At 44.0% G+C, this 277,420-nt stretch overlaps 23 protein-coding genes, 4 long non-coding RNA genes and 1 pseudogene across 65 annotated transcripts; 9 read left to right on the forward strand and 19 right to left on the reverse strand.

The window, feature by feature from the left end:
* Positions 1–2,627: 2,627 nt before the first annotated feature.
* Positions 2,628–4,108, reverse strand: LOC124477958 (annotated as a pseudogene).
* An 8,992-nt stretch (positions 4,109–13,100) lies between these two features.
* Positions 13,101–17,145, reverse strand: si:ch211-113p18.3. The gene is made up of 3 exons (XM_047035506.1): positions 16,630–17,145; positions 13,688–14,054; positions 13,101–13,617 (listed from the first exon to the last, which is right to left on the reverse strand). The coding sequence occupies exons 1-2, from the start codon at positions 17,024–17,026 to the stop codon at positions 13,726–13,728; spliced, it is 726 nt and encodes a 241-aa protein (XP_046891462.1). The 5' UTR covers positions 17,027–17,145; the 3' UTR covers positions 13,101–13,617; positions 13,688–13,725.
* Positions 17,146–17,924: 779 nt separating this feature from the next.
* On the reverse strand, positions 17,925–19,296 carry LOC124477604 (centrosome and spindle pole associated protein 1-like). The gene is made up of 7 exons (XM_047035507.1): positions 19,258–19,296; positions 19,063–19,176; positions 18,762–18,887; positions 18,565–18,678; positions 18,394–18,466; positions 18,159–18,291; positions 17,925–18,056 (listed from the first exon to the last, which is right to left on the reverse strand). The coding sequence occupies exons 1-6, from the start codon at positions 19,294–19,296 to the stop codon at positions 18,182–18,184; spliced, it is 576 nt and encodes a 191-aa protein (XP_046891463.1). The 3' UTR covers positions 17,925–18,056; positions 18,159–18,181.
* A 62-nt stretch (positions 19,297–19,358) lies between these two features.
* On the reverse strand, positions 19,359–25,109 carry LOC124477447. Its single transcript, XM_047035238.1, has 12 exons — positions 24,675–25,109; positions 24,304–24,510; positions 23,444–23,591; positions 22,971–23,102; positions 22,665–22,876; positions 22,017–22,164; positions 21,529–21,651; positions 21,223–21,434; positions 20,464–20,611; positions 20,214–20,336; positions 19,639–20,104; positions 19,359–19,398 (listed from the first exon to the last, which is right to left on the reverse strand). The coding sequence occupies exons 1-11, from the start codon at positions 24,723–24,725 to the stop codon at positions 19,914–19,916; spliced, it is 1,695 nt and encodes a 564-aa protein (XP_046891194.1). The 5' UTR covers positions 24,726–25,109; the 3' UTR covers positions 19,359–19,398; positions 19,639–19,913.
* An 8,005-nt stretch (positions 25,110–33,114) lies between these two features.
* On the reverse strand, positions 33,115–63,696 carry LOC124477450 (histone-lysine N-methyltransferase 2B-like). Its single transcript, XM_047035241.1, has 7 exons — positions 63,681–63,696; positions 63,421–63,534; positions 33,962–34,087; positions 33,772–33,878; positions 33,601–33,673; positions 33,378–33,498; positions 33,115–33,275 (listed from the first exon to the last, which is right to left on the reverse strand). The coding sequence occupies exons 2-5, from the start codon at positions 63,451–63,453 to the stop codon at positions 33,610–33,612; spliced, it is 330 nt and encodes a 109-aa protein (XP_046891197.1). The 5' UTR covers positions 63,454–63,534; positions 63,681–63,696; the 3' UTR covers positions 33,115–33,275; positions 33,378–33,498; positions 33,601–33,609.
* On the reverse strand, positions 40,526–50,544 carry LOC124477446 (E3 ubiquitin-protein ligase TRIM16-like). 4 transcript variants are annotated; one of them, XM_047035234.1, is made up of 12 exons: positions 50,463–50,544; positions 49,991–50,251; positions 48,599–48,812; positions 48,418–48,493; positions 47,802–48,061; positions 47,610–47,711; positions 42,760–42,978; positions 42,396–42,491; positions 41,934–42,167; positions 41,613–41,772; positions 41,322–41,381; positions 40,526–41,180 (listed from the first exon to the last, which is right to left on the reverse strand). In XM_047035234.1, exons 2-12 carry the CDS (start codon positions 50,029–50,031, stop codon positions 40,657–40,659), a joined length of 1,986 nt encoding a protein of 661 aa, XP_046891190.1. In that variant the 5' UTR covers positions 50,032–50,251; positions 50,463–50,544; the 3' UTR covers positions 40,526–40,656. The 4 variants fall into 4 exon arrangements, with proteins under 4 accessions (XP_046891190.1, XP_046891191.1, XP_046891193.1 ...); XM_047035235.1 differs by lacking the exons at positions 49,991–50,251; positions 50,463–50,544 and adding an exon at positions 50,252–50,452; XM_047035237.1 differs by lacking the exons at positions 49,991–50,251; positions 50,463–50,544 and having other exon boundaries at positions 48,418–48,477; positions 48,599–48,641.
* LOC124477448 lies at positions 51,975–57,432 on the reverse strand. Of its 3 annotated transcripts, XM_047035239.1 has the most exons (4): positions 57,376–57,432; positions 56,984–57,110; positions 53,318–53,515; positions 51,975–52,892 (listed from the first exon to the last, which is right to left on the reverse strand). In XM_047035239.1, the coding sequence occupies exons 2-4, from the start codon at positions 57,012–57,014 to the stop codon at positions 52,564–52,566; spliced, it is 558 nt and encodes a 185-aa protein (XP_046891195.1). In that variant the 5' UTR covers positions 57,015–57,110; positions 57,376–57,432; the 3' UTR covers positions 51,975–52,563. The 3 variants fall into 3 exon arrangements, 2 of the variants coding, with proteins under 2 accessions (XP_046891195.1, XP_046891196.1); XR_006957144.1 differs by lacking the exons at positions 56,984–57,110; positions 57,376–57,432 and adding an exon at positions 54,305–54,817; XM_047035240.1 differs by lacking the exons at positions 56,984–57,110; positions 57,376–57,432 and adding an exon at positions 53,812–54,286.
* Positions 63,697–66,369: 2,673 nt separating the features above from the next.
* LOC124477959 (centrosome and spindle pole associated protein 1-like) lies at positions 66,370–72,787 on the reverse strand. Its single transcript, XM_047036037.1, has 9 exons — positions 72,740–72,787; positions 72,582–72,608; positions 72,452–72,478; positions 71,679–72,300; positions 71,161–71,310; positions 70,800–70,940; positions 70,605–70,718; positions 70,434–70,506; positions 66,370–66,578 (listed from the first exon to the last, which is right to left on the reverse strand). Exons 5-9 carry the CDS (start codon positions 71,212–71,214, stop codon positions 66,370–66,372), a joined length of 591 nt encoding a protein of 196 aa, XP_046891993.1. The 5' UTR covers positions 71,215–71,310; positions 71,679–72,300; positions 72,452–72,478; positions 72,582–72,608; positions 72,740–72,787.
* A 4,787-nt stretch (positions 72,788–77,574) lies between these two features.
* LOC124477883 (butyrophilin subfamily 1 member A1-like) lies at positions 77,575–81,290 on the reverse strand. Its single transcript, XM_047035953.1, has 11 exons — positions 81,171–81,290; positions 80,765–80,837; positions 80,126–80,470; positions 79,610–79,891; positions 79,386–79,505; positions 79,187–79,213; positions 79,036–79,071; positions 78,870–78,917; positions 78,720–78,746; positions 78,591–78,617; positions 77,575–78,439 (listed from the first exon to the last, which is right to left on the reverse strand). The coding sequence occupies exons 2-11, from the start codon at positions 80,829–80,831 to the stop codon at positions 77,859–77,861; spliced, it is 1,560 nt and encodes a 519-aa protein (XP_046891909.1). The 5' UTR covers positions 80,832–80,837; positions 81,171–81,290; the 3' UTR covers positions 77,575–77,858.
* An 8,632-nt stretch (positions 81,291–89,922) lies between these two features.
* LOC124478163 lies at positions 89,923–90,283 on the reverse strand. Its single transcript, XR_006957212.1, has 3 exons — positions 90,259–90,283; positions 90,088–90,160; positions 89,923–89,985 (listed from the first exon to the last, which is right to left on the reverse strand). It is a non-coding gene; the product is annotated as an uncharacterized LOC124478163 (long non-coding RNA).
* Positions 89,927–90,522, forward strand: LOC124478164. The gene is made up of 3 exons (XR_006957213.1): positions 89,927–89,976; positions 90,094–90,167; positions 90,490–90,522. It is a non-coding gene; the product is annotated as an uncharacterized LOC124478164 (long non-coding RNA).
* Positions 90,523–90,531: 9 nt separating this feature from the next.
* On the reverse strand, positions 90,532–91,005 carry LOC124478162. Its single transcript, XR_006957211.1, has 3 exons — positions 90,952–91,005; positions 90,757–90,870; positions 90,532–90,581 (listed from the first exon to the last, which is right to left on the reverse strand). It is a non-coding gene; the product is annotated as an uncharacterized LOC124478162 (long non-coding RNA).
* Positions 91,006–91,704: 699 nt separating this feature from the next.
* Positions 91,705–92,232, reverse strand: LOC124478228. The gene is made up of 3 exons (XR_006957218.1): positions 92,153–92,232; positions 91,903–92,025; positions 91,705–91,793 (listed from the first exon to the last, which is right to left on the reverse strand). It is a non-coding gene; the product is annotated as an uncharacterized LOC124478228 (long non-coding RNA).
* Positions 92,233–99,514: 7,282 nt separating this feature from the next.
* cfap45 (cilia and flagella associated protein 45) lies at positions 99,515–103,735 on the reverse strand. The gene is made up of 13 exons (XM_047036448.1): positions 103,660–103,735; positions 103,268–103,301; positions 103,041–103,157; positions 102,814–102,932; positions 102,464–102,608; positions 102,179–102,349; positions 101,909–102,087; positions 101,652–101,781; positions 101,395–101,541; positions 101,145–101,258; positions 100,271–100,464; positions 99,848–100,072; positions 99,515–99,703 (listed from the first exon to the last, which is right to left on the reverse strand). The coding sequence occupies exons 2-13, from the start codon at positions 103,268–103,270 to the stop codon at positions 99,628–99,630; spliced, it is 1,620 nt and encodes a 539-aa protein (XP_046892404.1). The 5' UTR covers positions 103,271–103,301; positions 103,660–103,735; the 3' UTR covers positions 99,515–99,627.
* Positions 103,710–108,586, forward strand: slc37a4a (solute carrier family 37 member 4a). Of its 8 annotated transcripts, XM_047036449.1 has the most exons (11): positions 103,715–103,823; positions 104,591–104,829; positions 104,935–104,995; positions 105,083–105,257; positions 105,519–105,751; positions 106,084–106,330; positions 106,658–106,816; positions 107,001–107,086; positions 107,467–107,580; positions 107,743–107,881; positions 107,971–108,586. In XM_047036449.1, the coding sequence occupies exons 4-11, from the start codon at positions 105,110–105,112 to the stop codon at positions 108,135–108,137; spliced, it is 1,293 nt and encodes a 430-aa protein (XP_046892405.1). In that variant the 5' UTR covers positions 103,715–103,823; positions 104,591–104,829; positions 104,935–104,995; positions 105,083–105,109; the 3' UTR covers positions 108,138–108,586. The 8 variants fall into 8 exon arrangements, with proteins under 8 accessions (XP_046892411.1, XP_046892409.1, XP_046892405.1 ...); XM_047036455.1 differs by lacking the exon at positions 104,591–104,829 and having other exon boundaries at positions 103,710–103,823; positions 104,958–104,995; XM_047036453.1 differs by lacking the exon at positions 104,591–104,829 and having other exon boundaries at positions 103,711–103,823.
* Positions 108,587–108,640: 54 nt separating this feature from the next.
* Positions 108,641–109,984, reverse strand: trappc4 (trafficking protein particle complex subunit 4). The gene is made up of 5 exons (XM_047036458.1): positions 109,759–109,984; positions 109,475–109,649; positions 109,186–109,289; positions 108,969–109,095; positions 108,641–108,870 (listed from the first exon to the last, which is right to left on the reverse strand). The coding sequence occupies exons 1-5, from the start codon at positions 109,931–109,933 to the stop codon at positions 108,792–108,794; spliced, it is 660 nt and encodes a 219-aa protein (XP_046892414.1). The 5' UTR covers positions 109,934–109,984; the 3' UTR covers positions 108,641–108,791.
* Positions 109,985–110,179: 195 nt separating this feature from the next.
* Positions 110,180–112,475, forward strand: LOC124477745 (40S ribosomal protein S25-like). The gene is made up of 5 exons (XM_047035737.1): positions 110,180–110,260; positions 110,807–110,896; positions 111,595–111,778; positions 112,161–112,265; positions 112,412–112,475. The coding sequence occupies exons 1-4, from the start codon at positions 110,258–110,260 to the stop codon at positions 112,259–112,261; spliced, it is 378 nt and encodes a 125-aa protein (XP_046891693.1). The 5' UTR covers positions 110,180–110,257; the 3' UTR covers positions 112,262–112,265; positions 112,412–112,475.
* Positions 112,476–114,453: 1,978 nt separating this feature from the next.
* On the forward strand, positions 114,454–123,776 carry sgcg (sarcoglycan, gamma). The gene is made up of 8 exons (XM_047036534.1): positions 114,454–114,741; positions 118,255–118,446; positions 119,356–119,460; positions 120,210–120,297; positions 120,998–121,117; positions 122,094–122,166; positions 122,451–122,574; positions 122,696–123,776. The coding sequence occupies exons 2-8, from the start codon at positions 118,255–118,257 to the stop codon at positions 122,861–122,863; spliced, it is 870 nt and encodes a 289-aa protein (XP_046892490.1). The 5' UTR covers positions 114,454–114,741; the 3' UTR covers positions 122,864–123,776.
* A 427-nt stretch (positions 123,777–124,203) lies between these two features.
* On the reverse strand, positions 124,204–147,265 carry sacs (sacsin molecular chaperone). Of its 6 annotated transcripts, none has more exons than XM_047035434.1 (12): positions 146,919–147,265; positions 146,065–146,134; positions 145,745–145,850; positions 144,746–144,896; positions 142,207–142,297; positions 141,990–142,075; positions 141,599–141,710; positions 141,287–141,433; positions 139,706–141,188; positions 139,413–139,504; positions 138,548–138,574; positions 124,204–137,635 (listed from the first exon to the last, which is right to left on the reverse strand). In XM_047035434.1, the coding sequence occupies exons 3-12, from the start codon at positions 145,768–145,770 to the stop codon at positions 126,075–126,077; spliced, it is 13,776 nt and encodes a 4,591-aa protein (XP_046891390.1). In that variant the 5' UTR covers positions 145,771–145,850; positions 146,065–146,134; positions 146,919–147,265; the 3' UTR covers positions 124,204–126,074. The 6 variants fall into 6 exon arrangements, with proteins under 6 accessions (XP_046891390.1, XP_046891389.1, XP_046891391.1 ...); XM_047035437.1 differs by lacking the exon at positions 146,919–147,265 and having other exon boundaries at positions 132,271–132,410; positions 132,904–137,635; positions 146,064–146,267; XM_047035433.1 differs by lacking the exon at positions 146,919–147,265 and having other exon boundaries at positions 146,065–146,267.
* A 1,279-nt stretch (positions 147,266–148,544) lies between these two features.
* Positions 148,545–162,392, forward strand: LOC124477562 (tumor necrosis factor receptor superfamily member 19-like). Of its 2 annotated transcripts, none has more exons than XM_047035441.1 (10): positions 148,545–149,089; positions 149,478–149,563; positions 149,889–150,002; positions 153,860–154,038; positions 154,188–154,273; positions 159,237–159,401; positions 159,578–159,703; positions 159,952–160,054; positions 160,434–160,744; positions 161,633–162,392. In XM_047035441.1, exons 2-10 carry the CDS (start codon positions 149,498–149,500, stop codon positions 161,635–161,637), a joined length of 1,155 nt encoding a protein of 384 aa, XP_046891397.1. In that variant the 5' UTR covers positions 148,545–149,089; positions 149,478–149,497; the 3' UTR covers positions 161,638–162,392. The 2 variants fall into 2 exon arrangements, with proteins under 2 accessions (XP_046891397.1, XP_046891398.1); XM_047035442.1 differs by having other exon boundaries at positions 148,545–148,967.
* LOC124477561 (mitochondrial intermediate peptidase-like) lies at positions 161,784–182,684 on the reverse strand. The gene is made up of 20 exons (XM_047035440.1): positions 182,024–182,684; positions 181,660–181,833; positions 181,445–181,533; positions 181,257–181,343; positions 181,029–181,092; positions 180,744–180,926; positions 180,323–180,479; positions 180,160–180,208; positions 179,700–179,760; positions 179,544–179,596; positions 177,859–178,012; positions 177,654–177,731; positions 177,282–177,489; positions 176,383–176,492; positions 176,119–176,193; positions 175,528–175,644; positions 171,177–171,298; positions 169,549–169,622; positions 163,519–163,635; positions 161,784–162,805 (listed from the first exon to the last, which is right to left on the reverse strand). The coding sequence occupies exons 1-19, from the start codon at positions 182,171–182,173 to the stop codon at positions 163,535–163,537; spliced, it is 2,106 nt and encodes a 701-aa protein (XP_046891396.1). The 5' UTR covers positions 182,174–182,684; the 3' UTR covers positions 161,784–162,805; positions 163,519–163,534.
* A 229-nt stretch (positions 182,685–182,913) lies between these two features.
* Positions 182,914–200,420, reverse strand: brwd1 (bromodomain and WD repeat domain containing 1). Its single transcript, XM_047035439.1, has 43 exons — positions 199,877–200,420; positions 199,718–199,776; positions 199,583–199,612; positions 199,309–199,368; positions 198,413–198,563; positions 198,169–198,267; positions 197,822–197,982; positions 197,478–197,699; positions 197,186–197,286; positions 196,997–197,067; positions 196,695–196,795; positions 196,486–196,526; positions 196,263–196,364; positions 195,993–196,146; positions 195,695–195,829; positions 195,413–195,541; positions 195,056–195,281; positions 194,712–194,867; positions 194,361–194,544; positions 194,084–194,174; positions 193,307–193,432; positions 193,133–193,203; positions 192,769–193,000; positions 192,129–192,245; positions 191,833–191,940; positions 191,407–191,531; positions 191,024–191,106; positions 190,752–190,863; positions 190,546–190,607; positions 190,214–190,369; positions 189,955–190,075; positions 189,713–189,838; positions 189,536–189,605; positions 189,371–189,424; positions 189,029–189,154; positions 187,984–188,136; positions 187,319–187,482; positions 187,024–187,199; positions 186,756–186,890; positions 186,480–186,641; positions 186,045–186,368; positions 185,704–185,853; positions 182,914–185,617 (listed from the first exon to the last, which is right to left on the reverse strand). Exons 1-43 carry the CDS (start codon positions 199,911–199,913, stop codon positions 184,149–184,151), a joined length of 6,732 nt encoding a protein of 2,243 aa, XP_046891395.1. The 5' UTR covers positions 199,914–200,420; the 3' UTR covers positions 182,914–184,148.
* Positions 200,421–201,073: 653 nt separating this feature from the next.
* On the reverse strand, positions 201,074–204,561 carry si:ch73-281n10.2 (Non-histone chromosomal protein HMG-14A-like). The gene is made up of 6 exons (XM_047035170.1): positions 204,331–204,561; positions 202,980–203,003; positions 202,839–202,868; positions 202,709–202,741; positions 202,456–202,599; positions 201,074–202,330 (listed from the first exon to the last, which is right to left on the reverse strand). Exons 1-6 carry the CDS (start codon positions 204,346–204,348, stop codon positions 202,238–202,240), a joined length of 342 nt encoding a protein of 113 aa, XP_046891126.1. The 5' UTR covers positions 204,349–204,561; the 3' UTR covers positions 201,074–202,237.
* A 208-nt stretch (positions 204,562–204,769) lies between these two features.
* get1 (guided entry of tail-anchored proteins factor 1) lies at positions 204,770–208,063 on the forward strand. The gene is made up of 5 exons (XM_047035169.1): positions 204,770–205,179; positions 205,956–206,121; positions 207,066–207,133; positions 207,224–207,338; positions 207,680–208,063. Exons 1-5 carry the CDS (start codon positions 205,090–205,092, stop codon positions 207,751–207,753), a joined length of 513 nt encoding a protein of 170 aa, XP_046891125.1. The 5' UTR covers positions 204,770–205,089; the 3' UTR covers positions 207,754–208,063.
* A 107-nt stretch (positions 208,064–208,170) lies between these two features.
* Positions 208,171–212,091, reverse strand: LOC124477403 (lebercilin-like protein). 2 transcript variants are annotated; one of them, XM_047035145.1, is made up of 10 exons: positions 211,995–212,091; positions 211,784–211,862; positions 211,243–211,517; positions 210,842–211,113; positions 210,300–210,542; positions 209,974–210,111; positions 209,669–209,738; positions 209,428–209,561; positions 209,160–209,253; positions 208,171–208,859 (listed from the first exon to the last, which is right to left on the reverse strand). In XM_047035145.1, the coding sequence occupies exons 3-10, from the start codon at positions 211,475–211,477 to the stop codon at positions 208,270–208,272; spliced, it is 1,776 nt and encodes a 591-aa protein (XP_046891101.1). In that variant the 5' UTR covers positions 211,478–211,517; positions 211,784–211,862; positions 211,995–212,091; the 3' UTR covers positions 208,171–208,269. The 2 variants fall into 2 exon arrangements, with proteins under 2 accessions (XP_046891101.1, XP_046891100.1); XM_047035144.1 differs by having other exon boundaries at positions 211,784–212,091.
* Positions 212,092–212,233: 142 nt separating this feature from the next.
* On the forward strand, positions 212,234–221,840 carry sh3bgr (SH3 domain binding glutamate-rich protein). Of its 20 annotated transcripts, XM_047035147.1 has the most exons (12): positions 212,234–212,421; positions 212,876–213,061; positions 213,163–213,243; positions 213,636–213,713; positions 214,744–215,034; positions 215,645–215,671; positions 215,760–215,786; positions 216,760–216,786; positions 218,080–218,106; positions 219,692–219,721; positions 220,057–220,107; positions 221,039–221,840. In XM_047035147.1, exons 1-11 carry the CDS (start codon positions 212,377–212,379, stop codon positions 220,066–220,068), a joined length of 831 nt encoding a protein of 276 aa, XP_046891103.1. In that variant the 5' UTR covers positions 212,234–212,376; the 3' UTR covers positions 220,069–220,107; positions 221,039–221,840. The 20 variants fall into 20 exon arrangements, with proteins under 20 accessions (XP_046891103.1, XP_046891105.1, XP_046891104.1 ...); XM_047035149.1 differs by lacking the exon at positions 219,692–219,721 and having other exon boundaries at positions 215,642–215,671; XM_047035148.1 differs by lacking the exon at positions 216,760–216,786 and having other exon boundaries at positions 215,642–215,671.
* Positions 221,841–222,322: 482 nt separating this feature from the next.
* On the forward strand, positions 222,323–233,989 carry igsf5b (immunoglobulin superfamily, member 5b). The gene is given in 10 exon segments (XM_047035146.1): positions 222,323–222,607; positions 222,914–223,004; positions 224,439–224,687; positions 224,690–224,746; positions 228,051–228,344; positions 228,776–228,895; positions 230,597–230,621; positions 231,215–231,303; positions 231,624–231,691; positions 232,277–233,989. Coding segments are annotated over 9 exon segments (1,065 nt in total). The 5' UTR covers positions 222,323–222,607; positions 222,914–222,952; the 3' UTR covers positions 232,388–233,989.
* A 16,889-nt stretch (positions 233,990–250,878) lies between these two features.
* On the forward strand, positions 250,879–275,560 carry pcp4b (Purkinje cell protein 4b). The gene is made up of 3 exons (XM_047036161.1): positions 250,879–251,004; positions 269,313–269,364; positions 275,192–275,560. Exons 1-3 carry the CDS (start codon positions 250,996–250,998, stop codon positions 275,323–275,325), a joined length of 195 nt encoding a protein of 64 aa, XP_046892117.1. The 5' UTR covers positions 250,879–250,995; the 3' UTR covers positions 275,326–275,560.
* The last annotated feature ends 1,860 nt before the right edge of the window (positions 275,561–277,420 follow it).

Raw genomic sequence — 277,420 nt, forward strand, 5'->3', positions numbered from 1 at the left:
GAGGGAAATGAGGAGCGGGGTAACATGGAAGCGACTGGGTAGATTGAAGACCAGGCGGGCTGCTGCATTCTGAATCCTCTGGAGAGGGTGGGTTGCGCATTCTGGGAGACCGGCAAGCAGCGAGTTGCAGCAGTCCAAGTAGCTCGTCATTCATGGTCACCCCGAGGTTCCTGGCAGAGGATGAAGGGATCACCATCGCAGATCCCAGGGTGAGAGATCGTGGGAGATGGAGGGTTTGGCCGGGATGATGAGAAGTTCTGTTTTGGCGAGGTTCAGCTGGAAGGGATGCTTGGTCATACAGGCGGAGATGTCTGTGAGGCAGGCCTCGATCCCGCTGAGATCCCAGGATCAGTCGGGGGGAACAACAGGTACAGCTGCATGTCGTCAGTGTAACAGTGATAGGAGAAGCCATGGGAGATGATGATTGGTCCAAGTCTGGCGAGCAGGATTTGATGATTAACCATGTTAAATGCTGCAGAAAGCTCCAGCAGAATGATGACGGATGACCCCTTCTCATGTTTGTGTATTACAAACTGCAAGTGGCAGCTCGGATCTAAGACGGATACGAGAGACCGCAGATAGAATGCGGCTAGTTTGGTTTGTTATATGTTTTAGATCAATGCTTGTATTATTGTTTTCGTTGATTTTATGTAAAGCACTTGAGCTGCAATTCTTGTATGAAAAGTGCTATATAAATAAAGTCTTACTTACTTACGTACTTACTCGAAGCTGCTCTGGCAGACTGGAGGGCAGTGGTGACTGACAGGAGGGCAGTCTCTGTGGAGTAGCCACTCTTGAAGCCCGATTGGTTGGGGTCAAGCAGGTTGTTCTGAGAGAGAAAGTATGACAGTTGGTTAGATACAGCAGGTTCAATTGTTTTTGAAAAGAAGGGTAACAGTGATACCGGTCTGTAGTTCTGGAGGACGGCAGGGTTAAGGACGTTTTTTTTTTGTAGAAGGGTAACTCTGGCCTGCTTGAAGGCAGAGGGAAAGGTGCCAGAGGTAAGAGAGGAGTTTAGGACATGGAGAAGAAAAGACATATTTAGCTGAGTATCATCTGCATAACAGTGAAAATTTACCCGGGGCATTCAGTTTCCTAGAGGCAACATATAGAGTGAAAATAACAGAGGGCCTAGAACTGAACCCTGTGGGTTCAGACTTGATTTGTGTATTGATATATTTGTTGTTTTTTATACTTGTACTTTCAATCAAATCAATAATCCCCTCATTTAGAGTAAAATAATATCCAAAAAGTCAAGACTGTTTCCCAGAGCAAGAACAATCAAATTAATATAATATAGTGATAATTCCATAAAGATAAGATATTTTAAAAGCTGAAATGAACCCCAAGCTAATAAGAATAAATAGATCAAACTTAAGGGAATCAGGGAGAACAATTAATTGACACTTTCACACTGATTTGGGCAATTAGGGGTGGGCGATATGGCCAAAATATTTTATCACGTATAAGTAATTTTATATCACGGTTACGGTATATATATCATGGTATAGTAATTGTTCTGTAAATTCAATTAAGAAATGGTTTAAAATAACCATACCATACTTAGTCACACTCGATTATTTATTACAAATAAAAACAACTGCCTCACATGAGACAACACTTCAGTTAAAAACAAAAGACTCAAAAAAGTTGAAAGTAAGAGCGTTCCGATTGCAGTCATGCCATCCGCGTGGTGACCTACTCACAGCTCAATACGGATCCGTAATGCCCTCCAACGAAAATTTCTAAATGAGCGAAATCGATCAGTCTGAGTTTTACTATCCATATCTAACTTCGGTTTCGGTGATCAACCTCGTTAAAGCTCGGTCGTATGTTAAAAACCTCAGTTTTGATATTTCCCGGCATGACCTCACTCTCAGTAAGTCGTTAGCCTTAGATCAAGAATGCTAGCAATGCCACCAGTGTAATTTTACAACAATAATTTTACAGCACGAGACATAAAACTTGAACAACAAATCGAATTGGTTACCTGCAAAATGGGTCATCAAATATATAATTAATTAGCATCAGCATGAATATGGTCCGCTCAGATAAAATACAGTCCGTTCCGTCAGACCAACGCAAATGTGTTTCAAGGTCAAACGAAAATAGCAAATCAACAAGTTAAGTTACAAGTTAAAAAAAAATTCTAAATATCGCAATAATCGATTTTCATGATGGCTTATATACAATACAACAACCAGACATTTAATTGACACGTGTAATACAAAAATATAGTATAAAAGTATACAGCGTTTGAAACGGTATAGGCAAATCTCTCCCGGTAGACACATTTCTATCGTTGCACGGTATATACCGTCATACCGCCCAGCCCTATGGGGAATTACTATTTTATTATTTTTGTGTTCTTGTGATTGAGTCAATTGCCATTATTGTTTTGTTAATGTGTGTTTTTTACATAAGAAGAAAATAAGAAAACAGAGGTAATAGAGAAACAAAATATCAAAAATAATAACAACAATTCTATTACTTCTGAAATATGGCCAACGTGTTCTGTGTGTTTCATTCTGTAGTGAAAACAGTACCATCTTTCCAAAGAACCACATTCTGATACATCTCCCATTGATCACATTATTCTCTTTAGCGGTGTTAAAGTTAGACACTCGTTACACTAAGCTCCTAATATCTGCAAAGGCAGTGATAACACCATACACAGGGAGAATGGCAGCTGAAAAACGTGAAAAGTGACTGTGTACTATTTAATCCATGTGATGTGTTCCCAGCTTCTTAGCATCTGCATTGATAATACTTCTCTTGTGGCGGTGCCACCAATGTTTAGGCAAGAGGTGCAGGGGCAACCCATCTATAGGTCTGAGGGCTCCTACAATAAACCCAAGGTAACACGTTCCTGACCAGTCGGCCGGCAGGAATAATAGGCAATCTCACCACATACCCACATGGTGCCCTTGTTAGCTGCATGAGGAACCCATTATGAGAGGTATTTTTCCAAATACATAGAAACCATATCCTTACATTTATTTTTCCCCAACACTCTTACTGTACCACTGTGCCATACACATAACCATGCAGGTGGGGCATATTCAAGAGATGATTGACTCGTTCAACAGAACAGTCACATTTGCTACATCCAACCCTACACAAGGCTGAAACTGCCAGCATGGCTAAAGGTTTCCCCACAGAGGTCACAGCTGTAGGGCTTCTCTCCAATGTGGATCCTGCTGTGAGATCTTAAATGGTTAGCCTGGCTAAAGATTTTCTCACAGAGGTCACAGCTGTAGGGCTTCTCTCATGTGTGGGTCTTGCGGTGAAGGTTCAGAGTACCTGCCTGGCTAAAGGATTTCCCACAGAGGTCACAAGTGTAGGGCTTTTCCCCAGTATGGATCCTGCTGTGAGTTCTTAAATGGTCAGCCTTTCTAAAGGTTTTCCCACAGAGGTCACAGCTGTAGGGCTTCTCTCCGGTGTGGATCCTGCAATGAATGCTGAGAGTACCTGTCTGGCTAAAGGATTTCCCACAGAAGTCACATCTGTAAGGCTTCTCCCCAGTATGGATCCTGCTGTGAACTCTGAAACTGCCAGCTTTGCTAAAGGTTTTACCACAGAGGTAACAGCCGTAGGGCTTCTCTCCTGTGTGGATCCTGCGGTGAACTGTGAGAGTATCTGCCCGGCTAAAGGTTTTCCCACAGAGGTCACAACTGTAGGGCTTCTCTCCTGTGTGGATCCTGCTGTGAACTCTGAAATTGCCAACTAGGCTAAAGGTTTTCCCACAGAGGTCACAGCTGTAGGGCCTCTCTTCAGTGTGGATCCTGCTGTGAAGAGTGAGAGTATCTGCCCGGCTAAAGATTTTCCCACAGACGTCACAGCTGTGGGGCTTATAGCCAGTGTGGATCCTGTTGTGAACTTTTAATTGGCCAGGTCCTCTAAAGGTTTTACCACAGAGGTCACAGCTGTATGGTTTTTCTCCGCTGTGGATATTCATGTGGCTTTTCAGAGTGCCGTTTGTTTTACAACTATAGCCACAGAGGTCACAGCTGTAGGGCTTCTCTCCAGTGTGGATCATTATGTGCTGCTTGAGGCTACTGGATGAGGAAAGGCTCTTCCCACAGGTGTCACACTGATGTGTCTCCATAACTCAGGTCTCTCTTTGTTCTGTGTCTGGTCTCTCAGGGTCCTGTCTGGTGTCTAGTCTCTGGAAGCTTGTTGATCTTTTGGTGAGCAGTGTATTTCTCAGGTGTATTTTGTCTGGAGAAACACACAACACTGTGATAAATACTGCATGCCCAGAAAACAACTCATTTTTAATGTTTCTAGAATCAGAAGGTCTAAGGAAACTCAAACGCTCTTGAATCAAATATATTTTAAGTTAATTATTAAAGCTTGAAGCAAGTTACAATTGGTGTGAAGCAAAGCAGAATCTCATATCATCTCATATGGGATCATTTATTTAGCTGAATATTGGGAAACATTTCCCTCTCCCCCCAATGAATTCCAACAGCTGATCTTAACCTTCCTAACATTTGTTCTATTCTGATACACAAATCTATTCCTGTTTAGTTGATGGTAAATGGCACAGTAAATTCCTTGTTTGTGTAAACGTACTTGGCTGATTCTAAGTAATGGATGAACTTACCGAACTTGGTTTTATCTGCAATGGGCCTAATAAGCTACTCCGCCGTCCTCCTCAGTTGCATTTCATGAAAATAAAAATAAGTGAAACTTTTCAAAAGTTTATCTAAATTTTTTTAGATAAAATGACCAAATAAGAAGATGTATAGCCTTATCAAAATGACAAAAGGTAGAAATCCAATAGGTAACTTTGATCTTGAAAAACTGATAAAGCGCCACACAGATAAAAGCGCCACACTAGGCTTAATTACAACTCGGGAGGTAAACAGACACCGTCGCTTATTTTTGACGTCACTTTTTACCCCCACTGCAAACAAGCCTTATCCTGAGAGCAACCATGGTAAAGTTGTTTGGAAGTTCGATATTCAACAGACATTCAGACGACCAACTTTACCACGGTTCGGTACGGTTCGATGAGGCCAGAGCCATTTCTATAGGTGCGTTCGACATGACCCGACTTCTTGCGGCGCTGCAACTGGCTGCAGGCGGCTGACGTAAATTCTGGTTAGACTTTTCGGTGAATCTTACACCTTTACGTGTAAACACCAGTTAGACAAGTCACTTATGCATTCTGCTGGTCGCAATTCCTGGGGTCTTACCTTGATCTCAGCGGGGGCGCTGGCGTATCACTTGGATCCGAAGGAAGGCCACAAGTGAAGATGGACAACGACTGTCTTTTACATTTTCATTTGATTATATAAAAAGTAAAATAAGACCATACAAAAAATCCTCTCTTTGAACAAAGTAGGCCTAAGCTTCTAAGTTTCTATATCGAAGTAAAAAATAGAGTACAAGCGACGACTTTTACAAATTCAAGAGTACAAGAGCGTATAAAAGGTTACTCTCTTCTCAAGTCTTTTCTGTCTGTTCTCCCAATTCATTGATACACACATAATGGTTATATGCTGTCCTTATCTAGGCCATGCAGGGCACCTGTTCCTATGCACAGAAAACCTATAGACCACTTCTCCAAATATGGACAATGAACATGAACATGACACATGTAGCCACCTGTCACGTATACTTCTATGTGGTCAGTCTCTAACATATCCTGTGTTCTAAGGAACTTGGGGCTGTTCTTTCTATGTAAACCGTTTTCAATTGTCACGTATACCTCTGTGGTCAGTTTCTAACATATCCTGTGTTGGGCAGTTTCTAATAAATCCTGTGCTGTCATCCAGAGGCCCCCTTGTCTGGAACTTTAAGCGAGACTTTTCCTTTCACACATCTTACCTTAGTACACATATGCAAGCAGTTTTACAAACATGGCTTAACTAAAATACCTATGAAAAACATATTTCTAAACACATCTTATGCAAATGCGCATACTATTTAGTAATATTTCCTTTAGTCATTTCTCCAAGGTTCATTCAAACAAAGGTGTCACCCTGTCCGAACCTCTCATATGCTCAAATCTGGAGTTGCTGGACGGAGTCTCTACTTGGTGTTGTAAACAGCGGTTGTAAAGCCCCTATTTAAGAAACCCAAATTGGGTGACAGTATATTTGCATATTACAGATCATTATCAAATCTTCCATTTATTAGTAAAGTATTGGAAAAGATAGTATTAGTCCCATTAAATTCCTTTCTTGAAGAAAATAACAGTGATAGGCTAAAGGCTATTAGAAGAATATGGATTCCTGGTGGAATCTTTTATTTGCCATTTTTGTCACACATGCATAGTCACAAGGAATCATGCATAAAAACCCACGACAGATACAGAAATGTTTTTTTGAGTTTGGTGTGAAAAAATTTAACTGGCCTGCACAAAGCCCTGACCTCCACCCTATCGAGCCTCTTTGGGATGGACAAGACTAGAATGTAGATTGCGAGCCAGGCCCTCTCGTTCAACATCAGTGTCTGACCTCACAACTTCTCATCTGGACGAATGGGCAAAACTTTCCGCATGGCCATGGAGTGACATTCCCCTGTGATGTTGTGTGGGCCTACCCTTTCAGCCACCTTCTCTGGGCCAGCATCCTTTAACCTGGCCTTTTTAAGACAGATGCAATGATTAATGCATCCATGAACAGGATATAATTATAACATGTGACATCATTTTAAAAGTGACCTATAACATCGACTATGCAATACAGTTATATTTATTTAGTGCTAATAAAACTATTAAGCCTATTTGGAGAGAGATGTTTATAATGTGACAATATGTCAGTCGTCGTGTGATGATGAAAATATGACTAGGCCTAGACTACTTGTTCTGAGCAGGTGTTGTCAGTGAACAGGCTATAAAACTGTTGGTTAAGTTACAGACAATAATGAAAAACCGATGCTTATTATCTGGGAAACATTTTCTAACAGCAGCCAAGTTGTCATTGTTTATGTCAAAGAAGTTGTGAATTTGTTGTAACATAAAAACAGGAGATTATGACTTAGCTTACTCTGTCCTCAAAGTGGTAACATTAAGAGAAAAAAGTAATGGACCTAAGCAGCCTCCTTGAGCAACCCCATAGCAGTTGTAATGTTTCTTAGACATATGGTCTCCTAAACTATAACGTAAAACTTCCTTCCTCTGATATATGATTTCATCCAGTTTAATACACTATCCTTGAACCCAATAAGCTTTTCTAGTCTATTGATTAGGATGTTGTGATCAAGTGTATCAAATGCTGTATTAAGATTTAACAGGATAAGGATAGAGACTTTAGAGGTCACAAATTATTCAGGTGAGCGCAGTTTCAGTACTGTGATATATTTTCTGCTACCTGACTGAGAGACTTCCAATATGTTATCCTTATTTCGGTCCGGGCCCGCCCACGGGCCGGAAACGCTGCCCCCTCCTCCCCCAGTTACTACGCACTAAATGTTAACAAATGTTTCAGTTGTCAAGTGTTTTAGACTGCTACACATGTTGTACTTCATTGGAAAGATACGATTCTCATGCTTCCATTGAAACGAACCATTTCAAGATCAAGTCGCAGCAGCAAGTACAGTCAACGTCTTCGTCAATTATTTTCAGTCTCTCACGCACTATCGCTCATAGGAGGATATGTGCTTGGAGTATTTATGAGTGGATAGTCCTAAAATGGCCGCTACACTCTGCCCTTTCGATTGACACCTTGTTTGACCCAATAGGAGCTTCCATGCCCTGGTGACCTGGTCCTAACCAGACCTTCGTACATTTCATTTGTACAGAGGGTCTGGGATAGTCTGGTCTTAACCAGACCCTCGTACATTTCATTTGTACAGAGGGTCTGGGATCACTCCATTGACAAATGTTAACTTCCTTGAAGGCGAGTCCTCTGTTGAAGTTTAAAACAATTGGATCTGCCCAGAGCCACTCTGATTTGCCATAACCAATCGCAAGCGTTCGCCTTGGCCAACTCCTTCACCACTACTGTAACGGAGCTAGCTGCCGTAGCTGGAAAATCAAACTTTTCCCGAACCCCCGTGGGGAGGAGGGCCACAACATCATGGGGCCACCAACAAAACTCAGCAAGGAATGTTCTTGCTCCGGCTTTAAAGGGGCAATTGACTGCAAAACCGATTTTACCTTGTCATTGTTGAAAAACAACAGTTCGGAGGGTAAACTGAACATACCGTGAATATCAAAGTCCATTGACACCTCTTTCCTATTCAAATCTCAAAAAGAAAAAATTTGGCTGTAAAACGCTAGCTTTTCAACAAAGCCACCGGTCCTACGTAGGACCGGTGATCGCCCTCTTATTGGCTCTGGTCTGTATCTTTGTCATGCCCCAGAATTTACATCCAGACCAGCCCGAGGTAGCGTCTATCTCCGATACTAGTTTAGCTGCGCGCTGCTCTGTGTAGGCTACTTATAAGGAATTACAAGGAAGAACGTTTTGAATTATAACAAGGATATTGAAAATGGACCACGGTCGTAAATGCTGTGTTCCAGGCTGTACAGGGAAGGCTAACACTCACAGTCTTCCCAAGGAGCCAAACATTCAACAGGCATGGCTGCTGTTGTCTATGAGAAGATCCCGGCGAAGTTCGACACTCAATCATTCATTTGCTCTGAACATTTCACCCAAGACAGTTTTGACAACCTTGGACAATTTCAAGCAGGATATGCTAGGAAGCTGAACCTGGAAAGAGGTGCTGTTCCAACCGTATGCTCATTGCAACCGCAAGCTAAGGACAGTATGATGTTGTGCTAACAGTTATTAGCAATGCTAACGTTTCCTGTATATAGCATACCAGGTAGAATGCTAAATACGTTTCTACACACATCAAATGACTCTAGCTAGACTAGCTGTAGTCAGCATTAGAAGGGAAGCTTCCGAAAAATAGCCAGAAAACGAACTGCAGTCTGGCTTATTGCTAACGCCTGTCTAGATAATCTATTTGAAAGAACTGGAGAAAGGCAGGTTCTAGATACAGGATACGTTAGCATTGCTATTAACTGTTACTAGTAACACTTAGACTGTAGGCATGTAAACAAGTTTAGTTTGCTAGTTAATGCAAGAGCATAGGTAGAATGTGTGATAATTTAGCCTAGTTTATTGGCAATGGGGCTAACGTTGATTCATGTTCCTGACTGTGTTTCATTCAAATAAATAACCTGTGTAATGAAAATCTACAATTCACGATGCATGTTTGTCCAGATCTTTGTCATGTTATTTTACAGCAAGATATCTAGAGCTAGCCTAGCTAACTAACTGAAGCCGAGTAGAATCAGGATATGGTTTGGTTGCTAAGCTGTAGCCTAACGTTCTACCCACCTAAATCAATCCAGTTTGCTTCAACAACAGAAGTGGAAACAAGTAATGTTATCATTTCAAATGATATATAGTCAATTTGTTGAAAACAGTGTTGTGTAGACACAATAGATTTATTTGCGCATTTTTATTTCAAGTCTCCAACTTCGTGTTGCTGTTGGCCGTGTTGCGTTTTTGCTCCCAGCTTATAACCAACCAATCAGCGCGCAGCTTATCTAAATATTAATGAGCATACCATAAAAGGAGAAAAGCTAGTGTTTTTTCCCGGGAACATTTCAGAGGATCTGTCAGAGGGCATAGAACAGCACACGGGCCATTTTCAACCCAACCAATGTTACATACCCTATTCGGAGACCTTAAGGAACAGTGTGAAATACCCAAAAAACCCAGTCAATTGCGCCTTTAATTTATGGATATTCGGCAGCGTTGCCACAACCGCAGAAAAGCTTCGCTCGCATTTTTCTCCGCCGCCATTACATTTACATTTAGTCATTTAGCAGACGCTTTTATCCAGAGCGACTTACAGTAAGTACAGGGACATTCCCCCGAGGCAAGTAGGGTGAAGTGCCTTACCCTAGGACACAACGTCATTCGACACGGCGGGGAATCAATCCGGTAACCTTCTGATTACTAGCCCGACTCCCTCACCACTCAGCCACCTGACTCCCATCTGTCATTGTTCTCAACCACTCCGATGTTCGCTGATTGGACCTACAAAAAATGTGTTTGTGAAAACCGACTTCAAAGTCAAACTTCCAGACCTAGTACAGAAGTGTAGCCCTCTCACTCAATTCTAATCGCCCTAATAGCTCCGCAGCATGGGAGAGGAATTGGTGAAGGTTACTAAAATGTATAAATAATGTTTATTTACAATAGCTGAAATTCGGGCATATGACTGCCTAGAGTGCAGAGAGGCCTGGTTAGCTTATTATATAGCTATACAGTTATTATACACATGAAACATTAACATCACCACTGAACACATTTTACAGGTTTATCACAGTCAGCCTTTTCCAAGGTATTATCACACAGAGAGAAAAATAACTAAATGTACCCGGGGTTTTCTATAACTTTGGCGCGCTTGTTTGTTGGAGCTCTGTAAAGATGTTGTTGCTCCTTGATCCGATAACCCAGAAAGCTGTTAGATAGCAGTCTCGTCCTCAGCGGGAAGTTCGCAACAGTCCACCTGCAGCCACGCCGCTAGCTCCTGCAGCCACGCCGCTAGCTCCTTCTCAGCAGAACCCAGCGTTACCCAGTGAGCCAGTCTCGACCACCGTTCACTCCCCCACCTCAGCAGTGCCACACCAAAGACAGTAAATTCCCGGTTTTCCAACTATAATCTAATAGACTAATAGACAAAATGAACTCTCTCGATTCTCGGCGTCTCTCTTTCTCCTCTCCAAATCGATCTCTCCTCTCGTTCATCTCATCTCCGCCCCCCTCACAACAAAACAATATCTTACCACTCTGATTGGCTAGTCACAAAATGGACACATTACCCACCCAATAAAGAAGCAAAGAAAAGTTATTAAACATCAGGAACAACTGAACCAGCCCACGTATTTCTTCCTTTTACATAAAACAATAGAAAAATGTATTTAACATTTTAGCAGGGTGCTAACTCTATGGGTGCTACAGAAGAAAATCCAAATTGAGCGGAAGTACGTAGGAGGGCAGAGCCAGACTACTGGTGACGGCCCTCTAAAGCCAACTAGCTCTGTGCGTCCTCAAATATTAATATATTGTGGTATTATGTTTGACTCAGATCTTTAGGGCCAAGATGGAGTGACAAGGACTAGATGATGCTGGCTGGGTGCATAAGACTTTGGGACCTACCTCTGAATCATCAGGTTTCTATTGTATTTATGTCCAATAGTTACAGTTTTCTCCATTGCTTTGGCTCAATTCCTGTAACAGAAATTACATTTTCAAAGCTCTACTTGCATTTAGCAAAAAAGCCTATATGGTTCAGCACAACAACATACATCACCTTCAAAATGTCATATCTCACCCAAAACAGTTAACTCATGCTTCAAAACCAAATCATTTTCTCATATAAATAGTCATTGCCCCCAAAATGAAAACTTCCTTCTCGATTGCTTTGGCTCATCTCTCGAGAAAAAAGAGGACATTCTCAAACCTTTAAACACATTTGCCAAAATAACCCAGATGGTTCAGAAAAACACCATGGAACACCTGCAAAGGGTAATCTCTTTCCTAAAACAGACAACTTATCAGTCAAAACTAAATCCTTTTGTCATACAAATAGTCAGTGCCCCCAAAATGAAAAGTCCCTTTGGCATTGTGTAAACACTGCAGGTCAAAATGTTTTGATGTTTTGTCAGTATGGCAGTGGACATTAGAAATATCCCTTATGTGCACTGTGCTACAGTTACTGTAGTAGACGTTTTCTTTCCAGAATACAATGTGTCTCAATCTACATTTATTCATTTAGCAGATGCTTTTATCCACAGCGACTTCCAAGAGAGCTTTACAAGAGTGCATCGGTCACTCATCATAACAACGCGATAGCTCAGAACATTTCGGGTAGCCAAAACATGAAGCATACATTGTGAAAAACCCAAGTACAGTAAGTGCCAAAGAGAAGAACCATAAGAGCATGTAGCCAAACAAGTTACAACTAAACAACATGAACCTCAAAAGTGCAAGAGCACCTGTCGAAAAGCAAGCAACTATAATGTCTGCTTCATGTTTTGGCAAATCACAATGTTTTTGGGGCTATCTCGTTGTTTAGGATCATTGACCTATGCACTTTTGTAAAGCTCTCTCTTGGAAGTCGCTTTGGATAAAAGCGTCTGCCAAATGAATACATGTAAAATGTTAATGTGTATCAAACAGAAAAAAGATTACAGTAATTCAAGAGTAGCCTACAAGGTTTCACATCACATATTGGCATGTGACCCCTTCCTAGTCAGAGTTGCAGAGGGTGCATTTCATGGCAAGAAGGAAACACATACAGTAAGAAAGTAACGCAAAGCTGGAGTTTCACTAGTTGTCGTCCTCACTCTCCTGCTCATCCTCGCGCTCCTGTCTGTCTGGCCTCAGATTTCATTCACATCACATCTGATGTTCTCCCTTGCGATGCAACAGGGGAAGAATCGTTGTGCATGCCTCAACAATCCCCTACACTGATCTGCTGTGACATCATCACAAGCAGCATCCATTGTCTGGAGCAGGGAGCTCTGGTTTTGAGCCTGATGCTCATAGACCCTTACTGTGTGATTGGATGTGTCCCCTTGTTTAGTAAAGTTCTAGTTGCACCTGACAATGACTGTAAGCAGATTATCCAAGAGATCCATATTACAGTATATACCATTGTTTTTCATGTTATTATGTGCCTGAAAGATTTTGACAGTGGAGTGAACTATTGTGCAGGTGATGATGTACACAAGGAAATTATGCCAATATGTTTTGCAGAGAACAACCACTTGACTGAGAAACAACAGTCAGTTTAGACCAGCAAGATATTTGCAATTGATAGTTGGCCTAATTGAAGGCAATTATACCTAACCATTTCAAAGATGTGCTAAATCATTTGAAATGTGTGCAAACTGTATGCAATTGCACTTGTCATTTACAAGGATGTGCTAATAAAATTGCAATTTGATTAAAGGAATACAAAATTCCAATCTGTTGTGAACAAGTGCCCAGCGGTTTGGAGGTTTGCACGTGTTGTTTTGAGAATGTCATTTCAGTTTCGTGAAATGAGCCAAAGCAATGGAGAAAAACTGTAATCAACTATGTTTAATTTATGTATAAAGTAAATACACACACTGATTCCAAGCATGGAATTCTTTATTTAAGGTTTGTAAAGGAAATACATTTGAATTTTTATAAAAACAATAGGGCCCATCTCCTTCCTGTGTGTTGATGCCTTTGAGAAGGGGCAGCCTCTCCTTCCTGAAAGGACCGCTCATCAAGCGCTTCAACGTTTCTGATGACTCTGGTCTCATCCAGGGCTCTGTGGCTCTTAGGCCTCCTCCTACTACTCATCATCAGACAGGTCTCCTAGAGGAGACACTAGCAGTTAGGGAGGATACTTACAGTCAATGGCCAGGTTTCCCAGATTCGTTAAGAAGCTCTTAGCGTTAAGAGCTTCTTAACGAATCTGGGAAACCCGGCCAATATCAACATTATTAACTCCTCTGTTGAAACCCAAGCACACAACTTTGTCCTCCACTTTACTCCATTCCTGTGTGAGTAAGATGTGTACATCTCCAGTGAACTCACCTGTTCTCCTGCCAGGGTGCATCAGAGCCGGAAGTCTCCTGGTCGGTTGTGGCGTTCACACAGTGGGGGTCCTAGCACACTTGGCGCCCCGGGCAAGGCCCCCCCCCCCCCCCCCCCCCCCCCCCCCCCCCCCCCCCCACCAACCAACAACACACCACACTCTCTCAGGTATTTACATCCACTTTACATTGGATGAGCGCAACCTTTGGTTTTCCTCCCTGAGCTCATTACATTCTTTTTGTAATCTTTCAGTCTTTTCCTTACATAGTCTGTTGTCACACTGTTGTTCTTCCTCCTCAAGTGGCGCCAGCTCAGCATCAGGCTCTGATGACAGTTCTAGGAGGACATCCACTGCATCTGACTTCTTCTTCTCCTCCACCCACTTGCTCTTCATTCTGTTGTGCTGCTCATAACTCTCCCCTATTCTCTTCTTGATGGCTGGTGTGTGTGTGAAGATGGATGGTACCCAGTCAGGGGACAACGAGTCATCAGATTTGGCACCTATAATAAGAGTTTATGTCCAACAAGTTAGAAAAAAAGAGTCACTTAAATATGTGATATCATTACTGTTGACTAGCTAACCCCTCTCTCCCTTAAACAACTGCTAACTAAAACGGAAAGTCAACTTTTCTTTTCATTTTTACAACCTCTATTCCAAAAAAGTGGGGATGCTGTGAAAAAACTTTAACTCACTACACCACTGCAGTTGGTCACCTCGATACATTACATTTATTCATTTAGCAGACGCTTTTATCCAAAGCGACTTCCAAGAGAGAGCTTTACAAAGTGCATATGTCACTGATAACAACAAGATAGCCCCAAGCATTGCGGGTAGCCAAAACAAGAAGCACACATTGTGAACAACCAAAAAATAAGTGCCAAAGAGAAGAACTATAAGAGCATGTAGTTAAGCAAGTTACAATTAGTGCGACAAGTGCGTCTTGAGCCTTTGTCTTGAGCCTTCTCTTGAAGGTGGAGAGACAGTGTGTGTATTAGATGGAGGTGGGGAGTTGATTCCACCACTGGGGGGCCAGGCAGGAGAAGAGCTTGTGTTGGGACCGGGCGGTCTTGAGCGGTGGGACCACCAGGCGGTTGTCTGAAGAAGACCGTAGGTGGCAGGTGGGGGTGTAAGGCTGCAGGAGAGACTTGAAGTAGTCGGGTGCAGTCCCGCTCACCGCTCGGAAGGTCAGTACCAGGGTCTTGAATCTGATACGGGCCGTGATGGGTAGCCAGTGGAGGGAAATGAGGAGCGGAATAACTTGGGAGCGTCTGGGTAGATTGTACACCAGGCGGGCCGCTGCGTTCTGAATCCTCTGAAGAGGTCGGGTTGCGCATGCTGGGAGACTGGCGAGGAGCGAGTTGCAGTAGTCCAACTTGGAGAGGACAAGTGCTTGGACAAGCAGCTGGATGAAGTGCTCAGACAGGTATCTCCTAATCTTCCGGATGTTGTAGAGGGTGAATCTAATCGACCGGGAGACCCAAGCAGGATGAAGGGGTCACCTTCGCAGATCCCAGGGTGATTACGAGGTCGTGGGAGATGGAGGGTTTGGTCGGGATGATGATGAAGTTCTGTTTTGGCGAGGTGTTGCTTGGTCATCCAGGCGGAGATGTCTGTGAGGCAGGCCTCAATCCTAGCTGAGATCCCCAGATCGGTGGGGGGGAACGACAGGTACAGCTGCTTGTTGTCAGCGTAGCAGTGGTAGGAGAAGCCATGGGAGGTGATACACAACAAACTATGTCTCATCCTCAATGTGTCGCTCACCGCCTCCTTCAGCCTTGTGTCTCATCCACAGTGTGCTTGCTCATCGACTTCAGCTGGCTGCAGTGTTTGTTTTTTTTGCTCCCACTTCCTTTGCCTTGCAGAGTGTGCAGTGTTGATGCGAGTGATTTCTGTGTGACCCAGATAGACGGAAGGTGCCTAGTCTGGGTCAGTCTCCATCATCTCATATGCAGGTTGACCTGCAATAAAATGAAAAAGGTTTTAGCTTCAGAACATGGGACTTGAAGTGTTACTATAAGTCAGAAATTATACTTAAGTAAGGGTACATGTGTTACAGGCCTGTATATGACGATTGCATGACATTTAACGGTATAAACAGAACATGTTTCGCCCATATATAAAACATAACCGCTGTTACAACATGCATTGTTTTGGGTATATCTGTGTCACACAATTCGTCCAAAATGACACGTGGATGTAACGTTAGATACTTCACATTTGTCAACGTTACTTAAATCTCTTACCTTTATGAAAATGTCGAGGGCAAACATACATAAAACGAGATATGTTTGCAAAGGTGATGTTTTTGCGCCGCACCGCTGAAACCGAGGCGATCCGACGCGTCTTCGTTATGTCCGCGCTGCCCCTGTCCTTTCTTCAAAGTGAAAAAAAAACTATCCCCGTAGTTAGGTTTTTGACATTTACTGTTGTGAGACTTTCTACTGCAGCTTATTATGCAACAGGAACGTACCATTTTGACACCTAAATGAAATGAATTAATAACACAATTCTCCAACAACAGCGCATTGATACCGTCAAAATGGCGGTTACAGTACTCCTATAACACCATTCGGTTCTTGCAACTGTAACGTCACCTGACAAAGACCGATTACTAAAAGACAAATAACTTTACTATTGATGTTTTAAGGCTAAAAATACGATAAATAATATACCTGTATATACTTGTGTTTGACTTTACTTTGATGAAGTGTTCGCTGCAAATACGTGTAGTTACATTTGGACGGCTGCCTTTAGGTACGTTCGATTCAGCGCCTGCATCGCCGGCAGCCCGGCTGACTTGAAGCAGCCACTGGCATTCTCAGCTTCAAGGCAGCCGGCTGTCGGCGCCACCGGTGCTGCATGAAGTCGAACGTACGTTTATTATATTGTAATAATATACTATATTATTTGCCCTCCCCGGAGAGAGAGGTAACGTTACGGTTAATAATAGTGAATATCCACAATCTCCTCCTCTCTGGGTTTTCTTGATCAGACGGAATTCTAAAGAAACACAGCCCAGGCTTGCCTCCTCTTCGATTAGTGCATCCGCTTCATAGCTAAAGTTGCTGAACTTACCCTCGGATTCAATTCTGCGTTTCTTTATCTGGGTGGAGGCAGTGGTCCGCTGGGTGAATTGACACCTCTTTGGCTGGGGAGGGCGATTGTGTCCCAACCACAACTCTGGGAAAGGATTCTCCTTGGTTGGTTTTTGGTCAACAAAGTGATACGAACAAACAAAAACGTTGCGGGGTGGTTTCTTTAAATTCAATGCCTTCAGCCACGTCCTTGATTCCGAGTCGGTATCAGGCTTGCGAAAAAATTTAAACAATGGAGCGCATGGACATTGCCTCTTGGTAGCTGGTTTGTGGTCGTAGCATTCTCTATTTAACCACTCGTTCAGGTGCTTTCTCGAGTGTTTGCAACCAACTACCGCACACGTCGTTCCCGAACCACTTTTCTTCATGTTGTACATTTTATATCCTCTTTGTCATTGCGATATCAGTGCTTTGTGGGTACAATGGAGCTAGCTAGCAAAACAAACCCAGCCCGCCAGAACGGAAGTGGATTGCATCGAGGGGAGGAGTTTAGGATGTAGAGGGGAAACGGCTCAAAAACTTGTCATACACTTGCAGAACAACTATCGGTCATTTTGGCAAAACAAAATCAACAGACTCAAAGTAAATTTATGAATTGCTTACTGGTTGGCGGGCAGCGGAATATGGCGTGAAATTAATGCCAGGGGAGCGAGCTCAGTAAAACGATTTGTAACTTGTTAAACCAACTAAAAACTTTTTTTATTCAGTCCACTACGTTTTCAACTGAAACATACAATCGCAATAAAATGGACATTCAAATGTAAATAGCAAAATACAGACGTCAAATTATGCAGTTCTAATTATGATGCTACACAAGCTAGTTTTACAGTAATTCCCTCAACATGCAATTACGTAATTTCCAGATGTGATAAGTTGCCATTTATTCGTAGGGTAAAGAAGGTTGCAGTCTAGAAGACACTCTACTCTCAGAAAGCCAACGAGAGACAGTGAGTGAGTGAGTGAGTGAGTGAGTGAGTGAGTGAGTGAGTGAGTGAGAGAGAGAGAGTGAGAGAGAGAGTGAGAGAGATAGTGAGAGAGAGTGAGTGAGAGAGGGAGAGAGAATGAGAGAGCGTGTGAGAGAAAGAGAGAGAGAGAGACAGAGAGAGAGACAGAAAGAGGGACAGAGAGAGACAGAGAGAGAGAGAGAGAGACAGTGAGAGAGAGTGGTTGAGAGTGAGTGAGAGAGAGTGAGTGGGAGAGAATGAGAGAGGGAGAGAGAATGAGAGAGCGTGTGAGAGAAAGAGAGAGAGACAGAGAGAGAGACAGAGAGAGAGAGAGAGAGAGAGACAGAGAGAGAGAGAGAGAGAGAGAGAGAGAGTCAGTATTTCCTCATGTTTCTTTGGGTCCACGCTCTTTGATATGATGTTGTCATCTGGCAGTCTGATAAACTCCCTGGAAGCCTCCATCCTAAGACACAGAGAGAAATTTAGCATCTCATACTTCATGACCAAACCCTGTTCTACTCTCCCCTAAACTTTGCAGTAGTGCCCCAGTAGCGGAGGGTGTTACCTGTCAAGTGAGTCCAGCTCCTCTCACTCTGAGCGCATCATCTGGCCCTCCGCCCGTTTCTGCTCTTTGAGCAGCTTTTTACGGATTGCAGACAATTTACAGAGGACTTCCCTCTCGTACTCTGGTAGGCAGCCTGACATATATACACACACAATCACATACCAACATACCAACTAATCCACAATGTGTTGGTTCTAGCTGTATGGAACATTTAGTGTTTTTGTGTGTGTGTTACCTGCAGCTCTCAGCTCCTTCCTAACAGCTGGGACAGAAGCTGTCTGGGATTGGAGCCCTGAAAGAGAACCCTTCTAAAAGGTGTGTGGGGGGGAGAGAGACATCAGTTTATACCTGTTTTCAGACCATGCTCTCCATACTACGTTTATGCTTTATATAAGCGGTAACTTACAGACACGGGGGTGGTGGGGCGTTTGCTGTCCATGCTGGGGGGACTGGGGGTGGACTGGGGGGCCCTGTGTCTCTTCTGGAGGGTGGGGATGGGGGGCGAGATCTCCCTTCGCACCTGCAGATAGACAGTAAGATGGGGATCATACTGATATTTCTGTTTGTTCAAATCTTTCTAATCAAGTCGTGTGGTCCTCTCACCTCTTGAATGCGCGCCTGTCTCTCTTTCTCATAGCGCGTCCTCCCAGCAGCAATCTCCTCTTCCTCCACCTTTTTGTTGTTCTTCTCCTTGGCGAGACGGACCAGCTCCTTGTTTTTGGCCGTTTGCTGTTGCAAGAAGAAGACCAAACTTTATTTAGCTAATAACAGCTGAGTCACAAGAACACTCCTGAAAGAGAACACTCCTAAAAGGGGTCTGTGGGGGACAGAGACATGTGTTTCTACCTGTTTTCAGACCATGCTCTCCATACTACGTTTATGGTTTATACAAGCGGTAACTTACAGACATGGAGGAGGTGGATCGTCTGCTGTCCATGCTGGGGGGACTGGAGGTGGACTGGGGGGCCCTGTGTCTCTTCTGGAGCGTGGGGATGGGAGGCGAGATCTCCCTTTGCACCTTCAGATAGACAGTGAGATGGGGATCATACTTATATTTCTGTTTGTTTAACTTTCTAATAAAGTTTTGTGGTCCTCTCACCTTTTGAAAGCGCGTCTGTCTCTCTTTCTCATAGCGCATCCTCCCAGCAGCAATCTTCTTCTCCTCCACCTCATTCTTTTTCTCCACCTCTTTCTTCTTCTCCTCTGCAAGACGGACCAGCTCCTTGTTTTTGCCCCTTTTCTGTAGCAAGAAGAAGACCAAACTTTATTTAGCTAATAACAACTGAGTCACAAGAACATGTTACACTCGCTTAAGTGTTTATTGTCCACACCATAAAAATCAAATTCTACGATCAAGATTGTTCAGCATTGTTATTCAAGAGTGTGTGGTCCACATAAGATAAGTTGTATACTGTATATTGCAAAGGCATATACGGTCATTTCTGCCAAATCCCTCTTAGCCAATCAGTGCCCAGCTGACCTCCATCTCCTTGAGTTTTCGGATCTCCTTCTCCTCTTCAAACTCCCTCTTCATTTGAGCTCTCTGCTCTGCCAGCCTCCTCTCTTCCTTTGCCTCATCCAGGCGTAGCTTCTCCCTCTCCTCTGCCTCCTTAAGGTGCTTCTCCTCAATCTGGGCAGGGCCCGAAAGGTAAACAGTTTGTTATACAACATCATGTACCTGTGTGTGTGTGTGCGCGTGTGTGCGTGTGTTTGTGTACAGTACACAACATCCATCAAATCAATGGCTTGTTGAAGCTAAAAGACCCTACAGCCACCAGAGGCCAGGGTCTTGAAATCTATACATGACACATCCCAAACCATACCACACTGTACCTGTTTTTTTAGACCAAGCTTATACTTATCCAGTTCAGTAAGTTGATGAAGCGTTGGCTGATTAGGAAACACATTTCCTCTGGCATACATCGAGGTCTGAACAGGGGCAAAACCTGCAAAGATAAAGTACAACAGTCATATGCATTGTGTGTACGTGTGGATTACATTCGCGTGAAATGATGTGATGTCTGCAGTGCGCCAGCTGGTGCAGTGACTGTCTACCAGAGACTGTGTAGATGGGAGGCAGTCTGTCCTCCCTCAGGATGGGCCTGGTGGCTTTTTTCAGAGAGGTCTCGGGGTTCATCCAAGCTTCCTCATTCTGCCTGTGCATCTGCTTCAGGTCAGCTAGACAGGCAGAGTACAGTCAGACACTTTATACAGAAATATCTGCCATCAATTGAACTCCAATCAACTTATGCAATCCTGTAGGGTGAGCCAACATGGAATGTAAGTGAAACATGCTACAACGTACTAATGAGGTCCCCTTGGTTGTCTCTGAGGGGTGCGCCGCACCCTCCCCGGCCCCATGGGTCATAGTTCTTGATTTCGGCCTCCAGCTTGGCCTCAGCCCGGTCCCTCTCTGCCTTCTCCAGCCTCCGGCGCTCCTGCTTCTCCTGGATCTGCAGGGATTCAAGGTTATGGAGGAATTTGGTGAGGAATACTGACTCCCCTGGAACTACATGTACCAGAGGTTTGAGGATAGACTCAGTCAGCGTACACAATGACATCATCATGAACATGAGACTTTCATCTTGCACAACTAGAATAATTCATCCTTTGTGAATAAAGATGGTCTTGTATTTACCTTTATCAGGTTATAAAAGCATAATGATTATTTCATAATGAAACAGAGTCGCTAAAGGCTGTAAATGGGAAGGATCCCCTTTGTGAATTAAAGTAACGTATACAAAAATAAACAAATCTACTTTGATGTACAACTGCTCTGTTTCATCTGAGCAAAAGGCTACCTACTCTCCTTTCTCTACCCTTTCTGTCAAAACCTTACATGCCCACCATCACAAGGTCCACCTTGGAATTTCAGTCACCACATCTCAATTTCAACCACAACATCTCAAAGTTGATGAAGAACATTCCATGTTCTACAGTTCAGTCCACATGATGGTGAGTTTGTTCTTTCAATCCCGAAACATTATCTATGAGCAGAACTAATTGCATTTGGGGTATTTTGGTACTGTATTCCAACTGATAGAGGTGGGGGGGAGGAGGTCACCTGCTGTTCCAGTTCCTCCTGATAAGTTGGCGCCCTCCGCTCAACAGGCCCCACCCTTCCCAGTCTGGTGGTCCTGCTCTCTCTATCGGGAGGTCCACCCTCCTCAGCCCAGGGACCCCTGCCCTCGGCCAGGTGTTGCCCCCAGTGCGCCCCTGTCTGCTGGTTAGCAAACGACCTGCTGGAACTGTCACTGGTCTGGACATGATCAGAACCTGCAAAGATGAAATATATTACAACCATGTGTATTCCATGCACTTTAATGTATGTGTTATCTGCAATGTGCCAGCTGGTGCAGTGACTGTCTACCTGAGACTGTGTCGACAGGAGGCAGTCTGTCCTCTCTCAGGTTGGGCCTGGTGACTTTTCTCTGAGAGGTCTCGGGGTTCAGCCAGGCATTCTCATTCTGCCTGTGCATCTGCTTCAGGTCAGCTAGACAGGCAAATCATAAGAAGTGTTTTAAATACAAGATTCAAAAGTAAAAATCAGCAGACCAGCAAACATTTTCACCCCTGACTTCAAAACTGTTTAAAATGTGGCCCTCTACAGTGACTATATCAAATCATGTTATTTGTATAGCCCTTCTTACAAACAATGTCACAGAGGGCTTCACAGATCAGATGAGCACCTATATATACATATATATATATATCATATATATACATATATGATATATATATATATATATATATATATGGGGATGAGCCTGTATATCTCATCAATTTAACACAGATCCACTTATGCGATCCTGAAAGGTGAGCCAACAATGAAGGTAAGTGAAACATGCTACAACGTACTTATGAGGTCCCCTCGGGTGTCTCTGAGGGGTGCGCCGCACCCTCCCTGGCCCCATGGGTTGTAGTTCTTCATTTCAGCCTCCATCTTGGCCTCAGCCCAGTCTCTTTCTTTCTTTTCCAGCCTCAGGCGCTCCTGCTTCTCTTGGATCTGGAGGGATTCAAGATTTTGAAGGAATATGGTGAGGAATACTGACTCCCCTGGAACCACATGTACAAGAGATTTGAGGATAGACCCAGCATAGATTGTGACATCATCATGAACATAAGACTGACTTTCACTGGGTGAGACGGTCTAAATGGGATGAATCAAACTAACTTACAAATGATGTTAAAAATCAAAATAAATGTACAACTTTTATAATTGATATGACCAAAACGTTCACTCCTCCAATCTCTGTACCATTCATGTCAAAACATGACATGCCCACCATCATTGCTCTACTTGTTTCAAACATAGACTAAGGTAAAACACAGAATCTCAACTCAAAGTTGATCGAGAAAATTCCATGTGTCTAAGTTCAGTCCATGTTTTGGTGAGTTTGTACCTTCAATACCAATCACTTATGCATGAGCAGAATCAATATTATTTACAGTATTTTGTGTATTCTTTTACAGTATCTCAACTCATAGAAGGGAGGGGGAGGTCACCTGCTGTTCCAGTTCCTCCTGATAAGTTGGCGCCCTCCACTCAACAGGCTCCACCCTTCCCAGTCTGGTGGTCCTGCTCTCTCTATAGGGAGGTCCACCCTCCTCAGCCCAGGGACCCCTGCCCCCGGCCAGGTGTTGCCCCCAGTGCGGCCCTGTCTGCTGGTTAGCAAACGACCTGCTGAAAATGTCACTGGTCTGGACATGATCACAACCTGCAAAGATGAAATATATTACAACCATGTGTATTCCATGCACTTTAATGTATGTGTTATCTGCAATGTGCCAGCTGGTGCAGTGACTGTCTACCTGAGACTGTGTTGATAGGAGGCAGCAGTCTGTCCTCTCTCAGGTTGGGCCTGGTGATATTGGCTTTTGTCTCAGAGGTCTCGGGGTTCAGCCAAGCTTCCTCATTCTGCCTGTGCATCTGCTTCAGGTCAGCTAGACAGGCAAATCATAAGAAGTGTTTTAAATACAAGATTCAAAAGTTAAAACCAGCAGACCAGCAAACATTTTTACCCCTGACTTCAAAACTGTTTAAAATGTGGCCCTCTACATTGACTATATCAAATCATGTTATTTGTATAGCCCTTCTTACAAACAATGTCACAGAGGGCTTCACAGATCAGATGAGCACCTACATATATATATATATATATATATATATATATATATATATATGGGGATGAACCTGTATCTCTCATCAATTTAAGACAGTTCCACTCATGCGATCCTGAAAGGTGAACCAACAATGAAGGTAAGTGAAACATGCTACAACGTACTTATGAGGTCCCCTCGGGTGTCTCTGTGGGGTGCGCCGCACCCTCCCCGGCCCCATGGGTTGTAGTTTTTCATTTCAGCCTCCATCTTGGCCTCAGCCCAGTCTCTTTCTTTCTTTTCCAGCCTCAGGCGCTCCTGCTTCTCCTGGATCTGGAGGGATACAAGATTTTGAAGGAATATGGTGAGGAATACAGACTCCCCTGGAACCACATGTACCAGAGATTTGAGGATAGACCCAGCATAGATTGTGACATCATTATGAACATGAGACTGACTTTCACTGGGTGAGACGGTCTAAATGGGATGAATCAAACTTACTTACAAATGATGTTAAAAATCGATATAAATCTACAACTTTTACAATTGATCCGACCAAAACGTTCACTCCTCCATTCTCTGTACCATTCACGTCAAAACATGACATGCCCACCATCATTGCTCTACTTGTTTCAAACAAAGACCAAGGTAAAACGGGAATATGGGAGTCAGATGGCTGAGCGGTGAGGGAGTCAGGCTAGTAATCAGAAGGTCGCCGGATCGATTCCCCGCCGCGCCACATGATGTTGTGTCCTTGGGCAAGGCACTTCACCCTACTTGCCTCGGGGGGAATGTCCCTGTACTTACTGTAAGTCGCTCTGGATAAGAGCGTCTGCCAAATGACTAAATGTAAATGTAAATGTAAAACACAGAATCTCAACTCAAAGTTGATCAAGAAAATTCCATGTCTATAAGTTCAGTCCATGTTTTGGTGAGTTTGTACCTTCAATACCAATCCCTCATCTATGAGCAGAATCAATACTATTTACAGTATTTTGTGTATTTTTGTCCGGTATCCCAACTCATAGAAGGGAGGGGGGCTCACCTGCTGTTCTAGTTCCTCTTTGTACGTTGGTGCCCTCCGCTCAACAGGCTCCACCCTTCCCAGTCTGGTGGTCCTGCTCTCTCTATAGGGAGGTCCACCCTCCTCAGCCCAGGGACCCCTGCCCTCGGCCGGGTGGTGGCCCATGTACACCCCTCTCCCCCCTTCAGTCAGAGTGGAGGGATCTCTTCTGAGGGAGGCACCGTACTCCTAGGAAAGAGAGAAAAGGCTTCATGCTGTGAGCAGTGATCCATTTAAAATGACATTTACTTGCTACAAATGAGGTGCCATTCACAGATGAGTATTCCTCTCACACCATTTTTGAAATAAAAGCCAGTCAGCTGTCTATACTCTACAAATAAAATGAAACTCACCCTTGTTTCCATGTAAGGACCATCTTGTTTAAAGTTAGGGTTAAGCTTCATTTTCTGAAACTTTGGCCCTCTGTTGCTTGAGGAAGTTCTCAAGTTGAGTTTTCTCAATTTTGCAGATGGAAAATTGTGAACACTCCTGTGAACACAAGACAGTGTTTACCTACTAGTATTTGGCAACTGGTAAGGCACACAGGTAGCCTACTTAAGGCTTCTCTTCCAACTAAAGCACACCAAAAGTTCTCACACATGATGTAACTCCCATATTTCTGACAGTGCTCGTTCTTAACTGTGCAATGACACTAATATTAGTGGTACGCGTTAAGACCTTATCTCTGTACTGAGTTTCTGTTTGTGTCAGTCTTAGCTAATATCGGCTGCCAAAAAGCGTCAGGCGTGACATCATAATGCTTTGGAATGCCAAGATGTGTCCGTTGCTATGTCAACTTCTGATTATGATGTCATGCCTGATGCCTCTTTGCAGGCAAGTTCCCCATGGTAAAAGTGGGGGTACGCGCACCCAGAAGGACGCGGATCGTTCTCTGGTGTACGCAAAATAAAACGGTGATTTTCCTTCCCAAACAGTCCTTTTGATGATTGGTCAACTGCAGTCTCAGTATCAAAAATAAATACATGCACTCTAGGCCTAGTGTATCAACAGAAGGATGTCATCACAATGTCTAATATGTCGGCTAAGGGATAATGTTAAAATTATACCATTAGGCTACCAAATAACAGTGTGTGAATCGTGCATGGTCATTTACCTTTGTTCGTATGTTAAGTAAACATTTGTATCCCGCCTACACAATTCATTCATTATTTTTATAAGTTACATCGGAAAGTCATCAATAGGCCTACTAAGTAGCTTGAATAGATCAGTAACACTCCTGAAGCTTTAATGTATTTAAATGGTTATTATGAAGATTTTGATCTCATTAGGCCTACATCTTACAATTCTTTGTGAAGAATGGTCTGAAATAAAATCCTGTATTTGCATCAGTGTATTCCCTAAATGCTTTGAGCTGTGTGTGTCATCCAAAAATACCACCAGTGGAACTATTTCTGTTGTCATGCTGTATTACCAGTTTTTCTCCATTGCTTTGGCTCAATTCTTGAAACAGAAATGACATTCTCAAAGCTCCACGTGCATTTAGCAAAATAGCCTTTATGGTTCAGCACAACTACATAGATCACCTTCAAAAGGTCATATCTCAACCAAAACAGTTAACTCATGCTTCAAAACCAAATCATTTTCTCATATAAATAGTCAGTGCCCCCAAAATGAAAAGTTCCTTCTCGATTGCTTTGGCTCGATCATCTCTCGAGAAAAAAGAGGACATTCTCAAACCTTTAAATACATTTGCCAAAATAACCCAGATGGTTCAGAAAAACACCATGGAACACCTGCAAAGGGTCATCTCTTTCCTAAAACAGACAACTTATCAGTCAAGACTAAATCCTTTTCTCATACAAATAGTCAGTGTCCCCAAGATAAAAAGTCCCTATGGCATTGTGTAAACACTGCAGGTCAAAATGTTTTGATGTTTTGTCAGTATGGCAGTGGACCTTAGAAACATCCCTCATGTACACTGTGCTACAGTTACTGAAGTAGATGTTTTCTTTCCAGAATACAATGTGTCTCCATCTACATTTATTCATTTAGCAGATGCTTTTACCCAAAGCGACTTCCAAGAGAGCTTTACTAGAGTGCATAGGTCACTGATCATAACAACACGATAGCCCCAAACATTTCGGGTGGCCAAAACATGAAGCATACATTGTGAAAAACCCAAATACAGCAAGTGCCAAAGAGAAGAACCATAAGAGCATGTAGCCAAACAAGTTACAACTAAACAACATGAACCTCAAAAGTGCAAGAGTGTACCTGTAGAAAAGCAAGCAACAATACTGTAATGTATGCTTCATGTTTTGGCTAACCACAATGTTGTTGGGGGCTATCTCGTTGTTTAGGACCATTGACCTATGCACTTTTGTAAAGCTCACTCTTGGAAGTCGCTTTGGATAAATGTAAATGTGTATCAAACATAAAAACGATTACAGTAATTCAAGAGTAGCCTACAAGGTTTCACATCACATATTGCACTTACACTGCCATGGAAATTGTTACTGTAATTGCCATACATCATGGTTACTGTAACAGGAAAAGTGTACAGCACAGTATACTTTCATACAATAAGCACATCAAAACTAACATTATGTATAACCTACACTAGTAGTATGAGTAACCACAGTAAGTTTCGGGCAAGTGACACTTTCCTAGTCAGAGTTAGCAGGGGGTGCATTACAGTAAGCCCGGCATGAAATGCACCTCCTCTATTGTCTGTTCTGTATATCCCAGCATCAAATGATTCCTATTGTACACTGAGGGGACTAGTATGAGTAACCACGGTACTTTTCAGGCATCTGACCCTTTCCTAGTCAGAGTTGCAGAGGGTGCATTTCATGGCCAGAAGGAAACACATACAGTAAGAAAGTAACGCAAAGCTGGAGTTTCACTAGTTGTCGTCCTCACTCTCCTGCTCATCCTCGCGCTCCTGTCTGTCTGGCCACAGATTTCATTGACATCACATCTGACGTTCTCCCTTGCCATGCAACAGGGGAAGAATCGTTGTGCATGCCTCAACAATCCCCTACACTGATCTGCTGTGACATCATCACAAGCAGCATCCATTGTCTGGAGCAGGGAGCTCTGGTTTTGAGCCTGATGCTCATAAACCCTCCACCTCCATGCAGAAAAAAACCTCCTGGATAGGACTAAGGAATGGGAAGTCAGGTGATATGAGCAGCATCAGCATTCTTTGATGGGCAGTGAACCCTAATGAGTGGGCGACGGTGGAAGCTTTCAATGTCCCACACAATGACAAATGTAAGAAAGTGAGGCCCTACCAAACCCCTCTCATGTAGAGGGATAAGATCGGAGTGCAGGCGGTCCAAGGACACCAGGAGTGTCTAGGTATTGTATGGGCCAAGACTGGGAATGTGGGTGACTACACCATTCTCTGAAATGGCAGCACAAACAGTGATGTTTCCCCCGAGCTGGCCTGGGACAAGCTCTATATATTTGATGGAAGCATTTATACTGCTGCATAGCTCCTGTCAGCTAACTAAACTTACTGTGTGATTGGTGATCGGATGTGAACCATGTTTTTCATGGTATTATGTGCCTGAAAGACTTTGACAGTGGAGTGAACTATTGTGCAGGTGATGATGTACACAAGGAAATTAGGCCAATATGGTTTGGAGAGAACAACCACTTGACTGAGAAACAAAAGTCAGTTTAGACCAGCAAGATATTTTCAATTGATAGTTGGCCTAATTGAAGGCAATTATACCTAACCATTTCAAAGATGTGCTAAATCATTTGAAATGTGTGCAAACTGTAGGCAATTGCACTTGTCATTTACAAGGATGTGCTAATACAATTGCAATTTGATTACGTAAAGGAATGAAAAATTCCAATCTGTTGTGAACAAGTGCCCAGCGGTTTGGAGGTTTGCACATGTTGTTTTGAGAATGTCATTTCTGTTTCGTGAAATGAGCCAAAGCAATGGAGAAAAATTGTAATATTACAAGGGCGAAATCTGTCATTAATGGTTTAACCAAAAGAAAGAATTTGCTGGAAGGGAAATAATGGTAGAAATGTGGGAAAGTTAGAGTAGAAAGTTGTGTCCAGTCAATCTTGAGTCTTATGTAATGAGTTTGTGTGACAAAGACAGTTGGTTCCTTTACACCAACTAATAAGTATCCAAAGTGGACCTTTTTTTATTCAGTCCACTACGTTTTCAACCAAAACATACAACCGCAATTTACAGTTTTTCACAATTGTTAACACACAAAAAGCAAAACTTTAAGTTGAAGGGCAATTGTCAAAACACTACACACAATGTTCAGTTGTTGCACACTTCTCAAGTAAAGTCTCAAAGCATCGACCTACAACACACAACTATTCAAATCTCTAAACACTCAGGTCTGGTGAGCAATTTGCGATCAGGACTGCAGCATAAAAAGGGCCTTGAGCTTCTGTTTTGTTTGGTGAACAATGGAGAACTTAGAACATATCAACAACCAGAGAAGGAGAGGGGTAAGAGTGAGAGTAGGAAGAGGACAAGGAAGAGGATGACAAGGAGGAGGAAGAAGAGGAGAAGAAGAAGGAGGTGGAGGAGAAAGAAGAAGGAGAGCGGTGATCTCTAATGAGATTTGGGCCACCGTGGTTGACCATGTGCTCAACCATGGTTTGAGCATGAGGGAGGCTGGCCAGAGGGTCCAACCAAATCTCAGCCGCTTCACAGTTGCTGCCATCATTACAAACTTTAGAATGGAGAACAGGTATGAATTAGATTTGCCTTGTGTACTGAAATATTGCATATCAATAGAATACAGTGTGGTCACTGTATTTGTATATTGCCGGACTGAAAGAGAACCACGACCATGCCACATTCAGAAACATCCAGACCGTTACCCTTTTTTAAAACATTTTATTTCACCTTTATTTAGCCAGGTAGGCTAGTTGAGAACAAGTTCTCATTTACAACTGCGACCTGGCCAAGATACAGCATAGCAATAAGACACATACAACAGAGTTTCACATAGAATAACAAACATGGACAACAGGGGAAGAATCGTTGTGCATGCCTCAACAATCCCCTACACTGATCTGCTGTGACATCATCACAAGCAGCATCCATTGTCTGGAGCAGGGAGCTCTGGTTTTGAGCCTGATGCTCATAAACCCTCCACCTCCATGCAGAAAAAAACCTCCTGGATAGGACTAAGGAACGGGGAGTCAGGTGATATGAGCACCATCAGCATTCTTTGATGGGCAGTGAACCCTAATGAGTGGGCGACGGTGGAAGCTTTCAATGTCCCACACAATGACAAATGTAAGAAAGTGAGGCCCTACCAAACCCCTCTCATGTAGAGGGATAAGATCGGAGTGCAGGCGGTCCAAGGACACCAGGAGTGTCTGGGTATTGTATGGGCCAAGACTGGGAATGTGGGTGACTACACCATTCTCTGAAATGGCAGCACAAACAGTGATGTTTCCCCCGAGCTGGCCTGGGACAAGCTCTATATATTTGATGGAAGCATTTATACTGCTGCATAGCTCCTGTCAGCTAACTAAACTTACTGTGTGATTGGTGATCGGATGTGAACCATGTTTTTCATGGTATTATGTGCCTGAAAGACTTTGACAGTGGAGTGAACTATTGTGCAGGTGATGATGTACACAAGGAAATTATGCCAATATGGTTTGGAGAGAACAACCACTTGACTGAGAAACAAAAGTCAGTTTAGACCAGCAAGATATTTTCAATTGATAGTTGGCCTAATTGAAGGCAATTATACCTAACCATTTCAAAGATGTGCTAAATCATTTGAAATGTGTGCAAACTGTAGGCAATTGCACTTGTCATTTACAAGGATGTGCTAATACAATTGCAATTTGATTACGTAAAGGAATGAAAAATTCCAATCTGTTGTGAACAAGTGCCCAGCGGTTTGGAGGTTTGCACATGTTGTTTTGAGAATGTCATTTCTGTTTCGTGAAATGAGCCAAAGCAATGGAAAAAAATTGTAATATTACAAGGGCGAAATCTGTCATTAATGGTTTAACCAAAAGAAAGAATTTGCTGGAAGGGAAATAATGGTAGAAATGTGGGAAAGTTAGAGTAGAAAGTTGTGTCCAGTCAATCTTGAGTCTTATGTAATGAGTTTGTGTGACAAAGACAGTTGGTTCCTTTACACCAACTAATAAGTATCCACAGTGGACCTTTTTTTATTCAGTCCACTACGTTTTCAACCAAAACATACAACCGCAATTTACAGTTTTTCACAATTGTTAACACACAAAAAGCAAAACTTTAAGTTGAAGGGCAATTGTCAAAACACTACACACAATGTTCAGTTGTTGCACACTTCTCAAGTAAAGTCTCAAAGCATCGACCTACAACACACAACTATTCAAATCTCTAAACACTCAGGTCTGGTGAGCAATTTGCGATCAGGACTGCAGCATAAAAAGGGCCTTGAGCTTCTGTTTTGTTTGGTGAACAATGGAGAACTTAGAACATATCAACAGAGGAGGAGAGGGGTAAGAGTGAGAGTAGGAAGAGGACAAGGAAGAGGATGACAAGGAGGAGGAAGAAGAGGAGAAGAAGAAGGAGGTGGAGGAGAAAGAAGAAGGAGAGCGGTGATCTCTAATGAGATTTGGGCCACCGTGGTTGACCATGTGCTCAACCATGGTTTGAGCATGAGGGAGGCTGGCCAGAGGGTCCAACCAAATCTCAGCCGCTTCACAGTTGCTGCCATCATTAGAAACTTTAGAATGGAGAACAGGTATGAATTATATTTGCCTTGTGTACTGAAATATTGCATATCAATAGAATACAGTGTGGTCACTGTATTTGTATATTGCAGGACTGAAAGAGAACCACGACCATGCCACATTCAGAAACATCCAGACCGTTACCCTTTTTTAAAACATTTTATTTCACCTTTATTTAGCCAGGTAGGCTAGTTGAGAACAAGTTCTTATTTACAACTGCGACCTGGCCAAGATACAGCATAGCAATAAGACACATACAACAGAGTTTCACATAGAATAACAAACATGATAAGCACAGTAATTACAAATAAAACAGTTAAACACTGAGGATAAAAGTGCAGGTAGAAATACTGGAGTGCAATGGAGCAAGATTAAATAAATAAATCAATACACTATTGGTGTGAGGTAGGGAGATGAAAGTCTCCAACTTCAGAGACCTTTGTAATATGTTCCAGTCATTGGCAGCAGAGACTCAGCAGACTCTCTACACTGTACCGTGTTCTCCACAGGAATGCCATGCAGATGAAACAAGTGTTCAGGGTTCTATTCGACCGGAACACATCAAGGAGTCACGGCAAGAGTTTGTAAGTCCCATACATTCAGCACTGACACGTGCATGTATTGCACCTGTAATGTGTCTCACTGTACCCCACTGTGTTGGCCCATCTGTGTCCATACTATACAGTAACTTGCATTATCATGCTGTCTGTTCCAGCAGATCCAGGAGCGTGACACAGCTAATGATCTATATGAATACATGAATACATGTTCATTGATGAGGTTGGATTCAACCTGGTCAAGAGGAGGCGCCGGGGCAGCAATGTCATTGGCCAGCGCACCATTGTTGAGGTCCCTGCTGAGTGTGGTGGGAACATCACTTTGTGTGCTGCAATGGGTTGAGCAGGCCCGTTGACTGTACTGTACTGTTCTAAAAATTAAACTTTTTTTTTGCTGCATATGTGTGCTGTTTTATGTTTGACTATGAATAAAATGTGGCCTACACTGAGACATTTTACAAAAGTTGAAATGGCTCATTCTCCAGAGTCAGTCATTCATATGGTGTGTTCCATTTTAAGAATTGTGTTTTCAATTTTGCACTACTGTGTGCTGTGAATGCTTGGTAGTGTGCAGCAAATGCTTTTTGTGTGTACTGTTATGAATCGTATGTGTGTGTCATTTGAAAATATGGCTGTGTGTACCAAATGAGAACACAAGTTGCATTCTGTGAACAAGTGAGATATTTGATGGCAAAGAGTGCTCTTGCAAAGGGAGTGTCAGGTTTAGCATTTTGTGTGTGAGGTTTTCAGTTTTGTGTGTGCAGTTATGAGAAAGACGTTATTGTTTTGAAAAACGTGTGTTAACAATTGTGAAAAACTGTAATTAAAATGGACATTCAAATGAAAATAGCAAATTATGCAGTTCTAATTATGATGCTACACAAGCTAGTTTTACAGTAATTCCCTCAACATGCAATTACGTAATTTCCAGATGTGATAAGTTGCCATTTATTCGTAGGGTAAAGAAGGTTGCAGTCTAGAAGACACTCTACTCTCAGAAAGCCAAAGAGAGAGAGTGAGTGAGTGAGTGAGTGAGTGAGTGAGTGAGTGAGTGAGAGAGAGAGAGAGAGAGAGAGAGAGAGAGAGAGAGAGAGAGAGAGAGAGAGAGAGAGAGTGAGAGAGAGAGTGAGAGAGATAGAGTGAGAGAGAGACAGTGAGAGAGAGAGAGTGAGTGAGAGATTGAGTGAGAGAGGGAGAGAGAATGAGAGAGCGTGTGAGAGAAAGAGAGAGAGACAGAAAGAGAGAGAGAGAGAAAGAGACAGAGAGAGGGACAGAGAGAGACAGAGAGAGAGAGAGAGAGAGAGAGAGAGAGAGAGAGAGAGAGAGAGAGAGAGAGAGAGAGAGAGAGAGAGAGAGAGAGAGTGAGAGTGAGAGAGAGAGAGAGAGAGAGAGAGAGAGAGAGAGAGAGAGAGAGAGAGTGAGAGTGAGAGAGAGAGAGAGAGAGAGACAGTGAGAGAGAGTGAGTGGGAGAGAGAATGAGAGAGAGTGTGAGCGAGTGTGAGAGAGTGTGAGAGAAAGAGAGAGAGACAGAGAGAGAGAGAGAGAGAGAGAGAGAGAGAGAGAGAGAGAGAGAGAGAGAGAGAGAGAGAGAGAGAGAGAGAGAGAGAGAGAGTCAGTATTTCCTCATGTTTCTTTGGGTCCACGCTCTTTGATATGATGTAGTCATCTGGCAGTCTGATAAACTCCCTGGAAGCCTCCATCCTAAGACACAGAGAGAAATTTAGCATCTCATACTTCATGACCAAACCCTGTTCTACTCTCCCCTAAACTTTGCAGTAGTGCCCCAGTAGCGGAGGGTGTTACCTGTCAAGTGAGTCCAGCTCCTCTCACTCTGAGCGCATCATCCGTTTCTGCTCTCTGAGCAGCTTTTTACGGATTGCAGACAATTTACAGAGGACTTCCCTCTCATACTCTGGTAGGCAGCCTGACATATATACACACACAATCACATACCAACATACCAACTAATCCACAATGTGTTGGTTCTAGCTGTATGGAACATTTAGTGTTTTTGTGTGTGTGTTACCTGCAGCTCTCAGCTCCTTCCTAACAGCTGGGACAGAAGCTGTCTGGGATTGGAGCCCTGAAAGAGAACCCTTCTAAAAGGTGTGTGGGGGGGAGAGAGACATCAGTTTATACCTGTTTTCAGACCATGCTCTCCATACTACGTTTATGCTTTATACAAGCGGTAACTTACAAACATGGGGGTGGTGGGGCATTTGCTGTCCATGCTGGGGTGACTGGGGGTGGACAGGGCGGTCTCTTCTGGAGGGTGGGGATGGGGGGCGAGATCTCCCTTCGCATCTGCAGATAGACAGTAAGATGGGGATCATGCTGATATTTCTGTTTGTTCAAATCTTTCTAATCAAGTTGTGTGGTCCTCTCACCTCTTGAATGCGCGCCTGTCTCTCTTTCTCATAGCGCGTCCTCCCAGCAGCAATCTCCTCTTCCTCCACCTTTTTCTTGTTCTTCTCCTTGGCGAGACGGACCAGCTCCTTGTTTTTGGCCGTTTGCTGTTGCAAGAAGAAGACCAAACTTTATTTAGCTAATAACAGCTGAGTCACAAGAACACTCCTGAAAGAGAACACTCCTAAAAGGGGACTATTTCATTATGAAACAGTCGCTAAAAACTCTAAATGGGAAGGATCCCCTTTGTGAATTAAAGTAAGTTATACAAAAACAAAAAATCTACTTTGATGTACAACTGCTCTGTTTCATCTGAGCAAAAGGCTACCTACTCTCTTTTCTCTACCCTTTCTGTCAAAACCTTATATGCCCACCATCACAAGGTCCCCCGTGGAATTTCAGTCACCACATCTCAATTTCAACCACAACATCTCAAAGTTGACGAAGAACATTCCATGTTCTACAGTTCAGTCCACATGATGGTGAGTTTGTTCTTTCAATCCCGAAACATTATCTATGACAGAGCTAATTGCATTTGGGGTATTTTGGTACTGTATTCCGACTGATAGAGGTGGGGGGGAGGAGGTCATCTGCTGTTCCAGTTCCTCCTGATAGGTTGGCGCCCTCCGCTCAACAGGCCCCACCCTTCCCAGTCTGGTGGTCCTGCTCTCTCTATCGGGAGGTCCACCCTCCTCAGCCCAGGGACCCCTGCCCTCGGCCAGGTGTTGCCCCCAGTGCGCCCCTGTCTGCTGGTTAGCAAACAAACTGCTGGAACTGTCACTGGTCTGGACATGATCAGAACCTGCAAAGATGAAATATATTACAACCATGTGTATTCCATGCACTTTAATGCACGCCAGCTGGTGCAGTGACTGTCTACCTGAGACTGTGTCGATAGGAGGCAGTCTGTCCTCTCTCAGGTTGGGCCTGGTGACTTTTCTCTGAGAGGTCTCGGGGTTCAGCCAGGCTTCCTCATTCTGCCTGTGCATCTGCTTCAGGTCAGCTAGACAGGCAAATCATAAGAAGTGTTTTAAATACAAGATTCAAAAGTAAAAATCAGCAGACCAGCAAACATTTTTACCCCTGACTTCAAAACTGTTTAAAATGTGGCCCTCTACAAAGTGATTATATCAAATCAAGTTATTTGTATAGCCCTTCTTACAAACAATGTCACAGATCAGATGAGCACATATATATATATGGGGATGAGCCTGTATCTCTCATCAATTTAACAAAGATCCACTTATGCGATCCTGAAAGGTGAGCCAACAATGAAGGTAAGTGAAACATGCTACAACATGCTACAACATGCTACAACGTCCCAAAAAGATTTGGTCGGGAAGTTGGGTCTGGAGGGTCTCGTATTGGGGACCAACTACAGAAAACCAGAATCTGGGCGAACCAATGAAATTGCCAGGGCGGGCTTTATACGATGATGGACAGATGATCAACAGTAACGTAATCACCCAAGACACAAAAGAGCGCTTAAGCCAAATTCGTTTTGAACAAACATGGCTACCGCTGGAGATCTGGGATGTTATGATTCTAGCCTGGCTGCCAGCCCAACTTCTCCCCGCCCAAAAGAAATTTGTTCGGGAAATTGGGTCTGGAGGGTCTCGTATTGGGGACCAACTACAGGAAACCAGAATCTGGGCGAACCAATGAAATTGCCAGGGCGGGCTTTATACGATGATGGACAGATGATCAACAGTAACGTAATCACCCACGTCACAAAAGAGCGCTTAAGTTGAATTCGTTTTGAACAAACATGGCTACCGCTGGAGATCTGGGATGTTGTGATTCTGCCATCGAGTCTGTTTTAGAAGACATCAACAGCGCATTAATTTTGAAAGAGGAACAGAGACGCAATCAAGGCATTTGTCGATGGAAAATATGTTTTTGCCGTCCTTCTTACGGGATTCGGTAAAAGTTTAATTTATCAGCTGGCCCCGATGGAGTTTTAATCCTAAACGGAGAACTTCGTATATGCATTGCCCTTTATTGTTTCGCTCAAAAAGGTTGACCGTGTGAACAAGTACTCTCCCTACCCTTAAATTAATTTTACAACACCGGCAAAAATTGTTTGTATTCATTCTTCAAGCATACTTCAAGTCTGCTTGTAGTTTAGTTCTGTTGACAACAACTATGCGGTGCTTAACATACGTCACATACTCTGTTGCTCTGATTGGTTGTAGATCTATCCAATTGAGCGAAGAGGCGTTTCTTTTCCAGGCTTGTTTGAAACACTCCCTGTAGTCAAAGCCCAACGGAGAATTCTCAGACTCATATTCTGACTAGAATTATGAGTATGACAACATCAGGCTATTATGATTCTGCCATCGAGCCTGTTTTAGAAGACATCGACAGCACATTTATTTTGAAAGAGGAACAGAGACGCAATCAAGGCATTTGTCGATGGAAAATATGTTTTTGCCGTCCTTCCTAGGGATTCGGTAAAAGTTAAATTTATCAGCTGGCCCCGATGGTTGCGAAGAAGATGGGACACAATGAAAACCCAGTGGCCATTGTGGTTTCTCCTTTTCTTTTGTGGAGTTGTAATCCTAAATGGAGAACTTGTTTGTATATGCATTGCCCTTTATTGTTTCGCTCAAAAAGGTTGACCGTGTAAACAAGTACTCCCCCTCCCCTTAAATTAATTTTACAACACCGGCAAAAATCGTTTGTATTCATTCTTCAAGCATACTTAAAGTCTGCTTGCAGTTTAGTCAGTAAAGATTTAGCTGCCTCTCAGTTTAGTTCTGTTGACAACAACTATGCGGCGCTTAACATAGGCTACTCTGTTGCTCTGGTTGCAGATCTATCCAATTGAGCGAAGAGGCATTTGTTTTCCAGGCTCGTTTGAAACACGCCTCGTAGTCAAAGCCCAACTGAGAGTTCTCAGACTCATATTCTGACTAGAATTATGAGTATGACAACGTCAGGCTACAATGCGAGACCCTCCAGACCCAACTTCCCGACCAAATTTTTTGGGGGCGGGAGAAGTTGGGCTGGCAGACAGGCTACCAGACCCTTGCCTGTACTGTGGAACCTGACCAAGCCTTGCCTTCGTTGCTCAGTCCGCCCCCGGTATCGGTTCGTCGACGGCTGATCCGCATCCAAATCATGTGGTTAATTTCAATCAGGCTGCACTTATCAGGGCAAGTGCACGAGCACGTCCTACTTCAAAAGGCAGGAAAGGTCGATCACCAAAACCGTGATTTTCTAACGGTATGATGGCGGAAAAGACGAAAGAGAGAGCGGTGATATTGTCGCCATCTGAGCAAACTATTATAATGAGTCTTTACGAAGACAATAAGCATATTATTATGGCTAAGTCAAACACCGCTGCCAGAGCAAGACAGGCAGCTTGGCAAAAAAATTTCCGATAAACGAAATGCCTATTTTGGTAAAATGTATAGGCTCATCTTTAGTGCCTTATTACCCCGATCAATCAGATCACATTTCTTTAAATGTGCCTGCTGGCAGTAGGCTTAATGGAAATTAATCATCGAATGAGATCTTGCTAGCGAAAATTATGATATCAACTCTTTCAGAATAAGTATAAAAACAAGGCCAAGAGTAGGCCTATCTAATTGATACGAATTCATAGACACTTATGAGGATATATGTAGGCCTACTGAAAGCGCATGTACTAGGGTGATATCAGGTAAAATGGGCCACTTTTTGGTAAATCGTTTGGGACAATAATACATTATCATATATGCCTTTTCCGTGTGTTTTTATGATAACTAATGACTGTTTTTGATAATTTTTGTTGAAATGATGTAATGAAATATAATTATTTAGGCCCTACAGTTCTTGAAACATCAGCTGTGCCAACTTTTTTGGCACAAGCAGTTTCAGGTAAAATGGACCAGCTGTTCAGGTAAAATGGGCCAGTGAAATTGCAAAGGGAAATAGTAATTTATCATCAATTTAAATTTTAAAACACAGTTGCTTATACAGCCACATAACATTTAAACTGCATTAAACAAACATATTCATATGTGCCATAATTTTAAAAATTGCCCTGAAGCCCAGACTCGTCACAGTTCCATATATATTTGACGGTGTGCCCTCAATACCCAGCTTGACCAAAAGGCTCTCATACTGGTTAAACCACTGGCTAACCACCTCTTTGTTGAGTCCAGCCGCCCATGCTGCAGACAGGACCTCTGGCTTGCGCATCCCAAGCTCTGGGTTGCGCTTTAGAAAGATCTTAAACCAGTAATATCCGGCCCTCCCTGCTGTCTTGTAGAAACCAGATATGTTGTTCTTGGCTGCAAAATCAAAGGCCACTTGCTGGACATCACGTTTTGTGAAGGAAAACTCCCTCTGCGCCAATGTTTTGAGGGTGGCAGCAAGCTCCCTTTCTACCTTCTGTGGAAGGTAGGGCTTCCGCCCTGACACATGTTCACTGCCAGTCACCTTTCCACTGATGTGTCTTTGCAGTGGATCACGGCACACCCCATGCTCTTGATAAGAGGTGCACACTCACTGTAATTCCTTTCTTCTCTCCCTCCATGTATTCATCTAAGGCCCCCTTCATCCTCTCCTCTTTCCACAGATTGTAATTGTTTGGCATTCCTTTCCATCCCTGTTTTATCTTTGTATCCTTTCCTCTCTGGTCCTTGCTCCTCTCTTTTCTCTCTCTTCCTTCTCCCTGTCTCCTCTCCTCTCGCTTCCTTCTCGTTTGCCATACTCACTGTACATAAAATATCTACTACCATTATTACTGTTGGGGGGGGTCATGGTGTGACACACACACACACCTTCACACACACACTCACACACACTCCAACATGTGTGTATGTGTGTTTGTGAGTGACACAGATGATAGCCCATTTCATCTGAAACCATGTTGCCCATTTTACCTCAGTGGGTTAAGGTTAATTGGACCACCAACAAAAACATCACTTTTTCAAAAAATATGTTCATATACCAAACTAACAACATTATTTGTGATTGATGCCATCAAGACAGATATTATGCATAGTTTTTTTATGCGCGTGTTTAAAAAAAAAAAAAGATTTATCATCCTTATAATAGTTTAGTTAGATTTGGTATGCCAGGCTACTTACCATGCAGCTTTCTGGTGCAGGCTTGTTTGAATTATTGGCCCGCCCACCATAGCAACCATGAAGCAATCAAATCCCCTGTTACTTGTCAGGGCTGGGACCCCCAAACCTTAAATGACCCATTTTACCTGATATGTGTATATGCATGTAGGCCTATGTGGAAATCCCTCTTTGATTTCATTGACTGGGACATGGCCAGGGAATATGATGAATTGATTCACAAGCTTTTCTTACAGCAACGCATGCTGTGGCTTTGCCAATGTTTTCTGCATCGCTTATACTGTATAAAAATGTAGCCTACCTGACGCGAAAAACCTCAAGGCTCTAATGCAGAGAGTCTGAAGCACAGTAAAAGTTTCAAGTAGCTTTATTGTCCATTTCTTCACGTCAAGACATAAAAAGGAATCGATATGACGTTTCCCACTCTCCCACAGTGAAACATAAAAAGCACAGGGACAACAGATAATACATTTCTTAAAACAAAGCGTTACATATTCACATACAACAGCATAACCTTAAAACTTGCTGCGGCGTGTTATATTTGCAATGTAGGCCACGGCCCAAAAAGGTCTTGCAAATAAATGAGTCCTTGTCGGCTGAATCGATATCGCTCAAACAAGAACACATCCGTGTGAAATAAAGGATCTTGGCGATCGCGAAGAACTCTATTGGTATGGAAAGAAAATCGAACTAGAATATATCTCCTTGGTCAGCTGGGTCTCTCAAAAAGGGAGCTGCCAATTATTTTCCGGGGGTGTGGCAAGCTTATCCAGATACACTTACGTTAGCCTGCTGGGGGCGTGATTTATCTTAGCCTGAAAATTAGCTCGCTAAACTGCTTTACGAGCTACGACGAATAGCCCCCAGTAGAGCCAAAACTAAACGATCATATACAATCACACTATAATTTACAGCTGGAATTATGGAACAAATGAACAATGATTATAAACCAACTAAAACAATGACATGGTTCTGCATGATGGTATAATAATAAGACTTTATTTAAATAGCACAGTTCATACAAGAATTGCAGCTCAATGTGCTTTACATAAAATCAATAAAAACAATAAACAATAATAATAAAAACAATAATACGAGTGATTAAAGTAATAATTTAAATAGCAAATCAATACAAACAATAATATAACTAATTAAAGTAGTAAAACCCTTCTGAGATCAAATCAGTTAAATGCTTTGGTAAAAAGGTGGTTTTAAGCTGTCTTTTAAAAACGTCTAGCGTGTTTGCTTCCCTAATATTTATGTATAATTTGTTCCATAGTTTTGGGGCATAATTGACAAAGGCAGCATCACCAACCTTCTTATGACTGCTTCTGGTGACCTCTAATAGGCCTGCATTTGATGATTGCAGTGTTCTAGCTGGTGTGTAGTTTATAAGAGAGTTAGCAATGTAGCTAGGTCCTTGTCCGTGTAGAGCTTTGTGTGTGAGGAAAAGGACCTTAAAGTCAATTCTGAAGGTAACAGGGAACCAGTGTAAAGTAGCTAGGACAGGACTTATGTGTTCTCTCCTTTTAGTTTTGGTTAATAATCTAGCTGCAGAATTTTGAATGTATGAAGGTTATACTCCTCTACAAGACCCTCTACCACAGCTTCATAATCTCTGCACTGTTACCATGGTTACCAAGCCAAAACCCAGGGTAGAGTGGCTGGGTGAAAGTGGTCCGGACTCTGTGGAGGAGGGTCACTGTGTCAGAGATGACACTGTAGAAGGACAGAGTACCTGCCTTATGATCCAGGTACACTCCTACTCTGGAGGACTGAGGGCCTGCTACTGCAGTAAAAACACTCTTATGTCTGAACTTGTAAGCACCACTAAAACATTGTAACCTCCAGGACTTGTTATTGTTACCAAAGTAGGAGTTACCCTCTGTTCTGCTGATGTCTTTATATGAGACTGCTATGTCAACACCGTTACCTCTCATCTCCACCTCCCAATAACAGCGTCCAGACAGAGCCTCTCTACACAGCACCTGACTGTACTTGGTGAACCTCTCTGGATGGTCAGGATATGGCTGCTGCTGCATTGGATATGTCACCTTCCTGTTCTCAGACAGAGAGAGGCGTTTATGTGCTGTGTTTGGGTCCAGAGTGAGCTGACAGGAATCTGGGTGGACAGCAGAGACCAGATCAGAGTTAATAACACGTCCATTCATGTGTCACCATGTTAAAGCTGCTGTTGTTCTGGATCAGATTCATCATTCAACACGAGTCAGTGGAGAGAGACCTGGATGCTTCAGAGACTCACATGGTAAGAGGTCTGCTCTGGTCTTGGGCTCTGGAGGCAGGAACACATCCACTGTGGAGACTGGAGACATACACACACACACAATAATACAGACACACATACGCACAGATAGATAAATAAACACACATATACACACAGGTACATGCAATCAGACACACACACACAGAAACACACACACAAACAGAGAGACGCAGACATGTGTTAAGAAGAAACATTCTACTCTAAACCATGTCTGGGTCCATGAGGCTTAACGTGCTGTTCCCCCAGACCGGCTGTGTTTAACCAGCTCACCTGTGGTGGAGATGTTGGAGCACTCTCTCTGGATCAGCTCCTCTAGTTTGTCTCTCAGCTTCGAGACCACCTCAGTCACATGTTTGAAGTACTGAAGAGGAGGAACAGACATTCTGGGGACATCTGAAGATACACTGGTACTGGAGAGAGACTGGCAGTTCTGGAGACAGGGAGGGGGGAGAGAGATAATGAAAGACAGAGGGGGAGAGAGAAACAGATGGAAGAAGGACAGATAGACAGACACACAGGTTGAGCAGATATCCTACATGATCAGACAGTGAGTGTTGCTTCAGATCTGAGCAGCCAGGGTAGTCTAGACACCTGGAGGAAGTGGATGTTGTCCTCTGTGTGCGAGAGCTTCTCCAGCTCAGCGTCTCTCCTCTTCAGCTCAGCTATCTCCTGCTCCAGTCTCTCCAGCAGTCCTTCAGCCTCACTCACTGCTGCCCCCTGCTGAGCTCTGATTAGATCCTTCACCTCAGAGCGCCTTCTTTCAATGGAGCGGATAAGCCCAGTGAAAATCCTCTCACTTCCCTCCACTGCTGCCTGGCCTGAGCGCTGGAGAGGGGGGGGGGGGGGGGGGGGGGGGGGGGGGGGGGGGGGGGGGGAGAAGAGAGGGAGAGAGATGAAGGGAGGAGAGAGGGGAGAAAGAGAGACAGAGAAAGAGAGAAATACATGAAGATATCGCTCGAGAGACACCAATCTTCCTGAATGTAGAGAGTTCACCTGTCCTATCCAGGTATCTCCCAGTAGCACAACTACAGTAGTGGAGATCTTGATGCTGACCTTGAAAGACTCCACAGCCTGTTGGAGCTCCTTCAGCTCCTTCTCTCTCTGCTGGACTCTCTGCTGGACTTCTTGCTGACTCAGAACCAGCTTGTCCTGGAGAACAACACACATGACAACAACACAGTGTAGGAGTACAGGACTATGGTGACGTGGATCTCTGTCGGAACACACTGAACACCAACACTGAATTCAGTTGTTAACACAGCTGCTTAACATGTGTAGTACAGCCATTAGCTACATAACTGAATGTGGTTTGTCTTGTTCTTGTTTATCACAAGAGAATATAGCTTTGTGTGAGCGAGCAAAGACCGACTAAATATGCGGTCGATTCTGAGATTACTAGAACAAGTTCAGGTTTTACCTGTTTCTCCTTCCTCTCTGTTTTGGCTGACACCGTGTCATGGCCTTTATGTTCTTCCATGGTACACAGCATGCATATACACTGCTGGTCTGTCCGACAGAAGACGTCCAGTAGCTTGTCATGACTGGAGCAGATCATCTCCTGCAGACTCAGTCCAGACGTGGCTTCCACCAGCTTGTGATTCTTCATTTTAGGATGGTAGTGGGGCTGGAGGTGAGTCTGGCAGTAGGACAACAAACACATCAGACAGGACTTGAGGGCTCTCTCCTTCCCTGGCCCAGTGCAGAGGTCGCAGGTCACCTCTCCTGGCCCAGCTGGACTGGTCAGCTCAGAGGGGGCCGCCTGGGCTCCTCCTGTCTCCTTTAGCTTCTCCACCACCTCAGCCAACATGTTGTTCCTTTTCAGAGCAGGCCTCAGAGTGAAGCTCTGTCTGCACTGGGGGCAGCTGTAGACTCCCTTCTGCTCATACTGGTCCCAGCAGCCCTCGATACAGCTGCTACAGTAGCTGTGACCACAGGGGAGGGTGACAGGATCCTTTAAGAGGTCCAGACAGATGGAACAGCAGAACTGGTCCTGGTCCAGCACAACTCCCTGCCGGGCCATGCTGGTGTGGTAGTGACGGTCGCTCTCTCTCACACACAAACACAAGTGGAGAGAGGGAGAGGGAGCGAGAGAAAGAGAGATCGGTTTCGTTTCTTCAGAATAACAACTGTAGTGGGAGGAGGGAGTGATTTCATGGTTCGGTCAGAGGGTGGAGTTTAGGGAGTACAGTGAAGGACCATGTGTGCAGCGGTGTTGTCCTTGTAGCCTAGTCCTAGCCTACTATTTGCTTTCCCCAAATGTAAAATCCTTGTTGAAAATTCCTCCATGCACAGGGAGCAGCGGAACTGCTCTTCAGACAGGAGGTTGATGGTGGAAGCCATGACTGGAGAAGAATGACAGAGTCTATCTGTCATGAATGGATTGAAGAAATTAGAGTAGGAAAAAAACCTACCTAAAAGAACCAAACTGAACTTTAAGGCTGTCCCTTTTAAGTATGGTCCTTTTGAACATACACAATGTAAATCTTGTCAACTCAAAGGATGGCGGAATACATGAAATGTTTAAATGAAATGTACAAAAACACTGGACAACATCTTCAGCTGTTTATACATAGTTAGAGACAGTTGGATAAGGCAGGAAAGCATGGAGAGAGACAGGATAGACGTGTTCCTGAACATCTTCCGTTTTGTGCTTCACGGAGACATGGCTGAGTGAACTGATCCCAGACTCTGCGCTACAGCTAGCAGGTTTCAAACTGCTGAGAGCGGAGCGTGACTCCCTGCTTTCTGGCAAAACAAAAGGCGGTGGTATTTGTTTTTTTGTGGCTGGTGTGAAGATGTGACAGTGATTCTGCAGCACTGTTCTCCTGATCTGGATTTTTTATTTATTAACTGTAAACCTTTTTACTCGCCACGTGAGTTTGCTTCATTCATACTGGTCGGCGTCTACATGCCCCCTCAGGTTAGCGCCAACGAGGCTCAACGTGTGCTCGCCAACCAGATATTGAGTGTGGAGCATGAAAATCCAGATTCCTTGGTTATTGTGCTAGGCAACTTTAACAAAGGCAATCTCACTCAAGAACTCCCCAAATACAGACAATTTATCAAATGCCCTACCAGAGAAGAGCAGTGGATCACTGCTACTCTACTATCAGTAAAGCATACCATGCTTTACCCGAGCAGCACTGTGTCACTCAGACCACACCATGGTCCACCTGATTCCTGCATACAGGCAGAAGCTTAAGCGCTGTAAGCCTGCTGTGAAGACATCGAAACAGTGGACCAGTGAGGCTATGGAGGAACTGCAGGCGTGCTTGGACTGTACTGACTGGGACATGTTCATGACTGCTACCAATAGTCTGGATGAGCTCACGGAGGCTGTGACATCATACATCAGCTTCTGTGAGGACTGCTGTATACCAACACGCACCAGGGTGAGCTACAACAACGACAAACCCTGGTTTACAGCTAAACTCAAAAGGCTGAGGCTGGACAAAGAGGCAGCGTTTAGGAGTGGGGACAAGAACAGATTCAAGGAGTCGAAGAACAGGTTTAGCAAGGCGGTGAGAGAGGCTAAACAACTGTACTCGGAGAGACTAGCACATCAATTCTCTGCTAATGGCTCTGCTTCTGTCTGGAGAGGCCATCAGGCAGATCACCAACTTCAAGCCCAGAGCCCCCCACTCCACTAACGACTCCCGCCTGGCCAACGACCTGAATGAGTTCTATTGTAGATTTGAAAGACAATTGGACAGTCCTGAACAACCCCTTTCCACCCATGAGGCCCCCTCCCTCTCCCCCTCTACAGTGACGACCCTCTCCATTCAGGAGAGAGAAGTGAACAAAGTGTCAGAGACAGAGAGACAGAACCCCCGCAAAGCAGCTGGGCCGGACTCTGTCTCTCCAGCCACCCTCAAGAACTGCGCTGACCAGCTGTCTCCGGTGTTTACCTACATCTTCAACACTTCCCTGAAGACATGCCATGTGCCAGCCTGTCTCAAGTCCTCCACCATCATCCCTGTGCCCAGAAAGCCCAGGCCAACTGGACATAATGACTACAGACCCGTCACCCTGACCTCTGTGGTAATGAAGTCTTTTGAGCGCCTGGTGCTGGCACACCTTAAATCCATCACAGACCCTCTACTGGACCCCCTGCAGTTTGCCTACAGAGCCAACAGGTCTGTGGACGATGCAGTTAATATGGCCCTCCACTTCACCCTACAGCACCTGAACTCCCCAGCATCCTACGCCAGGATCCTGTTTGTGGACTTCAGCTCTGCCTTTAATACCATCATCCCCGCCCTGCTTCAGGACAAGCTCTCCCAGCTGAAAGTGCCTGATTCCACCTGCAGGTGGATCACAGAATTCCTGTCTGACAGGAAGCAGTGCGTTAAGCTGGGAACACAAGTCTCTGATTCCCGGTCCATCAGCACCGGATCTCCCCAGGGCTGCGTCCTTTCTCCTCTGCTCTTCTCCCTGTACACCAACAGCTGCACCTCCAGTCATCCGTCTGTCAAACTCCTGAAGTTTGCGGACGACACCACCCTCATTGGGCTCATCTCTGGTGGAGACGAGTCTGACTATAGGTGGGAAGCGGACAACCTGGTGACCTGGTGCAGCCAGAACAACCTAGAGCTCAATGCTCTCAAGACAGTGGAGATGGTTGTGGACTTCAGGAAGAACACAGCCCCACTCACCCCCATCACCCTGTGTGACTCCCCAGTCAACACTGTGGAGTCCTTCCGCTTCCTGGGCACTATCCTCTCCCAGGACCTCAAGTCGGAACTGAACATCAGCTCCCTCACCAAGAAAGCACAACAGAGGATGTACTTCCTGCGGCAGCTGAAGAAATTCAACCTGCCAAAGACAATGATGGTGCACTTCTACACAGCCATCAGTGAGTCCATCCTCACCTCCTCCATCACCATCTGATACGCTGCTGCCACTGCCAAGGACAAGAGCAGGCTGCAGCGTATCATCCGCACTGCGGAGAAGGTAATTGGCTGCAATCTGCCTTCCCTCGAGGACCTGCACACCTCGAGGACCCTGAGGCGAGCGAAGAAGATTGTGGCGGACTTCTCCCACCCTTGACACTCCCTGTTTCAGTCACTCCCCTCCGGCAGAAGGCTGCGGTCCATCAGGACCAAAACCTCACGCCACACAAACAGTTTCTTCCCTTCCGCTGTTGGCCTCCTCAACAAGGCCAAGAGTTCACTCTGACTTTAAATGACTTCATGTCTAAAACTATTTGCATTTTGCACTACATTCAATTGCTGTAATATTTGTATTTTATATTGTATTTTATATTGTATTTTATATTGTAGATTGGCAACTTATATTTTATTTTATGGCAATTTGTATTTTATTGTATACTTTATTTTAATTGTTATTGTATTCCACTGCTAGTTATGTATCCTTAGTATAGTTAGACCACACATTTAAATGTAAGATTCCTATATGTTTATTGTATGCACCTTCCTATGGAGTTAGATTAGTTTCATAATTCAAACAAACAAACGCAACACGATTCAAACAAACTTAACACGATCCAAACAAACGTAACACGATTCATACAAACATAACACGATTCAAACAAACAAACGTAACACGATTCACAAATGTATTTCGTGATTCTCAAATGTAATTCACAAATAAATGACCCTATTACATTCGTTTGCAACCTGACAAACACAAGTTACAAATCCCTGCATTTGTTGGTGTGAATCCCTGCATTCCTTCGTGTGAATCCCTGCATTCGTTCGTGTGGATTTTTGGAACTTTCCTGACGCGCTTAGATTCACAAATGCATTTTTTCTAAAAGATATCCTCTGCAGCCTATCAAATGTCTCCAATTTTAGCCAATCACATATGGACTACAACAACCTTACCCGCCATAGTCACGGACTTGACAACACGAACAATGGCGTCTGGTGGTAGCCGCCCACCAAATGTAAGTGAAATATAGCTTGTTAATCTTATTAAACCGATTATCATACGTGATTGAATATTCTTGAGAATGGCAGGATCCATGTTTAGTCATTTTAAGTGTTTCCTACGTTTAGCAAGCTAGCTAGTCAATGTCTAACTTAACCTGGGCTTGCTAGCTAACATGATGGATACAGTACAGTACTGTACGATTGATGCATTAGTTTGCGGTCAAGCCAGGTGGAGTGTGGCAGGTCAAAATAATAAAATCAAATGGGTATGGTGTAAGACAAATTGGGCAAACCTGGAAAAAACATCATTCAATGGAATATTTAAATAAATTGTAATAAGAAGAAACCAAAGTGCTTATGTGGAAGGCATTACCTCAAAAGATACTCCCATCCCTTTTCTGGTCCCTGTGGTAAGTTCAACTGGCTGATCAATGACATGGCAATCTTCATCAAGACTAGCCCCAGGTGTATTGTTCTTAAAAAAGAAGATTTGTAGATTTTCAAACAAACAAAAAATATGCATGTTTAATTGAGTAATAACAGAATTGTTGCCGTACAAACGTACAGTTATTGTGCCACTGCATTGTCCCACATGCAACGGCAAGAGCTGCAAGGGCATTTCACTACCACAGGTGATGCAGGTTGACTGTGGCATCTTTGAAAACTCAGGTGAGTCATAAGGCAATGGCTCTGTAGATAGGTGCTCTTGTATTGGAACCACATAGATTGTGTTCTTTCCATTGTTTGAAGCTGCTTTTAACACACGTGTGGAGTAGCCTTCAGAGTCTATTGGAATAATTGTGAGCTTGCGACGCCCACTACCACCTGGTAAAAAAAAAAAAAACCAGAACAAAAAGATTTTCATTATTGGAGGTACTAAGTAGCCTTGTACAACCATTTGTACCACCTGTTCTCGTGAGGACACATTCTGTTTCACCTCACAGACCAGGCTGGACTTGCACACGTTTTGTTTGGTAGTGGCATTGACAATGGGCGTTGAGAAAAGTTATTATGCAGTCTACTGGATCACACTACACAAATCCAAACAATTACACAGATGATGGGTTCTGGAGACAGTCTAATACTTTCAGACTGACCTGTTGAGTGAAACAGAATGTGAGCTTGCGAGATCAGGATGGTTGTACAAGGTGATCTAGCAACAACAGTGATAGAAATGCTACCTGTTCCCTTGGAAAACATCCATCCTCCTTTTAGGGTCTTCAGTTTAGAGTATTCATCCTCTACAAGAGACACAATCTAAAATAATAATAAATGAATACAAATGGCAAACACTATTCAGTAAGTCCCATTTTTAACAATTAGAATGATTGACTATTTAACATTATTGTATTATTTGTTTACCTCACTGTGCTTCAAGTGGTCTGCTAGACTGAGCATCCTTTTACCAAGGCCAGCATGGGCAAATTCTATCTCTTCAGAGCCCTTTGGTGTATACAGGGTTGGTTCAGAAAGGACAAAAAAATGAAAGGCTGTACTTTTTACAGTGCAGGTGGAAGGGGTTGAGAACCGTCTTTTTCCTCTTGGCTGATCGGTATTAAACATACTTGGGAACTGCCTGATGAGGGAGTGACAAAAAGATGAATGAAGAAAACAGCATTGATTTGCAATAATTGCTGAACTATTTCAATATGTTAATTAATTGCTTGAGGATCATAATGCCCTGATAGATAAACAGACAGGCACAGTCAGATTGTAAAATACATTAGCTATGACTTGCAAAGGACGTATAGCCCCTATACGTCCACTGTAGGTTAGTGCATGACATGTGCACCAGCAAATACTATTTCAAAATAAATTCCTGCATTAAAATAATGTATCATGACTTTGTATGATTTGGTCATGTATTATCACACTAGCATTTAATTATCACGTCAAACAATTACACTGCACTAAACTGTTAGTGTAAATGTAAAGTGAAAATAACAAAACCAGTCAGTATGATGACTTGAGCGAATATCATTCATTCACGTCTTACTAAAACAGCGGCCACGCGAAAGGGAATAAGGAAACTGTTTCCTCTACTAAAAAATACAATGCGGGTCACGTGAAAAAAGGATCCAAAGACTCGTAGAAAGACCGAGTCGGGGAAGGAACTAATCATTCGTTTCCTCTTGCTACAGAGCCTATGCAGGTCACGTGAAAAATGATCCAAAGACTCGTAGAAAGACCGAGTCGGGAAAGGAACGAATCATTCGTTTCCTCTTGCTACAGCCTATACAGGTCACGTGAAAAATGATCCAAAGACTCGTAGAAAGACCGAGTCGGGAAAGGAACGAATCGTTCGTTTCCTCTAGCTACAGAGCATATGCAGGTCACGTGAAAAATGATCCAAAGACTCGTAGAAATGAACGAATCACTCGTTGAGAGGACTCGTTACTCCCGAGTCCTTATAAGGATTCGTTCAAAATGAACGAATCGTTCACGAACGACACATCACTAATTCACACGAACGAATGCAGGGATACACACCAACGAATGCAGGGATTTGTAACTTATGTTTGTCAGGTTGCAAACGAATGTAATAGGGTCATTTATTTGTGAATCGCGTTACATTTGAAAATCACGAAATACATTTGTGAATCGTGTTACGTTTGTTTGAATCGTGTTACGTTTGTTTGTTTGAATCGTGTTATGTTTGTATGAATCGTGTTACGTTTGTTTGGATCGTGTTAAGTTTGTTTGAATCGTGTTGCGTTTGTTTGTTTGAATAATGAAACTAATCTATCTCCATACCTTCCTGCCAAAGCAAATTCCTTCTCTGTGCCAACTTCCATGGCGAATAAATCCCTTTCTGATTCTGATGCAGGACAATGGCCCGGGCCGGAATCAAACCTGGGTCCTTGCGTTTCAGCCTAAGCAGTACGCGCTCCATCTGGTGAGGCCCCAGACTTTAGGATCTAAGTAAAAGCTGTCCATCCGCACACTTTCTTGCTGCATCTAGTTTCAGTACAACCTGCAGCATCTAACAACAGCACTGTGAGTTCTTTCAGTTACCTGTGAAGAAAAAAAGACCAACCAAAAAGTTCAACCAATCGCTCGTTACAAACTACACACTACCAAACAACACATGACCCGAAAGGGCATACTGAAGTAGAGAAACTACAGAACAGTCTATATTAAGTTGACTTCATCCTTTTCACCAATGTGCGATGAACTACAACATGATGGTCATACCACTGCACTGTACCCACAAGTTATGACCTACCTCGACGAACAGGATGTTGACATGTGAGGAATGGGGGAGGGCAGGTGCTGCTGTCTATCATCAGTCCCTCCCCTTTCTGGCCTCCCCTCGTTGAACCCTTCCAGCACCTCAGCTACCATGACCGCTTTGAAAGTATTATTTCTAAAACTTTCAAAACAAAACAATGACGTATTACTGTAGCAGAAAAAGGGATGTTTCACATTACAGGGCCAGTCCGCCCATCTGCCAAAGGAATTAAACTCTGACGCTACACAGAATTCATGCCCGTCTGCATTACTGGGTTCTTTGATCTTCTATTATTTAAAAAGGAGGATTTGATGTCATGTGATCACTTCCAGGGGTCCTTGTACAGGCTGATCCAGGAGATCTCTGACGGGTTTGATGTCCTCAATCAGCTGGTTTTCAGTCAGGTTCCTCAGTGGCCAGGTCTGCGTGGTGCTGCCTGCAGTAACTTTGGGCTTCTGTCCAGGTCATTGACTGGTTCACGTAAACAAAAGCTGCGCCTTTAAATTGGATTTGTTTTTGATGAGAACGTTGATAGATTACGCTAGCTGTGTTTCTTCTTATATTTATATATTAATACATGAATATTTATATATGGTTGTTTTTTTTATTTTGTGGCACCCCAAATCCTTATTATTAGGGATGTGCAACCTGAAATATCCCTCAACTAAGCTACAGGGTGGGTTCGCTGTGATAAAGTGTTATTCCAGTAATACACTGTGGGTTCTAATCCCACCCATTCAAAGGAAAATAATCTGCACTGTTTACACTATATAATGGGCTCAAATACCCTACCCTCTGAAGATTCGACCCATTTTACAACTCAGGTCGGACAAAAGTCTACATTATATGAATACAAGTACAGGAGACGAAATTGACATAGACGTGCTCACCTTGATTGCAGATTACGGTTATTCTTAACGAGCAGGAAGTGTCATACCACTTGGTGGCATGTCCAATCCCAACTCACAATTTGAAAAATACATTTGTGGGTTTGCCAACATACCAGTTCCTGAACTCAGCCTGTCACTTTCCATCTGCCAGAGACCACTTCCAGCTGTTGATGTCATCATACAGACCTATCCAGACTGCCCTATTACAACTAATGAGTGTTCATGCCCGCTATCTCGAGTAGTTTGATCATGTCCTCTATGTTGTCTATGGTGGCCAGGTCAGTGTGCTTCTGTCTGCAGTAGCTCTGGGCTTCAGTCCAGTTCTTTGGGTTGTTGAAAAGGTGATAGTGATGGAGGCATGAGGAGAGGGCACACAATCCTGTTCACATACAATAACAGCACATTGGTTGATGGCTGCAAGTAGAGTTATACCAAAGGTCCTGTAATCCCTATTAGTCTCATTATAAATATGAATATGTATATAATTATATAACATGATATTATTATGTTTCAAATACATCTGTGTAACTGTTCAATAGTTTGCATGACTGTATTATTAAAGTATTTGTCTTTCAAATGGTTTGAAGTAAAAAATTATATATATACAAATCATAGATTACCATTTTGAACCCTTGATTATTTTACTGAGGTAATGCATCGTACAATTCAGCAAATGTTGAATTTCTACTCCTTCAACCTTAAAACACACACACACACTGACCCGAGACTAAAAGTACTGTATTTTTTCAAATAAATGCTGCAGCGTTTATTAAATAACGTTCATTTTTGGTGAGGCGTTAATTCGAGGGCAGCGTTTATTCGAAGAAATACGTTATGTAAAGTTTGTAATCCTCCATACCTGCCTATAACAAGTTTTTCAGATAGCGTCTACTGGATTATTAATAGTACTGTAACAGACTGAATGAATTGTTCTCACAATTTGTTTTGAATCGTAATCATTCAAATATCACACTTTGTTAAAGGTAAAAAAAAAAAAGACAATTTATTTTCAAGTCATCTGAAATCAACAATGCATTCAAAACAATTGGAACTCTCTCACCGTCCTCCTCTCCCGCTCGCTTAGTATTCGATCCTGTGGCCTACAAGGCCCCAACCAACAGTGGGGGTCCTAGCACATTTGGCGCCCCGGGCAAGCCCCCCCCCCCCCCCAACCAACCAACAACACACCACACTCTCTCAGGTATTTACATCCACTTTACATTGGATGAGCGCAACCTTTGGTTTTCCTCCCTGAGCTCATTACATTCCTTTTGTAATCTTTCAGTCTTTTCCTTACAAAGTCTGTTGTCACACTGTTGTTCTTCCTCCTCAAGTGGCGCCAGCTCAGCATCAGGCTCTGATGACAGTTCTAGGAGGACATCCATTGCATCTGACTTCTTCTTCTCCTCCACCCACTTGCTCTTCATTCTGTTGTGCTGCTCATAACTCTCCCCTTTTCTCTTCTTGATGGCTGGTGTGTGTGTGAAGATGGATGGTACCCAGTCAGGGGACAACGGGTCATCAGATTTGGCACCTATAATAAGAGAGTTTATGTCCAACTAATTAGAAAAAAGAGTCACTTAAATATGTGATATCATTACTGTTGACCAGCTAACCCCTCTCTCCCTTAAACAACTGCTAACTAAAACGGAAAGTCAACTTTTCCTTCAATTCCCAAAAAGTTGGGATGCTGTGAAAAAAGTAAATAAAAACAAAGGACCAAGTATGAAAAAACAAAGTTTATCAGTCTTAACACAAGCCTCACATATTGTCTTTGTTTTACATTCAGTTGATTATCGGTGTAAAAGGATTTCCAAATCATTTCATTCCAAATACATTTTGAGTTTAGTTGATTCAACAACCCAACTATTTAGCAAACTTTAACTCATTACACCACTGCAGTTGGTCGCCTCGATACACAACAAACTATGTCAAACTATATCTCAATGTGTCGCTCACCACCTCCTTCAGCCTCGTGTGTCTCATCCACAGTGTGTTGCTCATCGGCTTCAGCAGGCTGCAGTGGGGTTTTTCTTTGGTCCCTCTTCCTTTGACTTGCAGATTGTGCAGTGTTGGTGCAAGTGATTTCTGTGTGACCCAGATAGAGGGAGGGTGCCCAGTCTGGGTCAGTCTCCATCATCTCATATGCAGGTTGACCTGCAATACAATGAAAAAGGTTTTAGCTTCATAACATGGAACCAGAAGTATTAGCCTACTATAAGTCAGAGATTGTACTCAAGTAAGAGTACATATGTTACAGGCCTGTATATGACGTTTGCATGCCATTTAATGGTATAAACAGAAGATTTTTCGCACATAATAATAGACTAACATAATCGCTGTTACAACATGCATTGTTTTGATTCATCTGTGCCACACATAATTCGTCCAAAATGACACGTGGTTGTAACGTCAGATATTTCACATTTGTCAACATCACTTAAATCTCTTGCCTTTATGAAAATGTCGAGAGCAAACATACATAAAACGAGATATGTTTGCAAAGGTGATGTTTTTGCGTCGCACCGCTGATACCCAGGCGATCCGACGCCTCTTCGTTACGTCCGCTACATGCTGTCCCTGTCCTTTCTTCAAAGTGGGAAATCCAAAAAACCTATCCCCGTAGTTAAGTTTTTGACATTTACTGTCGTGAGACTTTCTACTGCAACCTATTACACAACAAGAACGTACCATTTTGACACCTGAATGAAATGAATTAATAACACAATTCTCTAACAACAGCGCAACAGTGCACTGATACCGTCAAAATGGCGATTAACGCTACTCCCATAACCATTCGGTTCTCGCAACCGTGACGTCACCTGACAAAGACCGATTACTTAGACAAATAACTTATACTCTTTGATATAGATGTTTTATGGCTAAAAATACGATAATTAATATACCTGTATATACTTGTGTTCAACTTTACTTTACTTTGCTTACCTTTGATTAAGTGTTCGCTGCAAATACGTGTATATTTGGACGGCTGCCATTGTTTGCCCTCCCCGCAGGGAGAAGTAAGGTTACGTTTAATAATGGCGCAAATCCACAATCTCCTCCTCTCTTGGCTTTCTTTATCGGACGGAATTCTATAGAAACACAGCTCATGCCTCCTCTTCGATTAGTGCATCCGATAGCACAACAACTATCCGGCATTTTGGCAACACAAAAGCAACAGACTCAAAGTAAGAATTGAGTATGAAGCAGAAAGTGTTTTTTGCCCTTCCAGGGGGCGTGTACGGTGGCCCTGAAGTGCAAAACACAACGGCAAATAGCAAAACACAACGGCAAATAGCAAAACACAAAGGCAAATAAAAACACAACGGCAAATAGTAAAACACAACGCCGAATAGGAAAACTCAACGGCGATTGGGCGAATAGGAAAACTCAACGGCAAATAGGAAAACGCAACGGCAAATAGGAAAACACAACAACACAACGGCACAAGGCTGGTCCCAGCCTCCTAGCCCTACCTCCTGCTCTGCATCCAGCGCTGGTCCCAGCCACCTAGCCCTACCTCCTGCTCTGCATCCAGCGCTGGTCCCAGCCACCTAGCCCTACCTCCTGCTCTGCATCCAGCACTGGTCCCAACCTCCTGCTCTGCATCCAGCACTGGTCCCAACCTCCTGCTCTGCATCCAGCACTGGTCCCGACCTCCTGCTCTGCATCCAGTGCTGGTCCAAGCCTCCTTCCACTAACCCCTGCTGTGCATCCAGTGCTGGTCCAAGCCTCCTTCCACTAACCCCTGCTGTGCATCCAGCGCTGGTCCAAGCCTCCTTCCACTAACCCATGCTGTGCATCCAGTGCTGGTCCCAGCCTCCTTCCACTAAACCCTGCTCTGCATCCAGTGCTGGTCCCAGCCTCCATCCACTAAACCCTGCTCTGCATCCAGTGCTGGTCCCAGCCTCCTACCACTATACCCTTACTCAGGTCCAGCACTTTCTAATTATTTCGGTGTTGTAACCGCTAACCACTCTCAAATGAATTACAGTCCATGATGTTTGTGTGATTGCATAATTTTGTAACAATTGCCTTTTTGTTAGCTTATGTCACGCCAGATGCTTCTTTGCATGGTAGTTCTCTATGGTAAAAGTGGGGGTTACGTGCACCCCGAAGGACGCGGATCATTCTCTGGTGTACGCAAAATAAATCAGTGATTTTCCTTCCCAAACAGTCCTGTTGATGATTGGCCGACTGCAGTCTCAGTATCAAAAATAAATACATGCACTCTAGGCCAAGCCTGGCTTCAAGACCAACTTAGCCCCGCCCACAAAAGAATTTGGTCGGGAAGTTGGGTCTGGAGGGGCTGGTATTGGGGACAAACTATGTAAAACCAGGATTTGGGCGGACCAATGAAATGGTCAGGGCGGGCTTTATACGATGATGGACAGATGATCAGCAGTAACGTAATCACCCGCGTCACGAAAGAGCGCTTGGGTTGAATTCGTTTTCAACAAACAACATATTACGTTGCTCTGATTGGTTGTAGGTCTATCCAATTGAGCGAAGAGGCATTTGTTTTACAGTTTTTCACAATTGTTAACACATGTTTCTCTAAACAATAACGTCTTTCTCAAAACTGCACACACAAAACTGAAAACCTCACACACAAAATGCTAAACCTGACACTCCCTTTGCAAAAGGACTCTGCCATCAAATCTCTCACCTGTTCACAAAATGGAACTTGTGTAGGCCTACTCATTTGGTACACACAGCCATATTTTCAAATGACACACACATACCATTTATAACAGTACACACAAAAAGCATTTGCTGCACACTACCAAGCATTCACAGCACACAGTAGCGCAAAATTGAAAACACAGTTCTCAAAATGGAACACACTATATGAATGACAATGACTCTGGAGAATGAGCCGTTTCAACTTTTGTAAAATGTCTCAGTGTAGGCCACATTTTTTCATAGTCAAACATAAAACAGCACACATATGCAGCAAAAACAGTACAGTCAACGGCATACCTGTCAACACTCCCGTTTTCCCCGGGAATCTCCCGTATTTCACACCCATCTCCCGCCCCCTCCCGTTTTGTCATTTCTCCCATGAAACTCCCGTTTTGTCATTTCTCCCATGAAACTCCCGTAATTTGTATGGCCAAACCTCATTATATAAATATTCACATCAATATATTATTTCAATGTTGTCCAGTTGCCAGATCTTGTATGAAACACATCCTACTCACATAATACATAGGCTATCATACAATTTTCAACCCATTTGTGACCGCAACCAGAGCCCGTCTAGCACAAGTAAATGAAAAGGCATCTTAACACACAATTTACTATTCAGTCGTATCGTTTGTATATAAACCCATTCATACCTATTGACCAAATCATTTTCACCAGCCTCCCCCACAAAAGGTAATGCAATTGTTTGAGATCAGACCAATAAGTGATAATACAGATGAACACTAGTTCTATTCATACTATGAATGGTTCGTTAATTTGTTGTGAATGGCTCACATAATTGATAAAAGCACCCCGTCATCATGGTAAACATACTTGGATAACCCTGCTCTGCTAAATGCTACCCAGGCATAATGCTACACATGTTTGGAACACACAAACCCCATAAGGTTATGTAAGAGTAATTAGAAGGGGTACCTTTGCTTCGTAGGCCAGGTCCCAATGTCATATAAGACAGTTGTGTCCCGTGAGATGCCACACTTGGAGCATCGGTTTGGCAGTCTGCGTCTGTTGTGTGTTGTCGTTCTTGTGATGTACTGGTACTCTGAAATAAAAACGTGCAAATAAATATATTGTATCTACACAACACTGTTTCCAACAGATTGACTAGATATCATTAATAATAACGGGATCGACTTAGGTGGGTAACTTTACAGCTTAGCAAACAAACTATCGTGATTCTACTCAGCACCAGCCCCATTTACAATAAACTACATCACATATTCTACCTATAGTAGTAGATACAGGAGAAGTTAGCATTGGTAATAACTGTTAGCGACAAAATCATACTGTGGCCTAGGCCTACTTACAGCTTGCAGTTGCGATGAGCGTACGGTCGGAACAGCACCTCTTTTCAGGAACAGCTTCTTAGCAAATCCTGCTTGAAATTGTCCAAGGTTGACAAAACTGTCTCGAGTGAAATGTTCAGAGCAAATGTGTAATTGCGTGTCTAACTTCGCCGGGATCTTCTCATAGACAAACAGCAGCCATGCCTGTCGAATGTTTGGCTCCTTGGGAAGACTATAAGTGTTAGCCTTCCCTGTACAGCCTGGAATATGGCATTTACGACCGTGGTCCATTTTCAATATCCTTGTTATTGCTTAGAAGTAGCCTATCTACGTTATACCAGAGAATGTCTAATAAAGAGAGAACTCCCACTCTCGGGAAACTTCCGGGTTCCGAACTGGTTGCAGTTCCACTCAAGTTCCATATGAGGGCGCTAACGGTCGAGTGCAGAATGAATGGAGGTCTATGGAGCTATACCCTTCAAAATCCACTTTTCTCAGGATATAATTTTTTGTCTAGTAATTTGAATTCTGAAATCGAAAGGGGAGGCAAAAAAAATACACACCACTGGGTGTTAGATTTTTTTTTAAGTAGCCTTTCTGTTCTAAAAAGCCTTTGAAAATGGCATTGATGTCACACACATTGTACGACCAAAGCTACTGCTTGACGGCAAGCTCTGGTTACTTCCACTTTACTCTCGAGGCATCGACAACACAGCTGACAGCTTAGGCTCGCCCTGTCAATACAAATGCTAGAAAGAGTTTTGGCTTGCTAATGTTGTTGCTAATGTTGCTAATGCTCTGACATTCTGGTTCTGCTTCGGATGCCATCAAGCGGGATCTCTGGTCGTAGTCAGTCCTTCACTAACCAATCAACATTCGTTAGCAGAATGCTAGCGTGTTATGGGCAACAACGACTTACCCTGTAAGAAATCAAAAGGACATAAGTACCCGTTCATTCAACTTTTGACCTGTAATCCATGTTGAACATGCAAAAACTATAATCGAATCTGAGATTTATCAACAACAATCAGGCGAAAGAAACAAATTTAGCCGTTTAGCTCCATAGACCCCCATTCATTTTGCACTCCCCGCGATCACTCTTAGTGGAACTCTGGTGGAACTGCAACAAAATTCGGTACAATGGGGCTTAATAGGTAGTGGGCAGGCTCTCCTTCAACAGGCTCTGGCTATACCTCGGACTGGGCAGAAACAACAGTGAGTGGGCTGGTCTGTATGTAAATTCTGGGGCGTGACAAAGATACAGACCAGAGCCAAAAAGGGCGGTCCCCGGTCCTACGTAGGATCGGTAGCTTTGTTGAAAAGCTAGCGTTTTACAGCCACATTTTTTTCTTTTAGAGATTTGAATAGGAAAGAGGTGTCAATGGACTTTGATATTCACGGTATGTTCATTTTACCCACCGAACTGTCGTTATTCAACTATGACAAGGTAAAATCGGTTTTGCAGTCAATTGCCCCTTTAACTACATTCTCTGCGCAACCTACAACCCAGTTGCGCAGTTGATATCTCCGCAGGTAGGCGGGAGAATTTGAAAAATACATGGTTGATTTTTGATACAGAATCACTTGTAGAAATGGCAAAAGTCTCAGGTGGTGCAAAGGCAAAAAATAATATATAGCTGCAAATTAACAGTAGGCTACACAATGGACTGGCCATTGGGAGCACCTGGAGAATTCCAGATGGGCCGAAGCACTTCTGGTTGCCTTATAATTCGCTTGCCTTATTATTTTTTTTACTACTAATACAAATTTCGGCAGAAGATTGAGCGACACGGTTGGCCAGCAACACGGTTGGCCGGCTCCCCTTTCCCCCAGGACGGTTGGTCTATAAATGAACGTCTATGCACACAACAGTGACACTGACATATAGAAAGCTAGCTATAGTAGAGACAATATAAAGATGGAAAGCCAGGCCAATAAACGTAAACGTCATTACCTTCACTGGACAATGTTTTACGAATTGAAAAGGCGGCTATGTTTGTTTTACATAAAGCCTCAAAAACTTTTTCGCTCAAATCAGCCACAAAAAATTCGGTCGCCCCCCCCCCCCCGGATCTCCTGGATTTTGGTACTCCAATGTTTACAATGTTTACAGGTATGGTCAACGGGCCTGCCCAACCCATTGCAGCACCCAAAGTGATGTTCCCACCACACTCAGCAGGGACCTCAACAATGGTGCGCTGGCCAATGATTTCTGCCCCGGCGCCTCCTCTTCACCAGGTTGAATCCAACCTCATCATTGAATATGTATTCATGTATTCATATAGATCATTAGCTGTGTCATGCTCCTGGATCTGCTGGAACAGACAGCATAATAATGCAAGTTACTGTATAGTATGGACACAGATGGGTCAACACAGTGGGGTACAGTGAGACACATTACAGGTGCAATACATGTATGTGTCAGTGCTGAATGTATGGGACTTACAAACTCTTGCCGTAACTCCTTGATGTGTTCCGGTCGAATAGGACCCTGTACACTTGTTTCATCCGCAAGGCATTCCTGCGGAGAACACGGTACAGTGTAGAGAGGGTAACGTTCTGGATGTTTCTGAATGTGGCATGGTCGTGGTTCTCTTTCAGTACTGCTAAATACAAATACAGTGAGCACACTGTATTCTATTGAAATGCAATATTTCAGTACACAAGGCAAATATAATTCATACCTGTTCTCCATTCTAAAGTTTCTAATGATGGCAGCAACTGTGAAGCGGCTGAGATTTGGTTGGACCCTCTGGCCAGCCTCCCTCATGCTCAAACCATGGTTGAGCACATGGTCAACCACGGTGGGCCGAATTTTATTAGAGATCACCGTTCTCCTTCTTCTTTCTCCTCCACCTCCTTCTGCTTCTTCTCATCGTCCTCCTCCTCCTTGTCATCCTCTCCCTTGTCCTCTTCCTTGTCCTCTTCCTTGTCCTCTTCCTCCTCTCACTGTTACCCCTCTCCTTCTCTGGTTGTTGATATGTTCTAAGTTCTCCTTTGTTCACCAAACAAAACAGAGGCTCAAGGCCCTTTTTTATGCTGCAGTCCTGATCGCAAATTGCTCACCAGTCCTGAGTGTTTAGAGATTAGAATAGTTGTGTGTTGTAGGTTGATGCTTTGAGACTTTACTTGAGAAGTGTGTGCAACAACTGAACATTATGTGTAGTGTTTTGACAACAAGGTGATGTGTAATTGACATCAGTGTGTAAAAAAGGAAAGTCAGAGTCTAATGCAGATAAGGGAGTGCAAAGTAATGATAAATTGGGTCGAGCAATTGGTACATGACGTTAAGGTTGTGAAAATTGGGCCAAAGTTTTGCTTTTTGTGTGTTAACAATTGTGAAAAACTGTACGAGTTCGGTTGAAACATGCCCCATAGTCACAGCCCAACGGAGAGTTATCAGACTCATATTCTGACTAAAATTATAAGTATGACAATGTCAGGATACTCTAGGCCTAGTGTATCAACAGAATCATATCATCACAATGTCTAATATGTCGGCTAAGGGATAATGTTAAAATAATATTATTAGGCTACAAAATAACAGACAGTGTGTTAATCGCGCATGGTCATTTACTTTTGTTCGTAAGTAAACATTTGTATCCTGCCTACACAATTCATGATTTATTTTTATAAGTTACATTGGAAAGTGATAAATAGGCCTACTAAGTAAAAATAATAATTATACATTTTATTTGGAGGTGCCATTCAAGTCACCCAAGGTCACCTTACAATAAAGAATAGCATGAAAGATAAAAACAACATTAAAACAGAACATCAACTCAAAAACAAGTGAAGTGCACAGGGTCCAGTTAAAGAGAGTAAGTCAGTTTGAACAGGTGAGTTTTGAGTTGACACTTGAATGATGTGATGGAGTCTGATTGTCTTATGTGTAGGGGGAGGGAGATCCAGAGCCTGGGTGCTGAGCAGCTGAAGGCTCGGGCACCCATGGTACTGAGGTGCGTCGTGGGAATGGTTAGCAGTCCAGAAAAGGATGAGCGGAGGGTGCGGGAGGCAGTATGTTCGTGAAGGAGGTCGCAGAAGCGAGTGGGGGCTAGATTGTGGGGAGTTTATAGGTGAGGAGTAGGTTTTTGTAGTCGATGCGGTATTGTACAGGGAGCTAGTGAAGTTGGATGAGTACAAGAGTGAAGTGGTCCGATGATTTGGTACAGGTGATGATCCGAGTGGCCGAGTAGCTTGACTAGATTTAATGTATTCAAATGGTTATTATGAAGATTTTGATCTCATTAGGCCTACATCTTACAATTCTTTGTCAAGAATAGTCTGAAATAAAATCCCGTATTTACCTCAGTGTATTCCCTAAATGCTTTGAGCTGTGTGTGTAATCCAAAAATACTACCAGTGGAACTATTTCTGTTGTCATGCCGTATTAATATTTCAAGGGCGAAATCTGTCATTAATGGTTTGACCAAAAGAAAAAATTTGCTGGAAAGGAAATAATGGAAGAAATGTGAGAAAGTTAGAGTTGAAAGTTGTGTCTAGTCAATCTTGAGTCTTATGTAATGAGTTTGTGTGACAAAGACAATTGGTTCAGTTACACCAACTAATAAGTATCCACAGTGGACCTTTTTTTATTCAGTCCACTACATTTTCAACCGAAATATACAACTGCAATTTAAGTAAAATGGACATTCAAATGTAAATAGCCTAATACAGACGTCAAATGATGCAGTTTTAATGATGATGCTATACAAGCTAGTTTTAATTCCCTCAACATGCAATTAATTTCCAGATGTGATAAGTTGCCATTTATTCTCCACTTTTTTCCGGAACTTTTTATGATCTATACTGTAATGGCAGAAATGTTTTAAAGTTAGAGTCGAAAGTTGTGTCCAGTCAACCTTGAGTCTTATGTAATGAGTTTGTGTGACAAAGAAAATTGGTTCCGTTACACCAACTAATAAGTATCCACAGTGGACCTTTTTTATTCAGTCCACTACGTTTTCAACTGAAACATACAATCGCAATTCACATAAAATGGACATTCAAATGTAAATAGCCTAATACAGGCGTCAAATGATGCAGTTCTAATGATGATGCTATACAAGCTAGTTTTAATTAACTCAACAAGCAATTAATTTCCAGATGTGATAAGTTGCCATTTATTCTCCACTTGTTACGGAAAGTTTTATGATCTAATGGATTCGTAGGGTAAAGAAGGTTGCAGTCTAGAAGACACTCTACTCTCAAAAAGCTAACGAGAAAGAGTGAGTGAGTGATAGAGTGAGTGAGTGAGAGAGAGAGAGAGAGAGAGAGAGAGAGAGAGAGAGAGAGAGAGAGAGAGAGAGAGAGAGAGAGAGAGAATGAGAGAGTGAGAGAGAGATAGAGCGAGAGAGAGACAGTGAGAGAGATTGAGTGAGAGAGGGAGAGAGAATGAGAGAGTGTGAGAGAGAGAGAGAGAGGCAGAGAGAGACAGAGAGAGACAGAGAGACAGAGAGAGAGAGAGAATCAGTATTTCCTCATGTTTCTTTGGGTCCACGCTCTTTGACATGATGTAGTCATCTGGCAGTCTGATAAACTCCCTGGAAGCCTCCATCCTAAGACACATAGAGAAATTTAGCATCTCATACTTCATGACCAAACTCTGTTCTACTCTCCCCTAAACTTTGCAGTAGTGCCCCAGTAGAGGAGGGTGTTACCTGTCAAGTGAGTCCAGCTCCTCTCACTCTGAACGCATCATCTGGCCCTCCGCCCGTTTCTGCTTTCTGAGCAGCTTTTTACGGATTGCAGACAACTTACAGAGGACTTCCCTCTCGTACTCTGGTAGGCAGCCTGACACACATACACATACAATCACATACCAACATACCATCTAATACACAGTGTGTTAGTTCTAGCTATATGGAACATTTAGTGTTTTTGTGTGTGTGTTACCTGCAGCTCTCAGCTCCTTCCTAACAGCTGGGACAGAAGCTGTCTGGGATTGGAGCCCTGAAAGAGAACCCTTCTAAAAGGTGTGTGGGGGGGAGAGAGACATCAGTTTATACCTGTTTTCAGACCATGCTCTCCATACTACGTTTATGGTTTATACAAGCGGTAACTTACAGACATGGAGGAGGTGGATCGTCTGCTGTCCATGCTGGGGGGACTGGAGGTGGACTGGGGGGCCCTGTGTCTCTTCTGGAGCGTGGGGATGGGAGGCGAGATATCCCTTTGCACCTGCAGATAGACAGTAAGATGGGGATCATACTGACATTTCTGTTTGTTTAACTTTCTCCTTTTCCTTCCTCCTCTTCCTTTTGAAAGCGCGTCTGTCTCTCTTTCTCATAGCGCATCCTCCCAGCATCAATCTCCTTATCCTCCACCTCTTTCTTCTTCTCCACCTCTTTCTTCTTCTCCTCTGCAAGACGGACCAGCTCCTTGTTTTTGCCCCTTTTCTGTAGCAAGAAGACCAAACTTTATTTAGCTAATAACAACTGTGTCACAAGAACATGTTACACTCGCTTAAGTGTTTATTGTCCACACCATAAAATTCAAATTCTACGATCAAGATTGTTCAGCATTGTTATTCAAGAGTGTGTGGTCCACATAAGATAAGTTGTATACTGTATATTGCAAAGGCAAATACAGTCATTTCTGCCAAATCCCTCTTAGCCAATCACAGTGCCCAGCTGACCTCCATCTCCTTGAGTTTTCGGATCTCCTTCTCTTCGTCAAACTCCCTTTTCATTTGAGCCCTCTGCTCTGCCAGCCTCCTCTCTTCCTTCGCCTCCTCCAGGCGTAGCTTCTCCCTCTCCTCTGCCTCCTTAAGGTGCTTCTCCTCAATCTGGGCAGGGCCCGAAAAGTAAACAGTTTGTTATACAACATCATGTACCTGTGTGTGTGTGTGTGTGCGCGTGTGTGCGTGTGTTTGTGTACAGTACACAACATCCATCAAATCAATGGCTTGTTGAAGCTAAAAGACCCTACAGCCACCAGAGGCCAGGGTCTTGAAATATATACATGACACATCCCAAACCATACCACACTGTACCTGTTTTTTTAGACCAAGCTTATACTTATCCAGTTCAGTGAGTTGATGAAGCGTTGGCTGATTAGGAAACACATTTCCTCTGGCATACATCGAGGTCTGGACAGGGGCAAAACCTGCAAAGATAAAGTACAACAGTCATATGCATTGTGTGTACGTGTGTATTACATTCGCGTGAAATGATGTGATGTCTGCAGTGCGCCAGCTGGTGCAGTGACTGTCTACCAGAGACTGTGTTGATGGGAGGCAGTCTGTCCTCCCTCAGGATGGGCCTGGTGGCTTCTTTCAAAGAGGTCTCGGGGTTCAGCCAAGCTTCCTCATTCTGCCTGTGCATCTGCTTCAGGTCAGCTAGACAGGCAGAGTACAGTCAGACACTTTACATGGAAATATCTGCCATCAATTATCAATTGAACTCCAATCAACTTATGCAATCCTGTAGGGTGAGCCAACATGGAATGTAAGTGAAACATGCTACAACGTACTAATGAGGTCCCCTTGGTTGTCTCTGAGGGGTGCGCCGCACCCTCCCCGGCCCCAGGGGTCATAGTTCTTGATATCGGCCTCCAGCTTGGCCTCAGCCCGGTCCCTCTCTGCCTTCTCCAGCCTCCGGCGCTCCTGCTTCTCCTGGATCTGCAGGGATTCAAGGTTATGGAGGAATTGGGTGAGGAATACTGACTCCCCTGGAACTACATGTACCAGAGGTTTGAGGATAGACTCAGTCAGCGTACACAATGACATCATCATGAACATGAGACTTTCATCTTGCACAACTAGAATAATTCATCCTTTGTGAATAAAGATGGTCTTGTATTTACCTTTATCAGGTTATAAAAGCATAATGATTATTTCATAATGAAACAGAGTCGCTAAAGGCTCTAAATGGGAAGGATCCCCTTTGTGAATTAAAGTAACGTATACAAAAATAAACAAATCTACTTTGATGTACAACTGCTCTGTATCATCTGAGCAAAAGGCTACCTACTCTCCTTTCTCTACCCTTTCTGTCAAAACCTTACATGCCCACCATCACAAGGTCCACCTTGGAATTTCAGTCACCACATCTCAATTTCAACCACAACATCTCAAAGTTGATGAAGAACATTCCATGTTCTACAGTTCAGTCCACATGATGGTGAGTTTGTTCTTTCAATCCCGAAACGTTATCTATGAGCAGAACTAATTGCATTTGGGGTATTTTGGTACTGTTTTCCAACTGATAGAGGTGGGGGGGAGGAGGTCACCTGCTGTTCCAGTTCCTCCTGATAAGTTGGCGCCCTCCGCTCAACAGGCCCCACCCTTCCCAGTCTGGTGGTCCTGCTCTCTCTATAGGGAGGTCCACCCTCCTCAGCCCAGGGACCCCTGCCCTCGGCCAGGTGGTGCCCCCAGTGCGCCCCTGTCTGCTGGTTAGCAAACAAACTGCTGGAACTGTCACTGGTCTGGACATGATCAGAACCTGCAAAGATGAAATATATTACAACCATGTGTATTCCATGCACTTTAATGTATGTGTTATCTGCAATGTGCCAGCTGGTGCAGTGACTGTCTACCTGAGACTGTGTCGACAGGAGGCAGTCTGTCCTCTCTCAGGTTGGGCCTGGTGACTTTTCTCTGAGAGGTCTCGGGGTTCAGCCAGGCTTCCTCATTCTGCCTGTGCACCTGCTTAAGGTCAGCTAGACAGACAAATCATAAGAAGTGTTTTAAATACAAGATTCAAAAGTAAAAATCAGCAGACCAGCAAACATTTTCACCCCTGACTTCAAAACTGTTTAAAATGTGGCCCTCTACAAAGTGATTATATCAAATCATGTTATTTGTATAGCCCTTCTTACAAACAATGTCACAGAGGGCTTCACAGATCAGATGAGCACCTATATATACATATATATATCATATATATACATATATGATATATATATATATATATATATATATATGGGGATGAGCCTGTATCTCTCATCAATTTAACACAGATCCACTTATGCGATCCTGAAAGGTGAGCCAACAATGAAGGTAAGTGAAACATGCTACAACGTACTTATGAGGTCCCCTCGGGTGTCTCTGAGGGGTGCGCCGCACCCTCCCCGGCCCCATGGGTTGTAGTTCTTAATTTCAGCCTCCATCTTGGCCTCAGCCCAGTCTCTTTCTTTCTTTTCCAGCCTCAGGCGCTCCTGCTTCTCTTGGATCTGGAGGGATTCAAGATTTTGAAGGAATATGGTGAGGAATACTGACTCCCCTGGAACCACATGTACAAGAGATTTGAGGATAGACCCAGCATAGATTGTGACATCATTATGAACATGAGACTGACTTTCAATGGGTGAGACGGTCTAAATGGGATGAATCAAACTAACTTACAAATGATGTTAAAAATCAAAATAAATGTACAACTTTTATCATTGACATGACCAAAACGTTCACTCCTCCAATCTCTGTACCATTCACGTCAAAACATGACATGCCCACCATCATTGCTCTACTTGTTTCAAACATAGACCAAGGTAAAACACAGAATCTCAACTCAAAGTTGATCGAGAAAATTCCATGTATCTAAGTTCAGTCCATGTTTTGGTGAGTTTGTACCTTCAATACCAATCACTTATGTATTCGCAGAATCAATACTATTTACAGTATTTTGTGTATTTTTGTACAGTATCTCAACTCATAGAAGGGAGGGGGGGGTCACCTGCTGTTCCAGTTCCTCCTGATAAGTTGGCGCCCTCCACTCAACAGGCTCCACCCTTCCCAGTCTGGTGGTCCTGCTCTCTCTATAGGGAGGTCCACCCTCCTCAGCCCAGGTACCCCTGCCCTCGGCCAGGTGTTGCCCCCAGTGCGCCCCTGTCTGCTGGTTAGCAAACGACCTGCTGAAAATGTCACTGGTCTGGACATGATCACAACCTGAAAAGATGAAATATATTACAACCATGTGTATTCCATGCACTTTAATGTATGTGTTATCTGCAATGTGCCAGCTGGTGCAGTGACTGTCTACCTGAGACTGTGTTGATGGGAGGGAGTCTGTCCTCTCTCAGGTTGGGCCTGGTGATATTGGCTTTTGTCTGAGAGGTCTCGGGGTTCAGCCAAGCTTCCTCATTCTGCCTGTGCATCTGCTTCAAGTCAGCTAGACAGGGAAATCATAAGAAGTGTTTTAAATACAAGATTCAAAAGTTAGAACCAGCAGACCAGCAAACATTTTTACCCCTGACTTCAAAACTGTTTAAAATGTGGCCCTCTACAAAGTGAATATATCAAATCATGTTATTTGTATAGCCCTTCTTACAAACAATGTCACAGAGGGCTTCACAGATCAGATGAGCACCTACATATATATATATATATATATATATATATATATATATATATATATATATATATATATATATATATATATATATATATATATATATATATATATATATATGGGGATGAGCCTGTATCTCTCATCAATTTAAGACAGTTCCACTCATGCGATCCTGAAAGGTGAGCCAACAATGAAGGTAAGTGAAACATGCTACAACGTACTTATGAGGTCCCCTCGGGTGTCTTTGTGGGGTGCGCCGCACCCTCCCCGGCCCCATGGGTTGTAGTTCCTTATTTCAGCCTCCATCTTGGCCTCAGCCCAGTCTCTTTCTTTCTTTTCCAGCCTCAGGCGCTCCTGCTTCTCCTGGATCTGGAGGGATACAAGATTTTGAAGGAATATGGTGAGGAATACTGACTCCCCTGGAACCACATGTACAAGAGATTTGAGGATAGACCCAGCATAGATTGTGACATCATTATGAACATGAGACTGACTTTCACTGGGTGAGACGGTCTAAATGGGATGAATCAAACTAACTTACAAATGATGTTAAAAATCGATATAAATCTACAACTTTTACAATTGATCCGACCAAAACGTTCACTCCTCCATTCTCTGTACCATTCACGTCAAAACATGACATGCCCACCATCATTGCTCTACTTGTTTCAAACATAGACCAAGGTAAAACACAGAATCTCAACTCAAAGTTGATCAAGAAAATTCCATGTCTATAAGTTCAGTCCATGTTTTGGTGAGTTTGTACCTTCAATACCAATCCCTCATCTATGAGCAGAATCAATACCATTTACAGTATTTTGTGTATTTTTGTCCGGTATCCCAACTCATAGAAGGGAGGGGTGCTCACCTGCTGTTCTAGTTCCTCTTTGTACGTTGGTGCCCTCCGCTCAACAGGCTCCACCCTTCCCAGTCTGGTGGTCCTGCTCTCTCTATAGGGAGGTCCACCCTCCTCAGCCCAGGGACCCCTGCCCTCGGCCGGGTGGTGGCCCATGTACACCCCTCTCCCCCCTTCAGTCAGAGTGGAGGGATCTCTTCTGAGGGAGGCACCGTACTCCTAGGGAAGAGAGAAAAGGTGTGCTGTGAGCAGTGATCCATTTAAAATGACATTTACTTGCTACAAATGAGGTGCCATTCACAGATGAGTATTCCTCTCACACCATTTTTGAAATAAAAGCCAGTCAGCTGTCTATACTCTACAAATAAAGAGAAACTCACCCTTGTTTCCATGTAAGGACCATCTTGTTTAAAGTTAGGGTTAAGCTTCATTTTCTGAAACTTTGGCCCTCTGTTGCTTGAGGAAGTTCTCAAGTTGAGTTTTCTCAATTTTGCAGATGGAAAATTGTGAACACTCCTGTGAACACAAGACGGTGTTTACCTACTAGTATTTGGCAACTGGTAAGGCACACAGGTAGCCTACTTAAGGCTTCTCTTCCAACTAAAGCACACCAAAAGTTCTCACACATGATGTAACTCCCATATTTCTGACAGTGCTCGTTCTTAACTGTGCAATGACACTAATATTAGTGGTACGCATTAAGACCTTATCTCTGTACTGAGTTTCTGTTTGTGTCAGTCTTAGCTAATATCGGCTGCCAAAAAGCGTCAGGCGTGACATCATAATGCTTTGGAATGCCAAGATGTGTCCGTTGCTATGTCAACTTCTGATTATGATGTCACGCCTGATGCCTCTTTGCAGGCAAGTTCCCCATGGTAAAAGTGGGGGTACGCGCACCCCGAAGGACGCAGATCGTTCTCTGGTGTACGCAAAATAAATCTGTGATTTTCCTTCCCAAACAGTCCTTTTGATGATTGGCCGACTGCAGTCTCAGTTTCAAAAAGAAATACATGCACTCTAGACCTAGTGTATCAACAGAATGATGTCATCAAAATGTCTAATATGTCGGCTAAGGGATAATGTTAAAATTATATCATTAGGCTACAAAATAACAGTGTGTGAATCGCGCATGGTCATGTACTTTTGTTCGTATGTTAAGTAAACATTTGTATCCCGCCTACACAATTCATTCATTATTTTTATAAGTTACATCGGAAAGTCATCAATAGGCCAACTAAGTAGCTTGATTAGATCAGTAACACTCCTGAAGCTTAATGTATTTAAATGGTTATTATGAAGATTTTGATCTCATTAGGCCTACATCTTACATTTCTTTGTGAAGAATGGTCTGAAATAAAATCCTGTATTTACATCAGTGTATTCCCTAAATGCTTTGAGCTGTGTGTGTCATCCAAAAATACCCCCCGTGGAACTATTTCTGTTGTCATACTGTATTAATATTACAAGGGCGAAATCTGTCATTAATGGTTTAACCAAAAGAAAGATCTTAATGGAAGGGAAATAATGGTAGAAATGTGGGAAAGTTAGAGTAGAAAGTTGTGTCCAGTCAATCTTGAGTCTTATGTAATGAGTTTGTGTGACAAAGACAATTGGTTCCGTTACACCAAATAATAAGTATCCACAGTGGACCTTTTTTTATTCAGTCCACTACGTTTTCAACCAAAACATACAACCGCAATTTAAGTAAAATGGACATTCAAATGTAAATAGCCTGATACAGACGTCAAATTATGCAGTTCTAATGATGATGCTATACAAGCTAGTTTTAATTCCCTCAACATGCAATTAATTTCCAGATGTGATAAGTTGCCATTTATTCTCCACTTTCACAATCACATACCAACATATCATCTAATCCACAGTGTGTTAGTTCTAGCTATATGGAACATTTAGTGTTTTTGTGTGTGTGTTACCTGCAGCTCTCAGCTCCTTCCTAACAGCTGGGACAGAAGCTGTCTGGGATTGGAGCCCTGAAAGAGAACCCTTCTAAAAGGTGTGTGGGGGGGAGAGAGACATCAGTTTACACCTGTTTTCAGACCATGCTCTCCATACTACGTTTATGGTTTATACAAGCGGTAACTTACAGACATGGAGGAGGTGGATCGTCTGCTGTCCATGCTGGGGGGACTGGAGGTGGACTGGGGGGCCCTGTGTCTCTTCTGGAGCGTGGGGATGGGAGGCAAGATATCCCTTTGCACCTGCAGATAGACAGTAAGATGGGGATCATACTGATATTTCTGTTTGTTTAACTTTCTAATAAAGTTTTGTGGTCCTCTCACCTTTTGAAAGCGCGTCTGTCTCTCTTTCTCATAGCGCATCCTCCCAGCATCAATCTCCTTATCCTCCACCTCTTTCTTCTTCTCCACCTCTTTCTTCTTCTCCTCTGCAAGACGGACCAGCTCCTTGTTTTTGCCCCTTTTCTGTAGCAAGAAGAAGACCAAACTTTATTTAGCTAATAACAACTGAGTCACAAGAACATGTTACACCACACCATAACAATCCAATTCTACGATCAAGATTGTTCAGCATTGTTATTCAAGAGTGTGTGGTCCACATAAGATAAGTTGTATACTGTATATTGCAAAGGCATATACGGTCATTTCTGCCAAATCCCTCTTAGCCAATCAGTGCCCAGCTGACCTCCATCTCCTTGAGTTTTCGGATCTCCTTCTCCTCTTCAAACTCCCTCTTCATTTGAGCCCTCTGCTCTGCCAGCCTCCTCTCTTCCTTCGCCTCCTCCAGGCGTAGCTTCTTCCTCTCCTCTGCCTCCTTAAGGTGCTTCTCCTCAATCTGGGCAGGGCCCGAAAGGTAAACAGTTTGTTATACAACATCATGTACCTGTGTGTGAGTGTGTGTGTGTGTGTTGGTTTGAATATACACAGGATGTATTGTATACATACTTGAGGGTTTAGGTTGGTTGAGGGGCATTTCTTTGGGCGTATGTGAAGCCCTCTGTGACATGCTTGCGTGTAAAAAGGGCTATACAAATACATTTGATTTTATTTGTGTGAATGCATGTGTTTATGACAAAACCAGTGACATTCAGAAGGCATTTAGAGTATATCAGTGTTAGAATTGTTGTAGTTACACTATTTATTATTCCCCCCTTCACTTCTTTAACACAGTTACAAATATGTGATCCACTTTTTTCCTTTCACCTTTGAACCCACTTCTGTAGTTGCAGTATTTCTTCTTGGGTCTTTGGCACTAATAACCTTTTCTTTCAGGGACAATTCTGAGATCCTCTTTATTATTCAAAGGGCCAAAAAAAGGAAACAGTTCCTTGGTAGATCTCTCAGAGAAAGAGAAGGAGTGGATGTGACACCTCTTCTCCACGTTGAAAAAAGCAACTCTCTGATTCTCAATGTCCAGAAACACTCCCAGAGTAGCAGGTGTCAGTTCTGAAGGCAGAACAGCACGTGGTTCCTCAACAGTCTGCAGCACTTCTCTCTCAGTCTGCAGCACTTCTCTCTCAGTCTGCAGCATTCCGTCCTCCAAACGGATTCTCCAGTAGCCGTTGTCTGGGCGGATGGAGATATCCAACCCCCTCTTCTCAGGGTCTTGGGCGACTCCCACACTCCACTGAGTGTTGTTCCCCAGATCAACCTCCCAGTAATGTCTCCCTGAAGTGTACCCTCTCTCTCCCAGCACACATTGATCTTCCAGAAACCTCTTGTGTTTAGTCAGTCCTCGACGTGGAGATCCTTGGCAGCTCACCGACCTGTTGTCCTCTGATAAACGCAGCAGTGGGTGTGCAGTGTCTGGGTCAAGGGTGATGTCCTATGTGACGAAGAAGAAACTAGTTTATGGTAGAGTTTTGTTACTTAAATGCTCGGAGCACTTAACCACAAGTGGATATTTATTCCAGTAATTCTAGAAGTAGAGTAGAAAGGATAATGTTCCAGTGTTGCACAGTGAAAGAATACTATACCTGCGTGCTCCAACATTAAGCCCCAAACTGAGTGGAAAAAATGTGTTTTATTATTGAGGCCAGCTGATCCAGGTCCAGTTAAAAGACTAAAGCCAAAGTACAAAACAATAAAGTAGAAAATCATAGTTACCAGACTCAGGGATCTTGTTAGTGATTTCTGTGGAGGAAAAGTCAATTACCTGTTTCTTTTTGCAAGGAATTCACATCTTACAAGTGACAAGTGACATCTCTCACACAATGCATGTGGACAAAGCTAAATTGATCTGATTACACAACTATATACTGTACCAAGTATTTTTTTCTTTTTTTCAAGGTCATCTTGCTTGATTTTATTTTCTGGAGAAAAAAACAAACAATATTTTTTTAGGAACATTACTATTTTAACCAAGTTATTAGAATGCAAGGTATCAAGGTATGTCAAGGTATGTAATTAATTTGTTTATTTAGCTCAATTACATTAATTTATTTGCCTTTTTTATTGCTGACGAACAGACATACCTTCTCGTCTCCTCTTTAATTCTGCCTCTATGTCATCTGAGGATAATTGAAAAGAAAGTTGGTTGAACGTTCAACAGAACTGAGCTTAGAGAAAGTGTGAGTTAAATTAACGGTAAAGGTATTAAAACAAACAAACAAGTTGTCAAATCTTACATAGGTGCTGCAGTTTCTTCTCAGCCTCTATACATGAAAAAAACACATACATACGTTTAAGAAAGTTCAAAAGCTACTGCTTGATGTGAAACACTACAACGTTATACTCACAATTCCCAACATTTTGTTTCTTTCAATTAAAGATTTTTTAAGGAGCAGAAATACAATCCAGTGCCACTCAAGAGTCTCTGAACGTGAGACTTACAGTTTTTTGGTGGACGGCGTAGACAACAGACGCGCAGACAAACACCAGGGTGAGGAACGTAGGAATCAGGTAGGCAGACAGGTAGGCCCGGTCCGGACCACTGTTGAGGTAGAACTCCTCTGACAGGAGACAGACAGATATGAGAGCAGGGACCTGGGTGTCACGGCCACAGCCGTGCCCCCCTATTGTTTTTGGTTTTGCCCTGCCCTAGTGTTTCCCTGTCATTGTCGTCACCTGTCTCGTTCAGTTGTCGTTAGTTTCATTGTGTTCACCTGTGTCTTGTTTGTTTCTGTGTATTTAGGTTCCTGCTTTGTGTCCAGTCTTTGTCTTAGCATTACCCTTTGTCCCTGCGTGTACCCTGTCTGTTTCCCGTTTTGAGCATTAAACCCTTTTGTTTTTGGACCATGCCTGCTGACTCTCCTGCGTTTGGGTCCTACCCCTCCACACGTCGTGACACTGGGTTTGTTTTCAAATACAGATGAGACCGTTTCTGGCTTCGATTCTGACCTTCAAGTCTCAGAGGGTAAACTGTTTAATTGAACGCGGGGAAAAATATGCAGATTGGATCAAAGACGCGTACAGTCCTGGTGTTTTCTTACAACTATTAATCTGCATCAGCCTAACCCCCAATCTCACCCGTCATCTCCATAGCTGACTCCAGCCTGTACTTCCTGTCATGTGACATCGCCACACACGAGATGCCCTGGAGTTGCTCCTTCCCCAGTTTGACTCGACTGCTGATGGAGAACAGCACACGTGACTGTCTCGCTTCCTCCGTCTGCGCTGATGTCACTTCCTGTCCACGGTGGTCCAGCAACAGCATGTGAGGTTCAGGGTACCAGAATTCAGAGCTGCAGCTCAGCTGGATGAAGGTTTTGTGGTGCCAAACCAAAGAGACCGTAGGGACACTGCCGACCTCTGGAGTAAACTCACCCATGACCCTGTGTTAAGAAAATTAACAGTGCATTATTTACTTTTAGGGTTAGTTAGTTGGGATTCATTGATCTCCTGCACATATTGATTTATTTAAATACATATCATAAAAATACAGCGTTAGCTCAGATTTTTCAAAGATTCAGGGTGTGATTGTTTTTTTTCCTGGTCGTCTTTCACTCACTTTTTACCTAGACCTATATGGCTTGTTCCTTAATCCATTCCTGATGGATGACCTGACACCTGTACTCTCCTCTGTCAGCCAGCAGGACTCCCTTCAGCCCCAGAGACACATCGCCCTTCTCCAACCCCTGGGTGGACATGTTCACAGGTAGTCCTGTCCCACAGTCACCCTCCCGTTGTCAAAATCATACAGGGGGGAGCTAAACTGCCCCTCCCGGAACCACATGACGTGCATGCGAGCAGCGTTGTTCTGGGGAGTCAGGCGACAGGGAAGGATGACGTCATCGCCCTCGTAGACATCGACGGGTTGGGAAGGGACGATGATGCTGAAATCGGTGTCTAGCGGGGAAACGAGTTACAAAGTTGCAAAGGAGAAACTGATTTGTTTTTCTGAAGGACGCTGAAAGGGTATATGTCTAAGGGATGGCAACATTCTATTGTTTGCAGGGCTGTAAAACGGACAAACCACACCTTTTTTGATTACTTTCAGATTAAAAAATATATAAGGTCCAACCACAGATTTATTTATTTTATATTTGACATAATATTCAAAACACATAATCTGATTTCAGACAACTCAGTACTAATACGAGAGGTTCCATAAGATCCCTTAGTTCATCCATGTTTACAAGTTGGAGGCCTATTACCTGCTGCAGGCATACAGGTGAGAATCACGAGGATAAGGAAGCTGACATCTTGGATCAAAGGTCCCATGTTGTCCTAGTAACACACGGTAAACAAAGGAGCACAGAACATTTGAACTGACACAGATAATTAAGCGCAGTATACTAGAGTATTTTTTGACACCTCGGGAGAAAATTGCATTGTTACAGTCGCAACTGTAATATCAACGTAGCCTACAGAGTTAACATTCCACACGGTGATTTTAAAATGTCCACTGTGTTAGACTACTACCTTGATAAGATTTAGATTTGGCGATAATGATACGTTGCATGGGTAATGTGTAACTATAGCCTAATCTAAATATATATATAATATCTATATATTACTAGTTTATTGTCCTCACAGCAAAATATATTCTTACCTGGTAGCTGGCTAACTAGTTCATGAAAGTGTGAGACAGTTTCACTTTTAGACAGGTGACAATAATTAACCAAAGACAAACAGTTGAAAGAAAAAATATTCAAAACAGGACTTAACGCTCCGTCTCATTGCTAAACTGAGAAATCTAACATAAGGAACAGAATGTATTCTCTCCAGATATGATATATAAAACAATGTCAGTATTTTGGTTACTAAATTAATAGCTATATAGTTACATTTAGTCATTTAGCAGACGCTTTTATCCAGAGCTACATACAAGAAGGAGCAAAAGGTGCATAGGTCAATGATCATAAACAACGAGATAGCCCCGAAGACAATGTGGATAGCCAAAACATGAAGCATACATTGTGAAAAGCAAATAAGAGCCAATGGGTAGAACCAGAAGAACACGTTACAATTAAACAACATGATCCTCAAAAGTGCCCAGAGTGTACCTGGAGGAAAGCAAGCAACAATAATATAATTCACAGCGAGTACAAGTAGCTAGGTTAGTTGTAAATGATTTAAATCACTAACCAACAAGTGCAACAAGTCCCTCAATAGGTGTCATTGTGTTTCTGGAGGAAATAAACTAACGTCTGATCAACTATTGCGTTCCACAGATTAAAATATTGCCTGTAATAAAAAGACAGACAACATTTTTGTCTTTTAAATCCCAAAACAAAATCCAGTTTTTTTTGTGCAGCAGGGATTCTGCATATTCCTTGTAATGTGTGTTTGTCAGGATCCTCTACGGCCCTTGCCGGCCCCCACTGCCATCCCCAAAGTCATCAATGATTTGAATCATCTTAATTGTTTTATTTTTTAAATTGTTACTTCTTAGGATTAGTTAGACTACTGTACTTTTTAACTTTTTGATTGAAGATCCGTTTATGTTTATTGTTTGCACCTTCCGGCCACAATAAATTCTGTGTTCGTGTAAACCTACATGGCAAATAAAATCAAATTCTGATACTGATTCTAACTTGTGGCTTAGATGCGCCAGACCAACCAACAACTCCAACTATGACCGAGGCAATGTCAAAGGTCACCCATAGGGAACATAATATGGGACTAGGAGTTAGCTGAAGAGAAATGACCAGCGTAGCAACAGTGGCCACAGCAATGTTTTGGATGGTGTTACTAATGTAACAGACGTGGCTAAGCTCCATCAGAGGTATACGGTCCGATGATCGCCACTCGCTGGGCTCGAACACGCCTCCTCTGACCTGCCAAGCGCGACCACTACCAGCTACGCCAACGAAAAGCTAGCTCTTCGTTGAAGCGGATGGCCTGTTATATACTTGAGGACTGAGTTTTACCGATTCACACCCGTTACATTATCAATGACTGCATATTAATCAAAGCAAATTAAAGCACGGTGGTAGACAACCAAGGCCTTAGGACAGTCTTTAGCTGTATTTCTGAACTCATTAAGCATGTCCTTTACATCAATGGCTGTCCGAATATCAACAGTCTGGACAAACATTCTCCAGGCATAAATATGCCCTTCAGTCACTGAAAAGTTCACATCCTGTCTAAAAGCTTGTGTGGCAGGTGAAAAATAGATTATCATTGGTTAGATGTTTGCTCCAGGATCACAATGACTCTTATTGAGAGACTTGTTGCTCTTGTTGGATAGCTGTAACTGACTTAAAACTATTGTACTGCTGTGTAATATATTTTTTGTTGCTTGCTTTTTTCCACAGGTAAACCCTCGCACTTTTTCGAGGTTCATGTTGTCTAATTTGTATCTTGTTTAACTATTAACTAATATTTGGGGCTATCTCGTTGTTATGATCAGTGACCGATGCACTTTTGTAAAGCTCTGTTTTGGAAGTCGCTTTGGATAAAAGTGTCTGCTAAATTGATAAATGTAAATGTAGATCAAGTTCAAGTATTTTATTGTCAGATGGACAGAACAACACAAGGTCAGACTGGGCACTGAAGTTCTTGGAACAAGACAACGCAAAGCAACCTGGCATAACATAACATAAGTATTCAGTTTAACATAGATGACATTGTATGTGGGTGTGTGTGTGTGTGACACAGAGACAGTGTGAGTATATGTGTGTGTGTGAGAGAGTGTGTGTATGTGTGTGTGAGAGATAATGTATGTGTGTGAGAGAGTGTGTGTATGTATGTGTGTCTGTGTCTGTGTGTGTGTGTGAGACCTTGCCTCGGGCACCAAATGTGCTAGGACCAGCACTGAAGCGAGCGACATTTAGAATACATTCAGGATATATCAATGTTAGAATTGTTGTAGTTACAATATAATTTCCCCCCCTTAAATTCTTAAACACAGTTTCAAATATGGGATCCACTTTTTTCCTTTCACCTTTGAACCCACTTCTGTAGTTGCAGTATTTCTTCTTGGGTCTGTCTTTGACACTAATAACCTTTTCTTTCAACAGGCACAATTCTGAGTTCATTTTTACACCCAGCTAAAGGTCCAAAGAAAGGAAACAGTTCCTTGGTAGATCTCTCAGAGAAAGAGAAGGAGTGGATGTGATACCTCTTCTCCACGTTGAAGAAAGTGACTCTCTGATTCTCAATGTCCAGAAACACTCCCAGAGTAGCAGGTGTCAGTTCTGAAGGCAGAACAGCATGTGGTTCCTCAACAGTCTGCAGAACTTCTCTCTCAGTCTGCAGCACTTCTCTCTCAGTCTGCAGCATTCCGTCCTCAAAACGGATTCTCCAGTAGCCGTTGTCTGGGCGGGTGGAGATATCCGACCCCCTGTTCTCAGGGTCTTGGGCGACTCCCACACTCCACTGTGTGTTGTTTCCCAGATCAACCTCCCAGTAATGTCTCCCTGAAGTGTAGCCTTTCTCTCCCAGCACACACTGAGCTTCCAGAAACCTCTTGTGTTTGGTCAGTTGTTTAAGTGGAGATCCTTGGAAGCTCACCGACCTGTTGTCGTCTGATAAACGCAGCCCTGGGTGTGCAGTGTCTGGGTCAAGGGTGATGTCCTCTGTGATGAAGAAGAAACTAGTTTATTGTGTACTTTGGTTATTTAAATGTTTTGAGCACTTATCCACAAGTGGAGATTTATTCCAGTAATTCTAGAAGTACAGTAGAAAGGATAATGTTCCACAGTGTTGCACAGTGAAAGAATACTATACCTGCGTGCTCCAACATTAAGCCCCAAACTGAGTGAAAAAAAAAGTTTGTTTTATTAGGCCAGCTGATCCAGGTCCAGTTAAAAGACTAGAGCCAAAGTACAACACAATAAAATAGAAAATCATAGTTACCAGACTCGGGTATCTTGTTTGTGATTTCTGTGGAGGAAAAGTCAATTAGCTGTTTCTTTTTGCTAGGAGTTCACATCTTGCAACTGACATCTCTCACACAATGCATGTGGACAAAGCTAAATTGATCGAGTACACAACTATATACTGTACCAATAATTTTTTTCTTTTTTTCTAGTTCATCTTGATTGATTTTATTTTCTGGAGAAAAAAAACAAACAAGAACATAATTTGAATTTGACTTTTTAATGAACATAACTATCTTAACCAAGTTATTAGAATGCAGTGTCAAGCTTTTTTTTATTGCTGACAGTCATACCTTCTCGTTTCTTCTTTAATTTTGCCTCTGCTTCATCTGAGGATAATTGGAAAGAAAGTTGGTCAAACGTTCCACAGAACTGAGCTTAGTCAAAGTGTGAGGTAAAATAACTGAAGGTGTAAAAATAAATAAACAAGTTGTCAAATCTTACACAGGGGCTGCAGTTTTTTCTCAGCCTCTTGACATGAAAAAAAAGACACATGAAATTTCCAACAGCTGCTGCTTGACAGGAGACACTACAACGTTATACTCACAATTCCAAACATTTCGTTTCTTTCAAATAAAGTTTTTTTCTAAAGAGCAGAAATACAATCCAGTGCCACTCAAGAGTCTCTGAGCGCGAGACTCACCAGATGTTTGGTGGACGGCGTAGACAACAGACGCGCAGACAAACACCAGGGCGAGGAACGTAGGAATCAGGTAGGCAGACAGGTAGGCCCGGTCCAGACCACTGTTGAGGTAGAACTCCTCTGACAGGACACAGACAGACATGAGAGCAGGGACCTGGGTTTGTTTTCAAATACGGGTGAGACAGTTTTTGAGACAGTCGATTCAGCCTAACCCCCAAACTCACCCGTCATCTCCATAGCAGACTCCAGCCTGTACTTCCTGTCATGTGACATTGCCACACACGAGATGCCCTGGAGTCGCTCCTTCCCCAGTTTGACTCGACTGCTGATGGAGAACAGGTCACCTGACTGTCTCGCTTCCTCCGTCTGCGCTGATGTCACTTCCTGTCCACGGTGGTCCAGCCAAAGCATGTGAGGTTCAGGGTACCAGAATTCAGAGCTGCAGCTCAGCTGGATGAAGGTTTTGTGGTGCCAAACCAAAGAGACTGTAGGGACACTGCCAATCTCTGGAGGAAACAAATTAACAGTGCAGGATTTACTTCGAGGGTTGGTTAGTTGGGATACATTGATATCCTGCACATATTGATGTATTCAAATGTATCTTATACAGCGTTATCTCAGATTTTTCAAAGATTCAGGGTGTGGTGATGTTGCTTACATATAATTTTGATATGGAGATCAACTGGCAATAAAACAGAAAACATTTGTATTGTTTATTTTCCTGGTCGTCTTTCACTCACTTTTAACCTGGACCTCTATGGCTTGTTCCTTAATCCATTCCTGATGGATGACCTGACATCTGTACTCTCCTCTGTCAGCCAGCAGGACTCCCTTCAGCCCCAGAGACACATCGCCCTTCTCCAACCCCTGGGTGGACATGTTCACTCTGCCCAGGTAGTCCTGTCCCACAGTCACCCTCCCGTTGTCAAAATCATACAGGGGGGAGCTAAACTGTCCCAGCCTGAACCATATGACGTGCATGCGAGCAGCGTTGTTCTGGGGAGACAGGCGACAGGGAAGGATGACGTCATCGCCCTCGTACACATCGACGGGTTGGGAAGGGACGATGATGCTGAAATCGGTGTCTAGCGAGGAAACGAGTCACAAAGTTGCAAAGGAGAAACTTGTTTGTTTTTCTGAAGGACGTTGAAAGGGTATGTGTCTAAGGAATGGCAACATTCTATTGTTTGCAGGGCTGTAAAACTGACAAACCACACTTTTTTGATTATTTCAGATTAAAAATATATAACGTCCAACCACAGATTTATTTGTTTTATATTTTACATGATATCCAAAACACATCATCTGATTTCAGACAACTCAGTACTAATACGAGAGGTTCCATAAGATCACATGTTTACAAGTTGGAGGCTTATTACCTGCAGTAGACATACAGGTGAGTATCACAAAGATAAGGAAGCTGACATCTTGGATACACGGTCCCATGTTGTCCTAGGAACACACGGTAAACAAAGGAGCACAGAACATTTGAACTGACCCAGATAATTAAGCGCAGTAGCCTATACTAGAGTTTTTTTTCACACCTCGGGAGAAAATGGCATTGTTACAGTTGTAACTGTAATATCAACGTAGCCTGCAGAGTAAACATTCACCGTGATTTTAAAATGTCGACTGTATTAGGCTACTACCTTGATAAGATTTAGATTAGGCGATAATGATACATTGCCCTTCAATAACGTATAATTATAGCCTAATCTAAATATATATAATATCTCTATATTACATAGTGGAGTTTATTTTCCTTACAACTATAGAGATTCTTACCTGGTCGCTGGCTAGCTGGTTTATGAAACCTGAAAAATATGAGACAGTTTCGCTTTTACACAGGTGGCAATAATTAACCAAAGACAAAAACAGTTGAAAGAAAAAATATTCAAAACAGGATTTTAACGCTCCGTCTTATTGCTAAACTGCAAGTTCCAACATAAGGAACAGATATTCTCTCCATATATGCTATATAAAACAATATCAGTATTTCGGTTACTAAATTAATGGTTATAGTTAATAGTAGGCTAATATATCTTAAACATCCATATTTCACATTTGTTTATTTAGAAGATCATTAGTGTAAAGGGCCCTATTATCGTCCACTCTAAATCTCCAACGTTCGGGGCCCCATTATCGTCCACAACCGTTTCTTCCGTTAATTTCTTAAAGAAGATATGCAGCAGCAACGAAAGTAGCTAGCTAGCAATTGTTCAGCATGCAGTGGTCACTGGCACGTTTACAAATAGCTGTTTACTCAAGTGCAACAAAAGAAACTTCACAAAAATGCATGTTTGTAGACCAACGGAAAGGGTCAGTATGCGAATGTAGTGTGTAACAGGGTCAAGAGACAGGACTTAAAAGTTTTGAAACAAGGCGATAACCTATAGCGGTTGAGCAGAATTCTCCATAACCCCGGGGCAGCGAGGTAGAAGACAGGATCGGCCTGGTGCTTGGTTACGGTTGCCGTAGACACGCTGGGAGTGGACAGAGCTCAAGGCATAAGCGAACTAAGCGGGTGCTTTGGGCCTCTGTGGCCACCAGAGGGCCCCCAAGAGCACATGAAATTACAGGTTAATTAATCAAAAAATATTGTTATTTTTGTTATGCCTTTTATTCTGCTTAAGGCCCCATAAAGGCTTGTGCCGGCCCAGCAAACACATTCACTCCCAGTTGTTGTATTATTGTGCTGCTGCCACCCTCCACCATCCCCATCTCCCCCCTGTTGTCTGTATATACGATCCATCAGGGGGATTCTTTCTCTAATTGGTCCCTGGTTCATATTCTATGTATGTTGCTCGCTAATGCTAGAGGCAGCGAGTGCTTCCCCTAGATACATCCACTCTGCCAAAGTCAAACCTGTTTCCATGTGTATGGTTATCAATAAATGCTCAAATCTAATATGTGTGTCTTGACTGAAATTGATCTGCAGTCAAGTTGCTCTAACCACTGAGCTATACCCATCCCCTTTATTCATAGGGTATGATTATATAGTTTTGAGCATGTTTTTTTCATTTGGATAATCACTATAAACAACATGAACAAGCATGATATATTCTGATTCTGAGAATGTGAATTCTATCGATTGTTTATTAATTCAGTTAATTCAGCAGACACTTTTACCCAGAGTGATTTGCAATGTAATGTATTTATTTTGCCAACCTCTAGATATGCCGTCAACTGCACCTGAGCATGAGCATCACAAGCACTAGAATGACACAACAAACAGACGTTTCAGCACTTCACAAGTTAGATAGTTAGATAGTTAGATAGATACAAACTTTATTGCCACACAACACTGTTGGTGGTATTCCTTTGTCATAGGTAGCTCAGTCCAGTAAGGAGGGTAAGGAGATAGGAAACAAATACAAATAGAAAAAGTCCAGGTCAGCTTTGGGAGTTCAGGAGTTTGAATTTAATTAACTTAAATTATATTGAACATCAGCTACCACCATGTTTCACACCAAATGGTACCAAATGAAGACAATTAATTCTGCAGAAGTTATCAAAAATTTTACTGCATATTTTGCACACATTTTTCTCAGCATACTATCTATCCAATCACTTAGTCTTCCTGTTATTAGAGAAATAGTGAACGACATATTGACAGAACTGACAATTTCATTCCAAACGTAACCTTTTAGTGTACTGAGATAAAAACTTTACCATGCCAGTCTTGCAATGCTCTGGATAGCTTTAGGTAGCATACAGTTGATGGTCTCAGTAAATCATGGGTCCAGAATGTGATCCACTAGTGAGCATGTTGTTATGAGTGAGAGGAATGAGGAGAGGTACCTGGACCAGCACCTTGGACACTTCGGAAGGGGCAGAGTTTACATGTGTGTTTACATAACAACAGAAACAGAACTCCACACGTTGTAATCACCTGCATAGGTAGGTAGGGTCACATCTCTATCAAGATAACAGATAACATTTAACCTATGAGAAGAGATTGGCAAACCTTACGTAAAGGGACCTTCTGCATTGTGTTCTTTTCTTTAATAAGACGGCCACGAACTGCAGTTTTTTTTTTGCTCATTTATTCCTGTGCACACACAAAACATGTAGCTAGTTATCCCATTGCTAGACATTACTGTAGCCTGCTCTCTTCAATTCAGGAACCGTTGACTCAAGACTCTTACAAGAATAAACCTCATGTGAAAGCACATAAAATACAGCATAAACTTTTCACACATTAGAACAACAATAAAGGAAACAATACATAACATACACTGAATTCAAACATACCTGTACACACACATAACATGTAGTTATCCCATATGCTAGACATTAGCCTGCTCTCTTCAATTCAGGAACCGTTGACTGAAGACTAAACGTGGTTACCTACAGACCAAACCACATCTCTTAAAGGGACAGGTTAGTACTCAGTGTGTTCAATAATCAACATTTAATATATACAAGATAGAAAAGAAAGACATAATCAAATCAGAATGTGGTTACATTTTATTAAATAAAATGCAAACAAAATAATACATTTTTTACTTCGTTACACTTACAGGTATTTTTATGGTGACATTCAGTGTGTTGTGGGGGGAAAACCTTCACTTTTGTGTGTTGGGAAATAATCGTGTGCGTATTTTCACAGGATAGGTGGTGTTATACTCCATGACGTTTCTTTTTACAGTTACTCCTTGTTGTGAAATGTTGAGCTAAGTTTCCATTTCCCAGCACATCCTTGCTGTTTTGGTGGCTTTAAAAAGGACTGTATAATTTGTTGATCTTAAAGGATTGTGGCCACCAGGGGGCATCGATTAGAATGCAACAAGATGTTCCTTTTATGAGTTTTATTGACTAACGATGTACATATCGATGTGTGTGGTTTAGTAGTTGCACGCACACAATTTCCGTCGGTCTGGACAGTACAGCAACACTTGGAAATATGTATAAACTGAGTTATAACAATATGCTATATGATCATTTATTTATTGAACCTTAACAAAATTAAGATTCAATAAAGGTTCAAAACAAAACTTTTTGTTTTGCATTTAGTCCAGTGCTTATGTGGCTTTCAGTGGTTGTTTAATGTCTTTAATGTTTAATTGTTCATATAGTAAAGCAATAATGATAACAAATAACACTTTTTAAATAATTAAATAATACATTTTGTATATGGCCACATATTAAAATTAGAAAATAAAGACACTTGTCAGTCCTCATATATTGAAGCAATAATTATAACAAAGACGGCAAGGTGCTTGCAGTGTTGCCAGATTGGAAATGGCGAAGTATCAAACCAAAGGTTCAAAATGATCGTATTGAGAGGATAATTATTATGCATCTGGCAACATTGAGGCGGTTGACCAATGACAGTTCTCTCTACAGTCAGAGCTCGCGCAAGAAGGTGGAACGGGGAGATACCCTATCCAAAACTTGTAAGGGCGTAATAACTAGTGTGTGAAAGACACAGAGAAACACACATCTAACAAGGCAAAATTCCGGACAATTTTGGAATCCCTGCCGGACGCATTTTATAGGTCTCGAAAAGAGGATGTCGGGGTAAAGGAGGACGTCTGGTCACCCTAGCTAATCCTTCGGTTCTAGCACTCTCCTTTACTGTTTTTCTTGATTGCTTTGACCTGTTTAAAGAAACTGGGATCCACTCGGTTTTCATGATTACTGTCTCAGCAGAGCAGAGGACACCTCTTGCAAATGTGTTAACACTTTCTCATTGGATTGACACATTTTCCCCACCCTTTTGCAGAACAGTTAACACAGATGTCATTCAAGCAGTCCAAACTTCATTGTTTTAGCAATGGTAACCAAACAGAAACCAGCTGTTCCTAACTTTTGGAAACTACCTCCATCAGTATGAAAGCACCGAAGCACCTGTTTGACACTCCTTCACACAAATCTTCAATTAGTAATCAGTCTGCAGGCCTTAAAAGGTGCAGAGTCTGTGTTGTTCTTTGCCAACATGGATGGAAGAGGTCTAAGGCAGGTGAGAGTGAGAGGAAGAGGTAGAGGGGTCCAAGGAAGAGGAATCCGAGTGCGTGGTGGAGGTAGAGTTGGAAGGGCTCAGGTTTCTGATGACATTCGAGCAACTGCTATTGATCATGTTATCAATCATGGGCTTTCACTTAGAGAGGCTGGACAAAGAGTCCAACCTGTTCTGAACAGAAGCACTGTTGCATCCATTGTCAGAATTTTTCAACAGGAAAACAGGTAATGTTGCTGTACAGTATATACAGAAATATCTTCAGTGATATACTTGTATATCTATGTACTTGTATATCTATGTAATTGTTCCATAATTCCCATTACATGTATTCTTTATAGAATCCAAAGGCTGCCATTCTCTGGTGGTAGAGGGAGAATGTTTAGTGCTGAGCAGGAGGCAGCCATTGTGAACATGGTTGTGGCAAACAATGCCATAAGGCTGCGTGAAATCAGGGCAGCAGTGATTGAAGATCAGGGCATGTTTAGGAACATCAACAACGTGAGTGTGTCCACCATTGACCGTATCCTAAGAAGGAACCATATGGCCATGAAGCAGCTCTATACAGTTCCATTTCAAAGGAACTCTGACGTTGTGAAGGAGGCCAGATGCCAATATGTGGAGATAAGGAAACATTACTACAGTATACTGTCATGCCTTGTCATATCATGCAGTTAATCAACTGGAGTCACTTTTCATTGTCATTTTGCCTTTTTTTACTTAGAGAATAATGGAGCTTGAAGCTGAGGGGGCACATGTCTTCATTTATGTTGATGAAGCCGGCTTCAATCTCTGCAAAGTGAGGCGACGTGGAAGGAACCTCATTGGGCACAGGGCCACTATAGCAGTTCCAGGACAGAGGGGCGCCAACATAACCATGTGTGCTGCCATCTCCAATGATGGTGTCCTATGCAATATCCCCACTATTGGCCCATACAACACAGAGCGCCTCATAACATTCCTGGATGCACTTCATGACAGGCTGATCCCACCTGAGGAGAGAGGGCTGTTGAGGCCTGGCGTGCCATTCTTCGTCATCATCTGGGACAATGTGGCGTTCCACCACTCTCGCCTTGTCAATGAGTGGTTTGCAGTACACCCTCAGATGATGATGCAGTTCCTTCCAGCATATACCCCATTTTTGAATCCCATAGAGGAGTTCTTCAGTGCTTGGAGGTGGAAGGTTTATGATCACCGTCCCTATGAGCAGATGCCCTTGCTGAATGCAATGACTGCAGCTGCCCAAGAAATAGGTGCAGAGAAATGTCAAGGTTGAATAAGGCATGCAAGAAGATTTTTCCCTCGGTGCATTGCAAGAGAAGCTATTGAATGTGATGTGGATGAGACCATGTGGCCCCATCTTTAAGACAGAAGAGACTGAGTATCAATTGTGTCTATTTCTTATACTCTACAGTAATACATATTTATACTTTACTCTAATAGGTTTTATTTTGTGTAATATTTTCAGTATTCAGTTTTCAGCCACAGTTTGAAAATAAGAATCAATGGAATCAATAACATTTGCATCAAAACATTTCAGATTCTGGATCCAATTCTTTGCAAGAAGGCAAATTTGACAACAAATGGCACTGGCATGAAAGCTACATACAGTAATGGGCTACAATGACAACCAATGGTGCACTGATTTGCACTGAGTGCTGTATTTCATATTTTGTTGTTCACTGTGTAATGGTTGATTGGAAGAGCTCATACACTTGTTTGCAAGTTGTGGTGTTTGAAGGCAAAATTTGCTTTTGTTGCGTATTTTAAATCTTTTGGCACGGTTAGAGCCCTTTGCAAACAAAATGTGACATTTTGACCATGAGTGCTACGGTTTCGGGCTGTGTGTTAACTGTTTTGAAAATGTGGATTTTGAGTTGACTGCTGCATCAAAGCAATAAAGAAAAACTGTAACTCAACAAGCAATTAATTTCCAGATGTGATAGGTTGCCATTTATTCTCCACTTTTTTCCGGAACGTTTTATGATCTAATGGATTCGTAGGGTAAAGAAGGTTGCAGTCTAGAAGACACTCTACTCTCAGAAAGCCAACGAGAGAGAGTGAGTGAGTGAGAGAGATAGAGCAAAGAGAGACAGTGAGAGAGAGTGAGAGAGGGAAAGACGGAGAGAGAATGAGAGAGTGTGAGAGAGAGAGAGAGAGAGAGAGAGAGGGAGACAGAGAGAGAGACAGAGAGAGACGGAGAGAGACAGAGAGAGAGTGAGAGAGAGAGAATGAGGGAGAGTGTGATAAAAAAAAGAGAGAGAGACAGAGAGAGATACACAGAGAGAGAGAGAGAGAGAGAGAGAGAGAGAGAGAGAGATGAGAGAGAGAGAGTGAGATAGAGCGAGAGAGAGAAAGTGAGAGAGAGACAGTGAGAGATTGAGTGAGAGAGAGAGAGGGAGAGAGAATGAGAGAGAGTGTGAGAGACAGAGAGAGAGACAGAGAGAGAGACACAGAGAGAGACAGAGAGAGAGAGACAGAGAGAGAGAGAGAGAGAGTCAGTATTTCTTCATGTTTCTTTGGGTCCACGCTCTTTGACATGATGTAGTCATCTGGCAGTCTGATAAACTCTCTGGAAGCCTCCATCCTAAGACACAGAGAAATTTAGCATCACATACTTTATGACCAAACTCTGTTCTACTCTCCCCTAAACTTTGCAGTAGTTGTTACGGCCACATGTGTTGTGTTCTTTGTTTGTCACCTCCCTTCCCTTTTCTGTAGCTCCGCCCAGGTTGTGTTCCCCATGATTGCCAGAAGAGATGCACCTGGCCAGGTGATCAAGCAGCAGATAGACTCCAGTTTCCTGCTGCAGGAGAGAGGCTTCTAGCTTGGGGACTGCTGTGGTCCTGCTGCCTCTTAGCCTGGGAGTGGGCAACGGTGGAAGCTTTCAATGTCCCACACAATGACAAATGTAAGAAAGTGAGGCCCTACCAAACCCCTCTCATGTAGAGGGATAAGATCGGAGTGCAGGCGGTCCAAGGACACCAGGAGTGTCTGGGTATTGTATGGGCCAAGACTGGGAATGTGGGTGACTACACCATTCTCTGAAATGGCAGCACAAACAGTGATGTTTCCCCCGAGCTGGCCTGGGACAAGCTCTATATATTTGATGGAAGCATTTATACTGCTGCATAGCTCCTGTCAGCTAACTAAACTTACTGTGTGATTGGTGATCGGATGTGAACCATGTTTTTCATGGTATTATGTGCCTGAAAGACTTTGACAGTGGAGTGAACTATTGTGCAGGTGATGATGTACACAAGGAAATTAGGCCAATATGGTTTGGAGAGAACAACCACTTGACTGAGAAACAAAAGTCAGTTTAGACCAGCAAGATATTTTCAATTGATAGTTGGCCTAATTGAAGGCAATTATACCTAACCATTTCAAAGATGTGCTAAATCATTTGAAATGTGTGCAAACTGTAGGCAATTGCACTTGTCATTTACAAGGATGTGCTAATACAATTGCAATTTGATTACGTAAAGGAATGAAAAATTCCAATCTGTTGTGAACAAGTGCCCAGCGGTTTGGAGGTTTGCACATGTTGTTTTGAGAATGTCATTTCTGTTTCGTGAAATGAGCCAATGCAATGGAGAAAAATTGTAATATTACAAGGGCGAAATCTGTCATTAATGGTTTAACCAAAAGAAAGAATTTGCTGGAAGGGAAATAATGGTAGAAATGTGGGAAAGTTAGAGTAGAAAGTTGTGTCCAGTCAATCTTGAGTCTTATGTAATGAGTTTGTGTGACAAAGACAGTTGGTTCCTTTACACCAACTAATAAGTATCCACAGTGGACCTTTTTTTATTCAGTCCACTACGTTTTCAACCAAAACATACAACCGCAATTTAAGTAAAATGGACATTCAAATGTAAATAGCAAAATACAGACGTCAAATTATGCAGTTTTAATTATGATGCTATACAAGCTAGTTTTACAGTAATTCCCTCAACATGCAATTACGTAATTTCCAGATGTGATGAGTTGCCATTTATTCGTAGGGTAAAGAAGGTTGCAGTCTAGAAGACACTCTACTCTCAGAAAGCCAACGAGAGAGAGAGAGAGAGAGAGAGAGAGAGAGAGAGAGAGAGAGAGAGAGAGAGAGAGAGAGAGAGAGAGAGAGAGAGAGAGAGAGAGAGAGAGAGAGAGAGAGAGAGAGAGAGAGAGAGAGAGAGAGAGAGAGAGAGAGAGAGAGAGAGACAGTGAGAGAGAGTGAGTGAGAGAGAGAGAGTGAGTGAGCGATTGAGTGAGAGAGGGAGAGAGAATGAGAGAGAGAGAGAGAGAGAGAGAGAGAGAGAGAGAGAGAGAGAGTCAGTATTTCCCCATGTTTCTTTGGGTCCAAGCTCTTTGATATGATGTAGTCATCTGGCAGTCTGATAAACTCCCTGGAAGCCTCCATCCTAAGACACAGAGAGAAATTTAGCATCACATACTTCATGACCAAACCCTGTTCTACTCTCCCCTAAACTTTGCAGTAGTGCCCCAGTAGCGGAGGGTGTTACCTGTCAAATGAGTCCAGCTCCTCTCACTCTGAGCGCATCATCTGGCCCTCCGCCCGTTTCTGCTCTCTGAGCAGCTTTTTACGGATTGCAGACAATTTACAGAGGACTTCCCTCTCGTACTCTGGTAGGCAGCCTGACATATATACACACACAATCACATACCAACATACCAACTAATCCACAATGTGTTGGTTCTAGCTGTATGGAACATTTAGTGTTTTTGTGTGTGTGTTACCTGCAGCTCTCAGCTCCTTCCTAACAGCTGGGACAGAAGCTGTCTGGGATTGGAGCCCTGAAAGAGAACCCTTCTAAAAGGTGTGTGGGGGGGAGAGAGACATCAGTTTATACCTGTTTTCAGACCATGCTCTCCATACTACGTTTATGCTTTATACAAGCGGTAACTTACAGACATGGGGGTGGTGGGGCATTTGCTGTCCATGCTGGGGGGACTGGGGGTGGACGGGGCGGCCCTGTGTCTCTTCTGGAGGGTGGGGATGGGGGGCGAGATCTCCCTTCGCATCTGCAGATAGACAGTAAGATGGGGATCATGCTGATATTTCTGTTTGTTCAAATCTTTCTAATCAAGTTGTGTGGTCCTCTCACCTTTTGAATGCGCGCCTGTCTCTCTTTCTCATAGCGCGTCCTCCCAGCAGCAATCTCCTCTTCCTCCACCTTTTTCTTGTTCTTCTCCTTGGCGAGACGGACCAGCTCCTTGTTTTTGGCCGTTTGCTGTTGCAAGAAGAAGACCAAACTTTATTTAGCTAATAACAGCTGAGTCACAAGAACACTCCTGAAAGAGAACAGTCCTAAAAGGGGTCTGTGGGGGACAGAGACATGTGTTTCTACCTGTTTTCAGATGATGCACTCCACAGTACATTTATGGTTTATACAAGCGGTAACTTACAGACATGGAGGAGGTGGATCGTCTGCTGTCCATGCTGGGGGGACTGGAGGTGGACTGGGGGGCCCTGTGTCTCTTCTGGAGCGTGGGGATGGGAGGCGAGATCTCCCTTTGCACCTGCAGATAGACAGTAAGATGGGGATCATACTGATATTTTTGTTTGTTTAACTTTCTAATAAAGTTTTGTGGTCCTCTCACCTTTTGAAAGCGCGTCTGTCTCTCTTTCTCATAGCGCATCCTCCCAGCAGCAATCTCCTTCTCCTCCACCTCTTTCTTCTTCTCCACTTCTTTCTTCTTCTCCTCTGCAAGACGGACCAGCTCCTTGTTTTTGGCCCTTCTCTGTAGCAAGAAGAAGACCAAACTTTATTTAGCTAATAACAACTGAGTCACAAGAACATGTTACACTCGCTTAAGTGTTTATTGTCCACACCATAAAAATCCAATTCTATGATCAAGATTGTTCAGCATTGTAATTCAAGAGTGTGTGGTCCACATAAGATAAGTTGTATACTGTATATTGCAAAGGCATATACAGTCATTTCTGCCAAATCCCTCTTAGCCAATCAGTGCCTAGCTGACCTCCATCTCCTTGAGTTTTCGAATCTCCTTCTCTTCGTCAAACTCCCTCCTCATTTGAGCCCTCTGCTCTGCCAGCCTCCTCTCTTCCTTCGCCTCCTCCAGGCGTAGCTTCTCCCTCTCCTCTGCCTCCTTAAGGTGCTTCTCCTCAATCTGGGCAGGGCCCGAAAGGTAAAATACAACATCATGTACCTGTGTGTGCGCGTGTGTGCGCGTGTGTGCGTGTGTTTGTGTACAGTACACAACATCCATCAAATCAATGGCTTGTTGAAGCTAAAAGACCCTACAGCCACCAGAGGCCAGGGTCTTGAAATCTCTACATGACACATCCCAAACCATACCACACTGTACCTGTTTTTTTAGACCAAGCTTATACTTATCCAGTTCAGTGAGTTGATGAAGCGTTGGCTGATTAGGAAACACATTTCCTCTGGCATACATCGAGGTCTGGACAGGGGCAAAACCTGCAAAGATAAAGTACAACAGTCATATGCATTGTGTGTACGTGTGTATTACATTCGCGTGAAATGATGTGATGTCTGCAGTGTGCCAGCTGGTGCAGTGACTGTCTACCAGAGACTGTGTTGATGGGAGGCAGTCTGTCCTCCTTCAGGATGGGCCTGGTGGCTTTTTTCAGAGAAGTCTCAGGGTTCATCCAAGCTTCCTCATTCTGCTTGTGCATCTGCTTCAGGTCAGCTAGACAGGCAGAGTACAGTCAGACACTTTACACAGAAATATCTGCCATCAATTGAACTTCAATCAACTTATGCATTCCTGTAGGGTGAGCCAACTTGGAATGTAAGTGAAACATGCTACAACGTACTAATGAGGTCCCCTTGGTTGTCTCTGAGGGGTGCGCCGCACCCTCCCCGGCCCCATGGGTCATAGTTCTTGATTTCGGCCTCAAGCTTGGCCTCAGCCCGGTCCCTCTCTGCCTTCTCCAGCCTCCGGCGCTCCTGCTTCTCCTGGATCTGCAGGGATTCAAGGTTATGGAGGAATTTGGTGAGGAATACTGACTCCCCTGGAACTACATGTACCAGAGGTTTGAGGATAGACTCAGTCAGCGTACACAATGACATCATCATGAACATGAGACTTTCATCTTGCACAACTAGAATAAGTCATCCTTTGTGAATAAAGATGGTCTCGTATTTACCTTTATCAGGTTATAAAAGCATAATGATTATTTCATTATGAAACAGAGTCGCTAAAGGCTCTAAATGGGAAGGATCCCCTTTGTGAATTAAAGTAACGTATACAAAAACAAACAAATCTACTTTGATGTACAACTGCTCTGTTTCATCTGAGCAAAAGGCTACCTACTCTCCTTTCTCTACCCTTTCTGTCAAAACCTTACATGCCCACCATCACAAGGTCCACCTTGGAATTTCAGTCACCACATCTCAATTTCAACCACAACATCTCAAAGTTGATGAAGAACATTCCATGTTCTACAGTTCAATCCACATGATGGTGAGTTTGTTCTTTCAATCCCGAAACATTATCTATGAGCAGAACTAATTGCATTTGGGGTATTTTGGTACTGTATTCCAACTGATAGAGGTGGGGGGGAGGAGGTCACCTGCTGTTCCAGTTCCTCCTGATAAGTTGGCGCCCTCCACTCAACAGGCCCCACCCTTCCCAGTCTGGTGGTCCTGCTCTCTCTATAGGGAGGTCCACCCTCCTCAGCCCAGGGACCCCTGCCCTCGGCCAGGTGTTGCCCCCAGTGCGCCCCTGTCTGCTGGTTAGCAAACAAACTGCTGGAACTGTCACTGGTCTGGACATGATCAGAACCTGCAAAGATGAAATATATTACAACCATGTGTATTCCATGCACTTGAATGTATGTGTTATCTGCAATGTGCCAGCTGGTGCAGTGACTGTCTACCTGAGACTGTGTCGACAGGAGGCAGTCTGTCCTCTCTCAGGTTGGGCCTGGTGAATTTTCTCTGAGAGGTCTCGGGGTTCAGCCAGGCTTCCTCATTCTGCCTGTGCATCTGCTTCAGGTCAGCTAGACAGGCAAATCATAAGAAGTGTTTTAAATACAAGATTCAAAAGTAAAAATCAGCAGACCAGCAAACATTTTCACCCCTGACTTCAAAACTGTTTAAAATGTGGCCCTCTACAGTGACTATATCAAATCATGTTATTTGTATAGCCCTTCTTACAAACAATGTCACAGAGGGCTTCACAGGTCAGATGAGCGCCTACATATATATATATATATATATGAGCCTGTATCTCTCATGAATTTAACACAGTTCCACTCATGCGATCCTGAAAGGTGAGCCAACAATGAAGGTAAGTGAAACATGCTACAACGTACTTATGAGGTCCCCTCGGGTGTCTCTGAGGGGTGCGCCGCACCCTCCCCGGCCCCATGGGTTGTAGTTCTTCATTTCAGCCTCCATCTTGGAGTCTATCTACAAAAAAATAGAAGAAAAAATAGAAGTTGTAAATCTACAACTTTTACAATTGATCCGACCAAAACGTTCACTCCTCCATTCTCTGTACCATTCACGTAAAACATGACATGCCCACCATCATTGGTCTACTTGTTTCAAACATAGACCAAGGTAAAACACAGAATCTCAACTCAAAGTTGATCAAGAAAATTCCATGTCTATAAGTTCAGTCCATGTTTTGGTGAGTTTGTACCTTCAATACCAATCCCTCATCTATGAGCAGAATCAATACCATTTACAGTATTTTGTGTATTTTTGTCCGGTATCCCAACTCATAGAAGGGAGGGGTGCTCACCTGCTGTTCTAGTTCCTCTTTGTACGTTGGTGCCCTCCGCTCAACAGGCTCCACCCTTCCCAGTCTGGTGGTCCTGCTCTCTCTATAGGGAGGTCCACCCTCCTCAGCCCAGGGACCCCTGCCCTCGGCCGGGTGGTGGCCCATGTACACCCCTCTCCCCCCTTCAGTCAGAGTGGAGGGATCTCTTCTGAGGGAGGCACCGTACTCCTAGGGAAGAGGGAAAAGGCTTCATGCTGTGAACAGTGATCCATTTAAAATGACATTTTCTCGCTACAAATGAGGTGCCATTCACAGATGAGTATTCCTCTCACACCATTTTTTAAATAAAAGCCAGTCAGCTGTCTATACTCTACAAATAAAGAGAAACTCACCCTTGTTTCCATGTAAGGACCATCTTGTTTAAAGTTAGGGTTAAGCTTCATTTTCTGAAACTTTGGCCCTCTGTTGCTTGAGGAAGTTCTCAAGTTCAGTTTTCTCAATTTTGCAGATGGAAAATTGTGAACACTCCTGTGAACACAAGACGGTGTTTACCTACTAGTATTTGGCAACTGGTAAGGCACACAGGTAGCCTACTTAAGGCTTCTCTTCCAACTAAAGCACACCAAAAGTTCTCACACCTGATGTAACTCCCATATTTCTGACAGTGCTCGTTCTTAACTGTGCAATGACACTAATTAGTGGTACGCATTAAGACCTTATCTCTGTACTGAGTTTCTGTTTGTGTCAGTCTTAGCTAATATCGGCTGCCAAAAAGCGTCAGGCGTGACATCATAATGCTTTGGAATGCCAAGATGTGTCCGTTGCTATGTCAACTTCTGATTATGATGTCACGCCTGATTTTTCTTTGCAGGGAAGTTCCCTATGGTAAAAGTGGGGGTACGCCCACCCCGAAGGACGCGGATCGTTCTCTGGTGTGATAGATCAGTGATTTTCATTCCCAAACAGTCCTTTGATGATTGGCCGACTGCAGTCTCAGTATCAAAAATAAATACATGCACTCTAGGCCTAGTGTATCAACAGAATCAGTACCGGTCCTAGAACATTTGGCGCCCTATGCAAGATTTATCACCACCATTGGTCCAAGTGTGGTTCATTCATGAGGTCGGACTGACAATATCAAACATATAGCCTGATACTATTTTACTCTTGTAAATGAAAGAAAGACTTAATAATATATAGACTGAGAGGAAACATTGTATTGTCAACGTTTTGATGGTAGTCAAAAACACATCAGATGTTTTTTTCACAGAAAACTATACAATTATTTTAGATTATGCTAAATAAAAATATTACTTGGAAGAAATCCACACATGGTTCAAACATTTATTCATAGTTGTTGTTGGGTTATAAGTTGATCAAAACGTGATCCATTTGCTTGATCTGTCTCAGTGAAATTTGTATTTACGCTTTTCAGAATCAGAATGGAATTTATTTGCCATGAAAGTTTGCACAGACAAGGAATTTACTTTGGCAGGAAGGTGCATACAATAAACATTTAGGAACCAAACATTCTAATTCTATACTAAGGGTAAGTGGAATTAGAATTAAATAAAATGTACAATAAAATAAAATCTAAGTTGTCATAAAATAAAATATAAGTTACTTACAATAAAAACACAAAAATTATTAAATATTATAAAAATTATACAAATAATTTAAAATGTAGCCCTGTTTCTTTACCCTGTTAAGATAAACTAAATTCACAATGAATTCTTTGAGCCTTCATAAATAGCATAATCAAGAAATAGCTATTAAACTGAAATGTACTAAAAACATCTCATTGGAATTAGTTATACTTGAACATAGTCTAACTATTATTTCCATTTCAGAATGACACCAGCAAGGAGATTTTACTTCAGTGTGCATGATGTCACTGATGCTATCCAAAATGGAGAGAGTGATGTTGACATGGAATCAGACACCAGTGATTCGAGTTGAAAATGTTGAGGAAGTGGAAAACGAAATCAGGAAACCACTGATTGTCAAATTAATTAGGATGATGATGATCATAAGGACATCGAACAAACCAACACAAGCCAACCAAACCACAACATATGTGCTGTCATACAACAAATACATGGGCGGTGTGGATTTGATGGACTCATTTGCAGCCAAATACAAGTTCCCCATGAAATTGCGCCGCTGATACAGTTACACCTTCTGGTACACTATTATCATTGCTGTGATCAACTCCTGGCTCCTCTACAAATCGACTGCAAAGCTCTCAATATTCCCAAGAAAAAGATGTTGAACAGGAGACTAGCTTCAAGCGCAACTAGCTTCCTCTCTCATCCTGACAAACACAGCTGTCAACACACCAAGGAGAGGGCGTCCATCTCCAGCCAGTGGGAGCCCTTTGACGTTGATTACAGTGACACCTCAGAGAGCTGTGACTGCTCAGTAGAGACCATCCTCTGGTAATGGGGGTCCACCAAATGGGGTCCCAGCCAAGAGGGCATGTGAACCACCAACTAATGTGGGCATGGATATGGTCGCACATTTCCCGGTGAAAACAACGAGAGGACGTTGCAGACACGGCATAAAAGGATATTCTAATACGCTCTGCAGAAAGTGCAATCTCCGTCTCTGCTTTTCAGAGGACAGGAACTTGTACCATTGCTATTAGATTTTGCCTTACTAATTAGACGTATATCATTGCATGCAACACCATATAGATCCAGTAATGTGTTTTATCTGGGTATTGCACGAGGGGGGAGACTGTTTAACTTTCAGCCCCATCTGAGCCACAAGGGGGCGCAATGACTTACAAATCTTACAAATCTTTCCTAAAATGAAAACAGGTAGACACACCCAAACTTACACACTTACCTTGTGCATATATATATATATATAGAGAGAGAGAGAGAGAGAGAGAGAGAGAGAGAGAGAGAGAGAGAGAGAGAGAGAGAGAGAGAAGATATATCTTCTTTATCTGGGTAAATAAACACATATCATAGAAGGTATAGATAATGTAAGCTTTGTCAATGGAGAATCTATGTTGAGGAAACAAACCTGTACAGAATCATGTGATTTTATGTTGCTGCCTTGACTGTATATGCAGTTGTGCATTGGTCAGATGAATAGATAGTATTAGCTGTTACTGCTGAAATGTACAGTTATATGACTTCTGGACAGTTTCAATGGTTCTTACAATTGCGTACTGCTTCTTTTGTGCAAACTTGTAGCATCAAAAGCTTCAGGGATAAAGCAAAAGGCTGTCCTAACAAAAACTCCCAACAAAATGTTTAGGATTAATTAAGAATCTCAAAATGTTCCCTCGAGCTACCTGCAGTGGTACAGTCAGAAAGACGGAGAGCCGCTAAAAGGGTCGGGATTATGGCAACCAAAGATCTGAGAACACCGGATATAGCAAAAGTGAAGACATTTTGGATCACTGAGCCTGGATTTGATCAAGTCTCAGTAGACAAAGCAGGAAATGACACTTACGTTCTACAGATTGATAATTCAAAGACAACAGACTCTGCTACCTACTACTGTGTCTGCTTGGATCATCACAGTGTGTAGACCACATTGCACACCCTGTGACAATAACAGGTACTTTGCTACTGCTTCCAACCGTTTGGTAGGTGTGGGCGGGTCAATCTAAAGTATCGATAGTATCGATACCAATGTTTGTGTCAGTATTGATCGACACTTGAGTTTCAATTTCTCTTCTCTACATTCAGTACACAACTCCCTGTACATCATAGTGGTTGTGCAAACACTAGTGATGTGTCGTTCGTGAACGATTCGTTCATTTTGAACGAATCCTTATAAGGACTCGGGAGTAACGAGTCCTCTCAACGAGTGATTCGTTCATTTCCCGACTCGGTCTTTCTACGAGTCTTTGGATCATTTTTCACGTGACCTGCATAGGCTCTGTAGCTAGAGGAAACGAACGATTCGTTCCTTTCCCGACTCGGTCTTTCTACGAGTCTTTGGATCATTTTTCACGTGACCTGTATAGGCTGTAGCAAGAGGAAACGAACGATTCGTTCCTTTCCCGACTCGGTCTTTCTACGAGTCTTTGGATCATTTTTCACGTGACCTGCATAGGCTCTGTAGCTAGAGGAAACGAATGATTAGTTCCTTCCCCGACTCGGTCTTTCTACGAGTCTTTGGATCCTTTTTTCACGTGACCTGCATTGTATTTTTTAGTAGAGGAAACAGTTTCCTTATTCCCTTTCGCGTGGCCGCTGTTTTAGTAAGACGTGAATGAATTATATTCGCTCAAGTCATCATACTGACTGGTTTTGTTATTTTCACTCTACATTTACACTTACAGTTTAGTGCAGTGTTTGACGTGATAATTAAATGCTAGTGTGATAATACATGACCAAATCATACAAACTCATGATACATTATTTTAATGCAGGAATTTATTTTGAAATAGTATTTGCTGGTGCACATGTCATGCACTAACCTACAGTGGACGTATAGGGGCTATACGTCCTTTGCAGTGGACGTATAGCCCCCAACCCCCCCCCCCCCCCCCCCCCCCCCTCCTGAAATGAACAAATGACTCGAAAAAAGATTCGTTCATTTTACTGAACGAGATTCAAAGAACCGAATCAGTAAAAAGAACCGAACTTCCCATCACTAGCAAACACTGCTCCTCTTACTTCGCTCAAGCTCACTTTGCCCCTCCCCTGATATGCTGTAGGTTGTTGCCGGCGTGCACGTGCAGTAACATGACTCAGCAGCAAACTATACTAACAGTATGTTTGACAAAACTCTTTGTCAGGTGTTTTAGTATGATCATAATCACGATAAACTCATTAAATATCATGATGATAGTCATGATCAACTCATTAAAGGAAAAATCACAAAATCATTCTATGATCATGAAAATTCACATTTTCATTCAAATGTGCATATTGATGATGCATTTTTGCAGTTTAGTTTTTTCACAATGTATGCTTCATGTTTTGGCTGCTTGCGACCTATGCTCTTTTGTAAAGCTCTCTCTTGGAAGTCGCTTTGGATAAAAGCGTCTGCTAAATGCATAAATGTAAATGCATTCACTTCATAAATTATGAGGCATTGCTTTCCCCCGACACAAAAGTAGATAAGCTGCTTTTCGAATTAAAAAGTAGCGGTATTGATATTGGCAATACTGGCCCTGTATTTACTTGGTATCAGATCGATACCAAATTTTGCAGTATCGCAAACCCCTACCTGATAACTGTACACTTTTGTATCAACATCTGTACCACTGTGTGCATGCTGCAGTGGCTATGATATCAAGCACCCAAGCGTGCGGACATGGATTTCTGTGCAGGCATTTGTGTTAACCGTTCAATTGTGTTGCTTTTACAAGCTTTATTTGGGTTACTGCTTTGCATTTAGATCCATATTTTTTGTTCATGATTATCAATCTAAATCAAGGCACTGACAATGTAAATTGTTAAAACTCAAACGTGAGATTTATACTGGGAAACAAGAGATTTATACTGGGGCACAGGAGGTTTATACTGGGGCACAGGAGATTTATACTGGGGCATGTCACAGAATAAAAAGGGTCTAACGACGCCCCTGCTAGTGAGCCAGAGTAGTCAGGGTCTGGGCTTTCCTCTCCACTTCATTACAGTATTTGTCAGGTAGACCAGCAGCCCTGTGGACAGAGGAAACATCCGTTAAACAGGTTTGAATCCATCCAGAACGATCACCAAACACACACGTAGGTCCCTCCCCTGCGCCACCATTCTAGAATGATCTACATCTCATTGTTCATGTGTTTCCCCGACGCTCCATTTACTTCAGCTCCTTCAGCTTTTTGTCCTTGATCTCGTTCAGGCGGATGCGTCGCTCGCGAGCCTCTTCGTCCAGGCGGTCAGCCTCCTTGAAGAACTCCCGCCGCTGGCTGATGGCCTGCTGCTCGCGCTCCCTCACCTGTTGACGGACGCCGTCAGCGTGACGCAGGACCTTCTGCCTGTGCTTGGACTCCTTCTCCTTCTCCTTCTCGATGGACTCCAGCTGAGCTCTGACAGGGGACAGTAGGGAGGAGAAAGAGACTACGTTCTGCATTTTCCGCACAAACCTTGCTCAAGTTTGAGCCCACATTCATTCGTTTGTTCAGTGAGGTAGCCAAAGGAATGGACATGAGCTATGCATATGGCCCTCCACGCTCCAGTGACTCCAATGACTGTGGTCGTCTCAGGGGAACAACATATCTGCGTACCGTAACACCCTCTCAAACTCGGCCCTCTCCCGTCCGGCTTCGATGGACAGCAGGTGTTCCTTGTGCACAACCTGCTCCAAGCGAGCTGCTTTCAGTCTGGCCTCTTCCTCGTCCTTCTTCTTTAGCTGCACCTTCTCTTTTTGCCTCCACTCCCTCTCCATGGCCTCCTGGTTCCTCCGGGCCCGAAGCTCATCCTAACACAAAACGATCACTGAGTGTTTTCTGTTTTGACACCGGCTGGGACACCTTCCAGAGATCATGTCAGAAATATTGATCTATCAAGCATTGCACAGTCAGTGGGTGACCAATTATGAAAGCTTTATTGCTTGCAGCCGGCCCACAAGGAGACAAAAACATCACACGCCATTGTGCTACAAAGTTTGTCTGCTAGCATGTTGCGCTAGCTAGCTATTTAAGCAGCCCCGCTCTTTAGAGTCATTGGTTAAGACAAAAGCATGCAAATGTCCCATGGCTCTTCTTCATTGGCTCCTTGCATAGACCTGGCACGCGTGAGTGCGTGTGTGTTTGAGTGTGTGCGTGTGTGCGCTTTTGACCTCTGTAAGCTTGACCATGTGATTCACCCAACACAGATAAGGCCAGACATCTTTTATGGCCTCTCCAGTAAGAGAGTGGTCAGCCCAGGTCACCTTGTTTACATATGCCTCGTGTTACCCAAAGTTCAAATTTGGGGGTAGGCCTCTCTACACACAAGGAATGCTGAACACAGAATCATTCTTATATAGGATAAATGTGTTACATCTTCAATTTTCCCAACAGATCATGATCGAAATGGTGTCCTTGTTGTCGTTTGGCTGTGTGTAGCGTGTGTTGTTTTCATCAGTGGGTGAAGTGCTGGATGCCCATGTGTGCTGACCTGCTCGGCCTTGTGGTCTTTGTCCCTCTCCTGCAGGGCTCTCAGCCTGGCCACCTCCTTCTCCTTCTCCCTCTGGATGCGTCTCTGCTCTGCCTCATACTCCGCCTCCCTCTCCTGTAAGGGCCGACGTCGAAACACAGGTCAGTCACAGTTCATGACCCCCTGGAGTCCCACAACACGAAGAGGAGAAATGCGAAGGAAAACGACGACAATCGGTACTTAGAAAAGGAGATTGAAGTGGATTTCAGACCATTTTCTTGCGGGTGTACTCCATGGCTCTCAGGTTTGCCAGTTGCTCCTCCTCTTTCTTGCGTTCCCTTGCCCGCAGGTTCTCCTCGTTGATTTGCATGATCTCCACCTGCAACTTCATCTGCTGCTCCTTCTTCTTTCCTAGAGCCTGGACACAACAACCATGGACCACGTCAGTCAGCCAGTCAACATACACACACAGACACACACACGCAGACACACACAGACACAGACACACACATTGTTCACATCCAATACCTCAAGTTCCTCGATTTGCATCCTCTCTAGGTTCTCCAACATCTGTTGGCCCTCCTGTTCCCTCATCTCGTCAAGTAGCATCTTTTCCTCCAGACGCTCCTCAATCTGATTTACAATCAGCTCTTTCCCCCTGGTCCACACACACACACACACACAAACAAACACACAATCATCAAATAGTTAGAATGTTGGTGTCATGTCCTGCACCATCAGCTTTACTTGAGACAGTGTGTGTGAATGTCTCAACAGGCCCTAACCGGATCATCTGTTGCTTTCGGATCTCGTCGATCTGCTCCTGGGCCTCCAGGGCCCGCCTGCGGTCCAGCTCCATCATAGCGTCCAGACGCCTCTCTTCCTCCTGCAGCTCCCCCAGAATCTGCTTCCTCTCCAGGATCTGGGCATCCCGTACCGCGTGGCACTGGGCACCTAGAATCAACTGAGGACCAAGGAGGAAGAGGAATGGGTGCACAGTGTGTGTGGGGACGAGAAACAGTCCCCTGGTGACCAGTCATTGAGGCTTCTCTTACCTCGTTGAGCTTCTTGACCTCGTCCTCCTGCTCCATCCTCATGGCGTTGGCTCTCTCCAGCAGGTACTGGGCCCTGTCCCGGGCCTCTGCCTCTAGCTCAGTCAGACCCTGGTTCTTCTGACGGGACAGGTCCGCCTGGCGGATAAGGGCCTTCCTCTCTTCCGCGGCATCCTACATGGAAAAGGGGAGAGCTAGTAGCCACTTTTTGGAACCTCTTTGTATTATAGTTGCGTCTTGTTTGATATGATGTCTTGAAAGTAGGAAGTTGTGTTGCTTCTTTCTTACAAGAGCTGCCTCCCTCTCCTTTCGATAGTCTTCCATCATGGCCTCCCTCTCCTCCTTCGTCGGTACCCGACATGCAGAGGCAATCCGCTCAATCTCAGTGGGTGGAAGTATTATGGACAGCCCAGAGGGATCTTCACTAGGAATTCTGGTCAAATTCCATGGTAATTGTTTTAAAATGTTTACTTTAGGTGGGAGTCTCATACATGTTTATGAGTGTAATCTTGGTTTATTGGGTAGGATGGCATTCTATTTATGAGCAATAATCATAAAGCATGCCCCTTAATGACTTTTGCTTCAGTTTTTCAGTTTCCAGTTCAGTTTTGTTTATTTTACAGATTGGAGATACTTACTTTAGGTCACGAATGAGGTCTTTGGTGATAATGCGGATTGTGTTGGCTTTCGGGGACTTCTGGCTCTGCCTCTGGGCAGAATGAGACTGACCCGGCATGCCTTCTGACCTCTCAGAGTCCTTGACATATCAGAGGAAAAGTCGCTATAACATGCTGTTTGTTTCTCTGACACACACAAAAACAATTGAGGCTTTAAAATAAAGGATTACGATTGTAGCTTACTGTACCTTTTTATGGGTTCCAAAGAGACTTTCGTCCACATGAGAAGTAAGGGCACGGGTACGATAACGACGTGTCTGGGAGCTGCCAGAGAGTCGAGCCGATGGTGACCCCACACTTTGTGGCTGCGATTAATACATTTAGAAAGGGTAGAACATCAGTGAATGTAGGCTAGGTTTGTCTGTTGAAAGTTATTTGGCACTTGATATAGGTAGCCTAATGCTCTTCAACTTACCATGATCCCAAGATCCCAAGACCAAAATGAATTGCTAAGACGACAAAGAGGTAGTAAAAATTATTATGCGATAAATATCAAGGGTTTCCAAACTTATAATGTGGCAGTTGTGTTTATCTTTGACTAGCAATAAATGAATGCTTCGATCGTCTCCTATGTGGTGTTTTGTTATTGTGTCTCCATGGAAACTTCACTGCATTCCTAATGACGGGTGACATGGATGAAATTAATAAATACGTGAAATTGAGGAAGATACTTTGTTGCAAGCTACTGTAATTGCAACAAATAGCTTAGCTGGAGCTGCATGATCACATTATGACTATTTAGGACATTGGTTCTGGTTCTGGTCTGGGACAACCACCTTCCACAAGCCACTTCGTGGCGCTACTTACCAATTTACACACAGACTGAAAATGCAACCCTGGAAAAAGACGCCCTAACTCGCACGGAATGTTCATAGAAAGGGTTCAACCCATGCCGTGGTTCGAGAACACAGATCATGGTTAACTGAAAATATAAACACTAGTTTTATATTATTGAAGTGGACTATGTTCAGGTATAAGACTGTTGAAGTTGGCCTACTTTAAATACTAATTTAGCTAAAGATACTCGATTCAAATTGAATGTGCCAAGCAAGCGTGCTTGCAGCGTACGGAGCCCGCCGTTTTGTCTAGTTCCGTACACACAGCGAGTGTTCTTGTTTGGAATCACTTTATAGATTTGTCCCCGTGAGCCCATTTGTTATTATAATGGATAGTGAGCGGGCGTACTTTGAACACTATCTGTGACGCCCATTACTCAACCATGGTTATCCAACCATAAGTAACCCAGGTAGGGAGACGGGCGTATTGGACCATTTTTTATATTAAGAACCACTACTTCAAGAAAAATATAATTAGTTTCTAAAATATCTACATTTATTTATTATGTGCGTTGCTATAAATCTTAGGAAGAAAGGTAAAAAATGCTTGGCAGAAAATGGTCTTATGTTGGTGCAGGCGGTTGGGTATAGCCTACATTGAGCGTAGACAGGTTTAGATGACAAAGTAACAATGTATTGTATAAGATATAGCAAATACATATTTCAAGACCATAACCGTATCTAGACAGGATGAATACACAGGTGTACAAACCATAAACTACCTTGTATGTTTCCTTTAACTTCACACCATTTACAACAATACACATTCATGATATATTTCAGGTCATTAGGCTATTATACCATGATTGGACAAAACAGATCACACAACCATCCACATATTTTTTAATAATATTTATATGACTTAAAGTGATCAAGGGTGATCATCTGTGTGTGTTTTATAGTCTAAAGACAGCAAGAAGGCTTCAGTGTTCACTCACCACCTCTGCTGAGAGGAGAGCCTACCTTGGGGCCTGATGTCACTATTGGACTCCCCAATGAATCATTAACTGACCCAGAGTAAAAGAACACCCACAATAACATCCTGCAGCGACATGGACAGACAGGACTACAAAGACAGCCAGAAAAACAAGACCAGCAATACTTTTTTTTAAATAACAAGCAGATGTTATTCTAACACCAGGTCTGCCCAGTAACTTTATTTACATTCTGTGCCTGCCCTGTACTGGATGAATGAAAGTAGCCTAAGAGTGTGGAAGTTGACCATTAACCCCGCTATTGATTACAGCACGTCTCTTCTCATTTAAGCAGCCCTGGTCTGCACACTGGATCCTGAAACAAAGTTCACAGTTGAGTAGAACACAGTTGGTACCTCAGACGGCAGGACAATACTTTTTTCTCTCCCTCTATTCAGTGGTGTCTTCATTTTCTCATAGGCCTTGCTACTGGACTCATCATCAGCCATGTCGACTGCGGGGTATGGATACTACCGGACCACCATTTTCCTGGCCATGTTTGTGGGCTACACGCTGTACTACTTCAACAGGAAGACCTTCTCATTCGTCATGCCCTCACTAATGGAAGAGATCAAGCTGGATAAAGACGACCTGGGTATGCAAAGCCTTCTACGTTTGTCTCGCACATCGGTTCTCTTCAAGTGTCCGCTATATTGTCCTCCAATGTATCTGCGTGAAGTCAGGCAACCAAACCGGGCACAGCCATCTTTTCGACATGACCTCATCATCGTAACCTCATCCCAAACATGTTACATTCTATGTGTTATTGAGACGAGTGCTTTTATTTGTCGTTCTCAAAAGCCCATGTTCAGTGTCTGACCTGTGCGTCCTCCGTCATGTGCTCTGCTCCCTGCAGGCATGATCTCCAGCAGCCAGTCACTGGCCTACGCTATCAGCAAGTTCATTAGCGGCGTGTTGTCGGATCAGATAAGTGCTCGCTGGCTCTTTTCAATTGGCCTGTTCATGGTGGGAGGCATCAACGTGATCTTCTCCTGGTCCTCCACTGTGGCTGTCTTTTCTGTCCTTTGGTTCTTCAATGGCCTGGGTCAGGGACTAGGATGGCCCCCATGTGGCCGGGTGCTGCGCAAGGTAAGGGCCCGGGCACCAGATGAGCGGCATGGTCCGCAGCCAATCAGTTAGTTGTCAAGTTGCGTGATACAGAGATTTAGCAGTAACGTCATAGCCAATTGGTTGAGACACATGCTTTGCTGGAGCTAGACTAGTGAACTTCTTGTTACAGTGGATGACATTAGGCAATGCTTGGTGACAGGCACCCAGCACTGTACAAAATGTCAAGCAAGATCGCCCATTTAGCTCTTTATTCCTTGGTCCATTCAACTCCTGCCATCATGCCAAGCCTTGGGGTCACATCCCCTCAAGTCTCTCAATCCGATGTGTGTCATGTCCCCTGGTTCCTCTAGTGGTTTGAGCCTTCTCAGTTCGGAACATGGTGGGCTGTGCTTTCCTGCAGCATGAACCTGGCTGGGAGTCTGGGACCCATCATTGCCACGGTGATGGCCCAGAGCTACAGTTGGAGGACTATCCTGTCAATCTCAGGCCTGTCCTGTGTGGTATTCTCCTTTGTGTGTCTATTGGTCATCAGGAATGAACCCAAGGACGTAGGCCTGGCCAACATTGAAGTGGCAGGGGCCAAGAAGGGGAATACAGGTGAGGACAGTTAGTCCTAATTAGTTTGGTCGTTAAGACATGGTGTGTGCTTGCACTTGTAAACATAAGTCAGCCGAATGACTTTTATGCATGCCCATTTTTACTGTTGCTTTGCTTTACTTGCATGTATGTTTGGGATTACATGTGCTTTTACACATAAGGTCAGTGACACTGAGCCATTGCACTCTGTACCTAAGTTGCCCCTCTCACATGCAACTGGCGTGAGCTACATCTAGATTATGTACACTCCACGTGCTATCAGCAAGTATGACTGAGTAACTGAATAGTGAGAGCCACAATCTTCAACATTTCCCTTCTTCTTCCCAGGCACCTCCAGTGATGAGAGTACCCTGAAAGAGTTCCTCCTGTCCCCCTACCTGTGGCTGCTGTCCCTGGGATACCTTGTGGTGTTCGGGGTGAAGACAGCCTGCACTGACTGGGGACAGTTGTTCCTCATCCAGGACAAGGGACAATCTACTCTCATGGGTGGGGAAAGATTAAATACTGCCTCTGCCTCATCTGAAATGTGCCTCTAGCCAAACGTCCTGTAGATGTACATGTAGATGGAAATGAACTGTACTTTAGTCGCCCCTTGTACAACAGTTCGACTGCTCCGAGTTCCGTTTGCGAGGTGTTGACATCAGATCACAGCTCATTGTGTTTCCTACAGGCAGTTCTTACATGAGCGCTCTGGAGGTGGGAGGCCTGCTGGGAAGTCTAGCAGCAGGGTACTTCACTGACAAGGCCGTGGCACAAGTGAGTTGACATGCATCTATGAACCTTTGGGTGTTTGTGAGTTTCAAATGTCATCTGTCAAACAGAATGAAGAACTTGGATGTTTTTTTTATTTGTCATTCTATGATGCATTGCTTACTAAGGTGCTTTACATTATAGACCTTTCTTTTGTTTAAATGGACAGTTCACCCCCCAAAAAATAAACTTATTTATCCTCTTCCCTGTAGTGCTATTCATCCAGATTGTTTTGTTGTGAGTTGCCGAGTTTTAGAGAAATCAGCTGTAGCAATGTCTGCTTTCTCCTGAATATAATGGAACTGGATTGAACAAGTCTTGGTGGTGCTCAAATTCTCATAGTGCTTAAGGCTCTTTCCATGAAGGTATTGTGTTTCTTTGTACAGCAAGGCAAGCGAATCTATGGCAACCCCCGTCACTTTTTGTTGATCGTAATGATGGCAGGGATGTGTGCTTCCATGTACCTTTTCCGTGTCACGGTCACATCAGAGAGTCCAAAGGTAAAGAAAATAACAAATACAGAACATTTGTTCATGTCGGCAGTTAGCATTACTGAATACCGAAGCACTTAAATGTCCCTTCTCCTGAAGAAAGTCTAAGGGCCAATGCTTTCTGTTGGTGTCTCTATAACAACTTCCTTTTCTTTTTTGACCTGTTACCAGGTGTGGATCCTAGCCTTGGGGGCTATTTTTGGCTTCTCATCTTATGGGCCAATTGCACTTTTTGGGGTCATAGCCAATGAGAGTGCTCCTTCCAACTACTGTGGGACATCACATGCTATAGTTGCCCTGATGGCAAACAGTAAGCTATTGTATTTGACAAGCCGTTTAGGAACATGTTTGCGTCTTTGATGAGATCCAGACTGAGTGACACATTGGTTTTGTTTTCAGTTGGTGGATTCCTCTCTGGGTTCCCGTTCAGCACCATTGCCAAGCACCATGGCTGGGAAATGGCCTTCTGGGTGGCAGAGATCAGCTGTGTTATCACCACAGTGGGGTTCTTCCTGATGCGTAACATCAGAACCAAGATGGGTCACATCCCCAAGAAGGATGACTGATCACCGAGCTTAATCTGGCCGGCTTGGAAAACTAGAGATAAGAATGTACTGTACACAAATCATTGGCCACTGTTTGTCTATGTTGTCTTTAGCAGTTTTTTATCGCTAATAATTATAAACGTTCTTCTCCCAATTATTTTGTATTTGTACGTGACAACATCCAAGTGGGAGAGAGATTGGGCACTGTGTTTCCTACTTCATTATTAATCGTATTCTACAGTATGAGGGAATTAGTTGGCAGTATGTTATATAGGTTAGATGAGGTAGATTAGGCTATTTATTACTGTAACTGTATACTAACTTAGTGGAGGATACCCATTATAAAGTATTATTGTTGATGCAATGAAGTACATATATTTTTTCTCAAAATGGCTCTGCAGACATATCCCTCCTGTTTTAGAATGGATAAAATAAATATATATTCTTGTTTACTCGGCTTACTTTATCCATTTTTATCAAACAAAGTTGAGAGCAAAGGAGCGGTATGCAACTGTCACAGCCAACATGATACAATTGTGTTTATTAGTTATTTAGTATGTACAAAGGCAAACATTTAAATATGTACAAGTATCCCAGGATGACTCACGGTGTGCACCTCTCGATATTGCACATTTTCATAACAAACAATTCAGCTCAACTCAGACTGCTTGAAATTCATGATCCTGTTCCAAAGTTACCAGCCTTTTCAGCAACCTCCAAAGCACCCTTCAAGTTCTGATCAAACAGTTCACACCTGGGAACACACAAACAGCAGTGCATTGTTTTAGTAAATGATTTCAGTGCACTGGCATTTCATCTGAAGGGTGTCCAGCTAACAGGGTGGTTGTTTACCTGATCGGCATCTCCAGAGAATAGAACGGGTTCTTAAGGGCAAAGTCTGAATATATCTCATAAATCTTCCGCAGAAGTGCATCAATCCCAGACTGTCGGGGGTCTGCAAGCACTATGAACTTTATACCTAAAAGCAAAAAGATTTGAAGTGTTCATGTCACTTGTGTTCATATGTTCAGTGTTCATATGTCACCGCACAGTTTAAAATAACTTATACCTGTAAGTGTCTGAAAGCAGTGGAGTTTAAATGCGTCGGTTTCCAGCATCTCAATCCCAGAACTACCGACTTCAGGAGACAGTTGTGAGCCGATCGCAAACAATCTTGTAGGGGACAGAGCAGCACAGCATACACAATTCTCAACAGTGGCGGGTTTGAAAGTGGGATGGTTCCATTCACGATAGTCCGTCTCCTTACAACATAGAACTAGCGTTCAGAAATGATGCTTACTAATCAATAGTAGTAGGCTAGTTGACCTACAATATTGTTCACATCGAACAATACTTACGAATGAAACATTGAAGCCAGCATCAGTTTTTCATTCGAACTCAAACGGGCTCTTCCAAATCGAATGGACACTGGATAATTTGCTGAGTCTTTCAAATATTCGATTATCTCCTTGCCTTCCGCCGTAAACTTGCCATTGACGTCCACTCCATTGATAGATAACACTGCATGACCTACTGAATGAGTACAATGCAATGTTAAAATAATATAATTACGGGTGATATACAGTTATTACGGCATAATCTGAAGGAAGGAAAGAAAACAAGTCAGTTAATACTAGCATACCTCTGATACCATCACGTTGGCCGAATGATACTATAACTTTCTCGTCGTGGATCTTCAGCACCAAATCTAAAGGATAACTAAATGTTTTTTCTGCCTCTGCTCTCGGTACATAGTTGTCATATTGGTAAATTAGTCCCCCTGCCTTATTGACAACATACACACTGAATATCGCCATTTTCGCCTTGTTCCGCACAGCTGAGACAAGTATCACGTGACATGACGTAGAAAACGCAATCAGAGGCTCTGATGAGGTTGAATTTAATGTAAATTATATTTGTTTATATTTTTTGTCCAGTATTCATGCAATGTATGCATATGTTATGGTTAGACTGCTACTATGGTTCAGTATTTTGTAAAATATAAGCGATAAGCAACCCAATAAAAATTTAACTCAATATCCCATTGACAATCAGTCGCACTTCCGGATGCACGGGTTTGCTAAGGGGCTAGTGCACGGGTTTAACTTCCTTTCACTCCGACATCTTGACGAGGAGATAACATGGTGAGATTTTTAGGATGGGTTTTTATTGAGTTTAAGAGAATATGCGGCTCTGCTGAGAACACTACACATACCGGGATGACGGGAATGTCAACCCTGAAACGTTATGTTTCTCGGTAACCACTTGGAAGACAGTATCAGTGGGAATAGTCCACTGCTGAACTGAACAGAGCTAGCTTGCTGGTAACCCATGCGTGCATGGTGTCATGGCGTTTTTTCGGAATTGGAAATAGCCGATCGTTTTAACAACCATTTATATAACGACAACACTGGCCACAGTGTCTATTCAGTTTTACTAATTATAACGCTCACGTCACTGACAAAACGGGTAATTAAATGTAAAAACTATTGTATCAAGCTGTCAGGATTAGCTAGGATAGCTAATTTCTACTGCACTCCCTCTAGCGGCCTTCAGCTCTGCTGTAGTTGACTTAAGGTGGCTGTCAACGATGGCTCTTGCAAGTGTATAACTTGCACGGGCGGCACATTGAAATGTATTCAGATGCAATTCATTAATCCGTGTGCTTCGTCACCTTTCCTTTCCCCCAGCCTCCTAAAACCGATAAGAAGAAGGACGCGGGGAAGTCCAAAAAGGACAAGGATCCAGCCAACAAGGCAGGAGGCAAGGCCAAGAAGAAGGTATGTGTGCAACGTCTCCTTGATACTACCGGGTCCTCGGGACCCACTGACCTGCATGGTTTAGACATTTCCATGCTCCAACATACTTCATTTTCATTATTAGGCTTCTGCTGAGCTTTATAACAACCCATTTGGTTGCTCTTTCAGGAACATTGCACTACTGTACCTCGCCACCAGGCTCCTGTTTGGTCATTGACATAGTCACTGATCTGCAAATTTGCACTACTGCACTGTATTCCACTTAGGTTAGATTAGGTTATAGGGTTGTAACATGTTTTTTTTGTGTATTAGGGTTAGTATAGCGTACTATTTATTGTTATCTGTAATTTAGGAAGTTTTAGTGTTAGGGTTAGTATAGTCGTTTATTTATTGCTATCTGTATATTTAGGAAGTTCACTCATCTAAGCTCAGCATAGATGTAAATTTGTTTTGTGTACTTATATGTTATGCCATGTGCTTGCGTTGTCTTTGAATTTCAGTGCCCAGTCTAACCTTGTGTTGCTCTGTGCACCTGACAAATAAAAGACTTGAACTTGAACATTCATTAGAATCAGGTGTGCTGGAGTAGGGAAACAATTAAAACATACAGGACAGCAGACCCTGAGGACCAGGATTGAACACCCCCTGTTATAGGTGCTAGTAGCGTCATTTTCTCTACTTTGCATCATTAACCTTCCTCTCCCTCTTCCCCTGAGCAGAAGTGGTCCAAGGGAAAAGTGAGGGATAAGCTCAACAACCTGGTCCTTTTTGACAAGGCCACCTATGAGAAGCTGTACAAGGAAGTGCCCAACTACAAGCTCATCACGCCAGCTGTAGTGTCTGAGAGACTCAAGATCAGAGGCTCTCTGGCCAGGAATGCCCTCCAGGAACTTCTCGCCAAAGGTGAAAAGTCCAGTCCTCTGATCTAGAATGGGGATAGTGCACTGTGGAGTGAAGGCATGAAGTGTGGATGGCATCGGGATGTCAATTGACCGTGTGCACCACACTGCATGTCACACCTTTATACTCCCTGTTATAAGGTTTTAGACTGCCATAAAAGTCATGTGATGTATGGGCAATATGAAATGTGATTATAGAAGCATTTTCTTCCAGTAAGCAATATAAAAAAATACACTGTAAAGATGGTGCTGATGTCATGAATTTTGCAATTCTATTAATTGAAAGCATCTGTGCGTCAGTTGCGATTGGATCAGTTAATTTTTAGGCCACTCAGTGTTTTTAATATGTCTACCATGTAACTGATTTTTTTCTGTGTTCACCTCAGGCATGATCAAGCTAGTGTCTAAACACAGATCTCAGATCATCTACACACGCAACACCAAGGGTGGAGATGAGGCTGTGGTTGAGGAGAAGAAAGAGGCTTAAACAGGTCTGTAGACAAATATCTGTTTCAAGTGTGCTTGTTTATTGAAGACCATTTAAGATTCCTCCCACAATTTTTTGAAATTTAACAGGAACTAGAAAGCAATCATTTGTGTGTGTCTAATATATAATTTTGTGGTCTTTTTCTTTCAGGTTGTGCTGGTATGAAACCTGCAATCAGTTTGTAATGAAAGGTGAATAAAATGTTGGAAAGACATGTTGGTATTTTCTGTGTTGTTCATATCCTCTGACCATTTCAGCGGTGTATAGATGATTGTAACATTGGTTGTCATTTCATAATGCCTCTGGGAAACATTTCAAGCTTACATGAAGTCAATGGTGTTTACAAGGTCGCTTGAACAAGGTCGTCCCTGCTTGAAAAAGCCCCTCAACAGCCACCATGACCTTTTCTCACCTCCTAAAATGCCAGCACTTATGTTTTCTCCTGATCTGCCATCGTCACGGTAGTGCTGCTTGTTTTTCAGCACTGCATTTACTTCACGCCAGCTTGAAAATGTAATTCCCAGAAAGACTACACAGGCTGTGGAGTGTAGCTTGAGAAGCAGTGATGTGGCTGAGAGGATATTAGTCTGTCAAAGCAGTGTGTTGGGGACTGAAGACGGAACATTGGTGGGCAGGGTGAAACTTCCCCGGGGAGACACCATGCTACGGATGCGTTTACAGCTCGTTTGCTGTGCTGTGTTCAATTAGTATCAACGTTTCCAGTCTAATGGAACTCTAACCCAATTTTGGTGCTTTCAACTCAGCTGTATTTGTTAATTTGGTCACCCAGTAAACTAAATGAGACATCCTGCCTTACTCCATAATGCTAGTTTCACTAGAACGGTGCATCTGAGCTTTTCCTGCCGAAGTTCGTCCCTGACTGTTGAAGCCTTTTATGGGGGGGTCACTGGTAGCCAAAGGCTTTTGAGTTATTGACAGAGTAATGACATTCAATAAAACCAAATCTCCACAGTCCCCCCCTGCTTAGGGCTTGAGCTGAGGGCGTGCGAGACACAGGGTAGCTTTCTGATGGATGCTGTCAGCTGTCGCTTTTGTCATTGCACAGCGCTACCTCGAGCAGCGACGGGAAAACAAGCCGCAGGACGCTCCCACTGACAGATGCACAACCTGCCACAGTCAAGTCCTCTGGCATCATGCCTCTATAATACAAAACAATTACTTTCCCCATCATTTTCCCCCCCGTTCCGACGGCTTCTTTGTGATTCGCCTCATGAATGTCTGTCACTTGATGAGACGGGCCAAATGTGTCACGCTGAAATGCGTGTTGTTGGAATGGATTGCCTCATCTCCCAGTCTTGAAGTGGTCCTCTTTGGAGTTCATCGAGCAAGTTGTTCCTCAGACAATAAACCTTTCAAACTTTGGGGGATTTGTGTGTGAGGGAATTGTAATGTCAACTGCCAGTTCAAGTTAGAAACAACTCGATAGTCAAATCATACTGATATCACAGACCAGACACCTAATGGTTGTGAAAGGTGCCAACTGAAGGCATTATTTCAATTTGGAGACATGCTTCAGATTCAATGTCCAATAGGCATAACCTCTCAGGATGCAATACTGTTGTTTGTTTTTGTGTTTTTATTTGGTTAAATTGCTTGCAAGGGAGTCTTGATTCATTTGTTTATCAAACGTTTCAACTCCCAGTCCTGAAATGAATGCTTTGACGTTCAGATTGACAGTAATTACCAATACATTTTACTTTGAAACTATCAACATGAAGATACGATAATGAAACTTTCTTAAATGGCTGCTTTAATGTTTCCTTCACTCTGTTTTTATCTGTTGAGAACATGTAGTTTAAGCGCACATTGCTGTGATATTCTCCTCATGTACAACATCTTAGGTACCCAGCATTTGTTTTGCTACTGCTGATGCAATGAAACCCCTAAATCTATTAATACTCTATGTAGTTGTAGCCGTTTTTTTCGCACCAACTGCCCTCCTTAAACACATCTTTATCACACTAGGGAGCTGTTTGAAGGACCAACTCCCTTACTCTAAGTGAAAGCCAGAGCTGAACTCTCAAATTAGACCCGAGCCCATGCCATGGCAGTGACTCACATTGGCATGCATGGAAGCAAAGGGCAGAGACCAGATTCCAGACAGAGCTGTGTTTTCTCTGTTCCCCTCGGCACACTGTACTCAAGTATCCATCCCACTGTCAGAGCAGTAGCTACACACACAATCATTATTTGAGTGGATTATCAAAAGATGAGGGGCAACCAAAGGCAGAAAGAAGGAGAGAGGAACATTGAATATGCAGGAAGTGGGAGCGCCGTTTCGTGGTGATTGGTCGGGGCAGTTCCACGGCTAGATTTATGGCACGCAGCTGTTGAGCGTCTGACAGACGTCCGAGAACTGTGCTGCTGCTGCTGCTACTCCTGTTGCTGCTGCCTCTGGTACACACAAGCTCTGGTAACTGCACAGGAGCTGTGAGGACACTGCGCTCCAGCACACAACGGTAAGGCAACATGCTCTTTCCCCTGTGTCTGCACCGTCTTGTCAGTTCAGTGCTTTGTTTCTTCGCTGCTCAAACAAGTGTTGTTTTGTTTTTAAGACTTTAATATCTTTAATGTCTAAAGTTGGACCTGTGTGTCTTTTAGTCTGTGGGCTGTCTACCTTGTGTACTATGTTTTTTACTGTTGTTTGTTTTCACCTCACAAAGGAAAGCCCTTATGTGGGACTTATTTGGAAGTTACTATTCCTGTGGTCTTGTGCTGTTAATGATTCGACCCGGCATGGCTAAAAGAAATAGTAATAAGTCACTCTGTGTACTCTCATGAATGACATTCTCATGAATCCATTTCCCCTTTGCGCTCTCTTACCATTCTGTTGATCAGACCTTGCTCATGCTGTGTCCTGTGGCTCTTTTAAATGTAGTACACAATGCCATGCCCTATTTTTAGAAGGGGAAGCATTACAGCAGAGGGGCGACATGAAGACATGCAGCTCAGACTGAAAGACAAACTTCTAGTAGAGAACCCTGGACTTGCCTTCCGATTGTCTCCCCCTGTCTGACAGCTCACATATGAGCTCCTTTGAGTATTGTTCTTCTCTAGCTGTCTATATAAGCGTATATCCTCCAGCTAACAATTTGAGAAAGTAATCTTCTAACTTGGTACAAGGCTCAGGAAGTTCTGCTTGGCATTTGATCAGGTCAAACTGAGGTGGGCAGAGAAGGCTGGATTCTCAATTACAGTCAGACCCTGGTGGTTTAAAGCAGAAGGAATACACACAAACACACACTTGTGCTTCATCAGCCATGAGAGTCATCATTGAGAGGGGCCGCTGTCAGAGAAGATTTCTAGTTCAGGGTTAATAGAAAGGGTGCCCCATGTTAAAGAGGTACTGGTTAAACCCTGTGAGGTGAATTCAATACTCCTCATCTCTGAACAAGGGAGCCATTAAATAAGCAGAAGTCTTCAACAATGTGTTTTTAATAACCTTTCTCGTTCCAGGACCCAATAATTTACTATGTGCAGCAAAGGTGAGGTAACAAAAAGGCAGGAAAAAGTATTTTGGTCATATCAAACCTATTTTAGGAGGATTTCGTCCTTGTGGTGCAGATGCTAACTTGTTTCAGGAATGTTTATTTGGGTTGCTATGGCAAGGTTGGGCTGTAGCTGGACTAGTGTATCTGAAACTAGAGATGTTGAAGCCTTTTAAAGATGCAGTCTCTTTCACACACACCCTCATTTTAGAAATAGATTGCTGTTTAATGCACCTGTTTAAATTAATTAGATAGTGAGTAAGAGTTCATTACCATCTCAGTTCAGTTGACATTCCAGAGTTACTCAACCCTGTTCATTAATTTAGTTCAACAGCATTGCATGTTAATTAAGTTGTAATGGTATGTACGTTAATCATATATATTTCACAAGTTTCCGGTCTGAAACTGGTCATGCTATGTGTGTGTACATTTGGATTCTTATGAGGCAGAATTTTGCTGAAACGCTCAACTCAGTTATTCCGTTTTTTGGCAACAGTTGCTGAAATGCAGGTTGTTGCTATGATTTTGGTCTGAGAGACGAGACTGATTGATAATCTTAATGAGCAGCGTTACTGCAAATACTAACCATTTCTCATACAAAAAGGTGGTCCTTATCAAGTCCCCCCCAAAGGTTTCGCTCGCTTTCTCATTTTTAGCCAACATTATTTGTGTTGTTGTGGAATAAGGGCTATTCATCAAGGCTGGGCTGTGCCACTGTGACAGGTCCTGTGGAGACCTGGCTCCTGCCAGGGAGAGATACTCTGGAGCTTTTATGCCAACATGCTTGTTCCCTATGTTTACCACAAACAGCAGGAAATGAGCTGTTTGGAGCTGCAGCGACTTGGCGTTTATCATTGTCTCTGTTACATCTCCTCAGGAAGACCCAAGCATGGAGCGTGTGTGCTTTTTTAAATCCATTACTTTGACATGGTCACCAGGATATCTGCTGAGGGTGCAAAATGCAGCTGTTAATTAATCTTATATTTACAGGTCTGTTTGATCCCTGAAACCCTCCAATAAGGGGTTTGTAGCTTTTTTTCTTTCTTTTCGTGCATATAAAAATGTTCAACTTTTCTAAAATTGAATGTGGACTAAAGAACGCAGCTACATCAATACCAAAGAAACTTCTTGGTAGCCTTGTTATTAGTAGATGGAAATTAACAATGAGGAGGTGTGTTGGCTTAGCATCTGTTGATGTCATAGAAGAATTACAGTCCTGAATGAGAAGTTGCTCCTTAAACATGATTGAAACCATGTTTATGCTGGCCAAGAGACACAGCATCTGTCCATATGTAAATTGCACAAGCTGCTAGTCCCATCCCAGCCTGGTGTGAATCACTGGTAGAGGAGACTGCTGTTTGTTTACTTTCACTGTGACAAAGAAAGATGTCACAGCAAGTGTATAAAGTGAACTGAGGTACCTTTCGGGAATCGAGATGCTTGTGTTGCTTCTATATTTAGTGGATAGGTGTCTGCCATACTTTTGCGAGTGTGGGCACAGCACGCATCTCATAACCAATGGTTCAAGTCACAGACATTGTCATTGTTCTGCTTTTACTAACACATTCAGGTTAGGATTCTGCAATTCTTCCAGATTCAAAACAACAACCCTCTTCCAGAGGGCTTTTGTTCCTCTTCCATCCACAGTCGTGTGTTGTCTTCTGGCATGGGCTTGAAGAAAGGAAGATTTGACCATTAACATTTATTCGTCATTTAGATCTGTCGTGTCTCCGAAGCCCTGGAGTTTGAAAAGCTTCTCCTCATGCTCAGCCATGAGAATTTCCTGTAGCTCCTTATAAAAATCTATTACTGTGGTTTCAAGTTATGTCTGTGTCATATGATCCATCCATTTGGAACAGGGGAAACGCTTTCAAACAGCTTGAGGCCAAACACACAGATCCATTCGTCTTTGCAATGAGGAAAACAGAGCAGTCGTCTCACCGATGCGTTGATCCTTTTAAACATACATCAAGACAGGCGTGCGAGCAAGCATTCATTACTTAAGAAAGGATTCTGTTATGATTCATACACGCTGTGGTAGACTGAAAGAGGGCGTAAGGGTTAAGGTTGTAGAGAAAAGCCAGTGTAACAAGTGGGCGTTCTCTGCCTCTCTATTGCCCTCAGCCACAACTAGTGGAAATGTATTCAAGTTTTCCATCAGTGCTGGAGCCAGATATCCCCCAGATCAGAGCATGAGCTAATGAAAAAGACTGTAAAGAGCGGACACTGTGCGTGACACACTCTACCCATAAAATGATTCAGTGAAGTAGAAGGACATAGAAAATTGGGATTAGTGTATCGAGTACATATAGTACGAGTACATATAGTACAAGTAGTATAACATTGGCTATTTATTATACAGATGCTAAAGACCACAGTGTTTGCAGTACATCTCTATGATACACGATCTATGTAGAAAAAAAGTGACATTTCATTATGTTCACTGACATGATCGCTATCCCTGTGTTGCCCTGTTGTCCACAGATGGTCCGGGAGCAGTATGTTGCCACCACGCAGGGCCCCGATGTGGCGCCGGTGGTCGACCACATCTACAAGATCGGCATCTATGGCTGGAGGAAGCGCTGCCTCTACCTGTTTGTCCTCTTGCTCCTCATCATCCTGGTGGTCAACTTTGCTCTGACCATCTGGATCCTCAGGGTCATGTGGTTCAACACGGTAAGACTGATTTCTTCAGGGACGGTTGTGGATTCGATCGTTGGCCGTAAACAAAAGACGGTCGTAGACAAAGACAGTCGCACACAAAAGACGGACTCTCAAAGACGTGTTTGTTTGTTGTTGATACATGTTGCTCCCGGTGTGGTTAATGATGTATTAAATATACAGAATTTCTGGTCATGTGGCTTGTTCATTGGAATGGATGTTTCAAATTAGTAGTTTGTAGTTGTATGAATCATGTAGTGACTTCTTGAATGATAGCTCTGGACTCTAATGAGGTCAACAGTCATAGCCAAGGTTATGAGCTGGCCCTTTCTGGTGAAATTAACATCTGAACATGAGCCTCACTCCAGGTGGCCAGTGTGGCTTGTATGATGGCCTTACCAATCCATGTGTAGTAGAAGCAGACATATAGATCCTTCCTGGTTCAGCCAGTGGCCATGGAGAGCACGGCCACATGTCTCTTACAGTTGCCATAGCTCTCATTGCACCCTGAGGGGCAAGACACTGGATTTATCACAGCTTTTCCATTATAAGCTCCATCATATAAGGCATCATTGCCCCCAGCCTGCCAGGCTTAATGCACATGCGTTATCAATTATTTGTTTGTTTTTTACGTTACACCTCTGTGGAGTTTCAAATACTGAAACTGGAACAATTCTCTATTGGTATTCACCCGCTCATAATCATAAAATTTTTGGAGTTGGAATGAGAGAGATGTTGGTACATTTTCCCTTACCAAGATTGAGCCTGGTCCAAGATTTTTTTTAACAACATTTCAACAAAGAATGTCCATTAAAGGGGTTCCTATATAGTCATGGATTTTGTGTTTGCCATGAAGGACTCTGGGTCACCGCCATGTCTTGTCTGATCACGGTGCTGATCTCTCTGCTGTGGTTGTCATTTCAGGAGGGGATGGGATACCTGAAAGTAACATCCGATGGGGTGCGGCTGGAGGATGGGGAGTCTGAGTTCCTCTTTCCCCTGTATGCCCAAGAAATCCACTCTAGAGAGGTATGGTAAACACCCAGGAAGACACACACGCACGCACACACACACACACACACACACACACACACACACACACACACACACACACACACACACACACACACACACACACACACACAGCTCCTCCAGCACTTACACAGAATGGGTTTGACATTGAATTCAACAATCTGTCAGGTGGAACTCCTGCTATCGGGAAACAATTGCTATTAAAGTTGATTGTTTGTTGAGGGTAGGAAGTCTGCTAAACTCAAGGTAATTGCATGCATCCAAGCAATTTTCCTTGGGTGTTCTGTTTGGAAGCCGCATTTTTGACAGTCGTGGCCAAGCTGAGAAATGTGTCGAAGTGAACATGCTTTGGCAGTCCCTCTGTGCACACAGAACAGCAAGTTCCGTATGAACCTTTTGGATATTAGCGGTGAGAAACAGTTTGTGACGCTCCCTCCAGCAGCAGATGGGAACACCGCTGCAGTTGTTTACATGTTCTGGTTGTTTCCTCAAGCTCTGTCTTTATGATCTTCGTTAAAAATGCAGTGTATTCTGCATTTATGACTGACACTTTTACTGATGCTACAGTTTCTAATGAGATTCTGGGTTTATTGATGTACAACCTGTATCCCTTGGATTGAGGTATATTTCGAAAGAGTGTATTATCCCTACAGAACATAACTTTCTATTTAGCTGGTTTTTCCATTTGATATCTTATAGGAATGTACATTTTTTGAGGATGTTTCTAACTGCCATCTTTTTTGTAGGACTCGTCTCTTTTAGTGCACTCATCGGAAAATGTTTCTCTCAATGCCCGCAATGACAATGGAGATGTTACAGGAAGCCTTTCTGTGGGTGAGAAGGCACACGCACACACACATAAGCAACGTTCATAAAATGAATCAAACACAAGAGACACTGTCCTAAAGGATGATATTAAAATGATATATGAGGTCTACAGCAAAGTCATTCATGGAACTTTTCCTGCAGCAAATTCTAATCTGAGATTAACAGTGACAAACAACACATCTATCCTTTCATTATGTGTCAGACTCCCATTAGAACCCCATTTAATCAACCATTCCACTTTCCACCATTAGTGTAAGTATGGCCTATCTATTACACAAAGACCCTAAGGCTTACCAAGACTGCTCTTTGTGCACTTTTTACGACAGTCATACAGGGTTTGTACAGCAATGTACCACAATGAAATGGGTAATAAATGGCTAAATTGCAGTGGCTCACAATCCTGTTAGAACATAAAATACAAAGGACATGAAGAAATTACTGTTCCTTGTTGTTAGAGACTTGAATAGACCAGGTGGCCTGTTTCCGCATAAAGGCAAAGGTCATTCAGAAAGATCGTTCCATCCTGACCCTCTATATAAGAAGTTCATCATTAAGGCTAAGATATTTAACTTATTAGATCTCTCTATATCATTCCTACACCTACACTTTGTGAAAGTATATTTGACGTGAAAATACTTTCAAATGTTACACCAGATCCTAATAATACAGTCCTCTTAGTCGCTCAACGGTGATATATGTGTTCCAGGACCAGGTGAGGCACATGGACACACACCACATTTGGTTGTCACCTCCAACAACGACAGGATGTTGTTTTCTGCTGATGCCAAAGAGGTCGTGGTCGGGACTGAAAAGCTACGTGTCACAGGTACATCAATACCTACCTCCACAATGTTGTTTATGTTTGTTTACTGTTTGTCTGCAGTTAGTCATTTGATCTTGTCTTCGAAAATAATAAGAAACAGGTCTTTCATATATTGTAATCATTTATTATCATGCCATTTGGATATTTGTCAAGTTTATGAGCCAAGGTGTCTTTGAAAATGAATAGACCTCATCCCTCTAGAAATGACAGGACTGTGTTAGAAAGATGTATTTTCAATTAAAAAGCTTATAATTAGATACGATTTGTCGCGGGCTGAATCAAATCTAACCAAATGCTGAAATGAGGATTACAACCACAGCATCCTTTTCCAGATCAAAGTCGCCTCTTTTCTCCTTAGATGTCTTTATGTGTCTGGTTTGTGTGTTGATGGGAGGTCAATGACCTCATGCTGTCAGGGCTAATTAGCAGACTGTCCACTGATAGCTTCATTATTTTGGGGGTTCTACACCCAGTGACTGACAGACAGTGACGGTCACTTTTTGTGAGCATGGTGCTAACGCTGTAAGAAACAGAACCTACATACTGTATACCAAAGCAACGGCAAATCAATGCATGTCCAGGGACTTAAAGCTAAAGACTAGTAGCATTGACTAAAATACTCACCTCAGGCATGTTAGATCACATAACCTCATGCCAGCTTAGCATTGCTACCCTGCATGCTACAATTGGCCCAGGCAGAGGGTAGTAAAGATGTCATTAGTTGAACTAAGGGGGGATGTCACTTCCATAATGAAATCCCAGTACACACTCTGTCCTTCAAGCCTGCTTGTTGGAGGTGACTGTAATCCTCCTCCAACTAACACCAGTTGGCATCCATCTAGGGAACCAGTTGGCTGCTGAGACACATACAACCAGCTGTAATCTGGTCTACACACAATGCTGACATTCATGGGAGAATGTTGCCTGCCGACCTCAGGATGACCAATATTTGAACCCACACGTCCATCTTTCTCCTCAGGTCCAGAGGGGGCTTTGTTCCAACACTCTGTGGAGACGCCCCTACTGAAATCTGAGCCTCTTAAAGATTTGCTGTAAGTGTCAAGTCCATTTGCTGTTGTTGAGTAGGTGCACTACACTGTACGTGTTTGGTAACTGAAACTTTGTCCATCTGACATTTCATGCTGCTATATTTGTTTAAATGCCACACAAAGAGTTCTAACTGGACACCAATAAATATTTGAGTGGCCTTTGTGCAGCGTACAATTTTTTTTTGCTGATGGTAAATGTGGAATGAGGATTATGTGCACACAGTCATGTACTGTATAAAGATCAAAATGTATCTTCTGTTGTATTTTGCCATCCTGTGTTTTTTCAGAATGGAGTCTCCAACACGGTTTCTCAGCATGGACGCACCAAAGGGGGTTAATATCAAAGCTCTGGCAGGAAACATTGAGGCTGCTTCCAACATGGATGTTCTGCTGGACTCTAGTGAAGGACTGGTGAGATGACAACATTGTTTTGTGGAATAAAGGAGACCATTATATGGTAAATAGTTTCACAACTATCATCAGTCTGACTTATGTTTTGGACTAATCCCTTGCTTGTCTTGTTTCTGTGTAGCTGATATTGGAGGCCGAGACCGTCCGCATGCCGAGGCTTCCCACATTTGAAGGAGGGGTGTCTGGAAACGCTCAGGGGCTCTATGAAGTATGTGTCTGTCCCAGCGGCAAGCTGTTCCTCTCCAAAGCTGGACTCACCTCTACCTGCAGCGAGAGCCAGGAATGCTAACTACAGTATGTGTATATTATACAAATGCTGATACACATACACAATATATACTGTATATTGGGTAAGATTGTCAAAATAATCATCTAAAAGCACAATATATATGGAGAAAATTGCCAGGTGACCTGCAGAAGTTTAGCAATTTGGAATGGTTGTCAAAAAGGTTTTCATTTGGTGCATTTGCAGCCAATTAACTATTTACTTATTGAGCTCAATACGAAAATTTGTACCAGTTAAAAGTGGCTTACTCCTACACTGTGGCTGTTAATACCAGCTTTTTTGCTGTGATTTTTTTATATTTACAGTATGTTGGCTGGGCAATGAGGAGCTGGTTAACAGCTTACATCCTATGCAATATGTTTTTATTGTGGTGCAATACAGTAATTTAGGAACTATTGTATGAATTTGTGTTTATATGTAGTGTATAATATTTGTTGGGGGAGACAAGCATGATAAGATAAGTCTAAGTCTGGTTTGAAAAAGTAGATATTTTTTGTAAGGACAGCTGAGGCACAATATATTGGATTTCTATTTATGTTTCACCAATATTCAAACTATATGTAAGGCTGAGTCACTCATTTCATCCTGTTGTGACTCATGCAGATTGGTAATTAAAATGTATCATTTTGTGCTGCTGGTCCATCGACTTTTAATAAGTTTAACACATTTTACTGGGTTAATACATGGTCCTGCTTAATATTACAGTCCTGATGAATTTTCCCTGCCAAGGTAGTAGTTATAGTAAATGTACGGTGCAACTCCAGCAATTTGCAGGTTGCTAAACAAAGTATTATCAAATGTAGTTATGACATAGTAGCTTAGCCAACAGTTAATTGTTGTAGATGACATTTGGGAAGTGATATTTTGACGTGTACATTTGTTATTACCTTCTTATTTTATATATATTTATATATATATATATATATATATATATATATATATATATATATATATATATTGTCCTGCGTTTTAAGCAAGTACCAAATTACACCAATCCAAGCTCACTTGTGGCCTTTGTTATACTTATTGTTATGAAAGATACCAGCTATTAATTGCATTAAGTCACAGCATCATGGTGACATCATAACGTGTTACTCTAAAGCTGTGTTACAGTAGGTCATGTGTTGTGTGATTGTATTCCAATCATGGTTTTAGATTTTAGTGTTCAGCTCTCTACACTGAAGATGTTCTGATGCTAAAATGCAAACTATGTTATCTTGTCTGTTTTGTAAGATTCACGAAGACAAATAAAATGTACTATTCTTGTAACATTTGTGTCATTTATGTATGTTTTTTTGTGCAGATATTACAACACACCATTTGAATTCATAGAATTGTCTGGAAAGAAACCTTTTTATTTTGATAGGGAATCTCTACATTGCTGTCTTGAAGCGATATCATATATAGATCTTATTTATATTGCTCTCTAATGCACTCTAGTGGAACATTTCTGCAACAGTGGCACATTCGGTATTTTATGAGAGTTCCCGTAACCATGATGACCAACAAACATATTGGAGTTGTTATCCACTATCATTTTCTTCAGAAAATGAAGTCAAACATGCAATATTTCTTCATCCTTAACTATACATCCACAAGATCCCATGCCATTACCAATAGTCAGAATGCATACATTGAGATAACACTTCAGTATTTTTCTGTACTTGGATTCCCTATTCCACTTATATCCATCAATGTGACATACAAATAAAATCAAAAGTAAATTATTACAAAAAGATTCTATAGTTGCCAGCAATGTGACAGCAATTTGCTTTGTTTCATTTTGACAACTATATGTAAGTTCATTTCGGTTACCCTTTTATCCACTGTTTGAAGGGGCTACATGAGAGGAGCTGACACAAATTACTTTGAGGGGATTTATTGACTATGGCACAGCAGCGTACATCAAGACAGATATATGGTTTCCTCTCGTAAGGTCTTTCAAATGTATTTTCAGGGAAATGCCCTTGGCTGAACACCTCGCGATTATATGAGGTGTTATGTCATTAAACATGTAAGAAAATAACAAACAAACAGGAATCAAATGTACATTAACAATATGCTGCCAGTACCAGTGTATCTGTAGTCCAAAATCATTCATGAAAATACATAGTACAGCAAACAACAAAAACTAGCACCACATGAGGATGCTTCCTGAAATACCCCAGTAATATGAACAAGTCATACAGTTAACTAACAGACAGTGAATTGGCAAAAGTAAACATTTATCCCAAATGGTACACTATACAAAATTATCCGATCTAGTATTGTTAACATTTAAAGTTGGCTTATATTATAAGAACTATAATGTAGACATGAGTACACAGATTTGTAGTAGCTTATGCTCCAAAATAGACACCCTTCTGAATTTGACTATTTGTCATATTATTATATGGTCACAAGTAGAAATATTCAGCAATGGATGATATGTTCTCTAAGTACACACGAAAGCTACTGCCAAGTGGACCATTTGGAAATTTCTGATGACATTCAAATTCTCCCTATCTGCTGAGGTGATACAAGCTTACTACAAGTGTGAGCACAAGTACAGGAGGTGTTTCAAGAAAGTGCTTAAAGCATTTACAAGCAATGGGCTATGATACATATGCATTACAACTGGTACGGATATAACAGCAAATAAAAAAATTGAAATATAAGACAATTGTACAAATACGTTTGTAATGTAGTTGATTTATTTTCAAATCTTGCAAATAGAATACACTACATGACAACATTTGAAACGTGAAAAGGATCAATTAGCATTTTGTATTGCGTCAACAAATTACAGTCAACTGCTTGTCTGTGGCAGAAAATATAATCTTAGAAAATCAAGTAAATAGCAGCATAGTTGCACTCAGTTTACGGACAAAATATAAACAGGGGACTTTGGTTAAAAACTGAGTATTGCTGGGATTTTATATGTACAGCTATTCAGATCACTATTATCACTGTAAAATGGCAAATAACCTAATTTACTTAAAGACACTAATTGTTAGGATATGGTGTAATCATACTGTACATGTATACATTTTGCATGGGCCACCAAACCAATATGGGTACTGTACATTTAAGCTGACAGCTGCTGGATTCTAGTATTTGCCTCAAAACAGTAAGATACAGATCAACATCGCATTGTTAACTAGATTCATTTTTAGTAGAATCAATGCATATTTTCTCAATCTAAAGTATAATATCTGTTAACAGTGTGACAGTATTATATTTTTTGCTGCACAAAGGTTTCAAGTTTGATGATGATCCGTGCTGTACACTCCATCACTCTCATGGCGACCTCAGATGTGAATCTGTCATTGGGGATTTGGGGAAAGGGCAAAAGGTCAGGATAGCGGGTTCGGAGGCTGTCCACGCCATAACCCTCAAGGATTTGGACATCATTGGCAAGTCCTTTGAGCTGTGAGTTGTACTCTTCCACTTTCTGAGCCAGTGCAGTGGGTTTCACATCCTTGTCTGACTTTCCCCTGACAGAGTAATCAGCAGCTATCAATGCTAGTTTTGTGGCCAGGTAGCATTTGAAGCACACCCACTCATTGGCATTTTTGTGAAGGTCATTACGAGCAGCTGAAAAGTTAGCTCTTGCTTGTCTGAGCCACCTGCGGGCTTCTACAGGGTTACCAACAGACTTGAAAGTGGGGGGAACAAAGAAACGGTTAGAATGAGATGAACCTGCATAGCTAGAGTAATGCTCCCGGAACTGTTGACGCTCTGATTTATGGCTTGTTGCCTCTTGGTTCCATGATGTGTAAAACCTTTGAAAAGAAAACTTTTCTGATTGGAAACGAGTGGAGGATGTTGAGAAAGTCCTCCTAGATGCTCTTTCGGTACCCTGCTCAGTCATAGATTGCTTCTCCATCCTGTTGATCTCATTCTGTAAGTGCTTGAAGACCTCTGTAGCAATGTCTAGATTATCTGCATTCTTGTCAGGATGCCACTTGAGATATAGTCTGCGAATAATCTTTTTCCTTTCAGTTTCATGAAGTTTCCAGGCTTGCTCAATTACTAAGGTCACTTCTTTCAAAATTTCTGGCAATGCACTAAGTCTTATCTTTTTGGGAGTTTGTTTTGCTTGAGGGGCTCTGTGATTTTCCTTCCCGGCCAAATGAGGTGGTACCATTCGTGGGCCAGATGAACGGCTTTGCGCTGGACTTGTTGGAGTCGATGGGGAGCTGCTATCCCTAATGTTTTGGGTACTGTCATCCTGTCTGGAGAATTTGTACAAATCTAAAGAACTAACTATTTTGTATTCACTGTAACCAATGTCAATTTGGAAACATTTCCCAAGGACGTTTGGGTTGTCTTCTTCTTCTTTCTCCACTTCCTGAACGATTATGGCATATGTGTAGGTTGGCTGGTAGGAACCATATATGTCCCCTCCTTCAGAGTCCACAAGATAACCCACATATTCTCCAGGGTAAAACACATTCATGGGGTCCATCAGAAGAATATGATGTATCTCTGCTGGTATTGGAGTTCCAGGAAGGGGAAGTTCAAGTTTTGAGGGCTCTGTAGAGTCATACTTAACACCCAAGTTGTCAAGCTTCTCTGTGATCCTGTAGATATCATTACAGCCCAGCATGGCAATCAGATAGGATGTGTCAGATATCAAATTGTCGGTTGCTGACTTTAAGGTCATTGCCAGTGCCAAAAGGAAATTAATGTCCTTGCTGTCTGAGTGCTGGATGTAAAGATGAATAACAGCTGTCCCGTATCTTTTCAGAAATGCCAATGTCTCACTCCGACTATGTGGGATGGGGCTACAACCTTTGACTCTTAGTGTTGTTTGAAGTTTTTCGAAACAAGACACCTTCAACCCCTCACAAAGTGCTTTGCATAATCTTATGGCTTTTTCCTCATTCACAAGGTACGCATTGTCATTTTCATGCTTCATTATTCTGATAAGTCCTGTAATGAACTGCTCCGATGACAATAGTAGCTGGAGGCGACCCTGAAGTGAGCAGAGTGCTCCAAACTGGCACATTTTGGGACAGTCTTCGTCCAGCTGCTCCTCAAGGATGCCACTCAGTAGTCTTGGCCTTAGCTTCTGTGGGAGCAGCATGATCAGCTTGGTATGGAACGAATGGTCTTTGCCAAGATAACACTGACTCATGTCAACTAGCATCTGGACACCAACGTTGCCCTGAATTCTGCTTTTGAAGTGTGGAGCATCGTCAAACACAAGACTATTTGATTTGGCTAACCTACCATCATGACTGGGTAGATAGAATGTCAAGTCTCTGAGGCCTTCGAGGTCTTTCCGTATTTCAACTGGGTCATTCTGGAGACTTTTGAAAAGTCCAGACACAGCCCTTTTCACTGTTCTCATTTCATTGGGGTCAAGCTGCTTTCCCTCGGAATTTCTGTAAATGCGGCACAGCACTTCAACATATTGCTTTGTTGAAACAACATCCTCTGTGCCCAATAGCTTAAACAACTGGTGAAAGGTTCCCAGCTCCAGTGGTAGTTTGTAAAGGTAGGGTTTGAAGTCAGATTCATTGTCCAAGTTAATTACAACTTCCTCTGGTTTTAAAAGTTTCCAGCCCTCCTCAACCATGACAAATGCCACTCCTCGTAGATGGTAGCGAAACTCTCGCTTGTCTGCATTGAGAAACTCGTAGCTGGACCTCAGGATTTTGTTCCTAGTTTTCACCATGTCGTCATCCAGGTTGGATATGTTGCAGATGTTTTTGCAGTTGCAGATGACTTTCTCCAGTGGTGGTTCTAAGTTGACGCCCAACATAGTCAGCACTTGGTCAAGTTGTTCTTGGCCTGTGAGTGTGCTGCCTTCCTGATCTTTGAGGCCTGAAGGCGTGGCTTTCTCTGAAAGAATAGGGCATGATGTCCAAAGAAGCTGAATGATATCAGTTTGCTTGAATTTTGGATTCACTTGAGATCCATTGAATCGAATCATAGGAATCATCCCACTCATTTCTTGGTATTGGGAGTGTAGCCGAATCAGGTCTGTGGGTGCACGTTCCGGACACAAAAATGATATCATTGATAGCTCTTTAAGAAAAGTGCCAACAAATAGATCTGTCCTGTCATTGAAGATATGATTTAGAAGAACATCCACAATGTTTAGGGCTTTATCATTTGACCAATTCTCGGTTTGAGATTTGATACTGACTTCTTTTGCAAACTGAAGAATTTGCTGCTGCGAGACAGTGTACTTCAAACCTACGTTCCTTAGAAATGTGATCCATGATGTCATGAACGCCGTTCCATTTTTTGGATTTGATGCATGCTCAACTTTCTTAAAGAAGTCATTCGAGATGAAGGACTTGGATGGCAGCATTACTTCAAATACTTTCACTGTTTCATCGTAGAATTGTTTGGCAGGCTTGAGTCTGTTTGTGTAGTCATAGATGAATGACAGACTTTCTAGTTTCTCATAGAGCTGATCCTTCATCACACATGACTCTTCCATTCCCAGAAGTCTCTCCTTCAAATAGACAAGATGTTCGATTTTGCTATCGTATGACAGACTGTCAAATTTTGGTAGGAGGTGCTTCAGGTAGACTTCCAGATCATCAATTGGACTACATCCAAGAAAGTTGTACAATTCCTTTAGCTGTGGATTGTCTGCCAAAAAGCCGTAGGAGGTTGTGTGGGCCCATTTTTCCATATCTACAGAAGGGATGCTTTTAACGAGAACATAGCATGAACCAAAGTGGGCAATGCTGATGTATCTTCCACTGGCTGCTTTGAAGCATGGGAGCAATTTCAAACTGCGTGTGTCTTCTGGAGATAAGTTGGTCAAGTTGGAATTAAAATACAACAGAACAGCCTCAAAATCTTTGTCAGACAAGTTTCCTGCTTTAAAAGCTGATGTCTGAATCATGTACTCTAGTGCTTTTAGAATACTGGATGGATTGTCAATGTTTGCTGTATGGTGTGCCAGGAAAGGTAAGAGGGGGCTCTCTTTGACACATATTTTGTTCACTGCAAGCTGAATGCACCCACCTTTCATTAGAGTGTGGAAGACTTTGTCATTTTGGCCATTTGGAAAGATAGCTGTGTTTATCAAACTCAAAGGCAACAACACATCGTGTTCAGGCACGACTAATTTGTTGCTTGAAACCATGAATTTGATTCCAGGCAGCAAAGCCCAGTCTTTCAGGATGTCAAGAACTGTATCAAAGCTCGGTTTGATGTCTGCCTGTTCTTCCTTAATAGCAATGTTCTCGCCAATGAAGTGCCATACACTTTTTAGCCAGGATTCACTGGCAAAGCTGTCTCTCCACTTCACAGTGATCCTTGTCCGATACTCACGAGGTAGTACAGAACTCAGTAGTTCACCAAAACTGCTGATGTCAAAGACCTTTGCAACACCGGATTTCATCAAGATATTGCTGTACTTTAAGTACAGTGTGTTCATGAACAGCTCTTTCCTTTGGGTTATCAGGTCATGGTGTGTGGTCAGAAACTTTGGTCGTTTTGAGTCAAACACCTGGAGTATGTTGTCCATAGTCATCAGCAGTGGAAGGCCCTCAATGCTGACTTCATTCTCTTCGATATCTTTAAAGCAGTAGTCAACGATCAGCTTCAGACTGTGGAAGAGTTTGTAATTTGACTGCTGGAGTCGACATGGAAGTTTTCCAACCTGGCAACAAGTGTCTGGGGATGAGAAAGTGTGGAGAAAGTTGCGGACATCTTCTGAGGTTACGTAGCTCACTGGAATTCCTGCATCCTCCAGACAGAAGAAAAGACTGGCTGTTTCATCACAACTGTAGACCAAGTTGAAGCCCACATCCAAGAGCAGAGTCTTGAGTCTGTATACATTCTCAGCCACTGACTTCCGGGTTGTAATATTGTACTCAGTGTTTTTCAGATGTTGAAGTTCGTCTTGCAGCAGGTTGTCAAAAAAGGCTTGACCTTTGTTTGCAGAGGATGTGTTCACCCATGAGATATAGATGGCAGGGTGCATGTCTGTGTTGTCAATGTGTGGTGCCCTTACAACAGGAAGTAGACGTTTCAGGTCTGCATGAATGCAGTTGTACACTGCTTTAACAAGGCAGTACCAATCTGGCTGTATGTCAAGTCTGTTGACTGGGAAGAAGTAAATAAATTTTCTCAGAGAGTCTTTGACAATGTGAATTGGTGTTCCTTGTAAAACTGTCATGGTAGGATCGGGTCCCTGGAAGTATCGCCTCTTAAGCTGGATCAACAGCTCAACATAGGCTGGGGCTATCAGAGATGTCATCAAATTGTTGTTCCAGTCACTTCTCACGCCAACTCCATTGTCATCTCTCCAGAGGTTTCTCCTGGCAGAATCCAAGGCAAAATGCCCATTGACATGAAAGGGCAAACCCGTTTCCAATGAGAGAGGTAGGAAGCAGAATGCTCTGTGAGGTTTTTTGTAATTATGACTAATGCATGCAGCCACTCCCCCACGAGGAAACAGAGTAATGTCTTCATTCTTGTGGGCTGAGATTACGCTTTTAGAGACACTCTCAACGGTGGAGAAGCCAGAGCGGTTGCAAACCATCCAGGTTGTTAAATTGCCATCAGAGTCTTCAATATCCATTGTGTAGGTTATTTGTTGGACTGGGATTTGCATGAGCTGCTTCTTTTTTGTCACACTATCCACAACTGAGGCATGGAACTGCTTGCGCTTTAGACGGTCACCGTCTGTGATTTTGGCAGTCACAGAGTACAGCACTTTGAGGTCACCAGTAGCATTCTCAATTTCACAAATTGATATTTTTTCCATGTGATTGAGGAACATAAGGAGCTCAACTCCATCAGTTTTAAGTTTGTCCAAAAGGTTTTGAACCATTCGGTCTGATGCAGGAACAGAGCTGATCTCTGATATTTTTGCCATTTCCGTAGATCGTATGGGGAATCTGAACATTGTGGAGTGTTCAAGCTTGAAATGAGCACCCAAGTACAGACCTAGAACATCAGAAAACTGAGATCTAAAGTCTGAGTCCAAATCTCTAAACATTCTTCCAGGACTGACAGATGTTGCCCCGGGTGCATATAGTGCATGTGGATCAAAGATGCAAAGAATGTCATTGTTTGAAATAAAGGAAGGACAGTCAGTGATATGATAGACTGAGTTGAATCCTATGCCATATTGTCCAGTTTTGCCTGGGTTGGCTTCTTTTGTTCCTCTTCCTAAGTTCTGGATTCCTCTGACATCATCTTCAGTAAAAGGCTGATTGTTATAGACACAAAGTGATGGACCTTGCATTGGGAACCATTTGTCATCAAATATTCTGTCTGTGGGATGTGTTCTTGGATCAAACACAAAGTAGATTTCAGTGGCTTTGGCATCATCTGCATTTTGAAGGAGCTCCTTCAGCATTTCCTTTTCTGATGGGTAAGCATTGAGAATGCTTTTGATTCTACTTGTAAGTTTTTCTTTCTGTCCAAACTCACTTCCAAGTGTAGTAAAGCAGATGTTTGAGGCATACCTTTCCAAAGCTTTGTGACGTTTGGGTACTGCTCCCAATTTTACTGCAACTTCTCTTGGAATATCTGAATGGCAATATTTTACAGTTGAGTCTCTGACTTTAATCCATGGACAGTCATTGTAGCACAGGGATTTGGAAGGCTGCAATGTAAGATGGATATCAGGTAGGCGAATCTCTCCATAATTGGCTTGGCAAAATTCTTGGTTTTTGTCTCTGATTAAGCTCCAGATACCTTCACTTATGATTCTGCGAGACAGCTGAAAGTTCTCCTCAGAGAGTGCCCGTTGCCCACATTCCTGTCTTAATACTTCAAGGACTGCAGAGAAGTTCACGACTGTGAAGCTTGACTGGACACCAACATTCTCAAAGAGCTCACGACAACTGTTTCTGTACTTGTTGGGAAGTTGGTACAGATAAGGTGCTGCGTCAAAGTTGAGGTGGAATGCAACCTTGGAGGGATTCACATATGTGTTTTCCACAAGAATAGAGCTAAAGGTTTTAAGCTCTTCAGTGATTTCTTCCTTTGTTGTACTATCTTGTAGCATCTCCTCATGCAGGTACTTGTAGCAAGCATTTGTTATGTTTTCTTGATACAAGGTAACTCCATCAAATGATTTAGAAAGTTCCCTGAGTTGACCAATGACTAGTCCAATGGTGGGCTTTCGTATCAATCCAAGAATGTCTTTCACAGCTAGTGTAATTGGACCACAACCTTTGAAAGATGGGGAATTTTCATTCAGGAGTGGCTTCATCAGGCACACTGTGTCCTGATGATCAGTTGTAAATAGGTCTCTGGCAGAAAACATGTTGGAAGGAGAGTAATTGTTCCCATGCCAAGGTAATGAAAAGCCTGCAGGTTTTGTCAAAAATGGAAGAAAACGAATACCCTTTAGCTTTTCCAGAAGCTCTTCGGCTCCAGAGTCTTTCACTTTGAGCTTTTCATCAATGAGACTGAGCAGTATACTACTGCGAAAGCATGCTGCAGTGTGATCAGTTTCATTTAGATCTATCACTGATTTGGCACGTTCAATTAGGTCCTCCCACAAGAGGTCATCCTTCACCATGCCTAGCTGCAGTAATTTGATTAGGCACACTGGATTCAGGTAGTCTTTTGAGGTTCCTTCAGGAAAGCGACCATCATCAGCATTGTAAAGTTTGGCAACCCTCCCCTCTGGATGGATTAGCTTGGATGGTAAGACCAACTGCTGATCTGGACCTGAGCATGGAATGCATGGTGTCTCTCTCAGAATTGATGCAAATTCATCCAATTTTTCATTCAAGACATATTGCATCAGGGGGTCTCGGAGCTCTTTATCAATGTCTTGGATATGGGGGAAAAATACATCTGAGAAGAACTGTTTTTCTGTGAGGGTGTTTTCCATCAGCTTGCCCTTGCACCCAGCATCATCAAAACCTTCCTTTACCCAATCAGGAAGCTCAACTGCACAAAGGTCTTGTGAACCGCTCTTTTTGAGATACTTCAAGAATATCTTGAAAGCGGCAGGGCCGATGTCTTGCCTACAGAGCAAGGTGTCATCTAGAAACCGGACTTGCTTGATTGACACCCAGGTATTGCCATCAGAGAAAACTCTTGCTTGATCACTGTCACCTCCCTTGGCTATTTCTTGGTAGACACCTTGGCTGATCAATGTGAAGTCATCATGCACAACACTTGGATCAGGCCACGCTGCAAAGTAGTTGTAATCAAGGAGTTCTCCACTTTCTGCCATGGAGCGAAGCATACTGAGGGCTTCCAGATATGCCTTCACAATCACATGCCTCATGAACACAGAGTTCCAGTGCCCTTTGGTGTCTGTTTTCCAGATTTCCTTGCGATTAGAGGTCACAGCAAAACAGCCATTGACATGGACTGGCAAGCCTGTTTTGATTCTGAGAGGTAAATAACAAAAGACCTCACCTATTGGATTGTTGTTCGTCTTGACTGTCCATTTTCTGTTTTCCTCTTCTGAGAGCAAAACAGCCACCGCCCCACAAGGCACTAGTCCAAGTCGTTTTCCAGTCTCCCCTAGGGAGAATTTGAGAGCTTCGGTTACATCCATGCATGAACATATGAGCCAGTTTGTTGTTTCAATTGCCTTTTGGGGCATTTCATCTGTGAGTCGTCTTGATTGAACACCTTTGGCAGCCATCTCAAAGTATGAGTTTGGATCCTCTTCAGACCCTCTGAAGAGGGGGGACTGGAGATCAACTATGCGCTTGAACACATTGTGAAACTCTTCCACCATTATGCGTATGATGCAGCCGGACTTGGGCACGTCGGCTGGTACCCTGTTGGTGCTTCCCACCTTTTTCATCACTTTTGCAGCAGACTTCAGGATGCTTAGTGGTCCATACGCTGCTTTGGATGACCACACACTTTTGTTTATGGCAACGACATCTTGTGCAGCAGCAGGGTTTGGCTCTTCATATTTCAGATACTTCAGTACCATGGAGCCGACATGCTGTGTGAAAAGAATGAGCCGATGGCCACATATGCTGAACTCGTCGACAAGGGAGTAGATGTCTGTGGTGTTGTAATAGACGGTGCTTATCTCACTCGCTGATGCCTCCTGTTCTGTCCTGAACGGCAGTCTGAAAAGTGTTCCTTCATACTTGTAAGGGCACTCTTGAGCCAGAGGGAGTTGGCAGTTGAACACGTTGATGAAGGGTTTGAACTGATTGGGGAATTTTCTCAGTCGTTTTTGTTGTTTGCTCCAGTTGATTTTAATTCCTGGGTTGGACCTGTCTCTTATATGCTTACTGATATGGTTGATATTTGGATCAAACATGATCATGAACTCTCTGCTCATTATGATGGGGATGTCAGTGATGTGATACACTGAGTTGAAACCCAGGCCAAATTTTCCAACTTTGTCTGCTTCACATCTCTTCATTGATCCACCTAACCTTGTGATGTTCAGGAAGTCAGTGTCTGAGAATACAGAGTTGTTGAATGACCACAAGGCAGGGCCATGGCATATAATCATGCCGGGATCAAGCAGGTTTTCTCGAATATCAGCATTCTTTCGCATGTCAATTAGGAAGCTACACTCTGTAGCACTAGCATCGTCTGCATTCTGAAGAAGCTCTTTAAAGATATCGGAAACTGATGGATATTCTTCCAAAATGTTCTTTATTCTCACTGTTAGAGGTTCTCGTTGACCTGACTGCTCAAAGCCAAGGTTTTCTGGATTGATCAGTCTTGTACTCAGACAAGGTACTTTCAACCACTCTGCAGTTTTCATAGGGATGTCATCATGAACTAAGATGATGGGTTCTGACGCATCATCAAGTAAGTCGTTCAAATCATCCACCTTGATGTCACAGTAGGTGCACTCATGAATAGGTTTCATGGCGAGTTTGCTTGGGTTCTTGTAGGAAAGGATGGGCACATGCATGTCAATCTCCACAGAAATTTGACTGTTATACAGCCATCTTAAAATGTTTATCAGGAGGTGCAGATTATGTTTGCTTTCTTCCTTAGTCATTTCTTCTTCACATCTTTGCCTTATTGTGTTTATTACCTCAAAAACATGGTTTGGGACAACCTCTTCAATTGAACCACAGAATTTGAATAGTTTGTTAAACTTTGCAATCGTTTTCGGCAAAGAATACAGGTAGGGTTGCAAATCCAGGTCAGAAATAGGTTTTAAGACTGTTTGGCCAGGTGATGAAAATGTCTTGCCAGTCCAAACCCAATCAAAGGGTAATGACTTCATAGCCTCTCTTGCATCCTCAAGATGTGCTTGCATGAAGTTGTAAATCTCAAATAAAATCTGCTGGAACTGATACCAGTCTTCTGTGGTGAATGCCTGAGATCTATGCCAATCATTCACTGCTTTTAGGTGCTGAAGCACTTGATCAACCTGTGGCTCAATGGACAACTTCAAGGCCTTCTTCATGCCTGCAGATGTGCGCTCCACAAGTGCAACTGGGGATCCCACAAGCACTGCATGAGATATATCGCACATTTCTGAGAAAGAGGAGATGTTCAAGGAGTCTCCCATCCAAGCAAGCGACTTTGGGTAATTAAGAGGTCTATCCTTGCACACTGGCACCCATTTCAGTGTCTGCAGTGAAGCTTGAGCTTCTGAAGATTTAACCAACTTGGTTTGTCTATTCAGTATTTGCAGCAGTGTTTTTGCCTTCTTAACCAATGGGTCCCACACTGGCTCCTTGCCACCTTGTAGTTCTTCTATCTTCCTGGCCACTTGGAGCACATCTTTTTCAATGAGTTGCACTTCGTTTTTAAGTCCAAGTTGTCTTAGTGAATGGAGAATATCAGGGGAAGATGTGTACGTCTTAGTGGGAAATCTAGTTTTTTCCTCCATGTAAAACAGGTCTTGCAGAATCTCCAGTTCAGGGTCAAATAGGTCTGTGGCTGCAACAGGTTTTCCTGAAGTGATATGAATAAACTTCAGACTGGAAAGCCATCCAATCACAGCTGAGTTTTCATTCTTTAGGAAGGACAGATGCTTAAGAGCCCAGAGCATGATTTTAGTTATCTCATCTTTTGTGTAGAACCCCTTCTCGATGTCTTGCACAACCAGCTTGAAGCACTCTGTAGTTTTCACCTGTTCTACGTTAAGCAGCTTGATGAGACGAATGGATGCCTCATCACAACAGCCTACAACATTTATCGATAGTTTCACCTCAGGTGGATACTTGGCAGTATGATGTAATGCTCTGGCCCCTTTCAATGAGGTAAATGTTGGGGTGCTTTTGTCTGAGCAGGGCCCTACTTTCTCAAAGATGGTCAGTTCCTGGAGGATTCTCTTCTCTTTCTCTGTGACATCAGCCAGCCCAGCAAGAAAGTTTCGGAGTGCTACCTTTTGTTTGACAGAGAAAGATGAAACTTGGCTGGCGACTCTTTGTGTTGATGTTCTGTCCATAATTTGTAGCAGCATGCTGGGAGAAACAGGGTGGATGTAGTTCTTCAGCAGAGGATGCTGCAGAGAGGAATCTAATTTGTGGACTACAACTGCCCCCAGCTTTTTCATCAGTTCAAGGAGGCTTTCGGAAAGTGGGGCCTCTTCCTCATCCAACATGATAATGGGTGAAGGATTTTTCAGACGCATGAGCTCAATAGTGTCATCACTTTCCTCCAGGGGCACATTTGGGATCAAAGGCATGTCTTCAAAGGTACTTAGGTCATCAGGAAAGTTAATATAGAGATGCTTCCAGACCATCTTCAGCCATGAGAGAGTGGGATGCTTCTTCTCTCGATTCCCAGGACACCATTGGACAGTGAAGTCTCTGGTAGGCCAGGCTGTTGAAAGGATGTCCTTTATGAGTCTTGCTGATCGGTCAGGTGTGAGCACTTGTACCTGAGTGCAAGGTCTTCCTATAAGCAACGCAAAAGCACAAGTCAGTCACATTTATTATTTAACATTCACTTTTTAATATCCCAAAGAAGTTACTCATTGCTGGTTGTAGGAAAGAGATTGGAGATTTCGTCTTTGAGTTTTATCTCTTTGGATAAACAGGGGCCACACCGAACACACACACGCCCATTTGTAGCTGCACACTCCCTTAAAAAACACACACATTTGAACACACATTGCACATATAATAACATATATATATATGTATTAGTATTAAAGGATCATCAATTAAGTGTATTCACTTAATATGATTTATAGCTGTATTATTTTTTTATCATTTTGACTACATTGACAGTATTTGAATAATGAATAGCACTAAACAATCTGATTCACCATGCAGTGCATGACATGCACACAACACACCAGCTATATTAGGTAGTATCAGGTACTAATATTTAGTATCTTTAGAGTAAATGCACAGATCAAATCCCAAGATGACCATAACATTGGACATTTATTTTGACTGCCATATCTAAGAGTCACACATTGTGTTAAGATACCTTTCAGCCTAGTGTGAAGTACAATTTTATAAATAGTTCAAAGCTGTTGAGGTAATTACTGATATGAGTGCAATATACATAGCTGGAGAACATTTCAAGGAACTTGTCAGTGAAAACCAAACAATGTCCTAATAGTAGGACGAATAGTAAGTTAAAATGCTTATAGTTAAATAGATAAGCACATCCCATTAAAATATGCAGATTTTTATTTATTTACTGCATTCTATTCAATATTTGACTGAACAATGTTCAAAGCAGAAATTACTTGCTAGAAAGTGTTCTCACAGTTGTCATAATGCCCACTAACTGCCATTGGTTTGGGTTACTGTAAAACTTTGATTAGGACGTAACAGCACACCTCACAATACCTACCTGAACACCCCCAAAGATACTGTTGCACTGCAATTTAGTTCAAAGAACATGTTTTAGAGATTTGAGCAATGCTTCCATTTACTCTACTGCACAAACAGCAGATCCCAAATAACAATCATATAGTAATCCAATATTATATAATGTATTCAATATAGTGGATAGCTGAGAACATAATACATCGACCCCTTATGGTGGTCTGGTGGGACTGGAGAGGCCTGCAGCAGCAGAATACAGGGCTGATTTACTGAATTACTTTGTGTTTACAGTGCAGCTGCTGTAAGACCATGGAGACAGCGTTATGACAGTAATACGTAAACGAGGAAAAAAGCTTATTAGGCTTTAAACAGGGATGAGGTTGCAGACAAGTTAGCACTCTGTGTCTTCAAATTCTGTGACTTCAGCATTTTCCCCCAGAGTTCATGGGCCTTTTGGCAAACTCCAGGTTGGATATAGGCGTAAGCGTGTCCAGGATCTGATAGCGGTGAGTGGAATGTGAGGCACAAAACCGACTCTCCCATCTGCCAGCTCAGCAGTAATAAATTATCTATCAGCAGTGCACCAGGTTTCATGTCCCAAGGGTGCAGCATGGAAGCGGTGGGACCAAGAGTTATTACAACCCGGTTTAAAAACATGCATAAGCCTTATACCTTAACCCTTAACAGAGAGCTTGATTGCTTTGCAGTCTATTCAATTGAATCTACTCTGTATGTTTACATTTTAGGACAGTAAGCTGTACTTGGATATAGATTATAACTCAAAGACATGTGGGGCCAGACTCTAAGATCTGGATTCCTCACTGACAATTATCCAAGACAATATAAAGTCTTAGTGTAGCACGTCATGTTTCTTGTGAGAGGGGGTTTACCTCTGCTTTTGGCGGCATCCTTTAAGCTATCCATCACTGAGGGTTTAATGCTCTCCATGATGAAGCGCCTTTCCAGACCTGGGTACAGGGACCTTCACAAAGAATCTAACATTATTACAGTAGTAGTAGTAGTAGTAGTAGTAGTAGTAGTAGTAGTAGTAGTAGTAGTAGTAGTAGTAGTATAGTTGTTCCACTGAAATGTCACTAATAACATTATATATTCCAAATATGCATTATGCGAACACAAACTGGGTTGATCAGGAATGAAGAAAGTGTGATAAGTTCTACAGTACCTTGGGTACTCCTCAGAAGCGATGTAAACGGCATCCTTATCACTGACAGAGGATGAGAAAGCAGCAAACGTCTCATCTTGCAGGGGTAGGAGCTCCAGCCCAATGAGGTCACTGTAACAGGCATCGCTAAGGACAAACTCCAGCAACAGGAGCTTCTCCTGTGAGGACCCTTTGTGTCGGGTCTTCCTTATCACCTGCCGTACCAGAGGAGGGTTCACCTTCTTCACACAGCCCAGCCCGGTTAGATGGGCGGCCAAGACTGAGTCTACTGCGGCGGGCACCTTGGCCACCTGCATCCCTGAGCTTTGGAGATAGCTGATCACAGTTTCTTTGATGTCCTCGTCCATGTCGAGCTCTGAGAACACAGCCTCTTCCACACGGATCCAGCTGTTACTGAGAGAGTAGATGACTGGCTGCTCCAACAAGTCATGGAACAGTGGCTCCAGGATGGGCCTCCAGCGGGGCCTGGTCCGGTTCAGATCCGGCCAGGCCCCATACGTTCCCCTGGGGGACAGGGGGAAGTCTTGGTCCTTCTTGGTTTGGATCCTTTTGATGGCCTCAGTGATGAGGGTGAAGTAGGCCCGGGGAATTACAGTGATGATCAGTAACTCATTCCAGAGGGCTGCAGGGTCCCTCCACTGGTCTACCTCCCGCCATTTGATGCTCCTGCGGTTGTCTGTGAGGCCGAAGAAGCCACTGACGTGGACGGGGAGCCCCGTCATGCTCTCCTCTCCGGGGGGCAGCGGGAGGAAGCAGAAAGCCCGTCCTGAGAAACCTGAAGTGGCCCCCTTGTCCGCGTCAATGAGGGTGAGAGGCAGGGCGATGCCAATAGTGGGGATGAACTTTAGGTCGTCCGCCAGCGAGTCCAGGTCACTGCACATTCCTCGACCCCCAACTCCGTTGCACACCAACCAGGTGGTCCTCTGGGTCTCCTTGGCTGTCTCATCCTGGGTCTCGATGTTGACCTGGTAGGTCGCACAGGTGATGGTGCTACTCGGAACACTATTGCTGTAGCTATCTGTGGCCAGACCCAGGGTCTTCAGGGAGTGTGGCCTCTCTAGCTTGTCCTCGGGGTTCTCTCCTGCTGTCACTTTAAAGAGCATGCGCTCTGTACCATCCGACTCTCGCACATGTAAGGACACCTTCTGGACACTCTTGAGGAATAAGAGAACTGTGTCAGCATCGGCCTTGAAAGACTCAAAGAGCTCCAGAACTTTCTCTTTGTTGTAAATGTTACCACTTAGCAGGGATGGCTTCACTCGCAGGGGAAAGCGGAACAGCGTTCCATTGAAACTTCCGTCTTTGATGGTTTTCTCTGAGTTCTCAAACAAGCCGATGTAGGGGGCAAACTGGTCAGTCAGCTCTTTGATCTCCTTAGCGTCTGTCTTCAGGTTCCAACATTGCCCAGATTCATGGACTCCGAACAGAGTCTGGTGAGGATCTAGCATGCCAATCTGGTCTCCACTGAATATACTGGGAACATCTGAAAAAATCCGGTTAAACAAAAGAAAACAAATATGTGATGCATAAACAAAGAGAAAAACACACAAGCTAAAAATATTACTGAAGAGTAAAGCTCACCTGTAATGTGATACACAGAGTTGAACCCAATTCCAAACCGGCCAACTTTCAAGGGATCCTCTCTTTTTCTGCTCCTCGCAATCTCTTGAATTCCATTCCAGTCCTCAGTCGTGAAAACGGCATTGTTGTACACATACAGCGCAGGTCCTGCAACCACAACAATTCCAATACAGAAATGAGAGCCCATTTTCAAGACGGAAACTAAACCACAGTCAGACAAAACCTTAATATCAGTATAACCCACTTTTGTACTTACAAAACTAAAATGACCAATGTGTATCTCATCAGTTCACAAATGAATAAAAGGTTTACCTTGGTACTGGGCCATTTCAGGTGACCACAGTGACTCCAATCCATATTCTGTCTCATCAAACATAAACTTGACCTCCGTGGCACCAGCATCCTCAGCATTCTGAATGAGCTCCTTAAAAATAGAACCAAATGATGTAGGGTACTGTAGCGAACACCTACAGAGACAATGCTAAAATCATATATTTTCATTCAAAGATTTACTGACAAATCCATTCTCTGATCCTCCATGTGTACATTTGAGTTTCAGCATAAGCAAACTTGCCTTGTCCAAATGATTACATCTTCCAATCTACTGTCAAATGCCACTAGGTAATGATAAATGATTATCTTAAGGAAGAGTAAAGCCTATTTTGGCAATTGTTAAAAAAAATCCTAAATAAATGACACTCACTTTTAAGATTTGGCCACCTTCCGGATATCTTCTGAGAATATCTTTCAGAAACTCAACCAAAGGGGGTGTAGTCTGTCCAAACCTCCCTGCAGTCCAATTATGAGTGTACAAATGATTGAAAAAGTTACAAATTAACTTCAGAATGATAATTATATTTATCTAATGAACAATTTATGTTCACCTCAGTGTTTTCTTTAAGCTTTAACTATCATCTTACCTCCCCCTTTTAGTCCCCGCCCTTCGAGGGTGATTGATATTTCAGATATTCTAGGATGCACCAGGGTCCCAATCTGCAATCTGTCATCCAGCTAAAGACAGAGGAAGGAGACAGCAGAAATGAGCAGTGCGTACACTAAAGAGCATATCTTTACATGCTAAGTACAGTTTCACAGTATACAAAGTAAAGAATACAATTATAGGAGTAAAAAAAAAATTATGCTCACTGATTTTCAACTTAATAAATGCTAATGGTTTTCCAAGCAAACAATCTTCCAAGCCTCATACAGAACTAGCATTACACTGTCAACAATCTTGGGGCGGTATGGGTGAGTGCTATTGCACATGTGTGACTGTGATACACAATCACTTTGTCTCTCCCAGGAGGATCAACAGTCAGCAGTCTCTGCCTGCACCAGGCCTGAGTCTGCTGTCTGTGTGGCTCCAAGGTGAAAGCTCTTCATCTGCAATCTCACCAGCTTCGCTCAGCGCTTCTGGCACAACCTGCAGCCTGGCAGGCTGAGACACCTGTGATCTATGCACAGCCAGCCTCTCATCATCTGAGACTGACTGCTCACATAGCAGACTGAAGATCCTTTGACGGTGTTGCCTGTTAACAATGAGGCCTGCCTCGCCTCATGGATTGAGATGTTGACACGCCCGCAAATGACTTCCTCTTTGTTTAGCTGCAGCTAAAACATTATAGGAACATGGGTTTGACAGAGGAACCTACTGACAATTATAGCCAACTGAAACTCCTTTGAGTGGCTGTAACATAAGAATTCGGTTGACAAGCCAAAGGGGCTTTCCTTTGCTCTGAGGCCAACCTTTTTCAATTTGAGAGAATCAGCTGACTTTCAGAAGCACAGTGGAGCATGTAAGGAATATAAAAGTCACAGGGAGATGACTGAACTTGTTGCTGCCTTGAAGTGTCCCCCAAAGCAAGACGTTCCCAAGCTAAGTATGGACGCTGCCACGATGCCAAGCTTTCAGACAGCTGCTTTCATAAGGCCATTAGATAAGGCAATGCAATATTGAATCTCAATATGCGTTGAAGGTCAGTTGCCTTTCAAATTTCTGGTTCAAGGGAACAACTCTGGACGTCTGAAAAACGGAAGCTTATCTGAGGGCAGTTTGTGGGTGTGGTCTGTGGCTAATTCTTGAGTGTGACATCAACAGAGAGAGACAAACAGGAACCCCACCTGCTCCTTTCCCTCAGTTTGCCTTAGTGTGGAAAAGAGTGCAGTTCACTCCAGTCATGCAGACCATGGCAGGCACACCAATCTAACATTAGCTAAAACATGAGCTAAAACATTGTCCGGGTGTACTTTAGATCTACATGTATATGAGTATTGGTTCAATAAACATATTCAATATTTGCTAAGAATAGAAGAGGATCTAAATGCCAGTTCTTATCCAGTGGACTGGAAGGTCATGTCTCACATTATGCGTCAGGTCCACTATCGAGCTGTCCATGTAAGTCACACAGAGCTGAAACAGTATCTTCTATATTTTAGCTGCCAAATATGTGATCATTCTGTAGGCAGCTGACATTGTTGTCTTATCTAAAAATATAGTCGTGTTAGGGGAGGGTTCCTGTGTGTAATATGTAAATACTTCATTTCAATCACAACAATTTAATTTTAAGTTCCTCCAAAATTTAAATAATGGATAAACAGCCAATACAAAATAGATTTCTGTCATCATATTTTTTTTTTACTCATAGTGGAGAAGAAACCAGTTACAACCCCTCTAATTCAAATAATGAAAATGATTAAATGTAGTGAAAGGGTCACAGAACTGAGAAGTCAATCCTCTGTCCTCTCTAACAGCAGGGGCACATGTAAAAAGGCTTCAGTTAAATCAATGGCACCATTGATTATGGTGATGATTATGTCATAGTTGATGTTTTGTTCATGTGCAAAGCAATTGGACACTTTAAAAGGGGGCAATTATCTAATGGCACTCAAGGCAATATGTTTTTTTTTACTTTAATCCTGAACATGCAGTAAATTGTTTCCTTAAACAACACAACAACGAAAGAATTAGAAGGTAAAAATTAATTTAAGATTAAGAGTTCTAATCTTGTCCTGGCAACAACTGACAATACAGTTGGCTACGATACAACTGGATCAAAGTCTTGTGTCCGATTATCAAGCAACATCTCTGTTCAAACAATGTGCTTTTGTTGTTTCACAGTGGAGCACACAGTCATTCTAACCAGTCCTGATGTTGTCTGACATTATCTGAATAGAATACTTAGTCTATTAAAAAACCCTCGATACGTTCGAAACACTGAACAAATGAGGAGCGCGGGATGCTGCCGGGAGACAACAGCAGTGTGACACACAGGATGTGCCGCATGCACACTCGGAATGGTCACTCACTAATCTGATTTGTATTGTGCCAACCAAATATGCACAACACCCTCTACTGTGATTTAAAAAAGGCGTACTCTTCAACATGCTCCAACTCTAATTTTAAGTTAACCAAATCTCCAATTGGGACTCCATGGCTGAGACGGGTTCCTTATGTCTCACCACTTTGCCATTGTGTATGAGCTGCTGTTCTGTAATGGGCAGGTCTGTCTCCTCGTAGATGAGTTGCTTGACGTCTCTGACAGCTGTAGAATGAGGGAGCTGGTAGGTCCTTGGGCCCATGTACTCATGACGGATTGTCACCCATGGCACCCTGTAAATACACACAAAAATATGTTTTGACATTCTGTGTTTTATCCCGGAATGTCTACGTGATATATTGTAACTAATCCCAATAAAACACCACAGTGCGCCATGAGCAGTCAAAGGGAAACTGACTCCTTACAACATCAAGTGTGTCCTTGTCATTTTGGGAATTCAATGTGAATTTGTTGTACATTCATTATACAGTACATGAAAGAGCACTAGGTCACACTAACCCTCAATCTTCATTGATTTTGGGAGTAACATGAGAATGTAAAGTCAGAACAGTCTTGTCATCTGTTCATACAAAATATGTCCATTGTGTTTGTGTTACCCCTTTCTCACAAATAGAGGAAATAATAAGTCTATAAGCACTATCTGCCACTAAGAGGTTTTTTGCGATGTCAACAAAACCAATATCTGGAACACCTAGCCCTGTAATGTCCATGCATATAGCACCAGTAGGCTAGTGGTTGAGGCATCAACAGTGGATGGATGTAAAGAAAGGACGGCAAGAAGCAGGGCCGGCCGACCCCCCCCCCCCCCCCCAAAAAAAAACATTTGTTCAATAAATAAATAATAATAGTTAAGGGGCTTTGCTTTTGTTTAGGGACCCCAAAACACCAGGGCTGGCCCTGGCAGGAAGTCCTTAAACTGACATCATAACTTAATCCCTGCATTGTTTATAATTGTTCTAGAACAGACCTTTAATGTCACAATGTAGGTTGTTTTATGAGTAAATTATAATCACCCCACAATCACCACAATCACTTCACTTCAGAGGTAGGCTAAATAAAGCGATATAATTTACACCAACAGTTTAGCCCATTCACACCAGCACATGAATTCCTAACTTACCATGGGTCTCGACACTTCGCCATCATTCCAGGGCCGTTTGCTTGCTATGTACCATTGGACTTCTATCTTCTGCACTGACTGCAGACAAACTCCACCCGGAAAAAGACTGTAGCACAAACAGGACCGTTATTCTTTTTACGATACACCTGTCCATCTATTACATTGGTACTCACTATATTCGTTAATTTAAAAACAAAATAGACCTTGTCTGACAGTTTTTAAGAAAGTTAGAAGCTCAAAACAACCGCACCTATCATTGCGTCTAAAGTAACATTGCAGTAGCCAGTTCATCGCTATAGTATCAACATTATTTACTCACATATGCCCCTCCAAGACATCGGTTTCATGGCCTTAGCAAAGAGTTGACACCACTCATTTTCACTTCCTATCCTGCAAAGAGCAACATAGGGATTCATACGCAAGTAAAACCGTTACTTCCTACATATTAATTCCTTCAAAGGCGATGTTCTAATAATGTATTATGCGTGCATGTGATAGCTGCAGCGGGTGCTTGTTGGTTGGACGGATGGTAGGGGGAAGCTACTGAACGATGGTACTTGTAGTCTTTACAGTAAGATTAGAAACCGACATTGAACTCAGCATGTTGCGTTTGTACTTTAAGGATAGAAAGGCAAGCAGCTATGTGTGACAATCAAATATTATGTTTCAGTCATCAACATGGTTGATCACAAAAATATGAAAAAACGTTAGGCCTAGGTTACAGCTGTTTAATTCATCCTGATCTACAGTTTCCTTGAAATGTGTTCTACAATCGTCTGCATAGGAATGAAATGAATACATAATGATGTATTAAGTTCATTTTAGGCTTCGGTATCTTTACAGATAGACCTGGAGTCACCTTGTAAATATTTTGCTGTGTGATTTTGGTGCAGTGCAATTGGCACCATAGTTGACTAATGCAAACGTAGTAGAATGACATCATCTATCTTAAGTCGATGACTTTCATCACTTGTATCTGAGCACCTTATTTATATCAAAATCATTCAAAATACAGCATAAACATACCAATCAGTCTAACACGTAGAATGCCACCTGATCCTTTCTATTAAGGCCACACAATATGGACTACAATTTAAGCAAGTGTATTTTATTCACGTTGTACACAAGCATTTCCCATACTGTTCTGCTGCAGAGTCAGAAGTAAGGTACTTACGTTTTAGTGCACGATCCTGTCTGCAAGCATCACTGTCCACGCACATTGCGGCATATTGCCCTGTCCTCTACACCTTTTCACACCCCGTGAAGCGCAAGTCCCTGTTGGACTACCACAAGAGAGTCTGGATAACCCGCCAGACACATCCGCTCAATTATGATAATCCATAGATTTTATACCACAAAAAATCTATGTTACCCTACAGAGTCGAACAGCTACTGGTCTTGTCTAAACATCTCTGGGCAAGTTCAACACTGCAGGTTCAATGCACGCAACTCTTAAAGCTGCAGTAAAAAAAAGAACTCCACAGCGGCCAACATTTGCCACGCACCTAACGTTGATTACAAAATATTAGAAAAATACTTATAGCCCAGATTCAAAGAATATTTCTACGCCAGATTGTATTATGTATTGCTTAACATAGGAGATTATCAATTATCCCATGGAAAAAAACATCTGGAATCATCTGGGACCTTATCAAGTAAACAATTAAATGCATAACTAGGGGCAACGTCTTTAAGCCTTATTTGTACATTAATATTTCAAGAAGGCCTAAGTCTATTTCTTAATCATAAAAAAAAGCTAATGAACAACCACAAAGCCTACGGACAAGCACAATCACATGACAGTTTACAAGGCGAAACTAAAATATGCTGAAATTCCTGCACAGAAGTCCATTGACTCCATAAATCCAGTAGATGGAGACAAAACATAGGCTCCCTGTGGCGGAGGCCTCTACGCAGACGAGAATAACAACAGTATAGTAATGCATGTAAAAACTAGATGGGCAAAAGATGTCCAAGAGCCTTGCTCCCACCATGCAGCACATGAGATGAAGGAATTATTCCGGAAGTCTTGAACACTTAGACCAGAGAACCAGATATCTGTCGTTGTCAGGGTATAATATAATTTAATTATGAATCCCATGACAAGACTAGACAGACATTTGCGTCTGTGGATCTAAACCAAAACGAGCATATTGATTAATAAATACAGAGAAAATAGGCTACAATATTTAACAATTATCAATGAATCAATGTATGAATAGACATGCACAATGGAAACAAAATAAGTTTAAAAGGATCATAGCAAACTGTTTATTTCATATGCTATGTGTTCACAAACTGTACACAAATTATGTAATTAACAAGCCCAGACATGTTCACTAACTGGCCGCAGAGCTGGACTTTGGTCCTCCGTCTCTTTAATATTTTTTTTTTAAGCAACTACATTTGTCATTATGTTGAACATATTAATTGAACCTAAATTGTCTGTAGATTGTGATTGTGCATTGCATGAATAGTCTTGTCACAATAAGTCCACTTTTATTTCTGATCATAAAAGATTATTAGGCTATACACCCTGTTTCAACCTAGTTCATTCAGACTGCCGATTCCCTAACCCTAACCGGAAACTAACTCGACGTTTTATGAACAATTCAATAAAGACATTATTATTAAAGCAATTATCCAAACTGGACACGAATAAAGTCAAAGCCCTCTCTGTTTGTCAACTTGCTTGGCACTGACTTCCTCTCCAAAACCAGCAGATGGGACAGCCCAGCCAATCCTCGAACCGTGGAATGACGTCATGACATCTGCAGCTCATTGAGATGAAAGGGAATGTTTGAGGGCTGTGCTCAACTTCAAACCCGAGGCAGGCATCAAACAGCGAACCCTCAGATAAACCAAACAAACAGTGCAGCGATCGCATAGGGGGAGGCGGTGCTGGAAGCGGGATGGCAGGCCATTTCAAAGCGGAATAGCAATAATCCTTTCGACTTCTTGCTCTTTGCAGACTTCTTCTAGTCCTACGTTTAGCCTGCGAGTGTATCGAATATTTTGCTTTGTAATTGTCATACGATCATATTGGTTTGTTTTGAGCGCTAATGTCCACGCACTTAGTTGTGCTTTCATCTAGTTGCTGATCAGGGATCCGATTACATGCTTTAGGTCGCAGCCATCCTTGCCTTTGATCTCCGCGCTGATTTTGTCCTCATTTCGGTGCTTCGTGAGGACTGGAGCGGAGCGGGCGCAGGGAAGCACTTCGGTGAGCTGGAATGATCTGGAGCCCGATGTAGGAGGCTCAATAATCGGTATCGGGGTGCTACTACAATCGCAGTACCGGGGGAAACGAGAATCAAGTCCCAAGTGGTCTACAAAACATTTATAGTAGGTAGTTTAAGTCACGGAATGTGTGCGCACGGAGTGCGTACGCGAATATGTATTCCTTGTAATACAATCGTACATCACTCAAGAGGGTACAAGGTTTTTAAAGGTTATTATATATCTTTATTGGCCACGGCATGTGGGCACGAATTACCCCAAACAAGCTGCATCTACTTAGTATTTTGTCATGAACACCAACTTGCTTGCATTACATAGACGTACTACTTTGTGATAAAAATGTAGTAAACGTTTCAAAATAAAGCACCTAAGCTATGAAACTACCAATTAAACTAGAGGGGATTACTTGTGATGTTTTTTGGGAAAGGATGACATGGAAATAAATTGATAGTTAATGCTTAATAAGTCAATTTACCATCTCCTTTTTCAACAGCCAAACAAAAGCCGCTGAAAATGGCCTGGATACCTGGACACAGCTGCTTGCTTTTACTGTCATTACACATCATTTGTTCATCTCTGGTAAGTCATTGTACTAAATATTTCTTTAAACTTTGCACAAAATATAGAGATATAGAGCATATTTATTCTCAACAGTTCATCTCGAAAGTACAGTGGGTCATATAATTGTGTTGATATGAACAGAAGATAAATTAGCAAGCAACAGAAAAGGACTTTAAAATTCAATAGAGGTAAGGCCTGTGGATCAATCAGGGTGGAGGTGGTGGTGGTGGTGGGTGGGGGGGCAGTTGCTGGCTCTGGCCCACACTATCTCTTACTGATGAAAGTGTTGTTGAAACACAGGAATCTAACTGGCCAGTATCAAATGGTTGTTATTCCCTCTCAGATTCCTGTGAGGGCGGAGGAGGAGAGCAGAGAATGCAGAGAACAGGAGTACAAGGATCAGCTTGGGAACTGTAAACCCTGCAAGCAGTGTGACGCTGGACAGGAGTTATCAAAGGTTTGGGGCCTAATAACATGACATACTGTATCGTCTTTAAAACAAAGACCGGGTAATTGAGCTCTTCATGCATAACTGTACCCATCGTCAGAAAAATGTACTGTGCTTCTAACTTGGACTCTTCCCCAATGGTACAGTAGCTTCATGTCCACCGCAGTTATAAGGAAAACTCATTGCTGTTTTGCCATTACCTTTAAAAAGCAACAGAGCTAAAACCATGATCAAGCAGAAGCTAAACTAACTCAAATCGTATTGTAATTTCCATGAACTGAATGACCTTGCGAGGGAGAAAAAGTCCAGTTCACGAATAGACATGCAGGACAGCAGTGTTTAGAGAAGTGAATCTTATCCAGGGGACCTTGGTTATTTATGACTTCCTCTCTTTCACGGGGAAAACAGCCACAGTGTTATTAGCTTTTGTAGAACACCGAACCTCTTTAATCAGTCACACCCATACTTTTGACCCTCTGCAGCTGAATGGTGTCCATTGTTTTTCGCCTCGTTCCTTGTTCGACTTACTTTTTCAATTGTTTGAGAGAAGCAATGCATATAGTCGCAGTACACTGAGTGGGTTCTGACTTTTTCCCCCTGGCTTTGCCAAAGACACTGATTTTGATGCACAGTGTAGAATTCGCTGGAAGGTACAGAGGCAATTAGTGAGGCAATATTGTTCAACCAAGCCTTAACTCGACCCAACTTAGTAAAGTATTTAACAATGTTCTCAGGTAGGCATTTGTAGCGAGAGGGAAAGAGAGAGACAGAGAAAAGGCTGTAATGCTCTTTCAACATCTGTTTAGCACATGCTGTTTTTCAACCATGCCTTTTATCTTGGTACACATGGACTTGCAGTCACTAGAGGCATGCTTCAGTAGATCTCATGTTCCTCTCCCAGTTTGCCAAGCACGAATGCTGGACGCCCCGGGGTCCTAGTTAATAATTGTCTGCCTCCTTCAATGTGTGCAGCAGCGAGATGCCATCTCATGCTGGATCTCTGAGGAGAGGAGAAGTGCATGTTGGTGGGATGAGTATTGGAGGCTGCCATAGTTCCACAAGGAATGTTCTTTAGTTCTCCCCCCTTTCTTTTCTTCTTTTTTTCCACCCCCAAACTTTTATTGACTTCCCTCTGGAGGGAAGCCAGTGAAAAGCGAGCTCGCAAACCTTAATTAGCTTCCCAGCTCAAATACCCACCCAGTCAGTAGAAAAGTCCTTTATTAAAAAGATCCTCCCTTGCATTGTCACTCCGTCAATAGCATCCTACCTAGCTTGGTGTGGTGCTATTTCTCTTGGCAACATATCAAACCGGCAGGGCTAGATGGATGTTAGAATGGGAAAATGTGCATGAAGCCATTGGCATGAAAAACAATGCCCCTGGCAAAGAGCGAGATCTTTTTGATGTCGAGAGAGATGCTGAATGCAGACGTTTTAGAGTCTGAGAGTGTGTGCGTGGAGAATGTGAGATGGCACACCACGCTAACAACCTCACATTGTTTTCCCCTGCTCGTTAATTAGCAGATCAGATGACTGGCCTCCCCTGGAGACTCTTGTGATTTGTTCTTAATCTCTGATCTTCCTGCCCGAACATGCTTTACCCCAGCGCACTTTCTTTCTCTCTCTCGCTCACTCTCTCTCGCGCTCGCTCTCTTAACCCTTGTGTTATCTTCGGGTCATTGTGACCCGAAGGCAGCACAAGGGTTAAAAAGCAGTATAGCCTAAAAAATCTGTCGTAAAGTTAACATCCACTTCTGTTTGTAAAGAAAGTTGAAAGAGACTTTTATGTTCCTTTTATCAGATATGTTACCTCAGTGCAGTCTCCTCAGCAGGGCATGGGGGAGATCTTGCACGGATGTTTGATGTTAGCTATGACAAAGTAATGACAGGAACCACTCCTCAATGGAGTTATTGAATGTTTGAGGTACATGGATACATGAGCTACAGATAGATGTCGGCTCAAAGTTCTTATTCTTCTGTGACTGGCCCTGCCCTGTGTGCGTGCCAGTGGCTCCTCCTGCCATGTGCTGCCACATGGGCAGAGTTGGTGCCAGCGCTAGGCTTTGCGGCAATGGATGAATCTTCCCGGGGGCCCCATCTGGAAATGGGACACTATAGCCATCCAAAATGACTTTGAGGTGCTCCGCGGCAGCTGGCCTCACTCACGCTGGTACAAACCCCAGGCTCCTGGGCTCATTACCAGCCCTGGAAGTCAGCTGCTCTGCCTGGGTCTCTGTACTTGATTATCCCTACAGGGCAGCAATGTCATGCCCTCCGAGTTCTAACCATGAGAGGCCAGTGGTCATCTTTATTTCCGCCTAAGTTGTCAGTCATCATCCTCTCTCTCTTTCTCTCTCTCTCTCTCTCTCTCTCTCTCTCTCTCTCTCTCTCTCTCTCTCTCTCTCTCTCTCTCTCTCTCTCTCTCTCTCTCTCTCTCTCTCTCTGTGTCTCTCTCTCTGTGTCTCTCTCTCTGTATCTGTCTCTGTCTCTCTCTCTCTCTCTCTCTCTCTGTCTCTGTCTCTGTCTCTGTCTCTCACTCACTCACACACACAAATTATCTGTCTTCAGCACCCTGTCCTGCATTGCTGGAGAGCAGGGCCTTATATGGCTAGCCCACAACAGCAGCTGCAGCCTTGCCCCCTGGCCCTCCTGTGGCCACAGTCCATCCCAGGTCCGATGTCGGTTAGCATGTGTCCGGCCGAAAGGACCAAATTCCTCGTCTTCTTCTGCTCCGACTCCGTGGTGCCACCATGTGATCGCTTCTTTGCTCTCGGGCCAACATCCCGCCCTCCCGCCCCCTCCCTCACCCCCTTGCCAGCCCCCCCCCGGCTCCCGTGCCCACATTCCGTCGAGACTGCATGCCCAGGCGGTGAAACGGGACACGGGTGAAGAGAGAGGCGCAGCGTTTGAAGCCGACATTCACGCAAATGATATATGAATCCCCCCACCTCTAATCCATGCCCCTGGCCTGGGAACGCAGGGGGCGACTGTGGGTGAGCCAGGGACGACCACGGCAGCTGCCACACACAACACAAAGACTGATGTCATTCCAGTGGGCTCCTTTTCCTCGGTGTGGGATACGACGATCAGCCGGAATGTAAATGTCCCTGGACGACCAAACCAAATCGAGGTTGCCCCTCTGCGAATCGCCGAAACACGATACAGTGTTGAACTGGAGCGGTACTTTGCCCGCTTGGCCCGACGCACACTGGTCACATGCTACCGAGTGATGATTTACAATCCGTTTTTAATGGCTTTGCGATCGGCATTGTTTGCAACATGCTCGTTCTGGGTGGAAGTAGGGCTGTGAAGGGCAGATCTAGTCTGTCGTTGACCGCCCGCAGAGTCGGTCTGTGTGTTCGATGTGAGACGAAATATGGGAGGGTTGCTGTTATCTCTGGGTAAGAGCAGTGCCTGTTGTAAGGGGCATGGGAGGCGTTCAGCATCATACGCCTGTGTACCTCTCTGGAATCCCTGCCCCCTTATCGAAGCCCTGCCTTTACATGCTGGCCTCTCAATCACCAGCACACTCTCTGAGTCTCCTCAGAGAGAGGAAGGAGCACAAAAAGCTCCAGCAATAAATTAGCCATAATACAACAGTGGGTGTCCACCATGGCCTTTATCATTTAAATGGCAGGCCATTCTGAGGCCTGCAGCGGAAACCCACTCATTGATTTGGAGAGTCAGGGAGATTATTGCCAGTGTAAGATAGACTCTCAAAAAAGGCAGACTATTGTTCCCTTCCCATCGTGTGAGCCAAGATCATTGTTTGATTCTAGACCCCTGGTTGTCCACATTCACAGTCTTTCTCTAGGTCTCCCCTCGCCCCAACCTCTCCACCAAGGGATTTCTCCTCTTAATCCCCCCAGGAATGTGGCTTTGGTTACGGAGAGGATGCCCGGTGTGTGCCCTGCCGGAGCAGTCGCTTCAAAGAGGACCGGAGCCTGCAGAAGTGCAAGCCCTGCCTGGACTGTGGGCTCATCAACCGCTTCCAGAAGGGCAACTGTTCCACCACCAGCAATGCAGTGTGTGGAGACTGCCTGCCTGGGTAAGGGCACCCTGACACCAATCCCTAAAAATAATTCAGCTGTACCGTGTCATGATATAAATTCCCTAATAATTCCAGGCACAGCCTTAAAATTGCTCACAGCTTGAGTAACTGTTGGCCATTGATGATTGGTCCTCGTATTTTAACAGATTTTACCGGAAGACAAAGCTAAGTGGGTTCCAAGACATGGAATGCATACCCTGTGGAGACCCTCCACCTCCCTATGAACCACACTGTGAGTTATCTTTCACAAACATTCGTCCATCCGTATGAAACTTATTTTCAATCATTTGAACCATTCAAGTCAGGCCAAGGAATGCAAGCAGTGATATTTGAGACAAACGAAAACCTTGAATGAGAATGTCATCAACTGCTCAAACTATTGAACTTGGGGCCAGATGTACACCCAAGACTCTAAACGCACGTCAATGTAGTAATGCCACAACAAAGCACATACCTTCTTATAAAACAAGCCAGCACAAAGTCCTGAGAGTAATCAGGACCACAACCCTTAAATCGGTGGAGAAAAACCTTGTTCATTCACTCCTCCTCATTGTACTAGCCAGCTATGCTTTATGCCCTAATAAATGCTTAGTTTTACAAGCGAGGCTATAAAAGTTGAAATGGATATGGCTAGCATAACAGCCAGTCTTGCCAGGACTGGATTTATTTAGGTTTTAGTCATTTGTGTCCACCATTAGGTATCCATTCTCACAATATGTCACATCGAACACAAATAACACTGCAACTGCCTATACTTACCTTATGTTGGTGGTGTGGAAGTGATCTTATACATCCTACAGTGTTGTTAGCTAGCATGTTAACCACCAAGACATGTTTAAACAGTAGGGTGATTTACCACTGCCTCATATTCATCCCCAGATGCCTTACTCCAAGCAGAGAGGGGGAGGGTGGAGGGGGGGTTGTATTTCCACAAAGAGGGGATTAAATTCCAGTAGGCCACACGTCTAATTACCATCCGTTTTTTTTCCGGCCATTAGGGGTGCTTAAGTAGAACCTTATGATTTTAGACACCCACACACAGCGAGCGTTCTAGCTAACTTATACCTTTTGGTAATGGAGTGTGACTTCCTGATAGTTGTCTCTGCAGACTTGTTGTTGGCAGCAATGGCGTTCAAACCGGCTGAGCCAGGTCTAGCACCCCCACGTCACAGAGAAGAAGACGTCTCCAGGATCTTGAGAGCGTTTGTTCCTCTAGATGTAGCGGTCTATGCAGGGTTGTCGTTAGACCCTTGGGGTAAAAAGGGTCTAACGACACCCCTGCACGTGCCCCAGTATAAATCTGGTGTGCCCCAGTAAAATCAAAAGTTTGAGTTTCAACAATTTACTTTATTAGTCATGCATGAATGCAATGCATTCATTTAGATTGATAATCCCGGAAAAAATAAACGCCGTGTCCCAACCAACGCTTGTAAAATCAAGGCAGTTTGACTGAAAACACGAACTGATGCACGCAGAATTCCATGTCAGTGCGCTCTTCTGAGCTTGCCAAATAGCCAGTGCAGCACGCACACAGAAGTCCAGGTGTCGGACTCGGTACACAAGTCAGAATTGAGGTAGGCTAAGAAATCATGACAAAACGAAAGAAAGTTTCTAAATGATAGGCTTACCGATCATCTTATTTTGACAAAAAATTTTTAACTATGACATGAAGCTCAAAAAACAGTATATGTGCTAAAATGAATGTGAACAAAATTGCATGCTCGCATTAACTATTGATGTCCCTGCCAAAGCTGATATCAAATTTGCGTTCCTGAACTGTTGTATAGTGGGTTAAGCAAGGGGAGTTTCTATAGCCAAGTAGTGTATTGTGTCCAGCAAGTTTGGAAGAAAAAAAGGGATATGAATAGGGGCCTGTGCCCCAGTAGAGCTTTATGTCTAAAATCACTCCTGGGTCTGTGTAACATTAAGCCATGTCACATTCCCTTCTTTGGTTGCTCAATTTTGGCTGGTCTTCTCTTTTTTGTAGTTTGACTGAAGGATAACCAGATAGCAACAAAAGAACAGAAAATAAATTAGTTATTATGACAAACTATTTCTGGGTCTTTGTCGGTCTGCTATCAAAAGTGCAAGACAAGCAGACAAAGGGCAAAGGTGGCCACTGTGTCTCGATGCAGAGCCGGCCGATAGTTAGCTACTGCGAGTTCGGCAGAGCGCTAACTGTAGCTTCTCGTCCTTGGTCGTTATCCTGCGGAGAGTGGTGAAAAGGGCAGATCACGCTAATAGGCTACGCTAGCCCAAAGCACCGTTGCAGCTGTGCGGTGATGCTGCTGTCAAAGAAGGCCGTAAATCTCAACACACTCCAACCCCCAAAAGTTTCTGGAGTGGAGTTTAAAACGAGATTGTGTTTTATGGATTCTTTCAGCCCGCTGTAATGTATTTCATCTGCTTGAGCCCCCCCCCTCTTTAGTGTCATGGTAGAATTGTTGAAGTTGGCTGTTGACCATCCGTTTTAGTGTTCAGCCATTTTTATTAATTTCCAAATAGATTTATGGCGAGGTCTATCTACTGGTTTTATAATAAAAAAACATCAACAAAAATGTTGGCTATGACTTCGTGCCTTGAACAGTCTGACATTCTGTTGTTTGGAGGTCTCTCAATCTGTAAACTTAAAATTATAGGCACCAATATTTTCAGAACCAGGATTTCACAGTATGCACAAAGGATGTCTGTTCAGTTTCATTTGAAGTAATGCGATGCAAATGGCCCAAGCATGCAAGCCAGGCCTTTGACAGGGAACATTCTCTTATCACTTTTACATGCTACAGTAACACTTTTCCTAGATATAAGGCCTGTGGCTACTGGCAAGAGTTTCTCAAAGACACGAACATCTCTTAACCGAACTGGAAACCTAAATTCTTTAATTTTGTACATTTCAGATCATCTCAACCTTTCAACGTCTTCTGCAGTATCTGTCCTCACTTTGAAGGTGCATGCTTGAGTGTTCAGAAAACACCTTAATGGGAGCTGTCTGGAACTCTCTGAAAGGTACAGAAATGCCTGTACAAGCAGCAGCCAAGCAAGAGCATTCAGCCTTCAAAACACAAAAAATACTTTACTGTACATCAAGCCCTTACATATATATTTATGCTCAGGGCAGCAGATTTCTGTATCTCTGCTGAATCAAGCAAGTATCCAAATTGTAAAATCACACAAACACAGGAGAACTTTGAAATGGCTGCAATTATGAGAGCATATGTTAATCAAACTGTCTTGGGTAAATTCCAAGTCATTTCAATAAAGTGGTCAAAGTGCCATAGGTTAATAGCATTAGAATTTGAAACGTTCAGAAGCTGCCATTGGTTGGTTTGAGTGCCCTTCCCCTGTTAGGTCTGGTACCGACTAGCCCTGAGCAGTAGTTCGGCAATCTGCAAACCCAACACAAAGGAGAGCAGAGTACTGTATATCAGAAGTGGTTTATTGGTGGAGTGCGGTGGGTAGCGATAAGGCAGGTGAGGTCTCTTCAACGGGCCTTTCTTTGTGTTTACTGCAGCTGTGCCTGTGAGTGTTGATAAGACGGTGTGCGGTGTGGGGGAGATGCACAAGACAGGCTGAATCTGAGCTGTAGCTTTGAGGGTCTCTTACACCGTTGAGATGGAGGGAGAAGTCTCTTACACCGTAGAGAGATGGAGGGAGAATATGATTGCAAAGAATACTGTGGTGTTGGATCAGCAGGTGTCTTATCCTTCTGAAGATTTTGTGGATGGATAATTTGGGGGAATTTCTATTTTCTAATGTGTCGATGGAAAGGACGTCTCAAACAATTTTTATGTTCTTTGAAATGGGGTACAGTAGAATGGCCTCGACACTCCGTTTAAATTGAAAAGAGCAAAGACTCTTGTCAAACCTGTTAACTCTATGTACTTAGTTACTATCTAACAGTTACTTGAAGACTATGCTAAAACCTGCTAATCCTGTTTTAATAAGGTGTTATCACCTGTTTGCTTACCATGTATGTTTGAAAGTGTCATTATTTTTGCCCTAGGGCCACACTGAATTTTGAAGTGCAACTGACTGATACAGAAAGAAAAAAAACTATTACCGGTACATGGAGTTCAAAAATACCCTTATCCCCTATCCGCTTAAAAATATTAAAAGCTTGGCACACACAAAGTACTGTTTACGTTGCATCACAAAGAGGTATTGAATCAAAAAATGCTAAACCCTGTTAGCTTTTTGATTCCTGTACTGAAATGTCAAGATTGCAAGCCAATCCCCCATGTAGTCATTCACGGTATTTTATTTATTCAGTTTCTTACAGTTTTTGTAATGACGGGTATCTAGCTGGTCTAGTGTTTATGGTAGTCTCAGTCTCCTAACATGGTCCGGTATCCCTTCAGGAAGACTTTAGACTAAATGAGTTATTTTAAATGCATCCATAGAATTGCAAAAAGTACCGTCACATTTAGCTTTTGTGTAGAGTTGAACAGATTGTTTTGCAGAGGTTGTTAAACTGTATCATGAGAGCCTGTTATTACAGTTAGGATTTCCAGAATACTAAACCCTAGTAATTCATTTCTTGGAAACTGTGAGGAGAAGTCCTTTATCAAAGCTAGAACTCTTGATGTGACAGTGTGTGAACAATCTGGGGTTGAGGCCGGGAGCAGACAATGACATCAGATTTCCCTCTGTGCTATGACTGTGGCTACAACAGCTGCAGTCTTGAGTTTAACACACACACACACACATGCACAAATGCACAAACACACTCTTATGCACCCACATGCTTGTGCAGGCACACTCAAACCTGAGGCCTGTTTCAAACGTCTGGTCAGACTGCCTTGATCATAGGCCTAACGACTTGTCTGACTGGCATGTAAGAGCCTTAGGGGTGGAGGCAGAGAAATGACTAACTCACCTTATAGAGAGAGAGAGAGAGAGGTGGAGGGAGGGAAGTAGACACAGGGAGAGAGACACAGGGAGAGAGAGACACAGGGAGAGAGAGACACAGGGATAGAGAGACACAGGGAGAGAGAGACACAGGGAGAGCGAGACTGTCAGGATCTCATCCAGGCATTCTCTCTTTGAACTGTTCAGCCCCCGGCCTAGGAAACTCCACAGGTCCAAGATGAAGAAAAATACAAGGCCCGTGCCAATCCTGCACCACTGTAGACTCAACCAAGCCAGAACACCGCCTCGTGAACTCGTGGTCATTGTTCCTCCTGCCTCCCCTGCAGGTAGCGGCCGTGTGAACCTGGTGCCCATCCCCTCAGTGGTGACCAGCCCCAGGGACATGGCCCTGGCAGCGGTCATCTGCAGCGCCTTGGCCACCGTGATGCTGGCCCTGCTCATCCTCTGTGTCATATACTGCAAGAGGCAGCTACTGGAGAAGAAGCCCAGTGGTGAGTCGACCATGACGCGCGCGCACACTCTGTAGACGGTTCAACTCGAAAAGGTAACTCTTATGACGCCGTGTTGGATTTAGTATCCCACCAGTGGGTTCTCTATATGGGCGCTAAAGGGAGTGTGGCTATGCTGGGCGCTGTCTCGTGGTGATGTCGCGTCCCCGTCTCTCCAGCATCTCTGAGGCCGCAGGAGGGGCCGTACAGCGGGGCGGAGCTGTCCTGTTTGGACCGCCGCAGGCTCCATGAGCTCCAACAGAGACCATGCTGCCAGTGTCACCTGGCCCCGGGCCATGCCTGCGGTAGGTTCGGGTCCAGCCCACTGACGGTTTAGGATCTACTGCAGCCCACCCACACGTCCTAACCCATGCTCTTCTTTTACCCGGGGTCGTTGCAAAACATTTGACCCGAGAGAGATCCATCTTTGAATCCTTTTTTTCCCCCATGTCATATTCATATCGAGATTCTTTTTCGAGAGCACAGTATGTTCATTTATGGATGGGGGAACATCTGGCGGGTTGGTGTTGACTCGATTTTGTGCGGCGCCCAGGTCCCGTCCACCTGATCCCCTCGCTGTGCTGTGACGAGAGCTGCGATCGGGGCCAGAGCCAAGGCACCAGCCCCTTCCCGTCTCAGGACAGCCTCCACCTGGGGTGAGTAAGCATCGCACAGCGTCAGCACTCCTCATCGTGCACCGCGAACCAACCAATCAACATGAGAACAATCGCCAAACTGCTCGCGCGCTCTTTCCACGGTCGATGAGAAAGCACATCCTTTGTATAACCCGTGAGCCCAAAGCACGTCGCCCTGCGAAAGTCATAAACGAAGACAGTCACGGCGTTGCTTCAAATTGGATCAGAGACGCATTCTTTTACACGTCAGGGCTGGGCCAGCGGTCTTGTTCTGGCATCTGCAGGGTCTGTTTGGGAGATCACTGTCAGAGCTTCCCCTCGGCACCACAGATAGCCTTGGTCCTCACAACCAGGAGAGATTGATGTTGACCCTGGCCTCTGCACTCCCTTCTCTCCCCAGACACCTACACCCCATGGAGGAGCCTGCTCCGGCCTGTCCGGGAGAACGTCCAGACTCTCTCTCAGGAGAGACCGATCAGACTCGGCTGCTCCCACAGAACCCGGACAAGGTCGACGACGGCTTCGGCCACCAGGAACCGACGCGGAAGGCGAAGGCGGAGGGAGAGGAGGTCAGGGGAGAGGACGATGAAGGATGCAGGTGGAGGGAGGAAGCCCAGGAGGACTCAGTGGAACAGGGCAGCGAGTGCTACGAGGACGCTTGGGCTCTGACGGAGGTTCTACTCCCGAAGCAGCAGCCATCTTCCCTGGAAGGTACTCGCCCCGGCGAAACTAGACAAACTACCGAGACACAAATAATGGTCCCTGTTGTATATTGTACATGCAATGCAAACAGTGTGTTCCTCAAACAAGGTTACGGTGTTGTTTGTACAGTATAAAGAGCGTGGGAGGACTGAATGAATCGAAAAGCACTCTAGCATGTCCAACGGTGCTCTCCAGCCATGCATTGAGTGATAGATGATTCTTGACAGTGTCAAGGATGTGGGGGGGGAAAGTATGCAAGGGCAAACACCTCTAAGCTCAGGAAACCAAAGGCCTTAAATAAACGATGGCATGACAGAGCTGTGAGGGAGAAAAGAAAAGCCTTGCTTCTGTCCCTCAAACAAATGACTGTTTCTCACACAGTCACCGATAAGAAACGGTTGCAGCGGGTTGTCAGGAGAGTCAGGACAGGATACAATGCACACACACACACACAATTTGCTGGTGTATTCGAATAAGCTTCTTTGTTTCTGCCAAGTCGAGCTTCAGCTGCACCAGTGAAAGGGGAGGGGTTGGCCAAACTGAAGCCGAGGAGTCAAGGCAAACTGATTGAGAAGAGATTTCCTAGTGCACACACAGTCTCACAATATGTGTGCGCGCAAACACACCCACACACACACACACACAGAGTACACAGACACACAGATTCTTTTTGGTGGATAAATGATTCAACTGTTGGACTCCCTTTGATTGTTGGGGCCAGTGGTTTGTCGATGAAAACAGGAACCAGCCATAAAATACAGCCAGGCAGTGTCCCAGTAGTCCAGTCTTCTGATGTTGTGAAGTGATATTGTTCTGAACTAAGTTTTCCCCCTCTAGTTTGCTTTTGGTGGATAGATTACTAATGACTGTGGGCTTTTTCTCCCCCCCCCCCTTCAGGATGACATGGATTTATTTGGCTCGTGTTCCACCCTTGAACCACCGGGACCCGACAACGGCAAGATCCCGTTTCAGATTACGGCAAGCCCACACACACCAATTCATCAACAAAAAAAAAAGAAAAAAAAAAAACTATTTTCTTTTAATCAACTTGTGATCCACAGCCTATCACACATCTGAAGAGACTATGTACATAAAGGCAAACAAAAGCATCAGGGAGGAGACTGAAAGAATAAAGGAAAGACAAACTATGCACAATGTGAGCCTGCTGGTCGAGAGGTTGACTTTTGAAGTTCAAACAATGAATGAGACGCGTTGACTAACTTTTGAGGGACAAATGTGACTAGAAGTAGTTCCTCATATTGGACTTGAGAATGTCGTGCACTCGCTCACGTGACTGTAAACTGTTTTACGTACAGAACATGGCAGTTGACGTTTCATGAAGCAGTTGTTTCAAGTTTACAATTGATATGCCCTTATAAAGGTCCTAAGAAAAACATGTAAAAAAAAAAACAAATACCTGTGATATGATGCACCTTGTAGAAAATCTAGATACAAAAACTGAACAAGACAATGTTTGAACGTATGATATATGAATTGTTTGTAGATATTGTAAAATAGGAAATAGGTCAATATTTTTGTAGACTGACAAGTAAGTATGCCTGCTTTTTTGCAACTGAAGCATAGGTGGTTGCATTCTATTCACTTCCACAATGCATTTGATATTTTACATTTGTAAATAAATAACTTCAAAAAAGAACGTTATATATATTTTTTTGCCTTCCCACCATTGTTTAAGAGGTCCAGTTGCAAAACTGCATCAATGGCAGTTGACACTATTTACTGGAATTAGTCGAAGGGTCTTCTCTGACACTCCCAATTCAAGACATCGCTTGCCCAGACAAGAATGTTCAACTGGAGAAGGATCAAAATAAGACAGAAACAATTACAGCCCTGCTTCTATAAGTCATTTTAGCATTGTTTTTTTATTTCTATTAATGTCTCACTGGAAGGGATATACATGTGGTTACACGGTGACTGCTCACTTCCTTTGATAGCATGTTCACAGGTTGGTGAGGTCCTACCCCAGCGCTTTTACATCCTCACTAGGCAAGTAAGGACATTGTTTAAGGAGCAGCTGCAGCCTCGGTCCCTGATAATTACAGCAGGAATCTGTTGAAACAGATGCAACAGGCGGCAAAGCTTGAGTCAGTCGACACAGTCGGAAGTATACTTCATGCGAATGAACAGAAATCCCTTAAATCGTTCTTCACAACACCTAGGAATGATCTGATCCCTTACCCTCCCCCCCCCCCCTCATTCTCCTCATCGTCCCTCCTGCACCAAAAACGCTTTAGACAAAACATAGGGAGCAGTATTGCCTTGAAGTCAAAACACTGGCAAATGACAGGAAGAACACATTCGGTATTCTTCCTCTATAATCTGAACAGGAAATAACAATTACTGGATCATACCTTGGAGGAATTTAGTCAGATTGTTGATTAATTTTTATTAAGAAAAGTATGGAGAAAATCACATAACCATTACAAAGCAATATTCTGCTTTACAAGATAGTAAAATCTATAAATCCAGTACATTACACTGCACTTTTATGACGGTCATTCATATTACTGTAATATTTGTAGTATGGTTTAATTGGCTGAAGGTTTCATGAACCACATGTCCTCTGTAATTCATAGTACCAAAGTAGTTCATATGGATGTATATGCAGGAAAGAAACATTTTTAAAACTTCAGACCAGTGACATTCAACAACAATAAAGTGCCGTTTGACAAGTATCAGTGTCCTCCCTGTGTTCTACCTGGAGGGACACCGGCCTTCGATTGCCTCGTGGGATATGTAGTTCTTTCCCAAGACATTCTCACCATGGACGGAATTCTGTCAGCCCTCGGAGTCCATGATGAAGGTCTCAAAGTCAGGGTTGAGCTCAGACACCAGCGCGTCCACAAAGTCCTCCACTGTCGGCCTCTTCTGCAGCATCCCTAGCGGAGACATACACACCATCAATGTGGCGTGGTTCATAACACACGCCCTGTAAAAAAGGTCTTCCAAGCCATCACATAGCAAGCTGTGACACCAGCCCCCTTTGAAGATGTGTATCTCAGCACGGGTGGAACGGCATCGTTTCTGTTATGACCATTTAGCCTGTAGAGGACGTGACCCACAGTCAGTGAGATTGAATTAGCCTACATTTCCATAGCAAGACGGCTAGATGACGAGTTACACATGGTCTAACCTGGTTGGGAAACCTCTCCTCATTCCAATAGCTTTAATGTACTTTTCTAGTGTCATGAAGTCAGACCTGGTGACTCCGTACTGTAGAGCTCTACCGTCAACAAGCTGTTGTGAGCAGCACTCGGAATATCTGTCTGTGTTGTGTGGCTGCTAGCTCATGCACGGAGCACACACGCTCTCTTTACAATTCCGCTGCACTCCCCGCTTTGAAGTCAGTTCATTTCCCCTTGTGTGGCTGCCAATGTAAATATGCTCTCTCCCCCTTCCTCTCTTTCCTGCATGGGTCACCTCCAACACACACACACACGCACACACACGCACACACACACACACACACATGGACATGCACAGTGCCCCCTTCACTTATTCTCACTCTTACACACACACACACACACACGCACACACACAGAAACACACACACACAAAGGCCAGGGATCTCTGAGAAGTTGCGGTGCTAGAACTGGCTAAGCTGGTGGAAACTGAGCCCTGGTATAGCTGTGAGTCTGGCATGAGAACCACGCTGGGCTCCTCTTACCCAGTGGTTGCGCCCTACCCCTGGGCTAACGCGCCCTACCCCTGGGCCAGGGCTTCGCCCTGTCCTAACGCACACAGGGCCACGACCACAGCATAGCCGCAAGGCCTCTGAAGCCAAGGAACGAGACGCCCACATGAAAAGAGTTGGTCTTCACAGATGAACATGATAGGGCTCTATTAAAGACCAGTTCCTGCTTGTGGCTGACGGTGGTAAAAACCTATTTTCGAAAATTTGGGAATGAACACCTCCACGAATCAAGACGTTGCTGTGTTGTGGGGGTTGGAGGGACAGTGCAGGATGGTACCCACCCTACTCTGCATGTGTCGACAGATCTCCAGTGACCTGGTCGAACCAGGCTGTCCACAGAAATCAATTGCACTTTCTCTAATGACCAAAATGTCCTCACTGGGGCTTGGCTTGCGGTGTGGCAGGCTTGGAGACAAACGTTAGGGGAACAGTGAGCCTCGGACTTGACTGGTTTTGATGAATGAAGTAGTGAAGCGCCAGGGTCAAGGCCCACTCAGCAATACTGTAGACTGGAAACAGAAGAGGGAGGGGGGGACCCCAGGGTCATTTGACCTACAGAGCCTGCGAACGTAAGAGCCGTACTGCAATGGAACCAGAGGTTGGTCATTTGCTTTGCAGCTACTGGACTTGTGAGTCAGCATAACGATTGGAGACTTCACTATGTCACCAGTGGATCTTATCTCTGGAGTTGAATCTCTTGTTGGCTCATCAAGTTAGGTTTGGAATTTGAATAGCAACATCCGGACAAAACGAGTTGACCGACTCTCTTAAATATTGGATATTAAGGTCAACACCAATTTGGTTTTGTGACATATGCTGCATCTTGAAGGTGCAAGCAAAGCTGCCAATAGCCAGTAGTTTGTTACTCTGCTGACTCTAGTGTTCATAGGCCTGGGTGGTCAAAGTAACCAGGGTAACCAGCCCAGCGTGTCGTCACCTGAGGAGCAGGAGAGCTTGAAGAAAACCGAACCAAACAGAACCAGGGAGAGGGGAGGAGGGCTCAGAGCTGGGGGAGAGGAAGGCAGGAATGCAGAGAGATAACCTCACAGCCATAACACCCACTGTCATATCTGATGCGAGAGCCTCTCATTGGTCGGGGAAATCTAACTCCATGGAGGGATGCGCCAACACAACACAGATATCGGTGTTGTGGGTTAGGGGCTGTGGAGTTTGAATGTGTGTCTGGAAATGTAATCATAATCGAACTAAAGAAGTCTACTGGAGCCGGAATACGATCTCCATGGATCGTTTCACAGCATGGTGTCCTGCCATGATCCGGTCGTTTCTGAAACACGACAAACTGTTGGACAATGTTGGCAGATTGAAAAGCATTAACAGGGAGGGTGGAAACTGAAGTAGTTTTGTACCATATGTACATGTGTGTCATTGAGCCCTCAAGATATTGGCCCATTTACGGTAGTTACATATAATGTATGGGTATATTCAAATGTTTCATATGTCATTAGTATATTCTAATTTCTTACACCATGACCCACGGGAATAACACCAGCCAAGTTGACCATGGGTATCTGATAGAACGCAATCTCTTCCAAACTCAAATCAACACAGGGTGTGGCTTCTTCACCCGTCAAGGGAGGCCTGGGTTTGGAAGCCGCCAACACGCCAAGATTCAACAATCAACAGGGTTAGTTCAACAGGCTATCCCAAGTCCAACCAGGCCTCCTCCCTGAAAGTGTCTGATTAAACATCATTTCACAACCTGCCAAAAAGGCCAACAAACCCCAGTGAAATAATGACCACGGTGCTCCAAGCCCAACTTGAAAGGAACCCAGAGTAATAGATCAGTGAGGCCGTGGCATTAATGCATGAGCCATTTCTCTGGTGGTTGAAAGGGTGTAATTTGCAGGGACAGCAGAGGTCTAATATTTCAAAAGTCTTTTATCCAAAAGGAGGACCAACCCATGTCAGTTCAAGACAGGTTTGGAGAAGAAGAAAAAAATAAAAACTCAAAAAGAAACTATTTCTTAAGAACCCGTTGCTCACAGGGTAACCAGCATATATCCATTTTCTAACAGATATTTCGGAACATTTGAGAAGCTTTGATGTGTATGTGCTTGCTATGACCACCGTTTGGAGAGATTGGATACCAACTTTCCCTGGAACACAGCACTTCAGAATCATCAACAAAAACGGATTCAGGCTCGGATAACGTGGATAGAGGCCTGCTGTATTTATTTACATGGGTCGGGTGGTGGGAGATGGCTATCTGTGAAATGACCAACAGCTCTGGGATCAGAGCAATGGGGGCCGTGGGGACAGTTCAGCTCTCAGTACAGCTCTCAGTTCAGCAGCATCTGAGTGCCAGCCCAGCCAGGCCAACTACACCGATGGGACGTCATTTGGATCCACCAGAACAGCCACACCTTGACGTTTATTTAGTTACAGGGGATAAGGATTACCGGGGGTAACATGCAACACAGTGGTAAAAGCGACGTGGCCATTTGGCAATAGAGGTGTCAGTGTTTGAAATCGAAATGATCAACCTTCCTCATTACAAGAGATTCAAATAGCAATATTAGAGGGGTGCGGTAAACACAACCTATATTTAAAGGTCACTATCAGGTTGAGGTAAATTCCTACTGATTAAAAGTACTTCCCAAGAGATTTCTCTGGCACTTAAGTTTCTGCTCATAACAATTTGAAACATGTCAAGTTGCGCAAAGCAATTAACTTCTCTCTCACCTGGAGGCAAACTAGTTTCCTTCAACCTCTGTCATTTGGCTTTGAAGTAATGGAAGGCCGCATTCTCTCAAAACAGTGTTTTAGGAGGACCGAAAAAAAGGCAAACATGACAAGGGCGATGACAAACATTGCAAGGAGCTGTTTGGAGGTGCGGTTGTGTTGGCAGCTTTGAGGTGCCGAAAAAAAGAAAAGAATGGAAAGATCTCCTGAAACTCGAATGAACTCTACATGTACAAGCCTACATAAATACTGCAACCCAGCCTCCAGTACTGCCACTGTGTGACACAGAAGGCCTACATGCCAACCAAACGATGACATATCCAGCCAGTGCTGCAGTACCTGCTTTAGATTTTAAGTACCGATGAAAAAGATTCAATATGAGTTTCATGAGCCAGAACAAAGAACAAACAATGCCAGTTCAATACAATACCCGACCCACGAGGTTTATGAACTTCAAAACAGGGGTCATTCTATCCAGACTGGACTGGGCCAACTGGGCCACAAAGAGCCAGGCAGAGTCCTGGGACCTAACTCCAGTACCTGCGTTGCTCCATTGTTCCGCGGTGTACCCCCTGGTCCTGCCTGGGCAGAGGAGGCTATGGGAACCGGCCGGCCCCATGAAAGCCCACTCTGTGGCGGGTCCAGGCTTGTGTGCGCCCAGGAACAGAGGGCTTCAGTCAGCCGGACCCGACAGTCGATCACCTTTCACTTTCTCCCTCTCTCCCTCAGTCTCCAGCACTCGCTCTCTCCTGCTGCTATTTCATCCTGGGGGCTACTCTTCAGCACTGGTTTGCCTGGGAAACGTCCAGAGGCGGGCAGGGAGCCACGGAGATAAAGAAGCCGCCCTCCGACGAGGCTTTCTGGGCTCGTTACGCTTCCACGGACGTATTCTGACCCATGGTCCTAACCTGAGGGTGACTGGAGTACAGAGACAAGCTAGGTCTCTCCACCACCTTCAGGACAGGTGGCCCTCAGGATTGTGCAGAGCGTTGTTTGAGTTTAATCCTGGGACTGAGACAGCACATTTCCCCTATTACACCAATACTATACTGTGTGGGTCATATTAAGAATAATAATCATATTATGATTGCCTCCACTTCAATATTGTGGAAACGTTTCTACGAACAGAGACTAGTATAGCCTTCCCGACAGACTTCCTATCTCTGACAGTACGGTAACCGAAACAGTCATGATAATATGGTTTATCAGGGCAGATGTATGGCAGAATGTGGAGCACAGTCCCCGAAGGATCTTGAGTTAAGCTGGTCTTCAGCTTACCACAGACCATCACTGCCATCATGGGACAGATGGCAGTGGAAGACAATAAAAAAAAATAAAAAAAAGTTTGGTATCTCTGAACTCAACTTACTCTACTCGAGTACTTCCACTTTCAACTAACCGGAGCATTTCTCTCCGCATTCTGAGAGCATGTGTGATCCAGGGGATCCCACAAGAGAAGCGACCGTCAGATAACTCAACCGCGAGCGCGTTTGAGAAACAGATCTAATAACGGGGAAGCGGCCCCTCGGTGGCTGTCATGTCGGAGGCTCTGGGGGTGACCCTGGGGGAGAGATTTACAGTTAGGTAGCTGTCGTCACCTAATCTTACACCCCCCCCCCCCTCCCTCCCCCTCCAACCCCTGCGCCTGCATCGCTCTGCTTTTTGTCTGTCTTGTCCCGGCCTGCCCCAGAGAACACTCTCAAGGAGGCTTCGGCTCGGCCACCCCCCCCCCCCCCCCCCCCCTCCGGGTGCCGAACAGGAGTGGCTGAGGGCGTGACGGGACCTGACAAACACAGGTCAAAGGTCACGCGGGGGACGACGGTTGGGAAGCCTTGGTCCTGTGTTAGCCGAGTCCACCGTTCATGGTTAGAGAATAAGGCTGGTGGGGGGTGGAGGGAGGGGTAATGCTGGTGTGATGATGGGAGCCAGGCGCGTCCCCACCTCAACATGTGGGGCTGTGGCTGCGGGCTCGGGGCGTGGAGGGCGCTGGGGCATGCTAAACATGCTCACCATCCTCCATTGTGAGGCCCCTAGCGTGATCTCACAAGCTCCACTGCAACAGGGGCAGGTGTGAATACCTAAGTGAAGGACTTAGGACCAGGCTCTTCACTGACTGGCCACTACCTTCCATAAACATGAGCTCATATCAGCAGCCAGTTACAGTCGCAACATAAACAGAAAAACTGAAGGGGGTAAACTGCCAAATAACTTCATCTTCCAAATCAATAACATATGATGCTTCTGACAATTCTCCTGGTTATCCAAGATAAAAGATGATGAATAATCATCGGGTTTCCGGGGACAGTACCAGAACTGGTAGACAGGGAGATATGCAGGGAAGAGGTGGGGTGAACTGTGAACTGTTCATAAAGAGGTGTACACTCCGAGCACTCACCCTCTACCATCAGCATGGGCTCCTTGGCACCCCCGTGAGCCAGCATCTCTCTGCGGTAGCGCTCTCCCATGTCCCTGAGGAGAAACCAAAGAGAGTGAGAAGGAGTGAGTGACAGAGAAACGTGTGTGTGTGGGGGGGGGGGAGAGACGGAGTGAGAAAGAAAGAGTGATGATGTGAGATTACAGCCACCTGCGTTTCTCCATCACATGCATCCAGCCCAGGCCTCCCTGACCCCCCACCATACAGAGCCCAGGCCTCCCTGACCCCCCACCATACTGAGCCCAGGCCTCCCTAACCCCCCACCATACTGAGCCCAGGCCTCCCAGCCCCCCCACCATACTGAGCCCAGGCCTCCCTAACCCCCCACCATACTGAGCCCAAGCCTCCCCCAGCCCCCCCACCATACTGAGCCCAGGCCTCTCCCAGCCCCCCACCATACTGAGCCCAAGCCTCCCCAGCCCCCCCACCATACTGAGCCCAGGCCTCCCTAACCCCCCACCATACTGAGCCCAGGCCTCCCCCAGCCCCCCACCATACTTAGCCCAAGCCTCCCCCAGCCCCCCCACCATACTAAGCCCAGGCCTCCCCCAGCCCCCCCACCATACTGAGCCCAGGCCTCCCCCAGCCCCCCCACCATACTGAGCCCAGGCCTCCCCCAGCCCCCCTGTCACCAGGCTCCTCTCAGCCCTGATGACAGCCGGCAGAGATCCTACCTACGCAGGTGGAACTAAAACAATGTCGGAGGTGAACGTGTTGAAAGAAAGGAAGACAGGCCAGGAGAAAAAAAAAAAAAAAGTCAAGGCTGCAAAATGTGCGAAGGGTCCATCTCTGAGGAAGGAGGCGATATGGGAAAGTCTTTTTAGTGAGGACGGTGGTGTGTCTACGGATCTCTGCACCTGCCAGGAGGCTGTGGGTTTCACATGAAGGTCATATTCCGTGTCAAGGACGAGACACAACACTACCTGGGGAAAGCTGCCTGTCAGGGAGCTAGCGCTTCAGTCTGACAGGAATCAGGTTTACACCTCGCAGTCAAATCTAACTTCAATTCTTCATTTGATATAGCAACACCCATGCTACCAATAAAATGCCATGCCTTATGACACGGATTCACTTTCTAAATAGTTGTGGGAAGTGCTTGGTGGTTTCGTAAACAGAAAAAAACTTACAGTTGACAAACAGGCAACCTCACCCTTACAAAAAAGAAGTATACATCAAGTTTAATTTGTAAGTATACTTAAGTATAAAAAGTATACTATTATCATGTTACTTAAAGTATACTAGCTGTGTACTTATTTATATACCGTTTTTGTACTAAGGAAACTGAATTGGCCCACTTTTTAGGTAATTTAGTACACTTTAAAGTACACTTATAGTGTATTTGAGGTTTACTTTGGAATACTGTAAAGTAACCTGTGTAGTGCACTTTCAGTGCATGAAATATACTTCCTAAAGTACCTCAAAGTATACTTTAGAATACTTTCAAATTAATGTTAAGGGAACTATTTTCTAAGCATACTTGTTAAAAGTATATCAAAAGTGAACTGTGGTGCAGACAGTTGTTGAAACGGTGAACTTGGTGGAACAGGCGTTGGTGGTTATACAGAGGCCAGTCTTAATGGATCCCTCACCTGTTAAGAGGATCTTGGACAAAACAATGCTTCCACAGCATGGAGGCCACCGCCCGCGACATGAGGTAAGAGTAGTACTTGGCCCCGTAGCCAATCAGATGGCTGAATCTCAGCTGCCACGCCTACAGACAGGAAGAAAGCATTACAATGAGGCATCATTAACAACAGCAGTAAAATATACCTCAATCGTCCAGCCTTCAACACGTCCCAATGTATCCATCTTGATTTAATGATTCTTTAAATCAGCAATTTTTCCTTTGAGAAAGTGAGACAAAATATCATATTTTAATGACTTTTCTGTGTGTGGTGAGAGTGAACTTTGGAGAGCCAGGCTTGTGAAGGGCTTAACTTTTCCTGCTCATAAAAGTTGCTGAAGGAAGAGAAGAAAGTAGAAATTCGGCTGTCGTCACGACTACCCTCTCCCCTCCCAGGAACAGACAGTCCCCTGGAATTTCTAGGCCATTACCTGAACAGAGACCTCCTGTTAGCATTTTTTAAGTTAATTGAAGTAGGTTCCAAGGTGCGGACAGGACTTTGGAAACAACTGTCAGGTCATTCTTTTGTCTCGTTTTTGAAGATGTAGCCTCTAACTGTGTTTGAGGTAAATACAGACTTTAGTTTTAACCATCACCGTCACCTAGTCAGCGGAACAAAAAGAATGGGAATTTCTTAATGGCAGAAAGAGCCCATATTTTCTTCTTTGTTGCCTAGGGGCTCCCTGCTTCTTATGTATAAAGGAGACGTCCTCTATGATCATCAGAGGTGATTCTGGGACTCCGGGGAAATTCAGCTGGCAAACACTCAAACATGCAGTCAGTCAATAGCAAGCAGCGGAACCGAGCTAAATTATAACAGCAGTCCTCAGGAAATGACTGCAATCGCTTCTGTAACACTGAAGGCTAAACCTGAGCAATTATAGTGTAAAAGTCGATTATGGCTGAGAATACATTGCATTTTATTACACTGCCTAGGTCTTTCAAATTCAAAGGGCTAAAAAAACTAAATACTGAAATAAAATGAATGTGACCAGTTCTTGGTCTTTTAAAATGATTTTATTAAAGAATATTTTTGAAAGGATAAAAAACAATAATTGTTTTACACTATTAAGTCTTCAGGCTTACCACAGACCATCACTGCCATCATGGGACAGATGATAAAAAATGTTTTGTATATCTGAACTCAACTTACTCTACTTGAGTACTTCCACTTTCAACTAACTAAAGCATTTCTCTCCGCTTTCTGAAAGTATTCTGGAGCACTTGAATGAACTGAAAACAAAAACGCACACTGGAATTCCTCGCTCTCTCCTCAAACAACAACGTTTCACACAAAAACGTTTTCCGGCCACCATCTAACCACCATCTATTCTGTTATCAACAGTCTTCAGATCAGAAATACCAGTTCTGCTGTAAAGGCCTGTTTAGAATGCTCCTAATGTGTGAGTTGGGAGAGTTCCAGTAGCCTGACGTTGTCATACTCATAATTCTAGTCAGAATATGAGTCTGAGAACTCTCCGTTGGGCTTTGACTACAGGGCGTGTTTCAAACGAGCCTGGAAAACAAATGCCTCTTCGCTCAATTGGATAGATCCACAACCAATCAGAGCAACCGAGTATGTGACGTATGTTAAGCGCCTAAGCGTAGTTGTTGTCAACAGAACTAAACTGAGAGGCAGCTAAATCTTTACTGACTAAACTGCAAGCAGACTTGAAGTATGCTTGAAGAATGAATACAAACGATTTTTGCCTGTGTTGTAAAATTAATTTAAGGGCAGGGGGAGTACTTGTTCACACGGTCAACCTTTTTGAGCGAAATAATAAAGGGCAATGCATACACAAACAAGTTCTCCGTTTAGGATTACAACTCCTCAAAAGAAAAGGAGAAACCACAATGGCCACTGGGTTTTCATTGTGTCCCATCTTCTTCGCGACCATCGGGGCCAGCTGATAAATTAAACTTTTACCGAATCCCGTAGGAAGGACGGCAAAAACATATTTTCCATCGACAAATGCCTAGATTGCGTCTCTATGTTCCTCTTTCAAAATGAATGTGCTGTCGATGTCTTCTAAAACAGACTCGATGGCAGAATCATAACATCCCAGATCTCCAGCGGTAGCCATGTTTGTTCAAAACAAATTCAACTTAAGCGCTCTTTTGTGTCGTGGGTGATTACGTTACTGTTGATCATCTGTCCATCATCGTATAAAGCCCGCCCTGGCAATTTCATTGGTTCGCCCAGATTCTGGTTTTCTGTAGTTGGTCCCCAATACCAGACCCTCCAGACCCAACTTCCCGACCAAATTTTTTTTGGGGCGGGGAGAAGTTGGGCTGGCAGCCAGGCTAGAGTTCCAGGGCATTAGTAGGAGAATCCTCCAGTGTGGAACAATTTCCAACGAGCCTTGTGACTTTACAGAGGGTGAAAAACCCAATTCCCACAAGGAGAGGCTGCATCTCAGGGCATAAGACTAGACAACATTAACAATGCAAGTAGTGAGAGAGAGCGAGACCAGCTAATCAAACCAAGCCTAGATCTGGGACCACCTGGTTTTCAATTTATGAGTTTCAATTTTAATTTAAAAATAAAAAAAGCTCCAATAAGCTCGACTGATGGTCTTTTGTGATAGCTTGGTACGATATCCAACCAGACCGCTCTTTATTCCATCATCATTTTCTTTGCCTGAAGGACTGCTGGGTAAATAGCCATGAAAATACACGACAAAAAGACCAAACGATTGTCACAATGCACTAAAAATCATGATTTAGGCCCCCACCACTTTGTTTTTGACGTTCAGTCGTCTCATGATTAATGGGAACTTTTTGAGAGAGTGTGAGTAGGTCATAGCCCAGTCAAGTTAGCATGTCAGCCAAAGGTCCTTTTGATCTTCGCACACAAAAGGCAGGCAAAGTCAGCTGGGCACGATCCTCCTTCATTCTTACTGAGAGATTAAAGACAGTTTTGTTCTAGAATGTTCTGCGGGTGGGCTTTTGTTCGGGGGTGCTAAAGAGCTACGGGTTTGTAAGTATGTGGACTATAGGCTTTACACAACACTATTCATGACAGGCAGACAAATCAGGGCGCTTTAACCTCTCAGGGAACATGAAGAGATTGACTACAGTCAACATGGCCAGAGGAATGTCGAGCTTACTGCCATTTTTCCAAATATTATCTCCGGGCCCCAGGCCCAAAGGATCTACATTTGGTCCCTGTAGTCCACAGCTGATCTTCTCCTTCCAGAGGGAATAGATATCCCTCGCTCTATAAACTATACATATGTCACCATCACCCCCAGTGTTTATCATCTGGGCCTGTCTGTAATCTGTTAGCCATCCTTATACTCAGTTTACTGTGGAAAGTTTGGCTTTTGCTGCTTTTTTTCAGGGCTGGAATGACAGAGAATGAAAGAGGAGAAAATATGCTCTGTTACCGTGGAATATAAACAAATCTGTTTTCACTTGCTCCAGCCCAATGACCGATCCTTTCAGAGCTAAACAACGCAATTACGGATTTTTCTTCAGAAGGTGAAAGGAGAAACAAAATCATGGAAACGATCCTACTGTGGTAACTTTAGCAACGTGAGCTAAATGTCAGCTTTCCGTATGGTTTTACGGCCAAAGAAGAAATTGGGCAAATGTGAGGGGAAAGTATAGAACTTGAGCACATTCCCCTGAGAGAAATACACCAGGGTGCAAGTAGAAGCACCGTGGGGACTGGCTGCAAGATAAAGCAACAGAGCCTGGAGAAATTCGACATGAGGAAATATAGCCTAGCACTAACGCTGTGTGTTCTCTTCTCTTGATGGCCGCCACATAATTACAGCCCAGCAGGAATGCCTTATGAAGGCCATTCCTGGTTAAATGATGGCTGTGTTTTAGATTCTCTAGTCCCTAACGGCCTCATCCCCCCCCCCCCCCTCCCACCCCCACCACCACCACTCCCCTTCCCACAGCTGCAAAGGAATCAGCTTTTTTTTTCATTAAAGGACCGGGAGAAAGAAGAGTTTCAAATATTTCCCCCAGGGAGTGCTCATTCAAAGTATACCTCGGCTTTGTTATTTTAGCAGGGCCTCCAGAAAAGCTTTAATCCCTTAAACGGTGCAGAGTCTGAGGAAGAGATATAAAACCACAGACAGAGGAGCCACAGAGGAAGAGACTCGCTCTCTCCGGTCGGAGATGTTCTCGCCTCTGCGTTGAGCGGCGGAAGGCAGGCGGCGTGGTAAAGTTAGAGGGGATTAGACGAAGAATGTTGCTCAAACAATCATTAACTTTAAAAGCTGTTATGGAGCTTATTATTCAGTGTCTAGAGACCACCAACTTGGTAGACGAAACGAGGATTGAGAGGGAGAGATACAAACCGTGTTTGGGATATAAGGCAGGCCATAGAATTTCTGCTGCATGTCCTTTAGGAGATCGATTGTTGACCTGTTTTGAGGATTGCCGTGGTAAATCTGGTCCAAGGCAGAATAGAAAACCTGCAAACAAAAATAACAATAGAAAACAGAATCCTAGAGTTACACACTAAACATACAAATATTGCTGAGAACCATCTGACAGCAGTCTAAGTGTTGTTTGTTGGCTCAGAAGAGCACTGTTGGTTAAAGCACTACACTTATCTTCCATCAATCACTCACTCAAAACACTTACAAGGCCCTTATGCCTCGTGTCAGAGTACGTTTTTGTTAAGCGATGGTAACTACATAGATACCTTGTGAAAACAACCGTACCGATTAGAGGATAACAGTTTTTCGGTGTTTACCGGCTTGAAGGTAAAGGATAAAACAATTTGAAAGACAGTCCAATTATTTTGGATAGACATTTTCAAAGAGGCACGGCAAACATTGCGCGATGGAAGGAGTGTTTCGCTTATGAATGTTTCGTTTTCGACCTCTCGAAGGACATGTTGAGCCTTGGGGACGAATCTGACTGACCTCCAGCATCTCAGTTACCTGTAGTTGGGTATCGGCAGCCCCACATACTTTTTTGGATTCTCGCAGACGGGTCACCATGGTCTGAGGCAGAGGCTGCGGAGAGACGCAAACACATTGTTACAGGGGACCAAACGCCTTAACCTCACATCTCTCTTCGTTATCTTAACACTATTCAACCGCATGACGGGGGACCCCTGTCCACCATCTTGGACCACCATGAACGCATCGCACATCCAGCATATGCATCGATGCCAAGACAAAATGGAACGCCTGTTTGTGTACCTGTCCAGTTTTATAATGGCGGGCGAACTGGCTCACGACGCGGTAGTCGGTGGCAAAGTACTCCATGAGAATGGAGGGCACCTCCGCAAAGTCAGTGGCACATCGGGTTCCTGAGGAAGACAAAAGCACCGTCTCATGTTGCTGTAGCATACCTCTGAGCTATAGGAGAGAGGATATTTCTGTCTGTGAAATTGACGTTCGGAAGCTTCTTGAATTACCAACCAAGGTGTGTCAGCCCTCTGTAGTTACTTTACCCAGTGGCAATGAAATTAACGGTAGTTAATTGTTGGTTAGTGGTAGCTGATTTAAACTGTTGTATTCTTCTTTTTTAGTTAATCCTATTTTTATTGCTTTCCTACAGGTACACCTGCACTTAGAGATCAATGTTGTGTAATTTTAACTTGTTTAACTACATGCTCTTATGGTCTCTTCCCTTTAGCACTATTTTTTGGTTGTTCACAATATGTACTTCTTGTCTTTGACTACCCGCAATGCTGTGGGGCTATCTTGTTGTTATTATCAGTGACCTATGCACTTTGTGAAGCTCTCTCTTGGAAGTCGCTTTGGACAAAAGCGTCTGCTAAATGAATAAATGTAAATGTAAATGTAAACGGTAGCGTTGACTTTCGGATCATAGTCTTCAACAATGGATCGACCTCGCTCTCTTACAGTCCCTACACACCTTGACAAACTACCTCAACGTACCCGTTAACACACTGTGTATACCTGTCACTGTAATATGTGGAAACAGAATAGCTATCATTATCAGATTTAGCGGCTACAATACCATCCTATATCCCCAACAAACTGAGCAGGTGCAACAAGATATCCGCGCGCAGTCTGCGCGAGTGCACGCATGCCTGCGCGAGTGAGAGAGAAGGTGCATACACGCCGTTTACCCGTGACGTGCTGGTAGCGTGTTCTGCCCAGCATGGAGTGCATGGCGTGGCCCATCTCGTGGAACAGGTTCTCCATCATGCCCGGGGTGAGCAGGGTGGGGGTGCTGCGAGTGGGAGGGGGCAGGCTCAGCATCAGCACCACCACAGGCAGCTGATACTGACCACTGTCCTGGCAGCGCCGCCCACCGCGGATGGTGAAGTGACAGTCCTGGTGGAGAGGAGGACAGGGGTGGGTGAGAGTGTCGGGTGAAAGCGTGAAGAAAAAAAACTAAACACAAAAAGAACCTTCTAGTCCCTGATTCTAAACTAAATTGGACACAATAACACATGGCGTGTCCAGAATGGTTGTCAGGTGGGTTTGTGTGCTTCTACCTGATGAGGTTTATCTGCTCGGTGAAGGAAGTCACAGTAGATATATCCCATCAGCCCCTCTGTCTCGTGGACCACAGCCTGGAAGAAAACAAAGCCACGAAACTCTTTCAAACCCCACCCACCATGAAATCTCCCCCATCCCTCCAAGTGTCACCAGAGGACACGTCAGGCCGCGTGCCGGGATTTTTGCGGCGGTCACACTCGCCAGTTTGCGGACGTCCTCGCACCACACCTCCCCTGCTTTGGGGGGTTCCGCCATGAGGGAGACCCCGTACAGCTGAGTGAAGAGGTTGTTCAGACCCTCCATGCAGCCCCCCAAGGAGAAGTAGGGGCTGTACAGGCTGGGCTCAATGTTGAACCTGGAACCCAAACAAACAGAGACCCACATGACTGGTGCTGGATGCCAGTAACCAATGCATAGCTACTTGTATTTAACCCTTGTGAAAATAAGTGGATTTGCCATTTAGCTATTCATTTATGCCAGACCTTCCAGCCAGACCCCCCCCCCCCCCCCCCCAAAAAAAAAAAAAAAAAAAAACTATCGAGCACAATACATCGTGTTCAAAAGTAGCCCGTTCGCATAACTGTCTGTTTATGTGACTTAAGCTCTCTTAGGGGGAGTGGACCGGAACAGAGAAAAGGGAAAGCCCTACAAGCTGAATCGCAAGGCTCCTGTCAATCTCAACAGCATGCACAATTCCCCCTTTCTGGTTACGGACAAAGCATACCATCTGAAGCGTGGCTTAAAGGCATATCCACATGCCACTTCGCTTTAATTAAAATATTGAACGCAGTCAGGGGCTCAAACCCTACGCACAGGTTTATGAGTAATGTAAGTAAGACAGTTCTAGACGATGCAGAGGGTTACCATACAATGTCTGCTTCCGGCTACTCTAAATGTGTGTGTGTGTGTGGGGGGGGGGGCAGGGTTAATGAGTTCAGTGCTCTACTGCTCTAGCATGCGGCGTCTTACGAGAGAGATGACGGAGATTGAATCACCACAGACCGCAGCACATTGATGGCTACTGAGCCTTCCACCCCAAACACAATCTGTTCTTCATTTTTAGAAGAGGAGATGAGCGTCCCGACTTGGGTGGGAGCAGCTAGAAAAGAACTGGTGGAAATTCCGGGCGAGGAGTCCTCAGTTGGACGAGCCTCGTTCAGGAATCACTTGACGACCGCACACACGCAAGGAGAAGGAGGGGAATCACCCTTCGGGGACACATTTTCCTTGGTCCCAAGTTGATATGGTGCGGGGGGGGGGAGGTGGAGTGAAGTACCCAAGACACCACTCCCACTGGTTAGACAGATGCGATGCCAAGGCCCGATGGTGGAAACAGCGACATGCCCTCCCCTACGTATGAGCACGAGTGTCTGCAGTAAAGCTTTAATAAACGCTCGTCCGCCATGCTTGGCTCTTCCGCTTATTGGCCTCTGGTGAGCGGTGGGAAGGAAGGGGGACAGCTGATTAATAACGTACGTCAAAAAAATGGACGGCGGCGGGGCCAGAAATGGAGAGTCTATATGGGACGGGGGCCAGCTCCTCCATTCAGTCGTGTAAGCCCCGCTCGCCCCGAGTCCAACCACTTCTACAGCTGTAAACGATTTATAAATCACACCTGGCAGTACAGATCAGGGGCTTTCTGAACCATCTAAACCTGGATCAGGTAATAAAGCCCAAGCTCCCTTGACACTACAGAGGACCTAGAGGATGTAGCAGGACATAATCAGCATACATGATACTGGTTCTGTTTGGGGAAAAAGTACTGAGCTGGGTTCCCAGGAACTGTCCCTTAAAAAGGGATCAAATGAGAGGCTTGAGTTGGTTAGGAAACATTGCTAGATTACAAAAATAGTGGATGTCAACAGTAGTCGATGCTCCATTCTTACCTTTCGGCACGCAAAACACTGCTGAAGTATGGGTGGTCCCATGGCATAAGCTCCTGTGGAACGTGATCTTTGATTAGACAAGGCTACAGACAACAGCTGTGGAGGTACCTACGCTTAAGCTCGGGAAGTCATATTGAACACAACGGCAATTCTTACTGCGTTACGAGGGTTGAGTTTAGTCTTCATGCCTTTCATCATGTCCAAGTCTTTGGCTGTTCTACGAGGTCAGATATGAATAAAGAAGCGTTAGATGCAGTTGGGATTGTATTTTCTACTACTACTTTGTTTTGTTACATTTTTTATTTTGATTACTTTTTATCACTTGAGCTGCAATTCTTGTATGAAATGTCCTATATAAATAAAGTCTTACTATTATTATTATTATTACTATTTAGGGAGAAAAACAAACAAATCACTATCAATCAGAAGATGCTAATATGCTATTCGACCCAACTGAAGAATCTAACATCATGCATTCTGATGTGTGATCGTATTTACAGAGTCACATTGTCGTCTTGTGGACAAACTGATATATGGCACCTTTTCCAGGACAATAAGAGGACAAACTGCAGGCCTATGAATGTAAATACAAATTCATGTCTTATAAGCAATGTACCTCTCAGAAAGTTTTTCTGTTAGCAACTGTAGAAACGTCATCACGTTCTCTGTGGGCACAATCAAAGGCACAACACAGACATAGTTAGAACCGCGGAATCGGGGGACCGTGTGAGCGACGACCAAATATGGCTCTAGGAAGGCTGGCAGAATGGCGCATTTACCTGGGGTCTTTGCCATGGTACCTTTCAAGGCCCTGTGTGCGTACGTTTCGTAGCCCAATAGCTTGGCCAGTTTGTTTCTGCATTTCAGCAGCTCCTCTAAACACTCCATCAGAACTGCATTAGGGTAGAGGAAAATTCTATAGGCGATCTCTCGCACCTGAAAACAAGTGGAAAGGGTCAATGTCCATCACTTCATTCATTTCAACTGCTGTCACTCGTCCTGAAATCCTATGTCACTGCAGGACACACAAAGCTCAACTTTATCTCTCCCGGACGACAAGTCACGTAGCTTTATGACGTCTACGCAACATGCAGTCCGTTATCCTTGGTGTTCACAATAACGCCGACGGCCTTCCGAGGTTTAAGTGACATTGGTGCCCCCTAGTGTCGGAAAACACATCTGCATCCTCCCCACACTCACCATGTCGTCAGGGGAATCAGCATGAAGGCCCCCAATCTGAATAAAAGTCCCCTCTTTAGCAAAGTGACGGTGAAAGTTCTCAGGTATGGCTGACTTTGCTATTCTGTTTGGCAAGTGAGAACCAGTCAGAAATTCATGGTTCAGATCCAGGAGCTTGACATGAAGAGCTACTGCCTCTTTTCTCTGCAAAGGAGAACAAGTCATTTCATGAATGGAATAATGCTTTATAGGATGTGAAATGGGTGGTTATTCCCAATAAAAAGGTGTAGCAGAGATGTACCCTACCAGTTTCTCATCCAGGTGAATTCCACTGATCTCAAAGTCAAACATGAACAATTCTGCAACTGTCCTTTACAGGAGAAAGGGGGGAAAACGTTTTTCACTGTGATCTGTTGTTCTTGACTGACTTATATACTCAGCAATGTCACTCTCAAAACCAGAGAGGCAATAAAGGCCAATTAAATCAACTTTTAAAGTACAGTGTTGGTTATCAGGACATGACAAGCTCAATACCTTGTATCTGGGTCCAGTTTAGACGAGACCTCCGGGTCCTTCAACAAATTCTTTAGACTATTGCAAAGTTCAACATTAGTGTTCAGCCTGGTGGAGAAAAAAACAGAAAATCTATACTCGCACATATTGTCAAATTCTTTGATGTTCAACATTATATCTTTCAGTGGGGTATTATGAGTAAGGCTTACTTTTCTACTACAGTGCCAATCTCCATACAGGTCTTCTCTGCTGCCTCACGGTAGGATTGATCTGGATGGGACACTTTTACAAAGTCAGCCTGGAGAAGGATGAAAGTAGAACATTGTGACCTGATTATAGTAGGCCTATGATATATTTGGGATGTAATTTAAACTAGATGAAAATAAACTTCTGATTCGTATTCTTTCGAGCATCTTGATCGTACCAGGTCTGCCACTTTACACAAGCCATCTGAAAGTTGATCAAAATATTCCACAGTCTCAGGTCCAGGAAGACTGTTGCAGGTCTGGTTGACCAGTCGATCTGTCTCCTCCAGGACCCTCTTTGTGGCGATCTCAAAGCCAGCTGGCGACGTCAGCTCTGGCATTCCAAACAAACCCTGAGGCAGTGCAGTGTTTAAATGGAATGATAGATGATTCAATTACACAATGGCTACTGATAGACCTGCCGGTTTCACTGCATTTAAGGAAAGCTACTAATGTAACTTCGATGACAGCATATGTCATGTTTCAATACATTACAATAAAACATAACTACTCACTAATTAATTGCATCATAGTCGTACGTACCACATTTTTCTCAAACAACTCAAATTTTTTGTGAGGTCTAGTATTGAAGGCAGATCCCACTGGTGACCAGTTAGTGACATTTCTCCACATGACCGACGTCCATATTTGTCTGTGCTTTAAAATGCACAGTAATCTTTTACAAGCCAACATGGTTCAATTTGATATTCAATCTGATGAGAATATGTAACGTTGGTTATGGCAAATTGCCTGGGGTAGTTAATGTCTGCTGTTAAACAGGGATGAATGTTTGCAAAAAAGGACGCACCAAACCCTATTAGCTAGCTAAGTTAGCCAAGTTTGCTAGCTACGTTAGCTATTCAAGTTCGGAAGTAGTTCAATTAAAGTTTTGATCACGTAAAATACTTAACATAAGAAAAGACCACTTTGCGTTATTGAACACGTTATTTCCACATATACATAGTTCCTATTTACATACGGAGCTAGCTAGAGCTAGCGTCCACATGTCCGCTGTCAATTTGCGGATAGTTAACTTGTGACACCAACACACACATTCGCATTTACAGAAGTGCAATACGTTGTTCAAAAATACTTTTTTTTGTTCATTAAATACATGTATTTTTTTTCATCAACATTTTACTAAGAATGCATGTATTATTGTCTGTGTTCACAATAACACGAAAACACTTCAAGTATTGTTTGCCGAGTACATTTAAACGTCACAGACATGCGACAACCTAAAATTGTAGTAGCCTATTGTAAACAGTCCCTCTAGTGGTTGATATTTGTAACAACACTCCTGCTATTTCTCATCGCCGTTCGTAATTTAGGTTCAAGTTTTAATAATCATAAAAGGGAACTACATAAGTCTGAAAATGTATACTACATACAAACATGTTCTAAATCAGACACACACACAGCTGACAAAGAAAAACCTTTAATTGATGTCTTTATTAACATGAAGAATAAGCTCTTCTGCACTCCGTCACCATATTGTGTCATTTTTTTCTGTGAAATCTGTTTATTAAAGTGTATGAAAAACATTAAGCAAAAAGGTCATAATGCATCTGTGGGCCTAATTCAAGACCCCCCTCACCCCAAGCACACAGGACTTAATTATGTGACTGGCAAAAACTTTAAAGTTAACTGGAAAGGAATTTAATACTGAGAGTACATAACACAACTGCACTAAAATGTCTTCCCAATATGAGAAATCACAGCATTTTGCTATAAGTACTTTTTGGTTTCTTGTACTTGGCAAAAGGTACCAATTTGTGACACATGGCAAGACGATGCATTTTAATGTCATAAAAAAAGAAAATTAATGCTCAAATTTAAATAAGCAAAACTTTGCTACAGAATGACCCTCAAAATCCTTTCAAAAAGACACCATTATCAATCACATATTTACATCCTATTGACCAGAAAATACACAACACAAAAGAGAAAAAGAACAGAAAAAAATCCTATGAAAAATTATCAAAAGAAATGGGGAAATGTGAATTCCTATTTGTACATTTTGGCTCATATCAACAGCTCACAATACAGTCAAGAAAATATTGATGTGGATTTACAACGGAGTGTTGACGTTAGGAAGGGTGAAGTTGATTTGTTTTGTCCCAGTGAGTGTGCTTGGACTGAAACTGCCATCCTAGAAATGTTTCCTGTCCCTAACTCTAGCTCTTGACATTGCAAAAACAACTGCATGTCTGAGACTACAGTAAACTTAGTTGACCCCTGAGTTTCTAATGCAAAACTAGTGTATGAAATACCTCATTACAGTGTATCTTAGTGCAAGCCAGCAAAATATGCTTGATTAAACCGAGGTATTTGGAGATAGCACCCAAGCTGATGAAGCTCCTCAGACTGGTTACTCAGCTGGCCAAATCACTAAAGCAGTATGGGAGTTGTGGTTTGCTCTAACATCCTGTGAAACCCAGCAGTTCAAACGCTTCAATTCATATGACATTATAAACGTGTGGGGTTTTCGCTCTCCTTTTTTCATAGAAAATATAAATATCCCTGAATGAAACAGATTCACAGCATTTTCTCAAGAGGACTCCAGTGCTACTACCATAATGTGGTGATCAAGTGTCATCAAGCGCTCCAGTTAGTGTCTCATCTGACCATGCCCCCCCCCCCTCCCCCGCGCCACGTTCCAAGTCCTTCACTCACTGTCATGATATGTCACTGTCCGCTTGCCACGGTTTCTGGTCCTGACGCGTGCTCCTCGCTGGGGCTTTGCGTACGAGTCCTCGCTATCCTCCTCCTCCTCCGAGGCCGCCCTGCGCCGCTGTCTCGGTTGGCGAGCGGCGGCCCTTTCGCTGACCCTCGGCCCCTTCTTGTGACCCCTCCTCTTTGGACTGCAGTAGGATCTCGAGCTGGAGGACGACTTCTCGGAGGCCGAAGCGGACTCCTCGCGGTCCGATGCCAAACTGTGGTCGCTGCTACTGCTGTGGCTTTCTTTTCGCTTGCGTTCCCCTCGCCGGGGCCTTCTCCCGTCTTTCTGGCGCTTGACCGCTTCCTCGTCGTCCGACCCTTGACCCGAGGACACGTCTCCCCGGCGGTTCTTCCCCTCCGGTTCGCACTTGATCTGAGGTTCCCTATTGGGTCTTTTGGGCCTGGACCTTTCCGTCCCCCTCTCGTCCTCGTCTTCGCGGTCGCTCTCGGCCTTGGGGAAAGGTGGCTTCTCCCCGTCGGCGCTGTCCGAGGAGTCTGAGGTGTAGATGCGCTTTCTCTTGGAAGACGACGGGCGCTTTGCTTCTACTGGAGACGCTCTCGTGGAATCGCGCTGAGGTTTGTCTTTCGCAGTAGAGGAACTCTCCTTTTTGTCCCGACGGCCGTCCGAATCGTCTTCAGAGTCTTCGCTGATGTATTTCTTCTTGGGAAGGGCTCTGAGACAGGGCCGTCTGCTGGGGAAGGACGTCTCTTTCTTGCTGAAGTCGTCGTCTGACGAACCGGCAGACTGTTTCCTTCTCGCTCTCTTGCTGGACAGTTCTTCCTTGCCGGACATTTCGGAGGCGGAGGTCGCGTCGCGTCTCGGCCTTTTTGGTTTGCCCTTGTTCTGCGATGGGTGCTTCCTCTTGTGTTTGACCTCGGATTCCTCGTCTGAGAGATTGCCATCTGCTTCATCGTCTTCCTCCTCCTCCTCTTCATATTTCATGTGTTTCTTGAGTCTGCCCGATCTCTTTGGAGCGTCACTGAATTCTTCCTGTTTGCCCCCCATTGCTGTGTGTGCTGAGGCAGATGTTTGTTCTTGGCTTTTTGATGGTGTTTGACTCTTTGAGTCTTTAAGATGATGTTTCTCCACCTTCCTCCCATTTCGATGAGGATGCCTCTGGGCATTGCGATCGCGTTCCTCTTCGTCGGAATTTGCCGGAACTTTGTTGCATTCCCTGGCACTGGAGCGGGTCTCCTCTTCCTCCACATCGCTGGTGAAGGAAATGGTCGCCGTGTTCCTCGAGGACGTCCGAGGTACGACCGCGTCTTCCTCTTCTTTTTTTTCTTCCTCATCATCATCCTCCTCCTCCTCCTCCTCTTCACTATCGGAATTCTCCTTGGCAGCTTTGTCCTTTTCGGAGTCACTTACAGACCTCTGAGGTTTTGTTTTGTGTCCATTCACCTGGGATGGACCATCTTAAAAAAAAAAAAAAAATAGACATTTATGAAAAACAATATGTTCTTTTGAATCAATGAGCCTGAGGATGGCGAACGACAATTACCCTTTTCCTCCAACACTACAGCCAGCCTCGTCCGTCGGACACCCGACTTGTAGCTCCGACTGCCTCCGTTCTGTTGACACCGCGACGAGGCGTCGTCACTCTCGACGCTGTCCTCTGACTCACCCGAGGACGCCTTGCTTTTCTTAGAGCCTTGAGGTGGGAAAGCAACAACAAAAAAGGATTCTCAACAAAAGAGCTCCATTTAAAAAAAAAAACGAAGCCAGCTTTGACAGAGGCAGCATATGACACCGCACACTCGCGGTGATAACCCAGGCATCGGACGGCCCTCAATGCCTAGGCTTCACCTCACTGGGCTGAAACACGGGGTCGAGGGTCCTTACCCCGTCTGGATGGCTGCTCCTCTGACTCGGAGCTGCTCTGGATCACGGCGGTGCGCTTGCAGACCCTGGCGGCGGGGCGGCCGCTGCTCCTCTTGGGCTCCTCCTCCTCCTCCTCGTAGTCTTCGTCGGAAGCCTCCAGGAGCTTCATCTTGCTGACAGCTGCCCTGGCTGTCTTCCTGGTCATGGTCCTGCGGCCGACGTCCTCCTCCTCCTCCTGCTCCCTGTACGTGTCCGAGTCCTGGGACGGGGCTCTCTCCGAGGCAATGTGGCGACGTCTCTCCCGGCGAGACGATCTGCTGTGGCCATTCATCTGGGCCCTGCTCTCTGTGGATGAAACGCAACAGCGGAGACAACATTTGGCATCAACAGCATTGACGCAACGGCGTTTAGTCTCCCCCCCCCCCCCCCCCCCATTTCCTGCCTCGGGGTGTTTACCTGGCCGTTTCCTGTCAGAGGCGCAGTTCCGGGTCAGCTTTGTGCTCCTGCCCTTGGTCCTGCTGGGGTAGCGGCGGGATGAGGAGCTGGAGGACTTGCCCCTGCCCTCACTCTCCTCCCCCTCGCTGGAAGACAACTCCTCCTCACTCTCGCTGTCAGCAGCTGGAAGAGGAAGGAAGAAAACAGAGAGGGGCGGGATTGCAGTTGAGAGCCCAGCAGGTGGAGAGGGTTGGTTTATGGCGAGTCGTCGGCACGGACGTGATGCGACAGCCTCACCTTTTTTCCTCTTCTTTTTCCCCGGCTTCTGGGTGACTCGACCTTTGCCCTTGGTCTCTCGACTCCGATGGTGCCGTGAGGTATGCTCCTCGTCATCAGAATAACTCATAGTCAACTCACTTTCACTGTCCGAGTCTAAAAAGGAGGTGGACGGGGACAAAAAAAAACAAATCAAATGTAATCAATAGCGTACCGAGTTTGAATCAGTAGGTTGGAGATCCATTTTGGGGGTATTTTATGCATATGTAAGGCAGGGAGAAGTCGTTACCGGGAGTGGAGGAAGCAGCTTTGGACCCTGAGGAGTCCTCGTCGGAGGTGTGGCCTGAGCTGCTGCTGTGGCTCCTCCTCTTGGCTCTCTCGGGAGCCGACACTTTGGCTGAGGTAGATTTGGTCGTCGATGACGTCTCCACTTTTTCCTGAGTTTTTGGTGCAGCCCTCTTTTGACTGAAGGACACAAAAGAGACCTTGCGTTACTTTGGCCTGTGAATAAAGGGTGTTTTGTCACCGTTTGGCCACTGTCCAAAGGCCTGGAGAGGCCGGCTGACTGGTCAAAGGAAGCCCACCTCATGGTAGTGACGCTGGCCGCAGCGGGCTCCTGGTGCTTCTTCCGGAACCTCTGGCTGCGACGGAGCTTCTCGCTGCTCTTGACGGCAGTTTTGTACTGAGATATGATTGTTCTGATTCGCTCTTCGAAAAAGGCGGAGAGACGCAAGGTCATGCTGTAAATCTGGATGTCAGAGATCAAAAAAATATATATATAAGAAACAGCAAAGCCCAGAAACAAAAGTGAGTGCAATGTCAAGGAAAGGTTAGTAAATAACTGATAATTTTTGTACTTATATTTTCAGTATCTGTTTACCAAAGGGTCATTGCCTGCCCTAACTCTATGCTCTGTCTCTCTCATCGGCTTTAAATCATCTAGTGTGACAAAAAAAACGATCATCTGACCCTTTACTGTCAGAATGACAGAATGTCCCCAAGATGATTTAAAAAGATTCATGATTGAACATTGTGTTTATGATCAAACGTGAAATCAAAGACATTTCAACAAAAGTATCAACGTGTAGCCATGTTGTTGACAATTATTGCTGCCTATTTAACTTTGAGCTCTTTACATTTTCACGTGTTCACTTTCATTGTATATTATTGTAATTTCTCCATGTGTCTAGCGTAGCACATGACATAACAAGGCTGAATCCGACAGATGAAAGTAGCTGTCCAGCCTAACCTTGGACCGTTTGTTCGGCGTGTAGGCCTTAGCGTTGACAAAAATCAGCCTGGTGTCTTTACAGACTTCGATGGGGTTCTCGTAGCGGTCCTCATCCAGGTTCCCCTTCACCGTGCCAAAGTCCATGGGCGTGTCGATGATGTCTAGGTAGTCCTGGAAACCGGCAGAACACATCATTACCGCACCTGATCCCCAGCAGAGTGTGAAGCAGGGCTGAACTGGGGCCCTGGCATTTTGGCTCAGACCGGCCCACCACAAATCGGTCACACACCAGCCACCAGTACACCATCCTTGCGGTCCCTGTAAATATGCCTACCTACTGTTCCATTCCCCAAAACCCCTACAAAGCTGAGCAGTAAGTGCCATGGACCAGTGGACCAGTGCAAGTGGACCAGTCTACTCTCTCTTGACTGACTCCCTGGTGATCAGAGGTGACAGTGGAGTGGGGCCTACACACACTATCCTCCTGCACCCGCCCTGGGAGTCCCTCCCTGTTCCATCATGTAGCTAGCATGCTTACCGCTTCAGTTACACTGTCCTGCTCACTCTGTCCCTCCTCGGCATCACTGTCAGACACCTGCTCCTCTGACTGACAGGTGCCTCGGCCAGTCACCTCTCCTCCATGTTCTATGTTCACCTGTTTTTTGCAAAATGTCAGGTGCTGCAGGCTTGGAAACTGACGCTACGGCACTAAACACGTCTGTTATTATGGCACGTGTTGAGGCATCGGCCTGTAGCCTTTTACTTTTTGGGGGCCCACAACTTCTCCGCAGCCCCCTTGCCCCTTTGTTTCTCCATCCTAATCCACAGAATTTGGGCTCTGAGCCACAGCATCTGACACAAGAAACAGAGGGGCAGGGGTGGAGCCTGATGTGATTGGGCCAGCCCAGTGTCAGTGTGGAAAATGAACCAATGGGACGCTGTTCCTGCTTTAAGGGCCGGTAGTTAGCCAATTTTAAGTTGATAAAATATATATATCAATATCATGTCGACCCCAAGTGCGTCGGTATGCCGCCGTGCCATTCCAATCTCCAGATGGTCTTACTGGGTATGAGGTAGGGTCCACAGGCTGTCTGAAGGGCTCAGAGTCCTCGCACTCGAAGATGTAGTTGAGCAGGCGCTTGCACATTCCCTTCCAGGCATCTCTGTCAGGCACAGCCTCCACCGAGTTCTGCTTGGATCAGGGACCAAAGACATTTACAACCTGGCCGTTTTCTTTTTTATTGTGTCGGTTCTCGTTGTTGTATATTACGTTTTACGATTGTAACTTTGACTGTACTGTCATGCAAGGAAGGCGCATTGCAAATAAAAATGTGCGATTATTCAAATCCACAACTTCATGTAAGTGCCCATCATGATTTGATGTCATTGGGACTTTCCACAGCACCTGGCGCAGTCTGGATCCTGACGACGTGCCGGGGGCCTCCACGTCGTCCAGGTCCTAAAGACGACACATTCACGACCCAAATCAGTTTACAACCTAGCATGGTTTCGTGTCCGTCCCCATGGACGACGTAGGAGAACGCAGTGTGACGTGAAACCGACGTTTTACCTCATCGTCCGTGTAATCCATCTCCTCGACAGCCTTGTAGATCTCCATGACGTCGGTGCAGCTCGGTTTACTAGAGAATCAAAAAAGGAAGACTAATGTTACTCATGTTCGACGTGTGCGGTCGTCTTCACGTAGCAGTGTCCGGTCGTCCTTTCGCCCCCGCCCGGCCCCGCTCACTTGACAAACTTCAGGAGGACGTCCGTGATGAGCTTTGCGGAGTGCGCTATCTTGCTCCGGGGCTCATTGAAGATGCGGGCGTTGTGCACGATGTATCTCGCGTCCCAAATCAGCGCTGACAGCCGCCTGCAAACCGCAAACAAACCAAAAACCTTTGAGCTTTTCCGGGCGACGGCTTTCGGAACGAGGAAATGCCGGTGGAACGACCGTGCGTTCCGTGTCCCGGACGAGCTGGGGCTGACCTGTAAAACCTGTTGATCAGTCTCAATCTGATCGTTCCCAGGTCTGTGGGGTAGGCGATCACTGTGCAGTAGGTCGGGTACTGGACGGTGTCCACGGGGCCAGAGAACGGAGCTACGATGTCTGTCGGCAAAGATGAGAAAGGACTTCAATGTGGACGCGACCCGAAATCTGGTCGTTGCCGATATAACAAGCTTGCGGCTGTCGGGCTGCAAGCGTTTATACATCTCTCGGTGCATGCGTATGCATTTGCGTACGTACCCACGGTGATGAGCTGGTCTAGGGCAGCTATGATGCGCTCGCACTCGTCGTCTCGGCTCCTGTCGCCCCACTCCCCGGCCTGGGGCTTATACATCACCTCCCTCATCTCCTCTGCCGTCACCGGGACTCCCCCCCCCACCGAGTCTGGCTGCTGGGCTGGGAAACACACACGCATGTTATTATTCTGTTATGGAGTGAGCACGCACCCCCCCTCGATTCAATTCCTGCTATCCTATTTCTTTGCGGTAAAAATATGACTGTATTTGGCCCGTTGACACCATTACAGAGTGTAGACTCTACAGAGTGTAGACTCTACAAAGTGGGATATTCACCATCCTCTGGAATAGCTTCTATATCCCACGGACTCAGCTTCTCCGTTTCCCCGTTGTCCCATCTGGTGAACAGACAAGGGCAGCCAAGTTGAGAGCTCTCCAGTCCCCCGCACGGCGGCCATTTTGAATACAGCGCATTTGACATTCAAAATGACACCCAAACACATGCACGTGTATGTGATTGGGGCTTCTGGAGCACATCCTACCGGACTTTGAAGCACTGAAAGTGGCTGTCAGGGTACTCGGCCTGATAGGGCTCCTGACACACTATGGTCCCAAACCACCAGGCGTCGTCGATAACCGACCGGAATCGGTCATCTGATCAGGAAGAGATGGCATGTTTAGATGGACGTGTCACGCCGAATGTTACCACGCTTTCAGGACAAGAAGAATGAAGAAAGGCACAGTATATAAATGCACATACGTGCGCACGCGCTCGTTGTTACTAAGAGCCAACCCCCAAACAAGTCAAACTCACTCGGTTGCCAGACCCGACTGCGTGCGTCGTCGTAGCTCTGCCGCAGCACAAGGAAATCGATCACGTCTGGCATGTCGTGATACCTGGGTAGAGTCCGGCCAAACACAGATGTTACATTTTGAATGAGCGCACCCTGCACTGACAGGATTTTGGTCACGCATGGTTTTTTATATTTACATTACATTTAGTAATTTAGCAGACGCTCTTATCCAGAGCGACTTACAGTAAGTACAGGTAGGGTGAAGTGCCTTGCCCAAGGACGCAACGTCATTTGGCACAGCCAGGGAATCGAACCGGCAACCTTCTGATTAATAGCCCGATCCCCTAGCCGCTCAGCCATCTGACACCATGTTTTTTCCCTTGGAGCGATGTGCACCACTCACTTGACATAGAAGGACTTGTCTGTGATCTTGCCCGTGCCGTGGTCTATGAGGGTGAGCTTCAGGCAGCACAGCGTCGGAGGACACACCTCGTACTTGATCCCCGTTATCTTCACAAACTCTTGGTCCTTCCGGAGAGAAAATGAGGAGGATCGTTAACGCCGACCAAATGATTTTTTTCGGAACCCCGTCGGGGCAAGTTTCCCCTCAGATCTAGCAACTAAATACCAACAAAGTCTCCGCTGACCACGGGCCTGCAGAACACACAAGCAGAGCTTAAGTGGACTGTTTATGGGCAGGTTAGCCACGTGGATTTGATTGTAGGGGCCCCTCACAATACATGCCACTAACCCTAACACGGAAACTGTTGGGGGGGGGGGGGGGGGGGAGAGGAGCCAATGGGGAGCTACTGGAACTGCCGGGACTCACCCTCAGCTCCATCTTCCTCCAGGGTTGCTTGTCCATGTTGATGGGGTACAGCTCGGTCCTGCTCACGGCCTCCACGTACGCCTCATGACCCTGCCGGAAGTAGATCACCTGAGGGGAGGGAGGGGAGGGGGGAGTCATGAAGACACGTGGAGATCATTTCATAAACCACAGAGAGAAGACTAGTCCAAGGTTTTTCCGAGATGGGAATTATGAATAAATGGCAACGGAGACTCCTAACGGAAAGGACGTCATGGCAACATGTGACGGAGACGCAGTGGGGATGTTTCCAAACGCACCTCGTCTCCCATCTGGGGAACGAAGGGGGACTTTCTGGGAATGACGTCAGTGATCCATGCAGACGGACGGAACTCGTTGGATACTTCTCGGTTGATCGATGGCCGGGCTTTGGGACGCTGTTTTCAATGTGGAAACGTTTTTAGGTTCAAAAGTTAACATTTCTGGTATCTGTATCAACATGTTCATAATGTAATCTTTGCTCTGTTTACAGTATTTGTCAGGCATGCAAACAGGTCAGGGGTAAAAAAGGTGGGAATGATATGGCGAACCCCCGACCCTGTAGGGGGGTCTGGGGGCATGCTCCGCCGGAAGACCATTTCTGTCTTTTCTGTAATTTCTTTCTCTTATTTTTTTTTACGCATTAATCTAGTGCACTTTGAGAGCAAAAGTAAGAGGCTAGACCAATGTAGAAAACCCCTCCCCACTCTGCCCCTGATTGGCTGTGAGGTTTAGACATTAGGAGTGACGATTGGTTCCAGAGCCAGTTGTAAAGCAAAGACCCGGTGAGGAGTTGGCAGGCCTGATCTGTTTGCTAAATGAATGCAGTCAGAATTTTGTGCATCGTGACCTGAAGTAAAACACATTTGTTTAGGAAAACAGGTGAAAAACAGCAGATCATCCTCAAGCAACCTGACCAACCTTGAGCATCTTGCTTTTGGGCTTTTTGGATTTCTGCTTGCTCGTCTTCTGCGCCGGCCGCTCTTCCTCGTCGCTGGGCTGCAGCTTCTCCTCCTCCTCCTCGTTCTCTTCCTCGTCCTCGTCGGAGCTGCTGATCTGGCGCCGGACGCGTCTCCGCGACGACAGCGGGGTGGAAGGCTGCAGGTTGATCCCGGCGTCTGCCGTCCAGTCGGAGTACTCGCTGGACGAGTGGCTGCAGGTCACAACAGACGTGCTCGGTCAACATTCCGGGGCAATGTGACCGCTGCAGAACGGACAACAGCAGGTAACACGGCGAGACGAGAAAGAAGGACATCGAAGGTTTTGTGTCTAGGCTGTTTTGTACCTTGATGTGTCGCTCTTCCACTCCTCCTCCTCGTTCGAGGAGTCCAGTTCGCTGCCTTCCATTTCATGATCCTGAAGAGAAAGAGAGGGGGTTACTAAGATGTAGCCACGCGTCAGTGACGCTGCTCGCTACGCCACGGAAAGTCAACCAGAAGGTATTTCCGGATGTTCTCACCTCCGAGGTGGCCGTCTCTTCGCCTTCCTCGCATGACACATCGAGGAAGTCTCGCCCCAGGGCCGGTTTCTGCTTCTTGCGGGACGGAGGCCGCTTGACGCAGGGCAACTCGTCGTCAGAGTCGTCCTGGCGTGGGTCCAAACAGAACGCAGTTCAGGTTTGTGCACTTTAGAACAGGTTTGCCTTGTCTAGGATTGCATTCGTTGGCAATTTGATCCAATATCCTTGTTAGGTGAACCCATGTAAAGATATATTCTGAGGTATTTTCAGGTTTTATTGACTTAAGTATGTATGGAGTCAGGTGGCTGAGCGGTTAGGGAATCGGGCGAGTAATCTGAAGGTTGACGCTGATTAAATGATGACGTGTCCTTGGGCAAGGCACTTAACCCTACTTGCCTCGAAGGGGGAATGTCCCTGTACTTACTGTAAGTCGCTCTGGATAAGAGCGTCTGCTAAATGACTACATGTAAATGTGATAGAGAGGAAATGTAGGTGAGAGACAGGGAAAGATATGCAGGGCCCGGGACAGATTTAAATCCAGGCCACTGCGGTAAGGCCTCAGCCTACATTGGTACGTGCACTTAACCAGGTCAGCCAAAGGGGAGCCCCCGTGAACCCATATTCAACTAGCTTCATACAGGATGTTACACAATGTAGTAACATCCTGGAGTAAGATAACTGGAATTCCAGCATATCTTTGCGGGAAAAAAAATGAATACAATGTCTGGTTCATCCCTGAAGGGGCAGATTTGGGGGTTATGCTACAATGTCACTGACCCTGCAGCTGCCGTAGGTCAGTCGACGCTTCTTGGCGATGTACAGAGCGATCTCGTCCTCTCCTTTGGCCGTCCGGAAATCTTCCTGGCTCCTACAAGACATTCACGCGCTTCGTTAAACTCGCTCAACAAAAAGAAACCCCGGAGGGGGTGGTTCCGATACACGACGCCATTACCATTCTCCTCGTGAGAATGAGCCGTGGCAGAGGTATTCGGCGCGCGACCGGTGAGCGTGTTGGCGCGGGGAGGACCCCGGAGCGGAGCCGCCGCAAACTCACCTGTACCCGCTGGGCGTGAGCTCGGGCACCACCACCCGGCGGCGCCACGCCTGCAGGTCCCTCTCCGTGGCCATCTGGCTGCGCGGGGCGTTCTGGTGCATCTGCCGGACGCCCTCCACCTGGCCGCTGCGCCGCAGCCCCACGTTGGGGGGCGACTGCACGTCGGCGCGCTCGTTCACAGATGCTGCCGTGAGGGGAAAAGGGGGGGGTTAGGAAGACCAGGCCCCTTTTCGCGCCTTCCGTTTCCACAGCGGAGGGACGGAACGACGAGCGCGTGCGGCGAGAACTGATCGTGCGTGAAAAGGGAGCTTGGGCGGAGCTTGCGGCGCCGCGGGGCCGGGTGGAGCCTACCTCTGCGAGGGGTGCCGGGAGCAGGGGGCTCCGGGCGGCCCTGCCTGTCCTGCTGCATCCGCAGCTGCCTGATGGCCTCGTCCAGCACGCTGCGGCCGGACTCGTCGTGGTCTGCCGTCTGCTGGCTGATCACCTGCTCCACCACGTCTCCGTCACCTGGGGAGGAGGGAGGGGAGGGGGGGGGCAATAACCGTGTTGACCACTTGCTTGCTTGCTTAAAGACCCTGCCTTGCAACCAAAAATGCCAACCAATCCGTCGGTCAGCCAGCCAATCGAACGATGAATGCCGAAACAGTAACTACGACGAGTGGGTTAACAGATCCAGTCGGGGGGGTGTAGCGTACTTGTGGCGACGTATCCAAGCTGGGGCACCAAGTGCTGGGCTGCCACGTTCTCCCGGCCCGGGACCAGGCGCTGGTACCTGGGGGGGTGGGGGTTCCCGTCCACGTCCACCAGGAAGGGCGGGGGCATGAGGTGAGGGGCCTGCTGGGTCTGCTCGTCCAGGACGAAGCCGTTGGAGTCCCGGATCAGGGGCCTGTAGTCTGTGTGGAAGAACACCTGGTCTGGAAGCTGTGGAGGTAACGGCAAGAGTGGTTACGTGTTCACCAAGTCGTTCTTTTGCAACCCCCCCAAAAAAGGCCCACAACAGGAAAGACACCGACTCGACAATGTACGTTAACGGAAGCGTGCCATTCCCTTGCCTTTTCATACGGCTTGGAGCTGCCGAAGCCAAAGATGAGCAGATGGCCGTGGGAATCAGTGCAGGCGAAGCGCTGGCCGTCTGGGGTGAATTTGCAGTCGAAGACGGCCCCGTGGCCCTGGCCCTCAATCTGTGGCGAGGGAACAACCGACCGGCACGGATAAGTGGACAGAAGCACGCACAGTCACAGCACGACCCCCAGTCCAAACAATGAGGAAAATGCAGAGTCACGGTCCGGCTAAAAGGCACGGGTTAGCCCTGAGGGAGTTGGACGCTCCCGTACCATGTTGAAGTAATGCTGGGTCTTGGTTCCCTTGACGATGTCCCACACAAAGACGTTGCCGTCGTGGCCCGCGGACAGGATGATCCGGGGATCGAACGGGTGGGGCTCCAGGACAAACACCTCGGCCTCGTGGCCCTGGGAAAGACAGCAGGGCACGTTCAGGTTACGGCGTGCCCGCGGCAACCAAAGGGGGCTAGCTGTTCGACGGCCGCAGCAGCTGAACAGCCGGGGCTCAGACGTTGGCACAGGAAGGAGAAGAAGAAAAATGAAAGACCAAGACAAAGGAGCTCCCTCTTACTTTGAGGATGTGTAGCAGCTGTCCCGAGTAGGAGTTCCACACTTTGAGGAGATAGTTGTTCACCGCCGTGATGACCGAGTTGTCGTGGCGATCCCACGCCACCATGGTCACCTTGGGCTTGACGAAGCTCTCCTCCGACGACGTTGGTTCAGAACTGACAAAGAGGGGAGAGAGGGGGGGGGGGGAAGAGAGGGGGAGGGTTACCCGTGGTGGTGTTTGCGGAGGGGGGGGGGGGGGGGGGGCTAGTTGTCTGGACGCTCGTTCCCTTACCCCGGCAGAGTGGCCGCCATGTTGAGCAGGACACTTCGCCACTGCTGGCGCTGGTGGAGCCTCCAGACCCTCGCCGTGCCGTCTCTGCTGCCGCTCACAAACCTGCGTGGGAGTGGGGAGAGAGGGCAGAACCTGCTTTAGACCACTCGCGACGGAACGGACGCTTCGACCGTCCGATTGTGAACGGCATGAGACGGACCGTTGTCGGGAACATGGACCGTACCTTTCTCCTGAGTGGCAAAATTGGATGCTGTCCACCTTGTCCTAAAGTGGAGTTCAGAGGATGAAAGGTAGAATGAGGAGTTTGTTTGGGCGTGTTGGCAGGGGTTGATATGAGGACGTTATGGTATGGTAACTCCCGACCGCTCTATGTGATAAGCATGTCGCTGCTCTGCTGTGTGGCGTGTTTCTCTGAACCTGCGTGACTCTTACCGTGTGGGCATCAAGCTCAGATATTTTTTCAGGGTTTCCACAGCCCAGGTAATATATTCTGATGACATCATCAGTGCTCCCCGTGGCTAAGAACATGCCACCTAAATATTTGTCGAAAGAAAAATCAATGCATAAAAGCTCATCGTCAATGTTGCTGAATGTTTATCTCTGAAATATTCTTGGCAACCGTGTGGACCGGCGTTCTGCCCAATCTCCGGATGATTCAGCAGATTCACGCATCAAAACATGACAAAGTATGAGCGTGTCGCCGCTCCACGCCTCATACCTCTTCCTAGTCTCACCTGGACTGAATGAGGAGCACACAGTCTGAACTCCTGGCCTGGGTCTCTCTGTAAACTTGTGCGGGCGCTCACTACAAGAAAATAATTATACAAAAAATTATTGAAAGGGGAAGTGCATTTTGCAGTCAAAAAAATTTAAGGATGTTGGCAGCAATCCCATTTTCGGAGGGTTAAACAAACCCAGCTGACCTGAAATTGATGTTGTTGACATCCCACTGCCAGAAGCAGACCGTTGCATCAGTTCCAGTGGACAGCATGTATCTCTTGGAGCCCTTGGCAAATGGTGAAAACTGAGGGGAGGAGAGCCCCATTATAATCGTCCAAAACACAACAAACAATCCCTGTTGTATCCTAAACAACAAACTCATCTATACAAATAGTCCTACTGTATAAAACAGGAATAGATAGATACAATTAGATGGTTACCACCCCCACCCCCCCCACACACACCACCACCACCACCCCAAATGTGTCCCCTTACCTGTAGGGAGGTAATGGATCCACTGTGCCCCTGTAGCACAGCCACGGGGGCGCAGGTACGAAGGCACCAGACGCGGATGGTCTTGTCACAGCTGCCCGCCGCGATCAGCGTGTTCTCGTAGCTGACCGCCAGGTCCGTGATCTCCGCCGAATGTCCCCGCAGGGTCGTGTGGAGACGCCCGTCAAACGACGACCAGATCTTCACCAGGCAGTCATCCGAGCCCTGGAACACAGCGGTGGGACACGGAGAGTGAACCGAGGAGGCGTTCCAACCGTGACCCGACACAAGACGCCATCTTTGGGTCACTCGATCGAGATATTGATTTCCGTCGCGGACGGACTCACGGTGAAAATCCGGAGTCCGGATCGATCGAAAGCGATGCAGTAGACGGCAGACAGATGACCCAGAATGCGCCTGTGCATCCGCATGTGCTGATAGTTGCTCACGGGGTGGATGGTGTTGTAACACTGAGTTCCTGTCAGCTCTCTACCTCGGTGCACCTCCACTGTCAACCACAACACAGCAGCGATAACAAACCATCCTCATGACAATACGCCACACAAAATGGATGTTTTGCCCGAAACAGATCGAGCTGTGGAGAACTCAAGAGACCCTTTCCGTGTAGAATCTCTTGTTTATGTGATGGTTGTGATTGGGTTATCGCTGTGTTGCGTAACCAGGGAGTGCTCACCAAGGTTGGGAGGATTTTTGCAGCTCAAAGGCCTCTCTGGTGGTCTGCCCCTATGGAGGGCTGCATATGATGAACCTTTCCACCGAACATCGCCACAGGCTGACATAGTTAAGAAGAAAAACGTTCAATCATATTATCCATACATTTATACCTGTACAGACGGAAGTAGTCTTGGAAGTTCTTTGTCAACCCTTTTTGATGAAACGGAGAAGATATGATGTACGGTAAAGATGAAAATCTGTACCTTTTGATTTTCGGAGTAAGGACTGTTTCCCTGTTCCCAGGAGTGAGTGTACACCTGGAACACAGGACGGCACCTCTTTGTCCAAAATGGGTCCAACCTGCTTACATATCTGCAGCAAATGGTCCGGTGCGATATGTCTATTGGCAGCAACCTATCGATGAAAGCAAGGTGTCAATTCTGTATCTAAATAAAGCCACTATGTAAGAAGCGCAAAGCTGCTGCATTTATAAAGTGTGAGGACATTAGCAATAAGACTGCTGAAAAACACAGGATTACTAAGATTATAGAAACGTGCATTTCATTAGCTCCTTGGAAACTAATGAAATGAGATTCATAAGAGACAATTCCTAAAGATATACTTCAGGTATTTTAAGTAAATATCGTAAATATGTGAACAACTTTTTAAATTGTATTTTTATTAACTGTTTTTCCCGTGCATATCTGCTCTCTTGCGCCGACCAGTGTGTTCGGTATTTGAAGTGGGCGGGACTTTCTATGCAAACACATTGTTGGTACTGACGAATCACAACACAGGTCAGAAGCAAACTAACGTAACGACAGGATATATAGGCCTCGGATTGGCTAGACAAGAGATCTTGACGTTGCGAAAACCCAAGAGTCCCCACCCTATCTGCAGTACAACACTTACATATATAATATAAAAGCTCTATCAAATTCGATTCTCTGTACAGTGCTTAAGACATAAGAACAAAAAGAAAATGGCTTGTTCTTTAAACGTTGAAATCACAATGACAGGCACAAATTACAAGATGGTAATACGGCTGGCCAAAAAAAACAGGACAAAGAGGGTAAACAAGCTGAGGCATGGACACACTGTCATCCAACAATAACAGACATTTGACAATGACTTCACATTAGCAGATTACAAATCTTACCAAATCTTCGTATGATCTTGGATGTTCATTGCCTTGCCAATCTAACCGACAGGGTAAGAGCTGTCAAAACAGGAGATCATATGAGTAATGGTTACGCTAGAGGTGCTGGAAACACAACCAGAAATTAACTTAGTAAAAACGTGTGATGTCAAACGAGTGAGACGGTCTGAGAGGCATTAAAAGTCGAGTTGAACGAAACAAGTTTCGGTTCCAGACAGACCAACCGGGATGCATGCAACACCAACAACGCGTAGTTGCTGCGAGAAATACACACCTGATATTCTTCCAGTTCGCTTGCTAGAACCTGTAATAGATATAAATTGGTGTTGGTCAGATGCTATATCTATTCGCCAACAATTAAGCATTGTAATACATTTCTAGCATTCACTAAAGCCGCACGCAAGCTCACCTCAGCCGCTCGTCGACATGGACCCGTTGTTAGAAAACGAGAGATCAAGTAGTACAACTCTATGAATGAATAGATGAAAATTAAATTAATTGGATATCAATTAACTCAAGCTTTATCTCTGTAAATTGAGCAATACATTGGGCTACTTGTGCGGCTTACCCGATTCAAGGAGCGAAATATTCCGATTTTTGGCCATTGAATCGGCCGTGATTTGGTGGGTGTACAATTTTAAACTAACTTTATGACTAGTGAGAGTATGATATATTTATTTAATTTCGGTTACACTGCTCTGACCCCCTCCACGGTTGCTCCCGCTTTCTATTCAGCCTGTTTTCAGTCGCCATTGGAAGGATGAGGCCTCAGCAATACGAGTTACTTCCGTCACAGCAGAGGAAATAGGGGGTGGGGAAGAACGTTTTCTTCTGTGTTGAACAACAAAGACAAAGCGAAACTTCCAAATTAAATGCAAATGCATCACAAATTGAACACATTTGGAAGCATTATATCGGCATACACGAAAAAGACCTTTGATGTGACAAATTGTGATTCTACTATCGTTTTGTGGTCTTTCCCTCGACCGACAAGGTCGAGTATTTTGTTGATGACGTCACATTCGATGGCGAGACAATTTTGTGCATGGTCTGTCAATTTCTGTTTTCCTTCATTATATGATTAATTATTCTATCCGTTTCTGACATGTGCACACGTAACTCAACGCGAACGTTTTTCTTAATTTTAGAAATGTTGGAGAATAAAACACTTGGTGCCTTTTACTGTGTGTTATTATTATGCAAATTGTGTATCAGAACAATGTGGACCATAATAGATGCCTAATTTTCCAGTTGCATATTTTCACAACAAAATAAATTGTCAGTTTGTGGGTACATGGTCACTCACCATGTCATGCTTTTTAGGCTACATATTTAAAGTAATTGCCTATTCTATATTTCAAAATAATGTATGACTAACTTGAACATACATTCATTAATCAATGTTGGCAGAGAGGACATAATTATTTGAATGTCACCCTGACAGATCTTTGAAACAGTACATCTCTCATCCATCTGACGGATGCCTTCAGTTTCTGCAATCCATCCATAAGGACAATTGTGTATTTACCTCAGCAACAGTTCAATAATAGTCTGACTACACCCTTAACTATAACTTCAGTATCAGTATTTTTTTGGTGTAGAAACATGAGATGTTTAGAATATTTGTATATATTTTACATTCATGGAAATGTAACTTAACTTTAACTCAAAATGTGCTTATTTGGACACCCAACTGTCAAAGTGCATGCATCAACAATGCTCTTTCTCAATGCTGTCAGTTGACAGACAGGACATCATGGCATTGTTTCATCAAGAGCACATCATGACTTTAATCAGAAGTCCAAATCAAGTCAGACATCAAAACATAGACATTACTGTAGATGAAAAATACATTCCACTGCATTGTTGAATTGGTTTTTACCCAAACGAATACCCCTTTTTCTATATGTATTACTTTTGCGTTTTAAATGAAGTAAAAGACAGCAGAGATTTTACAACCATTTAATTGGCATTTTCTATACCAACCATTACACAGACACGGCTACAAAAAACTGAGAAAACTGTACATTGGTACATAAATCCTAAAACCACATGAGAATGTTGCTACTTCTGGTATGTTCACTTGTGATCTTAAGTGAAATTACAGTCATTTGTTTAACAGTATATCCCAGAAGGATTTCTAGAGCCAGTATGTTTAACACTGTATTGTGTGTTGTGTTAATTAGCTTGGCTAACAACACCCCAGTCCATTTAATCATCCTCACCATGTACCGTTACATACTGCATATCGAAATAATGAAAAACCTACTTTCACAGCAGCTATACAAATGTTATTGCAATGTCATTGCCAAACAGAGACAAGAACCATTTCACATAATGCACAGGTCTGACAAAGAAATCCAGTACTAGTGAGTATGATTAACCAAAAAAGGGAAAATAACTGCATGGATAAAGGAGTTAATATTCATAGAGAAAAGTTTTAACAGTCACCCCCCTCCCCCTGTCCTACACCCCCATTATAAACAAAAAAAGTATTAGCCCCTCCTGCCCCCACCACAATACAGGTTTCTTACACGGTCCCTCATACAGCCTATGGAATGTTAGTCTCAGGCAACCTCTCCTAGTTGAACAACAAATTCCTGATATTGGCATGATTGCATGTTTTAGCTCCAACCTGTCCCCTCCCCTTGTTGAAAACAAAATCAGACAATAAAGAAAAAAAGAAACATTGACCACACAATGACCATAACATTTCTTTCAGAGATGTGTAAGTGTGGGATACAACGGAGACAATCTCCAAATGTCTTTTTTTTTCTCGTATAAAAAAACAACAAAACAAAAAATAAAAATGTGTTTCTACATTCATACTACTAAAAAACCTGTTTTGTTTTTTTAAGAAAATAGTTGATAAAAATATCCTCTGCATTGTACAAGAAAGGAGGTACAGGGAGCGCTGGTGACCAGGCAGTTACTCTGCCTCCTCCTCTGCCTCCTCCTCCTCCTCTTTCTGCTCGGGCTCGTCGGCCTCCTCAGCTTCTGGCTCCTCTGCTGCTGGTGCCTCCTGGAGGATAGAAGAGGACATTAGTCAAATGTGACTGTGTGTAGTGACTACTACTCTACTACCCCCCGGTGTAGTGACTACTACTCTACTACCCCCCTGTGTAGAAATGAGCCATTGGGTCTCACCTCCTCCTCAGCCTCAGGCTTGGCCTCTCCGTTCTCTGCAGGGGCCTCTTCTTCTTCCTCCTCCTCCTCCGGCTCTTCCTTCTTCTCGGGTTTGGCCTTCACTACCTCCTTTGCCTTTTTGGGTTTAGCGGGTGACTTCTGTGGCTATAAAACCCACAACATTCATGAGCTATGGTACAACGCCTTTGAAGAAATGAATGTTTTTATAGGGGTTGTGGAGAACTGACTTTAACATTAAAATATATAAATTTACCTTTGCCTTTGCCTTGGGCTCTGCCTGAGGTTTCTGCAAAAAGTTATTAACAGATTAGTGGTCACATTGAACATGCATATGCAGCATATACCTGGATTTTCTCTGGCATCATAAACAATAATGAACTTACAGATGACAGCCTCTGGGATCGCCTCTTTGGCTGGTGAAAAATAAAATAATGTCAGTTATTAGGAAAAACAAAAGCAAGTGTCAATAACACAGGCACCATGATAATAAAAAAAATAATATCTCAAAAGCATGAAATACTAACCTCCACCTCAGTTTCATTATTAGCCTGTGGAGGGAAAAACAAGGACAGAATCTTAGTAAACCAAGAACAACAGCCCCCACATTCGCGAGTGTGGATAAGTGGGTGTGTAATGCAAGGGGGGATGGGCTCACATGGCTTGCCCCCACACCCCCCAAGTTAAAGAGGAATTATGTAATCTAGAAGTGGGTGGGGGATGGGGCACTTTTCGCATTGACAATACAATAGCCAGCCATATGGCTTCTTATAATCACGATGCAAAATACAGCCTTTATTCTTATTGTTCTATTAAACATGAATGTGCAACAAAAAGTATATTCCACAGACAAAACACAATAAACATGCAGGCTGTGATACGGCCCCGCCCCCTGTGATTTTTCATTCAACACACGTTTTTTTTTTTTTCATGAACTCATCCAACACTACGTACCAATGTACTATATGTTCCCGCCAATTGTTCTATTTAATCACTGATTCGCTTCAAATCTGAGTTTCCTAACCCTATCGATACCAAATTGCATAATCCGAAATTCGCAGCACACCGAACTAATGTGCCCAGTTTTTTATAATTAAGATAACGCTGTTAACATTTCACCAATTGCAATGACTTTTCCCTTGATACACCTTTTTTGAGGCCATTTTAGCACGGTACGATCAATAGGCTACTGCTGTGGAAACCGATGCTTTTCAAACGTGCAATAGCTGCCATGACACCAGTAGACTGTACCCGTACCAAGAGAGCCATAGGGTGTCGCGCATTACAATACGCTTTACTGCACATAGGTCAAGAAGTGGTCGCTATGGAACCTATCTGCATATCAAATCTGAAAAATAACCATACCATTATAACGTTGGAAATCAAATTATATGGATCTAGCAAATCTGGAAGCTCAAAAAATACCTACAACAGCTTGTTTTACGCACGAATTTATACGATAGCAACATGCACATCGTTGGTGGGTTACACCCCTTTGTCTGATCTCATTGCTGAGAAGGCTAATTAAGATACTTTGAGTTAGGGATCTGATGCATGCACTAAATTATATATACGTTCATGTAGATTGCACAAAAAATACACCTACATCGGTTGTAAGATCCTAAACACGCGAGTCAGTTGGGTGATCGAATGTTACAGTGCGCTAAGTAAAAAGGCGCCACTTCCATATCAACAGGACAGACACATGAAAAACATCCCGACTCTCTTAAAAAAGGTGTAACAGTGTTTTAAACATTGTTAAGAGTGCATGCACATGCAAATTTGAGAGTATTTCGATTTTTTTGCTGTGTGAAAGGATAGCCTACATTGTAAAATAACCTGAAATCAAAGGCGTAGAATGTACACATTTCAACTTACTTTGTTTCTTTTCGGCATGGTTGCTTAGCTTGTTTTGTCTAGAGGACAGAGCACTAATAAGATTTAAAATATGACAATTGAGTGAGCTAGCCTACTGAGCGTGAACAGTGTAACTCAGTCAGTACCTCCAGATCCAGAACACACTGTAACTTACTAACATAAATGTTCTATCAGCACAGGAACTAGCTCAAACCGGATTGGATCCCCCCTCTGTATATTGTATTCCTTATCCTACCAACCTGACGGGCAACACAAATTCTCCGCCCCTTGTTGCCATGATTGGCTTTAAGGTCTAGGCAACACAGTTTTAAACCATAGCAAGTTACCTGTGTGGGTAGGAAAGTATGCCAATCAGACTCAAACTCTCCCTTTTTTATAAAGGGGTGGGGAATCGAAATCAAAAGTTGTGTTGTTGGTTAGTGTGACTGTAAGACTGCAGAAAGCAAAAAACAATAGTAATACAAAAAACATTGGAATTTTAGATGGCTATCCATTTGTAAAGTTAAATAGGCTAGCTTACACATATTAGATAATTGCCTACAAGTCAATGTCAATAAATCATATCGGTTTAATCTTCGATCTTGCATTCAACTAGTTGTATATTTTTATTGAATCGAAAAACGTAATAAGAATGCATAAAGCTTTGCTATGTGTTTTTTTAAATCGTAGTGCAGGCCATTGTGTCCTTTTCTGACGAGCACATCTGCTGCAGCAGGATAGGGTGCAACAAAGGTAGCTAGCAAGACGGGATAAAGAAAAATGGCGACTGGGTACGCTTGGTTCCTGGTGCTGGGGTCGGTCTTTTTATGCAATATTGTCAAATCATTTTTACCGACAATATCTTCCTTCGTAAGTAAGGTTTATTTTGGCCATTCAGAGTGTGTTCATCAGAGGTTATCTAGCGTTAAAAAATCCCGGCATCTAAAGCTATTTGTCTACTGTAGGCTAATGTTCGACTGTAGACGACACATTCTGCTAAACCGATACCCTCTCTTACCTCCATTGCTAGTTAGTCTATCAAACTGATAGTTTGTTACAGTTAGGAGGGCGTGGTCGAGTTGGGACAATGTTCCTCAGACACCAATGCAAACACATGTCCCTCCGATGTTATCTTTAGCTAAGTTTTCTATGAATTCCTTTTTTTCGTTATTTGTTTGTTACACGATTGTTTTTCGCCGCCAATGTGCAATCATTATGCTTTTGTCTTGTTCTGAAAATGTGTTCAGTTAGCTTATACTGCGAACAAAATGCCAGTGCTGCCTTCCAAATGTCATAACATAGCTAAACAAATAGCCAAGGTAAAGCTTTTGCTTACTGTAGGCTACGTCCCTATACGGCATTTGACACGTTGTTTACGTTTGTGTTCTGACCCTGTGCTGAAATAGCTTACTCTATCTCTCATCCATGATGTAGCGGAAATAAAGGATATATTATCCCAGGGTTGTACATTATTGTATGCATACTGGATGAAAGTGTTCTGAACCTGCACTGACAGGACAGATTTTTCCGGCTAAGTAGATAAGCATTCCATTGGCACATTGATACAAACACGTATTGGTTGATTTTACATTGAGGAATTACTATTGATAATGTCATTTCTCATTTGTGTGTGTTGGAATATCCAGCTTTCAAAGATCATACAAAAAGATGCGGAGCAGGAGAGAGAGATGAGGGCTGAGATCCAGGACATGAAAAGGGAACACTCCTCCATCAGCATGATGGACGAGTTCGCCAGATATGCCAGACTAGAGCGCAAGATCAACAAAATGACTGATAAACTAAAGACCCATGGTAAGGGCCATCACACTGTACATCAACCAAGAAACTAAATAAAAATGTGTTTTTTCTTCAAAGAGTTATAATGTATGTAACCGCCACCCCCCTTCATAGCTCAGTGGCACTATATAAATATAGGACAAAAAAGGGCCCCACACATTAAAACACCAAGTGTGGGAAGTGGCAGGTGGGGTTTGGATAACACATTGGGGGGGAGGGGGGGGGGGGGGGCTAGTGGTGCAGCTGCTGTCTGTTGCAGTCCCTCATTGTCAGCCCCAGCACTGTACCCTATAGAAACAGGAAATGTCGATCTCCATTACAAGGCACACACAAGACAGACGCTTAGTTAACTTATTTAAGTTTCCTCTCGAGCCATTAGGTGATAGTGTTGTAAACTTTGTCCTCACGTAATGATTTAGGCACATCTACATGTTTAACTTTGGGGAAAACTACACATGAAGCTTACTCAAACCACCACCACCACCACGAGACCTAGATGTATAGCACATATAGTATGCTTTTTCCCTCCTTTAAAAAAAAAAAAAAAAAACCCCGTCCTCCTCCCCTCCTCCCCTCCTAATGTATGCTCCACCCTAACAGCTGTAACTGACTCTCTTCTGTGTTTCTATACCAACTGTTCCTCAAGCAAGCAACCCTATATTCCCACAACCAAATAGCTCACGGATGTACATGCATTTTTTTAATTTTATAGTATAATCTTTCTCTTTGGAATTTTCAAAATGATCCCCAACATGTGACATGTATGGCTTATTTTTCTTTATAGCCCCTCCCTTGACCTGTACAACACAAAGAATTCACTCTTCTGATGTCACATAGTTATACTGTCAGTGCAATGAGGAATACAAAATAAAAAATGCAGTATGAATAAAACATGAATGTATGGAATACAGTCCCTTATGATATTGCTACGCCTTAATCGCTTTTCCCCCCTCTTACAGTCAAGTCAAGAACAGCACAACAGGCCAAAATGAAATGGGTGGTGAACATAGTATTTTACATTCTGCAGGTATGTGTGGAACACTAGAAAATACAGGACAAATTGTAAATAATTTGAGAGCATGGTCACCTTTGAGTCATACTTTTCGTGTTTTGCTAGGCTGCTCTGATGATCTCGCTGATATGGAAGTATTATGTCGACCCTGTGACCGTGGTGCCTAGCAAGTGGATTGCTCCATTGGAGCGTCTGGTAGCCTTCCCTACTGGAGTAGCAGGTTAGTGAGATTACAGACTAAAACAGAATCCACTTTAGAATAAAGAGATCTTGAGGCCTGTTCCCCTTTGTTTAAATCACAGTATAAAATGTTCATGCATTGAGGAATTTAAGGGTTCAGATTTGAATTAAAAGTCCTTTTCATTTTAAGCTTTTATAGTTCAGAAGAAAATCATATGACATGTTTCTTTCACCTAACAAGCAATTGGCACAGAACTAGTTCAAAGCCTGCCACGTTGAATGCAAATGACTATTCCGCTCCCTTTTGAACACAGACAGCACATATTTGCTCTGTGTCTGTCTGTCAGTTTCCATCTTAACCAAGCCTTTTTCTCATCTCAGGTGGAGTTGGAATCACATGCTGGCTGGTGGTGTGCAACAAAGTGGTTTCAATTGGCCTCCATGCCGTTAGCTAAGGAACATTCTTCTTTCATGTCATTGCTATCTCTCAGTACTCAGAGTAGATGTTCGGGCAGTGTAAGTAATAAGCGCCATGTTGATAAACTTCCTCGGCAAAGCTTTGTTAGAAAACGCTCAAGCTCATATCTTACATTGTCTTATGTTGCCAGGATGATTGCACTCGGTTTTTGAAAATTGCTACCTGATGCAGATTGTTTTCTGAAGTCTTAAGTTTACATTATGTTTTTTGACGTTGTGAATTGCTGTGACAATGCCATTGTTTATTTAATACAAATGCATTAGTAAAGATGTTTAAAACATGGCTTTGTCATTATTAAATTTCTATGAAGACCGATTGTTACATAACACAATTGACATAATTAAACACAGTCATTCATGACTGTACACCATTATGTGTTGTACAGAGTAGACCCAGTCTATTCCATAGTGTGCTTAGCTATAGCAAATTTATTTCAGACATTCAGCAATGAAGTTATCAAAATATATGAGGTCTTGTACATTCACTAAGTCAGTCATAGATGGTCTTGGTCTCTCTGCCAAGTGAGGTGAGGCTCACCCGTGTGGTAGGTGGACAGCCTGTCCAGACCCTGACCCCTGGATCTGCCCTTTTGCACAGGTAGCAATTCAGTGATCTGTCCTGGTCCAAAGAGCTCTTTCATCAGGCTGCTCTTCTTACTGTGGAGCCCCACCTCCTCCGTCTGGGGGCTGACCCGCCTCAGCCCAGTCCCAGTGGGCAGGGTGACGAAGGAGGGCTCGTACGCCCCGGACCCCAGGTTGTCAACCCTCGCCTGGCTCTTGAGGACCTGCGGGGGGCTCCTCCTCAGACTGTGTTTGTGGGTGCTGTAGGCTGGCTTTCCGCTGTGGAGGTTTAGGGTGGTCTCCTTGAACGTGTAGTGACGCCTGATCCTTGAGGGGGACTTGAGGTCCTTGTTGGGGAGGTTTTCGGTTTGTAGAAAGTGCTCCAGGGTGAAATGGACTTGGTTGTCGCTTGGCTTGGGTTGCTCTCCCTCCAGATTCTGGGTGGAGGTTGCCTCTTCCACTGCAAGGTAGCTCTCTTCATCTGGGCAACCATCTTCGCTAGAAAAGCCATCCTGAGGCTCATCTTCAGTGGAAACATTGGAGGAGTTACAATGAGGCACATATGCTTTTACGGCATTCCATGACTGAAATAACTATAAATATTTGATAAATTAAATGTTTTCTGGGAATATAAGATGTTTACTATGTTGTCTGCATATCCTCCAAAAGACCAGTTTCACACCAGAAAACAAACCCTATGGTTAGTTGCCAAAACATTACAACACTCTCTTGGATTCAGTTTTAAATAGTTAAATATGTCCATTAGTAGAGAGAACAAATGTTTGCATTTCAGATGTTGATTTCAGAGTATGAGAAAGCTGACCGGAACCCTCTTCATTGTCCTGAGGCCTTTCTTCTGCCCCTGACTTCTCTGCCACTTCCTCCTCAGGCACTGTGTGGTCAATGGCTAATGGTGTCTGAAACAAATAACCATATTTCAGCTTCTTCAATTCAGTAAATCAGTACTTATCGGTGAGAATACTATACGTTTGAGAATTCACCTTCCCATGAGCCTATTAACTAAATGGCTCTAACAAACTAATTCCCTGAACAATTTGAAAACAGCGTGTGATAGAAGCTGGGTTACGTACCCAGTTGACCAATGTGGTCTGCTTCTCCAGCTCTGGGTCAGTGTTGGGATATTCTAACTCCAGTGGATAAGCAGGCGCCTCGATCCGGAGAGGAGACACGGCGTCAGTCTGAACCAACTTGGATTCTTTCAAGCCTAAAACAATAACAAACATACAGTGAAAACAGTCCAATCTGGGCCACAAGTCATGTAGATGACCATATTGTTACGGATTATAAATGAAGGTATTGATGTCAGCATACATTTTCCGTTCAAGCCTTTTGGAAACCTGTGCGAGTAGATATTGTTGATCTCCAATTCTCTTTCCCTTTCCTATTTTTTAAAGGTGAAATAAGGGTACAACACCTTAAATGTTAATATTGGCTGTTTTATTCTCTCTGAACACAACAATCCAAATATTGTAACACCATTGCAGTATTTGACTCCCTCTAGTGTCCTTATGCTGTACTGCACGTTCAATTCCTACTGCCACTCACAACCAACACTACAGAAGCAAGGCCATCTATGCTGATGATCATTGAGCAGCTGTATACTTGATCCAACCTACCTTTATCTTTTGGGTCAACAGACAGATCTGCTCTTTAAGATATTCAGACAGCTGTCGTGCCTCATTGGTCTTCCTCATTTCAGAGGCAATTTGGCGATTGAACGAGGCATGGCTCAGCTCAAGATTCCTCTGCAAGTCCTGAACCACAAATCAATGAAAGTTTCTCTGTATGATCAATTAATTCCAAATGAACCATAAATTGTGGACTGCCTTTTCGTCACAGAATCAGCATCACGGCCGTATAATGAACAAGAGACGTTTTCCTCTACAGCGGTGCACAGTAGTGACCTCTCCAGCAGACCAATCACGCGACAGCCTGTCGATACCTGCGTCCTCCTGGTCTTCCCCTCCAGGTCTGCGGTGGCCAGGGCCAGCTTGTGGGTCAGCTCGTTCCTCTCCCCCAGGCTCTGGTCCTGGCTGAGCAGCCGCAGGCGCCGCAGGGCGTCCCCGGTGCGCAGCAGCTCGTCCTCCGTGGCCCTCAGGCGCCGGGCGAAGCTGTTGCGGCGCATGCGGGCCTTGCGGAGCAGCTCCTGCAGGGAGCGCATCTCGCAGCTGTGGTTCTGGAGAACCTGGGGGGGGGGGGGGGGGGGTTAAAGTTGAATGTGCACAACTGTCAGAGATTGTAAAAGTACGTTGCTTCGGATAACACGTCTGCTTAATGAGTAAATATGCGTAACTTGATGTCATCTCCCCCCCACGTTTATTCTATTTTGTCCTTTATCCTCATGTTCCAAATACCCTTTCTTCTTGTTATAGCATGGTTTGGGAGTGTTCTGTCTGTATTTACCAGTGAAAGTTATGAACGTTCTGTTATGTCTGACCTTGTTCGCACTGAGGAATAGAATACAAGAACCTCAGAACGACAAACCTGTGGCAGGTCACTCTGAGCGTCCTGAAAGCGCTGCAGTGCAGCTGTGTGGCGACCCTGGAGCTGTCTCAGCAGTCTGTTCTCGTTGGCGGCCCCAGCAAGCTGCTGCTGCAGTGCCCACACCTGGTTGGTCAGCTCTTTGATGCGGTGCGTATGGGCCGACCTGATTCGCTGCTTTAGACCATCCTGAGGCTTGATAGGAGGAATCATCGGGGCTTTGCGGATGGCTTTGTGACTCCGCTTGAAGCAATGCTGTCCTCTCTTGTTTTGAGCTAAGGGAATAGAACATTCAGATATTCATGGGCTTTGGATACTACCTAAGGATAGAGGTAGAAACATAATGACCATCAACCTCCGGTTCTCAAACGTTAAGCCAATACCCAAAAGTCAACATGTCATACTTTGAGGCTTTGATGTCTTTTTGAGTGTTAAAGGGGTCACAGTCTTGTCTTCATAGTCTTCATATTCACACTGGGATAGAGAGCCCTCAGAGCCCTCCCTACTGCTATACTCCTGGCTGGATCTTAAAGGGCTGCATCGATCTGAGGTGGAGCTGTCGCATGAATCTGCATCCCCAGCACCCTCTTTACATTGAGCCTCCTCCTGCTGAACTTTGCTGAGGCGTCTCACAGACATGGCTAGTGCGACCTCAAAGGGGAATCTGCCCTCTGCCTCTCTACAAGAAAGCACATGAAAAAACAAAACTTGTTACTTTGTATGATATAATGCAATTTACGTCCCGACGACATCAAAGTTGTTAGCACTATGAGGTAGTACAGTAGGCTACAGTGTTAGCTAGCTAGCTAGGCTACCAGCAAGGTTTGGCGAAATTGATCGATACAGAAAACCAGCGTATTAAAAGCGCAGTCTAAATGCAATCCAAACGATTCATCACAAATAACCAAATAAATATAGCGACATACTTCTTCGTTTTGTACTCACTTGCATTTCGTTGAGTTTTTGTACTCACTAACTGGTGTAATTTATGAACTTCGTTACGCTGGAAAAGTATTTTGGTTGCCTTAGAGACAATCGATTTGTTAGCCATAAAATGGAACTCTGGGAAATGTTGTATCTGGGCTGCTCGATTACAAATGGCTTCGTTCTCATTATTATGATTGGCAAATCCATTATCTATCAAATTCAAACATACTTTTTGTACCTAGTACCTTTGTTGAGCTTGAACAATAAGATTAACAGTTTGTTCTCCAACAAATGCCAAAAACTACCCTCATTATGGTTTCATTGGAGTGTCTGTTGGTCAGTGGCTATTTCTGTCCATATAAGCACTTTGCATGTAGCTGCAAACTATATTCATGGTCCCCATGTCGACAGACAGCTGAAGTTGCCAATCACCCTGCCAGTGCTGCGCCCCTACAATCGGGGCCCAACCAATCCTACAAGGATGGAGAGTTAGGGGACAAAAATAACCTTAGTGGTGACTGTGTGTAATGTGCTGGGTGCGCTCTAATATTAGGGCAGTCTGCTTGTGTCTTTAAAACCTTTTGGGATTTAGTAGAATACTTTGTTGCAAAATGGTTATTAAAGTTTTCCTCGCATCTTCATCTGGATCGACAGCGGTAAGCTTTTATTTCGCGTAGGGCCTATCTGACTTGCAAGGGGAAGTTTGCTGTTTTTCGCAGGTCTTTTATTGAAGGCTAGCCCGCGCGTGGTTGGCTACTATGTTAAGAGTCATATTATTTTAATTAGTGTATAGGCCTACTTAAGTTATTTATTGAGAGGGATAGGCTACTGAACTTTAAATATTTCTCGAAGATTCTGTGCCGAGTAGCGCTACTGTACCCTAGTTTCCTTATATATCTCGTAAGTCGCTGAGATCACATTCCAAACCTGCAACAGTTGGAAAGGGTATAGCCTATCTTCATGGAGACGCTTTTAAAGAAAAGGGGTTGCATTTAAATGGTTGAGAAAATGTTGTCAAACTAAGTTTGGCTCATGCACGCTCAAAAGTTATCAAAATGTGTGTACGCAAAAAGTAAATGAGTCACGCTCATTCATGGCGTCATCTTTTAGATCAAGAAGAAGCAGCAGGATGTAGTAGGGTTCCTGGAAGCCCTCAAGGTGGAATATTCTCAGATGGACATTGCCTGCAATGAGGACAACCGCATGTGGATGAGGGAGAACGTTCCTGAGGAGAAAAAGCCCAGCAATGGTATTCCACTGCCCCCTCAGATCTTCAATGAAGACGGCTACTGTGGGGTGAGCCTTGGGAAATGTACCATTGGGTACAAATGGTGGAGATCCTATGCATTCAATGAGATAAATGCAGCTAAGAATGCAAATTGCTATGTTATCTACAGGATTATGAGACGTTCTTCGATGCCAAAGAAGACAACCAGGTGTATGCCTTCCTGGGCCTGCCTCCTCCTCCAGGGTCCAAGGTTAGACTTCTCTTCATTTAAACAAAACAATGAAAACATAAAACAGACTCACAACTATAAAAATGTTTCCTTCCTTTCAAAACAATGTTTCACTCACCTGCCACACAGTTTTGATCTAATCCTCTTACAGTTGTTTTTGGATTGCTACAGTATTGTTAGTTTCGCAGAGCTCAGCCTTGTATTGTGCTCCGGGTCTTTTATGCTCAATTGACTTGAGTAGGTCAAACCATGGCTCATTGAACACTCCCTATATCGTATTCCTGTTCTGGGTTAGTGAGAGGCTAATTGTGTGTAAGGGATATGATGTGACAAAAAGGCTAGCTGAGGATAGCCCCGACCTATAGCCTTTTCATATGTGTTGAACTGAACTGTTTTCTTGGTACACTGTACAGGAAGCACTACGGGCCGAAAAGGCTCTTATCGTTGAGAATGGGAATGATGCTGAGGAACACCCTGATGATGACACACTCGTAAATTCTTCTTTTCCCTTCTCACTCCTGGTCTTTTTGACTATAACTCTTATACCCCTATTTGACCATAATCATGCCCATCTTTTCCAGTTAACTCTCGCCACTGTCATTTCTCATGGTTCTGAATAATCTGCACTTATAAAGACAAATCACGGTTTATATTTTGTGCATGTACGAGTTAGAGTTGGCAATGTAGCCATCTATAATTCTTCCTAATGGGCCATTTGGTTGAGAGCTAAAACCATATTTTCATGTTGCTTGTATAGTATGTGGCGTTAATGATACTCAGACAGATGTGTCCCTTTCCATTTGGCACAATAATGTAAGACTTAAAGTAATCATTTTGTTGTGTAAAATTTAACAGATGCATGCTGTTTTTCTTTAACATATTTTCTCCAAGGATCCTGCATATCAGTCAAGTTTCACCATCATGCTGTAAAAACATACTGTAACCACTTCAAATAGTTAATGAATATGTACATGTGTGTATACTATAGTATACATAGTATGTATATATATGTAGCTCTATAATGCTATTAGCCTTTGATTACTGCAATACACAGTATTTTTACTGCTTCCTGCTGCAACACTGAACTTAAAGTAATGACCACAAGAATTCAGATCAGTGGTTGCTTACAAATAGACATTTTGTAGAGTTTAAATAATAGTTGCTTTATTGGCATTGTTGACCAGACTGATTTAGACCAGTTCAGAGGCCTTGTGTGGCACCATCTAAAGCATCCATCAATCCAATCTTGTCTCCTTTCACTGTGTGTGTGTGTCTTTCATTGATACATACAGTATAGATGCTGCTACTCACCCCTTTACTTACCATATTGGGTTCATTTATTCATATCTCTCTGGGACTCCTGATGTCTTTGAACATGAGTCTCCTGCAGTGGAGCTTCCCCACGTGTGGTGTTTGATGTGTGCCACTGACAGCTGCAGCATCTCTATTGGACCACAATATAAATTAATAACAATAATCATGGTTTACTTCCTTCATGGCAAGTTGTTGTGTTTACTCCAGAAAAAAGAAATTCCGGCAGAGGAGTGTAACGGAGGAGTACATGGAGAGGAGGAGGTAACAGAAGAGATACTATCAGAGGAGGGAGGTGAAGTGGAGGAGAGTGGAGGCGCTGAAGAGAAGGCCGCTGAGGAGGTCGCTGAGGCCGCAGAAGACACAGCTCCGGAAGAGGCGGCCGAAGACGAGGCGGCCGAAGACGAGGCGGCCGAAGACGAGGCGGCAGAAGACAAGGCGGCAGAAGACGAGGCGGCAGAAGAATCAGCCGAAGACACAGAGGAAGCGTCAGAAGACACTGTAAATGGCTACCCAGAATCCCATTCTCTTCTGTGTCTTCCCGTCTAGCTCCTCCTCAGTCCATTAATGTCGTCCTCATCCCCCTAAACCAAGGTTTTGTCTCTCTCCAGCACTCTTGTCAAACCTGAGCACCATCGTACTAACCCTCTCGTAACTGTTCCTTCTGACATTGTGTTTTTATTCATTCTGTATAGATGTCTTTTCCCATTGGACCTTAACCACTTCCTTGTTGTTCCTTGTGCACATGTTAACTGGTTTTGATTTGTTCCTTTTCATTGACATGATCCCTATTTGCAGCATCTGTGTTTTCCTGGTGACATAGTGACAATGCTTCCACTGGTCTTGATGCCCTTTACATTGCACCTCATGTCCATTGTATTTGACTGTCGGTGGTAGAAAAGTGTGTGTGTGTGTGTGTGTGTGTCAGTGTGTAGATAGAGGTCCTTGAACATCCGACATGTTCCCTGTGTCTGCTCGGCGGTTTGTTCAGTACATTTGTGAGGAGAGCATTTCTGTCGTTGCCGTTTGCACGGTCTGTCGAGTGGACTGGCATTCTGCTGTTTCTGATCCAATCCTCTCTGCCCTTTTGTATTTTCTTTTTTATCAGAAGGCCCGTGTAGAGGAGGCAGAGGCTGAGGTAAAGGAAAAACTAGACTAGGATGACTTGTATGCCAAAACGCATTCATGGAATCTTGTTTCACTGTGTTCTCTCTCATGTTGAACAGGATGAAGCAGAGGATGAAGAGGCAAAGGTAACATGGGACACTGTGTGCACAGAAGTCATGCCTAATATGAAGGACATTATTATAAATAACAACAACAACAATAGCGTCACTGGCCTCAACTGCATGGTGCCCCACTAAGCAAGGCCTGGATAACAGACCTGCCACATGGCTTCTTTCTACTTCTTATTTCTTCTTATTCACTTCCATATGATGGGTCTAAATCTTCCTGGCCATAGTCACTGTTTCAGTGTACTATGCGATCATGCCACCAATGCCCAGCTATGTCTGTCAGCCTCTGTAAAAAGACATCATTACCGCAAATACTAAGTGCTTAATAACACACCTACACTACTAACACTAGCTACACTTTGCAAAATTTTCATAACTCACCCTCAGCTTAATTAATCAATCGATGATGGCATTTATTGCAAAGTGAAAGCTATATTAAGAGTCGTTATTAAAAAGGTTTACAAAGAGGCAGCTATTCTCAAGGCTATGGAGGATATTTGATCTTAGAAAGTCGGGCTGATACCCATATGACATTATTTGAATGTCTCCTCTTGCCAATGTTTTGGTGGGGTCTGACTCAAAAGAGAACGCCTGCAATTCATAGAAGTGAGACTCAAGTGAGACGGGCAAGCGACAAGAACAACATAAGGAAAGAAAACTAAGTGGGTCAGGTTTAAAGAGAGCCAGGTGCAAAACAAAACGTTACTTCAAAGTTTTGAATCTTCCTGGGCCCAGGACATGTACTATAACTCGGATTCTAAACATACATTCCATTATATTCATTCAATTAATCTTTTGTACAATTTTAACAATCTTATCAATACACATTCCCAAAAACTGTGCGAAGGATGTAAATGTAAAGTAACACACTATTTTATATTAGTACTGCATCATAACTAAAGACATCTCTTTCCTCTGTTTAGTTTCCATAACCTGGTGAGACTTAGCCCAGAGTCACTTCCAAGCTAATCTTTACTATCCGTTGTTTTAGGGAGAAGACGATCAGCCGGTCTCTGAGGTATAGATCTATTTCTGAATGGTTTTTCCTGTTCGTTAGCTGTAGCAATTCAATATTGATAACTCATTCCATATTCATAGAATAGTCTCCGTTTCTGTGCCAAGGGTTTTGGGTGTTCAGTTTTGACGTAGCTTTGTTTGCATCCCAGTGAGTGTGATTTCTGTCCGACGTCCAGACAACTAACCTCCAAAATGTTCCTCTGTTGTAGATTCTCATAGCTGTAGAATGCCTTGACCCCTGACCCCTTCTTCATCTGTAGGCCACCTGACGTTCACACCTGACTTTATCACGTTTGCTTCCCCTCCCTCACTCCCTCGCAGGTCCCTTGTGGAAGGTTTTATATTTTAACCAATGTATTTCCTTTGAATCTTTCAAACAAACTGTATGCATACCTTTCATACAAAAGATCATCAGCAGCCTGTATACCAGAAAGCAGGCATTCAGGAGAACTTTACCATTTGATTGATTGCCAACATCTTACAGATTCAACTTCAAACACAACTCAACTACTTATATAGAGATACTGTATCTAGTGTAACTATAATTAATTGGTGAAATAAGTGGAAGTGAACATGAATAATGTCTTTTACCTATAGCTTGAAACCACTGGCAAAGTTTAGTTTGTCTGTTTTAACAGTTTACCATAGGTTTGGTTGTTACAGTAGACTTAGGCATGTTTGGTATTTAAAATTAATGTAGTTTAACATTAATGTAGTTTTTTTTTTTCCCCCCAAAGTGTCTCTCACTTTTCTTTATGCATGACGGTGGGTGGGATAAGTGTGTTTTTCGAGCTACAACAGTAGATTTCTTCCACACCCTACATACTTGTGTGCATCTCTTGGTTTGATCTCCCTGTAGGAGGAAGAGGATCTGGTCTCGGAGGTAACTGGGCGTCCACTGCCGTGAATTTCATCAGTTGTTCCCTTTAGTCACCAGCTGTGTGGATTTGTTTTAGTGATTTTGACGGAGATCAGAAAAGGCTTTTTTGTTTGTATGCGTTGTTGGAAAACCTGGGTATTCCCCTCTGTTCTGCTGACCCCTCATCCGTAGACTGTCTTTCACCCCCCCTTTCAGACCTCCTCTCCATCCCTACTTGTTCTTCCTCGATCCCCTCTCCTTTTAACGTCCTCTTCCTCGTTTCTCCCTAGTCTCGCGGTTTCTCTCCAGCCTGATTTGACCCCCCCCCCCCCCCCCCCCCCGTAGATCCCATTTGAAACACCCGAGCGCATGCTGCTGGTGCCCTCCCAACCCCACCGTCCACACTTCTGACACTCACTCTGTCATCCTTTCTAGGAGGAAGAAGAGCTGCGGCAGCTGGAGGTAGATTGATGTGAATTTCTTTGAACTTCCCCTCGCCTTGCTTCTCTCCTTTTTCTCTTTCTCAATCTGTTTTTGCCTTTTTTGCTTCCACCGTTTGCCACCGTTTTCTCTCTGGTTTACTTCTTCAATTTTACCCTTCACTAGTCTTAGGTTGATTTTGCAGACCTTGTCTATTCCGAGGTTAGCTGTTGGTAGGCCTTTAGCATATGTTGCTACTCATGTAAAGAGAAATATCCCATTTCCACAGTTGGATAAACAGCTTGGTGGGATTGTTAAGTTATCACAGTGATTAAAAACACGAGCACTGGTTGGCCATACATGAAAAAAAAATTGACACTCAAGTGCTATCTCTCTCTTGCACAAACACACTCAGGCACACACAAACGCATGCACGCACACACTCTAACATTCCAATCAGCCACTGCTTGCCCTGCTACTCTCACACGCTTCACCGCTATTCCTCAGCATTTCCTCTCTCTTCCGTTCTCTCTTTCTCTCTTTGCCTTGCACTTCTTGTTCTACCTTCCTTGCAGGAGCAAGAAGAGCCAGTCAGTGAGGTAGTTTCCTACTTCTCAAACTCTCTCTCTGTGTGCTGCATGGGTTTGTTCTCTCAATTTCTAAGTAGATATAGTTGTGGTCTGTTTAGGTGGTGCCCTTAACTTTCTTCCGCTTGCATCGTGCCAAATCTTCCCAAGGGACTTGCCGCTCAATCGGTTTTATTATTTGGAGTGGTCAGGAGCAGGTGGAATGCATGGTTTGGTGCGAAGATGTGCCCACGTGTGAATAAGTATATTAGTCAGCCACATAAAGATGGTAATGTGAGCACGATGTTAGTCAGAAACCACACTTCCTTGATTTTCGTTGGCATCTGGGATGTATAGAAAGCCATGGTTATGGACATGGTCTTGTTTTGAATGGGGGAGTCTTAAAATGTTGGCATTTTAAGTTGCAAATGTTGGCATGTTTAGCACCTGCAATGAGTGTTAGTGATAACAACACCTGTCACCCAGTGAGCGGTTTGGCCTCAAAATAGTTTTTGTAATGGTTGTTGCGACAAGTTTTCAGGAGCAACTACTCACCAAATGAACATGTACTTATTTATTAATAAGGCTGCAATACACGTGTTAAGTTATCTTACTCAACCTGCAGGGTATAGGCTGTAGATTTGATACAGCAGTAGCAATGTGCCATGCCAAGTAGATACATGTTCCGTGGACACGGTCTTATGACATGGAGAGTATGCAGTACCTTGCACTTTTGTGCCACATGATACCATCCCAGAGAGGCCTTGTCTGAAAGACCTCCACAGCGCTGATCTAGTTAGCAAGGGAAAGATAGTTTGCTACACAGGCTATTTCCCTTGACCATGTTGTAGGAGAAACCTGTATCTCTAGTGTGACGTGTCCAGCTCTGCTTGTTGCTCACCTGGATTCCTGGATAGACCGGTAGTTTTAATGGTCATTTACCCTTGGACCCTTTAGCCTACCAGCGCTTCATCCGCTAACTGTTCCCTTCTCCTCCTATGCTGCTGTGCCTCTGACTTCGCAAAAACACCTTCTTTCTGTCTCTTTCCGCCGTTTCCAAGGAGGAAGAAGACGAGGCGGCGGAAGCAGAGGTAGTAGAAACTGCGACACAGTAAACACACTGTATGTCACGTGTGGAACAGCTGCCTTTGCTACACCTGCCTGCAAAGACTCTTGTTCCATTGGTGGGAATGAATCTGAACCCCTGCTGCCAGAATCACTGATGAATCTTTGTCTTTGTTCCTAATGATGGCTTTTTTTTACATGAATATCCACCAGTTTCTCGCCGGAAGCTAGTTTTCTTGTCCAAAAGCAATGAGGCAGGGCACTGGTGGCAGTTTTCAGATAGAGAGGGTTACCGATGGGTCCCTGTAAGATTAGTCAGCTTTGTGTTGACGTTGTACTTACTCTGTTTTCCTTTTTGCAGGAAGAGGAGTAACCTGGAGAGAGACTAAGGATGCCATGTGTTGCTGCCCAGGTAGAACACTGCTGATTTGTTGTAGTTCGCCTAATTTCCACCAAGGGGTGGTATAAGCTAATGTGTGGACCTCTGATATGCACCGAAAGCGAGCATCGCTAAATCAAGCCATTTTGCATTGGACGCCGAGTTGTGTGTGGCTAAATGAATGATAAACATGGAGTGTACACAGTATGATGTGTTTATTTGCCAGTGACTCCTTGACCCTGGTGTCCAGTGTGCGATCCTCAAAACAACCCTCATCAACAAGACGATGTATTATTTAGTGTCTCAGGTGCACCAAGGTATTAACCTGTCTAGGATCCTTGCCCCAGGCTGTGGCCTAAATCCAGCTAACCTCACAGGGCCCCTGTGGTGGGGTGGCAAGGCCAACTGTGAAGCCGCCACTCTGCATTGTTAGCGATGTGTTTTCATCAGTATTCTGCCAGAGAAAGGCAAGGGCTCCTTTGGTCTATTATAACCAGCGCTGTCGTGCATCTCCCCCTTCTAAACAGCTTGAGCGAGCACAGAACGCCTGAGGGATCCAACAGTCATTCACAATAATGATATCTCTTGAATTTGCCTCGTCTTGTCCTGCGGCAGCGATAAAGGAAATAATCATCATCTTAATCTTCAAAGCCACACTCCGCTTCTCTCCGCCTGTGTCAACGGGCTGGCTCGGCTGGCTGCAGGAGATTTTTGGGTTAAGGAGATGGGAGAGTAGGGTTTTGGCTTCCCCCTTACCACCAACCCCCCCAACCCCCGCCAGCCCTTCAAACTCCTGTCACGCCACGTTAGCAAAAGCTACTAAGCGTGAGCTGCAGATGAGCCGCCAGAGAGAAGGGGGCACCGAGGGTGGCGTGGGCGACACGGGCACCGCGTCGTTGGGAAGCGGAGCGCTCACTGCCCTAGGGAGACGGGCGCCTGTGACCTCTCTATCTTGTCTTCTCAGCTTGGAGAGACCCCCGTTCTGGCCCTTCCAGACCCTCCGACTGCCCCGTCCCTCTACCCGTCAGCGCCTGGAACGCACACTCACCGCCTGCTGGAGATCTAATGCTGAACGGCCCACCCATACGACACACATCTCTCTCCCCCATCCCTCCTCTTCAGGACTGCAATGTTCACCACATTTTTATATTTAGCATTTGGCGGTTAGGACATTAGAGAACAATGTTTACTACTGTTCATAACATGTATAGCACTGTTTTTTTTTCGAAATACAGTAAAGAAAACGAGCGTAATCTTTAGTTGTAGCAATTATTTGTTTGAAACTCTCTCTTTCTTATTGTACATAGTCATTATGTGACAGATTTCAGACATACATCTGTTTTCAAATTGGAAATGGCCATTTTATACCAGTTTGTACAGGATGAGAAGTCTTTAGGAATTGGTCTAAGCTGTCAGTATTTCAGTGAACAGATCATTGCGATTTTCTCACTAAAGGCACATAAACGTGAAACAAGTCAATAGACTTCATTTCTGACTGAAACCTGCATATCAATGCATCTGACACAATGTAAATGTTCTACGTGTATGAATGCAACCTACTTGCTCCATGATCTCCATGCAACATGCCATCCATGATGTACCTAATGACCGTTAGCTTCTGTCTACTGCTACTACTACTACTACGTCTACTAACACACTGTCCACGGACCTATGCACTTTGTTGAATGTAGAAGGAAACGAATGACTCATAAATACCCGTCGATGTATAAAGAATATGCCAATAAAGCAGAGTGGTTCGAACAACTGATGAAGATGTATTGGGTTCCATGTTCGGCTTTTCTATTGTGTTTATTTATAGATGCATGGGCAATGTGAGGGCTGGGCATGCAGTGCAAGTTGAAGTCAACAGGATGGAGATCGTAATGCTGTTATCCCAGGAGATAGAAACATGTTAAGGTAGAGGGGAAGCCGTATGACTGTTTCATAGAGTGATGTATCCTGTTAAACAAAGACATCAAGGAGACCAAGAAACACAGTACATCTACACACACATATGGCAAAATGATATAGCAAAGTCATGTAGTTTGAGAGGAGATATTTGGGAGGTATCTGTGCCTTGGAAGGCTATGGGTTTGGTTAGTCACCTAAGTTAGACACAGAAATCGAATTGGAATAGCTCGAACTTGAATGTGAATTGATTTCGAGGACCTCAATCTGGGTCCACAATTGATGATGGACTCTCGATTCAGAGGCCGAAAATACCTCTGATCCTTATCTCCAAACACACGTCATCCTTGTCTGCTCACTCTCATTCTTCTCCAGAGGGGTCAACAAAGTCCCCTGTGTATTGTGGGGAATTTCAGAGGTATTGTTCTTAGTGTGGGCGAGGTATTTGTACAACAGATGCCTTTCTTTGGTGGGAAAGAGTAAAGTTCCTTTTAGTCTGGTAATGTTTAACAGACTGGTCGATAAAGCTCCAAACCAAACATGAGGAGATACCAGCATCGTCGAGACTGTTACTTACAAAGCCAGTAGTGCAGCACCTGGACATTCTTTGAGAAATCACACTCTGGTAAGTGAGATACATGAGATCCTAAAATGTAGTTTCAATGACAAACCTCCTATTGTCAGTGTTTGCTGTATTCTTCCATGTTGTTCAAATTGGTCTGTTCAGTTTCCCAATCTGGTGTTCAGAATGTTACACGAGTGTTCTTGCTTCGGATTTTACATGGACTATCTATGTTCGGATTCAAGTCGATTATTTTCTTGTTTTACAGGACAGGTTAAACTCAGTTGTGTTGTCATGTGTGTTGTTGAATAACTTGAAAGTATGCAATCACAATTAATTCCCTAAAAAACGTTGATTCAATAAACGTAGAATCTACAACGTCTGCATCGGCAATGGCTTGACCGTTCCATGGCAACGATGGACAATCTCATGATTTTGCTTTTGACATGCATGACTCAAGGTAAGAGGTTCCTGTGCACACTGCCTAATCAGAATGGAAAATCCTTTAAGTTAGACTGCTAATATGCTTGTATATCTAATGCCATCACGTGCATGATCACTACACCCTTGATATCAAACCCACAGGCACACTAATTAGACCGCATAATGATCTCTCTGCTCAGCATAATTAATTTTCTCAAAATGGCCGGCTTTTTTCTTGCCACTGAGCTATAGCATGGGACGTGAGAGTCAATTGTTCACCTCGCAAATTAGGTCACAAACTACGTTTATTTCTTCATTCCTAGATTTGAAAGTAGAAGAATGGAGCCGTATTAGATGGCCTAAGCCTACATATTTCTTAGACCTAATATCCTAACTGGTGCATCATTTATGACACTGGTCCACACATGCAAGGTGTGTACACCAACATAGTTAGTGGTTCACAAACAAGTTATATATCACCAAGATTACACAGGCTTGAGCCTACTATTTCATATTTGAAAATTACCCCCCGGCCCATTAATATTCAACGTTTTCTCCTTCATCTATCAATGGAATGAAGCTGCGAAACGACAAAGAAATTCAATTGGGGACTGATTTTCATGAAGGCGAGGAGAAACTGCGATGCCTCACAGTAGGTTATGGATATTCTTTTCGTCGCTGATTCTCAGTCTATTCAGTCAATTGCAACGTAGTCCCTGGGGATACACAAGCCAGTGGATTCTTCGGGCGGCGGGTGGACTGTTTACCCCTCCGGGCCCCAGGCCCACAGTGTAGCCTCCTCCCATTTGTCGTCTGTAGACTCATTTACACTTCCAGTCTTGTACACTTTAAATCCCGCCACCCTGAATCCCGTTCCTCAGCCCAAAGTCTGCTTCCTATTTGGATGACTCGGCACAGATGAAGTCACTTTCTCTCTTCCTCTCTCGTCTCTTAATATATCAAGTACCCACATGATCCCTTCTCTCCCTCTTTGGACCGCTGTAACTTTAATATTCCCTCCATCTCTCTCTTTGGACTCTTTGTCCCTCGCCTCTTCATCCCTCTCAAACTCCTCCTCTATCGCCTCAAATTGGATCTGGCTTCCATGTGTTTGTCTGAACTCCCAAGCTTGGGTCCTTTTAGATCCCTTCAGTCTGATCCTTTCGGAGGTTTGTACACAGCTGCTTCTTTGCAGGGCAGATCTAGATTAGATGTGTTTATCTTGCCAAATGACGTATTCTGGCGTCCTTTTCAGAAGACTTGATCACTTGGTTTATTACAAACTTGGGGATGACTAAACCTTTATGGCTGCTACTAATTAACATACAATCAGCATGGCCCCATTTGGTTCATAGGACATCTTGATATCGATGTTTATCGCATGAGGTCAAATTCAACAGTTCCCATCCCCTATGTGTTTGTGTTTATGTTTGTGTGTTGTGTGCATATTGTGTGTGTGTGCTGTCAACAGTGGAGCTTGTAATGCACCTCGAACCCAGAACACTAACGGTTCTACGGGGGAACCAGGCCAAGTTCACCTGCAGCACTAACGAGGACTGGGCGGTCATGTTGTGGTCCGTTGACGATGCCACCGTGTTGACCATCTCTGCTGAGCACGGCATCCTGTCCAAAAACCCCAACGTGACTGCAGAGGATCACTCTGGGGGAGGCACGTCCAGGTGGGAGATGGTTCTGGAGAGATCCGAGCGCAACCACCAGGGCCGCTGACCTGTGAGCTCCAGAAAATCGGGAAAAAAGCAGCCACTCTGTCTGTACAAGGTGGGTGCTTGTGTGCGCTTCTCTTACTGGCTGCCCTTGAGATTTCCTTGAGCTGACTGGCTGATGGACCATGGCAGAGAGACAAAAGGGGAAGAGAGACTCCGAAAAGATTTCAAAGGCAAGGTGCAAAGTGATGTTTCTCCCTTTTTTCAAGGATTCTCTCGTGCACTCCCACACACACACACACCAAAGGAAATACACACACACACACATACAAAAAGTACAAGGCAAACCTCACACGCAGGCACACACTCACACGTAGTGTTTCATGTGTTCACCATGAACACAGGCAGTAACGCACACAGACATACACCGACGTGCACACACACCAACAAATGCACTGAAAGCAAATTGGAAACTCCTCTTGCAAACAACAACGGTCTGACCATGCAGACAGCTCATTTGACCTTGACTAGGACTCTTGAAGGGTAAAAAGAGTGAAACCAGAAGTAAATAAAAGTAATTCCTCATCTTTGATACTGGAGCATCACCACCCCAAACACTTAGGCCGTCTCCTCTCTAACATTTCTAGAACACGAGCATATAAACATCCCGGATTTGCCCTGAGCCTGCATCTGTTAATTGCCTGCCTTTGTTTTCATTTGTTTTGAGGCTTCGAGCAGTTCCCCCCCCCCCCCCCCCCCCCCCGACTTGATCTAAAGCACCTGATTTAGTTATGGCCCATCGACCCAGGTGTATATCAGTGGGGAGAATTCATTTGGCTCGGTCTCCGTGGAGGAGTGCAGCCCTGGCGGCCCTAGTGACATGGTTGATGCCAGCTTCAGAGGCACGTGGGAGGGGTATCGATCGGGCCACAGTTATAAATACAACAGCCGAGGGGCACGGCCCTTGCCCCAGCGCTGCTCATGGGACCCTGGCAGAGTTGGCCCTTCACCTGCTGCCACCTTTCCCCGTCGGCCATCTTTCTTGGCATGCCCGCTGCTTTGTCATGACAACGGAATGAGCACAAGAATCCCCTCCCCCCAAATGACTATGTAGCATTTCTAGCGGTCGTCACCACAACTCGCTTTTTCTTTGCGCCAAGGGCGGGACGTTTTACTTTCTTTCACGAGGTCTTTGAAGGAACAGTACAACTTGGACTGGTGTTTTAACTGCCGAGCGTGTCTCTGAAGGGCATTCAGGTACTGGGGGGATTAGGAGTGTTGAAATGTCAAGTCTGCATAACCATGAAGTGGCCTCTGCAGTTTGGCTAAAGTTGCTGTCTCAAAGGAGAGCTGTTTGCCTGTTGAAAGGAAAAATAACAACATTGTTTGACCACAATGACATGGAGGGCAAATGAGGAGATTGGGTTACTTTTGGGGTTACCTATAGTATCGGTACACCTACTGAACAAAATTTGGGGTGTGCAGATCAACAATAACCCTCTATTGACGACATGAAACTAAATCATTGAGGACTAATGCTGAAAAAATATATCCCATTGCCTAGTCATATTCAGCAGTTCTCCATTCCCTGGTATTATTCAGCTAATTTGGCCCTTCCTACAAAGTGAGGACTCAGCTAAAACCTGTGCAAAGTCGCTCTCTGGGAGCAGCGCAATGAACCATCGCATCCAATATATTACAGGGAGGGGCCTCCTTTATCGCCGTGGCCACAAATCCTTGCTGACATATGTACCCATTAACAATAGTGTATGCTGGATCAAGCTTTACAGTGTTGGTGCAGAGGATCTCTCAGTCTTGACAGAACCTCGGAAATTAATCGTGCATCTTGGCGTTAACAGTCAGCAACTCTGCTTGTGATTTCGGACCCGTTTGTCCAAATATACCATTGGAGGGGAGCCACAAATCTAGACCAGAGGCCCGTCCTCTGTTCTCTCCTCGTTCCTCCACTCTAATTGTCCAATATGAATCTGAATGGAAATACACACAGAGCACACACACACACACAGTAGGAGTGTGCACACGCACACACATGCACACACAAAGATGTACATGTATGCATGTGCAGTGGAGCACCCAAACACCCACACACTCGCACGTAAACAAATCAATATGGCTGTATTATAGGCTGCTGAATAGGAGCAGAATCTGCCATAGGGGCTGAAGCTGATGATGAAGCCACTTTGATGTAAATCAGAATGGAGTGGACATGCCTGTGGTTAAAGGCTACAGAGGCACACTGCGTTGTTCATTTTGATGAAGCACACACACACACACACACTCTTTCACTTTCTCTAGTCTCCCTCTGCCTCTTGCTCTTAATCATACTCAGACAAACACGCACTCACACAGTCTGAAGCACACACAAACATACGCACACACACACACAGTTGATGTTGTAGACAGTGGCATACAAAACTGCTCATCTGAGCAGAAGGGAACCATACTTCTTCTAGATTAAATGCTGACATCAGAGTGGCAATTTCCTCCCTGAGGGTCCTATTTAAAAATCACCGGGATTAAACCATGCTCTGTACCCAATCAGGCAGACCAACAAAGATTGCGACTGTTACAACAATTCACGAAATCGTATATTTAAAAAGAAAAACGTGATTTCAAGGATCACTTAGGTTGAGATTGTGGGAGAGGGGGTGGGGACCGATCTCGCCTGATTCTTTATCCCGTACATTTACCCACTGGATTCGTTTTTGGGGAGTTCTGTGTCAGTTTAGGGAAATGAGACTCATCAGCAGGTTCAGACGTTGCGTCCTGGTTTGGCCTTTCCTCGAGGGGAAGGCCAAACAAAATCCAAGCTCCATCAGAGTATATGACACCAAGTCAAACAGAAAGGCAGGAGTAGGGGAAACAGATGGAAACGGGAGATCCAAAGCTCCGACGCTAAATCAACACGGACACGTAATTCATTGAGACAAAGCGCCACAGAGCTCGAGTAATTATCTGTCTGTCTCGAACAATTGTCTGTTGCGCCCCTCCGCCGTTCTCCCTGCCAGACATTAGACTTCACATATGAGATCTATCCAGGCCTAAGTGGCTTGGCGGACGGTTGCTGTGCATGATGGGTAGAAAGAGAGACGCCAGCCAATTGAGGCGGAGAGAGACAAGATCGATCATTTAGGGATGAAAAAAAAACGTCCATAAGGGAGCAGATCACTGGGGAGGCGGAGAAGCGATTGTCCGAGGAGGGATTTGGCTAGCACACGTGTGGCACAGGGAAGAAGAAAAAAACGACATCACCATAAAATCACCTCCATTCCATGTTCACGTGCACAAACACACTCATGCATATCAATATAGGCAATCCCTCCTCACTTGAACACTGGAAAAGAACCGTCAAAGATGCTGCTTCTGAATACTAAACTTCTACCCCCTTGGCATTCTAGAGAGGGGCACCATTGGCATCACGGGGGGCAACGTGTCGGCGGTGTGGGGGCAGCGGGTAGTCTTCGAGTGCCAGGCTACCGGTTGGTACCCCGAGCCCAGCCTGACATGGCAGGTGAACAGCAGGAAGGTGGATGACGGTCAGTACAACGTTAGCGCTGGAGTTGCAGCCGATGGGCTCTACAACCGGACCAGTGCCCTCGGCATGCAGGCGCTGGAGTCGTCTCACGTGGAGTGTCTGGCGTCTGTGTCGGCCCTTCCAACTCCCCTGGCCAGCCGTGTCCGCTTGACTGTTTGTAAGAACACACACACGCGCGTGCAGAAACACACACACAGCCACACACACACAGCCACAGCCATACACAACTAAACACGCAGCCACATGCATACACACTAACATACAGTATGGGGCACACTTTTGATTTTGCTCCTTTTCTCTTGCTGATCTGTTTACTGTGTTGTGGAACGCCGGGTCTCCTGTTGGATAAAAGCTAGCTACGTACAATAATAGTTCTTTTAGAAGGTGGTCCTTGTCTCTGAAGTCATCCTCCAAGATCAAATGTCGTCGGATTTCTTCTGTGCATTTCATCTGATTAGTATTGAAAAAATATTCAATAGTCTACCTTTAACAACAATAATAAAACCCATTACCAAGGCTATACACTCAAAACATCACTAACTTGAAATACGGTGCCGTCAAATATATCTATATATTTTTGGCTTGCAGTTGCGGAAGTGCTTGTGGAAGACAAGGACCGCACGGCCCTCATTGCAGTAGCGATCTCATCGTCCGCCATGCTCCTGCTCCTGCTCCTCAGCCTCTGCATTGTCCTCTGTTACAGAGCGAGTAAGCATCTTTTCTCCTCCTCCTATAGCGCTCACTGAAAAATGCCTGACCGCCGAGTGCCTTCCCGGGAACAATTAAAGTATAATGAAGAAGTAGCACGGTCACACGTTGTGACTTGGCAATGCCCACGCGCTGGCGCTCAGGCAAGGGCACCGGGGTTCACAACTCGAGTTGTCAGCAGAAATCTTGAGTTGTGTGTGAAGTGCTTGCTCTGCGCCTGACCTCTCCCACCTGTCTGTAAACGCAGTGTAGAACGTCCCCGTACATAGAGAGACAGGTGTCAAGGAGAGGTGAGCTGTACACAACACCCCCTGGTGGCCAGGGAAAAAACAGGCAGCCCTAGTCCAACAAGATAAATACATTTATTTCAGTTACTCGTTTTGTTTTGTGTTATTTATTATAATAGCAAATTGATGATGTCATATGATGCTGTTTCAGAAATACCAAACTCTCTCCAAAGGGAGAGCTGTCATAAATGCTCAAGTCAGATTCTTAAGGTTAAAGCTAAGTCATCGCCAGACAGTTTTCTGGAGTGACCCCAATTCCTGTCACCTTTCTACCCTTAGGATTAATGTCTTACTGGTTTACCATTCAGCAAATTAAAGTGGATGTGGTGCTCTAGTGCCTTTGGGGGATGATAGACTGAGAAAAAGTGGGAGACAGGGCAAGAAAAAGAGACAGAGGATTCAGTCAGAGTTAAAGAGAGAGACAGAGAGAGCAGAGAGAGAGAGAGAGAGAGAGAGAGAGAGAGAGAGAGAGAGAGAGAGCACAAAAGAGAGACAGAGTGAGAGTGAGAGAGATGGAGAGCAAAAGAGAGAGAGAGAGAGAGAGAGGGAGAGTGAGGATGAGGATGAGAAAGAGCGAGACAGAAAAGGTTTTCTTCGAAGTTTCTGGAGAACCATCTCTGAGGGGATGTTGTTCGGGAGATGACTAGGAGAAGGTGGCCTGTTTGTGTGCGATAACAAAAAGTGCCCCTGAGTTATACGTTCAACTTCCTGTAATCCCTGTGACTGATTTGGGACCAGTGCAAATCAGGGCCATGATTTGGAGCGCTGGGATTATTTTAAAGGCAGGTGTGCCCTTCTCTTCTGCAACACTAGTCATCCTACAGTCTGCCATAGTACCTCTTCACTGTCATTGATTGAGGCTGCTTTTGCTTGTACAAATTCCCTTCAACACCTTGGGTCAAATCATCATAATCAGGAGGTTTCATATTGAACCAAATGGCAGGGCTCCAAGTCAATATGACTGTCCGTTTGGCAAAGTCACGGAAGCATTGCAAGTACAGTGGGGAGAATAAGGATTAAGAATAGTCACCTTAATGACTTTGGACAGTGTGGGGTTTAACAAAAATAAAAACTGTGGCAATTACTCCAACCGGAATAGAGCCGGTTTAGAGTTGGCCAGGGGCGAGGACCATCTGTACTATTGTCTGACTATTGTCTTTGGCTTAAGCCAGGACCTTGGGGAAAGAAAGCAATGAGGATGTGAGATGAGATTTAATAACAGCCATCTTAGTTTCGGGCTCCACAATTCAAATGTTACCGTGGGCTATGGTGTACGCGCTGGTTGTAAACTACTTGGATAAGTACCAGGGTATTTCCCAGCTGCCCAGCTGGATCAGGACTCTCAGTGAGAGTGATGAAATGAGTGCATGCTCAACGTGATGTAAGGAAACTGGGATACATTTTTGTCTTTCAGAGTCGGGTCAAGCTGAGGCAGCAAGGTAACTCTCTTCGACCTTACCACAGCAACACTCACATCTCACTGTCTCCATGGAGACGTGTACAACTATGAAACACCATGGAATGTCATCATTAGAACACGATGACCAATGAAGATCCATTATCATCCTGGACTATTAACGTGGATGGGACTAGCCATCCATGAAAATCATGAACAGAAACATTATTAAAGAGGAGCTGATCCTAATAATGATAACATCCCATGGATTAAGATATTTCATTAGTTCTTTGCTGGAGCTAATGCCATGCTTGAATAAGTGAATTTGAAAATGTAATTAAACGGTATTCAAAGCACAGTTTTTAATCTAATATACCGATATTTTGAGGCTGGCAATGTATTTTTGTTGCTTCTGTACTTAAATTAAAGATGAAATGCAAGCAGAGGTTAATGAAATTGTTCGAGTAATGATAATGGCAGTCATTTGTAAAGAGCTTTTCACCAAGCCTGCTGTGCACTGGGAATTGTTTGTTTTGTACGCACAAAATCACAAAACCCCCCTGCTTCCGACAAGGTGGATGCACACTATCTTAAAGGTTATCTTTTCCATTGGGCTGCTCCTGTGGGTCCCCTCAGGATGGACGAATCAGAGAGCAGCAGGAGCTCGGCTGCTGAGGTGACAGGGGGCAAGATCAACCCGGGATACGCTGCAGAGGTCCTCACAGGTGAGCCCTTGAAGTAGACACAGCCTACTCATTACACAATGTTATTTCCTACAGTTATTCACCGGTGAATTCTAGAAATCATTCAAATATGACATTTTGCCACATTTAATCTTTTTTTTTTTTTTACCATGTGGGGAATTCAATAAATGAACCAAAACCGAAATGTGTCTAAATCCATGACTGAATACAATGGGATTTGGTAATCCAGTGTGATGTTATGCCATGTACCATGTTCAAGCTGATACAACACCTTCCTGAGTGCAGGAGAAACGGTCAGAGGGGATGTCAGGTCAGGTCAAGTCTTGTTTTTCTCTCGACAGACATCGGCCAGCATGACCTTCACTTGGATGCTCACAGCCCAACGGACTTTCAGTCTGGCACTCACAAGGTAACAAGAAAAACGTAGAGAGGGGAAAGACGTACAGTGAGAGAAAGGAGAGGAGAATCGAACTATAAATAGAAAGGTTGTGTAAAGAGAGAGGTGCAGAAAGAGTGGTGTAAAGGGAGGGAGAGGAAGGGGTCCACAGAGCCACACACTATCAGGGATGTAGAAATATGAATAATATTCAACTATACAACTGATGCAGGCTGGTAACATATGACTGAATTCAAACAGATCAATCTAAAAGGCTTGTACACTGAATGACGTGATATCAGACTAATATCCCAGAAAAATGACTTTTCTAGCAAAGTGTCACCTCTTGGATATACAAGGTGACCACGACTTCATGTAAAGAATGTCCAATTTGAAGTCTGTCAATACTTAAGGTAAGAGGACTTTGAAGAAGCTCTCTTAGGGATGGCCTAAGGTGACCCTTGCTTTAATCGATTGACATTTCGATCCAATTTTACGGATCTACATACCAATAGGTGTATCCTAACATCTACGGTTGACGAGAGGGGTATTTTGAAGTTGATCTGATTTGAGTAAAACATTTTTGGAAAAAGAGCCTTCTGTTGATCTTTTTCCCAGGTCCCTGATGTCGCGTCCTCCAATGCCTTCTCAGAGCACAGTCCCGGTTTGGCCCACGTTGGTTCGGAGGGAGAGGAGTCAAAGAGCATCAGAAGAGTCACCATGGTGTGAATGTAGAGTTAAGAGATGGTTATGGTTGAGCTGGATCGTACCATGTTAATCCTTTTTCATCATTATCTTTGTCAAGAAGATATGTCTGGCCATGTTTTATCCTTTTTTGAAATTTGTTGTTGATTAATGTAAAGTGACTATGTACAATATATTTAACACTTTAAATCAGAAATGTTTTTCTTATGAATTTCTGTTAATCAGTAACCTCTTTACACAATTTTTGTATTTCAACAGCAACAATATCTTTTTTTACATTCATATGCACTGATATTGTATACTCAAATCTGCAACCACTGTTTGACATATTCTACGGAAAGTTATATTACACATTTTGGAAAAAGGCAATCATCGGTTTCTGTACATGGAAACATGGAATTAAGAAACCCAATATATTTAAACCCATTGACTCATGCGATCATTGTTGACGTGGATATGTAAGACAATCGCTGTTTTAATCCTCTTGTTAGCAGTTACGCACATGCTTAACTCACCGTCATAATGGTTGGCTTGATTTCATTTTGTGGAATCTGACATTCAGACTATTGAGAGGGACAAAGCAGGTGACATTTTCCAGGTGTGTGTTGCCTGTGGTAGACTCCCAACACTTAAGGTGATATCATTCTGTAAAAGAGATATAGTACATCAAAGTTGTCGGCAAAAATCCCTTTGACTGTACATTTCTTGCTCGACTCTGTCTACAACACTGCAATAACGTCATTTGTTTATCACTCCCTATTATGAGAGGATTTCTTCCATAACGTCATGAATTAATCATGGGAACATCAATAATGTATAATATTATGTTCTACAAAGATCCCCAAGGGAAATACAACAGAAAATGACAGGAGCCATCTTTGCCTACTCAGACATGGACTTCAGAAGGTACCTTTGATGTCTCTATTAAACATGATTTGACCATAAGGATACCATGGGACTGATAAGGTAAATGCAACACTTTCATGCTGGCTCAAGGCCCTAAAGTTCAAAAATTCCCAGTCAGTCGTTATGCTGTTCATATCAGTCTTTCTGAGCTCAAATTCAACATTAAAGCCAAGCACAGGAGTAACCACACGCCTTGGCAGCCCCAGTTCAGCTAACGTTCCACAGCAGGGACGAGAATCATTAACGTTTAATCTAGGCAAGGTTTTTCCCCAACAATACCTTTTTTTTGGGTCCCCTCTCTGCTTCATAGGTCCCTCTATATGATAATGCAAAAGGCGAGTGTCTCAACCCCTAATTCTTGATCCTCATCTTAAATAATTTTCTTACCTGGGTGAGACAATGGCTTCGACAGCCACCAAATCCTGGGAAGGATGTCAACAGTGTACAGTACGACCTACATCTGGTGACATTTAATGTTGCTTGGCAATGCATCTGTGATATAGCTACATTCTTGTCCCAGAATGTACAGATGAAGGTCGTTTGAAGGACAGTGATGAGTACATTACTGTATGTCCACCCATAGCACCACAGCAGAATTTCTGAAGGAAAACTAGCATTTCTGTTAAGAAATCGAAACATGCCTGATATCAATTTCAGGGCTAGTTTAGCACCTGATTGGCTAAATCCTTTCATAGCTAGTTTTGAGGAACGCAATCAGTGGCTTAAGCTCTGTGGGAAGGCTGATTTAGCACGTTGATTTGTGCAACCTTGTGGGAGAGGAGAGATCGGTGGCCTCTCAGAGAATGCTTCCTAATGGTGGACACTGGGTTAGATCAGACTGTTGGCTGAAGTTCCTACACAGGATAATATTTTTAACTAAAGCACATTTTGGCTATAATCCCACTGTCTGTTTAAATGCAGATGATGTCATGTTTCATTTAAATTTGTTGTCTTATGAATGCCAACTCAATCTCAACAGCCTGTAAATATAGGACTTAATATGAAGTAAATTAAAGACATGGAGCATATTCACGGGTGACATTTCAGGGCATTCTGCTCTGGCCTCCACTGTCAATTATGGCGTGAAGACAGGCTAGCGTAATTGTGTACGCCATACCATTCCAAACATGTCCCACCACACACAAACACACTCACTCACTCACTCACATACTCCACACTCCACCCCCGCAAATTCAATTTCACCAAACGGTTGACGCGGTTCTCCCCTGTCTAGGGAATCCTCCACGACTAAGAATGAGGAGGAAAGGTACTTGTCCTCATCTGCTTTTTCCCCTTCTTCTTCTTTTGTCAACCTCTGTCACCAAAATGGGAGCTATTAAATAAATTAAAGGTCGTCTGGTGGGGCCTGACAAAGACCAGCGTGATATGAGAGGCCTATTACATGACCTGCTTCTTTGTTCTGTTTTCCAGACTGACTCTACCCTCCCAGGGGCTCAGTTGTTGCCCCACGCTTCTCAATTACGCCTTTCAAACAGCGTATTCATATCGCACGGAGCCATCTAAAACCTCCACACTTGGGCCAAGCAAGGTGAGCTTTCACTGTGCCAAGGTCTTGGCAGCCTCTGCTATCTCTCCCTCACTCATTCTCTGTCTCTCCTCCTCGTGTCTCGGTGTCGCTCGCCCCCGCGTCCTGCTCAGGTTCTGGTGTGAGGCGACGGTCACGTTGACCCCGCTCTTGCTCAGGTGACACGCGGTGAAACGCGTTGCCGTGCTGACGTAATCGCCCGTTCCCTCTCTCTCGGCGGTGGCTCTCGTCATTTCTGGCAGTTTCTCCTCCCCCGACGTCTCGCGGGGTGTTGGGGATGCGGCAGATGTTCCAGGGGCCGATGACGAGAGGTGGCTCCCTCGCAACCTCCTGCTGCTTCCTGTAGCAATTAGAAAGAGGGGTTGCTGGGCCTTCTCCTAATGTGTGAATAAATAAAAAGAAACTTGGCAACAGCTCCCTGGAGCTTGGCAGGTTGTCTCCAGTGTCTTGTTATGTGCTTTCTCCACTTCCTGTAGGACTGTGAGTATAGCTGAGGAGCCAGAGCTGCACTGTGGTGCGTGGTGGAGAAAGAGAGAAGCGAGTGCCAACGCAACAGCACCACTGAACACTGACCTCACAATGCCAGAAACGTGGACCTTTCAAGCATGTTCAAGCAGTGCTCCCTTCAAAAAGCTCGCATTTTTACGAGGATCGGAAAGAAGAGTTTTCACCGGTACAGACATTGGTGGGGCAAATTCCACTCGTTTCCAAACATCCAACGTGATGGCAAATCCATCTTTTTTCATTGACCCATGAACGTACATTTGCCAGAGTGCTACACCCTGTCACTGCAATATGAATATGATAATAAGATGTCAAGCCTAAGAGCTCTTCATCATGCCTATAAATATGTATTCATGTATATTAGACCCCAGTAACATGGACGGGCTTTGCCTCTTTAGGACACTCCTTTGTTGATGTCATTGACTCGAATTAAATGGGCCCTGTTGGCACCGGTCAGGGCAAACTAAACAGTTATGCTTGTGGTTGTGGCACTTAGGGCTAACCCTGATGAATAACTTAGCACGTCCTCCCCCTTATCGAAAACCGATGCTCTCAAGTGCATCTTAGCAGTATTGGGCACCAGTGATGTGGTTCCAAAACCAACCGTTTGCCACTGTATTAGATGTCAGGGCTATTAAAAGCAATTGGAGCCAAAACAAAATCCCCGATGAGACCCTGTTAGGGTAATTAAGGCTCTTTTAATTAGCTGAATAATGCAATTTAGGAGCGAGTGCAGTGGACCGGCGAAAGAGGAATGTCAGGAGGCAAAGAGAAACCGATGCAGTGGTCCGTCGGTCGGTGTGAGACGGAGCGAGCGCCGCATGTTGCGTCCCTCTGGGACCCGGGGGCAGATGAACTGGCTTTGGCTGGATCTGGAGCAGGGTCGAAGGATGGCCTCTGTCTGTGTGTCTGGTTAAAGCAGAGCACTTCCACTATTAAGCCTCCGAGGTGTCTTCATTGTCGTCGTCCCCCCCCAACCCCCCCCCCCCCCCCCCCAGCCCCGCACATCTCCAGCCTGCGTGTGTGCCCCTGTCTGTTCCCTGTGTGACTCACTGTGCTATTTGTCAGATTCCATCCCATATCCTATTCCCCTGCAAAAAAGAGAGGCAGCAGTGGCTACTGTGTTTTTTGGCAAATGAGGCTTACCAACAGAATCTACTGCACAGGCCCCCTGGAGAACTACTTCTTGGTTGAAGAAAAGATGTCCCTCACCAAGGTCACCTTTAGCCACACTAGAATGAAGATGACTGTGCAACAGCCTCCCCTGTAGACCCAGACTAATGTAAGCATTGTGGGAAAACTCCACAGCGAAGCTTTTGTTTTTAATTCTTTGCTTTTGTGGTAGCCGTTAATCCTATTAATAACTCAGTTGTAGAAAGCAAGACAGTGCTTTTTTGACTGACACTTGCAAGGTACACGAAAAACCTTAGGGAGAAATTGTGTGCACTGGAATTATTTGTTGCAGTCGAATACTTTCTGCCTCATTTCTTCCGGGGTGCTATTTCTGCAGCATGTGTTTGTATTACCCCTGGCAATTCACTGGGAAGCATAAGTAAACCGAAAAGGAGTCTTTTGTTTCCACGGAACAAAAATAAAAAAATGAATTCAAGCTTTAATATCTTGATTTGGGGAATTGCTTTGTAGTGCGTTGCTAAGGGCTGCCCCATGCTGTTAAAAGGGAGGGATGAGATTGTGTTGCATCACTTCAATGGCAGCCAGTGCTCTTGTATTCTGACTTATTTCAGGAGAAGCTGACTGTTCTTCCTTTCCTTCACTGGCATCTTAGCCTGACCAGCATAGGATGCCATTTCATGACATTACAGAAAAACAACTTCGAAAATATTTTGTATAAATATTAGTAGTTTGTATATATAACCTGACAATACAGCATCTCATCGTTACAAAACTAAGTCTTATGCCAATCTGCATCCACCCCCACTCCCTGTTCCACTCTGTCTGCAGTGGAAACGTCCCTAAAAGACCCGCATCTCTGTTCTAAAGTTGCCCAGGCAGCTAAATGCCACGGCCAAATTGGTCCAGCCCTCTTCCATATGCCTCGGCCCGCCCATCTGTCACAGTGCATGGGGCTCAGATGGCAGCGAGGCTGGCAGTGAGGGGGCAGCAGTTCAGCACATCAGCGCTTCTAGAGACCACGTCCCCTGGCAGCTCTCGTCCTGTCTCCTGATAGATGACACCCGGGCTGCCAGTCTTTGGGACTTATGTAACGGCCCCTCTGATAAAGTACCTACTCGGACAATTTACCATGGGCTCGATGCTCTTCCACCATCCTCAAGGTGGCTTATTACAACAAAAGGCTGTGAGGAATATAGGGCTGGTATCCTGTGGTGTTAAAGAGCTCAGGCGTTCTTCTACAGGCTGCTAGCTTGTGGTTTTGGCCATACACGAATAAAGATGAACAATATTCACCATGAAAAACACCACGCATGGCAATGTTCTGGAACCATCCTGGAGTTGTCATAAGCATCAACTTTTCAATACACCGTAGCGTGAAAAACACAGTTCTGGACTGTATCTCAGCATGGCTATCAACTATAGCGTTGGTGTTTGTTTTGATGGAGACGCAAAAGCCCCTGGGGCCTCCTCTCCACTGGATTCAATTCTTTCTGGGGATCATCTGTGAGATGAAGGAGCCGGAGTCTGCCCTGCAGTGGGCTGTGACGTAGTTCACCTCTGGCTCTGTGAGAATAGTCAACCCCTCACCATCTGCTCCGAGACATAGAGCCAGCCATCGTCAGCGCTTCAAAAGAAAAAGAAAAAAGAAATCAAAGGTGTGTTCTCGCTGGTATGAAAGGAAGAGGACACTTTGATATTTTCCCGGGGCTTGCCATATTTGAGGGACCTTTCTCAGCACTGCCGATGACCTGGTTCTTGTTGGTCATTGGATGGAGTCTTTGTCACAGTATGGATGGGGACCAAGGAGCATGTCTCCACAGTCAGCAGGATGTAGGCTGAATCCCACCAGGAAGCTCTTTTCCCTCACATCAAACAAACATGTAACAGCGATGCAAGCTGGGCCGGACAGCTCCCTCTCAATTCTCAATTCTCAATTGAACACAAGGATGCGGTCATGCGACAGCACACTTAGGACTGAGATAACTACTGAGTTGGCCTGTTTTGAAGCTGATTTGAGGGATTTGCTACATGTTCTGCTGCTGAACTTCCAGTGCTGTGTCAGGTGGTCTGAACAGCAACTTGAAAACGTTGAGGGTCTTGAAAAAGAGGCTTTCGGTTTATCTCAACAGGCTGCTGAGGCTAAACTCTGTGCAGACTTTTATCGAGACTCACAGCTGTCAGTTTTGGATGATCCCCTATTGAGAAGTGTAACTTTGGCATGTAGTATTGTTGAACCTTGACATAGGGTTTTTGTCTCAATAAAGATTGTGGTGGCAAACACTCAAATGTTGTGTACGTAGATATATACTGGTTTTCTTAGATGTTTCATTCTTTCTTAGACTTACAAAGAAGTATGACTGTGAGATTCTCTTCATCAACTTGTTTTCCCAAGAGACATTTTATGCTACATGAACATTTATTGTACTACATAAAGATCAACACATCATATAAATAAGATTGTGTTCATATTGCATTAACACAATACATATGCAGATTGATTTTGATCTGTCTTGTTGTTTGTTGAGACGCTAACTTTCTTTTTTATATTCCCACTAGAATACATTTGATTTGGATTAATTAACAAACTGATGAGGAGAGGCACAACGGATGAAATCAATCTATTAGGCAAGGAAATGTATAATCCCAGCCACTGGCTCGTGGGCTCAAGATCTGGATGTCTACCAATGACTGAGAGGACTGAGGAAAACCTGACCATAAGGCTTTATAGACGGACGGTGAAAGCTTTCATTTTAACTGTCTATCCATTCAATTTTAGCGCTGATGGAAGTCACAAAAATTACCTGAGTATCTGAGTGTTGACCAGAGACTCCTTCGGGTTATCAGCAACCAATTGAGTAGTTCCCTCTATTTAACTCACATGGACCACTACATGACAGTGTAGTGACAAATCTGTTCCTTTCATGAGTGATGACATAGAGGGTTTTCCTGTGATAGCAAACACATTTTTTAGTAGTGTAATATTTCATTTTTAACCACTTCTGACAAGCAACATCCCGCAGCGCTAATTTGACAAATATGTTAGAAATGCTATAAGGACATTATTTGCTTGAGGTGACAATGAAATTGCCTTTCCCCTGACTTAAATAATAAATATACATTGTTGATGTATGTTCGTCACAATCACTGTTTGAGTGGAGGATTATTGTGATGTCATGTATAGATCGGCATCCCAAGGTATGCTCAAACAGCTTGACACGCTTTACCATTCTGTTTTCCGGTTTGCAACTTCGAAAAATATCACTGCATACTTTATTCTCAAGTGACCCTCCCTGCCTCGTCAAAATAAAAAAAATAAGAACACATTACAATGGAAATATTAATCAACTTAATATGCCTTATATTCCCTCCAATACATTCTCACAGATACATCCTAATGTTTTACAACAACTAAATTCTTCCCTGTCTGCATATTATTATTTTTATGTTACTCCTTGCTGTAATTTCAGTGCGGGCATGTCCTGCCCCTGTTTTCACCAATGTTTTGTGACAATCATTGTTTTATGTGTTTACATTTCCAGCCCTTTCCCCTTTCCCCTCAAGTGACTTCTGCAACTTGCCTGGCTGCCATACGCCATAAGAATGGGTTCTTAATAACTTGCCTGGTTAAATAAAAGTTAAAATAAGAAACAAAATAAGGTCAGTAGCTTTTCAACCTTTGGCGGAGGGATAAAGAGAGCGATAAAAAGAGAGAGGAAAAAGAGAGCCTTTGGGGCAAATTCCACTCCACACTTAAACACTGCCCTCTATTATTTACACATCGTTAAATACCCAATTTGCATGCATTAGACAGGATTCCAGAGATGACTACCTTGGCTAGCCAGTGGCATGTGCTCTGGGCATGGTCCTGTGTCAGTGCTTAGCCCCCCAGCTCTTGTAACATGCTACCCTATAGCTGTCCCTCCACACAGAAGGATTCAGAGCTATTGATGACAGGGCATGAGTAATAGATCTAAGAGGACATGATTTACTCCCCAATGTTCCACCTTCCTTTATGGAGACCTAGAGCCATCGATTACTACAGTGTCTCAGCTTCTTAGTCTCATTTAGGCTAAATAGACTAACCTTGTGTGGAGGTCATATAGCCTCTTTCTTCCCCCGTGTCCTAACAAAGACATTTGTCCGGGCAGTGGGTGGAGGAGAAATAATTATCAGGGTTTTCAGCTAATGGGTATTGATAGGCCATCAGTACTGTAACCTCCTGGCTTTTTAAGGCCTGTTCAGGGGCCGTTTGACTTATCTCAGCAATTTTGTCTTGTATATAAAACGACTTCACTTAATCTGTCAAAACACTTTTCAATCATGTAATTGGAGTTAACCAAGGTCTTATGGCTGTGCAGTGATTAAGCTTTGAGCCATCTTTCCTTTGATATTTGAATGCTGGGTATTGAGGTCCACACTTCTTCAAGCTCCAGCCAGTACTGAGTCTGAGGTCTACTATAGATTGTGACATCCTTTCTAAGGCTGGTTTGTGGATAAGGTGATGTAAGCTAGTTCAAAACAGTGATGTCTTTCCCTCCTTTTATTTCTCTTCCCTCACTCTCTGGCTCTCTCAGACTAGCCTATTTTTCTGGAGAGTTTAACACCCTTCATGGTGGAAATTGAAAGCAAACATGGATGCCGTTTCCAGGCAACAGGGCAACAGTGTAAGATTATACTTGTCTTTTACCCTTTTCTAACCCTGTTCTTCCGTATCCTTCAAGCTGGACTAAGTCAAGCAATATGGAGTGTTTGTTTACTTCCATTGGAAACTCTCTGTCTGTTTACAGTTGGAAAATCACGTGTCGGTCCCCGTTGACTTAGCCAGACGTTTTCGTTGCGGCTGCAGAATGCATTATGCATTTCATTTGAAGGGACTGAGCTGTAGACATTTCCATTCAGCCTTTTACAATATTAAGCAGCAATCTACGTTTTTTTTTTTCTTCCGTCAATGCATTTTGCCAAATGATAAGTGCCCATGGTTTTTCCAGTCAATCATATCTGCAGTCAACCACATTCTGAAATCTTATAGATTTTTTAATATCTTAGCTCATTGTGTATGCGTTTCACTTATGTTGATGTAACGTATTTGCAGTACTGAGGTGGACTCATCAGGCAATGTTATTATAATATGCTTATCACTTGATTTGAATTAAAAGTCTATTGATTATACCCTAACAACAATTCACATTATAGGCTAACTATCATTCAATATATAGATTCAATTATTTAAAGAAGGATGCATTAAATTGACTAATTGCTATTTGGATTTACTTCCATGAAATGGCTTAAAGCATGGGGTCTTTTGGGTTGGAAATATACCCCCGTTGTTGCCCGTATTTCTAAACACATCCATCGATGACAATTGCTGACAGTGCAAATCGACTTGGTACAAGTCCATTTGTAATACAGTTGGTATTGATTAAGAACACAGCAAGGGAAGACAAGTTGAGGACCGCACCAGAAGCAAAATGGAAAGTCGTTTTTGTGACTAGGTGCAGGGAGGACCCAGACGCAAGAAGATAGATGAGGCAGGATGCAGGATGCAGGATGCAGGATGCAGGATGCAGGATGCAGGATGCAGGAACAAAAGTCTTTACTGAGGAACGTAGACAGCAGGGATAAACCACAAGAAACACACCACAAGAAACACACCACAAGAAACACAACACAGGAAACACACCAACGGAAACACACCACAAGAAACACCACAGGAAACACACCACAAGAAACACACCACAAGAAACACACCACAAGAAACACACCACAAGAAACACACCACAAGAAACACACCACAGGAAACACACCACAAGAAACACACCACAGGAAACACACCACAAGAAACACACCACAAGAAACACAACACAAGAAACACACCACAAGAAACCCACCACAAGAAACACACCACAACAACTGACCAAGACTGAACAAATAACAGGGACTTAAATATCAAACCAAACAAAACACAGGTGAACTACACTAACGAGACCATTGAGAGACATTCAACAGGCGAACCTTTTAAACACAGAACACAGGGACACACTAGGGCAGGCAAACAGAGACATACAGTGCCCTCCAAAAGTATTGGAACAGTGAGGCCAATTCCTTTATTTTTGCTGTAGACTGAAAACATTTGGGCTTGACATCAAACGATGAATGTGAAACCAGAGATCAACGTTTCAGCTTTTATTTCCAGGTATTTACATCAGGATCTGATGCACAAATTAGAAAATATCACCTTTTTGTTCGAACCCACCCATTTGTCACGTGAGCAAAAGTATTGGAACATATGACTGACAGGTGTGTTTTGTTGCCCAGGTGTGTCCTATCACATACATTATTCAATCAATAAATACCACTGAATGTCTACACTCAGGTTCAGATTGGGTAAGATAGGTTTTGTCTATGCAGACTGTATTCAGAGGTGAAAACAACATGAAAACCGGAGCGCTGTCTTTGGGTGAAAAACAAGCAATTGTGAGTCTTAGAGAAGATGGAAAATCAATCAGAGCCATTGCAGAAACATTGGCCATAGCCAGTACAACCATTTGGAATGTCCTGAAGAAGAAGAAAACTACTGGTGTACTAAGTAACAGACGTCAAACAGGTAGACCAAGGAAAACATCAGCAGTTGATGACAGAAACATTGTGAGAGCTGTAAAGAAAGACCCTAAAACAACTGTTAGTGAGATCAGCAACAACCTCCAGATGGCAGGAGTGAAGGTATCACTATCTACTGTTCGCAGAAGACTTCATGAACAAAAGTACAAGGGCTACACCAGAAGATGCAAACCACTCATTAGCAAGAAGAATAGGAAGGCCAGGCTGGAATTTGCCAAAAAGTACAGAGATGAACCTCAAAAATTCTGGGACAAAGTTTTATGGACTGATGAGACAAAGATTAACTTTTACCAAAGTGATGGAAAGGCTAAAGTTTGGAGAAAGAAAGGAACTGCTCATGATCCCAAACACACAAGCTCATCTGTGAAACACGGTGGAGGTAATGTCATGGCTTGGGCTTGCATGGCTTCTTCTAGGACGGGCTCATTAATCTTCATTGAGGATGTAACACATGATGGCAGCAGCAAAATGAACTCGGAAGTCTACAGAAACATTTTGTCTGCCAATTTAAGGAAAGATGCAACCAAACTGATTGGCAGAGCCTTCATCATGCAGCAAGATAACGACCCAAAACACACTGCCAAAACAACAAAGGAGTTCATCAGGGGCAAGAAATGGAAGGTATTAGACTGGCCAAGTCAATCTCCAGACTTAAACCCTATAGAGCATGCATTTTACCTGCTTAAGAGGAGACTGAAGGGAGGAACCCCACAAAACAAACAACAACTGAAAGAGGCTGCAGTGAAAGCCTGGGAAAGCATCAAAAAGGAAGAATGCAAAAGTTTGGTGACGTCAATGGGTCACAGACTTGCTGCAGTTATTGAAAGCAAAGGATTTGCAACTAAATATTAAGTCTTATTCACTTAAATATGTTTTAAGTATATCTGTTCCAATACTTTTGATCACATGACAAATGGGTGGATTCAAACAAAATGTGATATTTTCTTAGTTGTGCATCAGATCCTGATGTAAATACCTGGAAATAAAAGCTGAAACGTTGATCTCTGGTCTCACGTTCATTATTTGATGTCAAGCCCAAATGTTTTCAGTCTACAGCAAAAATAAAGGAATTCGCCTCACTGTTCCAATACTTTTGGAGGGCACTGTAGGTACAACTGTGGGAGTGACAGTTTTACCGATTGTGCACACGAGGCCTATAGGTTCAAATGTGCTTGCTGATGTCATACTGCTAGCCTTGGGACATGACAGGCTCTCATCATGTTTTGGGATTAGCACAAAGCATAATAATCTGCATACGATTACAGCACTGAAACTGTATAAGGGTGAAACATGATCTCTCCTTTGGGGAGACCAGTATAATTTTCTTGGTTCTAATAACAGCAATACGTGTGTGTGTGAAGGGGGTTGGGGGTTACATTTTGCTGATTGGGATCATTGACAATAGCACGTGTTCATGATTCCATATAAACAGCACAGTGCATGTGTACACTGTACATTACGCCAAGGCCTCCATAAACAACATGGACCCCCACTGTCTCACCATTACAGACTAGACCACGAAAGCAGCTTGTATTATTCCTACAGCCGCCATTTGAATTCAGTCCTGGTCCAGCCACATGCAAGCAGGCCAAACCCATGCATCTCATTACCAACGGCCCACTTGTCCTGCACCGAGTTTGCATAATGGAAGCGAATGAGCCCTGGGACGACACCATGCCTTGCAGTTGTTAGGGCAATCTCCGTGCACACGCTGACGAGGAGAAGAGGGAAAGCCAACTCAAGCGGGGACCTGCCTAGTCGCCCCTCCTCCCCCCACACACACACACTCCTCCCTCTCCCCCCCCCCCACACACACACACTCCTCCCTCCCCCTCTCCCCCCCCCTCCCCCCACCTCAGCTTCAGCAGCTGGGGGGAGCAGGGGGCCTCAGTGATGCCCCGAGTGAACAGCAGTAAGGCACGCGATGGCCGATTAGGGCGCTCAGCAGAACGGACGGAGGGGGAGGGGGTGGGGGGGGGAGAGGAGGAAGAGAGAAAGAAGAAGCAAGGCAAAGAGAAAGGAGGGGAACAGAGGCAGCCCGCAGAGCCTTAAAATAGCTGTGGAGGCAGCAGGGCCCATCCAGTGGGCTGTTGGGCTTTCCCTGTGTGAGATTTCATTATGCAGCTGTCTTAGGCTGGCTGGCGGTGGCCATGCTCACAGGATTAAATTAAGTTGCCTGACACAGTCGTAAAAACACAGGCTGTATCCCCGGGCTCTTTTGACACTGGGTTTGTTTGGAATGAGGGTTGGGGATGCACACACCAGGCCGGCTGCAGGGTTTGCATGTGCCGGGTTTGTGCAGAAAGGGGTAATGGAGGGGTAGGGGGGTGTAATATACTCTCCTTGTCTGTCTGTTTCTCACCACACCCTAGGTGGAGAGCTGATAAGATTGCTAAGGCATAAGATGGCAACCTCAGCTAATGGTGATTCAGTGTCCTGGAGCGAGTTACTGAAGACAGACTGAGCAATTTTTCCTGAAGTATCCACATAAGTGTTAGTCTGTGTGTGTGTGTGTGTGTGTGTGTTATCGGAAAGTGTAAAGACATTTAACAAAGATTCTTTACGACTGAGAGAATGCTGAGATGAATGTAGCCTCTTCACACTTGCAAAACAATGCTTGAAATATTGAACTGCTGTACCCTCTCGTTCTCTGTATGTTTATAAAGCAGAATACTCCTTTCAGAAGGAACACAAATAGCACAACTAACACAGATGGCCAACTGCTCACAGCAATAACCAAGTAAAAATATTCATGCTGTCATTATAACCATCACGATTGGAAAAAATGAATCATTTTTACAGTATCAGTTCTATCCAGTCAAAAAAGGGGTGTTATCTTCTGGTACTTCCATTTCCAGAGACCAAATATGGTCTCCATATTGATGGATGACTGTGATAAGCACATCTAAATGAATTAATTACAGAAAGATAACATTAGTGGTTACTTTCATGCGTGAAGTGAACTGTTCATTTATGACAGGAGGCTGTAACCATTCGCCTCACCATATTCCCAACGGAAATCATATAAACACCATTAACTTAAGATACAGTGTAGCCAAAACTGTTCACATTGGGCTGTCCACTGTGGCCTCTCATGTTCATTTCAGTAATACAGCAACCTTTTTGTGATTTGTAATGTAATGCACAGCAAGGAATACACTGTCTTTTCAGTTTATTGTAAAACCTTATGAAATGACACACTTAGACGACTGATTCGGAATCCATTGTTTTAGTGAATTCATTTGCTTTCTTTGGTTGTTTTTCCAGTATCTTTGCACGCAAAATCCTTCTGCTGCCCAGAAGTTGGGTTTGGTATTGCTCAGCCAAAACAGCAGCCTAGACTGGTGTGATTGTTGATCTTCTAAAGGGGTAGCGAAGGACTCCCAACACATACCATATTGATGACCTGCCTACATGAAAGAGTCAGGTATCACCAAGATGCAGCTCCACAACAGCTGTCAGTAGGAATGGTTTGGCTCACTACATCTCAATGCAGACCATACCTACTTCTGGTTCTTTCTACACTCTACACTGAACTATTGGAACTGCTTGAATTGATTTGAATATATTTGAATACCTAAAAGCTAGTTCAGAAATGCGAATGTTCAGTGGTATTGTGCTTGAAACTGTATTCGACCTAGCTTCATTAACGTGTGATTATTACTGTGCATCGTCACAGGTAGCCGACGAAGGCATGCTCTTCCCTTTGTTTCTGGCTCCCTTCATCCTTGTGCTGCGTAAGGTGCGCTCTGAAAGACATGAAAGGAAACACAGTCTATTTATGGTCTAACAGCTTCCTGTGGCTTTTGTATTAAAGATGAGATTGATTCTGACCTGTGCATATGCCATTAGCTGTAGCATTGGGACAACTCTTTTTATCTTCATTTTACCTGGGAACAGGCTAAACACACGCACGCACACACACACACTCACACACACACACACATACACACACACACACACACACACACACACACACACACACACACACACACACACTCACACACACACATGATTAGACTCATAGCAACCCACTATGGGACGGGCATCTACAGAACAACATGCGTTCGAGTTGAATAAATGACCTGATGATGGTTAATGCCCCTGAAAATATGAGTGACAAGCAGCCTACGCAAGTAGCCACCCTCAACACCCATGATTTGTCAAGGGTTCCAGTGAAAACATGATCATAGGATTCAGTGAAGGGAAACATTGGGCGTTGCTCATCTATAAGAGGGAGTCAGTGATCTGGCAGAGCACTAGGACTGACAGTGCTATAAAATAACATGATTCCCATGTCTAAATGGCACAGACATGAAGCCTGCATTTCTAATGATTCTCTCTTCCAGCTGTCAAGTCTCTCTGGAACATAACTGCCATTCCAACTGTCCCCATGCGTGCCAGTGTTTCTGTCCCCCTCCATTAGGACCTGCTTCAAATGGACAGAAAATAATCATCCTCAGCAAATTCCAGTTTGTCCTGTGATTTATATTAAAGAATAGAAAGGGGGAACATCAATTGGGGAGAAATCATTGGTTCTTTATCTGGACAATTTGGAGTGAAACAAAGGATTCTAAAGAAACAGATGATATTTTTATGGCTTTTGGCAACCCTTCTGTTCCTCACTCAAAATGTTCCATTTCAATGTTTTTGGAAAGGAAAGGAAAAGGTGCACTGGTCTGAATAATTTCCAGAGCCGTACATCCGGACAAAATGTAAGGGAGTCAGGTGGCTCAACGGTGAGGGAATCCTTGGGCAAGGCACTTCACCCTACTTGCCTCGGGGAATGTCCCTGTACTTACTGTAAGTCGCTCTGGATAAGAGCGTCTGCTAAATGACTAAATGTAAATGTTAGCTTTCTGGACACTGGCCATTCATCATTTGATGTTATGCCTGGACTGGAAATGTCTGCCTTTTTGACAGTTGTTCTGGTAAAATGTTGAGCTGGTAAATGCAAGGTCAAAGGTTCAAATACACACCCAGATATATTTTTTAGTTTTTTGGATTCTGACAGAACATAGCAATGATTCACCTGTAGTATGTATTTATCTCATGACAATCCGATGATCTGTTTAGCGACTGTAAGCCACTACAAAGTAGGACAGGTACACTTAGCCACCTGTAGCTGTATAGCTCTAGTCATAACTCTAGCCAATGCAGTGGCGGTTGTGGACTCATTTTACTGGGGTGGCCAAGGGGGGGAGGGCAGTGTTTAATCAGAGGGGCACATAAAAAAATGGAAACAAAAGATGTTTCAACATTAAATACTTTATTTTGTTTTACATTAAAATCATACAAACGGCTCTGGCTCTCCCTCTTCCAGTTCCTCAGCTCTCTCAATACCTTTACATGTTTCTCTAACTTTTTGATTTACTGGGGCAAAAAAGGCTGCAATGTCCCTTCCTTGTTTCATGATGACTACTATAAGAAGAAAAACGTGTGAAAAAACACAGCCCAGGGGGGCTGCAGGTAGCCTGGCTCTGCCCTCCCACGTACTTCCGCTCATTTTGGATTTTGCTTCTGTACTAGGTCTGGGAGTTTGACTTTGAAGTCTGTTTTCAGAAACAATTTTTTTGTAGGTCCAATCAGCGAACAGAGGGAGTGGCTGAGAACAATGACGTTGATGTCGTGCACTAGTTTGAGTAGTTCAGTAATGGCGGCGCAGAAAGATGCGAGCGAAGCTATTCTGCGGTTGTGGCAACGCTGCCGAATATCCATAAGTTAAAGCCGGAGCAAGAACATTCCTTGCTGAGTTTTGTTGGTGGCCATGATGTTGTGGCCCTCCTCCCCACGGGGTTCGGGAAAAGTTTGATTTTCCAGCTACGGCAGCTAGCTCCGTTACAGTAGTGGTGAAGGAGTTGGCTAAGGCGAACGCTTGCGATTGGTTATGGCAGAACAGAGTGGCTCTGGGCAGATCCAATAGTTTTAAACTTCAACAGAGGACCCACCTTCAAGGAAGTTAACGCTTGTCAATGGAGCGATCCCAGACCCTCTGTACATATGAAATGTACGAGGGTCTGGTTAGGACCAGGCTAGGCTGCAGGGGGGGCCAGGGACATTTTTACAGGGGCACTGGCCCCTGTAGGCCCCCGTGTAGAACCGCCCCTGAGCCAATGGTAAATGGACTGCATTTATATAGCGCATCTTCTACCTTTACATTTGCCTCTTGTTCACCCATTCATACTCACACTCTCACACTCTACCGACGGCGGCGGAGCTGCCGTGCAACACGCCGGCCTGCCCATCGGGAGCAACTTGGGGTTAAGAGTCTTGCTCAAAGATACTTCGGCACATGGCCTGAGAGGAGTCGGGATGGAACCGCCGATCCTCTCAGAAAGCGCTTTTCTATCCTCTTCTTTCACTTCACGTGTGAAAAGTTTTGAATGGTTGAAAACATTTAGAAAAAGGATTTAGCATTTTTTTTTTTTTTTGAAAGGTTGAAACAGTATTTTCGGAAAAAAATCGTAAAAAAGGTTTGCATCATTGATGAGTACTTGATGAGGACTATTACTCTATTGTACTCTGCTCTAGGCTTCTCTGTTCTCCTCTCCGCTCTCCTCCTACCCACCTCTCCTACTCTCCCTTCCTCTCCTTTCACGTCATGTGTGAAAAGAAACACTTTTGGAAAGGTTGATTTGGACAAAAAATTGAATTTATTTTGGGGAAAGGTTGAAAAAGAAAGGAAATGGCAAGAAATGCACCACCTGCTAACTCTGATTAGGAAAGTGCCACATGCATGAAACTTACTCTGGTTACTCATACTAGTCCCCTCAATGTACAGTAAGAATAATTTGATACTGGGATATAGAGAACATGAATTACATGGGGGTGCATTTCAGGGCAGGGCTGTATTATGTCTTGCCAAGAAATGCGCCCCCTGCTAACTCTGACTAGGAAAGTGCCACATGCGTGAAATTTACTTTGGTTACTAGTACTAGTTCCCTCAATGTACAGTAAGAATAATTTGATGCTGGGATATACAGAACATGAATTACATGGGGGGTGTATTTCAGGGACAGGGCTGTGGAAATAAAGCAACAGCAAAAACATATTTGTACACATTCCAGAACCCTACTTTCTTGACTTTCTCTAGATATGTTTGTTTGGTCAGCCAGTATACTTATTTTGAGGAGGAATGCTCCATTACTGCTTGCAGCAATATTTGATATATTTTTTACTTACAAAGTCCATGAATTCCAAAGGCAACTAAGCCTTTCCGAGTCAATTCTTTTGAAGCCTTATTAACTGGGGATGCACCAGAGATTGTCAAATTAGTTTTCCTATAAAAAAGAACAATTTCGCATCTCAGTTCACCTCAGAGATTCGGCGCCATAAACCCACGTCTGTGGTGGGATAAAGCAGAACTACTGAATAGACTATTATGTAGGCTACTGTTAGACCAACCATAATTTAGACAAAGGCGAACTGGATACCCTGTTAACAACTTGATCACAGTCTACTTATGGGTTTACACTGAAATAAAAAACACAAATGTATACAGTTCTTGGATCTTTCTCATTTCCATAGTGATAGGAAAATAATAATGACTTGGGTTTTCAATTGCAAATCCGTTTTATGAGGCTGTTCCACAACGTCTCCCCGTTTTAATTCATGACCTAGCGTTCGTCAGAATGAAAGAGAATGCATTTTTGATTATGAAGAAAAAGGCTTATACAGTCTATGAATATTTTAAAGAGTTGGGTGGTGACTTGTGAGACAAATTTGCCAAAGGCGTTCCCATTGGTTTAGTGGGAAAGTGATGACACGGAGGAGCTGGCCATAATACTTTATAAAGCTTCTCTGTCGGCAGTGAGCCACTGTGAAAAAGACTACTGTTACCGTAACTGCTGATAGACTAGCCTAATTGCTGATAGGCAAACTCAAGCTTTGGGAACAGCGATCCACCTCGAGATTACTGTACATCATGAGTGAGGTAGGATACTTTTATTTTAAGAAAGGATAGCCTTGTAGTTAAAATATGCAAATTGCGCAAAGGCTCGTCTATTGTGTATTTAAGATTAAGACAAACAACCTACTTTTCTGTATATATGTGGTTCCGTCAAAAATAATTATATGAAACCATTCTGAACCTTTCTCACGTGTAATTCTGTTGATACAATTGGGTAGTGAACTATAATTACTAACCGATGAGTTAGGATGCTGCAGCACCAAAGTGTGAGCCGCGTCAGTTTGGAACTCCACGGGCGCATCTCTAATTGCCGACTACCTTCCGTGGATCCCCAGTCATTCTATAAGATTGTATAAGATGTTTTAGTGCTCCATATGCATTGAATGCATCATCTACATTTGCGATTACAGTCATGACGCGCGCATCACAGAGAATGGTTAAAAAAATCCAATGACGGTGGACTTTCAGAGAACAACCGTAGAAACAGGTCAAGTAATTGTTGCATGGACAGGTAGATATTGCCCAAACTACCTTTTTAAGATGAGTCAATCGATAGTAAATTTTCTAAAAGACAACAAAGGAACACTAAAATTGCTGTTGCTGTGAGTTTCTGTCTATCAACACAAATTCAAATCAGCCACGATTAGAATTTCCCTTTGTTTGAGAGCATCTTGTCCAAACACATCTAGAATCCTGCACGGAATCACTTGTGGTCCACAGTAGGCTCCTCTTGGTGAATGCTATATTCGGTTCCTCATTTATAACTGTAACTAGCGCAGTCCTAGCAACCAGCACCCACATCACAGGGGGCTTTACAGCTTGGAATGGAAAACTGCTGTTAGGATTTCCCACAGCTAGCTGCCCTTTGATCCCCAGTCACAGATGTTCCCGCTCGATTCTTTTCAAAGTGGTTAGAGTGGGATATTAATAGATTTCTTTTCAAGAACACTTTATCCGGCACAGTCTCAAAAGTTCATTACTAAATGTTCACACGTAGATGGAGAGGTCACTGATAGCGTTTAACGGTCCCCTTTGCAGTCACCGTGATAATTTGACAGTATGTGACAATGTCATAAACAAGTCGTAAACCTGCAATGGTGGAAAGACTACCCTCCAATCAATGTACATGTAAAAAAATTGATGGACATTCACTACTCAATCCAAGTAAATGCATGAAGTACCTTACATTCAATCTTCCAGTATGTTTTGTGGTAGTAATTATTTTTGGCAATAGCAAAACAGTTCTTCAGCACCTTTGCACCTAGTACCATCAGAGAGCGGTCCTAAAAGTAGTTCCAGTGGCTGACACTAGCAGCATAGTGGAAGGAGCGGGAGCAAACATGCTGTCTGAGAGGTCTGTCACTAAATACAGAACAAAGATTAAAGACAGACTTTCTGCCAGCCAGTGACTGCGGTAGGCTTTGTGTGCTTACTGTGACTTCATGTATTTTGGGAAAGTGACACGTTAGAAGACAACTCACCTGGACTGCATATTACAGAATACATTTTGAGAATTTATACACGTGTCGACTGGCGCCAGGATACAATCTCTACAGGGACCTTTGGTGCAGAAAAAAACACCTGCCTATTGAGTGGGTTTGGAGGTGACTTGGTGTGTCTATGTGCTTGTATGAGCGTGTGTGTGTGTGTGTCCAGTAAAGGATAGAGAGCACAGTTCTGCCAGAGAGCAGAGAGGTGGTCCCTCTGGCCTTGCATTGGCAGCAGACTGTTCACCTCTGAGGATAATGTGATTCCTCCCCACAGACTCAGAATAAGAGGGGTCTTCCAACCAGTCTAAGGACAGGAAGTGTGTCTCCATTTGAAAGAGCAGGATGGGGGGAAAGGTTATTCAAGTGCACATTTTCAGTCTGGTGGTTATGCAATCTCTCATTACCTAGACTGTAAATGGATGGATGATTTAATCTACCTCAGCGAGCATTTTAGCTAGCTGTTTGTAGTGCTTTGGTTACCACAAGGAAAAATGCACTGTGTACACAGCATGCATAATAAGAACTATTCAATTATTGAGAGCCCATCCCAGACTATCGGGATATTAACAACCCTCGTAGAATAAGCAAGGTACAGCGAACACTCTCTAATTCCCTATCCGCTGTGGAGGAGTGTAATTTCAGGCAGGATTGGGTCGTTGCGGGTGGTGGACAGAATTCAAAGCGCACTTTTAAGCGTAGTTGATATGTTATGTCAGACTCATGCAGAGAACTTGTTCTCAATCAAAGTGGACTGCCTCTCCCCCTCATAGCTTGACGCAAGGCCAGTAATTGACTGGAAGCAGCCAGCATGTTCTGGATGGATGAGCCAGGTAGTGGTCAGCAATGCAGCTCTCCCCCTTTGCTCTCCCTCCCCTCCTGCTCTGCGCTCTCTCTTCAACGCATTGCCTGTCAGCACATTGTCCAAGTGCCCAGTTTGGAGCTTGTATTTGACAGCGTCTCACACCTTATGACTTCAAAAAGAATGGAACGTTTTACCTCAGCCATTTTAGCTTGCGGTGTATTAATTCCGCAGTTCTTAGAACAGGGAAATATTTTTTCTTTCAACAACTGAAGTCTCATAAGTCTTTCACGGCTTTTCAAAGTGCTTGTAAAGAAACATTTCAAGAAATGTTTCTCTCCCGACTCTGGAGCGCTGCTATGGAGAAATGCTGACATCGCTGAGTTCCCACTGCCTCAGTGAGGAGTCTAACTTATTGACACTTAAACAGTTTCTCCCTGCGTGTGTTGGCTGTAGTGTTCCACACTTCACTTCATGTTCTAAGTGTCCCGTAAACACACAGTATTTATCCCTGGTTGTTTCTGAGAATAGCCCTGCACATTGTCAACCAAGTTGCCCCACTCAAGCAACTGGCCCATCGATCACAGTTTCAACTGTTCCTTGGCCTCTGAAAGGACCCCGGTTCTGTGATGAAGAAAGACACCGCCTTCTCTTCAGTTCATGCTAAGTGACATAACTCCTGCTCTCCGATCTGAGTTCAACCTGCAGTTACTTGCCACACTTTGAACAACGTATACAGTGCACAGACTTGGTCCTGTATGTACACTGTCATGTGCATGTTCTTCCATTCACTGCCATCAAAGGTTACACCTTGAATGATCTGTATTTTGAACGTGTGTTCCAAACAGGGTCATGTCTGCTGGATCCCAGCTCATTTGAGATTCTGTACACGTCGTACTCATTGATCTAAACCAAGACCTTCCTTCCAAGCCCTAGCATATACTCATTAACATCAAAGAGATCTTGTTTCTAACTGATGTTACATAATGCACCAACACAGTATGGGTAGGTACTGTATATGTGTGTGACCGCATCACAGCAACTGCTCGTCTCAGCAAGTGGGTTTTTCCCCGTTACATTTTTAAGACTCCCAACACTTTCAAACAAGTCAGCCCAGCTGTAAAGTGGATAGGGATGCTAATTACGAGACAGGAAATTTGCATAAACTCAGCCCCAGATTGGCTTGCCAGGTCATTACCACATGTTTCTGCTCGTTTGGGAGGGGGGGTAGAGCTTCTAATATCCAAAGAAAGCCTCCAATTATTTGGATGACTGCCGTGAGAGACCATATGCTGTTATCCACCAGTTTGCATTTGCCATATCCCCTTCTTTCGTCTGTGGTAACAAAATAACTTGAGACCACGAATATGAAAGTCCAGTCGTAAGCGTTTTTTTAAAGCTTTTCAGTGACTACTGAACATTTGTCACAGAAAGTATGGTTGAGAATAAACCCTAGTTCAACTGTGATGACAGTCTGTAACATTTAATGATTTAAGACTTTAAAGTTAAGACTCACGGATAGGTCGACCCGGAAAATCATTGCCTTTTGCCAAAGATACCATCAACTCACATGGGGGCAATGGTGGATCTTGCAAGCAAGAGAGGATTTAGTGGGCAGGACAAAATGAATTATACTGGGTTCATGAACCCATCTAGATGCCCCTCACTCATCACATCCCTATCATTTTTAGATGCTTTCACTCATACACTCGCCCACACTCTCTCCGGCTAGGATGCCATTACAGTCCGTGTGAGCGGCTCATACGGAAGGACGTTTAAATCACAGAGGCGCCATCGAGCACGTTTAATCGCATTTTGACAACTCCCCAATAATTGCCATCCTCATTTCCTTTCTGCCCTCCTCCTCCTCCTCCTCTCTCCTCTAATTCTGGGCTGACATCTTCACATATCATTGCACTCCCGTTTCCCAGACTGCATTGCTTTCTGCTGCACAGGAGACGGAGCTCTGAGAGACGCTGGGAAAGAGGCCTCTCTCAGATGACACGTACCATGAGCTACTGCACATCCACTGTTTTTATGGTCCCGGACTTTTAAGTCAGTTGCTGTTCTGCTACAGTTGATTTATTTGTTTAATAAAATAACTGGGGGTAATGGCAACTGTCAATCGACCGGGCCCACTTAAATCATCATGGGTGAGGTTGATGCATGATTGCCGGATGAAAAAAAAAAAAAACTTTTACCTACTGTGCTTTATTACCATGTGGCTGATGTTGGCAGAGGGAACATTTGATCTGAAGACACTTTCCACCCAAATTCTCAACCCTCTCCACTTTACATCCCAGTTTAAGAGATGCACACCAATCAGGTCCAAGCATGGGATTGCCAGTGGCCAACCCGGCTAGGTTCAAAGGCGCTTCTTTAATCTTCAAAGCACAGTCTGTATCTGAGGGTTTAAATCTGCATACACACCAGGCAAAAGGCAAAAGATAAGTCCTGTCCCAGTCTTTCCAGATTGGTTGCCTCGGAGATTCTACTGGGCTTGTCCCCACACTTGAATATTAAGCGGCTTTATGCTTTTGTTGCACTGCTGGATTAGTGGATTTTCGTGGATTGTGTCGATCTGTTGGACTGCGGCCTCCCATATTGCCACACTGATTGTTGGACAGTGTGTACCACAGCTCGCGTGCTGGGCGAGCTGGGAGATCTTCCTACGCTAATGACACTCTGGGGTTAAACAGGCTTAGCCCCTCCAAATGGTAATGTACCGCTACTGAGATAAAACGCAACCTGGCGGGAATAAATCGTCACCAGGATCATGATTTTATGGCAAAACTAAGCAGAAAATCCCCCTTATGTCATTGTTACAGACTCTGTCCACTGTGTTGATGAGACGATATGTTCTCTATGACAGATGTTTGTTTCTCAGAACCTTGGCTCCCATATCCAATGTGACAGAAGAGGATGGCTTTATGTGGGGTGACATCATTCTCAGATTTCAGAGAAATTCTACCCCAAGACCCAACCCTACTCTATGACAAGTCAAAGCGTTAATGGCGTGCTCCTTCCTTGTTTGATGGATTGTACTGTGGGTTATTTGTTTCAATGTAAGTCAATTAAACATGCAGTATATCAACTAACATGGCCACTATAAACAATGCAATGAAGATCTGGATGGCAATTTTCTTTAATCAGAGAATTGTAAATCACGGTAGACATCCGATGATTCACACATTCTGTGCATTAGGTGGTTGAGTGTCTGAGTGAAAATAAATAGCCCTTGCAGCATTTGTTGGATGACTATCCAGCCACCAGTACATTTGTCCAGTTTTGCATAAAATGTTTAAACAAGTCTTGGCTGCTAGTGTGCATATGATATTGCATAGCTAATTGATATTAGAAAATGTATTTTATATATATATATATATATATCATTTCATTAATCCAGGTGCTTTCAAGAGATGTGTTGGAGAGTTATAATTTTTAAAAATCTTTTAGAGGATCCACCATTTATTAAGTGTCAAGTAGTTCTTCAATCATATCTGAATGTTCTTTTAATGGATGCAAATAGCAAATTTTACTTTTTATTTTGCGCAATAATTGATTGATGCCTGGCTTACCATTGAATACAACCCAATCTGCTCAGGTAGTCTAAGAAATTTGTCGGAAAGGTTTGAGCTGCAGTCACAGCAGTCATAATAATATGATGATGGGACTTGAAAAGCTATCATTGGATTCCACGGGGCCCATCTCTTCTTACTGTGCTTCCCCCTTGCACGAAAACCATGCAGATTTCAGCAGCGTCAGCAGTATCGCAGTGCCCTGTGAGTATAGTCACTCACCTCACGAGATGAGTGGGTGGAGGTGGGGTGCTGATTTAGCAGAGTGCCATTCTGGCCCTACACTGCAATTTAGCCTTCAACCAAAATCATTACAGCAATACAATAATAAAAAACTTCACATTGGAGAATCCTGTGGTTTCTTGACCAATCTAAAATCTAACCGAGACAAAAATGATTCAGCCTAGTAGTAGTTGAATGTGTTGCACACATGTGACATGAGAACCACAGTAAAACAGATCCAAAATGGAGGTGGCTCAAGAAACGGAATACCACTTGGGCTGAGGCCCCTCTGTCTTACACATACATTTCCTGTCTCTCTATAACGGTCTCTGCCCAATAAAGTAACATAACCAAAACAGATCTTGAAAAAAACAGATCCAAAGGCTTCTATGGGAAGAGAAAACGCAACTGACCTACATTTACATTTGACAGAGCTCACTTTAATAATGCTAAATTGATTGGCTGTAACTTAACTATATCAATTTATTCACAATTTCTTCAAGAGGTTGGAAAATATTCCAGTGACACTCTTGTCAGGCAAGACCACAGGGAACAGAACTCCAAATTACGATGAAAAAAATGCTATTTGAAGTTTTGCAACCTGTCTTGTATTTATTTAGATTTGGGGCAAACATACCATGATGAAGGATGTGTCTGAGTGTATATGGTTGAGTTAAAAGGAGTTGCACATTGGAGGGTAAAGCTGGTTGTATTTTCTGGATGTGGAGTAATCCCCATTCAAACAAGCTCAATTAATCTGACAGCGTAGAGGTGGAATTTGGTTGGGTGGGGTCAAAGAGCCCTCACAATTGTTGTCAGAGTTATTTCAAAGCTCGAGGGGTGAAGTCAGAGTAAGTATCTTGAATGGGGTTTATTAATTCTATTCCAAGGCGAGCTGACAAGCTGTTTTGTTTTAAGACACCCTTAAATGGCATTAAAGGGCCTGTGCTGCAATTACAGTATCTGACCTGGGCTGGTAATGACTTTGAAGGGAGAGTTTAAGCTCAAGACCAAACTGCCCTCCAGAACAATTAGCTCCCACTCAAAATCTACTGGCAAGTTGCCTTTCAAACTGTACCGAGCTTGCGAAAAAAGATGTGTATAGTACTGTAGTAATGGCAATGGAGCACTGATGATAGAGCACTAAACTGTTTGTGACTGTGGTGCGCATTGCACTAATGCAGTCTCAGCATTGAGTTCTGTCTGTGTCCATCCAACGGAGAAGGTCATCAAGGTGACACACAATGTTGCTGTCACGTGTCTCCAAAGCCCAAGCTGGCATGGCCAGGCGTCAGGGTCTTGGTGTTATGGATGGTGTCCCCACGAGTCTTTGCATTATGAAACTAAACTAGTCTCACTGGTGCTCTCATCTTTGAAACGTATTCAAGTGGAAGAGAAATCTGCTGGTGGGAGTGGAAGTCAGTCTCTCAGGATGAATTGGCGAACACAAAGATCAAGCAAAGACAACTGCAGTGCGGAAAGAGATTTCGGAGCATTCCCCCGCTGTGCTGATGTGGGACCACCTGACAGGTGGTCATTAATCATCATCTGCTGACAGATAACATCTGTCATTCAATCTCACTGACTTCTCATCAGCTTGAGACTCACCTGTCTCCTTAATGCCCTAACATCCCTGTAGTCCATGACTTTACATCGGACATATTCGTTTTTTGAACTCTCAAGAAGATTAGTGAAGTGTTCTGGGACCTACTCCAATTTGGCAGATGAAAGATCATTTTGTCTGCTCAACAGTTATCTGACTAGTAGACTAAGAGTGTGTGTTAATTTATCAGACAGTTTATACAAAGCAACATACAGTGGGGGAATCAAACCTGCATCCTTCACCAATGCTCTACCAAAGAGCTATTTCCAGCCCGCAAAGGGTCTGCACTTTTAGACATTAGACTCTATAGATGCTGTCATTTGCATTTCAGGAGAAGGGGGTGAGGTCATTGGACCAACTTTGTTACTGGTGTTTGGCCTCAGGAACATTCTGACCTTTCCGGAAGGTTTGTTCTGACATTGGCATTTCTCAAAGTGACTGTTAGAATCCCCTCTCGGATGAACAAGCTGTCTGAGGCAGGAGCCTGGCAATGCCCTCCATGGAGTCACAGAAATGGGACACGTTTTCTTTATTATTTGGCACATATATGGCACACGTTAGTAGAGCATTTAGTAATAGAAATACATTGAACAGTTACAACTACACACAGATCAGTCAAATGGAGTTCAGGACATTTGGACAAACTTGGAACCTTACATTATGTTGAGTCTACAAATTCTTCATCATCATCATCCTCATCATCATCCTTTTCTTTGACATTAAATGTGTGTGACATCGAATACCAATGAGGAGCCTAGTCTAATTGTATTACAACAACAAAAACATTAGCAAGTTTTCCCCCTCGTGGCTTGTTACAAGAGCCCTCCAAATTCACACTTGTCAAGACTCATGAGTCTATTGAGCCTCTTTGTGTGAATGAGCCCGCCTCTTCCCACAGCATTAATTGAAACAATTGTCTCCCAAGATTTCCTCTCTGGTGCGGACCTGCTTCTCCTTTGTCACTTCTCATATTCCTGAACAAGAGGCAACGGAAAAATTTCTGTATTTCCAGTTCCTTCTGCTTGACTTGTCTGTGGCCTACTTCTACATCTCTTCTTTAAATTCTTAATGTACGTTGAGTGCGGCGTGGAACTCTTTCGGCCTGCCCAAGCTGCCAAAAGCCTTAAAATAGCCCCACAAACGGCTAGAGGATTATTTATTTATTTGCGTAAATCCATCACCCATACTTGCTCCTACCACAGATTTGCTGTTATTTTGGTCAAAGATTCGTCAATTTCTTACTTGAATCGGAAAAGCCTGAGCTTAATGCGCCGCCTTAATAACACTGCAGAACTGAACAGTACGTAAATGAACTGCACACAATGTAGGATAGATTCAACGTTTCACTCAAATATGGACCCACATCTGAACACCTTGCTCGTTGAATAATTTGCAAGCTATTCACCTGCCATGTGGCCCACTAAAGCAGACTGGAGTCTGGTTTGCAGTCACGTGGACCCATCTTGGAGCACTCGTTTTCGGTCCCGGGGAAGGGCGATACTGGCAGTGTTAGTGAAACTTAAAACCAGTAACAGTTTCAGATGCCAATACACCAATGTCTGTGCACAATGCGAAAGGTGTAATGAATCTAAAATCACGGATTAGCCCATTTAAAATGGTCTGGAGAGCTGTAAACTATTGATAAATCGATATTTCTGCATCCGCTAAGCTCCAAGGTGCTTTTAGGTGTGAGTGTTCTTGTGCTACCGTGGAGGTGAGCTTGAGGACAGGGAAAATGCCTTGGAGACTAAACATGGAATGTGCTGCATGTTGTGGGTCTCCCTTAAAAGCAGTTTGTCTGCAAAACACCACATTTCCCTTTAAACGTAGCCTATTACTTCATGGAAGCAAACATCTCTCATGTCTCTTTGGCACTGCCCATTTAAAGGCCTTTCATTCCTACTCGTCTAGTGCAGTGGCGTAACTGTAGGGAGTGCAAGGAGTGCAGCTGCACTAGGGCCCGTGGCGAAAGGGGGCCCGTCCTCGATCTCACCGTAAAAGTGAGACAACCTGACCGTGCCCCTTAAGGCAATCTGACCTGGCCCCTTGCACAGCTGTAATACTGCACATTGTAGATCACATATGATCCACTCTTATCAATTCGCAAATATTTCTCAATTATGGTGTCAGTTATTCAGAATTACGAGCTATCATCTGTCCAATAAACATTTAAAAACAGTCAGTGTTAACAACAGCAAATAATTATTTTTTCCTCATTTGCCTTTTGCTGAATGAAACAAATGTCGTTTTTATTAAGTAATATTGCCCTCGAAAAATAGCAAGGATGTCTGGGTAATATTGTTGTCAAAGATTCCCGCCCACCCACACACGATTGTTCCCATCCAGTTGTTGTTGGGATACTACAGTTGTGTTGCATTAGCGTTTTGAAGCAAATTAGGCTACCCCATGCCATGCCCTTTAACATAAAAGTGGCTCCAGAAAGCGGCAGGAACGAAAAGAGCAAGATGTAAGGGTGGCAAAGCTGTCAAAACTATCCTCATTTGGATTGTGGCGAAGCGTGTTGAAGAGGACGCTACGTCTGACCCCAGCCCGGCAACAGCAATGAGTGTGAAACTCAGCCACCAGGGTAGGCTAATAATTACATAACGTTTACTGTCTGGTGTATGCAGTTGACACCGCTATTAAACGTCATAAAAATGCACATATAGGCCTAGGCTACCAGGCAGCGGCCAGGTTAGATATAGTAACTATGTGCAGGATGTAGTCGGAAAATAGCTAAAGCTAGATAGACTAAATGTAAACTAGCATATGTAACAAACATAAAATCAAATATTCACCATCGAAGTGACTGTTTTTTTTTTTTACTAGTACCCAGATAGCACACATGACAGATGAAACGTCATTCATAACGTCGGATAAGCCTCGGTAAATGATCAGATTTTCTTCTCATCTCTGTGCTCTATTTCAAACGTCGCAGATACGTCGGCTCATGACTGACTGTTCCATTATGCTCATTCCGTGTTGTAGCAAGCATAATCTAGAGCCAGAGACTCGCGAGTCAGAGCCGTTCACTTTTGAAAACCGTCATCTATCTTCACATAGAAGGAGCAGTCGTTACCCTTAATTGTACATCATGAGTAGCCTACATTTTTATTGCGCATCGCTAAACTGAAAACTCAATAATTTCGCCTGATGATAGGTCGGTAAGGGGCCCGTTGGTGAGATCTGCACTCGGGCCCGCCAAGTCCTTGTTACGCCGCTGGTCTAGTGGCTGATTCTTCCCCTTTACAGCAACTTTAACCAGCCGTGCTGCACCTGCAAATCAGGGAGCCTAATGGCACCTCAGCCCCGGTGATTAGGGGGACTACCTCACCTATTTCCTATAGTCCACTGGCTGCTCTCTGTAGCAGTGCCGCAGCTCTGTCACACGCTCTGCGGCGGCAAGCAATACACTGCCTCCATCTCAGGGACCCAATCCCAGCGAGATTAGAGACACACGCGCTAATGAAAGTAACACGCAAAAAGTCATTTCCCCAATTTCAAGGCTCATTAAACTGTGTAACAAATGCGAGTTTGAAGAAATGATTTGAAGAGAAGCGTCAACGTGTTGTTTTCCCCCCCTCACATTGTAATTGCCGCAAATCAAAGCTGTATATATATATTTTTTTTTACTGTAGCCGTTGTATTAAGGGGAAAAATAAATTATGGAGGGATAGCCTTGTTTCTTTTGAGTGAATCTTTGCAGCTTTGTTGCCTTACCATATAGGGGTGAGAAGTTGAAGGCAATTATGTACGAGAAACTGCAGGGCAGTAAATACCAAAATAAGAAATCTGCGTGGAAGTTCAATGCGAGATGTGAGATGTGTGAGATGACTCTCTTTCACTCTATCTCTTACACACACGTAAACGAACGCACGTACCAAAAAAAACACACCTTTCGCCGCAGACTCGCACTCAGGATTTCAATGCAACCAGTCACGTAAACATGCACGTGCACACTCCTCCAGCTCCTGGAGAGTCTCGGGAGTGGATCCATCAGCGTGTGAGGCGGCGGGCTTGACGGCCGCTGACAGAGCTGCTCACTTCAGAGAGCGTCAACGGCACAAACGTAGACGGCCACAGAGAACCAAGGCAGCTGAGCATCTCGCCGGCCGGCCCACCAAGCAGACTGTGCCCGGACTCAGCCTCACCAATCAACGTCAAACAACTGATATTTATGACCAGCAAATCTGCCACTCTCTCACCCCCCCCCCCCCCCCTGAGGCGAGACACGGACCCTGTACTTGTCTCCCAGGCAATCTCCTCGGGAGCAAAAACCATCTCATCTCTGACTCCTCGATAATGGGAGATATCGTACAGCCTTCATTTCATTCCCACACCCCCACGCTGCGCACGGCATCGGGATTAAGGGAAAACTGGCACATCTAAATCCCACAGTATTTTATGCCATATTCTGTGATCGAGTGTGAAATGGAATAATAGTGTATTAGGATAAGCTCCACTGCCGTGAATGAGGAGGCCACATGTGATACCTTCCACTAAAGGACGTGACACCATTTGTCATTATAATCGTTTTTTCATTCTTCTCTTTTCAGAGTTCGTCCTTCGGTATAATATTAGAGCCGTGCATATTCAGCTTGGCTGAACCGACAGATTCGATCTGCCTCGCATTAAACTTCTCCAGCCCAACGGACTTTGTTTTGTGGGCTGTTTGTCTTGCACCACCTCCAGCCCTTTTTCTTACAGTAAGGAGGTATTTATCATCCTAACTGTGGGAAAAGAAACCTCCGCAGCCTGAAAGAAAATGACTAATGATTACAATTCACCGTTGTCATTTGTTCTGCACCATTCATGCGCCCACCAGATGTAGCGTTGCCTACCTTCTCTAAAAGATTGCATCTACCAAAGCTTGGAAGGCAAAAAACAATGATGAGGAATATTTGACCTGTGATGCTCTAACTTGCCTTGAGGGCACAGTGATAGCGTAGTTTATGTAAGAAACAGTGATGAGTAAATGAAGAATTTCCCTGATCCACAGCTCTCCACCACCCCCAGTCTGTACTGGGAGGACATGGGGTCATTACTGGGCAGTGAAGTAGGAGGAGGATCTAAAGGATGAAAGTATTGTAGTATTTAACTGTCCTCCTAGTCCTCCTATTTGTGTTTCTCTTGTTTGCGCTTTGACGAGAACATTGTACCAACACAACCCAAACCACTGAGAAGATGATAGCCATGTTGAGTCACATGGTAGAGATAGGATTTGATACCAGAGGTCATTGGTAGTGATGATGGGGTTTCACTGGTAGCGAGTTTGGCACAATTCGTGATGGACCAAAATAAAGAGACCCTCACAACCAAACCAATGACTGGCAGTGGTCAAATGGATGGAGGAGCAGCAGCCCTGTGCGAATCTCAAACAACATCAGAGAGAAGGGATGGATGGAGTATGCCAAGAAGCTGAATCAGGTCCAGTTCTATACCGTAGAGAGGACGTTGACTAGCAGTTTTGGAGGGAATCAAAATGGAAGTTCCCCTCTCAGCAGAAATGTGGCGTAGGAGACGAAAATCACATTAAAAGATTCTCTCTGAAAGCACTTCCAGCTCTCTCTTCTCTCACAGAGGGTGCCCTCCAAAGAGCATGCATCTGAGGAAAGCATATTTACATTTTTCTGGTGTGCTATGTTTACATATATTATCTTGAGCTTCTGCCTTTTTTGCTTTACTTGGAAAATGACTTCCCTCTCCCCGTTTGCAGTGTGTCAGTGTGTGTTGGTATGTGTGTGTTTTCCCCCTTGAAGTATCCTAATTGACAACCCGGAGGCTCCAATGCTTGGCGCAGTCACTATGGAATTTGTAATGAGAGAATGAGTGTGGTGCGCGGTCCCGTGCGCGCGCCAGGGTGCAGGCATGTGTGGCAGCGTTGTGTGTTTGTGTGAGTATAGAACTCCAAACGCTAAACAGAAAGGCACACGGCGTATCGCTCGGTTCCATTTCCACTCAGTCGCTCGGCAATTAGTGTCCGTCATAGTGTGGTTCTCCCTCCTGATCTCCCTCTTCAACGACACACTTCTCCATCCCTGCTGTCCTTCTGGACTCCTTTGAGGTGTCCAAAAGCTCCTTTTCGACATTCACCTCGACTAACTACTCTTTGCTTGGCCTCAGGGCTAGCCAAAGCAGCACTTAACTGTACGTTACTTCTCGAGATACCTGCTAATCAGTTATTTCTCAGCATGCTGGATTTGAGTTCCTATTGTACAACTGTCTGGCAAGAGACTGTGGTGACTTTGCACTGTGCTCAGTAAATGTCGACTGATTATCCTTGATTGTGCTTTCTTCATCCACCATTTGTATGTCCCTTGCGAGATAAAAGGGCCAGCTAAATGAAAGGAATTGTTAACGCTATGCACTGGATGGTTCATATACACTTTCATACCTCCAACTGCAGCACAGTCTCTAAGTTCTGCCGTGTGTGTGTACTTTGTGTGTGTGCACTTTGTGTGTGTGTGTAGTCGCTGAAGAAACAGACGATAGCCCTCCTCTAGGAGTATCTGTGTGTGTGTGTGTGTGTGAGGGTAGCCCTTTCCCCATCAGTAATCACACTCACCGAGCCTCTGTTATTGCAATTTACACTTAGCTCAGCTCCAGTCAGGCTCAGTAATGTTATTTCCGCACCCCCTGTCTTCCAGTGCATTAGTGTCTTATCACCTCTGGAGCAATCCAAAACTTCTCCGCTTCGCCACAAACAATATTACTTCCAGCCTCGTCTATGGAGGCCTAAGTACATTATTTATGGCAATGATTTAGCGGCCTCGTGTTGTTGCTGTAGTCATAGTTAATGAGTGGGTGCATCACTACAAGGCTTACGCAGTCCTGCTTCAAACGTCGTGCTTGAATGTAGACGCCCCTCAGCCTTTACATGGGCGTCTCCACGGGGGCATCGTGTGTGCCCACGGCTCCACATTTGATCGTCTCGAAGATTTCACAGCGCTGCTGCAATAATGCGTCAACATCTCCGCTCCCCGACAGGGTGGGGGGGGTTGCCAGGGAGCTGGGACTGAGCTGGAGGGGCTGCTCTTAGCTTCAAATCTTTTTTATATCATTTCTGGGTTTGGGTCGTTTTTGGTTTTGCGTGCGTGCGGGAGTCTGAGCGCCAGGTCTTTGTGATCCTTCTCCTCCTCCTCCCCGATGGCAGTTGATGCTGGCGATGGGTTCCTGCTCAGGACTCCAAGGCAAGATGAGGCCCCCGTTCATTTCATGGTCATTAAAGGTCCCCGATGTGGAGACGCGGTTCTTCCCTTTGAACCTGGATTAGCCCGAACAAAGCGGCATCCTTATCTGCTGGGTTTGGTTTGGAGAGCTCAGGGATGCCAGGAAAAGCCTTGCCAACGCGCCTTGATAAGAAACGTCAGGCTGTTGTGATAGCTCCTCTTTGTGTTTCTCCGACTGTACGTTTTTTTGACAAGCTAATGAAAGATGAAGTCCCGGGCGAGACCAGGTATTGTTCTGACAGGTAAACACAAGCTGCCAGGCTCATTTGCATGCTCGGTAGAATAACAAGACGCTCTGTTTCGTGAACTTCAAAGTTACCTGACTTCCGTTCTCAGAATTACACTGTTCCTTCCTGAAAGGGCCGGCGATGAACTCGAGAGGATGCCTTGAATCCCCTTCTCCCGCCTCATCTACCCCCTCCCCCACTCCCACCCCCCTCACACACACACACACATTGCTTGTTCCACTCCATGGCATATCAAAGCGCTGCGCGCGGCGTATGAGATTCATTGAAAGCGTTCGATGAATAATGTAGGGAGAGATGCACAGGACGAGGATGGACAGCGCGATGCCTCATCGCCGGCTCAAGCTGTTAAGAGCCCCATGAAGGTTTCTGACATGACCAAATGGGGGGTACCTGCACTCCAAAGGCAATAGGTTCAGAGGGTGGGGGGTAAGGGTTGGGGGGTGGTGTAAGAGATGTGGTGACGAGAGAAGCAGCGGTAAGAACAGGCCAAGCGAGGGGACGCCCTAAGGGACCCCAGAACAAGGTATATAAATGAAACAATTTCCTCCCCGGTTTCTATTGCCCTGTTAACTCAAGTGTAGTAGCACCTTAGATTAATGGGTTTTGGGAACAAAGATGCAAGGGGCTTGTGAACTTTTTACTGATGAATAACACAACACTGGGTGATCATAAGATCTCAAATATTGAGGGGGTCGTCCGATGGGCAGGTTTTTTTTTCCCCATCTCAGACACTGCCTTGCTAACCAATCAACAGACACTGCCTTGCTAACCAATCAGTAATGATTGTTGTTGAACAGAAGTAACAAGGACATATTTTTCCAGGTTCCAGGAAGACACTGCAGGGGAGGAAGGGACACCTAATGGCTACAAGCCTCCCCCCCTCCGTGCCCCCCTCCCCCTCGCCTCCCCTACTGACTCAGATCAGAGCGGACAGTCAGAGAGTTGATTCAGACCATCCGTCTTCCTATTGCCAATGTTTGTTGGAGTGAGTCTTGGAACTGCAGGAAGTATCGACCCCCCCCTTTTTCCTTCTCATCCACCTCGCCTCTCTTCCCCTGTCACGGGGAGAAATCTCCCTCATCAGGAACACGGCTGAGCTGATCATGGGGCGTGTGGAAACAAGAGCAGACAGTCTCTGTTCTAGTCTGCCCAACAGCAGGGGGACAGAAAGAGGATGATGACGAAGGTGACATTGCCATTTCTGGAACAATGTCATGAAAACGCCGGTTGGCATTCTTCACTTTTCAAATTTCCAATATTAATGTATGGACAAAAAAAATATCCAAATAATAAATCCTGTTTTATCTGTCGCCGTTCTGTTTACTAGGCAGGATGGCCTGTGTTGTTAGTTTCATTAATTAGAACTCATGGTGCGATTTTATTGGGGTTATTTCCCAAAAATTATATAGAGAGGCTTTTCTCGTGGGCTGTTTTTTAATCATGCACATATTCAATTAATTTTGTGGCAAAGCTTGTGGCAGTGACGGAGTATTGGAGTCTTCACACTCCATTCATATGGTCTTACCAGCCCTTTGTTCTGGTCGAGAAGATGAATGGGACATCAGGGTGATCCTCAACAGAGGCACTGACACATCAATCAGAAGAGCATTGGCCGCCTCCAAATAAACATGGTCAAATATGCAACCACTGCAATGCAGATGCAATATAATCGCCTTCCTTGAGGTCTTTTTAGCTTATAGGTAAAACATTGTTAGATTTGGATTGAAGATTATGCACTGTTGTAGCCTAATCTATTTATTGTGTAGTAGCTTTTAAGTTAAAATGGTCATACTTGATAGATCTGTAGGAATGAAAGCTGTGGTGTTTAGATTACTGCCAGTCATACTTTGTCAAATGTAAACAAGTGACACGTTCCACAAAAAGAAAATCTCCACTGATTGGCTAATAAGAGGCTTATGCTTTGACTTTTCACCACAGCTTCTCACCATCATCTCCTCCTTTATCATTCTCTCTGATCCCCCCCCCGCTCGCTCTCACGCGTGCCTCCACTGCATATCAAAAGGATAAGTATAATATGATTCCAAGAATAGCCTCCCTAATCTCTCCTGTGTGATATGGAGTTCCACTCCTGTACGCCTCTCTAATGTAATATGTGCTTTTACCAGCTGTCTCTCTAGAGAGATAGCGCCCGTACCTGTGCCCTCGCTCAGCACACGCTGTGGCTGAGCTCCGTGGCTCCTCAGATGGAATATCCATCACAGCGTTCGCTGTTCTGTCGGACAGATGTGGACGAAACGCACCAGGCGCACCGCGCTTGCGATCTAAATCAGACAAGAATCAATTTCACCCACACCCGCTCTTGGTATGCTCAGTGTGTGTCCCCCCCCCTAGAGAATGGAACTTATTTGCACGTTAATGAGAGGGAAGGTAGAGCAGTTGGAACGAGCAAGCCATGTCGTGGATGGAAACAGCCTCCATCTTGTCTCCCAGGGCTGAGAAGATGACGGAAGCTGTGCGGTTTTCCGACGGTTGGTGGCTCGTACTGCACCAGATATGGAAACCAGTTTGGGATACGGTTTGCGCATCTTTCCAGAGACTCGTGGCATTGCTGACTAGATTATCGAGGCATCTGTGAGTTGTTTATGCAGAGTTTCCACACAGGCCTTCTCCCCAGATGCCTCATCCCCTCAGTCTCCTCCCTACACCAGGCAGTCAGCTTCCACACGGCTGCTTCGTGTGGCAATGTCAAACACCAGCCAATGACAGAACCCTGGGGACAGCGATGATGTTCAACATTTCCACTCAGAGCAAAACGTCCCCAGCCCCCACTAACGTCACTGGCCCCCAGCCCCTGGGCCACCTCAGCCCTCGACACAGTCAGTGAGATGAGGCTGGCTACTGGCAAGATCATGCTGGGTTGGTAGACCAGATGAGGAGCTAGGCTCCTGGTGAAGTTGACGTCAGCGCAATCTGGTGAAAACAACACTAATGACAAGGGGGGGGGGCGCGGAGACTCTCCCCTGGAGTCACAACCCCTCTCATGGCGGCTTCTGTCAGGGTCTTACACCCCGAGGATCATGGGAAATGTCACTTTGTCTCTCACGGAGTGTTGAGGGAGGACGGTGGTACGTGTTTGCGTGTGGTTGTGTGTGCGCTTTGGAGTCACAAACCTGATCTTGTGCTTCTGTTGTTTTTCTTGCAGAGACAAGGATCTGGAGCAACTGCCGGCAACAACAAAACTCCTGGGGGACAAGGTAAACAAACTCTCTTTGTGAGATAGTATAAAACCAGTTTAAAATAAATTTGTGTCATTTATGAGTCCCTTTTGTGTTGGTTTCACATCTTATCTGTCGAATGGAGATTTCCAAATTGCATGTATGTGCAGACTCCTGAATGATGTAGGTATATTTGATGAAAAATTACTTAATGCTCGATTTACGCAGTCTAGATAAGCAACCCTTATAACTCTCAAAATAATTAAATGTTTTTAATGACTGAATTTTTTTCAGAACCTTTTCAAGAAGAAACCTTTTTTTATCATTTGAGATATGTAAGGAAGCACTGTACATAGAGGACTAAGGAAAAATATTAATAAAACATTGGATGTGGCTTGCTGCTTACTCTACCTCATGTAAAGTAGCAAGCAGCAAAGTCAATGTTCTACTTTTTCACTCGCTGAAAAATGTCACCCCAGGGGACAAAGTGCCCAATGACACAGCACTGTTCTGCATTATAGCCTCTAAATGAACACAGAGCCTTGTAAGCACTTTAGAACTGGAATTTCTGCGTCCTTCTGCAGAAAGAAAGGCTAACAGCTGAGGCTATCGCTGCAGTCACTACACTAAAGCCACATGCTGACTGAAACAGAGAGGAAAGAGAGAGAGAGGAGAGAGAGAGAGCGTGAGAGAGAGGACGAGAGAGGACGAGAGTGAAGGGGGAGTCCAAAACGGACACACTAGGCCATGCATCTTAGATGAGCCTTAAAAGGCTCACTTCCTGCTTCGCTCTTCCTGGTGAAATCACACGTTTGACAGTAACATGGACTGAAGGGCAGCGTTCCCTCTCAGCGTGCAGCCAGAACCAGGGGAGCGCCGAGGAGCTGTCTGTAAAAATGAAAGGATGAACAGGGTTCAAAACGTTGGGTCGGAACCCAAGAAGGTTCTGGACTCATCCATGTGCTGTGCATGCAGTGCTTGCCTGCAATGGTAGCGTGTGTGGGACCTTAAAGGCACATCTTATCTCATCCTCAAAGTGAACAATATGTGTAAGCTGTTTGTCAAGGTACATTTGCTTATAGGTTTCAAATAAATCAAATCGTCTAACAAGGAGTTTTAGCGAATAATAATTTTTCAACTCTAACTTCCAGCATAGTTGAGTCACAGTGTACTCCAATCCAAATAAAGTCCTCATGAATCCCAAACGAAACTTTGGGACAAACAAAAAATCATTGAACTTCATCATCCTTGCTCCATTTAATGAAAGACAAAGCCTTAGAGGAAAGACAACCCTCCATGTGTTCAAGTAGACCTCCAAACCATGATAAATGTCTCAGCAAAAAAAATAGATGTATTGTCTGTCTCGATTCAATCCCCTGGGAAATAAAGGCTTTAGCAGAATATTTTTATTTATTTCTCACTCCCTGATGTTGCAGAGATGGGATGGAATTCTGGACTCTTGCCTTTCTGACTTTTCATCGGTTCACCCCCACCCCCCCTCCCTCACAGGCCCAAAACACCTTGGAGAACGTTCTGTATTTAGCTGACATGGCATTAGATGTTTATTTAGGATGGTATCACAGAGATTAGGATGTCCTGATTTCACCAGATTATCACAGGATGTTCTGGAACAGGCCGTGTGGACGACCTCGGAGCTGTGAAATCACAGAGACCTGAGACGCGTTTCACAAACGATGACTGATCTAGCTGGTGGGCTCCTCGTTCTTTGCCTGAGTGCATCATGAAAGGGGAAGTGGCACTGTGGATAAACAGTCTTGTTATAAAGATTGAGGTTCTCTCATAAGAAGTTACTTTACAAGCCACTAAATCCACTCGACTCGGGTGGTTCGATGATCCATGGTGGAACTTTAAAAGATACAGTCTAAAACGCTGTGATACATTATTCAGAGCCAGCAATTACAGAAATCCAAATCACCTCGAGCTCTGGACGAAAAAAAAAAAAGAAAAGGAACTCCAATTTCTTAGTGCTTCAGGAAACTAGACGCACTGTCTTTGTTCATTTAATTAAAACGAAACAAAAAAGAACACCACACACACATACACACACAAGCACGCTCGCACCCCCCTCCCCCCCCCCCGCCCCACACACGCACACGCACACACACACACAAAGGCTCAAAAACAACACAAAGGGCTCGGAAATTCCTTTCTTGCCTGACCTTGACAATTAATTTAATGCTTGGAAAACTGCTTCCCCTAGCATCGCCAGCCTTCACTCCGTACAGAAAGCTTGCAAGCTGCTGAGGAAGGGAGTCTGCATGCTAGTGCTATTGACTCCCTCACTCTCGGCATGGTCAGAGTCAACCCTTCAGACACCAAGGACATAAGCAGCCAAATGTAGTCCTATTCATGAGTACACTCATTCATCTACGCAGAGCATTGCCCAGACTTTCAACTCCGGGGTGGTTACTATTCTGAAGAAAATGGAAAAGATATCAGGAGATGAGCAAACTTTGAGGAATCATCAGGCTAATCAGATCATCCTCATGGAGGGACACACACACACACACACCCCACACACACACACTCAGGTGTAATGAGTTAGGAGTCGACGCTCCAGTTGTCCGGTACTGCAGTGGATCTACCCCAGCTGTCATCTTCTCCTGGAGAGGGCTGTGTGGATGACGGATTAGAGCCGGCACAAAGACATACCTTGGGGCCTTACAAGACATGAGCTGGAGCCAGGAGTGGGGAAGACATGACAGAAGCACTAATGACAGTTTACAAGCCCCTGAGAGAAAGAGAGGGTGAAAAGAGAGGGAGAAAAGAGAGAGAGAGAGAGAGAGAAAGAGAGAGAGAGGGAGAGAGAGAGAGAGAGAGAGAGGGAGAGAGAGACATTTGTCATAAAAGTCCAATAACAAAGACTCAGGCCACTGTATTTGTAATGCCAAAGTGCACAAGCGGTTCTTTGCTGAGGCCCATTCTCATCATGTGCAGGGTAAACCACACTCAGACGCTCAAGACTTAACATCTTGGAACATGTGTTGGGACCATGAACGGGTTGAATCCCAGCTGTCATACACTAGAACCATATGGAGCACAGGTTCCCTGGCTGAACACTGACTGACATTCTCATACAAACAACTGATAGGAGAAATGACATAGTTACATCATTCAAAAAAACTGCCCTTACTGGAATGAAAGGATACCAATAATTCATGTTGATTACGATTCTAACCAAAGCATTTTGTATTTGTATTTTGTAGTATAATGCACAGTGGATTCGTAACAATGCACTACACTCACTTATGGAGAAACTGTGGCGTCTATGACTTCGTAGAGGGCCTTGAATAATTGAAAACTCCCTCACCTTTGAGATCAAAGTCATCATGCGCTATTATTATCACGAGACTCGCTCTCATTGCGAGGCGGAATGACCCATTTGCTTATGTACTTTTTAATGAGCTTTACTGTACTCAATTATAGCCATAATGAATTCATCCACTTCTGTCAAACATTGCGAATATTGATGTTGCAGCACCCAAGCTATCTGCTCAGAAGAAACTTCAGACGTATTATCCCATTGTAGTTTTTATATCCTTGACACAAAATCATTGTATGTATCATGTGTACATTTTGTGAGTCTATCCTCCCTGAGGACAAATAAAAGTACATAACAAGACTATAGGGAGAGCAAACTGAAAAGGCACCAATCGATGTAACATCCACCTTTGATGTCGATTTCTGGATGTTGATCCTGTGGGTCTAACTAACTGTGCGTCTCAGGTGGTCTTAGAGAGGCAAAGGTGTCACTAGGGTTAGTGATGTTTCCCTGACCTTCACACACACACACACACACACACACACACACACACACACACACACACACACACACACACACACACACACACACACACACTGCCCTGAGCAGGCACGTCCTCTGATTAAGCGGAAGGCGATCTAATTCCCCAACTGTTCAAACGGTTCATCTCTCTCGCCATGTCATAAGTTCACAGGAATTTGAGTAATACGACGTAACAAGGCCTGCCTTCATTGTGTTTGGAATAACGAAAAGCAAGGTTTTTTTGTCAACAAATGTAGTGCTAGCATATGTCAGCAACATGAAATTGCCATAAATATAGCCTGAACATCAGATACTATTGGTTCCTCTCAAAGATCAAAGATTATTACAGAGTCGAACTGTATACTTCCCTATTCCTTCATATTATATGGTCCTGGATCATCTTAGCTGGACTGTATTGAAGCCAGCTTAAGAATTCTGGGGCCTCAATGTTTCTGTCAGCCAGGGCGGGCGATCATGGCAGGGGACAGAGTGAATCGATTAGTCTCGGCAGGATGTCGTGCAGCCTCAAATCCAACAGTTACCACCAGTCACTGCCATGAACGTATACATTTTTCTCCTGCGCCCGAAACCCTGTGCAGACTATTCACAGTGGCACAGTGACACTAGACATTACGGTCACACATGGGGCGAAGACAAGGCTATTGAAAGGGCTGCCAGAAGTGATAAATATAATAATTCATCCTGCATCGGGAAAAGATGAGTCTTCGAGGCATCCTAGAGGTTCTCGATCCATCACTGTCATTCAGGGCTACTGGTAATTCATTGCCTGATGAAAAATCCGAAAAATAGCTGTCCAAGAAAGCCTTACCTTCTGGTTCCGCCATCACAAAACGTCAACACCGGGTGTCAGGAAAGTCCAAATGAAGATATTCTGGTTGTGGAACACTCTCTGTCCTCTCTCTGTCTTTGACTTTACCACCGGGCCTCATGTCGATAGGATGGAGGGCTTAGCTCAATACCTAAGGCTGAGAGATGAAAACAGTGCACATTAGAGCTTCGGAAAATTCGATACCAATTAATGCAGGGCTTGAAGCTAGCCTTGAGACAGCGGTTAGCGCTTCCCACTTGAATAGGAAAATAAAGACACCAGAGCCCACCCCTGCCCCGAGGGAACATTAGATAGCCACACAGTCAATATATGAGTTTGCTTTTCTTCTCTCCTCTCCGTTTCTCTCTTTCTCTTTCTCTCTCTCTCTCTCTCTCTCTCTCTCTCTCTCTCTCTCTCTCTCTCTCTCCCTGTCTCTCTCTCATTCTCCCTCTTGCTGCAGATCAAACCAAAGCACATCTATCTATGGCAGCCATGTTGCTTTGGAGAAGCAGTCTAGTTAAATATCCCACCATATCTTTGCTTTGCTTTGCAGATAGACGGGTTTGAAAAAGGATAAATATTGATGATTATAGTTTCCCCATCACCTTTCACTACTGTGCTTCTCACCAGCTCTGAAGAAGAAAGACTCTCAGTTTGGGAAAGGCCAAACTCTCTGTATTCAAAGTGTTTAAATTCCACATCTGTAGAAGACAGGCTTCCTTAGTTCGAGAAAGAGCTAAATCTCTTGTAGTCATCTAATTGTCTCTACTGGGACACATTTAGTAGGTCCAATCTGTTGAGATTCATGAGTTTAGGATAGGTAAATGGGTCTGGCTATAAATACAAAGGAACTATCTTTCCTCTCCCAGATATTACACAGGTCCAGCTTTAGTGGTGCAGTATGGATCTTAGAGGTGACACAACAATGTCACCTCTCCCAGCAAGTACATTTGTTCAGCCGCTTGAATATGGCCTACAGTTAAAGTGTGGCAGCAACCAAGAGCATTTTAATCCTTTCTTAGAATTTGTTACAATCTGTGGAAATCCTAAACTTCTACCATTTGCCTTGGTGCACACTGGAAAGTAAAAACAATTCTTTCTCCCTCAATTATTTTATGTAAATTATGTAATTAAAATCTTACAGTAAATACTATTTACTGGATTACGCAATACTTTGTAAAAAAGCAGAATGAATCCTTCTAAATGTGACGTGTCACTTCCTGTTCCTGCAGATGCGTCTAAGAAGGATGTCCCTGCGGACGACTTTGACATCGACATGGGCGCCCCTGAGACGGAGAAGGCGGCCGTCGCCATCCAATCCCAGTTCAGGAAGTTCCAGAAGAAGAAGACTGACGACAAGTCCTAGTGGCCTGAGGGGTTTCCCCTGTTGCCCATGGACACCAGGGCGCGTCGCCATGGCACCTCATTTGCATGTCAACTAATTCATACCCGTACAAACTCTAGGGGACGAGGGCGGGGGTGGGAGGGTGAAACCGGGGGAAGCAAGCAAAGACAGAAGCCTGTCGTTCACTGACATGTCTGTGAAGTCCCGTGACCTATTCTTTAATTGCTGTACCAATAAATGAGGAAAAATATCTGTTCTCTGTCCCGCCATTTTTGTCCATCCTAACATGTCTATAGTAGTTGGTGTTTGTGTTAGGGAATGTTTTTGTTCTTTTTTTCCCAGCTTTAGATCTCCAACCTGCTCACTCTACCATCCTGTACCTTAGGGCTATCCATCTAGACTAAGTCACCATGAGGCACTGTCTTTTGCACATGGTACAACATTAAGCTATGATCGACTGTATAACACTGTTCATTGAATAAAAAAACAAACTCTGTGTGGAACAAGTGAATATATCGATGAAACAATTAGACACACAGGAATGACCTGAAGGTCACTGTTGTTGGAAAAGCTGTTAGGCTATGTGTGATGAATTACATTAACATACGTTTAGCAGGGGGGACTCATATTCCCATAGTGCACTATAAATAGTCTGGTCTTTAGAATGAGGATGGCTGGCTTATTATCTTCCTCCACTCTGGGACCCTCCTCATTAACCGTCATGGTAATTGACTGAGTCTGATTATTGAATTATCATGGTCAGATATTGAAAATTCTTTTTTGGAGCACAGCTACACAGTACCGACTGCAAAACATTGGCCATGATTCCAGAATGAAAAGGGAAAAACAGACATCAGATGTAAATAATTCATTCGATAATTAATGTTTCAAAAAGGTAAACAAAAAATGGTTTGCTCAATCGTAAAACATGTACGTTGAATAGACATGTGAAGGGTAGTCATGTGAAACCATTGACTGAGCATCTAAAACACTCCTCCTCTCCCAAGCCCTTTTCATTGCTTTGTGCTGAGATGTCCTGGTTAAACCTCGTAAGCAGTCTTCACAGGGTCCCTCCAAACATGGACTAATAAAGCATGTTTTTGATCACAGAGCAGCACAAATCTCCCATAATGCATCAGCGCACTTGTACAGAGTGTCTTCTTTCTCATTCGATTAAACAGAGAGAGAGGACAACAGCGCAAGAGAAAAACCAAGCAAGAGGAACATTTTCAAAAAAAATGTATACAAAAACCCATTCTAATCATTTGCCCATGCACACGGTCACAGTATTGACGCTGATTACGTTGTGTGTTCGTCTACAGTAGGTACTTGTAAGTCGCTTTGGATGAAAGCGTCTGCTAAACGCATACATGTAAATGTACCGCGTTCCGTTGTGCTGTCTCACACAAGGGGCCGTGGGATTCTGATCATCATATCATTCTCTGGGATGATTCAGTTCATTAGTGGGATTAAGACTCCTGACCCTCTGGGACTGCGGCGTCTTTACTGGGATTACGGCGGTTCTGTGGGGTCCGCTCAATTGTGCTCCTTTCGAGGTCACCGAGGACCTCTGAGCTGCCCGTCATCGATCCTTCCAACGGATTGACTCCACAGCTATGGGGAATTTTCCTGGCCTACCTTCTTGATGTATATTGGCATCTAGAGGACACTGGCTGGGGTTCACAGAACAGGATGTGCCATAAGTGTGCTTGGCGAGTCTACACTCATGGGATTTCGAAAAACGAACAACAGAATGTACCAGCGTGTTCTGTTTTGAATGTGGCGTACATCTGCTACCGCACGTTCATGCAATGTAGTTTACAGGTTTTGACAGACTGTCTCTCTGCACGTCACGTTGGACTCGACCTGCGGTTTAGAATTGCACCCTTTTAAGAGGCTGTTTTGATGATTAGACCTCTGCTTACACAGATGTAAACACAGCCTCATAACGGAGGATCACAGAGCCCGTTTTTAGCCCCAACCTGGCGGCTCTCTGGAGCTTCTCTCTGAGGGCCTCAGAAGAGGGGCCTTAAGAGTGTCAGAGCTCCTCTAAAGGTCAGCTGAGGAACCGAATCCATCATTCGCTTCAGTTTCGACTACAACTGCCACTGCTCTG

The sequence above is a fragment of the Hypomesus transpacificus genome, chromosome 15 (assembly GCF_021917145.1).
Source record: "Hypomesus transpacificus isolate Combined female chromosome 15, fHypTra1, whole genome shotgun sequence".
In the NCBI taxonomy this organism is placed as follows: Eukaryota; Metazoa; Chordata; class Actinopteri; order Osmeriformes; family Osmeridae; genus Hypomesus; species Hypomesus transpacificus.

What these genes read in the sequence shown, in the direction of transcription:
- get1 (XM_047035169.1), top strand. Translation starts at nt 205,090, where the DNA reads ATGGCGACTGGGTACGCTTGGTTCCTGGTGCTGGGGTCGGTCTTTTTA. An exon ending in TACCGACAATATCTTCCTTC is followed by an intron (nt 205,180 to 205,955) that starts GTAAGTAAGGTT and finishes TGGAATATCCAG; the next exon opens with CTTTCAAAGATCATACAAAA. An exon ending in TGATAAACTAAAGACCCATG is followed by an intron (nt 206,122 to 207,065) that starts GTAAGGGCCATC and finishes CCCCTCTTACAG; the next exon opens with TCAAGTCAAGAACAGCACAA.
- LOC124477745 (XM_047035737.1), top strand. An exon ending in GAGGCAAGGCCAAGAAGAAG is followed by an intron (nt 110,897 to 111,594) that starts GTATGTGTGCAA and finishes TCCCCTGAGCAG; the next exon opens with AAGTGGTCCAAGGGAAAAGT. An exon ending in CCAGGAACTTCTCGCCAAAG is followed by an intron (nt 111,779 to 112,160) that starts GTGAAAAGTCCA and finishes TGTTCACCTCAG; the next exon opens with GCATGATCAAGCTAGTGTCT.
- LOC124477883 (XM_047035953.1), bottom strand. Translation starts at nt 80,831, where the DNA reads ATGGGACCGTGTATCCAAGATGTCAGCTTCCTTATCTTTGTGATACTC. An exon ending in CACCTGTATGTCTACTGCAG is followed by an intron (nt 80,471 to 80,764) that starts GTAATAAGCCTC and finishes TTTCCTCGCTAG; the next exon opens with ACACCGATTTCAGCATCATC. An exon ending in AAACAAGATACCCGAGTCTG is followed by an intron (nt 78,618 to 78,719) that starts GTAACTATGATT and finishes TTTTTCACTCAG; the next exon opens with TTTGGGGCTTAATGTTGGAG.
- trappc4 (XM_047036458.1), bottom strand. Translation starts at nt 109,933, where the DNA reads ATGGCGATATTCAGTGTGTATGTTGTCAATAAGGCAGGGGGACTAATT. An exon ending in CTGGCTTCAATGTTTCATTC is followed by an intron (nt 109,290 to 109,474) that starts GTAAGTATTGTT and finishes GTCCCCTACAAG; the next exon opens with ATTGTTTGCGATCGGCTCAC. An exon ending in TCTCTGGAGATGCCGATCAG is followed by an intron (nt 108,871 to 108,968) that starts GTAAACAACCAC and finishes GTGTGTTCCCAG; the next exon opens with GTGTGAACTGTTTGATCAGA.
- cfap45 (XM_047036448.1), bottom strand. An exon ending in AGGAGAGGGAGGCAGCTCTT is followed by an intron (nt 102,350 to 102,463) that starts GTAAGAAAGAAG and finishes TTTTCCATGTAG; the next exon opens with GATGCCGCGGAAGAGAGGAA. An exon ending in AAGACCACAAGGCCGAGCAG is followed by an intron (nt 100,465 to 101,144) that starts GTCAGCACACAT and finishes GTTTTGTGTTAG; the next exon opens with GATGAGCTTCGGGCCCGGAG.
- LOC124477403 (XM_047035145.1), bottom strand. Translation starts at nt 211,477, where the DNA reads ATGTCTGTGAGACGCCTCAGCAAAGTTCAGCAGGAGGAGGCTCAATGT. An exon ending in AAAAGGCTTGAACGGAAAAT is followed by an intron (nt 209,562 to 209,668) that starts GTATGCTGACAT and finishes TTATTGTTTTAG; the next exon opens with GCTTGAAAGAATCCAAGTTG. An exon ending in AGACCACATTGGTCAACTGG is followed by an intron (nt 209,254 to 209,427) that starts GTACGTAACCCA and finishes TATTTGTTTCAG; the next exon opens with ACACCATTAGCCATTGACCA.
- si:ch211-113p18.3 (XM_047035506.1), bottom strand. Translation starts at nt 17,026, where the DNA reads ATGTACAACATGAAGAAAAGTGGTTCGGGAACGACGTGTGCGGTAGTT. An exon ending in ACGCAGAATTGAATCCGAGG is followed by an intron (nt 14,055 to 16,629) that starts GTAAGTTCAGCA and finishes CTCTTATTATAG; the next exon opens with GTGCCAAATCTGATGACTCG.
- LOC124477562 (XM_047035441.1), top strand. Translation starts at nt 149,498, where the DNA reads ATGGCCTGGATACCTGGACACAGCTGCTTGCTTTTACTGTCATTACAC. An exon ending in ACTGGAGAAGAAGCCCAGTG is followed by an intron (nt 159,402 to 159,577) that starts GTGAGTCGACCA and finishes CCGTCTCTCCAG; the next exon opens with CATCTCTGAGGCCGCAGGAG. An exon ending in GGCCCCGGGCCATGCCTGCG is followed by an intron (nt 159,704 to 159,951) that starts GTAGGTTCGGGT and finishes TGCGGCGCCCAG; the next exon opens with GTCCCGTCCACCTGATCCCC.
- sgcg (XM_047036534.1), top strand. Translation starts at nt 118,255, where the DNA reads ATGGTCCGGGAGCAGTATGTTGCCACCACGCAGGGCCCCGATGTGGCG. An exon ending in AAGAAATCCACTCTAGAGAG is followed by an intron (nt 119,461 to 120,209) that starts GTATGGTAAACA and finishes TCTTTTTTGTAG; the next exon opens with GACTCGTCTCTTTTAGTGCA. An exon ending in TGAAAAGCTACGTGTCACAG is followed by an intron (nt 121,118 to 122,093) that starts GTACATCAATAC and finishes CTTTCTCCTCAG; the next exon opens with GTCCAGAGGGGGCTTTGTTC.
- LOC124477450 (XM_047035241.1), bottom strand. Translation starts at nt 63,453, where the DNA reads ATGGACAGCAGACGATCCACCTCCTCCATGTCT. An exon ending in GACAGGCGCGCATTCAAGAG is followed by an intron (nt 33,879 to 33,961) that starts GTGAGAGGACCA and finishes GTCTATCTGCAG; the next exon opens with ATGCGAAGGGAGATCTCGCC. An exon ending in GCCCCACCACCCCCATGTTT is followed by an intron (nt 33,674 to 33,771) that starts GTAAGTTACCGC and finishes CACACCTTTTAG; the next exon opens with AAGGGTTCTCTTTCAGGGCT.
- sacs (XM_047035434.1), bottom strand. Translation starts at nt 145,770, where the DNA reads ATGATGGCGAAGTGTCGAGACCCATG. An exon ending in TCATACACAATGGCAAAGTG is followed by an intron (nt 142,298 to 144,745) that starts GTGAGACATAAG and finishes CTCTGTCTTTAG; the next exon opens with CTGGATGACAGATTGCAGAT. An exon ending in AAGGTGGCCAAATCTTAAAA is followed by an intron (nt 141,711 to 141,989) that starts GTGAGTGTCATT and finishes TCTATTTTTAAG; the next exon opens with GAGCTCATTCAGAATGCTGA.
- LOC124477604 (XM_047035507.1), bottom strand. Translation starts at nt 19,296, where the DNA reads ATGCGCTATGAGAAAGAGAGACAGACGCGCTTTCAAAAG. An exon ending in GACAGACGCGCTTTCAAAAG is followed by an intron (nt 19,177 to 19,257) that starts GTGAGAGGACCA and finishes GTCTATCTGAAG; the next exon opens with GTGCAAAGGGAGATCTCGCC. An exon ending in GAAGGAGCTGAGAGCTGCAG is followed by an intron (nt 18,292 to 18,393) that starts GTAACACACACA and finishes TATATATGTCAG; the next exon opens with GCTGCCTACCAGAGTACGAG.
- brwd1 (XM_047035439.1), bottom strand. Translation starts at nt 199,913, where the DNA reads ATGGCCAAAAATCGGAATATTTCGCTCCTTGAATCGG. An exon ending in CCGGACTCCGGATTTTCACC is followed by an intron (nt 197,700 to 197,821) that starts GTGAGTCCGTCC and finishes GCTGTGTTCCAG; the next exon opens with GGCTCGGATGACTGCCTGGT. An exon ending in AGCTGCTACACATCCTCAAA is followed by an intron (nt 195,830 to 195,992) that starts GTAAGAGGGAGC and finishes TGTCTTTCCCAG; the next exon opens with GGCCACGAGGCCGAGGTGTT.
- LOC124477561 (XM_047035440.1), bottom strand. Translation starts at nt 182,173, where the DNA reads ATGTTGGCTTGTAAAAGATTACTGTGCATTTTAAAGCACAGACAAATA. An exon ending in AAACTGGACCCAGATACAAG is followed by an intron (nt 181,093 to 181,256) that starts GTATTGAGCTTG and finishes TCTCCTGTAAAG; the next exon opens with GACAGTTGCAGAATTGTTCA. An exon ending in CTGCCGATACCCAACTACAG is followed by an intron (nt 175,645 to 176,118) that starts GTAACTGAGATG and finishes TTTTGTTTGCAG; the next exon opens with GTTTTCTATTCTGCCTTGGA.
- sh3bgr (XM_047035147.1), top strand. Translation starts at nt 212,377, where the DNA reads ATGGTTATTAAAGTTTTCCTCGCATCTTCATCTGGATCGACAGCG. An exon ending in CTCCTCCTCCAGGGTCCAAG is followed by an intron (nt 213,244 to 213,635) that starts GTTAGACTTCTC and finishes TACACTGTACAG; the next exon opens with GAAGCACTACGGGCCGAAAA. An exon ending in ACCCTGATGATGACACACTC is followed by an intron (nt 213,714 to 214,743) that starts GTAAATTCTTCT and finishes TGTTTACTCCAG; the next exon opens with AAAAAAGAAATTCCGGCAGA.
- slc37a4a (XM_047036455.1), top strand. Translation starts at nt 105,110, where the DNA reads ATGTCGACTGCGGGGTATGGATACTACCGGACCACCATTTTCCTGGCC. An exon ending in CTGACAAGGCCGTGGCACAA is followed by an intron (nt 107,087 to 107,466) that starts GTGAGTTGACAT and finishes TTCTTTGTACAG; the next exon opens with CAAGGCAAGCGAATCTATGG. An exon ending in AGTTGCCCTGATGGCAAACA is followed by an intron (nt 107,882 to 107,970) that starts GTAAGCTATTGT and finishes TTTTGTTTTCAG; the next exon opens with TTGGTGGATTCCTCTCTGGG.
- LOC124477448 (XM_047035240.1), bottom strand. Translation starts at nt 54,052, where the DNA reads ATGGTACGTTCTTGTTGTGTAATAGGTTGCAGTAGAAAGTCTCACGAC. An exon ending in CTCTCGACATTTTCATAAAG is followed by an intron (nt 53,516 to 53,811) that starts GCAAGAGATTTA and finishes ATTGTATTGCAG; the next exon opens with GTCAACCTGCATATGAGATG. An exon ending in ACACGAGGCTGAAGGAGGTG is followed by an intron (nt 52,893 to 53,317) that starts GTGAGCGACACA and finishes CTCTTATTATAG; the next exon opens with GTGCCAAATCTGATGACCCG.
- LOC124477447 (XM_047035238.1), bottom strand. Translation starts at nt 24,725, where the DNA reads ATGAAGCTTAACCCTAACTTTAAACAAGATGGTCCTTACATGGAAACA. An exon ending in CACCCGAGGGGACCTCATAA is followed by an intron (nt 21,652 to 22,016) that starts GTACGTTGTAGC and finishes TTGCCTGTCTAG; the next exon opens with CTGACCTGAAGCAGATGCAC. An exon ending in CAACCAAGGGGACCTCATTA is followed by an intron (nt 20,337 to 20,463) that starts GTACGTTGTAGC and finishes CTGCCTGTCTAG; the next exon opens with CTGACCTGAAGCAGATGCAC.
- LOC124477959 (XM_047036037.1), bottom strand. Translation starts at nt 71,214, where the DNA reads ATGAAGAGGGAGTTTGAAGAGGAGAAGGAGATCCGAAAACTCAAGGAG. An exon ending in GAAAACTCAAGGAGATGGAG is followed by an intron (nt 70,941 to 71,160) that starts GTCAGCTGGGCA and finishes TTCTTGCTACAG; the next exon opens with AAAAGGGGCAAAAACAAGGA. An exon ending in GATCCACCTCCTCCATGTCT is followed by an intron (nt 70,507 to 70,604) that starts GTAAGTTACCGC and finishes CACACCTTTTAG; the next exon opens with AAGGGTTCTCTTTCAGGGCT.
- LOC124477446 (XM_047035234.1), bottom strand. Translation starts at nt 50,031, where the DNA reads ATGGAAGTTGGCACAGAGAAGGAATTTGCTTTGGCAGGAAG. An exon ending in GATGTTTTCCAAGGGAACAG is followed by an intron (nt 48,062 to 48,417) that starts GTAGCATTTCTA and finishes TTTTTTTACCAG; the next exon opens with GTGGTAGTGGGCGTCGCAAG. An exon ending in CAGAGCAGACCTCTTACCAT is followed by an intron (nt 41,181 to 41,321) that starts GTGAGTCTCTGA and finishes CTGTCCACCCAG; the next exon opens with ATTCCTGTCAGCTCACTCTG.
- si:ch73-281n10.2 (XM_047035170.1), bottom strand. An exon ending in GATCCCAGAGGCTGTCATCT is followed by an intron (nt 202,742 to 202,838) that starts GTAAGTTCATTA and finishes AACTTTTTGCAG; the next exon opens with AAACCTCAGGCAGAGCCCAA. An exon ending in AGCCCAAGGCAAAGGCAAAG is followed by an intron (nt 202,600 to 202,708) that starts GTAAATTTATAT and finishes TGGGTTTTATAG; the next exon opens with CCACAGAAGTCACCCGCTAA.
- pcp4b (XM_047036161.1), top strand. An exon ending in CAAAACTCCTGGGGGACAAG is followed by an intron (nt 269,365 to 275,191) that starts GTAAACAAACTC and finishes CTGTTCCTGCAG; the next exon opens with ATGCGTCTAAGAAGGATGTC.